This window comes from Oryzias latipes, chromosome 19 (assembly GCF_053564925.1).
Source record: "Oryzias latipes strain Hd-rR chromosome 19, Olatipes_Hd-rR_3.1".
Lineage (NCBI taxonomy): Eukaryota > Metazoa > Chordata > Actinopteri > Beloniformes > Adrianichthyidae > Oryzias > Oryzias latipes.
In genome coordinates this window covers 19,686,908-19,942,366 of record NC_136255.1, presented here as the reverse complement: position 1 = coordinate 19,942,366, position 255,459 = coordinate 19,686,908, and the positions used below count along the sequence as shown (strand labels likewise).

The 255,459-nt window shown below is 39.3% G+C and overlaps 20 protein-coding genes and 1 long non-coding RNA gene across 32 annotated transcripts; 10 read left to right on the top strand and 11 right to left on the bottom strand.

Annotated features, from left to right (window-relative positions):
• Positions 1–1,110: 1,110 nt before the first annotated feature.
• LOC105356545 (uncharacterized) lies at positions 1,111–22,741 on the bottom strand. The gene is made up of 7 exons (XR_013651515.1): positions 22,607–22,741; positions 13,436–13,536; positions 9,568–9,680; positions 5,090–5,140; positions 4,474–4,539; positions 4,231–4,376; positions 1,111–1,281 (listed from the first exon to the last, which is right to left on the bottom strand). It is a non-coding gene; the product is annotated as an uncharacterized LOC105356545 (long non-coding RNA).
• LOC101175439 (double C2-like domain-containing protein alpha) lies at positions 9,680–41,406 on the top strand. Of its 2 annotated transcripts, none has more exons than XM_011488040.4 (11): positions 9,680–11,314; positions 17,346–17,707; positions 18,067–18,146; positions 20,190–20,264; positions 20,440–20,549; positions 24,968–25,094; positions 27,833–27,892; positions 32,192–32,391; positions 37,966–38,047; positions 38,207–38,303; positions 40,067–41,406. In XM_011488040.4, the coding sequence occupies exons 2-11, from the start codon at positions 17,350–17,352 to the stop codon at positions 40,201–40,203; spliced, it is 1,326 nt and encodes a 441-aa protein (XP_011486342.1). In that variant the 5' UTR covers positions 9,680–11,314; positions 17,346–17,349; the 3' UTR covers positions 40,204–41,406. The 2 variants fall into 2 exon arrangements, with proteins under 2 accessions (XP_011486342.1, XP_078793524.1); XM_078937398.1 differs by having other exon boundaries at positions 40,096–40,342.
• A 5,502-nt stretch (positions 41,407–46,908) lies between these two features.
• prrt2 (proline-rich transmembrane protein 2) lies at positions 46,909–53,055 on the bottom strand. 2 transcript variants are annotated; one of them, XM_011488041.4, is made up of 5 exons: positions 52,615–53,055; positions 49,927–50,202; positions 49,456–49,754; positions 49,244–49,373; positions 46,909–48,512 (listed from the first exon to the last, which is right to left on the bottom strand). In XM_011488041.4, the coding sequence occupies exons 2-5, from the start codon at positions 50,141–50,143 to the stop codon at positions 48,496–48,498; spliced, it is 663 nt and encodes a 220-aa protein (XP_011486343.1). In that variant the 5' UTR covers positions 50,144–50,202; positions 52,615–53,055; the 3' UTR covers positions 46,909–48,495. The 2 variants fall into 2 exon arrangements, with proteins under 2 accessions (XP_011486343.1, XP_004080535.1); XM_004080487.5 differs by lacking the exon at positions 46,909–48,512 and having other exon boundaries at positions 48,991–49,373; positions 52,615–53,003.
• Positions 53,045–61,045, bottom strand: kif22 (kinesin family member 22). Its single transcript, XM_004080305.3, has 13 exons — positions 60,734–61,045; positions 60,249–60,447; positions 60,045–60,172; positions 59,140–59,291; positions 57,978–58,187; positions 57,270–57,666; positions 56,883–57,000; positions 56,443–56,563; positions 55,509–55,671; positions 54,974–55,062; positions 54,491–54,691; positions 54,347–54,406; positions 53,045–53,270 (listed from the first exon to the last, which is right to left on the bottom strand). The coding sequence occupies exons 2-13, from the start codon at positions 60,437–60,439 to the stop codon at positions 53,241–53,243; spliced, it is 1,860 nt and encodes a 619-aa protein (XP_004080353.1). The 5' UTR covers positions 60,440–60,447; positions 60,734–61,045; the 3' UTR covers positions 53,045–53,240.
• A 26-nt stretch (positions 61,046–61,071) lies between these two features.
• On the top strand, positions 61,072–63,127 carry pagr1 (PAXIP1 associated glutamate-rich protein 1). The gene is made up of 5 exons (XM_004080306.5): positions 61,072–61,333; positions 61,585–61,786; positions 61,868–62,195; positions 62,277–62,365; positions 62,441–63,127. The coding sequence occupies exons 2-5, from the start codon at positions 61,615–61,617 to the stop codon at positions 62,674–62,676; spliced, it is 825 nt and encodes a 274-aa protein (XP_004080354.1). The 5' UTR covers positions 61,072–61,333; positions 61,585–61,614; the 3' UTR covers positions 62,677–63,127.
• A 449-nt stretch (positions 63,128–63,576) lies between these two features.
• Positions 63,577–70,395, bottom strand: tlcd3bb (TLC domain containing 3Bb). 2 transcript variants are annotated; one of them, XM_004080307.5, is made up of 7 exons: positions 69,926–70,395; positions 68,317–68,518; positions 68,069–68,152; positions 67,545–67,770; positions 67,360–67,455; positions 66,014–66,123; positions 63,577–65,908 (listed from the first exon to the last, which is right to left on the bottom strand). In XM_004080307.5, exons 2-7 carry the CDS (start codon positions 68,439–68,441, stop codon positions 65,647–65,649), a joined length of 903 nt encoding a protein of 300 aa, XP_004080355.1. In that variant the 5' UTR covers positions 68,442–68,518; positions 69,926–70,395; the 3' UTR covers positions 63,577–65,646. The 2 variants fall into 2 exon arrangements, with proteins under 2 accessions (XP_004080355.1, XP_078793525.1); XM_078937399.1 differs by lacking the exon at positions 69,926–70,395 and adding an exon at positions 69,537–69,585.
• A 2,834-nt stretch (positions 70,396–73,229) lies between these two features.
• Positions 73,230–80,831, bottom strand: mazb (MYC-associated zinc finger protein b (purine-binding transcription factor)). 2 transcript variants are annotated; one of them, XM_004080488.5, is made up of 7 exons: positions 79,792–80,831; positions 79,472–79,622; positions 77,946–78,058; positions 76,909–77,156; positions 76,765–76,828; positions 76,327–76,498; positions 73,230–75,326 (listed from the first exon to the last, which is right to left on the bottom strand). In XM_004080488.5, the coding sequence occupies exons 1-7, from the start codon at positions 79,822–79,824 to the stop codon at positions 74,983–74,985; spliced, it is 1,125 nt and encodes a 374-aa protein (XP_004080536.2). In that variant the 5' UTR covers positions 79,825–80,831; the 3' UTR covers positions 73,230–74,982. The 2 variants fall into 2 exon arrangements, with proteins under 2 accessions (XP_004080536.2, XP_078793517.1); XM_078937391.1 differs by having other exon boundaries at positions 77,619–78,058; positions 79,792–80,712.
• A 2,511-nt stretch (positions 80,832–83,342) lies between these two features.
• taok2b (TAO kinase 2b) lies at positions 83,343–107,942 on the bottom strand. Of its 2 annotated transcripts, XM_004080489.5 has the most exons (20): positions 107,346–107,941; positions 105,300–105,440; positions 104,286–104,357; positions 104,101–104,202; positions 102,179–102,224; positions 101,965–102,061; positions 101,650–101,763; positions 99,461–99,552; positions 99,270–99,363; positions 98,139–98,220; positions 97,189–97,356; positions 96,024–96,230; positions 95,534–95,745; positions 95,041–95,218; positions 94,739–94,867; positions 94,426–94,629; positions 91,784–92,023; positions 87,520–87,732; positions 86,906–87,088; positions 83,343–86,334 (listed from the first exon to the last, which is right to left on the bottom strand). In XM_004080489.5, exons 2-20 carry the CDS (start codon positions 105,429–105,431, stop codon positions 85,420–85,422), a joined length of 3,480 nt encoding a protein of 1,159 aa, XP_004080537.3. In that variant the 5' UTR covers positions 105,432–105,440; positions 107,346–107,941; the 3' UTR covers positions 83,343–85,419. The 2 variants fall into 2 exon arrangements, with proteins under 2 accessions (XP_004080537.3, XP_023805051.1); XM_023949283.2 differs by lacking the exons at positions 83,343–86,334; positions 86,906–87,088; positions 87,520–87,732 and having other exon boundaries at positions 88,469–92,023; positions 107,346–107,942.
• A 3,117-nt stretch (positions 107,943–111,059) lies between these two features.
• Positions 111,060–113,231, top strand: cabp5a (calcium binding protein 5a). Its single transcript, XM_004080308.3, has 7 exons — positions 111,060–111,282; positions 111,403–111,452; positions 112,057–112,087; positions 112,191–112,334; positions 112,437–112,546; positions 112,647–112,794; positions 112,887–113,231. Exons 2-7 carry the CDS (start codon positions 111,405–111,407, stop codon positions 112,913–112,915), a joined length of 510 nt encoding a protein of 169 aa, XP_004080356.1. The 5' UTR covers positions 111,060–111,282; positions 111,403–111,404; the 3' UTR covers positions 112,916–113,231.
• A 3,236-nt stretch (positions 113,232–116,467) lies between these two features.
• Positions 116,468–121,833, top strand: nif3l1 (NIF3 NGG1 interacting factor 3-like 1 (S. cerevisiae)). 4 transcript variants are annotated; one of them, XM_020712176.3, is made up of 8 exons: positions 116,468–116,604; positions 117,453–117,537; positions 117,620–118,058; positions 118,155–118,311; positions 119,617–119,740; positions 119,855–119,993; positions 121,415–121,498; positions 121,574–121,833. In XM_020712176.3, the coding sequence occupies exons 3-8, from the start codon at positions 117,704–117,706 to the stop codon at positions 121,756–121,758; spliced, it is 1,044 nt and encodes a 347-aa protein (XP_020567835.1). In that variant the 5' UTR covers positions 116,468–116,604; positions 117,453–117,537; positions 117,620–117,703; the 3' UTR covers positions 121,759–121,833. The 4 variants fall into 4 exon arrangements, 3 of the variants coding, with proteins under 3 accessions (XP_020567835.1, XP_011486347.1, XP_020567834.1); XR_910662.3 differs by having other exon boundaries at positions 117,453–118,058; positions 119,830–119,993; XM_011488045.4 differs by having other exon boundaries at positions 117,453–118,058.
• Positions 121,834–127,317: 5,484 nt separating this feature from the next.
• On the top strand, positions 127,318–129,995 carry tbx6 (T-box transcription factor 6). Its single transcript, XM_011488047.4, has 6 exons — positions 127,318–127,494; positions 128,076–128,343; positions 128,426–128,569; positions 128,817–128,887; positions 128,976–129,034; positions 129,714–129,995. The coding sequence occupies exons 1-6, from the start codon at positions 127,346–127,348 to the stop codon at positions 129,986–129,988; spliced, it is 966 nt and encodes a 321-aa protein (XP_011486349.3). The 5' UTR covers positions 127,318–127,345; the 3' UTR covers positions 129,989–129,995.
• Positions 129,996–130,700: 705 nt separating this feature from the next.
• On the top strand, positions 130,701–132,246 carry LOC144987841 (uncharacterized). The gene has a single exon (XM_078937389.1). It carries the CDS (start codon positions 130,946–130,948, stop codon positions 132,002–132,004), a length of 1,059 nt encoding a protein of 352 aa, XP_078793515.1. The 5' UTR covers positions 130,701–130,945; the 3' UTR covers positions 132,005–132,246.
• A 685-nt stretch (positions 132,247–132,931) lies between these two features.
• On the top strand, positions 132,932–142,990 carry prodh2 (proline dehydrogenase 2). 2 transcript variants are annotated; one of them, XM_023949245.2, is made up of 11 exons: positions 132,932–133,122; positions 133,837–134,116; positions 134,206–134,396; positions 135,171–135,297; positions 135,599–135,670; positions 135,780–135,860; positions 136,261–136,404; positions 136,512–136,678; positions 136,835–136,945; positions 137,451–137,539; positions 142,429–142,990. In XM_023949245.2, exons 2-11 carry the CDS (start codon positions 133,889–133,891, stop codon positions 142,614–142,616), a joined length of 1,398 nt encoding a protein of 465 aa, XP_023805013.2. In that variant the 5' UTR covers positions 132,932–133,122; positions 133,837–133,888; the 3' UTR covers positions 142,617–142,990. The 2 variants fall into 2 exon arrangements, with proteins under 2 accessions (XP_023805013.2, XP_023805012.2); XM_023949244.2 differs by having other exon boundaries at positions 132,985–133,122; positions 137,409–137,539.
• A 1,088-nt stretch (positions 142,991–144,078) lies between these two features.
• On the bottom strand, positions 144,079–156,267 carry eif3c (eukaryotic translation initiation factor 3, subunit C). The gene is made up of 23 exons (XM_004080310.5): positions 155,892–156,267; positions 154,638–154,755; positions 154,491–154,556; positions 154,212–154,401; positions 154,010–154,135; positions 153,851–153,902; positions 153,269–153,369; positions 153,062–153,198; positions 152,779–152,929; positions 152,134–152,237; positions 151,770–151,911; positions 151,515–151,640; positions 150,971–151,064; positions 150,679–150,866; positions 150,347–150,571; positions 150,078–150,269; positions 145,741–145,912; positions 145,503–145,662; positions 145,358–145,423; positions 145,182–145,269; positions 144,942–145,107; positions 144,570–144,611; positions 144,079–144,441 (listed from the first exon to the last, which is right to left on the bottom strand). The coding sequence occupies exons 2-23, from the start codon at positions 154,733–154,735 to the stop codon at positions 144,266–144,268; spliced, it is 2,862 nt and encodes a 953-aa protein (XP_004080358.1). The 5' UTR covers positions 154,736–154,755; positions 155,892–156,267; the 3' UTR covers positions 144,079–144,265.
• A 79-nt stretch (positions 156,268–156,346) lies between these two features.
• LOC101174539 (uncharacterized) lies at positions 156,347–162,976 on the bottom strand. 2 transcript variants are annotated; one of them, XM_011488048.3, is made up of 9 exons: positions 162,833–162,976; positions 162,421–162,472; positions 159,086–161,776; positions 158,824–158,869; positions 158,163–158,309; positions 157,917–158,006; positions 157,155–157,253; positions 156,858–156,929; positions 156,347–156,536 (listed from the first exon to the last, which is right to left on the bottom strand). In XM_011488048.3, exons 3-9 carry the CDS (start codon positions 161,774–161,776, stop codon positions 156,508–156,510), a joined length of 3,174 nt encoding a protein of 1,057 aa, XP_011486350.1. In that variant the 5' UTR covers positions 162,421–162,472; positions 162,833–162,976; the 3' UTR covers positions 156,347–156,507. The 2 variants fall into 2 exon arrangements, with proteins under 2 accessions (XP_011486350.1, XP_004080359.2); XM_004080311.4 differs by lacking the exon at positions 157,917–158,006.
• A 1,308-nt stretch (positions 162,977–164,284) lies between these two features.
• On the bottom strand, positions 164,285–170,513 carry si:ch211-136m16.8 (uncharacterized). The gene is made up of 6 exons (XM_011488053.4): positions 170,321–170,513; positions 165,387–168,284; positions 165,117–165,297; positions 164,919–165,001; positions 164,753–164,844; positions 164,285–164,641 (listed from the first exon to the last, which is right to left on the bottom strand). Exons 1-6 carry the CDS (start codon positions 170,390–170,392, stop codon positions 164,587–164,589), a joined length of 3,381 nt encoding a protein of 1,126 aa, XP_011486355.1. The 5' UTR covers positions 170,393–170,513; the 3' UTR covers positions 164,285–164,586.
• A 2,662-nt stretch (positions 170,514–173,175) lies between these two features.
• si:ch211-180a12.2 (uncharacterized) lies at positions 173,176–181,789 on the bottom strand. Of its 2 annotated transcripts, none has more exons than XM_020712152.3 (13): positions 181,518–181,789; positions 179,337–179,651; positions 178,954–179,247; positions 178,336–178,641; positions 178,135–178,245; positions 176,946–177,107; positions 176,434–176,748; positions 176,306–176,356; positions 175,963–176,217; positions 175,540–175,884; positions 175,194–175,466; positions 173,852–174,121; positions 173,176–173,511 (listed from the first exon to the last, which is right to left on the bottom strand). In XM_020712152.3, exons 1-13 carry the CDS (start codon positions 181,567–181,569, stop codon positions 173,480–173,482), a joined length of 2,781 nt encoding a protein of 926 aa, XP_020567811.1. In that variant the 5' UTR covers positions 181,570–181,789; the 3' UTR covers positions 173,176–173,479. The 2 variants fall into 2 exon arrangements, with proteins under 2 accessions (XP_020567811.1, XP_011486356.1); XM_011488054.4 differs by having other exon boundaries at positions 176,434–176,664; positions 181,518–181,782.
• Positions 181,790–190,174: 8,385 nt separating this feature from the next.
• Positions 190,175–196,678, top strand: LOC101156443 (serine protease 27). The gene is made up of 6 exons (XM_011488055.4): positions 190,175–190,298; positions 191,009–191,023; positions 191,128–191,296; positions 193,115–193,383; positions 195,176–195,324; positions 195,427–196,678. The coding sequence occupies exons 1-6, from the start codon at positions 190,253–190,255 to the stop codon at positions 195,748–195,750; spliced, it is 972 nt and encodes a 323-aa protein (XP_011486357.1). The 5' UTR covers positions 190,175–190,252; the 3' UTR covers positions 195,751–196,678.
• Positions 196,679–199,115: 2,437 nt separating this feature from the next.
• aldoab (aldolase a, fructose-bisphosphate, b) lies at positions 199,116–202,812 on the bottom strand. Its single transcript, NM_001291836.1, has 7 exons — positions 202,706–202,812; positions 201,599–201,718; positions 200,781–201,047; positions 200,533–200,693; positions 199,888–200,146; positions 199,614–199,813; positions 199,116–199,538 (listed from the first exon to the last, which is right to left on the bottom strand). Exons 2-7 carry the CDS (start codon positions 201,708–201,710, stop codon positions 199,446–199,448), a joined length of 1,092 nt encoding a protein of 363 aa, NP_001278765.1. The 5' UTR covers positions 201,711–201,718; positions 202,706–202,812; the 3' UTR covers positions 199,116–199,445.
• A 4,354-nt stretch (positions 202,813–207,166) lies between these two features.
• Positions 207,167–223,100, top strand: LOC101156687 (integrin alpha-M-like). Its single transcript, XM_023949277.2, has 30 exons — positions 207,167–207,311; positions 210,003–210,105; positions 210,230–210,327; positions 210,659–210,729; positions 210,833–210,947; positions 211,061–211,185; positions 211,353–211,501; positions 212,845–212,995; positions 213,182–213,332; positions 214,906–214,976; positions 215,054–215,174; positions 216,789–216,925; positions 217,017–217,157; positions 217,235–217,456; positions 217,539–217,672; positions 217,773–217,915; positions 218,688–218,848; positions 218,932–219,057; positions 219,195–219,265; positions 219,747–219,888; positions 219,968–220,060; positions 220,126–220,205; positions 220,282–220,368; positions 220,443–220,512; positions 220,609–220,707; positions 220,785–220,865; positions 220,951–221,061; positions 221,146–221,244; positions 221,330–221,440; positions 222,204–223,100. Exons 1-30 carry the CDS (start codon positions 207,275–207,277, stop codon positions 222,264–222,266), a joined length of 3,363 nt encoding a protein of 1,120 aa, XP_023805045.1. The 5' UTR covers positions 207,167–207,274; the 3' UTR covers positions 222,267–223,100.
• A 6,037-nt stretch (positions 223,101–229,137) lies between these two features.
• On the top strand, positions 229,138–251,162 carry LOC101156923 (integrin alpha-M-like). The gene is made up of 30 exons (XM_023949273.2): positions 229,138–229,308; positions 231,273–231,375; positions 231,654–231,751; positions 233,655–233,725; positions 233,829–233,943; positions 234,118–234,242; positions 234,521–234,663; positions 235,719–235,863; positions 236,114–236,264; positions 236,412–236,485; positions 236,559–236,673; positions 236,849–236,985; positions 241,005–241,145; positions 241,237–241,458; positions 241,541–241,674; positions 241,872–242,014; positions 242,618–242,772; positions 242,862–242,984; positions 243,053–243,126; positions 247,509–247,650; positions 247,726–247,824; positions 247,908–247,987; positions 248,055–248,141; positions 248,246–248,312; positions 248,419–248,517; positions 249,003–249,083; positions 249,164–249,274; positions 249,413–249,526; positions 249,603–249,713; positions 249,830–251,162. The coding sequence occupies exons 1-30, from the start codon at positions 229,272–229,274 to the stop codon at positions 249,929–249,931; spliced, it is 3,399 nt and encodes a 1,132-aa protein (XP_023805041.1). The 5' UTR covers positions 229,138–229,271; the 3' UTR covers positions 249,932–251,162.
• Positions 251,163–255,459: the final 4,297 nt, after the last annotated feature.

The window sequence follows — 255,459 nt, the reverse complement described above, 5'->3', positions numbered from 1 at the left end:
TTTTGAAAATTGGCAGAGTAAAGACGCTGGTCTGTAATTTGTTAGTTGATGTTTGTCCTCTGATTTGTATCATAGAAGCATTTATTTTTGGAAACAGAAATTAGAAAATTGGACAAGGTACTGACAATCATGACTGGGGAAGTTGTTTTGGTACCTAGATGCTTTTTGTTATAGTTTAGTAACGTTCTTTTTCTTTAATTTTTTATGTGAATATTGATCTATGGTAAGGTGTAAAAAATAAAAGCATAAGATTAGGGGTGAGAATTAACACGCTTTTTCTACCCACTTCTTTTTCGAGCACTTTGTTGTTTTATGTTTGTTTTTTTGCTATGTCTACTGTATTATTTCTTGTTTGAAAATCAAATTGAGTTAAGTGAATGGAATGGAATCGAATCAAATGAAAACAAATCAAATGAAAACAAATCAAATGAAAACAAATCAAATGAAAACAAATCAAATTAAAACAAATCAAGATGCATCCATTTTCCAAATCTGCATTATCCCTTTCTGTCATCTGGTTGCTGGAGCTTATCCTGCTGAAGGCCAGGTCTGGGCAGGTTTACCAGTGTGTCACAGAGCAGGATTCTGCCTTCTTTGGATAAAGAATAAAACTTGAATAAAATATTTCTAGATTTAACCTAAAATTGACTTATTTGGCAGCATTTGCAATAGCAAAACACTATGGTCACCAAACTTCTGTTAGATTAGGTTTTATTTCTGATTCTGGCATTGCCTGGATTGGGATTATGTAAAATTGAAAGCTCAATTTTGTTTGTTTTGGGCTCATTGTCCTACTAGTTTACAGTCATTTGACATTGACACTGTTGATGGTCTAACTGACACCTAATCTAAAAAACAAACAAACAGGAAAGCTTGTGGACTTTTTATGAGTAAAGAAGTAGAAAGATTTAAAGTGCAGACATGAAAACGAATGTGACATTGTTTGATCTGTCAAAAATTGGATAAATCTACGTTTTAAAATTACAATGACAGTAACTGAAAATAGTAGAATATAGCACACAACAAGATGCACACAGATTAAAAACCAGTCACAAATGAAACAAACACAGGCAGAGAAACCTCTGTTTAACAACAAATGCACAAGAAAATCGTTGAAATATTTACAAAGAGGGATAGTCTGAGCTCAGAATTCCTTTGCATATTTCTCTCTCTGCAGTGCAGAAAATCCTTGAATGAATCCAGAGATTTTGGATGAACGTCGGTGCGTGAAGGACGTGAGCAAAGCCAAAGCTGGACTTCAGCGGTCCTCTGGCATTTTATCTGAAACCCACAATTATCAATGGTTTAAGTAACCAAAATGTAAAAGATTACGTTAGGAAATCATCTTGCACAGAAATGTGGATTTCATTTAAAAAAAAAAAAATCAAACACAACCTTCACCTTCAGGCTTTGATGCATCTGGAGCATGTGGTGGGTGAGTTTTAGCTGAGAGAGCATGAAGCTTTTACCATGAGTGCACATAAAAATTTTATATTTGGAAGCACCGCATCAAACAGCTCTTAACTTATAGTGTAGCTCCTGCACATTTAACATGTAGCTCCTCTCAGCAGCTCCCATTGGGTCATCAGCTCCTGTAAAATATGCTGGAAGGTGACGGTGTAGAACTGTAACTGCAGTGTGAGCATGACAGTGTGGGTCCTTTATGTTTGTAATGATAATAAGGTCTCATGGGGTTTTTGTCCTCAAAGGAAAATGTAGTCATTTTTAAAACTGTCACCATCACTCACTTTCCATAAATGCTTAGTCATGTTTGGGGTCATTGGGGGCCCTGCAGGAAAATATCTGAGCTGTCATCAGGGAAGACCCCGGGCACACCCTGGAGAGGTCAACAGTCAATAACCCAGAGATAAACAACCCACATACCCATTCATAAAAGTGTTTATGAATATTTAACATTTTTGCGCAACAAAATACTGCCTGTTTATGCATTTTTCCCGAATGTCCAGGTGAGTACAGAAAAAGGCAAATGTTGCCTCAAATGATCTGAAACACACAACTCCAGGATTACAAAGATCATAAAATGTAGAATAAAGGCTATCAAATCTCAAAGTAATCTTTACAGTTGCACTTTATTCTACATTTGTACAAAACGTTCAAGTTATGGGTGATTAAATATATTAATCTAGCAGACTTCCTGTGCGAGTGACAGCTTGGGCAAGAGAGAGGTTTTTGTAGGTTTCTGTCTGATAAAGATTCATCTTCTTCCGTTAATTCCCTTTCGGGGTCACGGGGGTGCCGGAGCCCATCACTGGTGGGCGAAGGCAGGGGACACCCTGGACAGGTCGCCAGTCTGTCGCAGGGCTCTGATAAAGATGCCCAGTCTAAATCATGTTTGTATGTTAGAGCATATGGAGAGGATGGCGAAAACAAACATTGTAGGTGGCACTTTCAAGACATTTTTGTGCACTCATGCCAGTCTCCCATGAAATACAAAATTTTTCGCGCTTTCTGATGCGTGTGCGAAAATTGGTGAGTTGTCAGGTATGTTAAAGGCCTCAAAAAGGCGACTATTTACTCGGAATAATAATACTAAAAAACAATATGTCCTTGCAGTCAATGACTGCAGCTGCGGGCCTTTCACTTTACACTGGCTGACATTCATCTGGCTTACAGTTAAGCCTACTTTCCTCTCAGTGCACAGAAACACAGATGTGCAAGTGGAAATTTGTAAACCAACACTAAACCTGCTACTGTTTGTTGGGCAGCTTCACATGAAACTATTTTCCCATGGCTGCTGTTGCACATCACAACAGAGTTGTTTTTTTTATACCACGTCTGCAGCAAATGTGGAACACTATTGAATCAAAATATATTTATCCAACATATTATCATTTCACAAAGATTTATGTTTGTTGTTTCTTACTACATGTGCAGGTTTATAATGTAATTATTAAGCTCCTGGTCAATTAAAATCCTAATTTAAAATGCAGATTTTGGGGAATATCCCAAAATCTTTTACAAGGCTGTGAAGCTTTGTTTTAAAAAAAGCCTTATATTCACAATACTATCTCTAAAAACAAACTGCATCCACTGCTGCCTTGTATGAATATTGTTTGTGTAGAGAGAAAATAGTATATACAGCCAAAATGTGCACTTGAGGATCTCAATAAATTCAGGAATTTGTAGAAACTAAAATAAAAACAATGCATTTTTAGTTGACAATGGTTTGAAATTTCTTGACATTAAGACTTCAGATTGTCCTCCAAAAGCCTATGAGTCAAGGGCGTTTAGGTAAAAGTGGAAGAACACCTGCAGTAAATTAAGTTACCTGGTAAAAATTAAGACAAAGAAAATTTTAACGGGGAGATCATGATTATGGCATTTTTATTAATACAACTATAGCAACAACAAAAAAGAAGCAATTTCTTGGAATACAATTTTTTGAAAAGTGGAGTTCTTTGCTCTAGTTGGTGAAAGCCTTGCCTTGTACCCTCTGTACATTATTAATTTAACCCATAAGAACCCAAATGAATAAAAAAAAAAAAAAAAAAAAAAAAAAAGGAAAATTATGTGGGATTTACTACAGACCAAGTGACCATTTCTGATGTTTATAACTGATGTTTATTATGGGTTCTCTTGGGGTAATAAGTCACTACAATGAATGACTTACTTACATGATTTACTGGTATGTAGTAAATTTTGCAGATTATGAGAGGAAATTTCACTTTATTTCACCCCCCAGTGTTCACAGTAAAAAATATTACAGCTTTTAATATTGTACCTGAATTTAACTGCCAAATAAGTAAAATTCTTGAGAGCTGATTTTTGAAATTGAATTAGTAATATTTTTTGATGAGTACTTTTTCACTTTGATCTGTTGAGGAATACAGGTCTAACACTGAATAATATTTCACAGCTTGATGTTTTATTTATTTCTTAAATAATAAAAAAAAAACGATCTAATCTAAAATGAAATCCATGCAGTTTGTTTTATGTCCCAGCCTGCTGCTGAGGTATAAACTCGTGTATCATGCAGATTTCTTTAATATCGATTTTTCTTGTTCCAGATTGCATTTGATAGGTCCCACAGCAGTTGCAGACTCTCTCTGTTTTCCTTGCATCATAGATGAGTCTGTTCATAACAATAGACATTCGGAGCTGCTGACGCACAAACATTCATACACCTTTGATGTGAAGGGATATTGAGTTCACACACACACAAACAAAATGTCTGTTGTTTGAATGTCCACATGAGGCTGCAGGGCTCACCAGTTGTTGCAGACTCATCCACATCCGTCACGCTTGGTCACTTTAGCTTCTGTTCCCCTTGTTCTCCATAAGTCCTCCAGCAATTTATCTCCAAGCCAGGCCGCCCGCAGGAAGACTCTGCCAACAACCAGTTCTTCAGCAAGTCACTGCATTGCAACAAATTTCCCCCAAGAAAAAAAGAAGTTTGTGACTTCATTTGAAAAGGCTGAAATACCTCCTTTTCCAGCTATTTGGTGATTCTACCTGCATGAGACGATTTCTAATTTTTATTTCCTGTGGACAGCGACTTCCACTTCTCATGAAAGAAGGCTTCAGGGGGATGATTTGAAAAAATAAAAAAGGTAAGTGAGACGGCATTCAAGATGAATTGCAATACAGTAAGTAAAGCACCAAGTGCAGTGCTTTAATTTGTGACTCATTCTTGGATTTGGATTAAACTAAACTCGGACTTGTACCCTATTTAGTATGACATTGTTCAGTGGAACTGCCTAAAAAAGTCATAAGTGAAGGAACCTCAAGAACTTTAGGATTTAACTGCTCATTTGAGGATAACTGTTAAAACACAATCTCACTTCTGTCATTTTAAACACCCACTCCAATGAAAATTGTGGTTTTGGTGCTCTATCATGCATTTTTCTCATGCTGGAGGAGATGTATAAGGAAAATTAAGATTAAAACTGTGTTTCTGAGTATATTTTGAAGAGCAGTTCCTAAATCAACACAGTATGACTCCTCCCTGTTCACTGTCAGTGAAATATTGAGTGGACAGATAACATTTGGCATCAACGATTAGATTCTGAAGGGTGAATATGAGGTGGTGCAGGCAGATTACCGTACTCCACTGGAAGTTGATGTCTACCTGATAATTGGATGACAGGGTGGGATAGAGTAAAGTAAGGGGTTGGTCCACCTGCCAATCAGAAAAACAAGTACCCAACAAATCACAAGGTTGTCTTCTAATTAGCACATAACGGATGTATTGTCAAAACCTCCCCCTCCACCCACACACAATTGTAATGAATAGAAAATAACCTTTTTTTTTTTTCAAGTAACCAGGCTGATCATGCATTTATTTTTGGTGGAAAGTTGGACTTTTATAACATGGTGGCCAACAGGCTCCTGTGGTCATTTGAGGAACTGCAACATCTTGTACTTCCAGGTTGACTTCAAACTCAGAACAGGAAGGTGGGGCCTTATTTAATCCTCACGTTGCTTTTGGATGATCCGGATTTGAGAATAGATGCTTTGGACACCCTGTCTCAGTTGGTGGCAGTAATAAAAGAAAAGATGAACGACTCTGGGCTTTTAAAAACCTTTTAACACCCGAGGGTGTCGCAGACAACTCTGAAATTGACACACGCTCTTTGATATAACACAACTCTTCAATTGTTTATGCAATCAACGTGAATCAGCTGATTTTAACGCATAGAAAAGCAGTTTTTTGTATCGTCTTTGGACTAATATGCAACGCCATACAATCGTTACGCGTTGCATAACGCGTTGCAAATCTGCTTTTCTCCACTTTAGACTCTGCAGAAATTATGGTAATTCCAAAAGCGGTTGAAGAGTCACATGAGTTGAAAGAATGTAAACTGAAGTTCCAGCGGTAAACGGTTAAAAAGAATCAGACAAAATTTACTTTGGGGGTCAAAAATAAATAGGTAGTCTATCAGGGGTCTGCAACCTTCAGCATTTAAAGAGCCAGTCGGGGTCGATTTCTCATGGACAACAACCCCTTAGGAGCCACAAAGTCTTATTTCACTTTTTAAAAACAAAGACACTGGTGTGCAGAAAGGTTTTAAATCAAATGAACTATTGTTCTTTGACATAAATAAAACTTAAAGAATAAATAGCCGTTTTCAAACTTTAAAAAATATGAAAGTTTACAGCTTTTGACAAGTTCTCATGACTTCCTTTCAAAATAAAAGACACCTTGTTCCACATGGGATCATCTCAATGCAGCAAATGTAGTAGTATAGCTTGATGTTAGGAGTAAAAAATAAAAACAATTCCCATTTGTTTTACTATTGTGGTACTAAATACAAAAAATAAATAAGAGCTTATCAAGTGACCTTTACTGTACTTCTTCAATCATAAGGCACAATTGATATTTTTAAATGTGTTCAAAAATAAAAAATCTGCCTTGTAATGCGATGTGCCATAAGTACAAATTCTTATTTTGCTTACTAACATTGTCCTTCGACTGTTTGTGAATGAGTTGAATTAAGTTTGAGTTAGTTTACTTTACTACTAACTTGTTTTTTAGCTTTACAGCTATTTTTTAAAATTAAAAACATTTTAATTTTTTTCAACCAGAGAGCCTCAATGGAGGCCTGGCTTCAGAGCCGCAGGTTGCAGACCCCTAATCTAGTGCCTGGTGTGAGTTCACCACTACTTCAGCTTTGATACTTGTTGTCTTGTCTATCACTGGCTGAATAATGTCATTTCCTGCCAGTAGGTGTTGATGACAAAAGGCAATCTGCCCTGACAAGGTAATTTCCAAAACATCTCAGTTGTAAGAGTTCACCGGCTTGGTGGCTATGTGGCAGAGTGTCCACCCTGTGACGGTTAAGGTTGTTAGTTCAAATCCATGGCATAGTCATACCAAAGACTCTAAATTGGGACCCAGTACCACAGGGGTTAAATTCAAACAGGGCTCTGTCTGCAGCTCAGTGGTCCCCCAGGGAATGAGTCAATAAATTTCACACACCTAAATATGGGTCTTTGACTTTTACTTACAACTACTCGTCCAATTTGGACTTAAGGTTTGTATACTTTCTTCCAACTTTCTTCAAGTTATCATAGTTTTTGGGAGTTATGTGCAACACGGGCCTTTCACACCACTGGAATTCTGAGAAGAATTCCACAAACAAATGTGTCAAAAGAGTCACATTCTTATGTTACCCAACAGGCATATTTCATTACTTTCTCTTAAGAAATTAGATTAAGAAAATCAATAAAGAAGAAACATTTAGCCAAAATAAACCCCAAATTTTTGTCTGTAACATTTGTGCACTAAATTTGCACTTTTTATTAAAATTTCTTGTTTCAAATTACATTTATATTAGATAAACATGGGAAGCTTCTCTGTGTTATTTTGTTCAGTATTTGAATCAGAAGTTTAGTTACTGCAGTGATACTGAAGAGGCTTTAACTCCTTTAATGTTAGTTTTTCTCCAAATCTTCTTCTTTCGCTTTACCTTCGCATGCTTTTGTTTCAGAATTGACGTACCGCTTGTTAAAACACTCCCATGCTTAAACAGCCTTTGTGTTTTGAATGACATGCATTGTCTGAAGCAACAAATAAAAATGTGTAAACTTGTTTTAGGACACCAGCATTACCGCAACAACCATCTAAAAAACAAAGACTTTAACGTTTGCCATAAAATAGGCAATGTGAGCTCCATAAAACCCATTGTTCTGTTTTATTATACAGGAATATGATAGAAGCTAAAATCTAAATTTATGTGAGAGTTTGCAACAAAGAGACTGAAAATGCATAAATACATTTTTAAAAAGTCATCATGTTGGGTACTCTTAAGAAAGAATTATTTAAAAGCTCAGGTTTTGTAAAAGTGCGCAATTTAAATGCATATTTTTTGTACTTCCTGAAGTTAAATTTTTTTTCATTTATGATAAATGTATTTGACTGTCAAAATAAAACAATATAATTACAGAATTTAGATAGAAGGCTTTTCTTTTAGAATGTATCCACAATCATTTATCTGATTTAAACTTTCAGCAGCTCCTTTATTTGGACATTAAATAAACATGTTTCTGTTTCTGGAGTTGTTCTGATGCTTTCAATCTAGAACCTTTGGACTAAACTTCTTTTAGATGGACTCATCTCTTTGCTAACCTGTTTCCCATTTGTTTTTTTTATCTGAAAGTTGAATCCTTGATAGTGCATCGTGCATAATTCATAAGGCTAAAATAAGTTTAAGGATTGAAACGTTCCATTCTTATAACACTTAAAATCCCCTTTTTTTGCTTAATACATAACTTTTTAACATGTTGGGGGCTAAAACATTTTACAGGTTCCACAAAAATGTATTCTGATACATCTGCAGAACAGTTGTTTACTTTTGTGATCTTTATCATCCTGAGCATATTCGAATTTGTTTGTTTTAATGGCAACTCCTATCAAATTAATTGCATTGCCATTTTTGCAGTTTTCTCCCTCTTGGCATGATTGGATCCGTTACTCATCAGTGCGTGTAACAAGGCCAACTGGCTCACGGATGTCATTTGTTCTTGTCAGAGCCATTGTGGCCCGGTCAGCTGTGTTCACTGAAGCACCAGTTCTAATTGGTGTGGAGAGAGCACGTAAAGACTATGCATTTGTAATGGGGAAAGGCAGGAAAGAGGAGTTTTCCTGGCAGGGAGGAGGGAGGGACGAAGAGGATGGCACGCGGATTGAAATGTCTTTTGACAACGCTGGCAGAGAGTATAGTCTGGGAATTGTCACGTGAGTGTGCGCGTGTCGTTTGAGTGTGGAATTAGCAGTTTGAATGAAGAAGTGAGAGTCATCCTTCTCTGGAGGCTTGACTGCATTATTTTTCCTTGTTAATGCATTCATGCATGTCTGTGCCGTGGCATCAATTTTATGCGACTAAACACGTGTGGCTGGGACTGCGACTGTAGGAAATAAAAAGGGTGTTTTAAGAAGCAATTTTAAGGACAGATCATTTTGGAACCAATACAGATGAAATACACGCTTTCTTTGCGCATTTGGTTCCTTTTACTTCCTATTTGACAGTCAGGGGAAAATATATTTAGAAATTAGAAATTTTGTTTTAAATGGGACAGATTGGATGCAAGTGATTGTTTTTAGTACACTACATTCCTCCATATCTCCTACTGACAAACAGAATTCAGAGATAGATTTGCCATATACCTACTTTTTTAATCTTATTAGAATTGAAAAATGAGTTTAAAAAAAGAGATATCTGGTTAGGGCTCAGACAATTTGATCACCACACAGGCACAAAGTCTCTTGACCTATTTTTATGCCTCCTGTGTCAAAGACTTCACATTCAAACTCTTCTTTTGGGTCTTCATTTATTTGAGTCTGATGCTTCCAGTTCTGACAGAATGCCAAGGAAGAATAAACCAGCAGTGCATGATGCAGAATTTAAAGATTTGAAATATTTCACTGGTGATATTTATTTTATTTTATTTTTAAAAAAGGGAGTTTATCCTCTTTCTTTCAAAATATTGAAACAGAATTCTGACTTAAATATTACAGATATACAACATTAGATAAACAACAGAACTTTAATGGGTTTAAAAATTGGGTTTGGACAAAATTGAAGTCTGATGTAAGCAGCTTCTCACATTGTTTTGACGGTTTCTGACCCAGTCTTCCAGTTTGCATCAGCGGCGCTCGGCAGGCGTTTGTGTTCTCTTCTCAAGCACCTCGCCACAGTTCCAATGTTATCTGGATATCTCTTTAATTCAGAATAATAACAGAATTTTTTACTTTACAAAGCATGTAAGGCAGATTTCTTCATGTGTTTCTGATATTATTTAAAGTTCAACAAGCCCAAACTTTGTTGAGCTGAATATGTTTTTCACATTTTGTCCTAGTTAATGTTCCACTCAGCAACTGCAAGGAAGTATTGCTGCAAAAGCAGCCAAAACTAGGTACCTTTTGTATTTTTTATAATTATGCATCTGTTATGGGAAGATATTGTTTGAATCTTTGATATTTAAAGACCCACTCCAATGAAAATTGTTGTTGTTGAAAATTGTTTTAACATGTTCTTGTGGCATTTTTCTGATGAAAACATGATGACAGCATAACATTTTCATTGTTAACTGAGGGCGGTGGGAATGTAGCTTCAATGGCAAATTTCAAATGAACTACTGCCGCTCTACAGAAACTATGTCGGAGAAAACAAAAACGGCATAAATCACAGTTAAAAGACCACTGGGAACGCTTTGAAAAAAGATCAAAAGATGATCAACATGAGACTTTAATGATCACATTTAAAAGTTAAACACCATCACAGCTGTGCAATGTCTGATGCAGTTTGGTAAAACCTATGCTGCCATGAAATCTTAAATCTTAAGTTTTTTTAAATTGAAAATAATCCTTCTATATCAGGAATTCAACCACTAAACCAAAGAAGCTCATACTCCACAGATGAAATAGTTTCATCTTTCAGGATAAGGTATAATGAAGTCATAAAGGATACACATGAATATTTCATGATATTCCGGAATGTAAAAATCGTATTTGCTATAACAACACACAGAGATGTCTCCAACACGCAACACATTTACTATATAAAAGCTCAAATCTGCAGAAGTTTAACAAAACATGTGTGTTTTTATGAACTATCCAAACGGTTGCCTATCTGGACACAATATCACGTCGATCTTAAGCTGAGAAGAGCTTTTTTTTCTTCTCATCATCTCATTAATTTGCTAGTTAAAGGTGCAATTACTCATCTGATATTAAAAATGAGTCATGGATAAAATTAGTAATACTTCACAGTTTACGTGATTATTACGTGATTTTCAACTCTTGTAAAAAAGAAAAGGCTTAATTTCCATGTTGTATTTTTTAGACTAAATATAGATATTACATTTCAGTTTCAGAATTTAAAGTGATAAAAGATATTTTGGGTTATTTCTATTATCGAGTTCAATTCTTCAGGGAATAAATGGGATTTTGTGCGGATGTCTCAAATGTGGTGAAAAAAAAAACCCTGTCTGTGTTTTTGTATCTGTGTGTGTGAGTGCTGTGATGATGTGTGTGGGGGGGGGGGGGGGGGGGGGTGCAAAAGGGAGGGAAGTGCATACGCACAACTGAGAAAGAATGAATGCATCTCCCTCTCCTCCTCCTGACTCCCTCCATCCTCCTCCAGCATGCCGCCCTCCTCTCTCCTGTCTTCTCATTCTAGTCTCAACTTGAACTATCCGCACATCCAGTTTTGAATGATCCGCGCAGTCCTCGCTCAGCCCGTCTCCCCCTGCATCCCTCTGCTTTCTGCTCCCCTCTTTAGCACCTGTTAGTCTCCCACTCCGGATTTCCCTGTTTTTTTTATTTTTTTCTGCAGAGTTTTCCTCTCCTGAGGTAAGGATTTATTTTATTTTGAAAGATAGTCTGTATAAATTCATAATGTGTATTTCCTGAGAACTATATTTTCCTTTTATAACTGTTCTACATTGCATTTTTACTTATTTTCTTTATTTTTTTCCCCACAATTTTTTCACATGTTTTTTTGTATTTATGTCTTTTGAAAAAATAAGAGCAGACTTGGAGCGTTGCATTTTGCAGCCCTCTTCCATTGCTCACAGATGCAACATGTGTGTGTGTCTGTTCAAGTGTTTTTTCTCTCTCGCTTTTTCACTTTTCTTTCACGCATTCCGGCGCATGCACACACACACACAGACATACACATTGAAGTTTTACTCATCCCTGGCTGCTTCGAAATACCTCGCCTCTAATTGACAAGACCTCACTGTCACTGTGCTCAGATATAAATGATGCTGCTTATTAAAGTCTAATGAGTAGCTACAATGTGCAGCCCTGTACCATCTGCCTGTCATCCAGCGGCTTGTTATTTAAAGGTGAACGCAGCCTGCCGCAGGGGCCCGCTGTATGTAGGACACAAGGGGGGAGTTTAAAACAACAGCTGAAAGAGAAATCCTCTCATAGCTACAGGTGGAGCATATGATGGGGAGATAATGAGGAACACGAAAGCTGATTTAGGATGCTGGAGATGAAGGTGGAAGATGAGGACGAGAGCGCCCATGCCTGTCAAATGAGTCTAATTTAAAGTGAAGGAAGTGAAAGAGGAGGGGGAGGTCGTGCGCCGCACAGAGATATTCCAGAATTTACATCCATTCTTCTCTATCATCTCCTGAGAAATACAAGAGTTTAGTGTCTGTTGGTTAATAGTTGCTGCAGCTGAAAGAATTCCATAGTTTATATTTGCACATGAAGCAACCATGGGGGCAAAATCTGCGCTTTTACATGTTCAGTATCTCACTCCTCAGAACAATGATGAAAGGAGGAGATAAGAGAGATTTCAGCTGGCTGCATGAGAACGATCAATCACAAGCGCCCCTTGAGCTCCAGCTTCCCAGAGAGCCGCAGCCCCCCGAGCCTCGCTGTGGTGTGTGCGCTGCCCCTGCTGCTGGTGCCGCTGCTGGTGCTCAAGCTGCTCCAGCTTCCAGCCACATCCGCCACAACTGGAATCCAAGTGACTGCACACATTATGTCAACAGGCAGCTGCTCTCAAAGCTGCCGAATGTTGCAGAGACGTGGACGAAGAATCAGTCATGAGCATATCTGTGTTTGCAGACGTGCAATTGCCTTTGGTACAGACGTTTATTTCTCAAACTGACAATTTTTCACATCAATAGTTATCATCATCGCCACGAGGAGATTCATTGACCTGTTTCACCGTCACCATAATGTCCTCCACTTCAAAACCTCTCTATCCCCGTCTTGCTTTGTTGATGAAGCAAACTGAAAGGTCTCGTGTATTTTGTCTGGTAGCCACAAAGATTCACCTCAGGCCCGATGAGCTGAGCAAAGATGAAAGTTATCTCAGCACTGGTTAATTGAGCCGTGACAGAGAGCAGCAGATGTCTGACTTGTTGAAGTCCTTAACTAAGCTGTTGAGGTTTTCAAAAGGCAGCAGCGTCTCTCCACAATCTCTGAAAGTCCTTTCAATGTGAAGCGGCTTCAGTGCAAGCACTCTGCAGTGTCTTCTGACACTTGTTTCATCCTCGGCCAAGCCGAACGAGCTGTGGAGCGTCCCACCCGCCGCTGCTCACAGCAGACACTTGGCTACAAAAGACAAATGACTCTCACTTTCTGTGTTCCTGCTGAAGGTCAACGGTCAGAGGAAACAGGTTCAGACACATCATCTTGTTGAGTGGGGGCTCGGACATGGAACTCCCACTCGTAAAGTAAAGAAAACCTCGCTACAGGTCCTAGATCATCAGAAAAATGCCACAAAAATAATGTTAAAACACCAAAAACAATTATCCCAAAACACACAATCTTGAAAGCAGAATGCATTCATTTCTTCTTTGCATTTTCCTATAATATTATATCACAGGATAAAGCCAGTTTTGTTGTTTTCAAAGTGGAAACACCATTTTGTTCAAACACTACCTTATTTTAATACCATTTACCTTTAAACAGCAATAAATCTGTAATATCGTATATCGTATACGATACCTGCATCTCCTCTTGACTGATCCTTTGCCGTTCGCAACTTTTCCCACTGGGATCCCAGTTTTGCTCTCCTAAAACCTTCAGTTTAGTTTTCCATCAGCTTCCTGTTTGGAGGAGAGAACAACACAACTATTTAGACTCTGCTGTGAAACCTATCCCTCCTGCTAAAGCCTGTTAGTATAGCTCAAATCAAAGTAACCGTTTGCTGTGGAGCTGTTTCTTTCATCAAAGAGTGAAAAATATTTATGATTGCTTCCGTCCTCTTTCCGTCAGTCCTTGCTTTTACATTTTTTTTCCTTAATAAAAGATTTTTCTGAAAAGACAAGAAAAGGACAGTTTTTCTCTTTAAAAACACCACAGCTCCTGTTACACATCACCAGAAAATGATTTGGCTGTAAAGAGAATCTACATCTGTCTTAAACTGAGGTCTTTTTATCTCCCACATAGGACTTTCATGGCAACATACTTTACTTTGCTTATATTTTTCTTCTTCATACAGACTTTTGGCTTATTACAATGCATTCTGTTTCAAAAGGCACTTTAAAAACAATATCTACAGCCTGTTTGTTTAAAGATGTCAGATGTAAGACAAAAAGTCCCCTTTTTTGTCCAGGGAAGAGTAAACTGCATCCACTGCCTAGAGTATTTTTTCCTGTTATGAACAAGATCACTGCTTATGTAAGAACAGTTTGTTGCTGTTTATAACTTTATAAGTAGTATGGAATAGAATGGTGGCAATGTTTGGACAAACCATTCTAAAGCCTGGTCTGAAACAAATTATTTTTGTTGCTGAATTTTAGATAACCAAAACAGAAAAAAAAGTGTTTCATTATTAGGTAAATCAAAGGAGTAACAATAATGGGAGACATATTTTTAATACTAAAAAGATTTAAGTTTACCAAATATTTAAAAATCTTTATGTGGATGGATTCATCTTTAAAAATTGTTTTTTGTCCACATAGATGTGTTTATTAAGCGTAAAACACACTTTTTAAAAATTCATACTAAATGCAGCCTCAAAGAAGTGTCCTAGTTTTGGTTAGAGGTGGTAAATTTCTTTAAAGATGTCGGTAAAGAACGGCTGAAGACAGCTTTCTTTCTGTGAATGTAATGTGACCACTTCTAATCTTTATGTTCAGTGGTAAACATGCATGATTTATATCTGTCACAATAAGTGAGTGTAATGTGTTCTTTCGTCCATTTTCTGACCCCGCTTTATCTCTTTTGGGGTCACGGGGTTGCTGGAGCCTATCCTAGATACTGTTGGGAGAAGGCGGGGGTGCACCCTGGACAGGTTGCCAGTCTGTCGCAGAACATAATGTGTTTTTAATTTCTGAAATGTGTTGCAGCTAGTGTTTACTGACAGCTGTGCAGTCACTGCTGTGGTAAAAGCTTTGACCAAGTGCTGGGATGAAGCATCTTGCCTAAGGCTCTTTGCAACACATTTAAAAATAAAAAAAAGACATCACTACACCCAAAATAGTAAAAGAAAAAAAGGTTTCCTACAACACTGAGGACATGTGGTCACAGTTATGAAACACTCGTAGCAGAAACAGCCAAGAAAACCAAATGTTTCTTTAACGGACATAAATACAACTCGTCTTCATCGGTGACGTCTGGTTGACGTGAGTAAGCTGCAGTGAGCTGGTTGTTTGTTGACATTCACAGATTGTGCCTCTTGGATAATGCTAGCTGTTGCTCCCTGACGGAGCTGCAGAAGAGTGGGCGAGAAGTGTCGAAAGAGAATCCGAGTCGTTGCCACTTGTGTGCAGACACACAAGGAACCGGCATTTGGGGCTAGGAGGCAACAATTAAGAAACTGAAGGAAGGGAGCAAAATATTAGATCACAATTAAATGAAGCACTTTTCATAAAAATCTATTGACCATTTATTGAAAAAAAAAAGAATTTACAGCTATACTTTGTCTTGTGACTAAGATATAAAAAAGTTTGTCCAAGGGCAAGACAGAGGTCAGAGGGCTAAGTCTAGACAGGCATGTTTGGAAAAGTCTGTGTTCAGATTGGGCTGAGATGTGTCCTGTCCTGCAGAGAGGCCAGATGGTCACTTTCTCTGCAGAGATGAAGGCTATGATTCACATTCTTTCAACTTCCTGTTAGAAAAAGTGCTAGAACTTGGAAAGTCAAGTATTTCATAGCAAATCTACAACTTAAAGTCCCACCATGATCGTTTTTTATTGGTATTTTAAAAGCGCGGTCTTTTATTTATGATCATGCCATTTTTAGTCACTTCTAATAAAAAGAACCGGTTTTCTTTTTCAAGGACATAGTTTCTTCAGAGCAGCTGTTGTTCATCAAAAACCTGCCTCTGAGTTGTTGACAGCATCGTTGCTGTGGAGTGAGACGGACCCGACGTCTATGTTAGGCTGGGGTGTGAGGGACAGTAAGCTATAGGGGGAAGGTTTAAACAAAGGGGTTGATGGGAAGTGGGAGCAGGCTTACTCCCCGCCCACACTTCCGAAGTAAATATATGACGAACTACTGCTGCTCTGCAGTAGTAATTATTGAACTATGTCTTAAAAACGACACAGGCTTTTTTAGTTGAAGTGACTATTTGTACGTCATTTCTAAAATATGTGCAGCCAGTGCTGAACTTTTTTCTTGGCCTTACTGAAAATGCGTGGCTTAATATAGCTGCATATTACATTCACTGTGCCACTTGGCAAGCATTCCTATTTTTATAATTACCCCTAAAAATATGTGTGACCAACAACAAGAATTAGCCTTGGACACATTTGAAAATACTTGTAGACAACATAAGCCTGGCTAAAAATGGAATAATCATATTTAAAAGACCACTGGGAACGCTTTTACTTTGTGAAGCACTTTGTGAGTCGTTCTCTGTGAGAAGTGCTATATAAATAAAGATTACTTACTTACTTACTTACAATGGATCAAAACAAGATCCAAGTGGGACTTCAAGAAAGTAGTGGGTGAATTTTCGAAACGTGACCAAGCGACTTGACATGCACCAAGAATGAATAGGATGTGGTGGGGCATTCAGTATTTTTCAAAATAAAACTTCCTTCAGAATCAGAACCAGTGGTTGGATCAATGACAAAAGTGGATTGTTAAAACAAAATCTAATCATCAGAGCAGTAAGAATGAGCTCATATCTCCCATCTCTTTAAATATTTTCAAACTTTATGAAGCTTCACCCTTAGAGAAAATACATAGGAAGGGCTAACATTGATATGGCAAATATGCACAATTAATGCAGTGAGAGCATAAGAAAAGCTGAGTGTAGTATTGAGGGCAGAACTCCGCCTCGAGCGCTGCTGTCTTTACTGCTGTGAGATATTTGTAATCCTCCCACCTGATTTATATTTTGGGAAAGAAGCAGACATTCTGTATAGATGTGTGTGGTCAGCTCAACTCTATGTGACCAAAACTTTTTATAATCACTGGGAGTCCTGTCGCTGTCTGAGAGAACCAGAGAAGCTTTCCAGCCTTTAGAAACTTCCTTCTGTAATTACCTGCCTGTCTGTGCAGGACTGTCAGGCTTGTAGATAACAGACTCTCAGTCAAACACACACCCACACACACCCACACAAACACACTTTCCAGTTTCACAGAGCATCATTAGGGTTCTTGGTCTTTTTTTCTTCCTTTCTCCCTGATAAATTTGGATTAATTTAGCTGAAATGCAAATTGTGCACATGCTCATCCCATTACAAATATCAAAAATTATTTTTGAGAAGAGCTGTCAGTAAAAAAAATGTCAGTAAAAAAAAGCATAAAAGGTAATTGTCTTCTGTCTGCTCTTTAATTGGCAGAACACCTGTATTTCACCTGACAGCTTAGTGGCTCTCCTCATTTGGAAGAATCCATTTCAAAATGTCAGTTATTGTCCTCCTTGCAACCATCGCTAACGCTGCAAACCTCTTCCCTCCCAGCCTCATGACTGTGCGTCAAGGAAACCGTTTGGGCATCTCCATCCAGGAGCACATGGCCATCAACGTCTGCCCCGGCCCCATCCGCCCCATCCGCCAAATCTCTTCCTACTTCCCTCGCCTCTCGCCCACTTCCTCCTTCTCTGAGCCACTTTCCCCCAATCAGTTGACGGCCCCGGCTCCACTCAGCCCAGGCGGCTCGGGTCAGGATGGAGGGGCGGTTGGAGGAGGAGGAGAAGGAGGAGGAAGCAGAAGCTTTTTGTCTCCGCTGTTACCAGGAGCTGCAGGTGGAGGCGGCTCGCTGTCAGCCATGAGCAGCATGGACACTTCCATAGAGATTGACAGCTGTGATAGTGATGACAACAGTGAGTCACCCGAGAGTAAAGATCCGTTTTTAGTGGAACTTCCAAAGAAAACAGATTAGATAAACACAGACCTGTATTTACAGTGACACCTTGACATTTTTATTGTTTTTAGAGAATTACCCTAGCTTGTCACTGCTTTTCTGGGGGGAAAAAGGCTTGTCTTAAGCTACAACTACTTTTTTTATAGAACAGTTTTTTAGTTTGAAATTTCAGTTTTACATGAATCTACTCCTTTGAACACAGAAGATGTCCTCAAATCTTTCCGATCACTCTTTTTTTTTAATTGAGTTAATGAAGTCATCAGCACAAAAGCAATTTCCAGCAGAACTGACTCGTTTTTTTCTTTTCATTATTTCCAGCTTCTTTGGGGACTCTGGAGTTTGACCTCCTGTATGAGAGAGCCACCAGCTCCTTACACTGCACCGTCCTGAGAGCAAAAGTAAGTAAGAAAACGTCATCAGAGATGCTGCTTTTCCTAATCGTCCAAAGCAGTAAGCCTGTAGATTAAAACTGACAATCAAATAGTCTATTAGACTCATGCACTGAGCTATATAATGGCCATCAAAGCTGAATCTACCTTCATTGTTTGGGTTCAAAGTCTTTGATCCAAGTTTCTCAGTGCAAATGTCTGCAGCTTCTTGAGGAATGCTTCCTGTCAGTGCATCAGATTTTACCCTTATGGTATCTGGTGGGGTCCAGATGACCCCACCCTTACATTGACGTGTTATCCCTACCATGACAAAGGCGGAGAGGACTTCTTGTAATCCATGGACAGTTCATGGAAAGTTCAGCACACTGTTTTGTGGGGTCCAGATGACCCCACTCCAAACGTTAAGGTTCCTTGGAGGCACGTTAACATTGAGAGTGGGGTCATCTGGACCCCACAAGATAGCAAATATTATTTAAAAGCAAAATTAAACATTTATCGTTGTACACTGGTCTTCCTGTAATGCAGTTCACTTGCAGTTTTTTGTGAAATTTTTGCACGCGTCTTATTAATACTAATTTTTGGAATAACAGAAAAGAGTGAAAGTGTTTATGTCTGTCTGAGAAAAGTGTGTTGTGGGCAGTGAGGGGTTTTACAGCATTGAAATATGTAGAATTATTGCGAAGAATAAAGATGACTCTTTCATGGATTTCGTCTATTGCGGGATATTTTTAGAACGCAACATCCATGATGAACGAAGAACCACTGTAGACCCTGTTTCTGAAGTTTAACTCTATCTGGAAGTATCAAGTGTTGCAGTTTCTTAAATGACCTCTGGAGGCTGATTCCAGAAAGAATCAATTTCTTCTGGGCATAATCAATAAAAAATCTTCAATGACTTTGGCTGAATCTGAATTGCTTCTCCGACCCTTCGGCTTCTCCCTACCCCTACATACATGGAAATAATTGTGTCTTCAACTTTGGATGTTACTACCGCTTGATGACATAAACAGTCATTGAACATCTATGTTAGCGTGTAGCTGCCAGCACTCGGAAAATACATAACAACATCGGTTTCATAACTTTGAAAAGTCATGCAAAAACAAAAACTTAATTTAAATGTAAACTTCTGTGCTTTAAAGCACACTCACATGAAGAAATGCGTTTGTCCTCCGCACAACAAGCGCGATGTGGATCACCATCCAGATGGAGGGATAGTCAGTCTTAAGTTGCTCTGCTTAAGTTTCTCCTTAAAAAAATACTTTCACACACCACTGAAGCTTCAAATGCCCCTACAGTTGCAGCATTAGGGAGGAGTCAGAGGGGTAGGGAAGCAATTTGGAATTGGCTTTTGTCCCGCCCGTTTACCCATTTTTCTGAAGTTGTTAGGTTGGTAAAGTTAGGTTAGTCTTGCATAAATGTTTATGATGTGGAAAGGCTATTCTGTGTTGGAAAACAAACAAAGACTCTTCATATTTTATCTACATGTTAACTTTACAAATAAAAAAATCAAAAGATATAATGCCATGATTTTAACCTAAATGCCTGTCATCTGACGCTTTGGGTAATGTCAAAAACACAGCATATATACAGCATAGGTACAGCATATATACCCAGTATGTACTATGCAAGTATTAACCAAATGGTACCACCTAAATACATAGCAAGTAAGTATCCAGTTGGTACAAGAAAAGTACCATATAATTGCTTCTTAAATACCCTATAGGTACTGATATGTAAAAAGAAAGTGTGACCCATTTGGACATAAATCTCTCATCGCAGTGAAGATATTCTAAATCTTAGTGATCTCGTCTATTGCCACCAGAGGGGACTCCAGTGACCTTTCACCTCACAGCCCTGCGATTCTTAAAGAATGATTATCCGGAGCACAAATGTAGGAACGGGTCATTCTTTTGTTCAGCCGCCACCACAGCTTTGTAACTCAATGTCCACGCTGCAGTGTGAGCAGCTATTGGATGATCCCTAATCTCCTCATGAATTTCATAAACCGAGTGAGCAGAGTGTCCTCTGAGAACATCATATCTTCTCTCTAAGGGTCTGAAGCCAATGGACTTCAATGGTTTGGCTGATCCTTATGTGAAGCTGCATCTGCTGCCTGGAGCCTGCAAGGTTTGATTTTATCCTCAGAAAAGTTTTCTCCAGACAGTAAAAAAAAAAAAAAAAATGTTTTTCACAGAGAATCTTCAAGTGCAACTTTATTTTTAGTGGTTCTTTTAGAGACCTAAAGGGTTTTAGTTTCTTGAAGTCATGTTGAATAAATACTCTTGTCTCCTGTGATTTACAGGCCAATAAACTGAAAACCAAGATAGTGCGAAACACTCTGAATCCTGTGTGGAACGAAACGCTCACCTACTGTGGGATCACAGAAGAAGACATGTATCGCAAAACTCTACGGTAAATCTTCGCTGCCGAGGAGGTTATTTCTGTCCTTCTCTTTGTTTTATTCATTCCTGATCTGTCTCAAGGGCACAAAGGATCTTTTTATCGTAATCGTGGTCTTTCGCTCTGAGGTGAAAGGACTTTGTCCTCTCTCATCCATTTCAGGAGATCTTTAGATCCTCCTCTTTCACCTCTCCTTCATCCCTCCTCATCCTGGCATCTCTCCTGTCCACCAAAATCACAAAAGATCTCCCCCAGCTCTTCTTAGACCATCTCGTCCCCTTTTTCTTTGTTTCCATCCGCCTCTTTGCTTTCTGTCTTCTCAAGTTGCGACAGATTGAGGTCAGACTGAGCACCGTGGGGTGTTTTAATTTCATTGACCCCCCTCTAGAGGTGACAAAAGCTGTGAATTGTCTCAGCCTGTGACTAAAACTTTGGTGGGGCCACACGTGGGAGCTGGATTTAAATCAGATTGACGGGTGGTCTCTTGAGGGAGTTTAGAGAAACAGGCCTAAATACCGACCCATGACACAGAGATAATTCAGCAGATGCACGCAAAGATCAAGAGACTCCAAGTTTAACTCAAGTAAGCAGGTTGACGTGGCCTCCTGCGACTTGCTGACGTTTGTCGCCTGCCTCTGAGTTTTCATCTGAGACCTTTTTTTTTTTGTCGCACGTGGAAAGATCCTCCGTGATGCTGCCCGGTGGTGTTTTTGAGCCTTAAAGTAAAACTTGTCTGACATAAAAGCTGAAGAAGTAAACAAACACATGCAAGTAGGCCGTTCTGGGAATGACATTTAACTGACCCCTCCTGCTCAGGTATCATTGTTTTAAAAACCCACTGCAATGAAAATTGTGTTTGTGACATTTTTTAACACATTTTTGTGGCCTTTTTGGGATAATGGAATTCATAAATAGAGAAAATTAAGCCAAAATTATTCAAAATGTTGTGAATCAAATTAAACTTTATTTGTAAAAAAAAAACAAAAAAAAACAGATTTTATGCTACAGAGTTAAAAACATGAAGACAAAATAAAAAATTCAAACCAACTTAGCAACATAGCAACCCTTTGACATATTCCACTTATTTGACACATACAACCCATGGCCGCTCATACAGGTATGAAAACATGACTGTATCAAAGAAACTTGTGGCTTGGCTCTGCTGTGAGGAAACAGTATATTGGGAATCTATATCTGGAGCCAGATCTGCCACTGGAGCATCATCAAAACGCCCACCCAGATTAATACAGCAACAGGGTCCACTCACCCCAGATGCCCCAGCAAGGGCAGGCATCGCAGCAACAACCCCAGACTAAACTGGCAAGCCCTGGCACAAGGGATCCCCACAACGAATAAACAAGGGGATGATGGGAAGTAGAGGAAGGCTTCCTCTACACCAATGGTCTCACCCAATATTTAGAGGTGAATTTCTGATAAACTACTGCTTCTCTGCAGAAACTATGTCCTAGAAAATGACACAAGTTATTTGATTATGGTTAAAGAAGACCAAAAGGATAGCTTTCAACATAGATCAAAAGATGATTGGAGTGGGACTTTAAGCATTTATTTATAATAAAATTCTTCTGAGCCTGTAAAAAGAACATTTCCAAAAAAGCAAAAATCAAGATAAAGTGAAATATTCCTGTTCCAGAAATAAAATAGATTTTCCTGTCCCCACACTGCAGCCTCATTCAAGTCAAGCTCAACACAAAACACGACATGTACAGAGAAGGAAAACCGCCACGGGCTGCAAACTGCACTCCCTCTCTGACGAGTGTCGCACAGATTTCAAAGAGGGCTCTTTAGTTCAGGAAAAACATTCACAGGCATGTTTAGTTTCGAGGGACATTACACAGATGACCTGCTACCAGGTCCAGCAGCAACATAAAGCCGTGTATGATACATTTGAGCCGGGGCACAGCGTCATTGAAATATACCAGCAAACTCTTAACGCAAATGTCACGACATCTGTCTGCAAGCCTCCACAGAAACTGGGTCACCCGGATAAAAAAAAGCCCACCGGAGTAAACAAATGGTTAATGTATGAATGTAGAAGTCAGAGTACTGACCTTAATGATGTTCTGGAACGACCTAGAGAAAACAGCTATTTTAAAGAAACCCACACCAAAATTTCCAAGTGTGGAAGAGACTGTGTGCCAAATGACACAATATTATAGATAGAAGGTGTATTTGTCATAAAAAAGGATTATATTTTTCCTGCTTTTGTTGGACCTTAATTGTTTTTCTATGTGTTGCTCACACTTGGCTGTAATTTGTAATCACCACAGCTGTTTCTTGTTTATGAATCATCCCATTAGGATGAGTGTTCATGGTTGTTGCCTGAAAGAGCCTTTTGTAATTTCCTGTTTGCATCTGTTCATTGTTTTCCGTGAACCTGCACCTCGTTTCTGATGTTTCGAAGTCCTACTCTGATCATTTTTGATCTATTTTTAAATCCAGTGGTCTTTGAATTATAATTATGCCATTTTTTTTAGCCAAAATATAAAAAACTAGTTACTGCAGAGCAGCAGTAGTTATTTAGAAAGTTGCTTTTGAGTTGTTGGCGGAACTGTTGACACAGGGCAACCCTGCCCTCTCTTCCCGTCATCCATCAATACACACCCTGCCGCTAGCTTGCAGCCCCTCACACGCCAAACTTAACATCAGCAGTGCAATAAAAACGGCAAGCAATATTGAGGCTATTCCGCCGTCCAGTTTTGAGCCAGATGCTGTGAAAACGAAGCCATACATGGATCTATTCGTCTGCAAGTGGAGGCATCAGAACGGATAAGAACAAGGAGGTTCTAGCCAGCATGCCGTGTTTTCTACATCACAAATACGCTCTTTTTCCAACAGCATTTTTTCCTCTACTCCCTATTCACAAAAATTTGAATAAAGAAATACTCAGAAATGCCATTTTAATCTTAACTTGCGTAATTGATGTCCTGTATCATCAGAGAAATGCCACAAAAACAAGTTAAAAACCACATTTTTTAACAAGAATAATATTATGTATTGGATTTATCTGCGCTTTCCCAGACGCTCAAAGTGCTTCCATTTTGTCCATTATTCATTCACTCCTCATACTTGGTGATGGAAGAGGCGTGGCTGCCAGTTTGCACCTACGATCCCTCTGACCATCACTGGGATCATTCATGCCCATTCATGCTGGTAGGCAGTAGCGTTAAGGGTCTTGCCCAAGGGCCCTCACTGGGTGATGTTTATTGCTCGCCATTGATATGGTAACTGCCCCCAGTATCAAACCCTGGATTCCTGCGTGGTAGCCTTTCACCTTTCCAACTGAGCGACCCAGCCGCTCCTCAGAGTGAGTCTTTACCGACCAAACCAGACAGAAGTGTATCTGGAATCATCTTGCTGCGGTCTCTGCACAGTCAAAGTCAACCCTGACCGTGCTCCTTGGTGGCAAACAGACTCATAATACACTTCATTTTCAAGCCTAGTAAAGTATTACCTCCTCACGGGGCAGAGGTGCACCCTGGCATCCACCTAGTGACATTTTTTCCTTTACGCTCGACTCCTTGACCCATTTGTTCTGTTGTCCCCCGTTCCTGTTCTCCCATCATAGCAGTCTCTCTTTCGCAGACTTTTCTCTGACCTTTTACCTCTCAGCTCCAGCTTACTCCATGTCCTCCACTTCGCTTATTTCCTCCCCTATTCTGCACCTTTCTTTGGAAGCTATTTTTTGGGTTTATGCTTTATTTTTTGCTTTGCTTGAAGGGTATTAAAAGTACCGTTATTGTGTTTTATAACTGAAAAGCTGAGGGCAGCAGGCTGCTGTGTTGTTTAATATATTTGGTCATGAATCAAAAAGAGACTCACTCCTATCATGGTTTCTCAATTTTTTTCCCACATTTATGACCCTTTGATTTAACCTGGAAGGCACAGTTTCACTTCAGCGGCTGAATTTCTCTCTGTTTTTCTTTTCTTCTTGCTCACATAACTCCATTTTTGCTTCTTCTCACAAATCCACCACATCATTGCACCTCCTTTAATCAATTATTTTCTAACTTTACAGTAGATTTTATTGAAAGGAGGAGTTAGATGTAACCCGTTTATCCTTTCACTCCTAGCTCAATTCCAATAGAAACCTCCTATAAAAACTGTAATTATGTGTAAAATATGCATGAACAGAGTGATTTTAAGATTTGTATGAAATGTGACACTTTATTTTCTCCTCAGATAGATCTGATCAGATTGAAGTCAACAGTTATAATTTGTCTTATGTTACAAACACACATTGGAACATGTCAAAACATGGCATGTTGTTCGACAGCCTCCCGCTGAAGCAGCCCTGATCCGTCCCTGTTAAATATTTTATAGCTGGTTAAAACCGCTCCTCAGATTTTTTATTCATGCCTGGTCCGCTGTCATTTTCATTTCCCCGTCGGCTCTCCCTCTCTGTTTTCCAGGGTGTCTGTGTGTGACGAAGACAAGCTGACACATAATGAGTTCATTGGGGAGTCGAGGGTGGCCCTGCGCCGTGTGAAGCCCGACCAGACCAAGCACTTTAACATCTGTCTGGAGCACCCACCTCCTGTGAGGAGAAAATGGGGGGAAAATAGTGAAAAAAGGAAAAGGAAATGGGGAGGTTAGGATGTATTAGAGGAATAAACAACCAGGGGGGCTTAGATAGGACCGCAGCAGGGAAAAGGAGACGTCTGCTGTATGTCTGCAAGCGTCCAGAGAGGCAGTCTAATATTAAAAATGGATGGGAACCATGATCCTGTTTTTCAGATATATTTTATACAAATATTTTCAAAGAAAAGGGCTTGGATTTAGTTAGATACAAACATCTTTTTCCTAAATACAGATGAAAATCAACATTAGAGCTGTACATATCACTGATAATAACTGTGAATTTAAAAGAAAGGCACTTTTAGATGAAGGTTTTCGTATTTGCAAAACACGGTATAAAACCAAACACACCTTTTTTTTTTTTACAAATATTCTTATTTCTGAATAAACATGTTAATCAATGGGGGTTAAGTCACAAAACTGGTTCTTAAATAGTCACAAAGATAAATTATTGCCACTCTAAATAAACAAAAGAAGAAATTTGTCAGTCCCCCCCTGCAAACTTTAGTCATTTTACTGCATCACATTGGATTTAACAAATTCAAAATCTAACTGTTACTAATAAATATATTGCTGTATCTTCTAGATCAGATGCATTCCAGGTATGGGATAACATGGGTCAGTATCTGTTTATCCACAAAGAACAGAATCAGAGTGAAGGACCAAAGAAAAAAATGTTCTCTGCATCCATCTTGACAAATATAATCCCTGTTAATTTGGACTCTTTTTCAAAACTCATGGCACTTTCTCACCTTTTTGTGCCATCATCCTTTCAAGTTTTTGGTCGTCAGGTTTGGAAGCTACAACAGATTATTAGGGCCACCATGAAAGAAAAAATGTAATCAATGTAAAGTCCTAAAAACAAATGAGAAAAAAGTTAAAACATAAGCCTTTAGTTCATCATAGGAATCTATACCATAATGCACTTGGACCTCGGCAGTTAAACTGCTGATGGTGTTAATCCAGTCCTTGTAGGTTAAGAATTTCCCAATAAAGAAAGCTAGTATCAGTAAATTCTTTTCAATTTCCCGATACAATAAAACAATGACGACTCGCAGAAAGACTTAGTGTTATCATATTTGTGTGACCAATACTGAAGTAACTGTTTCCAAACCCGCTCTACGTCTTTCATAATGAAACATGTTTTTTTTTGTTTCTATTTTTCATAGTAAACAGACTTTTGCCTCATACGTTTATGACTTTAATCGTGTAAATTGCACTTTTGACTCCTTCTTATAATGAGTTTATTCTCATAAAATCAACCATTTTTGTCTCATAGTTTTAAACTTTATTTTTGTATTGTATGTCATGGCTTTGTTCTTGTAAATTTTTAACTTTTTATGTAAAAAGTAATGTGTTATGACTTTATTCTTGTAAAATTATGACTTTTTTCTCATAATCTTATAACTTTTGTCGTAAATTTTTTATTTCTTTTCTCAAGATGTCATAATGTTACAACTTTATTCTCTTAAAGCTTTTATTTTTTCCACATAATTCTATTAGTTTATTTTTGTAAAGATATTTTTGGTGGCCCTAATCCTCCATCGTAGGGGGCACACCTGCACTCTGGTGCAGATTAAAAATAAAAATGAAAGGCTACTTTTCAAAGGATGGTTTTGGTTCACTTGGAAGTGAATCTTGTGGTAGTTCGGTGGCCGTGTGAAAACAGATTTAGTAAAATGATGAGTAAAAAGTAAAAAATAAATGAATAAATAAAACACGTAAATGTTGAATATTCAGGCTAAAGCTACCAAAAAGGCTAGAAAGAGTTGTGTCGTCTAAGCAACTACATTTATGCAAATAGTATCCATTTTTCACATGTTAATATATTTTTCTTTGTTTTAAATAAAAAAGTAAACTTTGATAAAGAAAAAAGAAAATCCAGAGATCTAGTTCAACTACTACCTTTTTAGCCATGAATATATTGTTCACCAAGACTGAAATACTCAATTCTTTGCTCCGTCTCCACTGAACTCTGGAGATTTCACACAAACATAAAATAATGCAATTGATTTAACACCTCTATGTGCCTAAGAAAATGTGATTTCGATACAAAAGCGTCGCCTTCTTTTAAATAATAGTTTAGGCATCAGATTTGCACCATAAAGCATAAGAGTACATCAGTGTTCTTTCACTCAGATGTGCCTCTTGCAAATTACAAACAAAGAGGGAATCACATCTGCTCTTGCACTCTGCAAATAGCCGTGTGAGCAGGCTAAATGTCAACCACATCATACGTTGGGAAAGGGGCGCACGCAGGAATTAAAGGTGAGGAAAAAGAGCAGAAGTGGGGGTGGGAGGTGAGTGTCAATAGGCAGGGAGTGAAAGGGATGAGAAACAAATGGATTAAAAAATAAAAGCAAGGGTGAGCGGGGGAGCAGGAGGCCACATGTGTGCGCGCAAAAGGGTAGGAGGGTGCCTGGGTTTTGTTCTTCATCTGCTGGAAAGGGCTGCAAGTATTAGACTGTCCCTCTGAGGCTGGTGGGCGTTCTGCGATCAAACGCTAAAGCTCCTCTATCGCTCTGCAAACCAAGCTACATGTCAGGCCTGTAATTTTTAAAGTGGTTTCACCCCCAGATTGATATATCTGTCCTGCTTTGTCACCTTTTGCTCATCCAGCCTGCTTTTATCGCTTTCCTGTCAATCATCCCTTCTTATCATTTATCTTCTTTCCTCCTCTTTGTCCGCCCGGCCTCTAGCTGCCTTCACCGACGGCGATGAACACGGCGCTGAGAGGGATCTCCTGCTACCTGAAAGAGGTGAACATGCCTGATCAATTCAGTGTGACCCTTGTTCTGTCTGGTGCCTCAGGCTTGTTTTTATTCCCAAATGTGCAGGTCTTTAAATGAGCTTTAGAGGGTTTCAGCCTCCATTTTAATATTACCATATACATTTTTTTAACCTGAAGACCCACTCCCATGAAAATTGTGTTTTTAACATTTTCTTGTGGTATTTTTCTGAAGGTGGAGGACATGTATAAAGAATTTTTTTTCAAAAAAAAGAACATATTTGTGATGTAGAAAATTCAGTGGGCATGTAATGCACATTCAAGAACACGCTACCTGGGCGATTTACCCATGCAGTGATTCACTAGACTGTCAATACTAGCGCATGTAACTTAGAATAGGCTTAAATGTCAAAGAGATGTAAATTTTGCAAATCTTGCTCCAGGCTTTTGGACTTGGTGTCTTAGAAGTCCAGTCAGGCCCAAACCACATTCATGGATTTCTCCTTCATGATCAATTTTCAGACAGTTGGCACATCCGTGGATTAAAAAGGGAGTCCCAGTTCATTTGGTTTAACTTGCGTTCAATGGTGAGTGTTTTGTACGCAGAGCCCAAAAAGTGATATAAATTCAAGAACTCAAGAGTTTTGAGTGCGTAAGCCTGAAATGTGAATATACGCGCATTTACATTGACTTTTCATTGGAAGTGGTTGCTTAAAACGCAAGTTTCTGAGTCTGGTGTGAACGTAGCGATATGCATCGACTTGTAGACTACTAGATTCATGTATGTCTTCGTTCCTGCTGTCATCTGGCTCAAAACTGTATGGCTGGATATTTTTGTTGCACCAGTAATGTAAAGTTGGGGGTGTGAGGGCTGTAAGCTAGCAGGAGAGCCGGTTTATACTTCATAGCTGTTTGCAATCCTTTAGGTTGCATTGGTCGCAGGGCCATCAGAACAGAATCACCCTGATTGGTGGGAAATGTAACACCTGCTGTTGACATCATCTGTGACTAGAATTTTACGCCTGTAGTACAATGTGCACTGTAGATGATGGAAACTTAATTACAGAAGTTGGAAAATATCACACAGACACAACACAGAGAGTAGACAACTAGGTGGAAAAGAAAACAAGTTACTGAAAAGATACAGCTTACATCTCATATCTTGCAGCACTAGAGGATGCAATTTGGACAGTGTTATAAATTTTTGTTTTGAATATTTTTAATTTTTTCCGCCTTTTTTTCTGAACGGATTGATAATAATTTTTAAAGATGTTTGAATTTATTTGATTGATTGATTGATTGATTGATTGATTGGTTAATTTTAGGCATTGTAGTCAAAGAAATAAATAATTTACACATATCTATCAATCTCATTACAGAAATGACGAAATGCATAGATAAAAAAATAAAACAGCATGATTTACTGCTTGAAAAGGAGTGGTTAGAAGTGAGTTCATATAATCCCACCCCTTCTTGAATAAATGTGTTCATAGATTAAATGAAACTAAAATGCATTTTATTAGTAAGGGCATTTCGGAATCATTTGCAAAAAGGAAAAAGGTAAATTAACAAAAAAAAAATCATGTTTTTTTTTAAAGCCGTTTGACACCAAGGCAGTTTTTGTAAGGCTAAGTTCAAAGGCTAATATCAATCTTACATGATTGATTTCTTTGGGGATCATTCTGAATTTGAGTTGCTGCTTAAGCTGGTGACTTTGACAGCTTTTGCCTTTGCTTCCTTATTGCTGCTCCTACGTTCAATTCTATGGATTGAATCAAATTATCACAGGGAGAAAAACAGTCCAAATTCAAAGTGACAGATGAAAGAAAGCAAAACGCTCCACCAAAGGGTGAACAAGGGGGAGGACGACGTTCTCTCAGGCCTGTGACTCACCCCCACAGCCTTCAGCACAATACCGTTATTTATAGGATAGACACACGTTTGCATCACTGTGGGTGCATGATTTTCACAAGTTGCTTCCACAACTTTCTTTCTTTCTCCTTCGAATCTTCTCATCACTCATTAAGCCTTATCTTCTGACAAATACAGACAGATCAATGAGCCGCGCGTCCCCTTGGTGATCCTCACAACTCAGTGGATTTCATAATTTTCTGTTTCTTTTTATTCATTTTTCTGAGAGTCACTATCCAGATCCCCATCTGTCCCAAATGAGTTGGAGTCTTTGAGGCTCACAATCATGGAGGATAATTCACAGTAGGTGTCGGCTGAGACAACAGACCTTCACAGATCGATAGAGAGCAACTCATTAGGGAGGTGGAAATAAACAGGCGTCAGCGTGGAGCCGGCAACACACCCGCAGTGACAGACGGCCTGGAAGGAGGGAATTTTGTGGGCGGGTTCGAGGAGCAGACGGGATAATAAACAACCTTGAATATGTTTAATTTGTCTGATGAATTATGCTTGTCTGCTTCTTTAAGTCCCACTCCGATCATCATTTGAAATATTGCAAAAGTGTTACCAGTGTTGTTTTAATTATGGTCATGCCACGTTTAGCCAAAAGAAAACCTCTGTGGTTTTCTAGGACATAGTTTCTGCAGAGCGGCAGTAACTTATAAGAAGTTTGCCTTTGAGTAGTGGGTGGGACTGTTGGGGCGGAGTGAGCCTCTTACATTTCCCATCATCGCTTTGTTTACAGGGGTGTCCAAGCCTTTAGCATAGAGGGCCAGATTTGGTTAGGTGGAAATGTTTGAGGGCCAACCATTCAGCCTGGAATTCTTGAATAACATTATATTCAAATGAAATATGTGTAGCAATTGCATACTTTTCATTTCCTCATATTAAAAAACAAATACTTTTAAATACGTTTTTACCTAAATCACTGTCACACCATTGATTCTCAGTTAGCTTGTCATGGTTAGCATGTCTCATCTGTTAGTCCCTGTTAATATAAAACTTCATGCTTGGCTTGAAAAGCCATATCTGGCCAACACAGCTGTTTCAGATTTCACAAAAAAATATCTACTTGTCCTTGAAGTAATGGCCCTCATTGTCAACATTCCTTTTTTTATTTACGGTTGACATTTTAGAAATATTGAATGGTTGCACGACAGTGTTGCCAGAGGTTGACATCGACTTAAAGCCTGATTTAGACAACCAAAATAAAGAAATTGTACACACAGTTTTTAGAAAGTGCTGGGGGTTGCATATTATTGGTGTTATAAAAAAAACCTGCAAGCCAGTGGAAATTTAAACGTGGGCCTCTTTGGGCTCACGGGCCGGACTTTGGACATGCCTGATTTACATTTTCTCCCGCTGGCTTACAGCCCATCACGACCCCAACCTAAAATTACCAGTGCAACAAGAAACTGTGGTTTTCTAGGACATAGTTTCTGCAGAGCGGCAGTAGTTCATTAGTAATTTGCCTCTGAGTTGTCGGCGGGACAGTTGACGTGGAGGAACCCTGACCCCTCTTCCCATCACCCATAAATACACACTATGCTGCTAGCTTACAGCCCCTCACATAGCCCCAATCTAACATTAGTGGTGCAATAAAAAAGGCGAGCATTATCAGAGCTAACCAGCCGTGCGGTTTTGGCCAGTCGCCAGCTCAGACGAGGAAAACAAAAATGTACATGGATCTTGTCGTCAAAAAGTGGATGTATCCGAACGGAGCATACAGGACAACTACAAGTTTTCAAACTGCATTTTTTCTACAAGAACATGTTAACACCAAAAACACAATTTTCATTGTCTTTCAAAAACGCTTCACCACAAGCTGGATCTGCTCATTCTGCTGGCAGACACAGACTTATGTGTATTTTTGGTGAAATCGCTGAGTCTTGTTTGGACAGAAATCTTGCTTTAGGATTGTTATTGAACTCTGTTTGCTTTTCCACAATTAGCACAACTTAACACTAGACTGGGAACAGTAGGAGAGTGTCTTTGCCTTGGGTTAGAACTTCACTAATGATCCCAATGCAGTCCACTAGTCCAGAACTAAATTTCTTTTTTTCTTCCTTATTTAGCTCTCCACCAACTCCTGAGGGGTAAAGGCAGCCTCTTTAGCATCTAAATGCTCCACCATGTTTACCAACTAGCTGCTGACTTTGTCTGTGGGTCATTTGGTGCTTCAGGAGGCGCAGAGTGGATTTATCAGAGCTGTTTCTACACAAACAGCCGCTTGCCGTGTCTGTAAACAGTCTGGATTTAGCCAAAAATAAAACAATAAAAGTTGTGAGACTGAAACCACCAAGCAAGGTAGAAAATCGATAGAAAGCTCCCGTGTGCTTTAGTCGCCTGCAGCAGAGGGAGATGAATGTTGGCTCACACAGGTTTTTATTTTGTTTTCTGTTTGCTTTTTCTTCTTCAGTGGGAGACAGAGCAGCAAAGAAGTCTGGAGGAGCGAGGCCGTCTGCTGCTCTGCCTCCAGTTCCTGCCTCCAAACAGCGACGGCGACCTGAAGGCTGAGGCCAAAGAGAGTGCTCGCGGCGGCCTGTGTGTGGGCGTCAAACGTTGTGCCCACCTGGCAGCCATGGACGTCAACGGCTTCTCTGATCCTTATGTTAAAACGTAAGAAATTAACGGGATCTCCAAAAGAACGCAACCCCTTTATAGCATTTTCCTCTTAGTTCTGAGCCGTTCAAGCACTTTGTCATCTACCCTTTGGCCTCAACCACGTCTGCCCCTATGGATAGACATGAGGGTGAAAGATGGACAAACCTGTACGGGGTACGCAGGTAGCCCGCACAAAATTTTAAGATCATAGGCCGCTCGGTGAACCCGTAGAGTAAAAATGTTCATGTGCATTTATCTATATGGGCATGCAGCGGTCAGCAGGTGGTAGTGAACTCCTAAACACCACATGAGGGTAAATAGGGGGGCAGTAGGTGAAACACATCGAATACATTTTTACTTTTTCCACTCCCCAAAACCCTAAGCGCTGTGCAAGGGACCTATTAATGCTGTTCAATTAAAAAGTGAGCGCTCCTTATGTGTTGCCTGACAGTCTGAAACAAGGAAATTAGAGAATCAGAGGATAGCTTGTGAGGACATCCTACGAACATTCTGAACTCCGTATGGACAGGTGATGCGCGCAGTAAGTAATTAATGCCTTAGTCACATGCACCCTTACAGCAGTTGATTCGTATGGGTGCTGCGAGTTTTTTGGTTTTTCTGAACCCATGGAGGGTCGGAGAGAGTTACGACCACATCTTAAAGGGAGTGCAGCTGTGTCTTGCAGTTCCCTTGAGACTGGCCACCTCAAGGGATGTCATGAAAATGGAACTTACCATTGTCATGCCTGTGGTAAGTGTATCGTAAGGTATACGTAAAGCAAGTGTAAGTCACACACACGTATGACGTATGAGTGATTCTGTCTTATGATTCTTTAACACCACACTTTAGTCGGTACTACAGTAACTTACGGACTTCACCCAAATGCTGCACACACGGGGTGTGCAGGTCCCCGCACGACACACCTGCATCTCACCTACGTCCCCCTTACTTCCTCTATTGTAGAAGTTTTCGCTAAGACCTGGCATTTGTAGCAGAACAAAATGTGCATAAACGTTTTTGTTCCATGGGCTCAATGAGTGGTGAGAGTGTGGGCCACACTTTTGCCCATTTTTCACCCTTGGACAGCCCATGTCCACCCGTAAGGGCAGTTCTGACTGAGACATGAGGAGCCAGAACTTCCACCTTACTAATGACTAGAGCGTGGCGTATCACCCATACATCATAAGTGTGTGTACCTTACAAATTATTGATAAAACACTTACCTCGTGCACAACAACCTTGAAGTGGCCCTAAAAGCCTCGAGAGAGTTGCAAGACCTCCCCTAAAGATGCGGCGCTCCTGTCTACGACCCTCCATGGGCCTAGACAACCCCTCAAGTTGACCCGTCAACCCCCCCTACGGATGCCTTGGACTAAGGCTTTAACAATCTGCCCACTTCCTCTGCATCCCACACAAACTGGAACCAACTGTTCCTTCAATTCGCCCCGTGTTACAGGATAATCAATACTCTTCATCAGTGATCGCTCGTAAACTTGGTTCTACCAAACGAAAATCACATTAAAATTCTGCCATCGGTTCTCACTCTCAATTAAATGCCTTTGATCCAAAAACAGGAGATCACTGCAAAGGCATTCAGGCTCAATCGGATGTTAACTTCCCACTATCAAGACACTCTGGGCCCAGTCTAGCTTCTGCTTTTGGCTCAGTTATTATAACTGTTGGAATTTGGACCAATTTTGGTAAAAAGTTGGAAGGCTTAAGGGCGTTCTGACTCACTGTGTACACAGTCAGATACAGATCTGGATCCCCTGCTATGTTTTTGTGCTTGTGCCAAGTCTGGGGCATCCTTCAGATCCTGTGAAGGCAAAAGGAAAAATTAGTCGGCCTTTGATGGAAAAATTATGGTATTAGTAAAAATAATGAGCAGGAATTATTGTAATGTTTGACAATCCCCCTCATTCATTCATGCCTGCTTTTAGTCTCCTGAGGTTTAGATCAGACCAGTCAAGTGGAACAATCCAGCAGTAAGTCGTCAGTGATATATGGCCGTAGGTAATTCAGTTATCACAGGAATGTGTGTAGTGGGATCTTTTAAAATTGACTGATGGGAGCAGCAAGTGGAAATGTAATGGGTGGTTTTATCATGGAAGAGAAGCAGGTTATGAGGCTCTCGCTGTTGTCTGGAGTTTCATTACTCACTGATGACAGAAAAGCGATTCATTACGTGTCATTGTATGTGTGTCAGTTTAAACACCAGAGAGGGCAGAGTCGGCCCTGGGTTGAATGATCCGGCTTGACAGGAAGTAAACAAATGAGCTGTTAGATCTCTCTGTGTTGTCACTGGCTGGTTGATGGTGACTTTGACGTTGTTTCTGGGATAACACGAGCATTCAGCATCTTTTGCAAAATAACTATTGCTTTAGCATAAAATCTGCATAAAAATAAAATAATGCCTAATCTGGCTTTAATATTTTTTTCTACATTTAGTTAATTAGATAGAAGAAATTGACTCATGTCTTGTCAACCTTGACTTGTGAGATACAATACTAATAAATTCTCAAAAACTACATTTCAATGCATTTGATAAACTTTATAAGACAAGATTGACCCTTTAAATTTTAGCCAATGAAAAAAATGCAGACCAGAATTAAGACAACTTTCATTCAACTGAATTTTTTGGGTCAAATTTTAACCACAGCTGACCCTTTGAGTTCATTTGCGTTACCTAAAAGTTGGATTGCTGAACTTTCTTCTGCATTAATGCAATTTTTTTGAAGTGATATGACATTTTAATTGTATGTAATCAAAATCCACTATTTTCTTAAATTTTTATTCTAGCTGAACAAATTTTCTATTTACTTTCATTAAACGGTTTTAAAGTGTTTGATATTTTAGTAGTTTCCTGTTATGTTGTTTTTTTGTTTTGACATTTACATTACAAAAGAAAAAAAAAAGAACTAACAGAGCAGGAAAAGTTATGAAACTGTTAAAACAGGCCTAATAAAATGAAATAAACATGAAGGTCACTAATGATTAATTAACCACAAAATGAATCGAAGACATTTTTGATAAAAGTACATAAAACTATTTTTAACATATGGTTCTTTGTTTTTTTAAACGCAAAAAACGAGTTGAACACAGTTTAAGCTGTTTTATAAGGAAGTTCCTTTATGTCATTTTCATAGTAAAGACATTTACAAAATAAAAGCAAAAATAAAAGCTGTTTGTGTTAACATTTTTTAGAAATGAAACACAAACTCTTTTTTTTGTTTTGTACATTTTTGTAAGTATTGCATTATTGATCATCCATTGCACAATGTAAATACCAGGATGCAGTGGTGATGTAACAGGATTATGAATGAAACTTCTAACAATGACAAAAAATGTATACATGATCAGAATTGTACATATTAATGATTTCTTTGGTTACTTTGTAGCAGACAAAGTAATCAAAGAAATACAGACACTATGAACTTTTTTGAAGAATGTTCATATTAATGTTACAAATTTCCCCTAAACCTAAAGAATCCAATAAAAGATACTATCATGGATGCAAACTGGTGTTCCACATTGTATCCATACGGCAGTTGGGTTGCTCCCTTCAAACCATTATGCTCTCCTCTTCTGTCATTGGTTAAACCTACGCATCCATCCTTCACTTATCCACGCTGCAACACTGTACATCACGCATCTTGTTCCATCTTGGATGCGTGCTCACATCTCTGCCCTTTGGCAGGAGCTTCTTCCCAGATGCTTTGTTGTGTCTGTAAGCGTGTGGGAACATACTGTGGGTGGTGGGCGGAAAGCAAATGGGAATAGATTTTTTTTCACGCCTTTTCCATCTGGCGTTATGAATATCAAAGAATGCATTGAAAGCCAAGAAGTGGAGGCTGAGGATTTTCACCATGAGCTGATGCACTTATCAGTTTTATTATATTATATATAATATTTTTAGTGAAAAGTATGCTACAGATTTAGCTTTAGCCAGGTAACCAGCTTGTTTCGTTTATTTAAATATATGGGAAAATAATCTGAATCAAAAAAGTACTTATTAAGATTAACAAATAAGATGATAAACTTCTCCCCCGTCTGTTTTTATATGATTTTGACAATATTAGATTTAATCAAAGGGACACTGAAGAAGTTATATTTGTGCTGTTTTTTTGTTTATGTTTTTGAGTCATTATTAAAAAGTCATATGACAATAATTGGAAGAGAAAACACTGTTTTTGTATTGGAGACCAGCTGCTTTCTATTGGGTGCAGAATTAGAAAAAAAAATTAGAATTAGCTGAGAGTTTTGCCAGATTTAGCCAACTTTTCCCATTTTTGTTTCATGTTTTTTACCTTTATGTCAGAGTTTACAATGGGGTTAATGGAGGTTAGCTGGTGTTTATTGAAGGTGGAGAACACCTGGGATAGGTTGCTAGTCTGCAGGTTAAACTCCATACAGAAACACCTGGCCAGGATTTGAACCACAGCTTACTTGCTATAAGAGCAGAGTGCCAACCACTACTCAACCTTGGAGCCTGCTAAACATATAAGTAAATGTTAAACATAAATGGTAATCATAAATCTAAATGTTAAAACTAATTGTTTGCTCAGATTGGGCAAATCACTCAAAGAATTAGCCACGCCCACATCGCTGTACCATGAGATGCTTTAACATTTAGATTTATATGTAACTTTTAGATGTAACATTTAAATTTAACATTTAGTAATGGACTTGCAACCTGTCCAGGGGTGAACCACGCCAATGTCCAACAGTAGCTGGGATAGGCTCCAGCAACATTGTCACCCCTGAAGGATTAAAGAGTTTGGAAAATGGATGAATGAATGTAACACTTACATAGAAATTGAACATTCATAATTTTACATTGATGTTGAAATTTTTTTATCAGGTTTGGCCTTACAGTAAAATTTTCCTCACTGAACTTCTACATTCGGCTCCCCTGGTACTAAAATAATAGAAACCTAAGTTTGCTTATTTAGATGAGTTGGTTTGCAGATTGAAATCAAATTAACACATTTTGAGTCATTTGGGGAATTAATTTACATTAAATAAAGACAACAACAACTGAGATTAGGTTAGAACAGCAGGCTTAGCGTAGATTTGTACTTATCTCAGCTTCATCCGTGTTAATACTAATTATGTTATCGTTGAGTTGTACGCCTTTGGCAAATCCCCCTGAAGTTCATTTTTTAGCCTAATTAATTGAATAAGTCTACATTTTTTTGTCCTCCTTCGTCCACAGTATAAGTGTAATAAGTGATGTTAATTGCCTTATGATAGATTAAGGGAAATAATTTAAATCATGAGCATATAGTATATTCTCAGATAAGATAATTTTCCTCCATATTTCAAACTAAGAAGTTAAAACCTTCTTTAATGAAAGCCTGATCCTCAGCAAGAAAGGCTTAATGAATAATATCAGAGACAGATGACAGGAAGAGCCAGTAAATCTGTCAGCACCAGTAATTCCCATTTCATTATTTCGTCCACGTATGACCACACTCTGACCTTTCTCCCCAGCATGTGCCGTTACTTTTCAGTATTCGGCGTTGCCCTGGCAGGTACATTTTAATGATTAGATTCATTCATGATGGTATTGCTTTTTTTCCTTCTCAGGTACCTGAAGCCAGATGTTCAGAAGAAATCGAAGCATAAAACAGCAGTCATAAAAAAGACTCTGAACCCTGAATTTAATGAGGTAATGTGAGCTTGTGCATGACTGGCAGCAAATGCAAACTTCTGCCTTGAATGCTAACCCTTCAGCAGTCTTTTATGCAAATGACAACAATTACATCTAATAAAGTATATGAAGGGAAGTAATTTGGTTGTTTAGTGATATATCTTTATGTTTCAACAGGAGTTTTTTTACGAAATCTCCTTTTCTGAGTTAGCCACCAAGACGCTGGAGGTCACCGTGTGGGACTACGACCTGGGAAGGTCAAATGATTTCATTGGTGAGTTGATACCACAGCAGTGAAAAATTCATAAATTCCCTTGTTGGATTTCCCGGGGAACACCTTGTGTGCCCATGGCAGATGTTCCCAGAGATATTTTTTTTACATTTGCAACATCAAACTAAACGGTGCTTCTTCCTCTTAACTGGAAAGGATCAGTAGATTTGCTGGGGTTGGTGTGATTAAAGCATGACAACGGAAAATCATAATGCAGGGTAATGAAAGTTAATGGACGTGTGGCCTCTGGAGGGCCATTAGTGGAGCGTTTAAGTTATTAGGAAAGGTAAAAAGAGCAAATTGGCTGGTTAATATTTAATTTCCACTTTCTTTTTAACTTAAAAACCAATTGCGTTTGAGTTTTCTGGAGAAAAATCAGAAAAAAAGCTCAAATGAAATCCCTTTGAGGCAGCCTTTTTGACAAAACCATGCGTTCTTACATTGTCATTGAAATTGTACATGCATGATTTTAATCTGACCTCAATACTAAAATATGGTATCATTGTAAAATAGAGTAATTTTTATAAGATAACAGTATAATAATAATACACCCACCGGCCATTTTGTTAGGTCCACCTTGCTATTACCGGGTTGGATCCCTTTTTGCCTTGAGAACTGCCTTAATCCTTGGTGGCATGGATTCAACAAGCAACAATACGCTTGTTGAATGTATGCCACCAAGGATTAAGGCAGTTCTACACAACAATACTTGTAACCATGCTCACTTGGTACTAAGGGACCCAAAATGTGCCAAAAATTTTCCCCACACCATGACACCACCGCCATCGGTTAAATTGTTGATACAAAGCAGGATGGATTCGTGCTTTTTGTGTTTTTGAAGCCAAATTCTGACCCAACAATCTGAATGTTACAGCAGAAATGGAGACTCATTAGAACAGAAAAAGTTCTTCCAATCTTCTATTGTACAATTTTGTTGAGTCTGTGTGAATTGTAACCTCAGTTTCCTGTTCTTAGCTGACAGGAGTGACACGCATGTGGTCTTCTGCTGCTGTAGCCCATCTGCCTCAAGGTTGGGCATGTTGTGCGTTCAGAGATGCTCTTCTGCAGACCTCGGTTGTAACCAGTGGTTGTTTGAGTTCTTCTCTGACCTCTGGCATCATCGAGGCATTTCAACCCACAGAACTGACACTCATTGGATATTTTCTCTTTTTTTGGCCCGTTCTCTGTAAACCCTAGATATGGTTGTGGGTAAAAATCCCAGTAGATCAGCAGTTTCTGAAAGACTCAGTCCAGCCCGTCTGGCACCAAGAGCCAGGCCACGTTCAAAGTCACTTCAATCACCTTTCTTCCCCGTTCTAAAGCTCGGTTTGAACTGCAGCAGATCACCTTGACCATGTCTACATGCCTTAATGCATTGAGTTGCTTCCATGCGATTGGCTGATTAGAAATTTGCATGAACAAGCAGTTGGACAGGTGTGCCTAATAAAGCGTCCTTTGAGTTTTTGTTTTAACAAAAATTATGGTTTGAGAATTACTTTTTAGCAACTATGGTCCTTGATTGCAGAGCTTTTTATTTGTCTTTCAATCAAAATTGGGAAAAGTTAATTAATTTTTGTTTTTCATATTCAATCACATCTAATGCATTTCTTTTTTTTAAAGTAATTATGCAAATAATTATAATTAATAATAGGTGGCGATGCCCCTTATAATCTTGGAGAACAAAACAAAAATGAAGAAACATTCAAATTGCCCAACACTTTTTGGGTGTTACATAAATATGCGCAATGTTTCTGTGCTCTGCTCAGGGGGCGTATCCTTGGGGTGTCACTCACAGGGGGACGCCCTACAGCACTGGATAGACTGTCTGAAGAATAAAGGCAAGAAGGTGGAGCGCTGGCACACTCTGACCAACGATCTGCCTGGATCAACGCTGCAGGAATAGGAGCCTCTTCCTCCTCCTCTGTACTAAACCCTGGAGGGTCTTCCCCAAAGACTTGGGATTGGAGAAGTTTCATCGCATGCTCTGAAGATTTTCCGCATGACTGTGATGGATTCCTGCTTACTTTCGTGTTGTTAAATGGGTTTATAATTCACAACAGTGTTCCCACAAAAAAGGGGGGCACAGATCAATGCTGGGATCTAGACAGACCCTGAATCTATCTTAAGCTAAATGTACTCACACGTGAAAGACATTCATTTGCCTCCTGATGATTTGATGTCAGAATAAATGCACTCGTCCGGCTCGGCTGCTCCAAACTGAAATGATCTGACAAGAAAAACTCATTGCCTTACACCATAACTGATGTTTATTATTCTGCAGCTTGACTGCCATTCCTCATGTGGAGATGGCTTGCTTTTATTAAATTTAGGTGATTCCTTTCATTAAGTGCTGGTATCAAAATTCCACAGTAATGACCCTCAAAGTGACAGCACACATACCTCTGCCTCGCAATAATGTTTTCCTTGATGCTTCCGAAGATATCGAAGTGGTCTTCACACGGCTGTTGCATCTATTGATTTGACTGTCATTGGATTGTCTGCAGACAGCACATCCTGATAAGATAATCGTCTCTGTCATGTTGATGATGGTTTGTGAGTTGTTTGCATGTTTAGTGTTGATGGCGTTGCCGTCACACGCGCTGTTTTTGACTTGTTGTTCTCAGTTTTCTGAAGGTGTGTTGCTCAAATCAACTAATTATATTTTTTTTATTTTGTTGACCAGTTTTTATGTGTATCAGAGTTAGTTTGATGTGTCTGCTCTGATATCGGTGTCAGTAGCTTGTAACCTGTTCATTTTGCTCCACAATCATCAGTAACAGTGAGAGTGGCGATGTAGATAAGCAACAGTGATTTGTGGTGAGGTAAGCATCAGCCACTGATTAACATAAATAAATTCAACAACTGTGTACAGAACTAGTGCAGTCTAGTGACTGAACATCTGCTGCAGCTTTACTGTGTATTTTTTGTTGAGTGAGATGTCCTGGTAGCACCAGTGGTGTTCATATGTAAATGTTTGTGTTTTTCTGTTGTTGTTGTTTCCGCTTTGTCAGATATTTTTCTGCAAAGTGTGAATGCCTGTTGCCTTTGTTTCCCCATAAATATTGTATCATGTTCTCTTGTATGCACTTAAATTTCTTTTACCAAATTGGTTTCAAAGTGGCTGGCATCTGTTAGGCACTCAAAATTGCACAGACAACTCAAAAATGCCAATACTGCCATCTAGTCTTCAGGATCTGCAATTGCAGCTTTCACTTCTGTCTGCAAGGTGAGAACAACAAGACGTATTTTCTTTTTTCAAAAGATTTGATGAAATGGTCACTAACTCTATAGTAAACAATACTTTTACAACAGCAAACATCTTTGGATTTTACAATAAAGATGTTAAAATATGTTGAAAAGACAACATCTAATTCAAAAAGCACTTGCTTTATATGTATTAAACCTTAAAATGTAAAAAAAAATTTTTTTTATACTATATATATATATATATACTCAGAAATGGGGCCATCATCAGTCACCTCCTCTACATGGATGACATCCAGCTATATGCTAAGAGTAAGCGTGACATTGACTCCCTGATCCACACCACCAGGATCTACAGTACTGACATTGGGATGTCATTCGGGCTCACGAAATGCAGCCGGATGGTGACAAAGAGGGGCAAGGTAGTCCACACAGAAGAGGTCTCACTCCCAGAAGAAACAATGATAGACATTGAGGACAGTTACAAGTACCTTGGAATTCCGCAGGCAAATGGCAACCTGGAGCAGGCAACAAGGAAAGCTGCAACAGCTAAATACCTCCAACGAGTGAGGCAAGTCCTGAGAAGCCAGCTTAATGGCAAAAATAAGACCCGGGCAATAAACAGCTACGCACTGCCAGTTATCAGATACCCTGCAGGAATAATAAGGTGGCCAAAGGAAGAGATACAGACCACGGATGTTAAAACACGAAAGCTCCTCACCATGCATGGAGGGTTCCATCCCAAATCCAGCACCCTGAGACTGTATGCTAGCCACAAGGAAGGAGGCCGAGGACTAGTGAGCGCAGAAGCCACTATCCAGGATGAAACATCCAAGATGCATGAATACATGAAGCTCAAGGCCCCAACTGACAGTGTGCTTAGTGAATGTCTCAGGCAATGGAGAGCAGAGGATACAGTGCTGGAGGACAGATCCTCATGGGAGGACAAACCCCTGCATGGGATGTACCGACGGACCATAACTGAAGAGGCTGATATCAAGAAGTCCTACCAATGGCTAGAAAGGGCTGGCCTAGAGGACAGCACTGAAGCACTCATCCTGGCAGCTCAGGAACAAGCCCTGAGCACCAGAGCAACAAGAGATTTACAATCTGAGCCTCTATTTTACTAGAAATTTGTTCACAACTAGCACCAAAGCTGTGCATCTTGTCCATCCAATAATGTAATAATGTTTGTATCAAATAAATGCCTTTTCTGCTACCGCACTGATATGTTGAGCCATGATCTGATTAACAGGCATGGTTTCACTGACCCCGACCTTTGTGATTCAAACAGATGTTTGGTCAGATCACAGCCTGTGCTGCCCTCTGTTGCACCAATTATGATGCAACGTGTTTGTGTTGGATTTTCAGTTAAGGGAGCTCAAACTAATGTACATCCATTTATTTAAAATATAATAAACAAAACACATGTTTTATTCTGAAGTGAACCAGATGTCGATGGTATTTATTATTTTTACATTGTAATTTATTAGGTTAAGCTACATCTGAAGAGAAATATATGTTATAATGTCCATTTAAAAAAAAGATCAGAGTGAATTCAATTTTAATAATAATAAAAAAATAAAACAATTCAAACCTAAATAGAAGATGTGTGTGTTTATAGACCAGATGCCCAACTAAAGCTGTGTTTCTCAGTAAATGCGATTCACGTGGCAGAGGCATCTAGTTTCTATGCTTTTTTTTAATTTTTTCAATTTGAAATGGTTTACTTCAAGCAATCAAATAGGAATAATACACAAAAACAATAGAATCATCAGTTATACATTCATACAATAACTAATCAAACTTAGTATAATTTGACATAAAATTAAGTATTGCTTGAAAGGGAGTGGAAGGAAGCAAACTTATATAATCCCACCCCTGTTCTACTGTAACCATTTTATTACATGATTTATCAATATCTGATTTATAATATGCTAAGTCAATATACAGGCGTGATCTGAGGTCTTCCGGCAGGATTTGGGCATCTGGAGCAGCAGCAGCCTGATTTTAGCTTCACAGCACGTCCAGAGATAAAAAATCTAAACTTTGGCAAGGGCAATTGGTCGCGTCAACCAATCAGGGACTCAGCTCACATAACATGTTCAATGACACAATCAGTGGGTGGAGTCCAAATCCAGCATGGAGAGAAGCTGATTGTTCTACTGCTGAATTTTGTCATCTTTTTCAAAAAAATCCCTTTAATTTCATTCTTATTTTTAGTTTTTACCCTCCTTGTACTAATGTGGGATGGCAAGTTGGCAAACTGGGTCACAGAGAGACGGAAAGCCAATGCTTCCATGTGGCGTTCAGGTTGAAAACATTTGGCGGTAGCTCCTCCCACACACGTCTAGGGCGTCAAGAACACATTTTTTGACAAGCATCAGGCAGTGAGTTACCGGTAAACAGAAGCGGCCGCAGAAAGCGGCATGATACACAACATTTTGTGGAAAAATGTCTTGTCTATGAACAAAAATTGATTTTGACTTAAATATAAAGCTACTAAACATTATAATAATATACTTTTCTTTTAATAAAATAAACATAGAAAATATATTGCTCTTTGGGAGATGATATACATCTTTATGTCAATATAAATTATCAAAACTGAAGATTAAACCTCAATGAGGCGGAGTTACGAGATTAAATTACTTTTCTTTCCCTTGGCATTTTACCAGATTCCATTTGGCATCGCTTAACATTTGTGACCTTCACTTTATTCTCTTTTTTCTTTTTTTGGAGTCCAGCCTCTCCGTGCAAACAAAGAAAAGCAGCATCAGTGCAAGTCCATTATTTCTTATGCAAACAGACAACAGGTCCACTGCAATGCATCCAAACAATGTCAAGCTGACTTACAGCCTCCATGTTTACGTGACCCATCTATTATACAGTCACTGATGTGACCCAGCTGGATAATCTCTGACCCACTTCTTACATCTGGATGGAAGTCTGTCTGGTAAATGATCCTCCTGAAACTGTGCTGTGCTTGGAAATTTGCTGAGCTGAAGGAAAAATGTCTTTAGCTGTCAGAGGGGTAACCCAGGTGACAGAGAAGTCTTCTCTCCAAACCCTCAGAGACCGGTTGACCTTAAGGACAGAAGTCTGTGAACTCTATCAGACTGTGATTCATAAATCAGTTCAAATAAAGTTAGTTATGTCTGTCATTTCCTTCCCTCCCCCACACAGCTCTATGACAACCACTACCAAGCCGGCCTAATCGCGTTGGTGGTTCCATTTCTCCAGCTGTCAGCCCTTCTGTTGTTTTGCATTGTTTTTGCATGTCTCTGTCTGTTTATGTGTCTCATTTTTTGTTAGATTAGGCTCTGATTAGTGGCAAAGGAATGGTCGACTATTGCTTCACGTAAACTTTAGGTTTTATTTATCTCGCTGACTTTCATTGTACGTATTTATTTTGTGGCTCTTTTATTTTCTGCATATTTTAAAGTCCAGGTGTTTTTAAAAGGTTTTTTATCTTGTGTTCTTGTAACTTTTTGAAATATCTTTTACTCTCTAATAACTTTTTTATATTGTTTTGCATCTTGTTTTGTGTGAATGTGTGTGTGTCTGGGTGAATGGGTCTGTGACTGTAAAGGTAGAAAAGCGCTATAAGTATACGCCATTTACCATCTTGTTTTATGTTGGCTCTTGTTCCTTACTTAGTCATTTGAGTTTCCTGTTGTGTTATATTTATTTTTCCTTATTTTAGCATCACATTTTGACTGCAGCATGTTATTGTTGGTTGCTTTATGGCTGTTTTATTAGTGTTTTAATGTTTATGAGATTAAATTTTTCTTCTAACAACATTTTGCAAACACATATTTTTCATCTCTGTGGGCCTTTTTTTATAAGTAGATGTGCATCTTAGTGTTTTACATTTTTATTCATCTGTCTATAGTAAGTATCTTATTTTGATGCATCTTAATTATGGCATTTATCTGTTATTTTTATCTCCTTGTTTCATCTTTTGTCCTTCATTTCCTTTCTTGTGTATGTGTCCCACCGGTTCTAGCAACACTATAGAGATAGTAGTGGTCGGAAAAATGGTAATTTAAGGAAGAACAAATATTAAAAAGATGTTAAAAAATTAAATAATTTAAATTAGTAATTTTATTTAGAGTTAAAATCTCATAACATTGTTTCCAAAATCCAGACCCAACTGTATGGTGATAAAGAGATAGTAGCAGAAAAGATTGGACAAAATAATGTAAATGATTTTATTTTGTTAATCTGAAATTGTGATGCCACACTCTGCAACCCCTGCAATTATAAATGTCCCAATTTAAAACATATTTTGATGATAAAAGTCATAATTTGTGTTGTTAATCTTTGGTAATCACCGGTCAAAATGTGCTTGTTTTTACTGTATGCTCCTGAATAAAGAAACACAAAATGATGACGAAGAACCTGAGTAAATGTAAACCCCATCAAGTTGACATTTCTGCAAACTCAGGGATCTGGGAAAATTCTAATCCACACGATTAAACCCAGTTTCTCCTGTGAGTGACTCACAAATGCTTGGAAATAAAGAGATTAAAAGGACATCTGTGAAGTGCTGACCCTCTCAGACTAAAAATAAAACTGTGGTCATTTAGCTCCAGGGTTTTAATCTTGTCTTTTTTTTTGTTGAAAATGTTACTACATTTCAATTTATTGAGTAGATATAATAGGGTTGGGATTTCTTTTTCCAATCATTTTCCAGCAAATAAATAACTTTTAACAAAACATTTTTTGACAAACATCTCATTAATTGAATTCACCGTGTCATGTTTTGTGTTTATAACTCAAAATGTGTCTATTTATGATTAGAGTAGTTCTAATGGCATCATTTACATGATTCCAAACCAATCAAGCCTTGATTAATTATCCAAAGTTTGACAGATCTATGTATAAATGTATACTTTAGTATTGAAATACACCATTTCTAATACTTTAAATGCAGCAAATGTGTTATAGAAGGTTAAAAATGCTGTCCACAGCAGATTTTTTTCTGAACGCTTCTGACCTTGGGGAGACGGGCTTTAAAAAAAGAAACCTCAATATAAAACACTGCGGGAAACGTTTGCCTGGTTTTGCTGAAGTCATCTGAGACCGAGTTCTCATTACAGCCCATCAGTGCTTTTGCTGGGCTCGGAGCTGCTCCCTTCAGCATTTTGCTCCTCCAGGATAACTGCTACTGTCACAGCACTGAGAAATATACCCAGCAACACCCCCATCCCCCCACTCTAACAGCACTATCAATTAATTTTTTTATTTTTTTTTTTTACTTTCAAGGGCTTAATTGCAAAGTGCAATCTCTCGTCAGTGGGCTAAGCTCTGTGGATTCCTCTCATTTTAGAGGGTCGGGCAGCAGATCTCCTCCATTTGAAGCCTAAGCCTTTCAGCATACAAAAGCAGTAAAACCGCGTCACATGCATTTTGTCTTTATTATGAATGTGCTGCAGAGGTACAACCTTCATCGTTTACTATCATTAACCATGGATGAAAAAAATCCCACAACATGCTCATTAATAAACACAAAATATTAGAGAAGCATGGGAGTATAAAGTCTGTCAGAACAGTTTCTGAAGCCTACATTAGATACAGAATCATCACCATATATTTATATTTGCATAATACATACAAGTGTTGGTTACGTTTACGTTTAACCTGATAAGAAAGAAGAATATTGTTTGTCACAGTAAGTAACAAGTCTGTACATGATTGAAAGCTGAGGACACAGTACGTTAGGAGAGCTTCACCGGTTGTTTCAGATCACAGTGAGAAGAACCACAGGTAGGTAAAGATTAGGCATTAAAGACAGAAAAGAGTAGAATAATAAATAAAAAATCCTCCAAACTATTGCTACCATGATGCTACTAAAATATCACATGTCTGGTGTTTTGTACAAATCCTGTTGTGAACACAACAAAACAGGCTTCCAGCGTAAAGAACAGATCAGAGTCCCTGGCTGTGCACAGAAACTGAAGATGCACCTCCACGTCTGGAGGCAGTCACAAGCTACTGAATTTTTTAACCAAATATTGGAGACCTCCCACACGCTCAAATCTGCTGTCATTACAGAATAGGGAATATAATAATCCATTACAAACGTTATCGAAAAAGCTTAGTTGGAGTCAGGTGTGTTTGTAGTTCACAGTGGTTGGAGCGTGTTCAGAAAAGCTGCAGCAGAGTAAAAATGTGTTCGAGTCTGGTCTAGAGAGGATGTAGTTTTCCTGTAAATTCTTTGATTTGGCACATTTTTTTATTTCTTCTTTGCTGGGATGACTGTGCCCGACTGTGTTAGACTTTTCATAATCCTTTTTCCGTTTTTAACGCCAGCAGCTAGTCCTCGGTAAGCCTCTCTTTCATCCACTCTCGCCGCCCGTATGCTCGCTCTCAGGCTCAGGATGTGGGGCATCGTGGAGATGTGAAAGTCACAGAGGACAGTTTGAAGCAGAAGGACAAAGTGCGGTTTCGGGGGCGTCTCCTCTCTGTGAGTGTTAAATTTCTGCCGTTTGATTCCAAGGCAACACAAATCCCACAGCATTGCCGAGCGTCTTGGGAGGGGGATTTACTGCCAAACGGATGAGTCCAGTTGGTGGAGGAGAAAAAAGGAGGGCTTGGCAGACATTTTGTGTGTGGAGCTAATGGATGCTGGGAGCCTTAAAAACCAGCTCTCTCTGTTATGATCAGGTCCAGAGAGCTCCTGCAGGTAATATTCGGATTATTGAAGGGTGTTGTTCCTAGAAACCATTTTGGATGCCTTAGCCAGAACAGAAAGGGAGTCCTACCCTCTCAACGCAGACTGAGAGCAGGAGCATTTGCATATTTTACTGTGTCCATTAGCAGAAAAAAAAGGGGGCCGTGTATAGAATACAGAAAGATAAGTAAGCACTGTATGTTGGGTGCACATTTGTCACACATCCAGGTAATGACTAGGCGGTAAAGACGGTGGGTGCAGGTGCAGGCCAGACGGTCAGTTTCCTTATCCCGTTTCATCCTGGGATGAAACTCAGGTTTTCACATTTACTAAAAGAAGAAAAGGAAGCGTATTAGTAAGAGTGAGGTTCTCTGCAAGCCTGTAAGGATGTATAAACTTTCACAGACCACAGAGGACAGTTACATAATGAGAAAAACAAGAGTTGCTGAGTCCCGCAGGTTTTGAACACAAGCTGGCTCTACAATTGCTCTTGGAGTCATTGAGCTAATTAGAACAACTCTTGGCTTAATGAGACCCAACAGGCTGCAAGTCAGAGGGACAAAGACATATCTGCAGCGAAAATCAAACAGCAAGGAATCCTTCAGCTGACTTGACCGGTCAAATAAGGCAAACAGCAGTCTCCGTCTGAGGAAGTCACTGAAATGATCACTGATCTTTCATCAGAATCCCTTTATTTGGCAATAAATGTACAGATGTGCCTGTAAACCGCGTACACACTGATATACAATACATGTGGAACAGGAGCAGGACAACTGGTACAAGACAGTTGGTTACATGTCACTCTGGTGGGACAAACATGCAGTCCATTGCACCTGCAGGTATGGCTGTTTGAGTGTGCATGTCAACCAAATCTTTTGTGTGAAGTGTCTAAAAGTGCATGCAGGCGATAAACTGCCGAAATATTCCGCGAAAGCAGGTTAAAGATAATTACAGCCTAACAGAGCTATGATGGAGATTTTTTAAGCAGGAGAATTAAGGAGTTCAGAGGAGGGGAAGAAGAGCGAGGAGAAGGTTTAAAGGTCAGATTTGGGACACTCACTCGCCAGGTTGACAATGCAGGCGATGATAATGACCGTCCCTCCTACTAATGACACCAAGGAGAGCATCTTGGCGACACGTCCGAGACGCACGGCGCCGTCCAGGTTTCCCTGCTCAAGGCTGTTCTTGGACTGGAGGAAGGGGAACAAAACAGCAGTTAGCTGCAGTTTCAACAAGCGCAGCTGGAAAAGCCATCAAGTTCCACGCTCCTACCATGATGGAGTAGACGAATCCGACGATGTTGATCGGCCAGACGGGGCAGAAGCAGGCCAGCACGGACAGGAGGAGGTAGTCTTTGACCTTTGACCGATCCAGTGGGGGGTTTGTCGCAATGCTGGAATGCCGAGAAATTGAGGGCCTGGGCGAGAAGGACGTGTAGCCGATGGAGCCCGCCCTGCTGCCCTTCCTAGATTTGCCGGGATGATGGGGGTAGGAGATGGAGTGCTGTCTTCTGGGAGGGGAGGAGATGACTGGAGAGGTGCTGTCTGCAGGTGTGGAATGGATCCCGTTACCTGCACGTGAAGGATGACAAGGACAACCAGAAAGATAAATGCATGTGTGCATGTGTGCACTCCCCGGAGCCCATTCATGCAGTGGGATTTGACTTTCCCCAAACAGGCTGACGAAGCAGTTATGTGACCCAACCTCCACCCACCCGCTGCCTCAGTCTGAGGTCAAACTTACCGTTCTTTAGTTTCTCGTTGATGACAATGACTAGCTCTCCTTTGGATTTGCTGCGCGCAGGTCTTGTGTTTGCTGCTGTGCTGCTGTGAAGGAGTTCTTCGCCCGTGTCAGGGAGGCTCTGGACCGTGACGGGGGCTTGAGAGTTGTCCTGATCCAGGAAGGAAGGTTGTTCCTCGTCAGACCAGGCGGGTGCAGCTGGAATCGTGTTCACAGCCATCCTTAAAAGCCAAACTTGTTTCGTTCGTCCAGTAGAGTCTGTGCTTCCCGTAGATACACCTACGAAGGCAGTAAGTGGCAGTCAAAGACAAAAATGACACAAGACAGATGAATTATGTTATTTTAAGGCAATGATGATGTCACCAAATGAAATTGACTGGTGCTGAGCTCAGACATCTGCAGTCATTGCAGTTTGTCACTAAGGTTACTCGATCCCTTCAGCGAGATCTTGATGTGGACAAGTTCAAACCCAGGAAAAACACTCCAGTTCAAATTTAGAAGGAGATGACCTCTGGGAACTGCACGGAAATGGTTATGAAGTATTTTTTGGAGTTACTTAAAACACTTGAGGCAAGAGCAGCCTAAATTCCACAAACTGTAAGCAACCAACCTGCAAAAACTCTGCATGAAATCTAAGGCTGTGCCGGAATTCCCTCACAACTCACTGCTTTGTGTACTAAAAAGTGAAAAGCAGACTTTAACGTCCAGAGCCGGAAGTACCCACAAAAAAAAAAACTTACACTTTTTTCTCGATTTATACGTTCATAAAAGTTTTTCCACAATTCTTAACACGTTTGGGTTAGAAAAGTCAAAACCTATTGCAGCCACACCTTCTGGATGAAGGTGGGGCTTTACACACTCCATTACTGTTTTGGGTAAGTTGTATAATTTCTGCCATATTTTGTGTGCAGTCAGTTCCTTCTCCTATTTAGCGCCTCCGCCACTTTATCAAAAATAATGACACAGTTGTCGGTTCAAAACCGAACCATATGTTTCACCATTGAACTGAATCATGAAGAAAGTGAATCGTTGCATCCCTACTGCATGCGTTGGCACATGCTTACATCAAAAGTCTCAAACACACATGCTAAATTTAATGCATTTAATATTGATTTATTACATGACACCAGGCTTAGTATAGGCTAGGGATGCAACACCTCACTTTCTCCTCAATTTGATTCAATGGTACAACATATGGTTTGCTTTTAAACTGAGAATTATGGCATAATGTGTCGAGTTTGAACACTTTACCATTTGAAAAAAATACATTTAAATTTATTTTTATAAAACATCCAATTTTTCATCTTCAGAACACAGTGGATTGATAGTCTTCATAAAATGCCATAAATCTGAACAAATGACTTTCTTTGCATGAAGACTATTTTTCTCTCCTTATTTTAAAGAATATTGTAAGCATTCATGTACAAAAAAACAGTGCAGGTGCTTTAAAGATCAGTAAGAATTGATGTTGATGTGTTCATATTGTGGAGTTAAACCTGATTTTCTTAGTGAAGAAGAAACGCTGTATTGCTAGCGTAGGAAGGTAAACACTCAGCAGTCAGGGAATTGATGGATTTGTGTCGAGCTGAGGATCACCATAAACACCCCCATCTTTTCCACAGCAACGACTCCGATTTCCCCTGCAGACTTCTGGAGTGTAGCAGTAAAACAGCTGATAACGGGGACTCACTGCTTCTTTACTGCCTTTTTTGTGAGATGAATGCTCAGAATGCAGAAAAACTCATCATTTGGTTAACGAAAATATCAATTTTTTTTCCCCTTAATTAGCTCCAACTTGAGAAACATCCAGTTCATTAGGAGCCTTTAACAGCAGAAAAGACTAACTTGTCAGATCAAATTCTCCCAGCTCTGTTTGCTTCACCTTTGAGTGCCAGCAGGAAATTCATGCTGGCACGTGTCCAGAACCCGGCTGTCCTCCACTAGTATCATCATTGATTCCACTGGACACTGGCATCACCCTGGATTCAGCGTTTTCATCAACTTGAATTGAAGTGAATTGGCACAGAAGGCAAACACTCCAAAGATGTTTGCATCCAAACTAAAGAGTGTTGCTGTGGCATAAAAACGCCCACGTTTGTCAATAAATTTATGCGAATTAGTGTGCCATCTTTAAATGAAATGCAACTCAGATTCATGCATATTTCATGCTTCCAGAGAAGCGTTTACAGTTCATTTGGGGTGGGGGGCTCCCCACAAACCACACAGCAGGTTTTATATTTCCAATAATCTCCACACCACACACACAAACACAAAATGCTTATTTAGCTCCACAATTACCAATTTGAAATCCGGGATTTAGGCCCAGGAGCATAATATCTTTTAAAAAAATAATAAAATGGTGAACAAAACCCAAACATTAAGATCTAAGCTTTCATTTATCATGAAAAAAGGTGTGGGGCAGAAAGCGGGTCCCAATGACCCAGGGAATACAAAGGATGCGGCTTTTCTTCCATAGCGCAGGTGTGCGCATCGATGGATGCGCGTAATGTGTACACAGCCGCAAACTGCTGCGCGGTTACCGCCTAACAAAAGGCAGAGGACAAAAGGGATGTGTGGGGGGGGCAGTCGGACAAATGAGGCTGATGATTTATATCTCCCACCAGCATAAAGGAAGGACAGGAGAAAAACGTGCAGGTTGGTGAGGAAACACGGAGAATAAATGAAACTGACCTCTTATTGCGTTTGGATCGCTCCTCTTCTGAGCATCGTGGGTTCAGGCGCAGAAGTGTCCTTCACAGCCCGCGGAGTCTCCAGATGCTGTAGGGGAGTCGTTGCTGGGGGGCTACGCGCACAATGCAGGACTGCTGGTGTATCCTCGCTCCGGCATAGAGGGCTGGGATGGATGGGTAGCCTCCAGGGTGGATCCGGGAGGGGGAGGAGGGGGTGTGAAAAGTGAAATCCAGACTACGTGCGAAACGGGGAGGAGAGGAGGGCTCTCCACCATCCTTCACACAACCCTCAACGAAAGGCGCCGATTTGCCCCAAATATTTTCTTTGAATCCTATTTGGGGGGTGAATGGTGTGGGGAGGCTTCAGAGGACTAATGCTCCTTCCCCTCTGATGGGGACTAGATGAAGGTGTGAAATAAACAAGCAAACACTTCATTCACGTGAGGTTTATTAAAACGCACGAGTGTGCCACCCACAGGAAAAAGCTGGCATTACAAAAACATTAAAAGCTTTGAAAAAGAAAAAAAACTTAAATTACAAAAACAAAAGCTTTGGAAATAAAAACTATGTCCAACTGATGTAAAGAAAAAAATATATATATATACATGTACACATTATAAAAACAGATCATTTCCCCATGGCACTCAGGATGTTCGCCTGCAAAAGAGAACAAGGATAAATAATTCACAGGACTTTAAAAAGAATCATGCTGACAGTCAGAAATATTAGAATCAAAACCTGATGATACAGGTTTTTCCACTCAACTTCCCATTATTTAAACAAGCAGTTTAGTCCTTAAAGTCCCACTTCATCTATATTTATATTGCAAAAAAGTTCCCAGGGGTCTTAATTTTGATTAATCAGTAAAGCCTGTGTTGTTTTTTCTGCAGCAGGAACTCATTAGAAATTCACCTCTGGGTTGTGGGCCGGACTCTGTCAATTTCCCCATCAACCCTTTGTTTCCACCATCTCCCACTAGTTTATAGCATATTATAGGCCAAAAACAACAATAGTGTAGCAAAAATAAATAAATAAAAATAAAGGGGAAGCAATATCAGAGCTAACCAGAATCCAGCTCAGACGAGGAAAATGAAGATGTAGACTCTGCAATTTGTCTGCAGGTGGATGCTTCAGAGTTGCAGAAGTGCAGGTAGACTTCGGCCCATCCATGGCATCACAAACTGCGGGTTTTCATCTGCTCATGATCCAAGACCATTTAAATAAAATCTCAGAAATGCAGTTTTCTTTTACGCATGTCCACCATGATGACAAAAATGTTACAAGAACATGTCAAAAACATGTTCACAGATGCATATTAGCCAAAATGTAGTTGAAAAGGGAAAAAAGAAAAGAAAAGGTCATTTTTGCGCCAGGTCCTCAGGTCTGAGCTGGAATCTGTGCTGCTGGACAGCTCCAACCCTGCTTTCCGTTTTTGTTGCACTGCTAACGTTAAGTTTAGTGTGTGAGGTACAGGCTCGTACATGTAACCATAGCACTAACAGCAATGGGGAAGGGAAAGGGGTGCGGGGTTGCTTCACCTTCAAACCGTATAGGCAAATTTCTAATGAACCCCTGCTGCTCTGCAGACACTAAGTCCTTGAAAAGTAGCTATTTTTTATTATTATCTTTGGCTAAAAACAGGATAATAATGAAAAGACGACTGGGAATCCTAAAATAGATCAAAAGATGATCGGAGCACAAATGACCAGGACAAAATGTTTTTGGTCTCTCACCTTTAAAAAAGAGGCAAATCTCTTTTCTGTCATGCCTTCTACTTTTTCCAGATCTTCCAACTACAAAATAAAAACAAAAGTGAAAACAAATTGAAGCAGGAAGTTCTTTTTGTTTCTTAAATGACAGGGATTCTTTTAACAAACCTTTGTGAATTGGCCGTTAAGCTCTCTCCAGCCCAGAAGCAGCTTTGCCTTCTTGTCCCCAATCTGCTGCAGACTTTTGAGCTCTTTAACACCGCCGCTGTTCAAGATGTGCAGGATTTTCTGTTTTGACTGTTCCAGCATTTGCGTGTCTAGTTGGGACTCCCAGGAATTCTCCTTCATGTTCTCCTTACCGTCTGGGAGCTGAAAGAACAAAAACATAAAATAAAATAAATCTAACTCAACAGAATACACCTTCTACGTGATGATCCTGTTCCTACAACCGGTTTTTAAACCAACAACTCTTTCCCCTTACGTGTTCTGCAATGCGGTTAACACAAATGTGACATTTTGCAGCATTTGCTGCGTCAAAAACAAAATGAAAAACAAACACCACAAGTGAAACTAATGCTCTGTGTCAGCCTGTATCTGATGCTTGCAACTCTGCAGATGTGTCAAGCCACAAACTGCGCAGTCAAAGCTGACCTCAATCCTGCTGGAAAGCTCCCTCTTCTTGACACAGACGGACTGTTTCTTGAAGACAGCAAGGTGGACAGGAGGCTGCAGCTGAGACACTGAAGAGGAGGAGGAGGAGACATGCAAAATCTTTAATGTCACAAAAAGATGAAACCTTTTCACCTTTTTTTTTTAACAGCTGATTCTCTCTGGGCAAAAAGTTTGCATGTTAAATGTTGTAGTGGAGAACTGAAAGTGTGTTTTCATGAGTAAGAAAGTTATCCGAGTGGCTCTCAGTGATGCTGAGGGGTGTAAAAAGAATCCCTCCTCGTCGCCATTTGATCTCGCACTGCAGATCAATAAAACTGAGAATCGATGTGACAGAAGCAACTCATTAAGGAAGAACACGTCACATGTTTTGAAAAACTTGTTTAGTAATTTCCTCTATAAAAAAATAAAAAAAATCTATTTGCTTTAGGAAATAAGGTTTTTGATTTTTTTGTTCCATTTGATGGGAAATGTAGAAACGACTGAGTCAAAGTGACTTTGTTTGCGTCTCACTGACCTTGCAGGGGTTGGACCACAGCCTGCTGCCTAGCAGGTTTTCTCTGAAGAGGAGCCGTGGTGTTTTTGAAGACGGGCTCTTCTGCAGAACCGGGGGTTTCTTTGGCCACTTGGCTGAAAAGCATGGCTTTACTCTCAAACTCCTTCTGCTTCTTCTTCAGCTCCTTTGAAAAACAAAACAAATATATATATATATTTTTATGAAAACAGATAAATCTGAGTGGAGATGCGGCACAAATGCTAAACAATAAAAGCTTTTTGGCCAAAATAAGATTGAATTAAGACTAGGAGGAGCTGCGTTTCCAGAAGAAAATGCAGGGTTGAAGCCTATATTGCTGAATGAAAATGAAACCTAAAGGGTAATAATTGGCACAAAAACAAAAATTTTAATAAAGAAATTATCAAAGTTGACCATAAATAAAGTGGAAACAGCACTATAGCAAAAAAAGATATTTTTGTGAAAAATGCGAGCGCCAAGTATCAAACCAGCGAGCTTCTGCAACAGAGAAGAACAACGATTTTCAAGGATTCCCATGCATTTCATTCAAGGCAATCGATCAATCACTGACTGCGTTAAGACAAACCAATAGAGATGCTTGCTGTCAGCTTTAAATGTTTATTAAAGAGTTTGGATGTCTGAACATGTCAACATCTCGCCAACTTTCCCGTAATGTTTTTGTGCCTCTCCTGCTCAAACTGCTAACGTATTCTGCTCTGCTTTACAGCAATAAAATGTTGGTTTGTTCCAGATATGCAGACTTCCAGAAGAAAAGAAAAGTGCTTGAAATATATAGCACTGATCAAAATAATAAAATAAGAACCAGATCCCCGATTGACTTCTAACATCTGATTCTGACAGAGTTTTAATCTACGCGATCGTAACCATCATCAATGAGGTTTCAGAAACTGCACTGGTGTTTTTGGTGCCACTTCACCTGGATTTCTTTGCGAGACTGAGCCACATCCTTAGTCACGCTCAGCCGGTCTTTGTTTTGGCAATTCATCACCAGCTTCTCCAAAGCAATCAGTCTGTCCATGACAGATGGCTCCGCCAAACTATATAAAAGGATAGAAATGTGAAAACATGAGTCAAAAGGTTATGCGTCTGAGGCCGAACAGACGTGTCCACTTGATAACAGATGGTAAAAGTGAGCAGTGCCGGTCTTGCATGGTCGGGGGAGCAGCTGTGACCAATGGCAGCCTTGCATAAATCTTGATTCCTCGTAAGCTCTAAAATCTTGGCTCGCTCTGATGAGGCCTGCGCCAGTTTCTGATGCTGTCGTCTAAATGAGACTGAATTTGACATGATGCAAAGACACTTTCCAGTAAGCCGGAGCTGTTCAGACGAGTCTGGGAAAAGTAAGTAAGTACCCACATGGAATCGGCTGAAGGTGAAGAGGCGTCCTGCTCGGGTGTTTTCCCGTCTTTCTGTTTCTTCCTGTGTGGCTCGCTGCCAGAACCTCCAGCCTTATGCTCCTCTCGGGCTCGCTTCACTAAAGACGCAGGGAAGAATTAAACCGCTTGAAATTCAGAGCACAGGAGTGCTGCTTGAGTGCACAGTCCTCCATCAGCAGCAAAGCATGAGGAAGATAGCCCAACATCAGTCAAAGCTGCAGCAAAATGTATTTAAGAAAGGCAAAAGGACAAAAGCAACCATGATAAATGATAAATGACAAAAACTTGAAATAAGTGCTGCTGTTTGGGACAGGAGCGCCCCCTACTGGCCTTAGAGTTAGTGGTTCTTTGTGTTGCTGCTGCTCACCTGGTAACACAGGAACGGCCACAGTCTCCCGCGTGAAAGGCTTGTTCACAATCATCTTGGATTTGGCCGCAAAGTTCAGCGCGCTAAATGTGTCAAAGTAGTATTTGTATTCTGGTGCGATGTTGGTGATCATGACGGAGTGGGCCGAGCCTCCCAGAGAGTCCTGCAGCAGGCGGGTCAGTTTGCTGTCTCTGTACGGCACGCGGACCGATGTGCCGGAGTTCAGGGAGTCCACCACCTTGCTGAGCGTGAAGAGGGACAGGTTGATGGCGCCGCTCTCCTTTAGGCGGATGCCCTGGTTGCCGGTGCGACGGTTGTCTTCAGAGCCAGCCAAGTCCACCAGGTAGAGTTTGCCCGTCTGCTGCCTGTGGGGTAAAACACGGGAAGTCCGCACAACCTGAAAGTAACAGCAACAGTTTACAAATATGCAGGATGCAATAGACAATTCTAAAACACAACTAGATATTGATTAGCAAGAAAATAAAAACAGGAAAAAAAAAGGACAATGACTGAATTGTTTCTTTCAAAGTAATCCCAAAAGCGCAACATTTGCTGCTAGTGGGAGTGTTGCAAGAAAGAATTGATTTTAGCACCAGCTACCAAATCCTGGTCTACTGCACAGAGACCACGACCTGTTTAAGATGCTGTTTGACTGGGATCTCAGTTTGAAGGGGAAAAATTAGGAATGAATGGAATTTCACGCCAGACCTTGATCAGAAGGATAGCGTGACTGCGACTTGAGCGCTGGTTCATTTTGGTGGAAGCTGTGGTTCGGTTTAAACTGGCAGGGACAAAATGTGTGTCAAAGTCCGAGAAGGAGGAGATGGTGACATTGGTGAGGCCTGGGATAAATATGTTCTTGTCTTTGTCCTGTCTGATTGGCAAATCCTGGGAGCTCGGCGACAGAAGATCCAAAACCTGAGAGAACAAAACTGGTTTATTCAGACAAATATGAAACTCTACAGCTGCCATCACACATTCTGGCAGGAAACCACGAAAACGGACAAGTGTTCATATGCGAAAGCAGCTGTTTTTATTCAATATACAGCCATCCCTCATTTCTCAAGGAGATATCTTCTAAAAAATAACCCGCAAAGTAGAATTACAGATCTTTTACAGCCTTAAAACCCCTCTCTACACACTTTTAGACATGAACATTGTCACATGTTTCCCTCTTGTTTAAACTCCTATTGTTCAAACCTTCATAGAAAATCAAGTCCAGTATTTTAGAATTAAAAACAAAGACCAAAGATTTATGTGAGTGTGGCAAACTGAACAGATTCTATGTAGGAAACACAGCAGAGAGATTACAGCCAATCAGGATGCAGAACACAGGGCACTCCTAAAAAAATAAAAACATTCAATTGTACAAAAAAAGATCTAAGACAGTGAGACCACTAAAGTTAAACGGCTTTATAATGAAGGACCATAGTCATTAGAGTTTTAACTGTAAATTGCCACATTAAGATTTCCACAATAACCCTTTAACCACCTGCTCAACCAAATGGTAGAGCAGATTTAGAAGAAAAAAAATAGTATTAAAAACATTGATTGTGCCTTAAGAAATAAGCAAAAGAAAAAAAATGTAAAACTAATTTAGTCTTGTTTGGGTAGTTAAAGGGAATCCAAGGGAACAGGTCAGTTTTTCTAATCAAATACTGTGATTTTACACATTTGATCACAAAAGTAATAATAGCAATAATTTCCAGTGGCTCAGAAAGCCGAATCCCCAAAATAATAGAATAATATGTTGTTTAATCACTCCTTTTCAAAGAATTTACGAGGCAAAACAAAGTAAGAACATGTGGAAAAAAGGGGGGACATCAAACTGAACAGTTCCGATCTCCTAATGCGTCAAAAGCATACATACCTTCTCGTTATAAATTTCTAGATAGGACATGCTGATGCTGTAATCCCAGCCTTCCTCTGCATCTTTTGCATGGACCAGATTGAAGACCTCCCGTACAGCTCTGGGGATGACGCCAGGTTTTTCTGCACTGCCCAACATAGTGTGGGTCTTACCTAAGAAAGAAAAATGATTAAATAAAATGCTATACCAGGGATTAAGCAGCACTTGGGTTCTCTTGGCCACGCTGTCAAAGCCAGCCTTAGAAACTTTTTTGACACAAATATGTCGCTGGAGCAGCACTCCAAACAGCTGATCAGGAACTGTTTCTTCCAGTTGAGGAACATATCTAAGCTCAGGAACATGGTGTCATATAAAGATGTAGAACTTCTTATTCGTGCCTCTGTTTCTACACGGCTGGACTACTGTAACAGTCTGTTTCCTGTTTGAACAAGGTGGAGCTGTCGCGCCTGCAGTTGATCCAAAACTCTGCTGCGAGGATCTTGACCCCATCTCCACTATCCTCAAAACTCTTCATTGGCTCCCGATTGCTTACGGCTTTCAATAGAAAATCTTAGTTTTGACTTTTAGGGACCTCCATTGTCAAGCTCTCTCATATGTTTTTTATTTGATCGCCCCCTATAGACCATCTGCGTGTACTGAGGTCTGTGGATCAGGACTTGGTGGTGGTCTCTCGCGCACGGTTCTGGACCACAGGAGACAAATCCTTCCAGGCTGTTGCTCCTAAACTCTGGAATGAGTTCCCATTGTGTCCCTGGACTCTGATTTATTTTAAAAAGTCAACAAAAAACTTTTTCTTTTTTTACCTTTGAGGCACCCTGTGACTTCCGTTTGCGAAAGGTGCTGCATAAATAAAGAGAACTTTCTTATCCATTTTAAGAATGAATGAATGTGAGGCGTAACCTTACCAGCTCCAGTGGGCCCATAAGCAAACACGCTGGCATTCTGTCCGTTCAATACGTGGGACAAGACGGGCTTTACAGATGAGAGGAAAACCTCCTGCTGTGTCGTCTTTTCACCATGAAAAGCGTCGAAACTGGGAAGAAAAGCACGAACTTTTAATGGAAAACGCACATTCACAAAAAAAAGAATACATGTAGAGACTGACTCACTGGTATTTGACGGTTTCTGTTGCATTCCTCCAGTTGACTATTTCCAGGTTTTGCTTATCCAGGCCCCGCACGCACGGCCCTTCGCCCTTCTCGTCCTCTTTGTCTAAGTAGGGCCGAAGACGAACCGCGACTCGAACTCTTGAAATCTTCTTGTTTCCATCTGATGAAACGGTCACGCGCTGCGCCGCCATGTTGTGTTCTTCGAAAAACAAAGGCCCGAAATCAAACGAGAATCACTGCTTTAAAAGTTACCCAAGAGTCAACTTAAAGGCACTTTGACCATAAATAGAAACAAACCCGCCAAGATTAAGTTGTATTTTATTGCCTATCCAGGTTAAAACACCACATTGTTATTGTTACCAACGCCCATCATGACTAGCCAACTAGGGCACGGTAGCATTATGTTGTTATTTTCGCACACAGCTAAGGTTAACACGATTAGAACTTTTCTTTTTATAAATAAAAACTTACAAAACGATACTTACGTTTTCAAGAATCCTTTTGTGTCGTTAAAAACACACTTTTACCATGGCGCAAGTACCTCCATTTAATAATGGCGCTGGCAGCCCCGAAAACTTTCTAACCGAAAACTTTTAAATCCAAGACAGCTTCGACCGGAAACGACATTAACCAATCAGAGCTCGCGACATATTGCTTTATTAGACAGTGTCTTATTAACACATTAAATATATAATTGTAAACGTAAAATTAGAATAATATATAATACGTTACGAATTTTAACGTTCAAAGCAAAAATAAAAAAAAATATTACAAAGTCATAATTTCCCTGATGTGACTGCGCATGATAGGAAGTAGCGTCATAGCTAGATCTCTATACTGTCGACCTTCACAGTTCCCGGTTTAGCGCGCCGTGAGTGGATCATCCACATACATTTTAATCAGTTGGATTGTACAGTCTTTGCTGTAAGGCTAAAGCAAGCAGACCGTCAAGCGGTTCCTTCAGCCAAAATGGCGCTATGTTTACGTTTCTGCAGAGTCGATTGTTATACCTTCGTGACTGCATTATTCGTGGGATTTTCGTAATAAGCCTATAACCCCCAGCAACACGGATCCACAAAATATTGGTAACGATGATCTGACTTTCATTGAAAAAATGTTGTTTCTAAAGATTTGTGTGCTACATTTGACGTTAGCTTGTTAGCAAGAACTTAAGACCCAGCAAGAATTATGCCACTTTCCTTAAATTGAGCAAGTGATTATTAGAGCACGTGTGTTAACGGATCCCTAAGGATAAATCTTTTTTGTGATTTGTTTTTATTTATTTATTTTTGAATTCAACGAGAACTAAAAGGTGACTAGTTTTTGTGCTGCTCAGATTTGTGGAAGTTGAGCAGTTGAGGGAAGGATGCAGGCGGAAGCTTCAGACACCTCCCTCAGAGAGGGCATCCAGGCTTTGGACGTGGAGGATTCAGAGAAACCCGCTGCAGACACAACAGAGGACATCATCACGGACCAACAGGACACTGACAGAACAGCCGTCGCAGAAGAAGAGGACGCAGCAGCCCAGGAGGAAGCTGGTACCTGCGTTTTGGGACACGATGCAGCAGATGTTTCGGCATGTTTTGATCTGAAAGTGAACGTTTGTTCTGCTTTGTCAGAGGAGAACGCAGATGCGGCCGAAGATGCAGCTCAGACCGATCCAGCTAAAGCAGACACAGGGGTGGATGCTGAGGAGGGGAAGCAGGCTGCAGAAGAGGAGTGGGAGATTCCGTACAGCGACGAGGAGATGGAGGACGCCAAAAACTGGATGCCGCCTCCTTTGGAAATTAAAAGACTCTACGAGCTGCTGGCTAAAGGGCAGATGCTGGAACTGAACTTTGAGCCCCTCCCCAGAAGACCACCCACACCTGAACGTTCCCTTTCACCTGAGAGAGACGAAGAGGACGAGGCGGTGAAGGAAAGGGAGAGGCAAGACAGAGAGCGGAAGTCAGTAGCCCTTTTTCTTCAACTCAAACTGTCTGTATTACTTTGCTTTGAGTAGAAAATACTGTTTTGATTTTTTTTCAGGCCTCCATCTCCAACCGAGTTCGACTTCGATGAAGAGAATATGCAGACAACGCCGAAAAATGCCTTCATCAATCGACGGCGAACACCAGGTGGGAAATGCTCATCAGACTGATGTTAATGTTTCAAGATTGCAGATTTCTTAATAGTTTGATGTCGCTTTCCAGGATCCTCCGGCCGCTCGACGGTGAAAAGAGAAGCTCGTCTGGACAAAGTGCTGTCCGACATGAAGCGCCATCGCAAAATCGAGGAGCACATTAGACGAACGGGGAGGGATTTCTTTAAGAACGAGAAAAAGCTGGAGGAGGCCCTCTCCCCAAACAGTCAGAAAGAGCGGGATAAGGAGAGGGAGCGAGACAGCAACCCCAACACCATCTTCTCACCACGACAGAGGAGATACTGAAGACACAAAAGGAGAGCTTTAAAAAGGCTTTGCAGAACTCTTTTTAATGTAATGAATTGTGTTTTTGTATTTTTGCAATAATTTTTTAATCCTAGGAAATGTCAAAATGGACTCATTTCTGGGCTTTGGTGATGTTTAGCTTTGTTATAAAATACGCTCTTTTCATGCAGGTTTGCCCTGAGTCTCCATTTGTAAAAGTACTTCCTGTCAAATCTTGTTAATTCTGGATGCAGAATCGTTCAAATAAATGTTTTTTATTGACTATTAAAGTCTATGAGACCCCATAAAGTTGTAATACAGAAGAAAGGGTGTTCAAGTGCAATTTCAGCAAGCCCTTTTTGGTGTTTCTTTTTAGAGGGGTGGGGGATTGTTAAAAACAATGTTTTTTTTAATCTAAAGATTTATTTTCTTTAGAATGTTCTTGTTAAATAAAGATTTGAATGAATAAAAATGTATAGTTGTTTTTACCTAAAGAAACATTCATTTGACAAAATGAGCTGACAAATTTACATAAATATAAAACATTTTATTAGCCTGTTTAGGCCATAAAAATACGAAAATTTGGAAATTCTTACTTTTTGATGCTGTCTTACACATTGTTTAATTTTTTTGGAGATTAAACAGAAATTTTGATCTTTTAATAATTTGCTTTAAAACTTTTTTTCAATTTATCCTCAGCGGAACTCCAATAATGTCAATATTTTCCTCAATATTTATATATTTTTATTGCTTTAATAGGTGAAAAAGCACAGGTCATCAATTCTCTCCATGGCAAAACTCTGGCGCCCTCCGGTGGCCGACCTGCGTTGGAGCTTAACCCAAATCCTTTTATATTAAAACTTTTAAGCATCAAATATTTGCAATTGTAATCTAAAAAAAAAATCAAGGACTCAAGACAGGTTCAGGACAGAGAAGTATATTTTAGCTAAGTTTGAGTAACGATACAGCCTCCACATAAGGCTCAGAAGCAAAGAGTATAATATGTATGCATAAATATGCATTCAAAACCACAAACCAAATAAATAAATAAATACTTACAAATAAATAACAAGCATTTTTTGTGGAATATACAGTACATCAGTTCCAATGTTTCAATATTGTCAAGAAGCAGTATTTCATGAGGTTATGGAATCGGGGAAGGAGTGTTTTCTCTGAAATGCTCAGATGCGTTGGTGAACAGTACCCTGTCAAGTTTTCAGCAGCGGATTAGACGGCTCTTTTATATCTTTCAGGATCAATTTTCAGGACAATTAGGCTGTGGCAAATGCACATGAAATGACAGAAATGGGCTATTCTGTTCACAGAGCCAGTGACCTTAACGGCACAAGAACCAAGGCGGCGCTTCATCCACTTCTGAAGTTCCTAATACGAAGGTTTTATGGGTAAAAACACTCAAATAAAATGTTTTAGCAGCAAGGGAACTCATCCCTGCATGATTATTTCCACAATTAACTTTCCTCCAGCTGTGTGAAATATTAGAATCAATACTTTGTGCCGTACTTCCCAGCATGAAATATTTTTTTATTTTTTTTAAGGGGTAAAAGTGAACGGAATGGAGTGATATCTACACTGATGAACCACTGCTACAACCTTTGGGAGTCGTTTGCATACGCTAAGCTGTAAAAACTAAAGTTTGGTTGTCCTACTGTGCAACACTTATTGTTAAAAATGTCTGCTAAAAAGACGCTTAAAAACAGGAAAAGGGGGGCTTGGGCCCATTGTGAGGAGATAACACTGAGGGAAAAGTAGATACAATAAAAGGCATAAAGCTATTCAGAAAACAGGATCAAAATAACACACATTGTGGTAAAAAATTGCTATTTAGTGAGATTTTTTTCTTTCATTTCATCATGATAAAACCCCTATTTTTTCATTTTGTAAATTAGAATTAAACGCACTTCACAGTTGCAGAGGGTTGCTGGGTATTTTTACCTAAACAAAACCCCATAAATTCCTCATTTTAGGCAAGACATCTTTCAAATTTTTTAAATTATCAGCAGACTTTTTTTTACTTGTTAAAAGCTACATGACTGTAAGAAGTTATCTTTTTTTTTCTAAATGTGCAACTTGCATCAAGCAGATCCAAACACCTCCTTGCTTTCTTCTTTTTTTTTTTTTTTTTTTTTTTTGTCTTTCGGAAAACTCGAGACAAACTTCAAAATAAATAGACAAACAAACCGATGAAGAAATGAATCAAACAGACACGATACTGGTAACAGAAGGGGACAGTTTCCCGCCTGATCTATGTACAACCATCACGCCGTGGGATTTCGGGGGGGAAAGCTTGCCGTTAGTTTTTCCTCGGCTAAAGAGAAACGCGTCGAGAAAAGCGCAAAGAAACGGGGAGAAGGATAAGGCAGCAGAACAGTATCGTGACATTATCTCCCTTCTACAGATGTCTGCAGGTCGGTTACATTTTTGTTCGAGTGACGGTGACTACATTGAGGATACAGATTAGAAACACTAACAGGTCAAAATACTGATTAGCTGGGATGGGTTTTTTTTAATTTTTTGGTTGTTTTTTAAATTTTTTTTAATGAAGGTCTCATTCATATTTGAACTGAATCGGACCTTCCATCTACAGCAAACATACTAACATACAATATAATACATTCCTATGTTCCTGCTCGTCCTGTACTGGGAGGCAGAGAGGACTGTATTTATTCTACGTGAGGGAAATAGCCGTCTATGCTGTACATCCAGGCAAATTCCTCTCAGGTCAGTGCATCTTACTTTCTGTCACAGTGCCGGATGACATCGAAAATACTGGGCGCCCAAACACTCCGCCTCCCACAAACGCAGGAGCTGAAGTACTTGGAGGTCAGCCACACGTTGGCTTACACGCTGGCTGGCTGCGAATACTTCAGCTGAGTTTGAGGCCGTCATCTCGATTTGTTTCAAGTTTCTCTTTTCCCTCCTCTTAAACACTCTCTGATACATTCACCTTCCCTCCCTCCCTAGCTCCGCCCTTCAGTGGCTGGCCAGCTCGGGCTCCGACGAGCGCGTGTTGTAGCCGTTGGCGGGCTGCGGCAGCGTGTTGCCGTGCGTCTGGAGCTCCTTGTCGCCGGATGGGGGCGGCCTCTGGGAGCGGGAGGTGCCTCGGAAAAGCCGCAGGGCTCCCCGGCAAATCAGGGAGAACCAGTAGAGCTGGGGCGCCATGAGCAGCGCAGCGCCGAGGTTACAGTACCAGGGCACCGACAGCGGGACCATGTGGAAGGGGATGGAAGCGTACCTGCACACAGACGGAGGAGGCGTCAGAGACGGTGGCCGGACGCCATGACGCACGAGTGTCTGACCCTCGGGTCAGTGAGACAGCAGAAAGGACAGGGAAACATACCTTCCATAGGCGTAGTAGAGGTAAGGGAAGAGTAGGACTCGAAAGATGAAAAAAGTGATCAGCATTAGAGCCCCATTCACTTTGTGCAGCAGAGTGTGTTGCTGTTTGTACTGGGAGAAGAGAGAAGAAGAACGAAAGGCAAGCGACACAGTTGGGTCAAAGCAGAGAAAGTTCATCTGTCACTATGTTAAATGCTTTACTCTAGACCTTACATTGATCGACACCATGGACTGTACATGAGAACTGGACCGAGCGAGTGACGCCACCTCATAGAAAATGACTTACTTCCAGCTCCAACCAAATCAAGTCAATACGGACGCCGCCATGTTGAGCCAGACGACGTTGGGAAGCAGTAATTGGTCTGAATGGATCCGAGTCGTCGTTTCTATGGCATCCAGTCTCACCAATCAGGAGAGACCTTGTTTAAAATTCCACACCCCCGCGTCTTGTTAGTGGGCTAAAATCTGACAGACGTCTCAAATAATCAACGTGAGACCACATGCTTTTATTGAGGCATCTGATTGGCCAGTTTAGAACTTATACTAAATATAATGAAAAAAAAGGGATTATCAAGAATATGTTGGGAAAAAATAGGCAGCAGAGCAAGAATGGTTATTCTGACCAGTGGAATGACTGACTCATAGAATAGAATAGAATAGATGTCTATGGGTACTTCCTGTTTGGAACGTGAGGATGGGGGAAGGTCACTCAGTCCAGTTCTGGATACAGTCAAAGAGCAATACTGACTGCTGATGCCAATTACAGCGTGACTGACAAGTGCAGTTAAATAAAGTTACATAAATACTGATTTATTTGTATGGGAAGCAGCAGGATAATGGGCAACTGTCAAGCAGAAATCCCATTACACTCTGATAAACTCTTGTTAAACATCCATAAAAAAACTATATATTAGATAATAAGGAGAGTCTAAAAGGTCCCGTTGTTTATTAAGTGGCCACATCCACGGCTAGAAAAATGCAGGATGCTAATAGGAGGAGGACAGAAGGACAAGTGGACGCTGCGTATTTCCAGGCTTAAAGCAGGAGACTGGATTCAGAGGCAAACAGATGTTTGCTGTTACACAAGCAGGGGGCAACCTTCACCCCGGATGCCAGAACATTCAACAAATACAAGGTTTGAGGCTGTGGTGCGCATTTAAGTCTACCATATTACCAACTAAAGCCTGCTGTTGCACTCAGAGCTAAATGGAGGTTATGCTCTGCCGGGAGAGATCAGAAATAAATTGTTCCGTGTGTCAAAAAGAAGGGAAGAGAGTGAAGAAGACTTTTAGTGAGAAGGATGGCCATGCAATTAGAGCAAAGAAATATTTTTAAAAAAACCTTTACCTGGATGAGTATTTTTCCTAAGCAGACAGATGGAGTGCTGAGCTCAGCCATAAACATTATACCTTGGAAATAATCCCCCTTTCCTTGTCTGTAAAACTGGACAGGAAAACAATGATTACTTTAAAGATGTTGAAAATATATTTTTTCATTTATTTTATCTCGACTCAAAAAGAGGAGACATTTACCACGGAGACCGGGAAGCAGACGGTGACCATGACAACGTGGTGCAGCACCATGAGGAACTCGCGGCGCAGGTAGCTGGCCAGTGCTGAGCGCATGTGCTGGGGGGCCGCCGCGGCCTCCTCGTGCCCTTTGACCCGCAGCTTGTACCAGTAGCACATGAACATTGCGTAGATGTCGTACACAAAGTAGGGAACAGCGAACATGATGTAAGTGCTGGTGAGCCAATGCCTGCAAGACAGTAAAGACGGGAAAAAAAAAAAAGCTTTTACATACAGAACAGATTAAGACCTTAAAAAGCAAAATGAGGGAAGTAGACAAGAAAAGAAAAGTGAGCTAAAAATGTAAAGACAATAAATGCATAGGGTCTATGATTTTTATTGTCTTTTGATGATTTTATGTGTACCAAAATATTAATTTTTTTATCTTACGTATACAAAAATCCTTCATTTTAAAATATGGAAATGAAAAATATTAGTTCATTGCTTTGATGCGTTAAAATAAAAGGTATGCTAGTAGGATAACCTACTGGTCCTCAATGATGTCCTTGCAGGAGGAAGCAATGATATATCCAGCTGAAGAAGCCATGACCGCTTGAATCGATGACACTAACCTAAGAAAACGTAAAATCCAAAAACACAGATGAGCACATTTGAACGGCAAAACATCCAAACTAATGAAAAACTGACATCACATCTACTTTGACCGATGTAATTATTAAAGTACATATGTAAGTCCAGGAAAAACAAAAAAAGACGAGACTTTGGAAGGTCTCACCTGGCCGACACAATGACTGCATCTCCTTCGCTCCATCTCAGTGCTGGGATGGACTTCAAGCATTGTTTGGACAGAAGGAAAAGGCCCGGAAAGAACACAGACCCAGCAGCCAAGATGATCAACATGGTCCCTGTGCAATCTGTCTGACAGGCAAAAAGTTCAGCAGGCAATCTGGTCGATGAGATCCGTCGCTCTCCGTCCTCTGCAAAAAACACACAAAATAAACACACAAGATGAAGGGAATGAAAACACGCACCAAACTTTCCAGAGACAACTTCCTGGTGTTCCCCCCTTAAGCTGCACATTTTGAGATATTGACAAAACAGCACTATCTCCACTCAACACACATGATCCTAGATTTGCGGCAAAGGCACATGAGGCGGAAAAAAAACGTTTAAGCTGCTGATTTAAAAGAAAATTCTTTAAAGGGGGTTGAGGAAAAGATAGCGCCCAACTTATTGTAACAGTTTGACAAACTTCAAAATAAAATCATGGTTCCTTTTTATACCGGAAGTGTGGATTAATAAAACAAAACCCCACCTTAAAGAACAGTGACAAAGCACTTTAAACTAATTTGTTCACGCAGGATTGGAAGTTGGAGCCAGCAGTAAGTTTGGTTGAGTTTAATTTACAGTTTTAGTCCAAAAAAATGACACATTAAAAAAAATAAAACATCCACTGCCAGCGGCACGAACGAACGTCTTGCTCATCATTTATTCAATTTCCTAAGTCGACCATGTGTGCAAGCTTTGCAGATGTTTTACCCTCGACTAAGTGCTTTGACTAACAACTTAAAATCTATAAGAAAAAAAGACGCAATGCGCTATTCAATATATCCATATTGCACCGGTTGCTGGGACTCATCTCTCGTGGAAACACTAAACAATGTCACCTGCGTTAGAGGTTACCAGACAGTGGCTAAGCTTACGATACAAATCATGATTAAACCTGCGCAAAATGACTCCTAGCCTCAGTTATGCATAATGTATAAGGTTAAGCTCAAGCTAGTCTTCCTTTTTTGCCTAAATTGTGCAATAAAACTGCGAAAGTACACATTTAACAAACACTAATTTCAGACTTATGCTTGCTTAATTAATAGTTTAGTTAACAAAATAAACAAGCCAAATATTTTAGCTAACTAGCTTGGGGCGAAAAATGTAAAGTCGAGTAATAAAAAAAAAACGTGGTCGAAATTAGGAAGGAGAAAATCCGAGCCATACATTAGCAGCATGTGTGTGCAGCTCGCTAACATATGATGCCACCCTTCGTCTTTCTGGGCTCCAAGCATCTCAGCTCACATATCGCCTGCTAACAATGTGGCTAACAGCGTTAGCATAAGCTAAACATGTACAGTTGGGAGCTTACTTAACCACATCGAGACAACAACAAAAAACACACAAAACCACAATCAGTAGAGTGATGACACCCTAAAATAATGAACAAACGACAAGCTAATTGATTGTTATTAACCAGGACAGCACGTCTACGTTTGACAGTTTTGTTAGCTTATTATTTGTTTTTAGCACTTAGCATTAGCTACCCAGATATCGTAACCGTGGTTAGCAGGTAGGAGTTTGCATATGTTAGAGAGACATAATGTGATATTTACACAGTGGCTCTGCAGAATCCAGTCAGCGGCCAGTCGAAAGTCGTGTCCTGCGGGAAGCGTTTAAGGATATCCCAGGGGTCTCGGCCTCGATGATCCGCATGATTGTTTGGCCACTTCACCGCTTGAAGGTTAGCAGCAGCGAGCTAAAAGCTAGCTTGTAGCAACTTTGATCAAAATCCGCGTGAGAGGCGCTCGCGGAGAGCATCGGTGACCCAGCTGAGGTAAACAGAACAAGTGATCTAACAATGAAAAAGAAAACGACAACCAAAAAACAAGCGAAAACGAGGGCGACACGATATGATCCAGATGTTAACGGTGTGCCGCTATGTCATCCTTTCCGTCTCGCCTCGGTGCACCACAGATGCCGCCGCTTTAGCCTCCCAGATGTAACGTTGACTCAACACTGTGTAGTGCTGCGCCAGCTGCTTCCTACACAGGTCCACGCAGCGGCAGCAGCTCGTGTCATGACTGAGAAACGTGCACCAGTCACAGATTTACATCATTGATGTCCAAATTCTTCCATTTTTAAAGATATTATCAGCGTTTCCATTCAAAAATGCGTCTCTTTAAATCATCCATGTATAAAACCACCTATTACTCAATCTTGTTTAATTTCCGTGAGTGCTTTGTGCAAGTTGAATTTCACTCCAATAGAGTGCCACAGGAGGACGGGGTGGGAATCAAACTCAGTGATGAGAAATTCTCACATTTCTTTTAAAAGAATTAAAAAAAGAAAATCTTGTACCTGAGTTTTGAACTTTATTTTTCAGAATACTCAATTGATCGTAAGAATTCCAACTCAACGTCATCAATCAGACTCAGAGTTCTAATTTTATTGTAAGAACTCGAATTTTATTAAAAAAAGACGTTCCAAGAGATTTAATTTTTATTTTCTATTCTCATAACTTTTTAATTGATTTATTTTCCTAAGATCCAACCAGATCAATCTATGTGTGGCAAGACGTTGATTGAATCAACCTATACCATTATAAAAGCATTTCAAAATAAAATACATCAATTTTATGGCTATTGGAAAATACCATTTGGATTGAGGCATGGTAGTTTTATTTCACTATAACATAAAAACGACTAAATGACATCACAGCCGACAACACACATGTGATGGCAGCAAAAAATGATCAAGCCATCATAATCATTACAGTCCAATGTGTGGAAACACGGAATTTTGCAAAGACGTGTGGTAGAATTTTCTAATGTTTGGATTATTTAGATGTGGGGGGAAAAACGCGGGCTAAACTTTAGGAAACCAAAATGTGAATACAATTTATTCTTATTTACTTGTTTGTTTGTACAGATATTCAATTTACACTTGATTATCTTGTAAGAAACAAGGAATCTGGAAAGGTTCACCTGTATTGTTCAGTATCCAGGTATTTCTTTGAGTCCCACTGGTTGAAGTTTTGGCTAAAGATGTCCTGGATTGTTTTAGGTCAGGGATTTGTTTGTTCAAAATGAACCAAAGTTGACTATCAACAACAAGAAATAATTATATGAATCGTTACACCCCAATAAAAAAATATTAGATTCTAACTTTCCTCACAGAAATTTCTCCTATATTTAATTTTCCAACTTTAATTATGAATTTCTGTCAAATTCCTAAGAAAAAAGTAGTACACCCAAAGTTTATGTCATTAAGTATACTTGAGTACAAGTATAGCAAGTATACAACAGACCATGTATGTGTAGCATTGGAAGTATACTAACTGAATACTTATTCAGAAATGGTAACATTTTAAGTTTACCATGTATAGATGGTATTAAAAAAAGTAAACTTCAAGTATACTTTTACTATTGACTAAGTATACTTTTAGTACAGTTAATTAGACTACTATGGGTTCTTAGGGAAATCTCAGAATTCAGCTTTTTATTTTAAACTTCCATAAGAACACATGGGTACATGAGTGTAACAGATGAACAGAAATGTATCATTTGGTCCACTTGGTTTGTGGTATCCCCCCCCCAAAAGTCTGGGTGCTAATGGGGTAATTTGACCTAAATCTTAGTTGTCCTATCCTAATCTAAACATTTTTAGACAAATCTTACCTAAATCTAAAATTTGAAACTTTATTTTACGAACAATTTAATCGTTTAACATCAGAATCCAAACAATAAAGTCATTTTTTTTCTTTTCATTTTAGGGGAATTAATTCTTTTGTAAACATTTTTAAATGCTATTTAACAGACTGGCTTTCAAATAACAAAAATATTCAGTAAATATTTTACTAATTTAGATATTGGAACAATATCAAATCAACAAAGTCTGAAAAATGCTTCATGAGCCGTTCATGATCAGCAGGATTTTGAAACTTTCATAGATAAAATAAGACTCTACTTACATAAAATGTCTAAGTGGTCGTTGACTTGCGTGTGGAAGTGAAGCTTCTCTGTCTTATCCATACAAAGGCCATAAAAAGGTGGAAAAAACATTGGCCTTTAGAATTCCCATAAAGAAAGCAGACATGAAAAGAGAACTACACTCAGCTTTATGGCTTGCTGGTGTATATGGGAGGCTTTTAGCCCATTAAGACCAGAGGGTTGTTTTTTTTCTGGGTGGGAAAAAAGCCCACCCTTGGAAAATTTTATCTGAAGGAGCATCAGATTCTTTTTTTCTTCATTTATTACTTATTTTGGGGGTAATTTTTCCAAACATCCATGCCCGCATTCAATTTTTCTGTTTAGTTTTCTCTTTCCTAAATTTTCCTCCTTTTATTCAAAATTTATTTTTATGATTTTTTTTCTCTCCAAGTTTTCTAATACATGTTAGATTTTTGACAATTTCACACCTAAATGTTTCCCAGCAAACCTTCATTTTTGGTTTATGGCTGTATTGTTCAAAACAAACAAAAATATACATTTATTTGCGTACACTGAAAATTTTTTTTTATTCTAAAAAAAAATTGTGTAAAAAAATGCACTAGTGACTAGAAGCAGTATTTTGTGATATTTAAAGTGGATCTCAGAGCCGTGAATGTACCAGAACTAACGTGGTGCTAACAAAAGTTGACATTAAAAATGTTAACGCTTTGTCCAATTTAATTAAAAATAAAATATTTGAATAAAAATACCTTAAAATAAATTGAAAGTGCAAATAAACTTTAAATTTGTGATTTTTTTTTTTATTATTTGCCAATTATAATTTGTAAAGGGAGCATTATTGTGTTGGAAATAACATTTTGGCAACACAACAGCATCTGGTGCTTGGACTCTTCTTCAGATTGATATTTTGTCGTGTCCCTGTACAAGTTACGGTTCGATTTGTGTAAAGATGAACACACACAGGCCATTTTCTGTTTGCTCTTTTTACTTTAAATTTTCAAAATTACAAAATAAGAACATATCTACTTCATCTACAAAAGAAAAAAAGAAAAAGAAATGACTTTAGTAAGCATCATTAATTTTTTTCCTCTAACCACCTTTTAGACATGCATACTGTTGAGAAATATAAAAATATAAATATAAATACATCCCATTAATATTCTTAATGAATCCGTGACTAAGATTTGAAATATTTTTATCATAAAAGAATTAAAATGCAGTCGAGTACGATAAGGCATTAAGATGCATCATAAGAGCTGTACAGAATCCTAGAGTAGAGGTATTTTTTTTTTGCGTGTAACGTAGAAAACCTAAAATTAATTTGTAATAAACCACAAGTTTTTTCAACATTAAACACAAAGAAAAAGAGGGATAACGGGGGGTGGGGAAGAAAACAGAAATCACTACAACTCTAAAAAAATGTGAACATATTAACACACAACAGGAAAGAAGCACTCCAGTACAAAACCAGGCTTCGTTTTACAGCATACTGAATGGTGTCGCCGATTCCTCCACGTTCCTGACTTGTGACTTTAAAAGCCCTTTCAATGCCACACAACTCAAAAGCAACAAAAAAAATAAAAATAAATAAAAAGGTGAAAGTTCATGATGACGTGTGCTATACACTGAATCAAATGGCTAACTCTAATGCTTTTACTTGGACTGGTACAAAGACGAAACAAAAGGACTATGGCGATGACTCACAGTCAAAAAAAAAAAAAAATGGCAACCTTCATGAATAAAATCAACACTTTCATAAATAGTATTGTTTACAACTAACTATCTTAGAGGAACTGCCATTTTATTTTTTTCTTTCCTGGTGACAGTTCCCCCACAGTAAGCATGACAGAGCTAGTTCGTTTTCATGCAAAGGTAGTACTCGGGTGCAAGATTTGCCATGTCATAAGCTGAGGAGTTGATCAGCAAGTTTTTTGATTTTTCTCTTGGTTGTTTTTGTTGTTTTTTTTAATAAAAAGGCCAGAGAGGAAGACTTTTAGAGCAAGACAATCCGAGAAAACTCGATTCTTAGTGAACGTAATGATTTAAGGTGCTTGATGCTCCTGAACACAACTCTTCGTACGCTTCTGTACCTTTTCAGGGAATCCCATGATGCAACACCATCCCTTCGCATGTCCTGATCAAGACGACGAGCTTTCATACAGCCTTTCATGTTTCCGCTTTGTGAAAAATAATAGTCGAAAAAAAAACCCCAAACAGAAATCATGCAGGAGGTTCCTAACGTCCAAACACTCAACTTCCTCTTTGAATTTATTATTTTTTTTTCCCTCCCTGCAACATCTCCAACGCCTTCTGGATTCTTTGCACATGAGCTGCAAAAATGGAGGTAAAGATCAGAGCTGGTGTGAGATATACAGTACTTGGTACACTTGTGGAGAGCAGCTGCTGCCAAAAGAGCTGAAGGACAGACGGAGAGAGAGAGAAGGCAGAGAGGGAAGAGGGATGCGTTCGATGCTCTCGAAAAACAACGCTTTCGTCGGAGATTTGAACGCACATGTGCATTTAGGAACATCCGTCATTAGTGTCCTTTTCATACCTTGAATGCTATTTCCTCTGAGGCCAGTGTTCCAGCTCTGAAGTCAGACTCATCTTTCCAAAAGTTAGACCTAACTTTACCTACAAAATAAGTGGGAAAATATCTGAACTGAAGCTGAATCAGCATTCACCTTCTCCAATCTCTGCTCAGAGTCCGCTCTCTGCTGCTAACTGTGGGTCTGCGGCGCGGCGATGCTAGAGCAGTCTGTCACCAGCAGGTCCACCACTGTATTACCCGTCACGTACACAGTGGGAGCTGTCACCATGTTGCTAAGGGAGACGGAGCTGCTGGCGGCCACGTTGGAAGTGACGGGGCTCGGCGCAGCCTGGCTGTTGCTGTGGGTGCCCATGTGACCCTGGAGCTGGGTCGGCGTCTTGCAGTGAACGCCGCACAGGTGGCAGACGAGAACGCTGCCAGAGGCTGCGCCGCCGAAGCCTCCCGGGCTCTCCTTCCACTCCTGGCCGTGGTGCTTCTGAGCGTGGACACGGAGGTACGTCAGGGTGGTGAAGCCTGATGGGCAGACAGGAGGGCGGGGATTCATTCAGTAAGCCTGCGCTCAAACAAAAGCCCCACTTCTCATGAGATAACCCAACAAATGAAGAAGCGAGATCAAATGAAACGATTTAAACAGACTATTTATTTGGGTTTTACTTCTGCAAATGGGTGACGTTATTTTAAAGACCAACTAGGATGAAAATTGTGTTTTTTGTGTTTTTAAACATGTTCTTGTGGCATTGTTCTCATGATGGAGGACATTCAAACAGAAAATTAAGCTCAAAATTGCATTTCTGAATCAGGAACGGAATTAAAAAAGTCATTTGGAAAAGAGCTTTGGACCACGAGCTCCCTGCTCCGCTCCGTTCGGACGCATCCACTTGAAGAAAAACCGATCCACGTACGTCTGTTTTTCTCGTCTGAGCTGGAATCTTTGCTCGCCATTTATCTTTTTGCACTGGTAATGTTAGGTTGGGGCTGTGAGAGGACAGTCTCATGACCGCCAGTTAGTTTGCATCGTCTCTTTTACGTTTCCGGTTTGTCTTCCCCCCCCCCGGCTCCTGGAGGAGTGGATTGTCTGCCAGCCTCGTGTCTGAGGGTGTCAGAGTAGCCGATTAGCTTTTCCCGCTTTCTTTGCTCATCCAAAATGTAAGCAATCAGGCCCCATGCCCTCTCCTTCCTCACAGAGTCCTTGCAAAATGCACGTTTTGAGTCATAAATGGTGTTATTTTTTTGTACTTCTGCCGGTGTTGTCTGCAGTGTTAACGTGCGTTATCGCACAAAACGGAAATTTTATTTTGAAACCCGGAACTGTTTACCGTTTCTCTGGCTTTTTGCCTCGACGTTGACTGGGGATAAAACTCCTGCGTAAAGTTGGGACAGACGTGACGCCGACACGGGGGAGGCGACATAAACAGTCGATTCATAAATGCTGCATCTTTTGTTTCAACGCAGACGCACCGCAGACGGACCAGCGCAAATCAGAGGTGACAGTGATGGGAGCGCAGGCGCTTACTGCGATTGCAGAGGTGGCAGACGTGGTGCTGCGACTGGTTGTGCACTCTCATGTGGTCGGTGATGTAGGCGGCTGACAGCAGCTTCCCGCAGATGTGGCACGGCACCTTCTCCTCGTGGCGGATCATGTGCGCGCGCAGCCGATCCTTGGTAGCAAAGCTGGACTCACAGGTCTAATGGAAAGACAAAAAAACAAAAATAGGGAAAAGAGTGGTTCTTTTACACCCTGACTTAGGATTATCACATGTATTTGTGTCAGAATATAATTGAACAAAACTGTTCACAGTAAGTTTCTATAACTGGGTGGAAATTTACGGATTTGCTAAACAGGAATTCAAAAACATGAAATTCTTTGGAGCCAGAATGATGCTATAAAAATAAAATGCTTGTCATGTGGTGTTTTTCTATTAATGTATGAGATCAAATAAAGTGTACATACGGGGCACTTAAAGGGGCGCTCTGAGGAGTGCACCTGTCTGACGTGACTGTTGAGATGGTCGGGCCTTTGAACGGAAAGACAGGAGAACGCGTCAAAACAGAAAGCGGTCTCCATCCCACACCAGCGCTGGAGCTGTAGAATCACCTGGAGAAAGCTTTGCCACAGTGGGGGCAGATGTAGGGCTTCTCCACGCCGCCCTGATGGGAGCGCACGTGGTGGCTCATGCGGTCCTTCCTCTTGAAGCGCTGCTGGCAGATGGGACAGGAGAAAGGCTTCTCGTCCGAGTGGGACAGACGGTGGCGGTTGAGATGGTACACGTCCCGGAAGGCCTTCCCGCACGTCTCACAGGCGTGGTTCTTCTTCACGGGGTTGGGGTTGGGGTTTGCGGGCCGCTGAGGGAGAATAAGCAAGCTGATGAAACTGCTAGGGAGCTCAGACGCGAAGTCATCTATCAGAGACGACCGGAGTCATCTGCAACGTAATCACGTCTCCGGTGGAAATCATGCAGGGACATACAGACGACTGCCTCATTGATCTGCATGTGTTTTGGAGAGCAGACGTTACATGAATGGATTCCTGCTCGCACACAGTTCGTGTTACAGAGAACATGCAGGGGAGCGCGCGGGGGGGAGGGGCTTCGAGCACAGTGTTTCTTAAACTGGGGACCAGCATCAAACCCAGGAACTGAGGCGTCTGGTCCCTGAATGGATCCGTTTGTGGAGATGCAAGGCTGTGGCAAAGCGAATCAAAAACTGCCAGTGAGGAGGGGATTTGAGGGGGGGGGGCAGCTTAAGAAACAGCGTGCTCGAAGGTTTGGGCTTGACAACAGCCGTCTCCACAAGGCCCTGACCCACCTGTACTGTCGCCCCTGTGGCCATGACGACAGCAGCAGGAGGCGGAGCATGAGGGTTAACACTAGCCATTACGTTTGCCATGGCAATCCCTTCACCATCCCGACCACCCAGGGGAGTCTGCTGAGCGCCCGCAAGCACGCCGGGAGGGGCAAGAGGGGGAGGCGCGGAGAGGTGCAGCAGTGAGAGGGGAACAGCGGGCCTCTCCGCCCTCCCTCCGGCCCCCACCGCCAGCACCGGCAAGGCCGCCACCGCCACCACCCCCACCTGGCCGGCTGCACCCTTCTCTGCTCCCTCCGCCTGCTCTCTTGCCCTGTCCTTCATGCGTACCCCAGTGTGGACCGACTGGTGCCGCCGCAGGTTGTAGTTGTTCTTGAACTGCTTGTTGCAGATGGCACAGATGTGTTGCGCGCGGGCCGTCCGGGACACTGGTTTCACCGGGACTGACGGAGCCAGGGAGGAAGACAGAGACAGTCATTTATTACTAAGACATGAATTTCCTGTAGGCCACTTTTTAAGTCTAATTTGCTTTGGTTTCAAAAAAAGTGTAAAAAAAAAAAAAAAAAGAAATTTTTTAGGGGGTAAAATTGAGCAAATTTTGTATTATTTAGAAAAATGTATTTTCCTCAGTTATATCCTTTTAAAATGTAAACTGATCTGGCACTGATATAGATTACAAATGATAAAACGGACACTTTTTTTTCATAAAGGGACAATACTTTAAAATAAGCAATGAAAACTTATCTTTAAGGTTTTCAACAAGTGGGAGTTTGGAAAAAATCTATTTAGGGGGCTTTCAAAGCTAACTTTAGTGATATAAATAAATGAATATAGGTGACTAAAATCAACTCGCTGATTTACTTTCTGTGCCTTTTCTGATCATTATGTAGGTTTTTTATTTTACTCATTTTGTAATGATACAAAAGTAAAATTTTGAATTAAAAAATTTAACAAAAGTGGATTTCTACTGAATCCGATCAAACCATACATTTGTATAAATCTGGTAAAATGATAATAAAATATCCCCTCGTCATTTGTGCACAAAAAAAATCTCAAACTATGTAGCAATTCTGCAACTGAACTAGCCTTTTTCAGGAATAAAAAAAATGTAATTAAAATTTGGCAAACTAATTTAATAAATTATATAGATAATCAAGCTGAAGTATCGTAATCAAAATATTTTTAAGGTGTTGAAGTCCCACTCCAGTCATCTTGTGATCAATTTCGAAATCATTCCCAGTTGTCTTTTTGTTATGATTACGCTCATTAATATGCCAAACTAAAAAAAACAAAAAAACGTGTTGTTTTCTAGGACATAGTTTGTGCAGGGTGGCAGGAGTAGGTGGAACCATTGGTGAGGAGTAAGGCCGCCCCCATTTCCCATCGTTATTTTGTTCACCCCATCTCCTGCTAGCTTACAGCCCCTCACAGCCCCAGCCTAACATAGCCGGGGCAACAAGAACGGCGAGCAATGTCGGAGCAAGCCAGGCTCCCCGTTTTCAGCCAGATGCCAGTTTGGACGAGGAAAACAAAGACGTGCATGAATCTATTGGTCTAAAAAAAAATGGATGCGTCGCTATGACGCGGAGCAGGGAGCTCATCGCCTGCCCGATAGTAACACCTACATCACTTCTGCTAGCTTTTTCCAGCTGTATTTTTTCATCTGCTCCTGATTCACAACTATTTGAACGAAGAAATACTCAGAAATGCCATTTGAAGCTTACATTTCTTTATATATATATATATATATAAGAAAAGAACGTGTTAAAAACCACATGTTTCATTGGAATGACTTTTCTTTCTAGCATCTGGGTGATGCTCCACAGGTGTGCAGGGGGGTGTGCCTTGTTACTCACCAGGCAGGGGCTCCTCACTGAGAGCAGTGGTGTCCACCGTGGAAGGAGGTTGTGCTATGTGCTCTGTGGGTGGGGTCTGGGGAGAGCTCGTGTGCACTTGCATGAGCTCCGATTGGAGGCTCCCCTCCACTTGATTCTGAGTGGGAGTACTCTGGAGAAGCAAGAAGGCCATCACCAAATGTAAACACAAGTCACACACAGTATTATCTTGTCGAGGGGGTAACGCTAGTACTAGATGCTGTAGAAAACACCGAGGAGGCCTGAGAGGGGAGGGAAAGTGAGATCAAAAGAGGAGGAAACAGTTTAAAAACAAAGCCTACCTGGAAGAGAAAATTGCTCCAAGCAGCATCCATTTTGAGCTACAGCGATGGAGATTATGAAGTCAACTTCTGATGAGATCGGGGAGCTTTTGCATGGTTTGGATGCCTCCTTTGGGGTGCTAACACTAGCCTGTCTTGGCTTGCTGCAGGGACGACGGGCTCCGGGATTCTCTTAGAAACACGAATAAAGCCGCATGCTAATGTGCGTTTTTTTTCCTTCTTCTCCCTCCTCTCGTTGACGTCGCCTCAATGAAAAACGCACGCAGCTGTTGACTGAAGCAGGCTGCAGCACACGGGCAGCGGCGGAGCAGGCCGAGCCCACGAAGCGCCCGTTTCTCCCGCACTTTGGACTCCCAACTTTAATTCTTTTTAAACCCCAATTTGAGACAAACGAGCTAACACGCCGCCAAGTAAAGTCCTACTAAAAACTCACATTCAAACCGACACTTCTTTAGCATTACACCAAAACCAACCTACGCGGCATAAATGTATTTTTTCGTACGAAAAAAGCCAATACGAGTTAAAATATACGAATCTGGTAGCACAGCAGGTCATGCTTTGCTTTCATTTGTGTTTTCTTTTCTCTCCCGATTTCCCCCCACAACAGGCCAATCGGGTGTTTGTCGAAGCCTCGATGTTGGATTCAAGCCCTGACCCCGGCGAGCGGCGCTCTCGCCGGGCCGCAGCCTATCGCTCCACCTCGGTCGTTCAGCCGCGAGGATGTCATCTTTCTTTTTTTATCGCCCGCTCTCCCTCCTCCCTCCCTGTCTCTTTCTTCCTTTTCTTTTTTAATTCCTCTTTCTTCTCCCCCTCCTCTCCTTTTCGCACCGCTATGTCCCACTTGCTCTTAAAGGGACGGGATTTTCTCTTTGGACACCCCCCTCATTTCCGCTCGCCTCCGCTTCCCTCTCGGATTTTTTCGCCGACGTAAAATCCTTCCCCCGGTGTGGTCTCCTCCCCTTTGGAGGCCAGGCCGCGCTCGTGCGTCGGTCGAGAGGATCCGCAACGCGGACAACGGTAACGGCTACCCGATGGGTCCCCGCATGCGCGAAAATGCGTCTACTTCCGCTGAAGCATTTTACGGTCATAGTTATGTCTGCGTATGATAACAATAATAACCTATTTAAATGCTAAAAATAATAAAGAGATTTATTATAAAGTTGACGCATCTTAAAGGGAGGTGAGGTCGGCTCCTCCCATGTAGCCTACACAAATGACGTCAGCAAGTAAAACAACAAAGCAGAGCAGCAGTAGGCAACAAAATTGTTTACAAATCTCCTCTTTAAGAAAAAAAACAGCAACAAACCATAACAATATTCCAGCTAACAGCACATGAATAAAACACAAGAAAAATATTTCTTTAGTAAAAACACTGCAAATTAAAGGTCATTAAAGCGATCTAAATCAACCCAAAAGTGGAGAAATGAGTTATATGATCCGTTACTTTTACTGAAGTAAAGGTTTGAGGAAATACTTCCTCTGAAAGTAGTTTACTGTCACTTTAATAGTTTTGAATGGAGACTCAGTACTCCCATTAATCTATAACAGGTATAAACTGGTTTCTTAATATTTGTCTCGTGCTCTTACTCTGAAGATGCACGATAAGACTTGCATCAACAAATTCCAACATGTTGAGATGTAGAAGACAAACGACAAAGTTCTTGCTGTTAAACAAATGTACATTTTTTCTGTATGTGTCTGACTTTTCATTTTAAGTTTATTTTATAACATTGCTTTGTTCTAAATATTTTGATAGCAGCCAGTTGTATTTTATTTTCAAATTAAGCTATATTAAAGGGACATTTTTCACAATAAAAGTGTTTACATCTATGATAAAAAAAATGTTTTTATACCTTAAAAAACTATTTTCATTTAAAGTGTGAGTTTCAGTACACAGAAAGTAGGTAGGCAAACATTATTTTCCTTCAAATACATACATTTGCCTCTGAGTTTATATTTAAACATCAATGTCGGGCCTCAAATTTGATCTCAATTACATCACATATGATCAAAATCAGCATTTTTCAATCATTTTCTGTACAAAATGTCTTCTTCATTGCTGGCTCATGTAATAAATCCCATATTGAATAAAACATAGTGATGCTTTTAGTCTAGATTCCAATAATCTGCAGTTTTGGTTCCCAGATTTAAAAAAAAAGGATGCCAGAGGCATTATATGGGCTTAAAAGAAACACACTAAAAATGCAGTCGAAATGCTTTTGCCATTTTATCTGTGGAAAAAAAACATGTTCAAAGGGTTTTAAAATGTATAATTGTGAGATAATCTTCGGCCAAATTGACTGTAGGTTAAATAAAAAGGTGCTTTTACATATAGTGTAACGATCTTTCAAGTATACCTTAAAAACTGTTTTATTCTTTAAAAAATCCATGTCTTTCTTTTTATTTGTACTGCTATCACGAGGAGCAGCTGGTCTCAGATATATTTGACACTTTATAATTCCTTATTATTGGGGTGGTCTGAATTGCCTTAAGTAAAACCAAACTCATGCAATTTCATTATGGAGGACATTACATTTTGCAACTTTTAGTTTGCTGTTACTTAAAACAAGACCAAACCTGAAAGTTCTTTCACTCATCTATACAAATTTCAACCTAAAAGTTAAAAACATGTAATAAAACTTAATTTTTTGAATTTGGAGGTTTAATTGTTGCTCCTTAATTAAAACTAGAAGCAGAGCCTCTCTAGAACAAGAATCCTGCCTTTACAGCTGGGGGCACACCACATCTAGCTTTAAGGCGAGAATGACAATATATTTATTTCTGCAGACATTTTGGATTTTTTAATAATTTAATGTGTTTAAACTACTGGACATATTTCTAAACGTTCCTCTGTTATACACCCATGAATCCTGATTATATTCCTTTTTTTTTCTTCATATCAGAGGAAGTTTTGCCTTTACATTCACTCAATGTGAAGAATTCAGCTTTTATGTAACCTTAACATGCAGTGATCATTTACTTGAAAAAAATCTTTTTATATTATTGTTTTTTTGCTTTGTTTTACTCTTTCCTTCCATCCTAAAATAACCTTAAAAGTGAATTGACACTTTAAAGAGAATTGAATTCAGTTCATATGTAAAACCTATTTCTTTCTTCACTATATGTGCTTGAAAGTTAACAAATAAAAAGCAAAGTAAGTTAAGTTGCCTTATAGCTAAAACTCAAGTAACAAGATAGCAATTAAACCCATAAAAGATAACACGATGAGTTTGAGGAAATGCTTAAGATTCTGTTTTTTCAGTAACAAAAGCAACAAGTAGTTGATTTCTTTAAATTTTCTGAAACCGTAATGGAGTTAAAGGATTTTTTTTTTTAAAGAAACCAAATTAATCTTGAGAAAAGGTTTTTAGTTTTTTGAGGTAAACAATATTTTCTAAAAAAATAATCAAAAACTTTTACAAAAGAAAAAAAAAATCTGCTTTGATATTTAAACTTTATTTGTATTTGAACATTTTTTTTAATTTACTTATTTCAATTCTGAAACAACCCAAACATTTTCAAACGTGAAGGAGACACCACAAATCGACATGTTTTACTGTGTTAATATCAATTTATTATCTTTTTCTTTTTTTAAAATTACTTCTGAAAACACCCCACCTCTGTTTCCACATCTGTGATCGCCCTCTGCGTCTGGAACTGCATGAAGTGAATGTTCAATCAGCACCTGAACACAACAGAGTCCATCTTTCATCCAGGAACCCAGACCTCCACCCTCCTCTTCCTCCTCATCCTCATCCACCACCCCTGACATGGACAACAACCGTCTAGAAACACAATCACACTGATTTCCACACACTAAGGCCATCACAAGCCTGCCCAGTCTTTATACAAGGAGTTTTTGCATGCATTGAGATTCCAACCGAGCATAAAGGTATATAGGGAAGTGTCTTGAGCTGGTGTTGGAGTCATACAAACAGGGTACTTTTTTATTAAATAAAATAAGAAAAAAACAAAACAAATTGGCATCAAAAGTTGCCTGTGATCTCCTTGGAGTGTAAAGCAAGCCTCACAAACACAACTGAACACTGATTGATTTGGACGGGCCGCCACGGTCACCGCTGCTGTGCCGCCTTCCACAGCAGCTCAGTCGATGCCCGCCCTGGTCGCTTCTGCTCCGCCCGACTCCAACCTGCATCCACCGAAAAACCAATAAAAACACCAAAGAAAACGGTAGCCTTTACATTCCAGTGGCCGTGTAGTTTTTGTAGTTCAGAGGAGTGTCTTTTCAGATTCTGCTGCTTTTAAAAAAAAGTGTCAATATACCTAGACTCAACCGCTTAAACAGACATACAGAAATCCTTAACAATTATTAACAATCTCTCATTAATAATCATTAATACTTTAAATACACACCATAACCGACAACAATGTTTTTTTTCTTCATTTTTCTTTACAGTAAAAGTGGGCGTTTTGCTTCTTGCAAGAAAAAGGACAACAGTTACACCAGGATTAGTTATGGTAAGTTTGACACCTATAGAAAATCCGCTGTCCTAAATCATTGACTCCTTTGAGTATATCAAAATTACTATCATTGTCTTAGTTACTCTATAAAAACAACTGTATTTATTCTTCTTCTTCTGTCTTTACCCTAAATATTTACACAAAGAAAAACAAAGAAAAGTGGGACGAGTGATTTAAAATGCCAGAAAAACTTCATACGTTACATCTCAAATGTGATTTTTTTTTTGTACATTTAGTTCATGCATTGGTTTGACTCCTACTCTATGCCGTTTAGATAATATGCCATGAATGCCAAAAAACTTTTGATTTTCTGTTTTTTTTTTAAATGTCTTTGTTAAAATTATCTATACATATCCACATAAATAATGATCCTTCACCTTGCTGCTTGAGATAGGACCCTTTTGTGTCTTAATATTCAGCTTTTATCACAACCCTTTAAGAACTCCTTAAAGGCATTGGTGATTCTCCAAGCAACCTTTTGTTAAGTTTTTGTTCCATTTGATATATAAAAAAAAACAAAGAGTAAATAATATCAACAATTATGATAATAACAGCAGTTGTAAACCAATAACAAGTAGTGGTTTCTTTTTTTAAATTCCAGCAAGATCAAGGCTAAACCGTTGATTTGTTTTCCTCTCGGGATCCCATTTCTGAATGCTTTCGAGATAATATCTGAACACAGATCCACTTACATACATAAACATCATAGTATCTTGGTTTTTTTTTTTACTCTCGTGACTTCTCTCTTTCTCCATTCCTGCAAAGAACATCATAGAAGAAGACACGGGTGTAGCATATAAAGGCCTAGAGTCCCATATCTACACGCCCTGGCTCGCTCTTATACAGGTTATAATAAAGATTGAAATACTGAACAGAAAGCGGTTGTTTTTGTTTATCAAGTATCGTCTTAATCCAGTGGGATTACAGGTGATTACATTCCTCCCGCTTCCCTCTTCTAAGAATAAGAGATCCCCCCCCTCTCTTTGACGTCTGCTGGTCTCCTGTGAGTGAAGAGAAAACGCTTTCTTAAATTCTCAGCTCAACTTTCAAAAGAAAGACAGAAAGCTGAGAAGCTCCGTTTGATAGCTACCTTCCTGACCGCCCACCCCCCACCCCGCCCCCCTTCCTCCTGCTCCCCCCTCCCCTCTAAGAGTAGGAGAGGTGGGAGCCGTTGGAGATGTGTGAAGTGACTGATGTGCTTCGGCTCAGGACGCCGTCGCTGCCCCCGGAGCCGCCGGGCCCCCCTCCGGACGCCGTCCTCCTCAGTGGCTGGGGGCTGTTCCTCAGAGCCATCAGGTTGGGGGTGCCGCGCACGGCCAATCCGCCACCGCCACCGTAAATCCCCCCCTGCGACGAGGAAGAGGAGGACGAGGAGGATGAGGGGCCAGAGATGGAGGGAGGAGCGGGTGGCGGTGGAGGCAACATGGCCAGGGACTGGGAGGAGGAGCGCGAGGGGAGGTGATGGGAGAAGGGCAGGGGGTGTGGGTGGGCCAGGTCGCCGCCTGAGCCCCGGACGCCGGCCCACTCCCGCTCCCTCTCCTTCTCCCTCTCCCGATCCCTCTCCCGCTCGCGGTAGAGCTGGGGCGTGCTCTGGTGGTGGTAGTGCTGCGGCAGGTGATGGCGCTGGTGGTGGGAGGAAGACGAGGAGGAGGAGGAGGAAGAGGAGGAGGCAGAGGAACGGGACGAATGGTGCACCTCCCTCCCGTCCCGCCCGTGCCCCTGGGCCATCCCGAAGCCATGGGAGGAGGAGGATGAGGACTCGCTTCTGCGATCTCCTCCCCCGCCGGCGTTGTGGCTGCGGCGGGAGAGCTGCTGGGAGGGCGTGCCCTGCTGGTGCACGCCGTGGCTCCAGTGGCCAGCGGAGCGGGAGCTGGGCGGCACGGCGTTGGAGTAACCCTGTTTGGAATAGGCCTCCCCGGGGATCCCGCTCAGCGCCATGTTGCTGAAACCCAGACGGAGGCTTTCGGAGTCGAAGGCCTCGATTTCGCTGGCCTGGCGCTCTAAGAGGGTGCGGATGCGTTCCGAGCGCTCATTCTGCAGCGCCAACATCTCCTCCTCGATCTGCAGAGAGGACGTTCAAGAAAACTAAGGCACTCCTTCTCTTTAGGTCGAGCAAAACATGTTCCTTAGAGTGTCTGCAGAAGCTTCTCTGCATCCAAATGGAAAATCTACCATTGAGCTCCAGTGCTTTTCTATTAATCAACCGACCAATCAAAATCATTCTGGAGAATGGGAGTTTCTTAAAGGGACAGTAACACAAATTGAAGGCTTTAAAGTTTAAAGCGCCACTTCGATGAAAATTGTATTTATAATGTTTTTAACATGTTCTTGTGGCATTTTTCGGATCATATATCATAGCTATTCAGAAAACTTGGGTCAATTAGGACCAACAGTCCTGTCCTTGACTTAAAAAGGTGAATTTCTAAAGAACTCCTGACGCTCTACAGAAAATGACAGATTTTAATTTTTTTAGATTTTAGTTAAAAATAACATAATCATAAAAAGACCACTTTAACAAAAGAACTATAAAGTAAAATCATGAACTTCAAAAAGTGTTTTTAAACTTTTTTTTTCTACTTATTTCAAGCAGTTGGAGTTGAATAAGCGTCAACATGAGGGGGAGGAGCCTCACCCTCTGCTCCAGCAGGGCTCGGCGGATGGACACTCTCTGCTCCAGGTCCTTGACCTCCCTCTCGTGCTGCGTGTCGGTGTGGATCTTGATCTTGCTCTGGTAGGCGTTAAGCAGCTCCAGCTCCTGCTGAAGCTGCATCCGCAGAACCTTGTACTCTGCTTCCTGGGTCTCGTCCAATCGCAGCTAAGAAGCATAAAAAAAAATAAAAATAAAAAAAGAGATCTTTAGTTAGAGTTATGGTAGTGTAGTTTAATCAACAGAATAGGAAGAATGGAACTTTATGATCCATTTATATGCGATTCTGATTCTATAGTGTGACTATAAAAGGAGATTTTTTGTTTCTATTAATCTAAACATTTTCTCTGACATCGGCGCTTAAATCAGCTTGCTGTAAAGCGCCCAGATTTTACCCACGCCACGAAAGCAGCTGGGATTTGGCTTAGGCTCTGGGGTAATTAAAGCTGCACAGAGCGTTATGTCACTTAAGAGCTCATTCATCTGAGAACCAGGATTTGAGGACACATACTGTCATCCTGAATGGATCCTATGAGGCTGTTTGATGAAGATGATTGTATTTTGACTTCCCAAACATGAAGGGGAGCGGCTTCACTCACAGCCTGTGTGGACAGCATGTCGTTGATGGAGTGGTCATACTGCTCGGCCAGGATGGCCAGCTTCCGGGTCTGCTCGTCCTTCAGCCGCTTCAGCACGGCCTTGTGGTCAGACTTGGGCGTGTTCTCCAGCAGGTGGTTGCGCAGCGCCTTGTACTGGCGCGTTTGGATCTTGCAGGTGTCCTGGAACTGACGTTTTATCTGAAGTTCTTTGGACTGGAGGAGAGAGAAGAGACATGGGAGCAGCTGGGCTAAAGAGCTCCTGCGGTTTGGGGGATGAAGGACAGTGACGGCTTCATTCGAAAGTTAAAGTTGTGTTAAATCCATTTTTTTCAGAAATAATTCAAGTTTAAACAGCTAAAAACTACTAAAAACAGTCATTTCTGCTTTTGCTTTCTTACATTTGATCTAATCTGCCTTTTTAGCAATAAAACAGGGGAAGAATCTTTCAAATGTTCAAATTAAAAATTAGTTTATTTTCTAATCTATATAATAAAATGTGAGCAAATAGTTTTTTTTAAGTCTAAAGTTTTCAGTTACGTTTAGTTTTTGTTCTAAAAAAAAAAAAAACCTTTTGTCTGAAAACATACTAAATTTGCATTTTAGACAAATTATAAAAAATAAAAAAAGTCTTAAGATTAAAAAACATTAAGACAAAATTTTAAACATTTAGGAAAAATTTCAAAAAGTACTTTAGGTAAACAAACTACTTTTTCTAATGAGTTCATGCGTTAAATATTCCTGTGCTCAGCCTACTAATGACCAATTTAACTCAAAGAAAGTTAAAAAAAAACGACATTTTTTGTGGATGTCTAACAGAAGGGAAGATGATGAGTGAAACAGATAAATGATACAGGAGGAATCAGGAAGTTTGTCGACTGAAAAGGGAAAAACTCAAATGAAGATGTGCACAAAATAATAATAATTTAAAAAAAAGAAACTGACAAGACAATGATTTCAACACAAAGGAATTTATTTGTTCTGTAAAAAAAAAAAAGAAAAATGGTTTTGCGAGCACAGCTGTAGCAAACACCCATGCAGCTAAAACAGGGTTAAGGTTAGCCAAACAAAATGCAGTACGAGTCTTACAAATACTGCATAAATTAAAAAAATAAAATAAAAATCTTAAGGGGATTTACCTCCAAACACTCGCTGTTGCAACAGAACAAAATGCAACATGTAAACATACAGAGTAGCAGGTAATGGGAGATCGATCGCACACACACACAAAAAAAAACGTTACAGTCGAACGAAAATGTTTGTTATGAGATTTCCATTTTTAAAGCTCTCCTTTCCAAATAAGAGGTTAGCTGAAAAAAAACACAAAAACCCCCCAGAGCCCTACTTTTTCATTTCGCCAGGGTCCTCTGACTGTTAGGAGCCTTTCTGCTGAGTAAACAGCTTTTCATTTACTGAGTGTTTTATTCCCCTGCAAACTAATATTTTCACATATTTGAATTGAAGTAGCTTCATTTTTTATTCACTTTGGCTTTTTTTTTAGCTATCAAATTTTAATGGCTAAGCTGTTTCAAATTTACTATTTGATAAAGAAAAAGAGTCAAAAATATCATAAATTCTTTCGTTTGAGCCTCTAAAATAGAGGATTTGCTGATTTTTTAACATTTGAATTGATAAAAAAATGTTTTGATACTTCACTAAATATTGAGATAGATTTGTATCTTTAATCATTCACATTCAGTAGTTTTAAATGTCCTTCTTTGCAAATATACACACAAAACACTCAACATTATGGCTTCAAATAAATATCTAAGAGCTTCAAGGCGTGTTTCCTCTTTCCATCTACTCGATTTCTCTTATTTTCTTGGAAATATAATGAAACCTGTGCAAATATAGTTGAAAGAAGGCACTATTTTTTACCTAAAAAGAAAAAAAAGGGGGATAATGTTTACACGGTAAATCATAAAATCATTGCATAAAGCGCAATAAAAATATAGAAACTTTTAAAATATTTAAGCTTTTACAGGTTTTTGGGTGTATTAAAGTAATGTTTCACCAATGATGACAGTATTTTTGACTTGTTATAATAGGTTTTATATTCAAGTTATATAGACTAGACTTTCCACTAACCCTTTGTGCCTTTATGTTTAAATAAGGTCTCCTGATGGTTACATAGTTTGCGATTGCACGTTTAACTTGCTGACAGGTAGTGTTCAGGCAGATGTTGGTTTGTGACTATTTTGGATATTTTTGTTCACAGTATGGGGGGTGGGACTGTATAACACTGTAATATTTGTTCTACCGTGAAATAAGACCATGACTATAAAGGAAGACACACAATTGCACAAAAAGGAAAAAAAAAAAATTAAACGGTCTTAAAAAAAGATCCATTAAAGTATTTGTCTTACAAAATAAGAACAAAATGATGTGATCAAACAAAAACGCTATGAACTTTTACAAAAAGCATCATTCATATAAGGCTAACACTTCACTGGGTTTGGTACAGCCGCTTTGGATTGAACTGCTTGGGTGAGTAAATTGAAGTCTGTGCACATCTTTAGGAAATGTGACCACACACCAGTCTGGGAATTATCTGACAGAGAAATGTGTGCCCAAAAAAATAAAAACAAAACAAAAGAAGACAGGAACAATGGAATGCAGAGTGATGATGATGAAGCTCCCCCTTCCTCAATGCATTAGAGATCATCCTCTACCTCCACGGGCGAATCTTCCCCCTGACAAACCTCCCAGATGGAGTTCTCCTCAACCCACACTCCCACCTCGACTCCTCACGAAACATCCTCACCCTCTCCTCCCTCCTCTGCCTCTCCCTCTCTCTCCTCCTCCTTTCCTTCAGCCTCCTCTCCCTGATTTCCCGAGGAAGGAGTCGGGGTAACCTGCTGGGGATCTCCTTCTTGAGGAGGCCCAGAGTCTGGAGCTTGACCCGGACGCTGACGGGAAGCTTTTTTACGGCCTGCTTTGCTAGTTTTATCAGCAGGGTGTTAGCCAAGTCTGCCAGGACCCCGAGGGGCCGTCCGGCGAAGCGCTTCAGCCAGAGCAGGGCTTTGGTCATGCAGGACGTGTTCCTACAGCGAGCCTGACACTCCAGCGGCAGACTCCTGAGGGGAACCGGGATCTTAGACTGGCGCACGCCCCAGTTGCGTCCGGCTTTGGGAAACATTTCATAAAGGTTTCTCTCAGCCACACCCCCGAGGACTGACTGGCACATGGTGAACAAGGGTCGGGGGAGGCGGAATAGGATGCGCATGCATAATCGGTTGACTTTGCGGGGTGCATTTTGGAAAAAGTCCCGAGCTGGCCTGACAACCAGCACTACGACCAGGTACAGAGACAGGAAGAGGGAAGGAGAGCTGAGGAAGGAGGCGGAGATCAGAATCATTGGGATGTAGTAAATCCCCAAACTGAAGGAGAGTCCTAAACTGAACAGGGCACTTGCCCAAAGGCTGAAGGACAGGAAGGTGGAGATGGACAAGGAGCAGCAGGACCGCAGGAGGAGGTACGAGAAAAAGAGCGCCAAGAAAGCAAGTTCGGCGGAAAGGATGAGAGAGGCCAGAGAAGGCAGAGGAGGAGACCGGCGAAGAGACAGGAGGAAGATGGACAGCAGCAGCAGAGTGAGGTTGGACGGCTGAGCAGCAACTGAGAGGGAGAGGAGGAGGCAGATGGCGTGAGAAAAGAGTGAGGGAAGGGAGGATGGGGCAGAGGGGGGGCTGGGGCGAGGTGAGACGGGCTCCAGCTCCTCCGAGCTGTTGGGGAAGTAAAACTCTGACAGCTCGTCGAGCGCTCGCTGGCGGTGCCGCTTCCTCTCTGCGAACGGGGATGAGAAGAGCTCTGACGGACAGCCATCGGCCACGCCTCGGCCCTCCTCTTCCTCTTTATCAAAAGCTACCGGTGAACAGTCATGGAGGTCTTCCTCATCCTCCCACTGCACTCCCTCCACTTCCCTCACCTCTGACCCTTCTTCGGTCTTCCACTCGTCTTCCTCGTCTCTGTAAAAACTTCCTTTTTCACTCCTGCTCTCTTTATCTTCATCATCATAAATACTTTCAAGGCCTCCATCCAATTTGTCTACGTCTCTGAACACCTCTTCATCTCTGTAATGAACATCGTGGCCATCCAGTTCACTTCCAGCAGCACAAATCTCCTCCACTTCCATCCCATTCTTCTCTAAACCTCCCTGGGCTTCAGTTTCTGCCTCCCCAGCCTCACCGTCCCCATTGCTGCTCGGACCCTCAGTCGACCGGCTCTCTCCTTCCTCAGGAGACCCCGGGCTCTGGGTTCTCTCACTCACTTTGAGGCTCTTGGGCTGCTGGCGGACCTCCATGGCGTGTTTCTGACGCAGCTCTTGCTCGCGCCTCTTATTGTACTCCATCTGGTTGGTGAGCTCCGTCTGGTGCTGCGTGCGGATCAGGTCGGCGCGGGTGCGCTGCACCACACTCAGCTGCCGGAACTCCAGCTCCTGCGTGGACTCGTGGTGACGCAGCAGCATGGCACATTCCAGGTCCTTCAGAGTCTGCTTCTTATTCAGGTCCTGGAGACGGAAGCAGATAAAACACTTTAAAAAGGAGGCGTTGCTTAAAAAGCTTTCTAGAACAGTGTTTTTCAGTGTGCTGTAGGAGATGGTCAGGTGTACTATGGGAAATTACCCACTGATCTAAAAACATTTTCCATCTCCAGGATCTCAGCTCTTTGTTCATCCAAACAGGCCTGATAAAACACTGAGTAATTAGGAATATGAAAGATCATAAAATACTTTTTCTGTTTATTTGATTCTATTAAAAACACTTTGATAAGAATGACGGTACCGCGGTTTAGCCGCAGCTTCAGCTCTGTTTTCAGGAAAGTCCCGCCCCTTCAACTGTCTCCACCAATCATTCTTGGACCCCTAATCATCCGTCATCAGTCTGACCAATCAGAAGTGGTTAAAGTCTTCACTTCCTTGTTCCGATTTAGCTCGTAAAGTCTCTCAGTTCCAACAAAAATACCAGCTAAAGCTCAGAGAAGCAAGTCTATCTGCCATCTGTGACCGTTTTCACACTACATCTCCCATGATGCACCGGGTCAAAAATGACAGCGTCTCAGCATAAAATGAGTCTTCCCTGTTAAACGTCTTGATACCACAACGAACACACATCAAACAGTTTTTAAATCTTCTTGCTGAAATCAGAGGTCAACAGTTTAGTTCTCCTTTAAGGTTTGTGTTTATTACCAGCCAAACATCCCAGAGTTTGGTCCAAGTCATCTTTCTAACTGAAACACTTTTCTTATAAGGTCTGGATTTTGATTTGATTTGAAATGGTTTATTTCAAGCAATCAAATAGGAATAATACACAAAAACAATAGAATCATCAGTTATACATTCATACAATAACTTTTCAAACTTAGGATAATTAAGCATATTAATAAATATTGCTTGAAAGGGAGTGGAAGGAAGCGAACTTATATGATCCCACCCCTGTTCTACTGTAACCATTTTATTACATGATTTATCAATATCCGGTTCCTAGCTTTTATCAGACAGAATTAAGAATGTTGAAATATCAATAAAGCACATGACAAAGATGAATTACTTAAATTATTTTGTAAAAAATAACTTTAGAAATCAACATGGCAATAAAGTATCCAAAATATATGCAGATTATGTTACTTATAAAAGTCACTGATATGATGAAAAAAATAATACTGTATCAGTAAAATAGACATAACACTGTTTCAGGAATTTTCATAGAAAACTTTGGTCAAGTATCAAAAGTTAATAATATGTACAAAATTATGTTTCATTAGGAAAAATTCATGAATCAGCTTATCAATTTTTTTTTTTAAACAAGTGAAGTAATATAATTAAGTCAATCAATTTGACAATTTTCAATAATTGATTGCCGGTAATCATTTGTTTTATTATTTTTTTGTATTTTTATTATTATTTTTTTTTAAAGGTTAAAGGATTAAAGGATGAATTCACTTTCAGACTTCATTTTGAAAAATGAAAAGTTAAGCTTAAGAAGAAGTAATAACATTTAAGAAACAGGATTGAGGTGAAGTGGCCAACAGACACTTAAACTAAATTGAAACAATTTAATCATCTAGAAAGAAAAAATCATTTTTGTTAAAGTTTTCAATGCTTAATTTTTGAGTAAGACAAAAGAAAAACTAATTGAACTTCAACATGTTCACTTTTTGTGTAGCTAAAGGAAACAAATATGTTATTTTTTTGTGTAAAATTTATCAAAAATATTGTGATCACATTGTTCAAAAATTAAAGCTGCCTTTGCACCAACATATAAAAAAATATTTAAAAAATTAATCACTATTTAGAAAGAATATATTTGTTTTTTGTGAGGTTACAAAAAATTACACGTTAATAAACGGGAGGAAAAAACAACTACCAGTGTAAAATTTCAAGTTAATTCATTTAAAATTATTACTAAAAACTAACTTAACTTTTATTACATCTTTAGAAAAATCAGCTGCAACTTCCAGTTTTTTCTGCCACAATTATCACAAAAAGGCAGGTGAGATTGTGGAGGGACTGTAGAACATTTTTGGATGCTGGTGTGCCGCAGGATTTTTGTCAAGGATAAAGTGTGCCTGGGCTCAAAAAAGGTGGAAAAACACTGATCTAGAGGACCTTTCTATCCAAACAAAGGTTTAAGTCCTGGAAACAAGTTTCTAAAAAGTTCAAACTGCTGAATGCCGATGAACTATTCATAAAACCATTCATTTCTAACCTTAAAGTAAACTTTTTCAGACTGTGGGAGAACACCGTTAACCTTTAACACCCTAGTTGTTATCCAGTTGACATACATGCTCTATAAAATTAAGCGACTACGCGATTCAAATGGATTCGGGTGCGAAGAAAAGCGACTTTGCACCGATGTGCAACACTTTAAAGCCGATGTGTAGATGTGGTTTGTGTAGAAGACGCAGACGTACCTCTCTGAGCAGATCCTGCTCCAGGTTGTGGCGAGACAGCAGCATCTTCCTCTTGTACTGCCGACACTGCAGCTCGTAGTACTGCCTCTGCCTCCGCAGCAGGCCTGCCTCCTCTTCTGCCTGCAGCTGCTGCAGACACTCCTTCTGGTGAACCAGCCACTCCTGCTTCTCCCGTTTTGGCGTCGACTGGTTTTCATTCAGTTCCTACAGTTTGTGAGGAAGCGTTAATTGCAGTGCAGTGGCATTGAGCGGACGGTGTGGTGGATTTTCTGAGAACTTGCAGAAGCGCTGTGTTCATAAAACGTAGATGCACCTCTTTCAGCTGCTCCTTGCGTTGTCGATATTGTCGTTTCTGGGAATCAATCAAAGTGGTCAACTCCTTCTTTTGCTGACCTAGAATGTGCTGCTGGAACTTCTTCTCTTCAGTTTGAGTTGCCTTTAGCTAGGAACAAAAGGGTACGGTCTTTAAGCACTTGAGTGGACCAATTGCACAATAAAGCCTGCCTGCCTACGGTAGGTATTTTAGCCCCCCAGAACTGATGAACATAACCTGAGGAGGTGGGTTTTCCTCCTGCCCCCTCCTTGGTTCTTTTTTCTCCCTTTTTACCAGCTCACCTCCTTCTCCTGGATAGCTTGATGCTTTTTGGAGAGTTTCTCTGCTTCCATTGAGAAGTTGTTCCTCTGGTTCTCCAGTTCTTTGTCCAGTCTCAGCTGATGCTCGTCCATCTCGGCCTTTAGCTTGTTCTCCAAGCCCATCAGCTGCTTTTGATGCTGCCGCCGCATTCGTTTGTAGCTGGACCGAGACATAAGCAGTTAGTCTGACAGACTGAGTCAACGTTAGAAAGTGATAAAAAAAAAATCATGATTTTTGGCTGTTTTTAAAATGTTCTTGTGGCTTGTTTTTGCGTAAACTGTCAGTGAATTTCTAATGAACTCCTGCCGCTCTGCAGAAGCTATGTCCAAGAAAATGATCCAGGTTTGACGATTTAGGCTAAAAACAGCATAATCATAATCAAAAGCCCACAGGGAACTCTTTGAAAATAGTAGGTCTTGAACCACAAATAAACTTGAATAAATCTTTATTTTAGATTCCCAGCTGTGATCGTACCCAGACATCTGCTCTCTCAGAGCCGAGCCCTGCTCATGCTCCTGGATCTGACGAGTGACCAGCGAAGCAGTCCTGATGGTTGCAAAGTGATCTCGACCACGCCGACGTCTTCCCCCTCCTCCTCCTCCTCCACCGCCGCCACCACCGGATGAAGCCTCTCGCTGCGAGTCTACCTCTGGTTGGTAGGGGTCATCGTAGATATTGTCATAGCTCTAAAAAGACAGGATACAAAAAAAGGCTTTTAAAGACAGATATCAAAATAAAAATGCATTTTTTTATTAGATAATAGTCTTTATCCTTATATGTTATTGTATTCTAGCTGTTCTAATGTCAAACCAAAATAATTTGCAGCTGGATTCGTAGTGGAAGCAGTTGTACTAGAAAGTGTTTGGATGGAGGAAAAACACAAAGTGAAATGTAAACAAAGCTCCTCCTGAAAGCGGGTGAGCCACAGGCCTGAACCTGCTTTGCTGTGAACATTTGAACTGACCGAGGGTTTGTGCAGGACCGAGCTGTTAGAGGTGACGGTGTGCTCCCCCTCCTGCATCATTGCCATCTCCCCGCTGTCGTCGGAGCCGTCCGCCAGGCTGTTCACGGAGCTGCTCTGGGAGCTGGCACTGATGGACATGGAGGGCAGCGAGTGGGAGCTCTCCATGCTGTTCACCGTGCCAGTGCGCAGCACATAGTGCTCTACGTCCTGGCAGGAAAAGAGGGTTTTTAAAGAAAAGGAGATGGGTTCAATCATGAGTTGGATAGTGAGTTTCTTGTGGGCTGACATTAGCAACCAGGATGATGAACACAAACTATGTTTAACCTAAAACAACTTGTTATGCTGCTGTTTAAACCTTTTAAACAGTTCTGGGTGAAACTTTTAAATGTTTTGTAAAGTTAGAACAAATGGAGGGAGCTTTTTGGGCTGCTAAAGCTTATGTGTGTGCTTAACGATAAGAAAATGTGAAACGTACCTTATGTAAACGTACCCTTTAAGTTTAATAAAGTTTGATTTTTCTCTCTCTGCTGCTCTGAGTTTAAATTAGTTTTTTTTTGTTTTTTTAACCCGTTTGGATCTCGAAAATCTAGAAGTTTTGGGTCGACAGCACAGTTTTTAGAAGGGGTTCTCTTACTGGATCGGGGTGTGGCTATGTGGAAAAAAACAGCTGACGTGGCTTTTGGCTGCTTATAAAAAGTCCATTTATGTGAAACGGTGGTTTGAAAGCGGGTGGTGCTTTGATCCTGTAAAGACTTTGTGTGGCGGGCGATGTTTAAAAAGAGTCTTCTGCTGAACATTTGTTGTTCCTGATGACGCTTTGTACAGACAAAGGACGCCTGCTTGCTTTTTTTATCTGTACAATTTTTCCTCAGTGCTTAGAAAGTCTAAAGACACTCAAATTTTATGGCAATAATTAGCATTAGTTAAAATTTTTAGCAAGTAAAAACTAAGAGCAGGACAAAAAAACGATTTCCTCATCCATTATTTGGCACATTTTTCTATCAGGTTTTTCTTTATTATGTGAAAAAAAAGAAATGAAAAACAATGTTCAAACTTTAAGAAAACCAAAAGATTCTACAAGTTTAAAACATTTAAAGCAACTTCAACAACCCAATTTTAGGCAAGCAAAGCCTCTGACAATGGTTTTACTCTAAGGTCTCCTTACCTCTTCTTCATCACCTCCCTCTGGGGCTGGACCATTAAGCGCCTCGTGAAACAGGATCTTCTTCATCTTGCGGTACTGCAGGTTGTCGAGCTCCCGGACGGCATCCTTGGTGCGTGCGATCAGGTCCATCACGACTGTCATGGGGCGCTCTCTGCATAGGAAATGGTGCTGGATGGAAGGACGGATTAACAGCAGGTGAAGAATCTGTCACAGCGAGGAAAATCCTAGAATAATAGCTCATTTGTACTGAAATAGTAATAAAGATAAAATTAATAAATGTGTGTATTACTATAGATTATATGCTATATTAAACCTAAAATAAAAGGTCACAAATATTCAATAATGAACAGTGAAATCTGCATCAAATTGAAAACTAAGTATTATGTTCCCTAATCAATAAGGCAAACCAACAGTTTTGTTAGAGTAAAAATGATCAAATAAAACTGAATCTCGTCTTTTTTTAGACCCTCAACAGAAAATAATATTTATTAAGGAGAAATAAAATGACCTAAAAGTACGTTTTTGTTCAAAAGATAATTAGAAGTGATTGCATCTTAGTGCTTTTGGGAGCATGCCTTCCACAGCGAGCTTCATTTTAGAGGAATGTTTAAAATACTGAATGATACGACACTGAAATACCATCTTTCTGGTTGCTGTTCACCTTTCGGTTTATCCTGTTGAGGGCGCCACAGCGAATCGGCTTTTCACTGATTATGGTTTGCAAAGAGTTTTTATGCCGGATGGCCTTTTCTGACAAAACCCTGTATTTTCAAGGCATAGGGAGACCCAGATAGCCAGCAGCAAATCAATGTACGACCTGGGAATCAAACCCTGATCCTACACTCATCCAACAGAGCTATCTGCTGGTGAATAACCAACCATCTTAGCGGTCAAAGTCATTTAGTTTCAGAACTTTAAACAGACACTCTGACTGGCGTCCATTCTTGTACCTTGAGCAGCACATCAGAGGTAGGTCTGTCCTGTGCGAGCTTCTGCAAACATGAGTCCACAAAATTTCGGAAATAATCCGACCTGGAAAATAGGAGGATTCCTGTCAAAACCTGCTGTTTTAATCTGAGAAGAAACCAAAACAATCAAATCTAGAAATACCATAAAAACAGCCAACAAAGCAGAAAACAAAAAAGATTTGTTGTCAAAATAAATATGTCACTGACTGGGATAATACTAGATGAATATTGAAATACAAGATTTAAATACGTTTCCAACATTATTGTGTTCATACATGCCTTGAAAATCCAAAAGGCATCATTTAACACAAATATTCCTAAAGTCAGAAAAATGCACCACTGAATATTTTTATTTTTAGACAATCAATAAAGTTCTTTATTTGAATTTTCTTGCTTTAGTCGATGCATTTTGTGGAAAAATTGAGATTTAGGTTTCCCAGCTCTCTGATCTCTTGCGCTTCCGTTGTTCGAAGTAAAGTCAATGAAGACGTGGCGGATAAATGGGACAACATTAATAGATAGAAAATGTATAAAAACTGTTTTTATTCATAATAATAAGAGGCAGTGTATGGAACTTTATTAGTAGTGCCTTTGTAACATTACTGAAACCCCTCTTCTCATTGGGGCGTTCTTCAGCAAGAAAACAAAAACAATTCATCTGTTTTTATCGGATGTTTTTATTATGTTGTGACTTCCGCTTTGTTTGTATTTAACGTAACATCATTTTTTTTTAAATAGAGAGATTCTGGTCACTGGGATAAACTTGGACATCAAACCACAAGCAGCAAAATCCGTTTCAGGGCTGCTGCTACCACAAACGCTCTGCCGAGTGCGTTCTAGTGTTTCTCAAACAGGCGTCTTCTGCATCGTTCAGCAAACATTTTTACAGTTTAGTTCAACTTTGTGTTAGAGCCAATGTCCAAAAGAGATGTTAAAATAAAATAGTTTTCATAAATATATTCCATCATTTGTAATTCTTATTAAAGAAAGTAGGGAGAGAAAAATACTCGATTAAAAACAAAAATCGAATTTGAAATGAAAAAATAAGGGGTGTGATTTTTTTGGCCATCTCGTCCAGCTCTACCCAGCAGCATAAGTGGAGTGATGTCTCACCAGTGGTTTGACTGCAACACGGGGCTCTCATTCTGGGCGATGTGATATAAGGCACTCATGGCATTCATGTTGAACAGAGGAGGCTTCCTTTCCGCTGGAATGTGGAGGAAAAGAGGAAGTGTGTCAAGCAGAGACACAAAGACGCAGGGAAAGGTGAAGCAAGACATGAAGGACATCTCAGCATCACTTACCCAGCTCTATACAGGTAATGCCAAGTGACCACACATCCACCTTTCCGTCATACTGTCCCTCATCCATGGCTAGGATTACCTCAGGGGCCATCCTGTAAGGAGGAAATCATTTGAAGTGCTTTCTGGCTATTTTTTAGCATTTTGTTCCAGAAGAAAACTGCAGTCCAACTTCTGCACCTAATTCTGTGAGATGTATTTCAATCTGTAATTTCACAAGCCACAGCAGATCAGGACAAGGAAGTGTAGCATCACTAGTTTACTAACTGCAGTAGTGACCAAAGGTTTGCAAACACCACATAAGAACACACATCTGCTTATTTTTCTCACCGTCAGATACAAAATAAAGGTTAACTTTTCCTGGTTTAGGTCAATTACAAATAACAAAATGATTTCTATTTGCTAAATATTAGAATAATGAGACTAGGTTCTTTTTAGACAAGCTTTTATTACTTTATCAAAGTCAAGGGTTTATATATGTTAAGATCACTATGCCTTTAAACAATCAGGGAAACCCAAGATGATGATGTCATCTCTTTGGAAGCTTCTGATTCATTTATTGACAGCATTTGAGTTAACCAGAAACACGCTTGTGGAGATATATTAAGGCAAAAAAACAACAACAACAATACATTGTTTCCACTCCAAATGAGCCACGTCTACATGAAAGGCAGTTATACAACATAAAAGGGCTCTATTTGATTGGTCAAATGCATAAATGACTATTTGATTCGTTAAATACTTCAGGCTGCCATAAGATCGTTTTAGCAAAAAACATTTGTCGCAGTTTTTGCCATCTGTTGTGATACGTGTGTAGCAAAGGCTGATATTGCCATTACAATACATTTTCTATTTACTGTGCAGGCCTAGCAAAAGTCTTACATGTGAAGAAATCTCATTACAGTGTTCCCTCACCATTCTGCAGCCTCGCAGACCTTTTTAGTGCAATTTTGCATGTTTTTTTTCTCTTTTAGAAGAACGTTGTGTTTCGTGTCCTGGTTGGCAAACGACCATGGCCAATCTCCTCCGTGCCAAATTTACATAAATATTCAATCACAAGCAGATATTTGGTTTAACTGTAAAATACTGGACCTTTTTTATTATAAAGGTTTGAACTTTGAGAGTTCAAACAAAAGATAAAGGTGTAAAAATGTTAAAAGGAGGGGGTTTGCATCTTTGAACACATGTAATCATACTTTGTGAAATTCATCCATTTTCTAACCCTGCCAGAGCCTAACCGGGCTAACCTGGGCGAAGACGAGGTCCATCCTGGACAGGTCCCCAGCATTGCAGGTATTTATGGAAAGTATCCATGGCGATAGATTAGGGACCACTGTGTGGTATTTTATATTTCAGTTGCAATATTGTCCTTTCAGAATCCAGAGTGCTCCTTCCTCCATTCTCCATCTTTCTATTTGTTTAAGCAGTTATCTAAAATCTAAACTGCTCAGTGACTCATTAAACCACGAACTTTGCCTGCTCATATGAATTGATGCCAGTGATAAAAGTGACACCTCTTATGTAAATATCAAATGCCTGCTTAGCTAAGTCCTGCTGCAGCGCCAGACATATTCAGATGAAAAAACATCGAGTATTTTTAGCGCACAGCCAAAAAACCCACAATCTTTTTCGCAGATAAAAATGAATTCAGTATTTTTTAACATACAGGGTTTGAGCTTATCAAAAAAACTGATACTAAATAACTAAACAAAGATAACAAAGCTTCACAAAGTCTTTGCAACTGCTAAATAAAAGTATTAGTCATGGATTCTGAAAGAAGTTCCATCTAAAAGCATAAGGTCAGTAATGTTGTTTTTAGATGTTTTGCTATTTGTTCATATATCGCATGTTATCGTCATCCCATTATTGATCACTGATATCGCAAATGGTGAGTTTTCCTCATATCATGCAGCCTTAGTTCACTGGTTATGTTAAACAAAAATGGTTTTAAAAAAGTGAAACAACATTTAATCAAATCATGTTGAACTATAAAGAAAGTTCAAATCTAAATCTAAATTGAATCAACTCCGTATTTTGTCAGGGAAACCCATTTCATCTCAGTGACTTAAGAACTGATTTTATGAAAATCTTTTCTCAAATGTTGGCATTTTGGAATAAAAACTAATTTAAAAATGTGAAATAACTCATTTCAAAAGAGTGTATTCATTAGTTCATGACTGAAAAGGCCTCACCAGTAAGGTGTTCCCACAAAGGAGTTGGCTGGAGCGATTATAGAGGCAGAACCAAAGTCTCCAAGTTTGACCTGGCCCGGTTCTGTTAGCAAGATGTTTCCGGCTTTGACGTCCCTGAAAACACATATTTATACACTGAGAAAGATGGCAGCTTGGAAAAAATAAATGTGCTTTCTGCAGGGGTGCTGGACTCCAGGCTTCGGAGGCCGACGTCCTGCTGCTGAATACCTGGATCAGGTGTGTTTTACCAAATAATAAGAATGGAGATCTCAATATATATAAATAGATAGAAAAGAAAATCTAAAAAAGCTTTACCTGTGGATCATGTTGTGTGAATGAAGATACACCAATCCCTGCAATGCACCATGGGTTATGGCAGCTATTTCCACTTCCTGGAGGGGTTTCTTGTGGACTACATTAAGATAAACAGAACATTTTGAAGATTACAGAAAAAAAACAAAACAAGACAAAAAAAACCATTAACTCAAGTGAGCCTTTTCTGATTTTTTTAATCATTATTTCTGGTTACCTTCAAGAAGGTCGGAGGCAGAACCCAAACAATACTCCATCACGAGCTGGAAAAGTTCAGAAGATGATCGTTTAAGTATAAAAGCAGAGATAGCAGCACTTAAGGGAAATTAAATAAAATAATAATCTTGTTTTTCTCAGTGTCAGTTTCGCAGCATCAGTGTGATTATGATCCAAAACTACTCTTTGAAGCACTACTGTAAGTGAAAAGATGTGTTTCTTTTCCTTTTTTCTGACTCAAATACAGACACTGATTGCTCAAACATAGATCCAGAGGTTACTAAAGCTTAGGTACAGTTCCAGAGTCATAATACAGGAAGTCCTAAACCCTGGAAGAATCATTTTCATGTATTAGCAATAACGGTTGACTTAGTCGTGTTGTAGCATTTCCAACAGGCAAAAAGCTAATGAAAGAACAGGATTATGCTGCGTTCACACCTGACACGATTCACATCTGCTGCCTCTCTTTTGACGCTTGTCAAATGTACGGCTCGACGCCGTGACGCCCAGGCCATGGCGCAACCGCCCACCTTTTTCTAGATTTCATTGGTTGCCACATCATGGAGAACATGGATGATGTTGAGCGAGTAGCTTGGGTTTATGTGTTTTGGGGAGCTCTACACAGGCGCCATGTCGGGGTTTGCTCCTTCAGAGTCTCTCCCGGTGCTCTTCACTCCTGCAGCGAGAGCTGCGCCCGGAAAAGTCGTTTTAAATGTTACTTCCGTCTGTCTGTGGCCCGGTTTGAGCATTAACCCCCCAGGAAAGAAAATAAAACTAAAACTGGGGGCTCTTTTTATCATTGTCTCAATGACAATAAGATAAACATCATAAGGCCAATGAGCTAAAGCCATGCCGCTATGACGGCACCCGCTATCCGTCTGCCGGGCAGCCAGCACAGCAAACGCCGCTGCTCAGAGTCCAACAGTTGGACTCGCTCGCCCGCTCAATCCTCCTCTCTGCTCGCCCGCTACACTACGCGTTGTGGGCTTCATTCTTATAAATCTATTCCAGGCGACCCCCCCCCCCCGGGCACCAGCGGGTCCAGAAAATGGATGGAAGCTCAAATCCTCGCATCAAGCTGCCATATTGGATTCATTTTCCTACCCTTTGATCGAGTCACTGAAAATGTCACATGCTTTTGAGTAGCTGTAGCTCAATGTGTTATTAAACTGCAAGTGGTTGGTTCAAATCCTTGCGTTGGCAGTAGCTTCCTGCAAGACACGGTCACTGTCCATATATTTAAAGATCCCTGTAAGTTACCTTAGATAAAACCGTCTGCTTCTGCAAAAAGACTAAAGTCTTGTTCACAATAGATCTGTCTGTAATAGAGATGCTCCATCACTGTTGTGTGATAACTAGAATGACATCAAAGTGACCCACGTCTGAATGACCTGAACTCGTGCCTTTGACAAACAAAAGACCCACATCAAAGAAGTTTCAACCTCCGAGTTTCAGCATTATGATCGACTTTAAAGGCTACAGTCAAAAAGAAAATGGCCTTTTTCTGACACGTGCTTCTGTAAAGAAGTACAAAACACTGGGGGGAGTGTGGTAAGAACACATGAGGTACAGGCATTACTCCATGCTTTTCACAATCCTCACAAAGGAGCCATGCTAGTCCTTCTCCATGTGCTGCTATTTGAACAGCTTTCCATACATTCCAGCTCATCTATTCATATCAGCTGTTCAGACTGAACTGTTCAGAGATTTTCCTGAAGGTTCACAGTTTAATAAACTACAATAAGGTATGTCAATATTTATTTAGTGTTATTTGTTGCCCTAACAGCCCACTTGGATCATCTTTTTTGCAGAATTGTTGGTCGTTCCGGCTGGTCTTTTAATTATGATTATGCCGTTTTTAGCCAAAACCAAAAAATCTGCTGTATTGAGTTCATCTTCTAAAGTGAAACCGGACACACTCACCCAAGCTGTGTGCTCTCTCAGGTAGCAGCCATGGTACTCCACAGTATTCGGGTGGCGCAGCTTTTGGAGAAACTTCACTTCCTTGATGATGTCCTGCCATTTCTGGAACAAGAACAGAACCGTGTGTGACGTGCAAGCGTCACCCGCAGATAAACCCCAAACACTTGGCCGCTCTGCACTCGTACCTCGTTGGATTGTTTGCCGCTGTAGGACATCTTCTTGATTGCCACCACTTCATTTGTGCGGATGTCATGGGCCTAAAGTGGAGGGGTTAGGAATGAGAGGCAAAGCCAACATTAAAGCTGTGGATGTTTGTGGAAAAAAAAAAAGTCTCTTGGTCGGCCATAACCACCTACTTCAGTTAAGATTGCGAGGCACTTTGTGAGTGTTGAGTGGCAGCAAAAGCGAAGCATTGTTTTAACACCACACTCGAGAAGCGCGATGATTCATCTGCCATTTTTGCACTTGACACAACAAATCATCACCATTATATAAAAGAAATTTCTGCAGCGCTTCTGCGTCTCCTCTCTTTTCCACTCTCCAGTCCATCCCTTCATCCACGGCTTGTTCTTTTTTTGACCCTTCATTTAACGGCTCGTCATCCACAACAGGAAAGTTGGGCTGGTTTTTTTGTCTGAGTCACATAAAGCTTTTACATTTTTATTAAACCTAACCACTTTGTTTTTCTTTTCGATCCTGATAAGATCTGCTTTTAAATCCTACAAAAATGTCCTTAAAAGCTTTGAACGATCAACACTAAAACCAGAGTATTTCTCAGTGTTTACTATACACATAATGCCAAAAATAGTGGCAAACTTCCATTTTGTATCACATTTTATAGGTAATTCACTACAGTAGGTAAAAAAAAATTATGAATCTGCCCAATTGTTACTTCACACTTTATAAAATATATTTACTACAACCCTATAGAATCTCTTTTTTTTCTATATATTTTACTAGTAATGTGCCTAAGTTAACAATTCTATTCTGAATTGAGATGAACTGAGTTTAAAAAGGATTTACTAGTAAAAATATTTGCCATCCAGAGTGATTGCTTCAATAATTGAACAATATTTGACAGCAGTAAAAACTTAGCTACATTAAAACAGAACTTAAGTTTGTGAATGATTCTTACAAACGCTGTTGCTCAGTCAGTTTCACAGCCAACCTTGTTAAAGACAAAAGAAGCAAATGCTCACAAAGTAGACCGCTCCAAAGCTCCCATGACCGATCTCCCTCAGGTCTGTGAAGAGCTTCTCAGGATCTTCCCTCGAGAACAGCTCAGCCACCTCCGGGTCCTTCAGGCTCCCGGCCCGCACACTCGACGGCATGGCCAGCGCCTGGAGGGGGGGTTGGGGGGGGGGTGAAAGAGTCGTGCTGAGTGAGCGTCTGCTATTTGGAAGCTTCACAAACGTTAGTGCAAACGTGAACTAGAAGAAAAAGCGGTTCATCCTCATACCCATAAGCACAAATGAGGAAACGACACACTTAAGCAACTCTGTGAAATTAAATGCTGTTGTTGCCTTAAGAAAAAACAAAGAAGTGAACGATCCAAACATCTCTGCACAAATCCACGCAAAACAGTCAGACCAGAGAAGAGTCCTGTGCCCAACAGTGACTCCATGTAAACTGATCCAAATCCAACATTCTGTTCTCCACTTCAGGCACCAAGCTATTCAGTTTGTCAACAGCAAATGCATTTGCAGTAAATCATCAGCAGTAAATCAGACCAAAGCCTCATTTAACTCATCTATTCGCTATCTGTGCGTTTGACAAAAATACAAGGCAAACACGTGACGATGTCTCTCACTGCAAGAGATTACTACTAACACATTTATATTTGAACTATTTCAATTGATTAATTATAAAAAAAAAAAAAGAAATTAAGGGCTTAATTTATGAATACATGCAAGTCTGCAAACTCTTCATAGCAACCATCAAGCTTCCACCTAATAAATCCCAAGACCCCTTTAAAAAAAACTTTATTACAAAGAATAAAAGTTTGCAGGAATCCATGGTTTCTAATGCCTACAAACATCTGAAAAGACAAAAGTTTTCTAGCCAATGAAAATTATGTTCTTGTGGCATTTTTCTGATGACGAGGACATATGAAGAAAATGAAACTTATAATCTCCAATAGACGGCTGGACTGCTCCAATTTTGCTCGCCATTTCTGTTGCACCTCTAATGTTAGGTCGGGGTTGTGAGGGCCTGTATGCTAACAGGAGAACGTGCAAACAAGGGGATGATGGGAAGTCAGGGCAGGCTTACTCTGCACCAACAGTCCCGCCCACAACTCTGAGTGGAATTTCGAATGAATTACCGCAGCTCTGCAGAAACTATGTCCTAGAAAAACAGTTTATTATTTTTGCCTAAAAATTTTATAATTAACATTTAAAAACCACTGGGAACGCTTTGAAAATTGATCAAAAGTAAATTATTATAATCTCTGGTTAGATATTTTTTTTCTGCTTAAGCGATGCATTGTCTGATGCGAGTTGACAGAGTTAAAATAAACTTTTTATTTAATCATTTTGTCTTGCAGAAATCCTCACATTCAATAAAGTGTTTGCAACTCGTGTGACTCAAAAAGCCAAACAAGACTTCATTCTTATAAATCTAAAACATTTAACTATTTTTTTTGTTTGCAAACAAGCAGAAAACATTATGTAAATCATCAGCAAAACAGAGTTTAGTCTGCAATAATTATGAGCTTAAAACTACAATTTCAGTTCAAAGTGTGGTCAGAAAAAGCATAAAACGATGCAGGGTAATGATGCATGAGCCTGGAGTAATGCAAGAAATATGGATCTTATAATTATGCAATGGAGGAAATGCAGGGAGTTCCTGTTTTGCTCGGAGGTTATAATAAAAATAGCATTTGTGCATGTTTATATTTTGACACAGTCAAAGGGTTGCACCCCAAAATGACACAAAAAAGCAAAGATGAAATGTGACAGCTGTAGGTTTTATGCTCAACTAGTTTACATGTCGGTTTAGCAAACTATCCAGCTTTTTGTCTCTCTCACTTGACTGGTCAATTAGGCTAGTATGTCTGCTTCAACTAGGCATGACTGTTATTACATGAAAGTAATTCCACTTCACTGAATCATGGCAAAGACAACGAGCTAACGTGAGGGCGGGGGAAGTAATCAAGATTTTTTTTATTTTTAAAAGAAAGCTAATAATGTCGTTTATAAATTAGCCACATGATTTAGGTGCCGGGGTGATTTTTAAGGACTTACCGTGGCTTTTGGGATCCACTGTAGCTAGCTCTGAGGCTAGCTACTAACTGGCCTGGCTGGAAAAATGTTGGTCTCGGTGCCCTTCCCTCGGCTCTCTACTCAACACGAGCAAACCTCATTTTGTCTGTCGATGCTTTTACTAGAATTCCTCGCCATCCTGATGCTCCCAGTCGGCTGGCTCCCCTTTGCTGCCTGACATAAGCGGAGGACCGGCCACCCAGACTAGCTGACAGCGGGCTGACTGACGCCTGCCAGCTGAAAGCGCAGAGCTGTCCGCAGGAGAAAAATCAACGGCTAACTCTGCTGGCTGCTGCTGCTGTTAGCGGCGCTGCTAGCCCGAATAACGTAACGCCAGGAGCCGCCTGCGACGGTTTCAGCGCAGAACCCGTTCATTCAATCCCGCCGCTCCGCTCCGCCGTGTCATTTCGCGATTGCCGTTAGTGGGTTTCATCGCTGGGTCGGGTCATCCCCATTTTAATCGACTCTCGGGCGTTTTTTTTGTTCAGGGCTTCATGATGGCGGAGCGGGGCGGGAGCCGAGAGAAAAGCGGAAGCGCTTCTTCTTCGACGCTTCAAAAACAGGCAGACGTCCAAAAGCACCATCCCCACGTGGTTCAAGAGTTCAACGGGTATTATTATTATTATTATTATTATTAACATTTGAATAAAAAACAATAAACACGGACATAAATTGATTTTTTTTATTTGTTTATTTCAAGCATCAATTCTAGGCAATGTAGGAAAAAAATCACAGATGAATCAAACTCGTTTAAAAATGTCAAAAACACTGTAAAAGTATGTTGTACAGGGTTTATTGGTATAAATTATAATATGTACATATAGTATATATGTGATATACAAAGTCTGATGGTTGTTTTTTTCCTGATGAAATACAGAACATTTATTCAAACTACCAACTCACATAATTGGTAAAAGAGAAAATCATTGAAGATGTGAACCCTTTTAAGAGTAGAGGCTGAGATTACAAATTATTATTACTGAATATTTTTATTTCCAAAATAAACGGATTTTTGTTTAATTCTTTTACAGATTAAGTTAGGAGAAAAATGGTAAGAATGAATTACATAAATGGACTATTTGAATCAGTGTTGCAGTTCTATTAATTGAGAGATTTCAATTGTGTTTTTAAAATGATTTGATCAATTTTGGCTGCAGAAAAACGTCACCTCCATCCACACAGTTCCTGTTTGACTCAGCCTTTTCTTGCATAATTTTTTTGTGTAATCTATGGGGTCAAATTAGGATCAGAAAAAAAGGAAAAACCAGATTTTAAATTTTGGAAAAAAAAAAGAAAATTTGAAAACAGTACACATTGTTAACTTGAAGGAATTATTGAAAAATTGAAGATAAAATTGTACATTTGATAAAAACATAATATTGTAAACTTGAATACAAAGAGAAATTAAAACCTAAAACTGTTACCAAATGGGAAATATATTTTTTTTGTATTTTCAACTTTTTTTTGTGTTTTCTCCCTTTTTGCTGTCAGTTCTCAGTTTCAATTGAGTTTTCAAGTTTTCACCATGCTTATCCTAGTTTTCCTTCATTGGCAACCTAGAGGAAATTTTCAATAATTCCTCCAAGTTAATAATATGTATTTTTGCGTTTAAAACTGTTTTAAAAAATTTCAATATTTGTTTTGAATGTATCTACATGCACCTATTTGTGTCAAATGTGTCAAACTAACGTGTTTTTCACCACCTTGCAACACTTAACATAATTGGTTTTATGTACAGAACCATAATATTGTTGCAGCGTTCAGCACCAATCCCCTCCCCGGCCTATTTGTAAGTTTCCAGTGACACTTGTCACCTAAATACCTCCATTCCATTCACAGTTGGGATTTCGACTTTGCCTAATCTTTCCGACTGGCCCACTGCAACTGGGGGAGAAAAGAAAAGATAAAAAATCGTTATCAGATCCGGTTGCGTGCCACTGCATATTAAGCTTCTTATGCAAACAGATTTCAGATGAATTTACATAACAGAATAGCAGACCAAGGGGAAAAGGTTCAGAGCAGATGACATCAACCCCATTAAGACCTGCTGGGTCGAGTCAACATAAACATTTTGGCTGTCTGAAAAATGAAAGCTAACTTTTTTTTTCATTTATTGTTGTGCAAAGCTGAAAGCACAAATAAATGACAGCTGGCATGACCTGTGACCCTTTAATCTGCTCAAAATCTGTTTTGTAGGAACATCTTTGACAAGAAGAGGATCCACATAAGCCTTTGTTGTTTTATTGTCACACTAGAAGGTTTTTTCAATTTAACTGATTTTAATGCAGGTCCGTATGCTTAACTGATAAAAGGTCAGTGGAAAACGTTGCGTCTATTATACTTATTACAGAAATGTACACTTTCAAGTGCATTATTTTAAAATAAAAATGACGTTTATGAGGTTTATGAGGTCACAGAAAGGAAATAACAATATTTGTCACCCAAATAATTTTTGGCTGTAATATTTGTCACTTTCTATTGCTGTGTTTTCACAGTATACGTTGTAATATTTTAATGTAAATTTAACCCATTTTAGTTGTCTGATGACAATAGGGTTAAATATTTTTCTCCTTATTTTTTTAAATGTATTTTTTTGAGAAAGTACACCCAAAAAGGACAGGGAATACTTTTTAACCCAACAAAAGGATAGAATAGGTTACAGAAAAAAATGGACTCCGACTTAAATAAAATGCATTAATAATCACTTTGTGTTTTTATATAATAAATGCTTCAATTATAATTAACATTGACCTTTTATAACTATAGTAGTATTTTAATTTAACTGGACTTGATAAGTAAATAAGCAAGCAGACTTGTATCAGTGTGGCAACCAACGGAAGCTGGAATTGGTAAAAACAAAAAGGCTAACTTTCACAACCTGGAGCACAACAAAGTAGTAGTAGTAGTTGTTTCTCTTTTGGCTTTTCCCATCAGGGGTCGCCACAGCGAACAAGTAGTAGTCTTTTTTATTTTGGACTAGTGAAACAAATGTAAAATAACAGAATAAGACAAGAACGAGACAAAACTTACAAAAACAAGAAAAAGACAAGTAAACAACAAAGTCGACAAAGTCGATACAAATATGAATTCTTATACAAAATTCTAAAGATAGGCAAACTGATTCATAAAATATATTTAAAAGATGACAGATGAAAATGCATTTTAATATATTTTGAAATATATATTAAAGTATATTTAAAAAATCATAAAAATATTACATTTATAGAAAAAAATATGCATTTATTTTTACATGTATTAAATTTAAAATATATACATAGATGAGGAAAAAATGTAAAAAAAAATCCTGATTATTTTTATCTCAAAATAATAGTGGTTTTATGGATAATATTTGTCATTTCTTTTGAGAACTTTAATTTTCAAAATAAAAATAAAAACTGGAAATAAGATGGGTTACAAAGGATTACTGGATGACATTTCGGAGAAACAAACAGGCTTGAATTCAGAGTAAACAAGAGACCCATGTCCATCCAAGCCTATTAGCTAATAGCCTTCTGATGCAATCTCTGTTGGATGTGAGTCAAGGTAGCAGTATAGTTTTTAAAATGATGTCACCACACAGCTGGAAATCAGGCATCACGTCTGTAGCTCATCCATGATCCTTCTGTCCCCCCTCGTCACACCACTGACTCCTCCCCTCATTGGCATACAACCCTGGATGCTGCTACACCCCACCTCATACCATCTCTGAGCATCGCAGCGGGCAGGACAGTCTGAGTCTCTGCACTTTAAGAGGCCAAGCTGTCTTGGCTGAAGAGAGGCGGCTCTGATTCTAAGAGGAAGAGCAAGAAACAGAAGGACAAAGGAGGACTTTCCCAGCCGCAGGAGTCAGCTGCTGAATCTGAACTGCAGGGTTCACGTGTGACGCTCTTGACTGATGAGGAGAAATCACCAGAAGAAGGTGCAAAAAGTTATATCTTCACTTCTGCACTTTGAATTTTCCATAGATTTAATAAAAGTCACATTGAAAATGTTTTATCTGAGGTTGTGAATTATATGCCAACTTCATGTTTCCTTCCAGAAATGAGTTTCGGTGCAGCGTGCATTTTCTTGCGAGGAGGGAAAAACATTGTGAGTATAATAAAAACAGTAACGACTTTTCCTCTAATGTTTAAAATCAGCCTTGAAGAAGGGATTGGATTGTAAAATAGAGGGGGAAAAAAAGTTGTTTCTCCAGTGTAAAATCATACAATCAGTTAGAGCATCTTCTAGTTAATTTTTTTCTCAAAAATTACTGAAATTTGGGTTTAAACTTTTATGCATTACAAAGTCGGTTCAAAAGTGGTTCTTGCAAACCTTTTATTCAATTATTTGGCTTTTAAATATCTGGTATTTATCTGTTTTGGGGCATAAAGCCTGTCTTTGTTGTCAATTCCCCCCCCCCCCCCCCCAAACAATTCTGTTAAAACTAAAAAAAATGTTCTTGGACTATAATTATTGTTGTTATTTTTTAAATGTATTTTTAGTGTATTTTAAATGTTATTTATCATCTATCTGCTGTTTTTAGTAGAGCTATGATAACAACGGTACTCTCCCCTTTGTGGGATCAATGAAGTTCTATTCTATTCTATTCTATTCTATTCTATTCTATTCTATTCTATTCTATTCTATTCTATTCTATTCTATTCTATTCTATTCTATTCTATTCTAAATAATTCTCTTTTTCTTTCTCCAGTCCAGAGAGTTGGCTGACGATGAGATTGATGGTAGGTTCTCTGCCCTTCTTTTGCTGACCTGGAGGAGTTGCAGGAGTTTTCCACCTTGTGCGTTTTGTGAGGTCCCGTCTGTGTTTGTGCGTGCTTTTTGCAGAGCTGCGGGACGCTTTCAATGAGTTTGACAAAGACAAGGATGGGCTGATCACCTGCAAGGATCTGGGGAATCTGATGAGGACCATGGGTTACATGCCCACGGAGATGGAGCTGATCGAACTGAGCCAGAACATCAACATGAACCGTGAGTTCTTGTATATATTCTAGTATCCATGTGAGGGATGTAAACATGTTGTAGTGAAAACAGTCAGCTCAAAATGTGATTCATGTCTTTGCCTAACATTAGTTGGTGGCAGAGTTGACTTTGAGGACTTTGTGGAACTGATGGCCCCAAAGCTCCTGGCGGAAACAGCTGGGATGATTGGCGTGAAGGAGCTCAAAGATGCCTTCAAAGAGGTGACAGAAAAGACTTTTTCTCAACTGAATCACACTTCCTGTTTGCTTAAGTGATAAGAAAGTCTGAGTCACAGTTTTTTTATCTATTTTTTTTTTTTAGTTTGACATGGATGGAGATGGGGAAATCACAACGGAAGAGCTGCGAGCAGCCATGAACAAGCTGATGGGAGAGCACATGAGCCGCAGAGAGATCGACGCCATTGTGAAAGAAGCCGATGACAATGGAGACGGAACTGTAGACTTTGAAGGTACAAACAGGAATCTGTTTTAATGTTCTCATATCTCAGCAGTTTTCAAAAGAAAAAGCTACAAGTGATGCACTTTTCCTTCTTCCTTTCAGAATTTGTCCGAATGATGTCTCGTCAGTGATGGACGCGGAAACAGCACCTTTCAAGAATGCTTATTTGCACCTTTAAAATCATATCAAATGCTCCTTTTAGTACCTTTGACTCAATAACTTATTTAAAAGAAAAGCAAACTAGTAAAAGTCAAGTAATATAATCAACTTTGAAAGTTCCTAAAGATTGTAAAGGTAATAAAAGATTCGATTATTTTGTGAAGATAAGAGGCTAATAATGTATCAACACACAAACTAAATGGTTTTGTTTGTACTGTACATAGAGAGAGCTTTTTAAACTGGTTTATTGGAATTATGTTTTTCTGAAATAAACATTTACTGATGAAATATGTGTTTTCATATTCATTTTTACATGTCTGTTAAAAAAAACAACATAAAAAGATACTTTGAACACAAAGTTTAAAATCCAGACTGGAAATGAGATTGAAACAAATAAATACTTATTTAAATTGTAAATGTATTGTTGTGTTTGACACTCATTTTAAGGGGATTTCCACACATAAAATACATTTGGACTAATTTAATTAGTTTTTTAATTAATTTTTTAATTTAATTACCGTAAATTAAGAGACTTATTTCATCAAAGTGCAGAGGAGTCAATTGGGAAATTGGAAAAACAGTTTTCAAATTTAAGTCTCTAAAGGAAGGGTGTAAAATAAACATAATCATGTGCGTTTTGTATAAAAAAAAAAAAACTCCTGTGCGTGTGAGTCATGGGCACATGCACTAAAAATCAACATGACGTGGATAATTTAAACATTATATATACATAGGTTGTATTTAAATACATTTTGGAGATATCGCAGGATGGATTTGACATAACGTGTCGGGTTGCCAAACTGGCCGGCCTCCAGTCCGGGCCTGCCAGAGAATTAAAGCTTTTGCAGTTATGAAACGAATATTAGAGCAAAGGATGCTTCAAACTGTTATGCAGCTTCAATAAAACATAAACCTTTAGGATTTACTTTGGTCTTATGGTCTCAACAGCTATCAAAGTGGGGTAAGATACCTCACTTGTGCTTCTGTACGAACTATGCGAAAAACATTTGAATAAAAAACTATTCAAGTTGTTCATTAAAAAAATAACTCTTTTTTAACTTCATGGTACATTTTAAATAATAATAATAAAAAAAGTTTTTCTGTCATCAATCTGTGCTTTGTGGTGCTGTTTGTGTATCTCTTTTTTAAATTTATTTCAAAGGAAAATACATGAATCACAAAAAAGTAGCTGTAAAAGTGAGCGTGATAGTTTTATATGCATGGTTTTATACTTCTTCCAAAGGTTTTTGACTAATACAAGTCAAGTTGGAACTACATCTAATGAGAAAAACAAAGCATAAAAAGAGGTGATATATAACCAATAAATGCAAATACTGCATCCATCAGCATCCTTCTACCAACATAATCACTGTCTCATGAGAGTCAGTAAATATATTAGTAAAAGGATGCTGAGTCGTGAGCTGCCAGGCAAGAGGTGTGGAGAAGGCCACAGTGAATGACAACAGGAAGAGAGTAGAGGATCCAGAAGACAGGGTTAGATGGAGGAAGCGGATTTGCTGTGACGACTCCTGCAGGGAAGAGAAGAAAGGAAAAGAAGAAGAATAAATACAGTTTTCTGCTGTGTTACGTATTAATAGTATACCTTTAGTGAACCAGGTCTTCACATTCAGCCCAAAGTAATCAAGAGAAGTCAAAGCTTGTTCCATAAATTGATAGATTTTACTAAGGATAATGTCCCACTGAAGGGATTTGTAAACCAAAGGACATTAGAGATGCTCCTCTGTAAGCCAAATGTCGACTGAATAAGCTTGTTTTTTGAAGGTCATTTGGAGAAAGGAACGAAAATAGAACAAAGAACTCAAAATACTAAGAAGGAGAATTTTACATAACAGATTTATCCACAAAAAGCTACAGAGCTTTTGATTTAGAGACAATAAAATAAGTAAAATACATCCACAGAAATTGTTAAACTCTTTTACCCTGAGTTTTTTTTTGTTGTTGTTATTTCTATGGTGCCAAATGGATTAAAAGTCAGCGGAAATGAAAGGCCTACTTAGACTTTTGGAGTGCGGACAGGAACACTGTGCACTCTGGACACAGCGCACAGACAGATGTTGTATGGAAAAAGGGGCTCAGACAGCCAGATGGGGCAACAGAGGCTTATAGCGCCAATTAAAAAAAGCCAATATGCTAAACCAAACAACTGAGAACAAAGCAATGTATACGGTAACTCCAAATAACAGCATACTTTTTTGTTTCAAGTGTTTTTTAAGTCTTTGTTTCTGTTCCAAAAACTCAACACCTCAGATTTTTCAATGCTTTTACTGTCCTGACAATGTAAATTGTGTGATTGCTGGAAGAGCAGGACCTTGTTATTCTGATAGATGTCATGCACGGACAGAAAGATGAGGCCAAAGGAAGACTCAGATGATGTAATACACTCTGGCTGGCCTTTGCGCTGATCCTTCCCTGATCCCCCTTCCTAACATCTAGCATCGACCTTTAATGCATTAATCCCCAATATCTCTCTCTTGGTCACTCTCTGACTTAATCCAAAAGAAGCCATTCTGTCCAGAAGCTTGCTGTCGTGCCAAAAATGCATGTTTAACCCCTTCACGACCACCAGCTGCAGACAGATTTCATCTGCGTGTTACTATGTGGTCGGTAATCTTTCTGAGAAAAGGCAAGTGGATCCCTGGGTATCTTCTGGACCACCTGCCCACTCGAATTAATACAGCTTATCAGAGTCATCTAGCCTTTTCCTGTTGACAGTAATCAGTAATTTTGTTTCATAACATTACATTTGAGCTCTATTATGCAACACCAAAAGGATTTATTAGGATGGCTGATTAAACGCACCTTTTAAAGCTAATGCCCTCTTGGTTTCCATTTAACGTCTCTGACATATTGTCAGTAGCTGTTTGTTCAAATAAGCTTTCATTTTTAGAATGCAATGTCCACAGTCAGAGAATTTCAGTCTAAAGAGAATTAAACTGTTTTTATCACTAATAAAGAACTACTCACTGACAGAGTAAGGCAGCTTCTGCACTTTTAGCCTACTGACCAATAGTTTCAACGTTGTGCTTACAGCTCTGTAAATATTTGCAGGTCAAAAAGGTTTTTTTTGGTAACGTATTTGTGAACAAATTTTTTGAACATAAGGACAGGAAAATTAATAAATGCTTAAAGAACTTTATTTTTCCTGTGAAAGGAGCATAGCTTAAAAATGTGGTTAAAAGAATTCAACTTGTTTGGAAAAATTCCAGAAATGATTTTCTGCATGACATTAAAGGAACTATGCTAAAACTGAGGTAACCTTATAAGAGTCAGTTGCCACAAAATTAACCAAAGATTTCACCATATTTATAATCAAATCTTTTAAAAGCGACTTTTCCTTCCGAGAACTTTTTCAAAATTAGACAATGAATCTTAACTAATATCCTAAACAAAATAAATGCTCAAAATTTAAAGTTAAATAAAATAAAATAAAATGTCATAATGTTGGCATTATAATGTATCTTTAAAACATTGTATCGTAATATAATGTGACAGAAGCCACGCCTATTTATTTATGTCCCGTTTTTTGTCGATATACACAACGGAAGCTCGAAAGGGACATTTATAGGGTTGTGCAGAAAGTTCTGACTGACAGTCGCAGAGGTTCATGCTAGCTCACAAAGTTTCTGATATCTTCCTGAACGTATGACAAGATCGTTACATTTGCCAATGCTCTGAAACGGCTTTTACCTCATCATAGCAACACTGAATTTTGATAAAATGGGTGATTTTCTATCAACATTTACAAGACACTAGTAGCGCAGCTAATCTGCTAGCTTAGCTAGGGGTAGGTAGTTGTGCTTAGCCGCATGTGTGTCACTCATTGTTGTGCTTGTGTTGGTCATATAAAAATCGTGTGCAGGTAGTAGATCTTTTTATTTAAACATACGTGTGTGTATATTATGTTTCTATCAAAATCATTAATTATTATTTGATGGATTAGATGGATTAGAATAATTATCCAAATTTGCTTTTACTTAAATTCAGCAAAATTGGTGGATCAGACCTAGTTTTATAATCTTCCACGACTTTACGTGGTGAAGTAGTCCAAAATCTCCAATGAAATATCTTAAAAAATTAATATTGTGGTCAGGAAAAAAAACTGGAAATAAAGTCACATTAAGTTTTTCTTCAGAGGGTAAATATGGCCTTTAAAAAAGTCTTATATGCAGACTTAAATTTTTGGAGCAAAGTATATATGCATAAAAACGAATGAAAGTTTGCTCGGCTCGACCGAGCAAAAAAAGCTGTTGCTTTTAGGAATAAATAAGTATATTACAGCCTCTTCTTTGAAGGCATTTAAGGGCTATTATAGGTGATATTATAATAACTAAATACATGAAACCTGAAGATATTTGAGAAAAATGTATTTAAAGTTAGCAGTGATTGTTCGTTTTTGTAATTGGGGAACTTGAATTTTAATGATATGTTTTCGAAAGGGAAAAAATAGCACCCAGTGCCCACTTTTGTGTTCTTTTTTGTTTTATGCAGATGGTCCACTCATGTTGACTGGATGCAGGAATCTCTTTCTGATCTTTGCATCACTTGTACATAGAAGAACTTGGATGTGTAAAAGGTTCAAGCCTAAAAGTGAACTCCACTTCTCTGCCTCAGCAGCATCATTTTCTCTTCCCTCTGTCTCCTCGTCTCCTCAACAGCGAATCATCAACAGCTCATCCTTTCTGCATCCTCCTTTCTCCTCCGCCTTCCAGCCTCCTCACTGCTCCCACTTTACTGGCCCCATGGAGTTAAAGGAAACTTTGCAGGTTCTGGAGCAGCTCGCTCCTCTGTCTCTTGCTGAGTCATGGGATAACGTCGGCTTGCTGGTCGAGCCTAGCAAACCTCGGCCGGTCAAAACCATCCTGCTGACCAACGACCTCACAGATGCAGTCATGGCGGAAGCAGAGGCTTTGAGCTGTGACCTCATTATTTCCTATCACCCGCCGTTGTTCCGTCCTGTTAAGCGACTGAACCAGAAAGATTGGAAGCAGCGATTGGCCATCCGGGCGGTAGAGGCTGGGATTGCGGTCTTCTCCCCTCACACTTCATGGGACAGTGTTAAAGGAGGGGTAAATGACTGGCTGGTTGCAGGCCTTGGTAAGGAGCTCTTCTGGCAGGAAATTGCATTAGGCTTGCTGTGGCTGCATGTGAACCTGTAATCTGCTTTTTTCTGGGTTGTTCTTTGAATTTCAGGCAGCGGCCAAGTGTCTGTGCTGAGTCAGGCTCTTGGTAACGCCTCCCACTGTCATAAACTCGAGTTCACAGTGAGAAGCACAGAGGAACTAAACACAGTGATGAAGGAGCTTAAGGCCTGTGATGGAGGAACATCCTTAATCTCTACAGGAACCAGGTTGTTTGAGATTTTTGGGGAATATATTCAGAAATGTACGACGGAGTATTAGGGCCACAAAAAAAAAAAAATTAGAGCCACCAAAAAAAAAAAAAAAGTAAAATTACGAGATTTTATCTCGTAAATTTAGGAGATAAAAACTCGTAAATTTACGACTTTTTATCTCATAAATTTACGACTTAAAATCTCATAAATTTACGAGAAAAAAGTCGTAGATTAAGGAAAAAACACCGAAGTTGTCCGTTTATCGGAACCTAGCTTGAAGATGAAGTATGTGGAGCCTTTTGTGAAGCTTCATTTCCGGATTATTATAGGTTTAAAACAAAGAGATTCTGAACCTTTTGGCGACTCAAAATCAGATTAGTTTCCGTGTAGTAGTCTTTCCGGGGTTCAGTGTCAGTAAAGCGGAGTTTCATAGGTAAAATAAGGAGCTCAGAGACACGTTTGGGTGTAGAGGACCGCTGCAGCCTTTATTTTCCTTTCCATTCACATATCCTGAAGTTCATTTGTCTCATTACGTCATGAACCTGTCATCCCAACACCAATGCGGAAGTAAACAGTCTTACAAACGCCCCCTCCTGCAGATGAAATGTCCCGTTTCAGCATAAAACAATAAAGAGGAATGAAAATAGTGTTTTATATTAGCTTTGGAACGTTGAAAATGCCAAAAAAAAAAAGTGCTCCTCCTTTTGTGTGACGGAAGCGTCACACAGACGTAGAGTCTTGTCTTTGGTGGAGGAAGAAAGGATTCAAGCGAACAGCTGCAGGGACACCGACAACGGCTTCGTCGGGCTGCAGAGATCCTGCAAACCAACCATCAATAAATACAACTTTAATGAATCGTTAATCGAACAAATGACTTTCCAGACATTTGGAACGTTATCAATAAACATACAGCTCACCTGTTCAACAAAGTTTAGTCGGTCTTCTCTGCGGCTGCACGGCGTTCACCTGCTGCTCTGCATGTTCACTTCCACTGTAATCTCCTAAAATTACGAATTTTTTTCTCCTAAATTTACGAGTTATTATCTCCTAAATTTACGAGTTTTTATCTCCTAAATTTACGAGATAAAATCTCGTAATTTTACTTTTTTTTTTTTTTTTGGTGGCTCTAATTTTTTTTTTTTGGTGGCCCTAATACTCCGTCGTAGAAATGAGCTATGGCTGTACTAAAAAAAAAAAATTGGTTTGATGGTGGATTCGCTCTGATTATGCCGGGTTGTTTTTATACTAATGTGAAAATAATACTAGCATCATCAGATGTTAATAAGTTGTTTGTCTCGGTTATTACTTCTCTCAAACCAGAGCAGACAGCAGTGGGATCCACGCCAGCGTATTATGCAGCGACTCAGCACTGACTCCCAGCGTTCAAACTCTGCTGCAGCACAGCTGCTCCAGTCAGTCCCTCAGCATCCTGAAGTTAGAGAAGGTACAGCAGAAACACAAAAAAAGACCAAGTCAGTACTTTTTAAGACTCCAATAACAGTGTCCTTTTGTGATGCCCCGGTAACCTGGCAGCTCTGTACCTGCTTCACACTTGCAGCCGCCTCTGCCGGGCCACGGCCAAGGCCGACTCAGCGTTTTGGAGCAGCCAGTGACTGTGGCTGAAGCCGTCCAGAGGATGAAGTCCCACCTGGTGTTGAGTCATCTGCGATTAGCCCTGGGATGGGGGCAAACGTTAGGTAAACAAACATGGATTTAAGGACTCCCAACACTGTTAGCGCAGATTTTTGCACAGCACCAAATACACAAATACACAAAAAACCTTTCCCCATGTTTTTATGTTTATTTTTTTTAAAGAAAAAGATAAATATAGAAATGACAAATAGACCCATAACATGCTATTTAGCTATTGTTTATTAAAGGATTCACAAACACTGGTTTATGTCCTTTGTTTTTTTATTACTGTGATGTATTTTAGCATAAATGTATATAATTTATTCACAGATTTTATCACATATTTTGTTCATGCATATGTAAGTGAAAAATAGCTGTTGTGGTTAACTCAGGTGTCTTTGCAAAAACTTTATAAAATATCAATATTAAATATTTAAACAATATTAAATAAAATATATTTAAAAAAATAGTAGTTTAACCTATAGATCAGATAACGGCGAATTCATAATCATGAAAAAACTTTGTAAAAACCTCACATTTTTGGGTAGACGGAATTCTACGAAAAAGATTTTTTTTCCTGTTATTCCCATATTATAAATTTCTCCTGAATTTCTTCTTTGGGAGATTAATAAAGTTTAAACATGCTGTATTTTTCAACTAAATCTCAAATGCAAATTCATGTTTTCATTAGTTTCTTTGTCTTTCTTTGGTTGTTTTATGCCGTTTTTCTTGTCCCGATGCTTTTATGTCTCCCTTGATGTTTTCTTTTATTTTATGACCTCAATGTTTTCTTTGTTTTTGCTCTTGAAAGTCCTTAAAGCAGCTGACAGGAAACGACCGACGCCTTTTTTTCACGCTTCTCCATTGAGGGTCTTTGTTAAAGAGATGTTGTGATCCTTTCTGTTGTTTCAGCTGCCTGCCAGTCAGGTGGAGCAGCTCCTTAAAGACTGCTTCCCCTTTAGTTTGCTTGAATTTGTGTGAATATTTGCTTTTGTAAACAATTTATTCGGTAAACCTTTATTTCATCTTTTTTAAACATTTTTTTTTTCTGTTTTGAAATATTGTTTCCCAGAAATGATGGATTACGACTCGTCAAACGAGGAGAGGGGACGGGGAATCAAATTTGAATTTGAAATGTATAAAGATGAACTCCCAGAGCTCAATTTGTTTCTGTTAAAACTTAAAATCTTTTATTTTTGCTTTCAGTTCAGCTCGCAATCACTAACCACTAACATACATTAGTGATGAATTGCTGCTAACATCTTTCAAAATGTATGAACCGTGAATTTTGAATCTTGGACCAGTTTTCCTGCGTCAATAGTATAAAAAAAATGCTTTAAATTGCTTCATGTTTTTTGCCTTCTAATCAATTTTTTTTATATATAAACTAATTTCAAATTTGCAAGAAACTGGTAAGTTTGTCTGTTGATTTGGGGATGCGATGCCCCTAAAGTAAGACTGAATATTTTGTTGCTGTGTGTCTCAGAGTCGTCCGTGCGCACCGTGGCGGCGTGTGCTGGTTCTGGAGCCTCAGTGCTGAATGGAGTTAAGGCAGACCTCTATATCACAGGTGAACTCCAAAAACAAAAAAGATCATTTTGGCTTTTTAATATACCGTCCTCATTCAATCATGTTTACCTTTCAGGGGAGATGTCCCATCATGAAGTGTTGGACGCAGCAGCGCAGGGAACCGGCGTCCTCCTCAGTGACCACAGCAACAGCGAGCGCGGATTCCTGGCCGTGTTCAGAGAGAGGCTGGCTGTGCGTCTTCCTGAAAGTGTAGCTGTTGTGGTGTCAAAAGTGGACAGAGACCCCCTGGAGGTGGTCTGATAGGTTTTCTCTAAATGAAATGTAAAAATGTTTTAAAACACCTTTTCTATTAATAAAGGCACTGTCAGAAAAACATGATCAAAGTGATTTTTTTTGGAGACATATTAAAGATTTGTCTGGTTGAACTTTAATAAAAATGGTTCCTGGTGATTTGGAGTAGATTTTCATGGGATGAAGTGAGCGCTGAAGGTGAAGGATTTAATCTCATGGAAATAAATGCATGCCGTCTGTACACAAGTCACACATATTGTGTTTTAATCCCACCGAGGCCTGAGCCTTTTGGCGTGGCCTGAAATTAATTTATGGATCGACATGTATGTGCTTCCTGAAATAAAGTAGTAACATGAAGTACAGTTTATTAAAAAAAAAAAAAAAAAACAGGAATCGCGATTAGATTAAGCCCGTTCCATCATGGAAATGATGGAAAAAGCTCATCCTGTTTTGCAGAAGCACAGCAGGAATTCAGCTGCACTTTTTGCTACCCGCCTGTGAGGATTTCATGAAAAAGCGAGATACAGCTCAAACAAATAGGAGACAAGAGGGATGTGGGAAATGCTGAAAAGCAGTTTTGCAATTTTCAAATAATCAATGGAACCCTTGTGCTATCTTAGATGACCCCACTCTTACATTGACGTGTTCTCCCTACCATGACAAAGGTGGAAAGATTTCATGTAATCCATGGACACCAGTGAGCTTCACAAATCATTGAAGAAAAAAGGTTCAGCGCACTGTCTAGTGGGTCTAGTGGGTAGAGAAGTTAAGATACACAAAATTAAGTTGCACAAAGTTGGCATGAAAGAACCAGTTCTACTCAGATGAGCTACAGTCAGGAAACAGTTTGCAGTAAATCTTTTTGATTTACTGCTTTGATTTGGTCTAAAACAAACACAACAAGCAGGATGACACATAATTGGGATCCTTCTTGTATCATTTTAAATAGTTCAGGGAAGTTTTTGTGAGTTAGTTTTCACATTGTTGTGACTTTGCTTTTTTTGGATTTATACATTTTTTTTAATCGTCTTTACCCTTTCAGTCATGAGATATTTGCAGTAAAAAAAAAAGACTAAAGTACTACTGGGTTTGTAAAAATGTCAGATTTAATGTGGAAAAAATGTATAATTTCATTTTTAAATATATTTGTAAAAAAAACAAAAAAAAAAAACAAGAAGCAATGTGATAAAAACAGTTTTAAGAATAAATCATTAGAGCAAATTGGAAAGATGTAAAAATGGATTAAAAAAAGGCTCCAGACCATTAAGATTTAGACAGATACAAATGTAGTAGTGCAGAGGAGTCCCTCCAAGACCACACTGGATGTCAGGAACAGCTGGTCGCCCTAATTGTATCACAAATCCTAATAAAATGACCTTTAAGCCTCGCTGGGCTAACATCTGTGAACATCCCTGCTATTTAGCACATAGATGTTGAAGAGCGGGCCGGTGGTAAAACTTAATGTGCCCCTAACTTCATGACCTACCCCCCCCACTCTGGCAATTTCAGAGTCCTGTGGATGCAGTGTCTGAGACGCACCTGTCTGTTCGTAAAAACATTAGTAGACGTCACACACCTCGCTGCCCCCATCCAGATAATGAGCTTTTCTCCCCGCATGATGTTCGCACCTCCACTTCCCCTCACTTCTCACTTGCTTTTATCCCCAACATCATCGGGGCAAATGGAGAAGGAAAACAGCAACTAAAACAACGGAGATTCCTCGCTCATGTAAAGTGACTCCAGCTGTCACTTTTCAGGTGGAAGTGGGCAGGTTCAGGCCCCGCCGGTTGGTTTTCCTGTCTACAGGAAATCCTGTTATATTCAGCTGGTTTTAACACAATACAGAGTAATCATCAAATCACTTGCTGGAAAAGAAAATTGCATTCAAAACGTTGAGCAGCAAAGACGGGTAGGAAATGGATTTAAAACAGACAAAGGAGAAGAAACACGTAAAAAAAATGAGTTATTAGTTGAAGTGAGGAAACTTTCCATCCTTTTCTTTTTAGTCTTCAGAGGATTTACAAGTCTGAACACTATATCTGGTTTTTTTTTTAGAACAGGGAGGAGATTGGCGGTACTTTGCATCGGTACCAGATTTAGTAAAACGAAAAGGGATTATGAATTTATGTACGATAAATCGGACTTCTTGTAACACTTAACTCTTTCTTTAAGTAGGTAACATGGTTTTGACTATAATAGATTTGGAAGATGGGCTACAACTGTTGCGTTCCTCAGGTCAAGCCACTTATAAGCCCAATTTATGCAAAAACAAGCAGATACTTAAAATCAATTAAAACAGTGGGACCTGAATCTGTATTATATTAAAATGTCCTTTTTTGATTGGAAATTATGGAAATGAATCCACTTTTTCATGATTTCTTTGGAAAGGGTCTGTATGTAGATTGAGCATGAAGTGGTGCACTAGTGCCAAGATGACTATTGATCCATAAAAGCTTTTCTTTTACTAAAGTAAAAGAAAACGTTACCATGTTATGAAAGAAGTGTATTTAGAACACAATTAACAGAGGATCACCACAGAACATATCAAGTCAACGGTAGTCACGGTGTTGAAGGAGGTGACAGTTTTTATATTTAAGTTACAAAATGTGTGCTTATACCCTTTGTAAATTAGACAACAGAAGACTTGCTGTAAGTTAAACTAAGAAGTCAAAACATGCATCTGCATCTGTTCTATTTTTGCTGTTTATGTCAATGTATTTACCTAGAGTGGAATAAACACAGGAGTGTGTAGTTGTGGATGTGCAAAGTTGTTTGTGTTGCTGAAAACTCTCATTATTCACAGCAAATGCAAAGATTTTCAATTTCTGTACCCAATGGTTTTTGTTTTAATATAATAATAATATAATACTGTAATGTAATAGAATAGAATAGAATAGAATAGAATAGAATAGAATAGAATAGAATAGAATAGAATAGAATAGAATAGAATAATATGACTGGTTACAGCAGATTTTGCTTTGGGACTCATCAGTCTTTCGTCCTCCAGCTCTCTGGCCTGCATCCCTCACATCTGGATTTAGTTTCTTGTTTCAGGCATAATTCAGGATTTGGAAAAGTCATTTGTCGTCTCTCACATTTTCAACAGCATATTAGGGATTATCACGGTGAAACACCAACAAATCAAATGTTCAAATATGCAACCTGATGAAATCAAATGGACAAAAGCAAAATGAATAAACATTTATCCATAAAATGTCAAGTTTTTACATAAATATAGGTTCATTTAAATATTGCATCATGTTTTTTGCAAATGTTGACATGTTTTAATCCCAAATTTCTGTGAGAACATTTTAGTGCATTTTTCAGATTAAATCAAAAGAACTTCTAGACATCCATCTTTATGTTTTCAGTAAAAAATACAGCCATTAACCAAACTGTCTTCCAGCTACATTTAGCTGATTCCCTGCTGAGAGAGTTTAACAGGGCAGACTGCCGGGAGGAAGACGCATGTCGTGACGTCCTGTAACGGCTACAGGGGGCCCGTCAACAGACAAGCTGATTTATGTGCTTGAGCTGATAGAAGTCAGGAAAACAACAAAAACAGGCGAAAAGCCTATTTGATCTCATCTTTATCTCACAAGCCATTACAAAACACATGCAGGTTTTTGCTGTAATGAAGAAGAGTAAGGCAGGACTTTATATCAAATTTTACATGGAATTATGTTAAAATAACAGATTTACTGTCTGAATTTAATGGTAGTTAAAAGCGATGGAACAGGAGACATGAACAGATGAAAAAAATAGAAGGGATTTTTTGTTTGTGCTCAGTCACTTTGGAGTTCAATTATAGAATAGAATAGAATACAATAGAATACAATAGAATAGAATGCATTTATGATGAGATTCAAAGCCACAACCATTTCAGTGCCAAAACAATAGACTGGTGTAAATAATTTAAACATGTAGGTTGTGAACTCATAGTATGGTGGATATGGTTATTAAGTAAAAATGTATATGATAGATAGATAGATAGATAGATAGATAGATAGATAGATAGATAGATAGATAGATAGATAGATAGATAGATAGATAGATAGATAGATAGATAGATAGATAGATAGATAGATAGATAGATAGATAGATAGATAGATAGATAGATAGATAGATAGATAGATAGATTATAAGATGTAAAAAATGCTCAATAAGGCAAAAGAAAGATATGAACGTTAAAAAATAAATAAATACATAAATAAACAGCTGTTTCTCTTCTATTTGTATCCAGCTGTTTTAGGCACCTTTTTGATTTTAAGTTTCAATCTGGGACAAACAAATCTCAAGTGTTCTGTTCCTTCTTCCTACTCTCCTTTTTACCCCCAAATTCTCACCTTAACAGATTGATAACTTGAGCTGAGAAGTGATTCTTTTGTGTGCTTCCTGTGCTCTCCAAAACTAATCCATATAATTACTATTTCATTCTAAACAACATCAGCCCTCATTTAAACGTAAAATATTGCATGCTACATTTGTCATTTGAAATTGTCAAAATTCTTGGAAAACAATTCTAAAAAGCTCATTTCCTTTGTAAAAGAACGTCTGCAAAACTCTTTTGATTAAAAAAAAATTGAAAATAATAGAAGGATCATTTTACAGATACTAATTCTAATGCATTTTCCTTTGTTTGCATGTTCCTGGTCACAAATGCGGTGTGTTTTTGAATTATGAGTTGTGTTTATTTCTGAAATCCTGCAAAGTGTTGCAGGAACAAAGAAATGAAGCAGATCGGATTAACTTGATTGTGCGGAGAAGGTAAAATAAAGAAAGCAGAAGAACTTTCTCAGACAGCTTTTATTTGTTGTTTCTAGATCAAAGAGTCACCTCTGATTCTGTCTTGTTTTCTTATGTTAATCTGTGAATGTTTTAGAATTGAAATTTTCTAAATGTGCCCAATTTTGGGATTTGTTTCATAATATCAAAGAAGCAGTAAAGTCCATTTTCTCTTGCACTCAAGCTAGAAAAATAAAAGCATGCATTTCTTTCCTTTATCAAAGTTTAACTGATTCCATTTACGTTTGTTGATCAGGGACAGAAGGAAAGCTGCAAAGATGGGGTGGAGAAACAAGGAAGCAAACAAGAAACTGAGTGAAAGTGGGACCATTTGGTCCAAAGTGTGAAGTCCTGGACACCTATAAGAGAGCCGACCGGGCGCTTTGGGCTCTCACACCAAAGACAGCGGATCAAAAGAGAGTGGAACAACCTGAAGGACAACTGGAGAATGTTGCTTGGTGGAAATTGAGGGAATCAAAAGACGAAGACCAACTGCAAACATGCTCAATGTGGAGGTTTACCCCAGTGTGACTCACAGCGTTGGAGATCGCTGTAACCGAGGTGAGGGGAAGCTGCATTTTCAAATGAAAAATATATTGTTGTCAAAACTTTTTCCTTTAGATTTATTTAAAAACCAACAGTCTGTGAAGGAGGTTGATATTTGACATTTTGACAAAAGACTTAAAACTCAAGTGTGACTTTGAAAAGTTACTTCAAATTATTTTTTGCTGTAATTGAACTATACTTCTTCCTGATCTCTGCAGACAGGGAAGCCCCTGCACACACACTTTTATTCGCTCCCACTTGTGACATGACCCAGAGGATGCTGGTGCCCCCACCTGTCCACAGCGAGGCTGCTAAGCTCCACAGAGATGAGGTGAAGATGGAGCTGGAGAACTCGGCTCTGTGGAAGCAGTTCAGTTCACAGGGAACAGAGATGATCATTACAAAAAAGGGCAGGTGAGAATACTTTGAAAAAAATACTTTCTGGCTTTTCATCCCGGTCCGTTGTGGTGAAGAGAGAGCTGAGCTAAAAAGCAGAGCTCTCCATTTACCAGTCAATCTTCGTCCCAATACTCACATGTGGTCATGAGCTCTGGGTAATGACCGAAAGAACGAGTTCCTGATTACAAGCAGCTGAAATGAGCTTCCTGCATAAGGTGGCTAGGCGCTCCCTTAGAGATAGAGAAAGAAGCTTGGTCACCCGCCAAGAGCTCGGAATAGAACTGCTTCTCCTCCACATTGAGGGGAGCCAGTTGAGGTGGCTCGGGCGTCTAGGTGTTCCGGGCATGTCCCACTGGGCGGAGGCCCCGAGGAAGACCCAGGCCAGATTACATATCTCGGCTGGCCTGGGAACGTCTCTGGGTCCCCCCAGAGGAGCTGGAGGAAGTGGCCTGGAATAGGAAAGTCTGGGCATCTTTGCTTAGACTGCTGCCCCCTGCGACCCGGTCCCAGATAAGCGGAGGACGATTAATGGATGGGATGAATTCTTTCTTTTTTGCTCCGTAAAGATTCATATATGCCCTATGACCTGTTTCCAGGCGTATGTTCCCGGGGTTGAGGCTGAAGCTGTCTGGCTTAAACCCGTCTTTCCGTTACATCCTCCTCCTCGACATCGTTCCAGTGGACAACTCTCGCTATCGTTTCCAAGGTGGTGGCTGGCAGGCCGTTGGAGCAGCAGAAGCCAGGCTACCAGACCGGGCGTTCATCCACCCAGACTCGCCTGCCACAGGCGCACACTGGCAGAGTCGCACCATCTCCTTTCATTATGCCAAGCTGACCAACAACACGCTGGACACACAGGGACATGTATGTGCTGCTGATGGACACAGCATAAAAGAGTCATTGGTTGCTTTTTTTTATTTTGAGTGTCACTTTTATGTTCATCAAGATCATCCTGCACTCGCTGCATCGCTACCAGCCCAGAGTTCATGTGATTGAAGCCAGAGACATGTTGAGGTGGGGTGGAGGACAGCACACCTTTGTGTTCCCCGAGACCCAGTTCATCACAGTTACCGCCTACCAGAACAGCAAGGTACCACTGTGTTTCATCTAAACTGTTGATCTGCCATGACAAGGGAATTTCTCTTCTATGAGATCAATTCATCCATCTGTTAAACTGCAAATTCCTATTGGGGGTCATGGGTTGCCAAAGCCTGTCCCGGCTACTGTTAGTACACCCTGGGCAGTCCAATTCAGTTCAAACAGTACAGGCATGATCATGACCGTCTGGGAATAAATCAGTGCCAGATACCAAGAACTAACAAGAACTGTATTTTCAGATCACAGACCTAAAGATCAACTCCAACCCCTTCGCTAAAGGCTTCAGAGAGGACGGCATGAACAGCAAACGGTAATTATTAACCAAAACAAACAAACAAAACAAGGGAATTTAGGCAAATTCTTGTATTTTTCAACACTGAAATCAATGTCTTTGACAGACAAAGAGATGCAAGACAAAAGCGCAAAGTTGTAAACCTGAAGGACACTTTGGAGAACGGTGAGTGTTTACTTAGAGTTCAATCATCTTTTGATTGGTTTTATTTTTAATTATGATTATGAGATTTTTGGCCAAAATCTAAAAACCTGTGTGGTTTTCTGGGACATAGTTTCTGCAGAGCAGCAGTAATTTATCAGAGATTGTGGGCTGGACAGTTGGCCCGGAGCAACACTGCCCCCCTTCCTGTCATCCACATAACTGAATCAGAATCCTTTGTATTGTCATATGCACAGCTTACTTAACTGAGAACTATTTATGGCCTCTCCCGCTAGCTTACAGCCCCTCGCACCCCCAACCTAACGTTACCGGTGTAAGAAAAATGGCGAGCAATATTGGCGCTATCCAGCCGTACAGTTTAGAGCCTGATACCAGGTCTGACAAGGAAAACGACGACATAAACAGATCTAACTGTCTACAAGTGGATGCATCACTTAGATCACGCAGTGTAATATTTACGTCACAAATATCCTCTTTTTCCAACTGCATTTTTTTGTCTGCTCCTGATTCACAGTGATTTGAATAAAGAAATACTCAAATTTAATTTTAGGCTTAATTTTCTTTATACATGTCCTTCATCATCAGAAAAATGCCACAAGAACATATTAAAAATACAATTTTCATCGGTTTGGGTCTTTAAACGTATCATTCTAAAATCTGTTTGTTCTTCTTTTTCTTTCAGCAAACTGTGACTCTGCTGAGTTTCTGCCAGAGCCCACGAGCCCCAGGACGGACCTGCAGGCGCTCGGCTTGGCCTCTCTGCCTCAACCACCTGAGCCCCGCTGCGTCTTCAAAGCTGGCGAGGCTTCCTATCAGGACGTGCTGGCCCATGACCAGTCGCTGGACCTGGGCCAGAGTTTCCTAGCCTCGGGGATGTCTGATATCGGTATTGCAATGAACCACAGAATGCAAGAAAGACAAGAAAATGAAGAGGCAGAGAGGATGATTGAAAGGTAGTTCAAAGAGTCTTGAACACATGTTTGTGTTGGTTTATGTCCTCAATTTCAACATTTGCAGTGGCTTTTGAAACACTCTGCTTTCTGCACACTTGCTGGGTCTAAATGATGTTTCAGCCACAAGAAAATTAAATCTTTCAAAATCCTTGTTTCAAGGAAAAGAGTCTTACTTAATTAAACGCTTTTAAATAGCAGAAAATTGTTACTGTAAGAAAACATGTCTTAGCGACCAGAATTATTTTCTTAAAGTAAGATTTCTTGGTCAATCTGTTTTTCTTACTCCATTGGCAGATCGTTTTTTGCTTATTTAAGGAAGATCTGCCATTGGGGTAAGAGTTTTGGACTTATTTCACATCATTAATAACATCACTTCAATAGTTTCTGTCAGTTGGAATTGTTTTAGTTGCAGCATCTGGTACCTGGAGGCATCTTGAATTTCTAACAACTCATTAATTTTTGTGAAAAAAACATGGAGATAAGTGTTGGCCACTGACTTTTTTTTGCTAATAGATTAAACTTTTCAAAAACATAATTCTCTACAGCTGACTTTATTTATTTGAAACTTTTAGAAGGCAAACATTATGAATTATGGCAGTTTGGATGCAGGTAGAATATTGAATCATTTGCAATTGAAATAGTAGGATTTCTTAGATTGTAAGAAGCTGAACCAAATAAATGTTTGCACAAATTTGCATTAAAAATCATCGTTTTACTTTTGATTGTTCCGTTTTTTGTTGAATTTGAACATTTGATTACTTTCTTATCAACCATTTCATGCCTGAATTTATTTCCAATTTAAAAAAAAATGATATTCGTCTTTGTTCAAGGTGATGCTAAATTAGTTTGAGTTCAGGATTTAATGGTTTGTCGCGAATTAGTGTCATACAACGTCAAGAAGTAACTTCTGAACTTGCATGGACATAATTTTTTCGTTCTTCTCCATCACAGATCAGAGGCGATGGCGGAACAAGCCTACGCTTTTTGTGCTACTCAAGACAACTCCTCCTCTTTTCCTTCAGCTCCTCTTCCTCAGACGTCCTCCTCCTTCCCCTCGCCCCATGCCCCAGACTCCTCTGACACTTCGGGGCCTCAGAACTCCCTCAACTATCCTCCCCTCTCTCTCTCATCTGGCCCTGATCACCCTAACACTCCTGCCCTGCAGCAGACCTCATTCAACTTCCCAACTCCACCCCTTTCTGACTCCGCCTCTTCCCCGCTGCCCCTCGTCTCATCCTCCTCCACGCCCTCCTCCACTAATTACCACATCATGCCAGAGGCTGTCAGCCCCCAGACTCCTGCCTCCTTTCCTGCCCCTCCTGCCTCCTGCCAGTCAAATCTTCAGATTTGCAATAATTCACAGCCCCACCAGTTCTATCTGGGTGAAGCCGTTTTCCACGGCGATAATCCACCCAGCGACCAGACATCAACAGCTTTTACTTATCCAAATGTCCCGCCCACAAATCCAGATCCTCCTTCAGCTGTCACTCAACCCCTCATCCACCAGCCTCCATCTCTACCATGCTCCCACAGCGCCCTCTCGTCCTGCTCTTACCCCTCCATTCCCCCTCAGATGCAAACTCTCCCATATCCGAGTTTGTCTCCAAGCCCCACCCTGCACCTCCCCAATCTGACCCACCAAGCCTCATCTAACTCCCACACTTCCACCTTCCCTCCTTGCTCTTTTACCCACGCATCTTCCTCCCTCCCTCCCCCCTCCTTCCAAGCCGCCTCTTGCTTGGTTAGATCTTCCTCGTTTCAGCCGTCTGCCTGTGCTGCTGGAGCTTATCCTCAAAGCCTGCCTCATCCATCTGCCTCCTCCTCCACCTGCTCATATCCTCCAGGTGTCATCGCCCACCCTCCCCCTTTGACATATCGCCCTGAAGTGGTACTGCACCATCCAGCTTCCCTGTCCTCCCCCACCCCTCCTCCCACCCTCTACACTGCCTTCCCATCATACCCTCTGCGTCTGGATCCTCACTCCTCCCTGAGCATCCCCTTCAGGCCTCTCTATCGGTAAAGCCTGCGGAGACATCTGCACCTCAGTGGAACCATCAGAGAATTTACAAAAGACTGACAACGCAAAAAAAAGGACCGTTATTTTTTATTGCCACAATGTAGCAAAACATAGAAGTAGGAAAAGCAAATCATTGTACTTGGAATGGGAATTGTGCATGAATACTTTAATTAATCTTATGCTAATTTGTATATATGTGAAAATTTCTGCTTTAAGTTTAATAAATAAGATGTTTTTTTTTAAAAGTTTTGTTGTTTTGGTTTTTACTTTGTCCTATGTTGATGAATTTTCAAAGTAAAAGTACGATTTAAAAATGAGATTTGGGACAAAATAAAGAAACGACTATTAATATCCAAAGGTTTGTTGAGGTAAAATTAACAATGAAAAGCCATTTAAAAAAAATGACAGATATAAAAACAGCAGATAATAATTGAAAGGGTTTTAACAAAACTGTTCTGTTGATTTGTTTTCTTTTAAAAGGAGAAGAAAGAATATAGTGACAAAGAAAGTAAGACAAAAAAGAAGAATTTGGCAAGAACCCCGATTAAATTATTTTGATTCTTTAAAGAAAACTTTACTAGATTTGACTGATTTGACTGATTTTAAGGTTTCTTCTTTTTAGCTGAGTCCTTCCTGTCTTTCCAAGCTGTTCCCTTTTTAAACTTATAATTAAAGGAACATTTTTTAAATTCAACTATCTTATTATTAATCAAAAATGTTTCAGCTCTTTCAGTGAACATTCAGAAATTGTGCCTAAACAAATTTATGTTAACATTTAAAATGTATATTCAAATCAAAAGTTAATTCATTTATGTTCAATTTTGTCATCTCATTGTTTTAGAACATTTTCTTTTTTTTCTGTTCAACGTTGTTTATTCGTCTACTTCTTGAACAGACAGAAACAAACCGGAAAGGTCCGGCTGAGTCCCTGAACAGTGAATGACGCAGCACACGAGCGATCAACCGCAGGTCAGGGTCTGAGGGTCCATAGGATCAAAAACTCTCCACATTCTGACAGACTCTGATATGCAGCCTGCAGAAACTTTCACTCTTTAGATTTTATAGTCAGATTCAACTGGATTTTAAGGAAGCACGTCAAAGATAAGGAAAGATGACTAATGGTAAATATTTTTTGTCTGCTTTTCACAACATTTTTGAAAAACTGTGCTTTGGCATTTTAAAATATATATATTTTCTTAGCTTTTGCAATGTGTCTTTTTCCAAAGCAAATGATTCGCATAGATCTAAGAAAGAAATCGTTGAAATTTCAATGTTTTTGTAAGAGTTCTGTAAGAAGAAAATGCAAAATTATCCCAAAGATTGCCAAAGCATAATATGTATGCTTCTATAAGAAAAACGCTGAACTGGACAGTGAAAAATGACCAAATGTTAAATGGGATTTCAATTGTATGCCTTTGTGTCGGTTGAAATGAAAAAGAGTTGATTGCTTCAGGGTTCCGCCTGATATTTACTCCGTTTTTTTTTAACGGTCACTCATGAACTCAGATCATAGTTGCTTGTCTTTTGATGGCTTAAAATGCTTCTCATGGGATGGAAGGAAGATTCCTTCCAGCATGACAGCTGTAGCAGTGAAGGTTTGTTCTGGTCTGTCGGTAAATTGCATCACATTTCAGGACACTTTCTAATGAATCTCAGAGGCAAATTTCTAATAAACTACTGCCACTCTGCAGAAACTATGTCCTATAAACAACTGTTTTTTCTTACATTTTGGGTAAAAACAGCATAATCATAATTAAAAGACCACCGCTTTTACACAAGATCAAAGGCTGATTGGAGTGGGACTTTAACAAGTAACATGTCTTTTCCTTGAACAGAACCATCAGCTATTTGTTTTATTTAGCACAATTACCTCAGAGGCCTTCGAAGATGTTGTGCTCTCGTTTGAGCCCATCTTCATTTCACCTCTCGCCACTGAGGCTCCTGGGTACCGCAGCCTCCAGGACAGTTGGGTTCAAACAGGCGGAGCTTCATCCCACTGCTCTGAACTTTGAGGATCCCAGCGCCTTCAGGGTGAAGAGTTTGAGAGAGCTGCTCCGGGCTTTGACCGTCTTCCGTCTTTGCTCATTTCCAGTGTTGGTCAACAACTGTGGAAAGGTGACATCATGTGACCTCTGTAAATTAAACTACTTATATCTCTAATTCCTGAAATCTCAGCCTGTCTAACCTCCTGTTTTTCTTTCCAGCTTATGTCCACAGCGCGCAGCATTCTCGGAAGAAAGGCCTTCTCCTTGCTGCTGCGGCCCACAGTTTACGCTCAGTTTGTAGCCGGCGAGAACGAAAGCGAGATCTCTCAATCCATGGAGAAGATGAGCCTGTTGGGACTGAGGCCCATGCTGGCTGTCCCTATGGAGGAAGACCTCGGAGAGAGCACCGGGTCTGACTGAGCCTTTTCAACATTTTGTTCTGGTTCTGTTAATCCACTTAGTGTCATACCCACAGAGTTCCCCTTTCAAAGCAACATTGATCATTCTGAGTAAATCCTAAAAGTTTTGAAACCTTTGGTCAGACGTTTGGTCAAGTATTTGGAAACTGATAAAATTACTGAACCTAACAAATATTCTTTAAAAGTCTTGATTGATTGGGTTTATTTCAAGCAACTTTCAGCAATAAAAACAAAGAAAAAAATACATAGATTTATTAAATCTATTATATTAAATTTAAATTAAAGGTAAAGAAATGTTGCTATTTTCTTGACATTAGAATTGCTCCTAATCTTAATCATTATGTGGGCAGGACATGCAACATATTAAATCAATTAATCATAACATTCTCAAATAGACTTTGATTAATCAAAATGAGTTTGAATAATTGATTTAATTTATATAATCCCAGCCTTTTGTTTTTGCAAAAACGTTTTTTAACCCTTTAATTGGTTGCTCGACCAAACAGTAGAGCACATTTAGAGAACACATAAATAAAGACAGTGATTGTGTGCATTACTTCCTCAATGGCAATACGCAGTTGTGTAGTTAGTTGGTTACCTAGCTAAAGGGATCAAAAGGCTTGTAGTATTTCCTCTTAAATGAGTATGCCTGCAGTAAAAAAAAGAAAAGAAATCTAAAAGAAATTCATGTATAAAATCACCATCAGACACCTTTTGAAGCTTAGAGTTAATTCCTGGACACTTCTTCTGGTTCATGGTCTTTAGGGAGAGACGGTACGACGACAACATGGCGATCATGCTGGAGTGTGTGCGGATGTCCCACAGCAACGCCTGGTGCAAAGACCCAATGATGCAGCTAAAGGTCACGGCTCTGCTCAACCCAGAGCTGTGTGTAAGGCCACGCTCCCCCACCTCACACTTTGCAGAGCTTTTTTAATGGGGAAAAAAAAAATCAACAATTAAGTGGTGCAGACCGAGTGAAGCGTCACCCAGAGGCTGACACACAGAACAACTCTGAAGACCTTCAGCTTTATCTTTGTGGGAAAAACAGATAAGATTTCACATTTTGCTGTTTGCTGTGCCTGCAGCTGCTCCAGCTTAATCCTGATCACTTTACCATGACCCTGTCTGAAGGTTTTCTCCAACTTTGTTTGCTGGTTCTCACTGATCGGCATGCGTTGCTTGTGTCAAAGGTGAAACTCACAGCCGTCATTGCGCAACAACCGTACGATCTAGATCTGCTTGTCAGAGCCATGGACGGAGAGGTAAATCCACAACCCAGTAAATACTGTCACACAGTTTTCTTTCTCTGTATATTTTATAGCGCATATGATTAAGACATAAAATGATTTTACTGGAAACAACCGTTTTCAGCACGTTACCTTCCCTGGTTTGGACCAAAAAGAGGGCACTCACCTGATGCACGGCCTGCAGAGACTTGACAAAATAGCAAAGGTAACACCATAAAACTTAGAACTTTGTGACTGTTTAGGTCAATAATCTGTTTTTTTCTCCAAAACTGTCAATATAAAGTCATTTGAATGAATAGTAAATAAATAAAAACCTTAAATTAAAGCGTTTCAGCATGCCTGTACTGTGCCCAATTTATTTTGTATACCTTTTTTACATCATTGTTTCTTAATGTTTTAAATTATTCCTTAAATTCATTAAATAATGTACAAAACAGCATTTACTAAAACGTATTTTTAGAGAAAAATTTAAAAAATATATTTTTTATTTTGTGTTATTTTATTGTAAACTAATATCCATTATTTCATTGCTTATAAGTATTCATATCAAACAATTCTAAAAATAGAAATTCAAATGTTATCTGAGTTTAGCCTTTTTTTTAAAGGCAAGTATAAATAACGTTCGAGTCCTGGTGGATGCTGAGTACACATACATGAACCCCGCCCTGTCTCTGGTCACCATGGCGATGATGAAGAAGTACAACAGGGATAGTGCTTGGATTTGGAACACGTATCAGTGTTATCTGAAGGTACGTAGATGGAGAATGTTTCTACATTTAGAGTAATCTTCCTTTTTTTAAATAAAAAGTTGTGTTCTCACCCAGATAAAGTCCTGTCTGTTTGTGCTGACGTTCAGGAGTCCAGATCTCTGCTGTTGGAGGCTCTGAGTTTGTCCAAACGGGAAGGTTTCTGTTTGGGCGTGAAGCTGGTGCGAGGAGCTTACATGGACAAAGAGAGGAAGCTGGCGGAGAAAGAGGGACGCGTCGACCCAATCCATCAAAGCTGGGAGGACACCAATGACAGGTGGGTTTACTCACAATAAGACATGAAATGATCTTTTTAAGAAATACATCAACATTGTGGAGTCAATTTGGGTGAACGGAATTTTAAGGTTAAGGTTGTGTGAAGGCTTTTCAACTAACTTAATTTGGTGGAATCGAACATCACTTTTGTTTGCAGCTACAACGGCTGCTTGGATGTGATGCTGAGGACCATTTCCCAGAATCCTGAGCGCTACCGGATCATAGTGGCCTCACACAATGAGGAGTCAGTGAGACGAGCTGCCAAACGGTTTGTAAAAGACTAATGAACAGAAGTTATTTAAAATAAGTGCACAGAAACTATAAATTCCTCTACGAATTTTCTCATAAACAATTGAAAACAGGATGTTTCCTCATTGCATTGAGTGATTGCACCTTTTCTTTGTACTTCTTTTGACCAAATTTAGATTTTTTTCAAAACATGCTCAGGATTTGTAATAAAAGAATGCGCTCAAACTGAATATAAATATTTTTAATATTAAAATTGAACAGAAATATGCTTGAAGCTTTACTAGTTTTGTCCAACTTTATCTAAGATCTCTAACTGGTGATTGAGGAAAAAATATTAAATATGACTAAATCCATTTTAAAATTTGCCATCCAAATAAATCTCATCTACTCAATTAAAAGCATATGTTTCAAACATTTATGGATAGCAAGTGGAATTATTACTGACACAGGAGGTGGTCATCACTTCTGACCTCTTAAAAAAGCCAAACTTCAAACCCTCCTGGTTGTTGGTATTCCATCTCCAGGATGGAGGAGCTGCACATCGACAAAGACCGAGGCTCGGTGTGTTTCGGTCAACTGCTGGGCATGTGTGATTATGTCTCCCTCACACTGGGTAAGACTTAAGTCTGACATTTTTAACTTCTTATTTTTTTTACTTTTAAAGACATATAGTGGAGAACAGAAATATTGAGTCAGCCACCAATTGTGCAATTTCTCTCACCTAACCCTTGTGCTATCCTATGACCCCACCATTACATTGACATGTTATTCCGACCATGACAAAGGTGGATAAAGGTGAAGAGGATTTCGTGTAATCCATGGACACCATTGAAGATGAAGAATCATTGAAGAAAAAAGGTTCAGAGCACTGTCTAGTGGGTCTAGATGACCCAACTCCCAATGTTAAAGTGCCTAGGATAGCACAAGGGTTTAATAGATGAGAAAGGCCTGTAATTGTCATCATAGGTAAACCTCAACTATGAGAGACAAAATAAGATTATAAAAAAAAACAGAAAAACATGTCAGAATTTAGTAATTTATTTGGGAAATCATGGTGGAATCTAGCCACAGGGGTTGCAAGCCAGTAACTTCTGTGCCGGTCCCAAGCCCGGATAAATAGAGAGGGTTGCGTCAGGAAGGGCATCCGGCGTAAAAATTGCCAAAATAACCATGCGAATCATCCACAACACTTTAGACATACCGGATCGGTCGAGGCCCGGGTTAACAACGACCGCCACCGATGCTGTTAACCTACAGGGTGTCGGTGGAAATTTGACTACTGTTGGTGGAAGAAAGAGGGGAGGCAGAAGGGTCCGTGGCCAGAGAGAGAAGGGGAAAGGCAGGAACATAGGTTTGAGAATAGGGACTCTTAACATTGGCACAATGACAGGGAAAGGCAGAGAGCTGGCAGACATGATGGAGAGAAGGAAGGTAGATGTACTGTGTGTGCAGGAGACAAGGTGGAAGGGCAGCAAGGCACGTAGTATTGGAGGAGGATACAAACTGTTCTATCATGGTGTTGATAGGAAGAGAAACGGGGTAGGAGTGATTCTGAAGGGGGAGTTTGTGAACAGTGTTCTAGAGGTGAAAAGAGTCTCAGACAGGATGATGAGCCTAAAGTTAGAAATTGAAGGGGTGATGGTGAATGTAGTCAGTGGGTATGCGCCACAGGTTGGCTGTGAGTTAGAAGTGAAGGAGAGATTCTGGAGTGAGTTGGATGAGGTCATAGAGAGTTTTCCCAGAGGAGAGAGAGTTGTTATTGGAGCAGACTTTAATGGGCATGTTGGTGAGGGCAACAGAGGTGATGAGGAGGTGATGGGCAGGTTTGGTGTGAAGGAAAGGAATCTGGAGGGACAGATGGTGGTGGACTTTGCGAAGAGGATGGAAATGGCTGTAGTCAACACTTACTTCCAGAAGAGAGAGGAACATAGAGTGACATACAGAAGTGGAGGTAGGAGTACTCAGGTGGACTACATCCTATGTAGACGAGGTCATTTGAGAGAGGTTAATGACTGCAAAGTGGTGGCAGGAGAGAGTGTAGCCAGACAGCACCGCATGGTGGTGTGTAAAATGACTCTGGAGGTCAGGAAGAAGAAGAGAGGGAAAACAGAAAAGAAGACCAAGTGGTGGAAGCTACAGAATGAAGAAACTTGTGAGGAATTTAGGCAGAAGTTGAGGCAGGTCCTGGGTGGTCAGGATGAGCTTCCAGAGGACTGGAAAACTACAGCAGAGATTATCAGGGAAACAGGTAGGAAGGTGCTAGGTGTGTCATCTGGAAAGAGGAAAGACGGTAAAGAGACTTGGTGGTGGAATGAGGAAGTACAGGAATGCGTCCAGAGGAAGAGGTTGGCTAAAAGGAAGTGGGATGTAGAAAGGACTGAGGAAGGTAGACAGGAGTACAAGGAAGCGCAGCGTAGAGTGAAAAGAGAGGTGGCAAAGGCCAAACAGAAAGCTTACGATGAGCTATATGACAGGTTAGACACAAAGGAAGGAGAGAAGGACTTGTACAGGCTAGCCAGACAGAGAGACAGAGATGGGAAGGACGTGCAACAGATAAAGGTGATTAAGGACAGAGATGGAAAGGTGCTAACAACCCAGGAGAGTGTACAGAAAAGATGGAAGGAGTATTTTGAGGAGCTGATGAACGAGGAAAATGACAGGGAAAGAAGGGAGGAAGATGTGGTTGTTGTGGAGCAGGAAGTAGCAGAGATTGGAAAGGATGAGGTTAGGAAGGCTCTGAAAAGGATGAAGAGCGGAAAGGCCGTTGGTCCTGATGACGTACCTGTGGAGGTATGGAAGTGCCTAGGAGAGACAGCAGTGGAATTTCTAACAAGGTTGTTCAATAGGATTTTAGAGAGTGAGAAGATGCCTGAGGAATGGAGGAGAAGCGTTCTGGTCCCGATCTTTAAGAACAAGGGTGACATGCAGAACTGCAGCAACTATAGAGGAATAAAGTTGATGAGCCACACAATGAAGCTGTGGGAAAGAGTAGTGGAAGCCAGGCTTAGGAAGAAGGTGGAGATTTGTGAGCAGCAGTATGGTTTCATGCCCCGTAAGAGCACCACTGATGCCATTTTTGCTTTGAGAATGTTGATGGAAAAGTACAGAGAAGGTCAGAAGGAGCTGCATTGTGTGTTCGTAGATTTAGAGAAGGCGTATGACAGGGTGCCGAGGGAGGAGCTGTGGTACTGTATGAGGTCGTCTGGAGTGGCAGAGAAGTATGTCAGAGTAGTTCAGGACATGTATGAGAGAAGTATGACGGTGGTGAGATGTGCTGTAGGTCAGACAGAGGAGTTCAAGGTGGAGGTGGGACTACACCAAGGATCAGCTTTGAGTCCTTTTTTGTTTGCTATGCTGATGGACAGGCTGACAGACGAGGTCAGACAGGAATCTCCCTGGACAATGATGTTTGCGGATGACATCGTAATTTGCAGTGAGAGTAGAGAGCAGGTGGAGGAACAGCTAGAGAGGTGGAGGTTTGCTCTGGAAAGAAGAGGTATGAAGGTCAGTCGTAGTAAGACAGAATACATGTGTCTGAACGAGAGGGATCAAGGTGGAAGCGTTAGGTTACAGAGGGCTGAGGTGAAGAAGGTGCAGGAGTTTAAGTACTTGGGGTCAACAGTTCAGTGTGATGGAGAGTGTGGAAAAGAGGTGAAGAGGCGAGTGCAGGCAGGTTGGAGCGGTTGGAGGAAAGTGTCAGGAGTGTTGTGTGACAGAAAAGTGCCAGCAAGACTCAAAGGAAAGGTGTACAAGACAGTGGTGAGACCAGCTCTGCTCTATGGGTTAGAGACGGTAGCAGTGAGACAGAGACAAGAGGCTGAGATGGAGGTAGCAGAGATGAAGATGTTGAGGTTCTCCTTAGGAGTGACCAGGTTTGACAGGATAAGGAACGAGTACATCAGAGGGACGGCTCATGTTGCCTGTGTTAGCGACAAAGTCAGAGAAGCCAGACTGAGATGGTTTGGACATGTTCAGAGGAGGGATAGTGGATATATTGGTAGAAGGATGTTGGAGATGGAGCTGCCTGGCCGGAGGGCAAGAGGACGGCCAAAGAGGAGATATATGGATGTCTTAACAGAGGACATGAAGTTGGCTAACGTTAGGGTAGAAGATGTTCATGATAGAGTGAGGTGGAAAAGGATGAATCGCTGTGGCGACCCCTGATGGGAAAAGCCGAAAGAGAAAGAAGATTTGGGAAATCATGGTGGAAAATAAGTATTTGGTCACCTACAAACAAGCAAGATTTCTCTCTCACAGACCTGTAACTTCTTCTGTAAGAGGATCCTCTGTCCTTCACTTGTTACCTGTATTAATGGCACCTGTTTGAGCCGGTTGTCTATATAAAACACACCTGTCCACAACTTCAAACACACACTCCAAACTCCACTGTGGCCAAGACCAAAGAGCTGTCTAAGGACACCAGAAACCAAATTGTTTATCTGCACCAGACTGGGAAGACTGGAATAGGTGAAGCAGCTTGGTGTGAAGAAATCAACTGTGAGAGCAATTATTAGGAAATGGAAGACATACAAAAACCCTGATAATCTCCGGGGCTCCCTGCAAGATCTCACCCCGTGGGGTCAAAATGATGACAAGAACGGTGAGCAAAAATCTCAGAACTACATGGGGGGACCTAGTGAATGACCTGTAGAGAGCTGGTACCAAAGTAGCAAAGACTACCACCAGTAACACACTACACTGCCAAGGACTCAAATCCTGCAGTACCAGACATGTCCCCCTGTTAAAGCCAGTCCATGTGCAGGCCCGTCTAAAGTTTGCTAGAGAACATTTAGATGACCCAGAAGAGGATTGGGTTGCAGTTCTTTGGATGCAGAGTTGCATCCAAAGAACATCATACCTACAGTAAAACATCATGCTTTGGGTCTGTTTTACAGCAAAAGAATGAATGAATGGGGCCATGTATCGTTAGTTTGAAAACCTAGGACATTGAAGATGAAACATGGCTGGATGTTTTAGCATGACAACGATCCCAAACACACTGTCCGGGTAACAAAGGAGTGGCTTCATACGAAGCATTTCAAAGTCCTGGAGTTGCCTAGCCAGTCTCCAGATCTCAAACCCATAGAAAATCTTTAGCGGGAGTTGAAAGTCTGTGTTCCCCAGCGACAGCCCCAAACATCACTGCTCTAGAGGAGATCTGCATGGAGGAATGGGCCAAAATACCAGCAACAGTTTAGATGACTTACAGAAAACGTTTGACTGCTGTCATTGCCAACAAAGTGTATATAACAAAGTATTGAGTTGAACTTTTGTTATTGACCAAATACTTACTTTCCACCATAATTTCCAAAGAAGTTCTTTAAAAATCAGACATTGTGATTATCTAGGTTGTTTTTCTCGTTTTGTCTCTCATAGTTCCGGTATACCTACAATGAAAATGACAGGCCTCTCTCAACTTTTTAAGTTGGAGATCTTGCACGATTCGTGGCTGAGTAATACTTTTTTGCCTCACATTTCATGCCTTCGCTCCTCTTCCATCAGCTAAGGAGGGCTACGCCGTGTACAAGTCGGTGCCGTACGGTTCAGTGGACGACACCATCCCTTACCTGGTGCGCCGGGCTCAGGAGAACCGCACGGTGCTGCAGGGAATTCGCAAAGAGAGGGATTTGTTGAGGAGGGAGTTCAAACATAGAGTTGGGGGGATTCTGAGGGGGGGGGGGGGGGGGTAGCTAATGGAAAATAAAAGTGGGGTGGAGATAACCAAATCTAGTATGTGGGAATGATGCTGAGATCAAAATCTAGATGTAGTAAAAGCTTGCAAAGAGTACAAATCTATGAAATGAAAATTTTTAGATTAACTTTTTAAAACATACAAATACCTTAACTGTGGTTTTACTGGACATTTTTGAATTTGGTGGACAAATTGTTCTGTTTCCATTTTTACGCAACAGATATCACAAGAATTATGTTTACTATTACGTGGTTACACAACTAAAGAAGTGGTATAGATTCTGAAAACTTACAAAAAAAATCAAGAAAGTCTCTACTTGAAGCATCTTTTTGTAGTTTTGAAATAAATAAAAAAATAGAATAAGCCCCCTGAGCTTTGCTTTCTTTCCTTCATTTGTCTTTGAAGCTCCCTCCAGGAGAAACATTTCTTGACCCACATTGGACACATTTTATAAAACTGCATTTAAGAGTGAAGGCTTTCAGTCTGCATCCTGTGTCTCCTTCTTTACGTCTCAAAAAGTAAGATTTTTTTGTACTACAGTGCATCAAGTGAAACTAACCAGCTAAGATAAGTCAAAGTTCATTCAAGCATATTTCTCCTAATTGGAGTAGCCATAATATTTTACTAGGCTTCTTAGTTTACCAATGTTGATCATCTTGACAGATATTTGAGTACCGTGTACCATAGATAATGTGATCAGCGAATCAGATCAGATTGTAGTGGATTTCTGGCTGCGATGCACCAACAACAAAGAAATACCGGTAAACTGTTTTGCTGCATGGAGATGATCCTGTGGTTCAGGGCGACTTATTTTGAAGTCATGTGAACCTTGGTCAAAAGTTTAACCCATTTCATGTTTCAAAGAACACCGTAAATTTCTTTTAATGATAACGTTTTTTTTAATGCAAAAATAAGTTAATTTTTAGTTATCGCAACATTTACAAAAAGAAATTTAAATTTTTTTTTTTTTTTAAATTTCTCTACTGAAGTAGTAGCTCAGACTGGGTTGTAGTCAGGAAGAAATGGATGTTTAAGTGTTGAAGGTTGCAAACCCCGGCTCTGAGCCATTATTTTGAAAAACTACCATTGAGGTGGTTTTGGCTTTAATTACCGGTACTCATTTATAATCCATCATTAATTCCTAAATGATGTGTAAAGGCACTTTTGAAGAATTCTACTACCTCGCATGTTTTTTTAAAGGAAATCTGGGCGTCTAGATATTGTCCTCCTATCCAGCCTAGTTAGTTTAAAAAAAAAAGATAAATATCCACATTTAATTTCTGTCACTGTTTCGCTGCTTTTCTTATATTTCTTTTTGTGTATATAAGAAAAACTCAAACCTTTACCAACTTACATCTACAACTGTAAAACTGCTGAAAATTAAAAAATCCATTTCCTCCTCAGCTTCGTCAAACTGTCCAAGCCTGACCGTGTCGCTCAGTAAAAAACAGAACCTCAGACTCCTTTTATTCTTTATTAAGTAACTAGCAGACATGTTTGTGGAGAAATGCCATGCTACCGGCCTCCGTGTACTTTCTGTCCAAACAGTGGCTGTTTAATCGCTGCGCAGCTGATTTGGGGTAAGGGGGTGAAGGTTTCTGCGGTCAAAAGCTCCTGCTGTTGTACTGGAATGAGGACTGAAAAAGCTCAATAGTTGCTCTGGTTTTGATTCCTGTAGCCGCCTCGTTGGTAGCCTCCCTGGTAGCCTCCCTGGTGGCCACCCTGGTAGCCACCCTGGTAGCCTCCCTGGTAGCCACCCTGGTAGCCACCCTGGTAGCCACCCTGGTAGCCTCCCTGCTTCTGCTGGTAGCCACCTTTCTGATCTGTGACCACGCAGAGAGGAGAACAATCAAACACATGCTTTCAGAGTTTTGAGTCTGTGCTTTGCAGAGTTGAACAAACTAAATCAATTTGAAGTTTTTTACTTTAGACTTTGTTGGGCTCAACATACCTCTCTGGTAGGACTGCTTCTGCTGGTAGCCACCTTTCTGATCTGTAAAACAAAGAATTTTTCTTTCTTTTTAAAGCAAAAATCGAGGAATTCTGTTTATTCTTGGTGGATTAAACTGAGGATTAATTCCACAAAGGAAAGGACGAGGCTTAATGCAAAAATGCTGCACCAGACTGAGCAATATATAAATCTCCGGTTTTCTGCATTAGAAGTACTTTTCCAGCATGTACTAATGTACATATGAACACAACCTAATGAAATGTAGTGTCTTAGACGTCTTAAATGAAGTAACAGCCGGTTATTGCAGCTTTCCGGAACAACTAAAAACTGAAAAGCATCATGGCGGAGCTGAAGCGTGGGATCTGGGCACACCTCTGTTGAAGTAGCCTCCATAGACTCCCTGTTTGAGGTCGAAGACGCGCTCGTTGTTCTCCACCAAGCTGCCCAGCTTCTCTGCCAGCTGCAGAGCCATGTTCTGCAGGGAGGTGGGCTCTGTGCGGTGCATGACCACCGTCTGTGTGGGCTGGTCCAGGGAAGCCTGTGATAAACAAAACAAAAGCAGTTACGGCGTGACACAAATATCATCAACGCGAGACAGAAAGCTAAAGTCACCATCAGCTCCTCGTTGATGATCATCTTGCTGATGATGCTGTGAACTGTGGGCATCTCCAGCTGGAACATTTCAGACAGAATCTCCATGCTGAAGGACAGAGACAATTGTTAAAACCACTCAGCAATTGCCATTTTTGTCTAAAACATTTTTTTTGGGGAGAAAATCCGTCCCTGACCTGATGGAGTCGTACACACTGCTGTATGTGAACAGATAGGTCCTCAGAGACTCCTCCTGGATTTTCCTGAAAAGAAAAAAAACTAAATAAAAGAGGGATGGCCACCAAGAGAGGAAGTCCGCTCTAAAATAGGAGGGAAATCTACCTGACGAGCATTTCTCGCACTCGTTGCGTCTCCGGGAACAAGTCCCACACTTTGCTGTTCATCTTCTCGTTGATGATAAATGAGTGGCAGGTACGCCAGTCGCCCATCTTCATGGCTTTGCTGGCCGCCACCACGTGCTCCCTCATACTCTCTGGGGGTCCTGGAGGATAAGCAGACCCACAGTGAGAGAAGAACACATTTGTTTCGTCTGTGCGGTACACCCGGCATCGGCAGTTACCTAGCAGCGGCTGCCTCTCCCCCACCCTGAGCTGGTGATGGAACTGCTTGCTGATCATTCTGCGTCGAGCGTCGAACTCGTGTGCAGCCATGTAAGGGATTTCCAACAGCATGGCTGACACCAGGTACACGCACTCCAGCAGCTCCAGGTTGATGTGCATGTGGAAGGGAACCTGCCATGGAAAGCGAAATCTGTCAGGCGGTTTTTAACGTCCATCACGACCTGGTGAATCATTTAGCCACAATCCTTTAAAGTGTCTTTGTTTTATTGTGTCTGATTTTAACGTTTTATTCTGAAATAATTAGGAGAAGAATCAAAATACCAGACCAACAACTGAGAGGTTACAATCGCTTCAGTTGGCCACTAGATGGCCCCAGTTTGAATAATTAACATAAATTGTATAAACCAGTGTTTTTCAACCAGTGTGCCGTGGGAGATGGTCAAGTGTGCCATGGGACATTGCACTCATTAACTGATCTAAAAACATTTCCCATCTCCAAGAAATCAGCTCTGTGTTCATCCAAACAGGCCCTGATAAAACACTGAGTAGTTAGGAGTATAAAAGATCAGAAAATTATTTTTCTTTGTGTTTATTTAATTCTATTAAAGACATTTTGATAAGAATGACGGTACCGCCATTTAGCTACAAATAAAGCTTTTTGCGGCAAAGTCCCGCCCCTTTAACTGTCTCCGCCAATCATTCTTGAAGGCTTAATCACATGTCATAAGTCTGACCAATCAGAAGTGGTTAAAGTCTTAACTTCCTTGTTCCAATTTAGCTCAAAAAGTCTCCCAGTTCCAACAGAAATACCAGCTAAAGCTCGTGTTTAGCGGTGTAGCTTTCCACAGAATCCGGTGTCAGACCGTGGAACAAGTGAACAAAACAATGAAGCTCAGAGACGCAAGTCTGTCTGCCCTTTTGCGGCAGTTTTCACACTACATCTCCCCTGATGCATTGGGTTAAAGCGTACAATGAATCTTACCTGTTAAACGTCTTGAAGCCACAACAAACAAAAATCAAACAGTTTTTATATTTTCTAACTTAACTTTTATTTCATCTTTTAGAAAAAAACAGCTGGAACTTCCTGCTTTTTCTGCCACACCTATCACAAAAATTCGCGCAGGGGGGGGGTTGTAGATCAATACAGACTATGAGTTTCTGCTTTTTTTTTTGGATGCTGATGTGCCGCGAGATTTTTGTCAAGGTTAAAGAGTGCCGTGGCTCAAAAAAGGTTGAAAAACACTAGTATAAACGATGGACAGCTTAACCCCTCCCTGTTAGGAAGTAGCCACTGGTTCAAGAAGCCAAAATCCTGTAGACTTCCATTGAGAAATACAGTTACTCAAGCATTTTATTTGTCATAATAAGCATTTTTGCTCTGATATCTTCTTAACATCTTTTTAATCCTATTCATTCATTTTTTCCCAACGAATGATGACGTTTAAAACCCCCCTTTTTTTAAAACGTTTTTTCTTTATTGCAAGTTGTTCAAGTTATTAACTGACCAATCAGATACTTTAGTAAAAGCATGTGGGTCTGATGTTTATCGTGTTTTATAGGTGATGTCACACCTGGATTCATCTGATGCTTTTACATTTTATGAGTTGTAGTTAAGCAGCTTTACTGCCACCTACAGGACAACAGCCACTTTGAAGACTTTCAGTCGGGGTTTAGACCCCACCACAGTACGGAAACTGCACTAGTTAGAGTCTCTAATGACTTGTTATTGGCCTCAGAAAAGGGACTACTTTCTATTCTGGTCCTGTTGGACCTCAGTGCTGCCTTTGACACTATCGACCACGGTATTTTACTCCATAGATTAGAGCAGGACATAGGGATCAGAGGATCTGCTCTCCAGTGGTTTAAATCCTATCTGTCTGATAGGTATCAGTTCGTTAATGTAAATGGCCATTCCTCTCAGTGCACTCGAGTCAACTATGGAGTCCCACAGGGCTCAGTCTTGGGACCGATCCTGTTTACGCTTTATATGTTACCCCTAGGAAACATAATCAGGAAACACAGCATTAATTTTCATTGTTATGCCGACGATACGCAGTTGTATTTATCCATGAAGCCTGACCAGAATGACCAGATAGAGAAACTGAACGCCTGCATCAGTGACATCAAGACCTGGATGACAATTAATTACCTCCTCTTGAACCCAGAAAAAACTGAGGTCATTATACTTGGTCCTAAAAACCTCAGAGATGCTCTGTCTGCTCAGATAGTCTCCCTGGATGGTATAAGTATAGCCCCCAATTCCACAGTTAGAAACCTTGGGGTTTTACTTGACCAGGATTTATCATTTAAGGCTCACATATCTCAGGCATGTAGAACTGCCTTTTTTCACCTGCGGAATATTGCTAAGATCAGAAATATACTTTCTAAGAGTGATGCTGAAAAACTCATCCATGCATTTGTTACGTCGAGGCTGGATTACTGTAACTCCTTGTTAGCAGCGTGTCCTAAGAGTTCCTTAAGAAGTCTCCAGCTTGTTCAGAACGCTGCTGCTAGATTGTTAGCTGGAACCAGCAGAAGAGATCACATCACTCCTGTGTTAGTTTCGCTCCATTGGCTCCCAGTTGATTCTAGAATTAAGTTCAAGATCCTCCTGTTAACCTATAAGGCCTTACATGGAATGGCCCCGTCCTATATTAAGGACCTCATAGTCCCTTACCAACCAATCAGAACACTTCGCTCGCAAAATGCAGGACTGCTTGTGGTTCCTAGAATTGGTAAAAGTACGGTTGGAGGTAGAGCGTTTAGCCACCAAGCCCCTGTCTTATGGAATAAACTCCCAGCTCATATAAGAGAGGCCGACTCAGTTTCTACATTCAAAGCTAGACTGAAAACATTCCTCTTTGGACAGGCTTATTGTCAGACTAGTTAGTATTCAGAGATTATTTAACTTAATGTTAGTTTGTTTAAATTAAACTTAATAATAACTATTTCTTTTAAAAGGCTGCTAGAAGTTGAAGCTGGGGTAACTATGGTACACTGGGGTTCTGTCCTCTTTCCTTTTTTACTTCTACCCTTCCTCTCCTCTATTCTTGATCATAATTTATCATTTAGTTCTCCATGCCTCTGTTTGGTGCAGTGCGATTCATGTATTGTCCCTCTTTTCCTCTCCCCTCCTGGGGAGTGGGAGTGCTTCCAGACTCCAGTTGGCTCATCCGTGCTCCAGTTCCTGACCGTTTACCTCGCCTTTGCTCCTGCTCCTACACCTGGCTGTGGATCCTGCCTCTGGCTCATCTCTGCTCTGTACCTGACCGAGTACCTCGTCTCTGCTCCTGCTCCTACACCTGGCTGTGGATCCTGCCTCTGGCTCATCTCTGGCTCGTCTCTGCTCTGTACCTGACCGAGTACCTCGCCTCTGCTCCTGCTCCTACACCTGGCTGTGGTTCCTGTCTCCGGCTCGACTCGCGCCTTTGACTGTCCCGATAACCACGGCTGGATGAAGCTCGTCTGCTGGAGTTTTATATATGTAGTTGTAGATTTAGATAAGTTAATTCTTCTCTAAGATTTCTGGTAAATCGCCTGTCCGTCCTGGGGGAGGATCCCTCCTTCATGTGGGCACCCCTGAGGTTTCTTCGTTTTTTCCGGAATCCGTTTTTTTTGGGAGTTTTTCCTTACCGCGAAGGGGGGTCTAAGGGCAGGGATGCCAGTATAGCTTAGTCAGTTTGTTAGTTCATTTTAGTATTTTTCTATTGAACTCTTTGTATTCGTGATCCTTTTGATTTCATGTTTTACTTCGAAGCCCATCGAGACGACTGTTGTTGTGATTTTGGGCTATACAAATAAAATTGAATTGAATTGAATTGAATTGGTAATGAACTAAATTCTCAAAGCCACATTTTTGTGAACGGTGTTTTAATGAAAAACCAAGTTGTAAATTTGAGGGAAAATAAGTAAACTTAAAGGAAATATTAAGAAATAGAACGATTAAATTGTACCATTTAAAATATCTATTTTATACTTCAAGAAATATTGAAAATTTGAGGGGGGGAAAAAGTAAATTTGAAACTATAAAACACAATGTTTCTATATTTTTTTCAAGTTTACAATGATTCGACCCCATACAGCAACAATTTACTGTAAATTTCCAGGTATTAAAAGGGGCGTTCACACTAAAATGGCTCAATTTAATGTCATTGGTTACAACATCTAATTGATCAGCCTCAAACCACCTATTTCCCTTTTCCATTATGAACTAAAAACATCATGGAGAAACAAGACAAAGTCAAAACGGATGTTTGGGAAGGAAAAGGTTGTTTTAAGCAGCTGAGAGAGGCATTTCAACGAATGGAGGAAGACTGTCACTTTTCGCAGGACTCACTTGTCTTCTCTTTTCAATCTTTTCTTGTTCTGCGTTCCTCTCCTGCATGTTCCTCATGAGCAGACCCTGACCCAGGAGCTCCTTGGCCCGTCCAGAAGACTGGATGTCCAGCAAAGCGTTGTGTGCGTCTTTAATCATACCCTGCCTAAAGGCACAAATCCCAAGCTGGACCATGGTTCTGTTATACAGGATCTGGTCAAAGTAAAGCATTTATGTTAGTCACTGCATGTGCTGCTGTAAGCAACGTTTGTTGTTGCGAGCGTACCGACCTGCACAGGTGGGTCAGAATGATGGATATTGTCCTGCAGGTGGCTCATGAGCATCAGGTCGCGGGCCTGGTACCAGCGTGAATGGAGAGCGTGATGGTAGATGTGGCAGAGAATAGCACATGTGCGGATGCGGTCGGTGCGATCCTTGGCGTAGATGAACTTGCAGAGGCGGTCCATGATGAGAGCGCTGTCCTCCCCTTCGCTCTCCTCCTGGTCCTGCTCTGACTGAACACAAATGCTTAACCTTAATAAAACTATTACAGTTTAAATGATTTCCTTAATGAAAAAAGCTTGATCATTGACAAATGATCAAGCTTTGTCACTCTCCTTACCTTGGTCTCTCCCTGCAGACCCAGGCTGCGCCTGTGGGCTTTGTAGTCAAACTTGTAGTAGGTGTGCATGATCCTGCGCAGGTAAACGCGGCAGATCTCTTCGGTTGAGCCTTTGTTTTCCAAGTATGTGAGCAGCCTGTCGACTATTCCGCAAACCCGCCCCTCGTCTTTCAGATTGTCAACATATTCTGCACATAAGAGGGTTTTTTCTTAGTAAAAGTTCATCCAGGCGTTGACAGAAAGACACAGAGCACCTTGATGCTTAACAATGAGAGTTAAAGCTGCTTTGAACCTTGGGAATGAGGGTCGGTGTTCTGCATGATCTTGGTGAACTCTTCATCCATTCTCTCCACCAGAGTTAAGACACACCCACGCACCCGAAAAGGCTGAAACACAAGACACCAATACGCACTTTGTTATTCATCAATTTGGGTAAATCAAGAAACAAAACCAGCTGGAAGGAAAGTGCCAAACTACTGTGCATAACGAAGCAGACCCAGATTCTGACTGTATCAGAGAACGAGGCCGAGTGCCTCAATAAAATAAAACAGGTTTTTCCAACCTGCCTTCAAGTGGTAGAGGGGGGCTTTCCGACAAACTCACCCCCAATAGGCGAGAGTGGTTACCGTAGAAACGGTGCCTCAGACCAACTGGGACCAATCATTGCTTAATCATGTCACCTGGCTTCAACACGGCGGCATTCGTATCGGGGGAAAAAAAGGTGACTGGATTGACTTCTGAGTTGGAAGTTGGTCCTTTTTTATGGGTGACGTCAGACTAACTCGCTCCAGTTCTCGTTTACAGTCAATGAACACAAACTTAAAACAGAACGTCACCTGGTCAGAGACGGCGAGGTTCTCGCTGTCTTCTGCGATGTTTTCCCCGATGAAGATGTTATTGTTCTCAAACAGGATGTCCAGCAGCTCATCAATGCATTCCAGACACTTCTTCCACATATCAGCCTGCAGGCATTAAATATGACCCACCAAAGGAAGTCAATTTCAAAACGTACGCTTTTTAAAGATGCTTTTTAAGGAATTACCATCGACGAATCTAGGCGATTCATCCAAGATGTTCAAAATTGCCCTAACCTTCATGAAGGCAGCCAGGTTGGGGTTGTAGTCGTACAAAGAGGCGATAATGTTGAATTTAATCTTGACCAGGATTCCTTGGCCCAAGTTGTGTTCTGCAGCGATGGCTGCCAGAGCGTGGAGCAGCTCGATCTGTGCAGCCCTGTCAATAAGTGGCATAGCTGCAAGTAAAACACTGCACCTCTGAGAATATTTCACAGATTAAAAAGAAACTAAATACGAAAAAAAAAAAAATAAAAAAAGATCTTCAGGTGATGTTCACATTTTTTAAATGTACAATACTTGTTATAAAGATCAGGAAAACAAATCATTTTTTTGAACGGTTCCATCTTAACATGAGCTTTGGTTTCTCATGCAGCGTTACCTGTCTGTGCCCTTCTTGCCTCTCGCCTGCAGGATTTCATTCAGCTTCTTCACAACCACTGTCGTGTTGATCTCTGTGCCTTTAGCAAACATCTTGGGCTTCTCCTAATGGATCAGAATACCACAAAACATGGTTAACATCTACATTTTCATCGTTTAAGTACTTTATTGCAATGTAGAGATCAGAAAAAGGACCGACTGAATTAAATATTAGTTAAAGACCCACTTCCATGATTTTTCTGATGATGGAGGAAAATAAAGCTCTTAATTGTATTTGGTTTATTTTTATTTGACTTGTTGCAAATCAGTAGCAGACAATGAAAAATGCTGTTTGTGACGTCTAAAATACAACCGACAGGCCAGAAGCTCCCTGCTCTGCTTCATTCTGATGGAACCACTTGGCAACTGGCTCAAGACTTTCTGGCTGGAGAGCTGCAATAATGATCGCTATTTTTTGTTGGACCCCTAATTTTCAGTTGGGGGTTTGAGGGGCTGTAGGCTAGCAGGAGAGCACATAAATAGATAGGTGAAAACTATGCCGGTTTTGGCTAAAAAATCATAATATGCTTTTGAAATCCACCAAGATATGATCAGCGTTGGACTTTGATTGAATGCACGTCGCTGTCTTTACAAATACGTTATTTACCTTTACCAGAGGGACGCCGTACTTGACCTTCTCCCAGCCTCCTTCAACCTCTTCCCCTCCATCCTCCTCCTCTTCCTCAATGTGTTTCCTTGCTTTGGCCTTGTCCCTCCTCTTTGATAGCTTCTTGATCTCGCCTTTATCCGATCCAGTCCTGCAGACATTTAGTTTTGTTAACTTAGCGCTGCAGACAGTTGAACATTCCCATGTTTCTGAATGTTCTGGAAAAGGAGAATTAAAATATTTTTACGTAGAACTGAATGTCAGAATCAGGAAAAGGACGTACTTGAGGAAGGATTCGGCCATGGATTGCCTCTTAGCTTCCCCATCAGAGCTTTCGCTGTCACTTTCCTTGGACTCTCCACTCCAGCCTTCATCGTCGTCATCATCATCATCATCCTCACCACTGGAAGAGGACTCGTCCTTTGGATGAAGGCAAAGAATTTCACTTGCTGTTGAGCAGTTTCTATCATGTAACAGGCTGGTCTCTCACCCCAGAGCCCTTTGCCGCCTTGCCGGCTTCATCCGGCTTTTTCTTTAGGAAGGACTTAGCAGAGACGCCGCCGGCTTCTCCCTCACTTTCACTAGAGGAACCTTTAGGAGCATGAAATGAAAAGAAGCTTTACAGAAACTCAGCAGCACGTTGACGGCACACATACAGTAATATCTGTATAACTCAGTAATAAAAAAAGAGAAGAATTACAACAAATATTGCCACAATTTCACTGTGGATTGATTAAAGAAGGTTTGAAGCAATCCAAACTTATTCAAATTATAACTCTACAAACCCAGTCCATAACCTTTTGAAACCTGGGGCCTAAAATCAGCATTTTTCTTTTTTTTTAGTTGACCTCTGTGTTTTCAATTTGTATGCAGCAGGCGTTGATAAGTCTAAAGGGCTAACAGACCAACTCCTTCCTATCCGTCTAGTTTCGCCACCAGACCAGACTGAGGTGATCAGCCTTAGAAAGGGCAGGATTATTGAGAACAAACAGGTGGACACGGGTCCTCCAGGACTGGGATGGGACCCTTCTGTTCTAAACGTTTTGTTAAGATACAGTTTTATCAAACTCACCAGACTCCTCCTGCTCCTTATCATCCTCTTCATCAGCAGATTCCTGGGGGTTCTAAAATAAAAGAAATGAATCCATTTGTTAGAACTTCTGCTTTTTTATTTTTTTATATTCAGTTTAGGGGCACAGGTCAATGGGGGTAAAAATGATTTCCGACTTACCTCTTTGTATGCAGCTATTTCTGTTTCAAAGTCCCGGTTGTACTTGCGGATCTTCTGGCGCAGCGTGCTGAGGGCCTTTGCGTTATTTTTGTTCATTTTTTTCTTGCCATCCTTGTCCTCCCAAAGCTGTAAGGAAAATTAATGTCATTTTTAAATTCAAAGACACTCTGAGTAGCCCCTCTTGATTTTCTTTACCACTAACCTGGTTGAGATAATCCTCCAGATCAGCCAGAAGACGAATGTAAAACGACGGAACGCCTTCTTTGTCCACTATGTTCTTGCTTTTAAGGAACGCTCGACACAGCTGCTCAAACTCCTCCAAACATTTGGCCATGTCGCGGATCTTCATGGCGTTGCGAATCGTCTTTATGAGGTTCGTCAATTCCTCAAACCTATAAGTTTGAGAACCAAAAACCTTGCATCACATTTGATTGCATGCAAACATCCAAAAGTACAATTTTCAATAAGTTGCTCCACCAACCTCTTATCTTTGGCGCTGCGCACCACCCTTTTGGTGTCCTCCTCGTCATCACTGAGCAGCAATGATCTGTACAAAGGACATGCAGAAGTTTAGCGCAAAAACAATTTCCGCTTGCACATTATAATGTCTGAAAAAAACTGCACTGACTGCTTCAAAGTAGTCCCGGGTGCTTTGGGGGTGATCTCATCGGCGGATGAGGACTCCTCACTTTCACTGTCAGACCCGGTGGCAAAGAAACGAGACATTGCTCAAGGGTGAGGTCAATCTGAAAAGACAAAACGGATTAGAAGAAGTGAACCATACAAGGAATCTGAGAACCTTCCCCTCCACTGTTCAGTATCCAGGTGTTTATCAGTGAGTCAAACAGGTTTAATTTTTGACTAAAGATGTCCTTAGGTCAGTGAATCAGATCGTTTAAGGGTGAATTGAGACTCATATGAAAATTTATTTAAACGCAAAAAATAACAGGATGGAATTACTGATCGAGTACTTATTTAGTTTGTGGTGGACACCTCATCAGTCATCATCCTTTTGGTAGCTTGATGTCATTATAACTATGAGCCCCCATTGGGTGGGAGGAACACAAAGCCTGGTTGCATCAGATCGAAGGTATTCAGATGTACTGTAGAAATCTGACAACAAAACTCCGGTTTTCAGTGTGTACTACATCTGGTCTAAAATAAACATTAAAGCCGTAAGACTCAAACCTTCTGTTATTATTTGGTCTGATTTTGCATTTTTCCAAAGTAAGACGTTGCTAAAAGCATGTCAGATTATAAACATGATCCTTGAATGATCTGACAGCAGATCCTGATGTTGCTGCTTATCGTAATCCTGGGGTTCTTTGTATTTCAACTTCAGGCAAACCTATCGACTAATTCTTGGGGGAAGTTTAACCAGACGTGTTGGCAAGTAATATTAATATTAACCGTTAACTTTTGAATAGCTCTGGATAGAACAATATTGATGTGTTTGGATCTCCTAAAGAAGAGAGATCCAAAACGGATTTGAAATGAATAAAGAGACAGGAAGGGAATTTATTTCTGCACAAAACGTATAAATGAACATAACACAGGCCAGGGAGGGAGATTCAACAGTCCGGGCTGTCAGCTATTAGCAACTTTGGCTGATGCAACTCTCTTCACCTACACTAAGCCATAAAACATGTAGAACCTCTACACTACACTAAAGTTTACTTTGTGCAAACACGTAGAACACTAAACTATTAGCGATTTTTGGTCGAAACACGGATAACCATCGTTCTCGAGTCATCGCTGTTGAAGCTAAAGCGTCATGGCTAAGCTAATAGCATCAGGCCTCCCCGCATTTTAACACGCCTGGTTCAAAGAAACCTAACATTCTTTTAAAACAATGTTTAAAGGATTTTAAAAGACCTCTTACCTATGTTCTACTGCAAGATACAATGTACGTAGCCTTCACAAGTTTATCGGCTTTGAAATCCAGTTTTGCAGCGAGGTCGTCACGAAAACAACGTGCGAGTGGCGAGCTCGGTCTTGCCGGGTGCTGGTGTCGTTTCTCAATCCAGCCACGCATGCGTAAATATGTCACTTCCGCTAAAGCGCCTTACTTTCTGACAGTAATCGGATGTTAATGAGTAATTACATCTTAAAATGTTTAGAACAGAATAGTGAATAGTGAAAACGTTTGTATGTTAACGTTTACGACAGCTAGCTTGGAACAATAGTTTTGAAAAAAAATAACTTATGAGAAAAAAAATGGCGCCACCTAGCGGATGTGAGTGTAAATTCAACATGTATAGGAATAACATCCTACTTCATAGTAAAAGCACTTTCAAAGTTTATAGATGATAAAAAAATATAGAAAGGACAGAACTGTTGATTTTAAAAGTTTTTATTTGTGTTGTACATCTCAAATATAAACAGACTAATAAAAGTAAAGGAGGATGGATTAATAGATTTATAATAAAAGTCAGAGAAAAGTTTAAATATTTTGTTGCATATCATCACGTCATCTCATTTCCAGTCAAAATGGATCTTTAGGTTTTCCTTGTGTACTTGAGGAGCTCTAGATGAAAAGGAAAAGAAAAACCGGTTAAATATTCAAACAGGTATAAACACATTCAGGCCCAAGAGTATTTTAGATATTAGTTGAAATTTGATTTAAAAACACAATTGCTTAATCATCACTTAATTATTTTTTCTAGATTAAATCTAGAGATATGACTTCAGCTGCATGTCATGAACAGATTGAGGTAAATTAGACCTCGGAAAAGTTGATGGTATTTCTTTAAGAAGTTCAGAACATGCAGGCTGACATTAAATCATTTTGTTTAATTAATCTCAAGCAATATTCTTACTACAGTAACTGTGTTCAAGAAGGGCATACCTTCTTGAAGTCTTTCGATTTCTTGTGTTTTGAGTTTGAGCTGCTCCTCGAGGGCACTGCAGTTGGCACAACCTGCAAAAAAATAAAATAAAAAAGTCATTTCATCAAAAAGTCTCAAACAAAAAATAAAATAAAAGGCTTTTGTGTTTTGGAGGATTGAGTGTTAATGTAGTCCCTGAAGTTCTGGAGGTGGGTCAAAAATAAATGAATAAAAAGATTCAGCAGTAAAAAAAAATGCAAATGAAAAAGCATGTAATTGAGAAACAACAACAGCAAGAACAAACAAACAAAACCCACCATGTTTCTGGGCTTTAGTGAGCAAAGATCTCTGCCTGACTGCAGGCTGGTTCAGGATTCTGCTGTTTGCTTCAGTTGATGACAGCTGTTTCACTGCGTCTGAAAAAAAAGAGTAAAGAGGAAAAAAAAAACAACAAAACAAAACAAATTGAAAGTGATTTCGAAGTTTGCAAGACAAACAATCCTGCAATAAAATCATCAGCTGGGTTAAATAATGAAATCAGATTAAAAGGTTGCATTTGCAGGCTGCAAACAGATTTCTGCTTGATTTGCAGAGTTAGAATAATCAGACATGACTTCAGAATTAGCAAAGGAGCATTTCAAAGCATTTCAAGACCCACTCCGATGAAAATGCTGTATTTGGTGCTTTTAACACTTTCTTGTGGCATTTTTCTGATGATTGAGGACATATATAAAGAAAATTCATTGCTGAGCATTTTTATTCAAATCCTTGTGAATCAGTACCAGATTAAAAAAAAAAAAAAAAAAATTCCATTTTACAAAGAGCTTATCTGTGATGTAGAAAAAGAATTCCCTGCTCCACCCTGCAATGAAGAGTGAATCCCAGAACAATAATCATAATTAAAAGACCGCTTGGAAAGCTTTTTCAACAGCACAATCGGATCGGAGTGTGTCTTAAATGAAAGAGTCAAGCAGCACAACTTTCCAGCAAGATTTAGAGTGTTAAGGCACGTCAAAGAAGCCAATCATGCTTTTTTTGTTTTTAAAGTTAGTATATTTTTGTGGTAAGTCAATATTTACCAATGTTCTGCTTTTTGGACAAAGGTAGAGCTTCTCCCTTGGTTAATCGGCGTTTCCTTTCTTCTAAATTGTTTGTCATAGTTTTTAAAGCTGAGGATTGAAGTGCAAGAACCGTTTTTAGGGAGCATCCAGGGATTTTTGTAACAAATCAGAGGGATTTCTGGGTTCCTATTGCCTTCTGTTTCTTTTTTTATTTGTGAGTAAATAACTGCTGACAATATACAGCTCAAAGCGCTTTAGGCATACCTTTACTTTCACAAGGTTTGTCAGCCCTTGCCAATACTTGTGAGTTGCTCCTTGTGGGCAGTCTTTTGAGAGCGGATGCTGGTTTGCTGAGCGCGGCCATTTTGCTCATTTGGGGTCGTTGAATGCCAGAAGCTGGCAGCTTGAAAACTATTAGGGGGGGAAGAGATATTAGGGATTAAAAGAAAGAAGAGCAAATAAAAATGCTACGAATCAAAACAAAAAAAACGGCTTCTAAGCCCTTAAGGCTTAAGGCTCTGCAACCTGAGGCCAAAAATGCTAATTTGAATAAATAATACTCTTGTTAGTAACTTTTATGATTTATTTTTATATTTTTAAACTGACTCATCTTTTGTCAGATTGCTTTATTCATAAAGTTTACAAGTTAATGTACTGCAGCAGGATCCTTTTTGACACAGGATGTCATTTATTTTGATCGGAACCTGTACATGGTGTAGTTAAAAGTAATACAATAAAAATGTAACACTGTTATTGTTCAATTCTTGTTATTACTAATAAGCTACATTAAATAAATGACTAGATGGCCACAAGAACATGAATAAAAGGGTTATTTTCTCAACTTTGCGGCTCTCGCTGACGTTTGAAAAGAAACTGGACCAAATGGCTCTTGGGGTTAAAGGTCGCAGACCTCTGCAGTACCCACCTGCAGTTCTGGTAGACGAGCTGGAAGGGCTTTGCTTCTCTGTGATCTAAAAAAAAAAAACAAAAAAAAAAAACATAAAATAAACATTAAAAAATAGAACAGAGTCAGAACAAGACTACAAGCTCTGCTCTCGTTTTCAGAGCTGCTGTTTTGGGGATTGGGCATTTTAGTACTAATCTGTTATTAATCTGGAGAAACTAAAGACACACTACAGGTTCAATAGATCATGAAAAAGCAGACACTGTAAGGAATAATGTCTCACCCCTTGTGGGCCTTCAGGTGGAGCAGGCTTTCTCACAGCATCTTGGAACCGTTGTCGTTTTATTGGCAGGTTGGATTGCAAAGGTTCCTGTTTCCTTGGGATTGTGGATTTTACACCCAAATTGGAGATCTTTGGCAGCTGGGATGTTTGAGGATGTTTCTCCTTTGAAGGAGGCCAAAGCAATTTAGAACCAGTCTGGGACAAGAATGTTTTGCGGTCAGCAACAATGTTTGATGGGATTTCTGAGGGCACCTGGTCTGCAGGCTTACTCAGACCATCTTGGTACAGTTTCTTCTGCGCTGCCGGGACTTGGCCCTCATCTTTGTGAGTTTTCAGGTTGAACAGTTTGAGGTTGGTCATTGGGGTGGAAGAAGTCCTGGGGTTTGGCAATGAATCCAGAGTCTTATCCAAAATTAAAGCGTTTGCGTTGTTGGTGTCCATGCTTGAAATGATTGAGCTGTCAGACAGTTCCATCGTCTCGTGCAGCCCTGGCTGTGAGGGATCTTCTCTCTGACATCCGTCACCTCCAGAAAGCAACTCTAAAGCTGGAGGGGTTTCAAATGTACCTTCAGGATTTTCAACCATCTTGGGCCTCGTTTCTGCAGAATCTGGTGTCTTGTTTTGTTCTGTCAGCTCAGGATTGAGGACATCAGAAGCACCATGGTTAAGGTTTGTGGTTGCATTACATAATTTAGGTTGGTCCAAAGAGCTTCCGGGAGTTTCCTTGAGACTAATCTCAGACAAAGTTACTATGCCGTTTTGACCGGAGACATGTTTGCACTCAAACGTGTCATTCTGGCGGCTTGCAGGACCGCTGTCCACAGACACTTGAGGTTTTACCGTGTTCTGCAAGTTGGGCTCTAAAGATCGGTTGTTTTTCAAAGTACTATTTATTGTGACATTAGGAGTTACTTCGAAGGAAGTTTTGATTGTGACCACACTCGCACTCGACAAGTCCCTGTTTGTGAGGATGTCCACTGTGTCAAACTTGGGTGCGGTTTCTGCACTGGGGTCCGACGCAGGCTGCGTCACGTGGTCTATCGCGTCCTGTGCCATATCCTGCATCATGTTTTGTGTCAAATTTTGCACCATGTCTTGCGTCATGTTCTTTTCCAAATCCTGCGTCTTGTTCTGTGCTAAAACCTGCACCATGTCCTGCACCAAAACCGGCACCATGTCCTGCACCAAAACCGGCACCATGTCCTGCGTCTTATCCTGCGCTAAAACTGGCACCATGTCCTGCGTCTTATCCTGCGCTAAAACCTGCACCATGTCCTGCGTCATGTTTTGTGTCAAATTTTGCACCATGTCTTGCGTCATGTTCTTTTCCAAATCCTGCGTCTTGTTCTGCGCTAAATCCTGCGCCATGTCATGCGCCAAAACCGGCACCATGTCCTGCGTCTTATCCTGCGCTAAAACTGGCACCATGTCCTGCGTCTTATCCTGCGCTAAAACCTGCACCATGTCCTGCGTCATGTTTTGTGTCAAATTTTGCACCATGTCACGCGTCATGTTCTTTTCCAAATCCTGCGTCTTGTCCTGTGCTATATCCTGTACCATGTCCTGCGTCTTGTCCTGTGCTATATCCTGTACCATGTCCTGCGTCTTGTCCTGTGCTATATCCTGTACCATGTCCTGCGTCTTGTCCTGTGCTATATCCTGTACCATGTCCTGCGTCTTGTCCTGTGCTATATCCTGTACCATGTCTTGCGTCTTGTCCTGTACAACGTCCTGCGTCTTGTCCTGTGATATATCCTGTACCACGTCCTGTGCTATATCTTGTACCACGTCCTGTGTCTTGTCCTGTGCTATATCTTGTACCATGTCCTGTGTTTTGTATATAACCAAATCCTGTGTCTTGTTGCTTTCTATATCCTGCGCCATATCTTGCACCATGTCTTGCGTCTCGTTTTTTACCATATCCTGCGTCTTGTCCAGTGCCAAATCCTGCATTATGTCCTGCACCATGCCATCGCTGGCTGTCTGCACACCTGCCGTCGTCTCCAAGTAACTTGAATCATCAAGAAATGTAATTTCTGGCAAGTTTCCGTCAAGCAGCTGATTCCACACAGATGAATGTTTCATCTCAGACAGCTTAATACTCTTGAGTTTTTGTGTTTCTGGTGGTTGAGGAGGGCACACAGGGGAGCTTGTATTGATTTTTTCCCCACACATGATGGCATTAGGCTTTGCTGCAGGAGGCCCACTCCGATGATAAGCAGAATCATCTGTGGTGAGTTGCATCGTTGTATTGTTGGTATCATCAAGCAGAGTCATTTCTGGCAAGCATTCATAATCCAGCAAACAGTAAGGCCGATGGGTGGCTGCTAACGGAGTCCCAGAGTGAAGAGTGGAAAAATTGAGGTTGTGGTGATGTGCAGACTTTCCCGCTGACTTTAGGCAGCTTGAAGATGGAGCACATTTGACAGACTGAGGAGGCGATTGCTTATTTTCAATATTAAAGTACCTAAAAATGGGCGATAGAGTGGAGAGAACGCCAGATAACCGAGACTTGCTTTCACCGGTAGCTGGGGTAGAACAGGCACACGTTTTCGGTGGGGGCCCGTTTTCTTCCCTGAAATGTTGCCCAACATCAGTAGACTGGAATTTCAACTTTGAGGTTTTGGCTTCAGGTGGAATATTTTCAGCCTGCTCTTCAGGTTCAGGGTGTTTGTCCATATTGTGAAGCATCTGTGAACAAGAATAAACAGAAAAACAAGATTTTGTTACTCTTTCGTTCACTGCATGAAAGCAGTCCAAGTAAAGCAACTTTTGCTTTTGTTTAAAGTCATCTATATGCCGTTTTTTTTTAAAGCTGATTTCTAAGACTGTTTTTGCAAAGCAGCGGTAGTTCATTAGAAATTGAATCTGAATTGTGGATGGGACTGTTGGCACAGAGTAAGCCTATCCCGACTTCCCATCATCCCTTTGTTTTACACTCTCTCCTACTAGCTTACAGCCCCTCACACCCTCAACCTAACATTAGGAGCGCAACAAAAATAGCGAGCAACATTGAAGCTATCCATCTGCAGAGTTTGGAGCCAGAACCCAACTCGGACAAGGAAAACAAAGAAAAATATGGATCCATTTGTGTGCAAGTGATTAGGCATCAGCATGGAGCGGAGCAGGGAGCTTTTGGCTTTTCATTGTAGGTCCTACAAGCTTTACCAACTGTATTTTATTCACCACAATTCGAATAAAGAAACACTAATAAGTTCAATTTATAATTACTTTTTTCCCCTTATAAATACATGGATGGGAAAACAATAACATGTTTAAAACACAAAAGATCGGAGTGGGTCTTTAACAAAAAGTGTGGGCCTGAAATAACTCACATAACTTGTATAACTAGGTAGGTGGTTGCTCCTGGTTCACAGGGTCCTCGTCCTGCGTGAAAAAAAATCCCTGCTTTAACACTCAGCGTTGACAAACCACAATAAGACAAAAAGTAACATCAATGTATCAACCTCGACAAACTTATGTGACTCATTCCCAGCGATGTTGATCAGTCATCGGTGAGGAGCAATTACAGTGAAGCAAAACAACGAGAAAAGTCTCCTCTTGTTTATAAACTAGCAACTTAACGACAAAATGTCCCGTGCATCATGTACATGTATCGAAGACAAATCGAATTTCATGCTTAGGACATTTATTAATGAGTCAAGAACAGCTAACTAAATGAATATTTATATTATTCATTTATTAAAAGTACGGAACTATTCATAAAGAAAACATTTTCTTACTTACCAAATATAAAACTCACTGTCTTTAAATTGTCCTGACAAAAACTTAAACTGTAGAACACTTAACGTCAACTCCTCACGCGCCAGTTAAATACAAAACTGTAAAATTCTCCTCACTTCATTGGAGGATTTCAACCAATCAGAGCCAGAATTTTCTTCTTCGTGACTTTTTATAGCACTCTGTGAAATGTCGCCTCCTATTGCTTTGAAGGAAAAACAACAGCAAAAAGTGAAAGAAAACGCTTTATTTTGGGACAAACCGTATTTTAAAACTTTTTTCTGGAGCTAAGGTCCACTTTTTCCTTGAGAAAAATCAAGAGGCGCAGCACCAACCAGAAATACAGAAAATAATGACGCTCTGTCTGTTTAACAATATATGGTAATTTCATTTTATTAAAGTGTCAATTATAATAAAATAAACACTGAAAAGAATATTTTATGATCTTTCATATTTCTACCTGCTCAATGTGAAACCCAGCCAATTTGAGCTGATATTCTGGCAATAGTAACGTTTTTTGACTGATTAGGTGACATTGATTTTTTCCACGACACACCTGACCATCTTTCACGTCACAATGGTTGAAAAACACTGGGCTAACCATTTTGCAGAGTTAAAATTGGATTTAACAAAGAGCTTCTATTTACTGAATGGATTCCATCTGTTGATTTGATTGACAGAAACATTTTCTGTGTTAAAACACATATAATTATATTAATAATAAATACAACAATTCACTTCAGTCAGTTCAAAAGATTTAAGTAGTATGTTTTAAAAAAAATGTATCACCCAAGTTTTGCTGGGTGAATACTGGGTGAAGACAGGGGATGTTGACAAACAGCTTCCAGGGGCACCCAATTCTTGTAATCCCCGTCATAGAAAATGTAAATACATAGATATCTAAAACCTGATAAGAAAAGGTATACACCTGATCTAAAAAATCTCATCATAAGACTCCAGAATGGATTTCTAATTGACAAATAAAGCTATAAAAAAGACTGTTAATGTTAAGATTACATCTACATCTTTCACTGATCATAAATTAATAAAACAAATAACTAGCAATTTAAAAGCATTCATACTGAAATTCTATACATACTGAAAAAGTTAAAGTAAAACAAATATCTTCATAATGGATGTAGATAATAGAAATTTGAATGTATTAGTTGTCTTGGAAACGTTTTGTATAGCTAAAATCCAAACTGCAATTTTGCAAGGAATGTAAGATTTGTTTAAAATGAGTATGTGAAAAGTTTTGACAAAGAAAAGTCCTGTATTTGCTGCATTTGTACATTTGTGGAAAGTCCTATCAAGTTCAGATCAGACAAGATAGTTGATTGGCTAAACATTAATGTGAGCTCATATAGTAGCAAATAAAAAGTTGTTCCCAATGCAATGGATGGACAGAATTTATGCAAATAAAGTAAAAACGAATGAAATAATTACAATTAAAAAACATTAAAGGTTGTTTGAGGATTTATTCCAGACTAACATAACAAAAACTCAAAAGAAAAATACACTTTTTGTCAGAGAAAAAAGAGATATTTTCTTATAAATTTCAATTAAAATTGTAATTTTCGATGAAGCAAAAGTTAACAAAATTCTTTCTTAAAAATTGCATTTACACCTGATCCCAAAATTTATTGCATCAACATTTAAAAAGTCAAACAGGAGATGAGAGAGTGAGGTGATAAACAAAGACTTGACAAACAAAAATACATTCAAATATGCATATAATGCATAGGAAACAATGATCCCTTTTAGGTGGTTTTCCTTAGTTTAGTCTTCAGCTCCGACATGAGGGGATTTCCAAATCTGGGAAGGTGTAAAAAAAAAGTACAGATGATAAACAGGCATGCCAGTTTCTGCCATCTTACTCAATTAAATAGTACAAGCGGTCTTAAGCTTCTGACTCTGCTACCTTACCCCAATTGTCCTGGAGGTTTCCATTTAGGCCGGTGTGGTGCTTCATCCTGCTGCGCTGCATCCTTCTTCTCTTCTTCAGGTTTCTCAGGTTCCTGTTGACATAAGTCATTTTTAGTTTGAAGTTTCAAAATAAAAGAAAGCAGGTATTTCATGACTTGCAATGTACCTGAGAGTGGGTTTTCTGGTTGTCTTCATCAGCTTCCTCAGCTTGTTGTCTTTTCTTCAAGACAGGAAAACCTGAACCAAGTCCTAAAATAAAAAAAAAGGAAAAAAACATTTTTTAATATTTAGTAAATTCATGAAAATAAACAAACCCACAAATCCAAAGATGATGCTTCAATATGATGTAAGGTAAACTTCCTACCAGGGAGCTTAAATCCAATACCCATGCCTGGAATCCCTTTGACCGGCACGTTCAGTGGAGGAGTGGGATCTGCGGAGGGCTTTAGCAGCAGGGAGCGAGGATTTTTGGGTGGCCTCACGCGAGGGTTTTTAACGGCAATTCGTGACCTTTGCGAAGCAAAGTCCAACACAGGACAATCCACCTGCAACAACAAAAACTTGTAAATCCATTCGATATCTGATGATATGATTATTGTTGTATCCTCTCAATGATTTTCCTGGGAGACCATACCTCAGTGCGATTTTGCTCCAGTGTGTCCTGATGGAGAGACTCAGTGATGTCTTCTAACCACACCTGCTGCTGCTCTGACTCACTGAGTTTGATTCCATCTGGTGAGTCAGATAAACCCATCTCAATGGGTTCTGCTCCAACTTGGGAAGGATCCTCCCATATTCCCAGAGATTCAAAATCTTTGTCCCTACAGGCTGTCTCCTCTGACTTCATATCAAGTTTTCTATCTGGCAATTCTTCCATTATCCTTTCCTGGTGTGTATTCGATTCCTGATGTTTTTCCTCTGGAGATGAAACTCCAGAGTCAGTGTCAGATCTCAGCTCGGTGATAAGGACCTCTTCCTCCTCCACTTCCAGATGAAGCTGCAGCGTTTGATCTGCTCCTTCGGGAGGTTCAACGTTCTGTGCAGAGAAATCTGGTGAAGCTCCACTGATATCACGTCCGTCCTGAAGTGAGCCACCGATCAGAGTTCCAGACTCCACAGCAGAAGATGTTTCACTTACAAATTTCCCTGAGTTTGACTCCTCGAGCTGCTCCGTCTCCTTCAGAGACTTTTCTCCCGGTTCCTCCTCTAACAGATCATCTATGATGTCTTTCTCCAGCTTGGACTTTCTAAGTTCTGTGTCCTGAAAGTCCTCTGACATTGCAGCCTCTATCCACAAATCAAGGATGTCTTCATCAATCACATCTTGATGTCCTCTAAATGGTTCACAGATCTTCTCTGATAACAGTTCAGGGAGTTCCTTTGATTCTGACGTCTTTAACTTTTCAACATCTCCAGTGTCTGCTTTTTCTCTCTCATTCATCTCCAGTGCTTGGTCTTGGAATTGATTTTCACTCTCTTGTGTCTCAGAGGGTGGAGACAAGTCAAAGTTTGCTGTCGTCTCAATTCCAGTTGCTTCAACTTCCAAACATAGACGTTCACTTCTAACCTGAACGTCAGCTTGCGCTTCATCCATTTCCTCTATTTCTACAGTGCTGTCATCCAAAAATGTGGGCTCAGCTTCAGCTGGTTCTTTCTGGAGCTCACTTGTAGTCACTTCCTCTGGAAAACTGAAGCTGCTGTCCTTCTCAGCCTGGGAGGCAAAGTCCTGACAAAACCTCATGTCTTTCTTCTCCACCTCGGTCTCAGGGAATTCTAAAGCTTCATTTGTGAACCCTTTTATTTTATCTGTTGCTACACCCCCTAATACCTCCCATGCATGTCCAAGAGTCTCTTTGGAGTCACTCGAAACCCCCTCTATTCCAAAGTCAGCCGATTCGGCTCCATCTTGCAACTCATCTGTCTCATCTGCTGAACCCGTGTAGGTCTCAAATTCCTTATCTACAGGTTCTTTCTCCGTCTTCATTGAGCTTTCCTCTGCTTTAGCCTCTGTCGTTGCTATTAAATGCTCTGATTCCAGATTTGCTGTTTGGGTGATTGGTTTCTCCCTTTCTCTCGTTAGCCCAAGGTTTCTGTGCAGCTTCCCGTTCAAATCCAGACGGTTTTCATTGCTGGCTTGCTTCACCTCCATCAGTAAACAGTCAGCTCCCGTGCGACTGTTTTTAAGGCTCTCCTCTTCTTTGTTCCCCACCTTTTCTGGTAACTGAGTGATCTGGATTTCCTGGCAATTTCCTCCTTCGCGGAACCTTTGTGTTGTATTTTCATCTGGCTGAAATTCATTGTTATGTTCAGGAACTCCCTCTTGTGCTTCCTTGCACGCTTGAGGATTTAGCTTCTGCGGCACAACACCCTGGCCTTCGATTATCCTCATGGGAATATTTTTAAACTCCCCGCTCATTTCCTGCTCAGTCTCGCTTTCAGGTTTGACCATATCTGGAGCGGCCGTGGACACTTTTTTCTCGCCGATGCTTTTATTGTTGACCTCACGGACGAGCCGCTCCTCTTCCACAGAATCACCGTCGACAGACTTAGAACTTACGGAAATTTCTGACGGGATAATTTCTGTCTCTGCAGTGGTTTGCACATAAGTGACCACCACATCCTCTTGTTTGTGTGCGGCTTCAGTCGTCTGTACATCCTCCTGCCTGCTTGTGACAAACTGATCAAAGATGTGATGTCTGTCCTCTGCAACAGAGTCGCTGTTTTCCATCTTTGGTTCTTCAGCTACGGCTTGGTTCTCTGTGGCTTCATTAACCTTCACATCTTCAAGCAACTTCCAGTTGGGGGTAAGCTGATCTTTGCTTTCTTCTCTTTTCTCATTGGGTTTGTTTTTACTCTCAGAGATCAGCTGTAACTGTTCACCATTTTGGTCTTGTTCCTTTTCCTCAAAGTCGTTTTCATATTTTGCTTCTATTTTCAGAATTTGGTGCTCCTCTTCTGGACTATCTGTGAAGGTGCACATCTTTACCTCACCATCTTCTGTGTGAAAGCCTTCTCTGTGGTCTTCCGTTTCAGCTTCATCCATTTTTTGATGACTACCTCTTGTGTCTGCTCTTCTTTTGTCCTCAGCGCAGGCTTCAAACTCCTCCATGTCCTCACCTGTTACAACTCCTCCAGGTCTTCCTGAACCAACAACCTCTTTCTCCGAATCAGTTTTGGAGACTTCACTTCCACCTCCAGTGCTGGATTTCTTGATCTCTGTTTGGTGCTGCTTGTTTTCATGTGTTTGAGTGCGGCACAGCCCTGCTTCATCATTTCCTGTTGGGTCAAACTCTTCCTCTCTTGACTCTTGGTCCTCATTGCTCCCTTTCAGCTCTGAGCTGTCATCATGCCTCAGAGCTGCATGTACTGTGCACGCTGCTCCGGAATCGACTTGCAGGGATGGGGAAGGTGGTTCGGTCGTGCCCTCTTCAAAAGGTGAACTGTCAGCTGCAGAATCTCGTATGGTGTCTGACCCATTGTCATTTTCAGGAGCTGGTCTGAAGAATCTTCCCAAGGCTTCGGCGATGTAGCACTGGAGAAGAGAGACAGAAAGTCACGCACCGCCAAGTGTCATTTCAGTTCACCGAAAATCACATCATGTTTTTAGCTAAAGGAGTCATTAGAACGAAAACAAACAGACAATAGCATGTTAAAACAGTGAGCAGAATTATTTTAGAGCACTGTTTACACAATGGTGCCCTTTAGGCTTTGCAGCAGCTTTGGAGGAAGGACCTTTCCTGTTTCAGCACAACAATGCCCCCATGCACAAAGTAAGGCTCTCAAATGTTTTATAAGTTTGGACTTCATGCCCAGCTTGCAACTATAAAAAAAGATAACCTTTTTTTTTTTTACAAAACAGGAGCAAAAAACTTCTATTTGAACTATTACTACTATTAACTTTTTATCTATTACTATTACTATTTTATCATAGGCGGTTGATTGTCTGAATTTAGCATAGTACACAGTAATAAGCCATCCATTATAGTTCCGATTCTCTTCAGTTCTGTTTTATCTTAAATTTGGAATGTATGTGTCACACTGTTCCTATAGCAACCTTTTCATATTTAAAGAAATACAGAAACAGACTCCATTGAATACCAGCAATTAGACTAAAACAGATGGAAACTTCTAAAACAAATGTTGAAAACTTCAGCCCCAAAAACTCTGTTTAGTTCACCGTCTGGTTCATTTACTGTAAGTAAGAAATTGACTTAGTACCCCCTCCTTTCTGGTGTACCAAACAGGAAGTACCCGCCGCTTCCAAGAAGCCAAAATCCCATAGACTTTGATAGAGAAAAAAAAAAATCTATTACTCAGTTGTATTTGTCAGAATAACCATTCTCAATTTTTTAAACATATATTTTATGTAGAGCAATTTATTTAAATTATAAATTGCCTATCAGATTATTCATTAAAAGTATGTGGATCTCACATCAAGTGTTCAAAATGACTGACATATTCTCCTGCTTTCAAATGGTAGGGGTGTGGCCTTCTAACAAGCTCACTCCTGATTGGCGAGAGTGGTTGCCACAGAGATTATTACTCAGACAGATTTTGACCAATCACGACTTACTGACGTCATCTGGCTACACAACACGGTGGTCTGAAAAACAATGGCGAATGAAATGAATTTAGTTGAAAGTAAGCCATTTTCACACTCAGTCCACTTCTCATATACAGTCAACGGGTAAGACTCAGCTGGTGTGCTGGGAGTAGGCCCTATCATTTACAGGGTAAAGTCATTTTATCATTCCTCATTCTCTGTTTACAGTCCCTGTTCACAACCAGCCATATGCAAAGAAATGTCGCCCCCTAGTTTGGATTGTTTAGAATAAAAATAAGACCTTCATTTTAAAATGGACTCATCATCAGACATTTGGGAATTTGATGGTTTTTTATGTTATTTTCTAAACATTTTCATTTTAGATGTTAAACACATCACACTCGGCTTCGGATATAACATTTGCATGTGGTCAGATTTAAAGTCACCCAACACATTTCTGTAGCTTTTCAATTATTTATCGTTTATTTAGCTTGTTTTGTTTTGCCTCTTGGGGACGACACTTTGATAGTGTGCATACTGTGATATCATCTGAGTTTTATTTGCAGAAGTACAAAACCGAAAAAAAAAAAGAAAAACCCACCAAGTGTAAATAGCTTTGGCCAGAAACCAAAAAGACACCCACATGTGTGAACTCTGCTGAAGGTGGAAGTGGAAAAAAAAAGCAACAATAAAAATGGAGGTGACAAAACTGCACACTAATTTACAAAAATAAAAATGAAAAAATAGCAAATTAATGCAAATTGTTAAAATAATCAATACACAAACTAAGCAATAATTTAGACACATTTCACATATTAGTATTAGAATGAAAGTTGAGACATTGATAAAGTTTGTGATGTGCTCTAATGAATAGATAGTGGGAGAAAAAGCCTAAACAGAGACGGGGTTCACTGACTTTTATAAATCCTCCACTAAAAACAACATCAGCAGTTTCCTCTTTCTTCTTTTCCCCAAAAGCATCTCCTTCCACGTCTCCTCTGGATTTAAATGAAGCCGCGACTCACCCAGGTTGACCACAGGCTTCGCTCCAACCTGGAAATTGGACTTTCAGGCTCCGCAGGATCATTAGGATCCATTTCCCCGCTGTTCTTCCACCGATCAGAACTTAACAGAAAGTTTCTCCCTGAGATGAGCAGCGGACAGTCAACTTCCTCGCTGTGACATGTCCGATGTGTTGTGATGAGGAAGAAGATGATTTACGCAGCTGGGTCGCGCGCGCATTGCGGATGTGGAGAGCTTCAGGGTGATGCAGCAAGAACCCATTAGTTCAGCTGTCAGACAGGAAAAGCAATCTGGTGTTAAATAGTTCTGCGCAGTCTTACGGAGATTGAGTTCATGACTTTGGAAATAGTGTTGGAGGGTCTGCATCAGCACCCCACCTGCCTTCATGAAATTGATAATAGTCCCAATCATTGCAGTTCTTCCAAAGACCACTAAAGGCAGGCTGCAGTGGTTAGCAACTGTCTGTTGACTAAAATTTAAGGAAGTCCAACATAGACCCACTCCAATGAAGAGGATGTTCTGAACATGTCCTTGTGGAATATTCAGATTAAATCAGATTTCTGAGAATTTCTTTGTTCTTTGTGAATCAGGAGCAGCCAAAAAATTGAAAAAGCTAGTACTTGTTAAGTAAAATCTACAATCTGGAGGCCACAAGCTCCCTGCTCTGCTCCATTCCGATACATCCAGTTGCAGACAAATAGTTTCATGTAATTTTTCCTTTTCCTTGTCCAAGGTGGAACCTGGCTATAAACTCCACGCTTGGATAGCCCCGATGTTGCTCTGTATGTTGCACGGGTAAAGTTAGATTGGGATTGAGATTGAGAGAGTGTAAACAAAGGGATGATGGGAAGTGAAGACAGGCTTACTCTGTGCCAACTGTCCCGCCGGAGGTTGAGCTACAAGAGGGCAGCCAGGGGCAACATTAGTATACTTATTAACAACAATTAAAAAAAACATATCAATAAAAGCTTCTATAAGCAATGGTAATAGCCCCCCCCCCCCCCCCCCCCCCACCTAAAAGAACTGCTGTTAAATCTGAACAACAATGACACAACTGGTTGAAACACATAGTTTTGATCATTTCACTTGTAATGGCTTTTCTGCTTTTCACCCTGCTGTTCTCATTTGCCACTCTTCCAAAGTTATCTGCCCCCCCTCTCACCTCCAAATATAAGACGTCTAGCTAGGCCACTGAGTCCCGCCCGCAACTCAGAGGCAAATTTCTAATGACCTCTACAGAAACAATAACCTAAACAGTTTTTTGTATTTTATTTTGCCCCAAAACAGCATAATAATAATTAAAAGAACACTGGAAAGGCTTCAGAAACAGATCAAAGTATGATTGGAGTGGGACTTTAAAGTTTCTTCTGGTTTCTGATTCTACCACAGCTCAAATTAAGACATTTTTAGGGGCGTACTTTCTGATTGGCAGATGGGTTGACCCAATCACCCCATCCATTAGACCCACCTAATTTTCAGTTATGGAAGTTTGTTGAATTAAGTCCCGAAAAAGTTGAAGGTTTTCGATATGGAGCCGGAGCCCACATTGCAAAGTTGTCAGATTGGCCATAATCTTTAGAGCCAACAGAGTCATCATCTGTTAGCATGCAGAGGATTACAGGCGAGGACGTTCCTATACGTCCAGGAGAGTGAGCATTAAAACTTTGATAAAATCGTTTTTATACCAGATCTGACTGATGCTATGTCTTTGTCTAAATCCCAAGAGTCAGATTCAATCAAAACCCGATTACGACACAAAGAAGTGAAAAAATTTGTTCCCATTTTGGTAGATTTGGCAACTTTTTCTCACTACTTCACCTCATATAACCTATGTCTCATCTGCCACATGAAACTTAAATTTCTAATGTCTCAAACGCGTAAAGTAGACATATTTACAGGAAACACATCTACTTTAACCCTTGTGCTATCCTAGGCACTTTAACAATGGGAGTTGGGTCATGTAGACCCACTAGACAGTGCGCTGAACCTTTTTTCTTCAATGATTTGTGAACCTGACTGGTGTCCATGGATTACATGAAATCTTTCCACCTTTATCCACCTTTGACATGGTAGGGAGAACACGTCAATGTAAGGGTGGGGTCATCTAAGATAGCACAAGGGTTAATCCCGGATGTCACACCAGAACCCACCTGGAGCTGAACACCACCAAGACCAAAGTAACAGTCATTGATTTCATCAGCACTGGTCAAAAACAGTGACCAGGTGGAAAAAACACCTGGAGGAAAAGCCGCAGGGGTCCTTCTACTGAGCCATTGGCTGTGGACAAGAAGGCCCTGTGGATGATGCTAAAACGATTATTGTGCCCCCCACTGAAAAACATCTCCAGCTCACGCTGCCTGAGGAGAAAACACTGACAGGCGGCTCTCACCCTGACCATCAATCAGTCAAACTGCTGCCATCAGGAAGAGATAAGATCCCACAAAGCCAGGATCAACACTCAAAACTGTTGTTACCCATAGACCGTCAGGCTCCTAATAAAGCATTATAAACACATACTGTCTTTTATTCTCATTATTCCAGTACAGCCAAATATTGCTGTACTGCTTCAGAACTTTTGTATTTATTAGTTTGCTCTCTGCGGTCTCCTTCTAGGACATGCTTCATGTTCAGGAACAGCAACGGCGCTTTATTTGTGCCTTTTAAGGGGAGAGTGCGTATGAGAAACGCATCCGTGGTTAACTTGACATGGGCAGCAGCTCTTCTGCATCAAACTGTGAGGTCACAAAAAAAGAGAAGTGCTCTCTGAAACAAGAACTACTTTCAGCTCAACAGATAACAGTCTTTGCACAGAAGCAGGGCAGTTAGAAGGGCTGCTGGAGTAAAAACAAAATGAGACTTTTCTTAATCAAAAGGGTTTTATTGTACAGAGTTCTTTCATTATTCATTAGATTAAATAAAAAATCAGACAAATGGAAAATTGTCAAATTATTTGTACAAAAATATTACATTTTGTAAAAAGAAAAAAAAGGAAGAAGAGAGCATATATTAAATGTATTAAATAAACCGAAAGGTAATGAGACAAAACCAAAGTTATCACATCAAACACACCAAGATACCTTAGACTTCATATTAACCTTAATGATAAATATTTTGCACTTATATGAAGGTTAAATGAAACGGGAAGCAGTCCTGTAAAGCTGTCATGCAGATGGTGAAATTTCCTCATAGGGCTCTGAAAAAGAGGATACATGCATGAGGCAACTTCCGATTGAGTTGATTAATTACTTTGATTTCATACAATCAAGCAACAGTTGGGAATATCTTAGTACATCCTGAAGAAGCTGGATGTGGTGTTTATTGTTTTTGTTGTGTTGTAAGTGACACAAAACAAAGTACATTTTGTTTCAGTTTTTACTTTTGGGAGCATTTGTGATAAAAGGAAAGTCCTTGTATTTCTGCTCAATGTTTTTATCAAAATGTGGAAATTGTTTATTTGATTGCAGTTTGTCATGTGGGCCTCTAGATGTCACTACACTGTTTTTGGTTAAAGTGAACATCAAAGGGTTTCTTACCCGTCCAATGTCGATAAACAGGAAGTTTTAGAGCAGGGTGCGTAATTTCGAGGCACACTTGTAACCGCACTTTCATCTTTTCTTTGGGGTCTTTCATCAGGTTGACCCTGTTGATGTGCAGGGCGTTAGGGTCGTCCTCTTTTTCTGTGTCGCTCTCTTCGTATTCTTCAGAAATTGTTTCTTCATCCTTGTCTGGGTTCTTTTCATCCTCTCTTTCATCGATGTATTCTATTCCTTTAGTGTCTGGGTCTGCGACTGCAACCTTTGTTTCTGCAAGCACATAAATCTGTTACAACAAAAACTATCAACCTGGTCTACTGCATTTAAGTCCTTTAAAATTATGTTCATCTGTTATAGTTTTTTTCTTTTAGATGAATAAAACCTCATGGGAAAGGTAGTTTAGATTTTCTATTACAAATCAAGGTCTTGGAAAACTTGGATTAGTCCAAAAATAGCTTCATAAAATTAATGTTATTTGTAACACAAATCTATTATACAAGCCTGTGGACATAGTATTTTTTGTTTTATTTTCCCCTTTCTGTTCTGTTGTAGCAGTTGGTGTCTGAACGGATGTTTTGCTTTATGTTTATGTAAATCTGCCCACTCCCCTTTTTTCATTTATCCATCCATTTCTCAAACCCACTAAAATGATAAATGGCGTCCACTTATAAAGCGCTTTTTTTACCTTCCTCGAATGTTCAAAGTGCTTTACAGTCACATTATCATTCACATAGTGATGGCGGCTCCACTGCCAAACAATGGTGCCAACCTTCCACCAGTGCCGACGTGGGGTTCAGCATCTTGCCCAGGGATACTTCGACACATAGGAAATTTGAACCTGCAATCTTCCGACCACAGGTCGGCTACTCTACTGCTGCAACACGGCCGCCCCACTAAATCCCTTCTGGGGTAACAGGATTTGCTGGATCCTATCCTAGCATGTCCAAAGTCAAGCCCAAGATTGGACACACTTTCCCATTCATTTGAATGGGAAAGTGTGTCCAAACCTTTGGTCTGTACTGTATAAAGCGCTTTAATAAAATTAATTGAACAAAACACTGTACATTAAAAGCTAAACATAATAAAAAGTGTTAAGAAGAAATGATAAATACATGAATGAAAACATAATAAAAGAAAACTTGAAGGTAAAACTTGTGATTGACTAAATGAAATTATGAGCCATCTTCAGTACATCTATAAAGCAGGTTTTTGAACCAGGGCCTTCTCGCTGTGAAGCTAAGCCCACTGCTTTTTGAACATCTAGATTTAAAAATGGTAGTTTATATTTGTAACTGTTAAAAGAGACATCATCATTGTGTGTATATTTGTGTGCATTTAGTACTTATTTGGTGTCCTTTCCTGCGTTTCTTCAGCTGTTGGTTTGCTGGGTCTGATAAAGTGGTGGATCTCTCCAGGGCACACACACTCTTCAGCTCCCTCATCCCATCATCTCCTATCTCCTCTGTCTCGCTGGACACTAATGGTAAGAAGGTCGGGCCACCCACAGTCCAGAGTAACTTTGGCTTTGGATGACCTCCTTTCAACAAAATGGAGAAGACGCCGACACCCTCGCCGCTCCAACACACTGAGATTGATGACGGGATGTGGGGAGGAACTGAAAAGAGCACAATGAAAGAGATTGGTGAATAAAACCCTAAATGGGGGTGTTTGGAGAGATTGTTTTATACCATTGCCACCATATCTCCAGTGTTTCTCTATCGGCTCTGACAACGAACAGTGGTCCACCCTGCAGATAATCCCTCCTCTTCTTTCCTTTTCCTGATGGATCAGTCTTCTCTCCAAAGAGGCGGTTGCCCTAAAGCGTCTAGATTGGATTTGTATCGGGCCCCAGAGCTCCCCTCCCTCTATCACCTCCTCTTCTCTGTCATCCTCCTCTCCACCTCTGAGACTCAGCCAAGTGACCGATACGTTTGGAGGATAAAAATCTGTGATTTCACATCCCAGAGTTGCCGTTTGACTTGAGGAGACATCCGAGCTGATAATTTCAGAAACACACGGCCTTTTGATGAAGCCTAAATGGGAAAGACTAGGATGATTTACTTTGCAACACATGATGCAAAAGGTAACATTTTCTTTTATGTTTATTTTACCTCTTGATTCTCGGGCGATAGGATGCTTAAGAGCGATATGGTGGACTTTAACCCACACCTTGGTGGCTCCCTTTTCCAGCTCCCCCCGGGGGAGTTTGCATTGGCTGTAGGCCGAGAAGAGTCCCTCAGCATTTGGCCGAGGGGACGAGGAGGCCTCAGAGGCCACGGGGCTCAGCTCACCCCCCTGGCAGAACCAGCGGAAGGTAATAACGTCCGGGTGGAAATGTGAGGCGGAAACCTTCATGCTGATGACATCTGGAGAAGCAAAGAAGGCAGAGATGTAGTTTCCACACAGAGAATCACTGAAGCACACCAAGAGAAGAACTTTTCTTTTTGGTCATACCTGAGTCATTTTGTGTCTCAGTCAGCTGAATTTCTGACACCTCTGGTGGAGCTGAACCACACAATATGAAACATTTTTAGCAAAGAAAACAAAAAAGATAAACAAACTAGGGAAAAAATGGTTCTTACACAGAATCGTAAACTTCTCCGACACTCTTTCCTGCACAATCTTGTCCTTGCCTATATAGGAAACTTGACATTTAAACACTGCCCCCTTGTGGAGTGAAATCTGGGGGATGAAGGTAAGCGCAGAGATCAGCTGTTGGGTGCCACTTCTGGAAGAGTGTAATGGTCCCTGAGTGTGCAGCTTGTAGTAACCCATTTTGCCTCTGGAGGTCAGGAGAGGGCCTTTCTCTGAAGCTGGGGAGGTGAGAGTTAGACCATAGGGTAGATGGACGGTGGTTAGAGGGGTGTAGAGGCAGTTAAAGTTAGACATGGAAGTTCCTATATGTAATGTTGTGATTTGTTAGCAGGGTTAAAATATGGAGGGGAAAACGTGAAAAGATTCAGAGGCAGTCATAATCATAATTTGTATTGTTGCTCATAGAGTTTACTACTATTTACATCAAAATGTGTTTTTCTATCAAAATAAGGTGATTGATGTCCTTGTTTGCCAAAGAAGTACAGGTTGGCTGTCTCACCTATGAGGGAGGTGTCAGAGATGGGAGTGTCGTTAAGAAACCAGACGGTCTGAACGCGGTCCACCCGTCGGCCTTCGATGCTGATCGACACTCTGCCCTTTTGACCCACAATCACTCGTGGAGGGAGGATGATTCCAGACACAGTGAGAGACTTCTGCTTCTCTATGGAACAGACAGTGAGAGAAAACAATGAAATGCTGCTTTTGTGAACAAGAACACATGTTGAAGTTGAGTCATAGATTGGACATACAAATACATATATGTATGTATATGTAATTTTTTTTTTTTTTTACTTTTAACTTTTTCTTTATTTTTTCTCAGGGTGGACACTCGACCAGAAATTTACTGAGCTGTTTTTTATTGATATTTTTTACTTTTCATAATAAATGTTCTTCCTCAGTTGCTCTCCCTCTGGGTCTCTTGCTGTTCAGCTGCTGCAGCTCCAGATTGGGACCTGCATCGCCGCCTTGCTGTGGAGAGGCTGGGTTCCCCTCCTACGATGCTGCACTTGGCTGGCTACATGTGTCTAACCGCAGAGCCCCACAGGCAGCTTTTTTCAAAATCAGCCTGTTGATCCATGTTTATCTCCATAGGTTAAAGGGGTACAGTATGGGTTGCTCTATTCTTTTTTTTAATTGATTAGCTAGTTTCATATTGTTTTATTATTATTTGGCCTTCTTCAAAAATAAGGAATAAATTTAGTAATAAAAGGAAAAGAATAAAAGTTTAAAGTTTCACATTTATAGGAAAAAGGGCAGAAACCTTACATTGAAAAAAACCCAACAACATGTGATTAGGTTGTTAGAATGGCCAGAATGGCCAGTATGTCCTGTCTGTAACGGCTCACACTTTCAGAACAACCAAAAATGCTTTGGTAACATTTTTAGTCACACAGCGTCTGTCAGGCGATGAGTCAAGAACATTTAAAGGAAGTCTGTGGTTTACTGAAGTTTACTGAGAAAAACACATTTTTTGCAGACTGACTGAGTTTTTGAGAAGCATATTTACAAGGTAATGATGCCGTCTTTAAAAATCCGTAGATTCATTATGAGACTATGAAGATTTTTAATATTTTGTCTTCCAAAAAGATTCCAAAAAATCTGAACATAGCACATTTTTGTGTTGGATCATTGAGGCCTGCCGTTGGGGAGAAAATATGATTGAACGGCATAACAGGTGTCTGACTCACCATCCCTTCTTCTCCAGGAAAAGCCAAAGCAAAGCAGGAAGACCAGCACTATAGAGATGCACATCATGGACACCAGGGCTTTGGCTGATTTATTCATCGCTGCCGTCTCATCTGATAGGGGACAAAATCAGTTAATTATGGTGGTGGTTATGTAAAAAAAAAAAAAAAAAAAGTGGTAGCTACGTAATTTTAGAATCTGACTTTGAGGATCCAGTTTTTCCAGATCTTCTGACACATTGACAGAGTTCTCTACTCCAGGCAGAGTGACCGCACACTTAACCGGTCCCCGTTGCTGCCTTTGTTCTGGGCTCAAAGTGAAAAAATGTCTGGTCTTGTAAGTTCCATCTGGGTTCTGATCCACAGCCGGGGGATCAGGGAGTGCGGTGCCGTTTTGAAACCAGGACACAGAAACCGTCTCTGGGTAAAACCTCCCCACATCACAGTAAAGTGTCAGAGGGTCTTTGTTGGAGGCTGAAGACATGACTGAGAGTTTGACTGTAGGGACAACTGAGGACAGAGAAAAACCATGCAAGGGTTTACTCTACAAAAATAATCAAACGTTCTTCAAATATGGAAATAAATCTTTAAAAATACAGAAAACTTGACTTATTATAAGAAGAAAGTCTTTTCACTGGACACCTTTTCTTAAATTAAGATGTTTTTGCTGTTTAAATTTTACTTTCTTGCAAAATAGAATAAGATAATTTTTCTTAAAGTAATAGTCTTTGAATGACTAAAGATGCAGTTTTTGCAGTGTAGCTCTATCTGATTTTGGAAGCAGTGGCTGTTTTTAAAATCTTTTACTTGTCATCCACTTACAGGTAATATTAAGCTGGAAATCCCGCTCCTGATAGCTGCTCCTGTGTAACACTTTGCAGACAAAGGTTGCATTGCGGTCCTCTTGAGAAGGATAGTAAGCCAGGTTGGCGGTTGCTGCGTAGTACCCGTCTGAGCTCTGCTCACCCTCTACCTGGTAGAGAGGCTTAATCTCCTTCCCATTTCTGGTCCAGGAAAATGAGATGGGTGGGGGATAGTAACCCCTTGCATGGCACTCAATCTGAGCTTTCTTCCCGAGCACCACCCACCGCTGAGGCACAGTCAGGGAGGGGGGCGCTAAAGAGAAGAAACAACCAAAACAGAAAAAGTTGGACCAGTGAATGTTTTAAAAACAAAAAATGAAAACAAAAAAGATGAAGACATACCAGTGATACTAAATGTAACATTGCTGGTGTGGATGGATGAGGAGTTGTAGATGACTGTGCATTCGTACACCCCCTGAAGGGTGAGGCTGGCCTTCAGGAGGGTGATGGAAAAATCCCCGTTGATGAAAGTCTTATTGTCCCAGCGGAAACCATTCTGTATCATCGTTGCTGTTTCTCCAAATGAGGCAACATCGCTGCCGTTTCTTATCCACTTGACTTTCATCAGAGACACGTCCCTCTGGTCCTCGTTCAGAGAGACGTTGCAGGGAAAGGTTATGTTCGTGTTGGGGCTCGCCTCAAATTCAGCCAAAGACACTAAACAGGAAAAGATGGGTTAGGTGAGGAAAGCTGATGGTGCTCCTCACTGGAGTCCAAAACTGAAATTTAGCAACTAATCAGATTTTTTAAAAATCTCAGATCAAAAGACACACAGATGATAGATTTGGAACAAGATAAATCAGAAATGTAATGTCTTGAATGTTACAAAAGTTGTAAGATGCTAAAAAAAAATCAAACTTTCTCCTATTATTTTCACTCACACAATAAAAGAGTTAAAAAATATGCTAAATAGAAACTAATAAAGTGCTAGAAAAATAAGTGGGTGGAGGATAAATTGTATGAATTCGCACCTCTAATCTTTTCTGTTTGTTCTGTGGAAGAACTTTTTTTCACTTAATAAATTATTTGCATTGTATTATATTCTATTATATCTGTAACCTTTAGTCATTTTAATTTACAGATTAAAATGCTGGTGTGTTCATAAAATTCCGCTGTATGAATTTTTCCTATGGTGTTACCCCATACCTCAATACCATAGTTGAGGTAGGGCAGTACTACGACACAATTCAATGTATACATAGTATTATATTTGAGAAAATATTTAACCTTGCTTAGTATTTCCATTCTTCAACGTTTTTAACTTGGGCTTTCCAAATTAATTTATGGTCGATTATAATTCCAAGGATTTTAATAAACTCTTCTGACCTTAATTGCCAATTTCACATTTGTGTTGATCTTCCAATTACCAAAAACTACGATAAATTTAGTCAGTCAAGGTTCCTTGATAATTTGTTTTTATCAAACCATAGATTTGGGAAATAACTAAACTTCTTGGGTTATTTGAATTCTCCCATGATTCCCTGTGCCTAATTGACTATGTTCGCCCATGAACGAGATCAAAGCATTGAAGAAAATGAAAAAGTTAGACCGACTAATAGTAAATCAGTAATCCCAGAATATCTTTGCGAAACAGAACAAATATAAGACTTTCAGGCAAAGTCGTACTTCAATTAGCTTAATTAGTAACCTGTACAATAAATACCTGCATGAAAGAAAGCACTTAGAAAACAGAGAGTGTCAAGGCTTTATGCCACGTCTCTTCAAGTGTGATACATTAGGTGCAGGCAAACAAGGAAAAGCAACAGACGGCAAAAGAAGTGACAAACACTTCAAAGCACATCTATTTATAACTTGACCCCAAATGTCAAAGAGGAAGTTTTCATTTATTATCAAGGCGAAAAATGTGAGATGTTCATTTGGATTTCAGTTTCCGCTTTGAGATTCTTTAATAGCAGAGTCAAATGTTGGCATATACATAAATAGATTAGATTTTGCCAGTGATATTGATTATTGCTATCTTTTACTATTATAAACATGGAGATCACATGTACATGCACAGGAAAAAAAATCAAATACGGCTACATTTAAATCTTTGAACTCATTTATTATTTCAGTAAGTATACTTGAGTGTAAGTATAGCAAGTTTACTATAGAAAATATGTGTATAGTATAGGAAGTATTCTAACTAAATACTTCTTCAGAATAATAATAATAATAATATATAGATGATATCTAGTTTTACACTTAAATAGACTACTTTTTTACTAATGGTCAGTTAACCCAATCCTGGTTCAAAAAAAGAAAAACATTGAACTAATCTCATAAGCATATTTATTCTAGAAAACATTACGTATTAATATTTTTTGTACACTTTAGAAACCTTGAAATTGCTAGAGAAGGTACACCAGCTAACAAGTCTTTGTGGCTGCACTACTTGCCAACTACGCCTGCTAAAATCCTGCAAATCTCAAGTTTCTGAGGCTCAGCTTAAACCTGGTGATTAAGAATTATCAATGAAGCCTTTGTAATCAGCTTCTGAGTGCAATACAACACAATACTCACCATGCTTTATGAGAGCCAAAAGCACAACAAAGATGAGGACTTTACACTGCATAGTCAGGCCTGTCTTGAGAACACTCTTATCTCCAGGTCCTTCTGCTGTCTTATATAGAGCTACAAGGTGACTGTGGGCGGGATTGTCCTCCTGGCTGCGAAATAAGAAATATTGTCCGTGGGCCTGACAGAAGTAAAAAAGGAAAAAGGAGGCCTTTGAAATGTATACGTTCTCCTCAATGAATAAGCAGTGGTGGTTGAGAGGGAGACGGAGGAAAAAGTAGGGGGGAGATGGACAAACGAGGAAACTGGTCACTTAAAATTCAGATGGACTTCTGGCCAAGATCTTGGGAGCTACTTTACATTGGTGCAGTGTTGCCCCGAACAAACGGAGAACGTAATCCCCACTGAGCTTATGTGTGCAAACAGTCAGGCCGGACTCCAGTGCTTTTCTTTGTGGGTGAAAGTTACATTTTGGAGAAAAAAGGAGATTCTGTTCTCCCTCTGTGTCTTCAGATCTCTGCTGTTATGATGAGTTAATGTTTACCCGTGTAAAACATAATGGAAGTCAGCAGGAAAAGAACAAGTGTTGTGTGTTTTAGTTCTCAGTAAATGCTGAGATTCTTTAACTCCACACATTGATTAGCCTAAATAGACTTTTCTTTTGTAGAGATCACAGAGGGCGGCTGCAATGAAGGCTTGCCTCCCAATTTCACTCTTTCTTGTTTTCTATCCACTCCACATTTCTGGAGCAAAGCAATAAAAGGCATCCTTCAAAAGACCTTATAAAAGGTGATTAATGAACTCCAAGTTCTTGTTTGCTTTTGGTACTTGAGCTCACATATTCAGATTCAACTCTGTTTTCTTCTGCTTTCTTTGCCCCTCCATCCATCCTTCCATCCATCTTCTGTTCCCGATGCTTCTTTTATCTTACTCTGCTTTCTTTCATTGAGTCGAAAGTCTGAGTAAACTTCGGAAAAGTTGTAGAGGAGGAGCAACACGCCGATTTTATGGCCACGCCATCTGAGAGAAGGAGAGGAATTGTTTTGAAGCTTTCATTTGACGTATAACCATGACAACAGCAAGGCTTTTTGATTAAAGTTATAAGAATGTTGAGGCCAATGAAGATTGCCTTTTTGTTTTCTTCCTATAAGAGTAGATGTGGAAAAGTACTGAATCTGGGGATATTTAAAAGAATATATGTCACAAAAACATTTTTGTGATCTAAATATCTAAAGAGACATTAAAATATCAAACAATTGGCACCAGGAACCAATTAATTGCTAAAATTCTTCATTAAAAGGGCTTTATTTAATTTCAAATGTTAAATATTCTCTTTAACATTTTACATGTGGCTGGATTGCTTAGTTGGCTGCGTGGCCCAACCTCACGGTTCGCTTCTCAGGGGGCACGATGAGCTTCATCCAGTGTGGGTTCTTAGGCAAGCCCCTTCCCACTGGCCCAATTCTGGGTCCCCATGTGCCGGTCCCCAGCCCTGATAAAATACAGAGTTGTGTCAGGAAGGACATAAAACCAAACTACATGTGTGGATCAATGAAGCTGATTGGCTGTGGCGACTCCTGAAGGGATACGCCAAAAGGTGAACAACAACTCTATCATTTCTTGGCTTACCTTTTGTCAGATTGAATTTAACTAAGCTTTGATTTGGAATTTAAAGACCCATTCAGATAAAAATAGTATTTTTTGTGTTTTTGACATGTTCGTGTGGCAATTTTTTAATGATTAAGGGCATTAAAAAAGAAAAGATTAAGATTAAAATTGTGACTCAGGAGCAGATGAAAAAATACAGTTAGAAAAAAAGCAAATTTGTAATGTAGAAAATACGCTAGGAAGCCCCAAAGCTCTCTGCTCCACTCCATTCTGATGCACCCGCTTGTATATGACTAGAACCTTGTCTGTCTTTGTTTTCCTCGTCCGAGCTGGAATCTAACTGTATGGCTGGATAGTTCCAATTAATGTTAGGTTAGAGGTGTGAGGGGCTGTAAGCTAGGGGGCGAAGGGTAAACAGAGAGCTTTCTGCAATGGCGGGTGGGGTGTTTGCTTCGCTCCAGTGGTCCTGCCTATAACAAAGAGGCGAATTTCTAAAGATCTACTGCCGCTCTGCGGAACTATGTCCTAGAAAACAACACACGTTTTTTTACTTTTTGGCAAGAAACTGCATAATCATAATTAAAAGACCACTGGGAACACTTTGAAAATAGACCAAAATATGATCGGAGTGGGACTTGCATGTGATTCAAGTAAGAAAACTTGTGGGAGGATACATGTGAAAGTTTACTATTGTTTTGTTTTTTTTAGCACCACAGGAATAACAGGCTACAATATCATTGATAGATTATGTTTATATTCACTAAAAAGATACCAAAAGGAAAATTCCAGGCTTATGTTCTGTCAGCTGGCATAAATAAATGCAACCAAACCCATTTAAACATGTTTTTCTTTCTTTTATAATAAAGTCTTATTAAGTTGATATTTTGCAGATTAAACACAGGTCATTCAGATTTCCTGAAGTGTTTGAGTTTCTGGGAAGAGAAACTGAATCAGTAAGAAGGGATGAGTAGGCTATTCATCATTCTCTGTTTTTTTAAGTTGAATTCTTAATCTTTGAGTTTGGACAAACGCTTCTTTGGAAGTTCCAATTCTGATTGTCTGTCACCAAGAAATTATGGTTTATGGAATAAAACCATCCAGTTTCATGTGAAACCTTGAAAACCTTCAGAATTCCAGACAATTGTATTATTCTTTTGTTTAAACTTGGTTTTGGTTAGTAGTCTCTGTTGTCCCACAGACAGAGAGCTGTTGCTTTTATTATGTGAAATTTTACACTCAAGTCGGTGGATGTCAAAATCATTTAGCAGCTTTTGGCAGAATTTTGGGTCAAAAGATGCACAGGTCTGTAATTTTACCATTACTTCATCTCCAAAGATTTTAGTTTTCATCACACTCATGATTCATGTCAGAAAACCTTTATTTTACCTTCTAAATACTAAACTATGTTTAAGCTTGACTAAAAAAAGATTAGAATTGTATTGTTTTGTTTGAATCTGTGGTTAAACTAGAAATATAGAAACCTTGTTAAAATTTACTTTTCAAAGTGTGGCAGAAATTATGTTAGCATAATTTTGTTGTAGTTTTTTTTGTCGTTATTTAATAATTTATTATAAGGACATCTATCGTAGTAAACTTTTAATAGATATAGATTTAGATTTAGTTTCATTATAGTGGATTTCTCAAAACTTTGTACAAAAAGTAATCTAAATAATCCTACATATTAAAAATTAAAAATTAACAATTTTAATACAGTTAATTTCATTTTTGAATCTAATTAAACTTCTATTAGAGTAAACATTATGAGAATAGTTTTTATCTACAAAATAAAATGATGACAGGTGACAAAATGGAAATAACTGAACAAATATTTTATTCTCAAACCAAACAAATTATAAGTGAATAGCTCAGGTGTAATATGAATAAAGGTTTCCTTTGTTAAAATAGCAATCTATATTCAGTATTTAAGGAAACAGTTTCAAATGTAAACAAAATCTCAAACTCCTAAAAATGCACTTTTTTCCAGGGAGTGTCTCTGGACTGTGTCTCAGGGAGAGTCAAACTCTGGGCTTTATTTAAAGCCTCCCATTAATTTTTATGACACTGCTTCAAAAAATGATCATTTATTGCTGACACCTCCATAAAAACAGGGCTTGGCAACATAATAAAAAAGGAACGATAGTGCATTAAGGTGAATTTCATTAAGGATTTCCAGCTTTTAATGGTTTATGGCTTCCCCTATCATTATTATGAAGCCAATCACACCTAATGCCAATATACTATATAACTTTAAAAAGAAAACCAGGTCAAAATACAGATGCAAGAAACAGGAAAAAGTATTTTTATTGTTGTGTTGGGTAATATTTTACAGAAAAGAATATGACCCTATTATTTTAACATGAACATTGAATTTGTTGAGATATAGCATAGAATTGGGGACTAAAATTACGATATATTATTTGTTACAAATTCTTGTTTAAACTCCCACAGGGTCAATATTTTTTTCTAAACATTTTTACAAATTTAGATTAATTTGGGCTCTTCTACCCTTCTGGTTTAATTGCAAAAGTGAGCCATCCATTCAGCCAGGAGAGAACCCAGATACAGAGAAGAACCATGAGCAAAGAAGGAAACAGAAGATTAGGTCCAGATACAACACCCATAAAGAAAGGAAAGAAGGAAGAGTGACACAATCAATACTTCACATTGAGCTTTGCAGTGCTCAAGTGTGCTGTGGCTGATGAAGGAATGAGTCAGGTGTGCGGCATCCAGGAAGTGAGTTCTGGGGTTGCTGGGAGTTGTAGTGTGGCTATAACTTTGAGGACAACTCCCGCTGGAGAGGGGGAGACAGAGCTCTTACTTCTGACAGTAGGGAAAAACATGAAAAAATTGGATATTTTAATGTAATCTGTATTTTTAATGAATTTCAATGTGCTGCAATTTCGGCATTGAGACATTTTTTCTAGTACATTTTTCTAATTTTTATAAATAACAATGCATCACACTAGGGGGGAATTGTTTTACAGTTTCTCTTGAATTTTATCACAAAACATCATGGTATATTAAAATGCAATAGGTTTTTAAGTTACTTTAAATTTATTCAAAGCAAGCAATACATCGAAATGTCTTTTTTCTATATTTTGTAGTAAGTTGCAAAATGCATTTTCAAAATGAAAAGCTGAATTGCATATTGAATTGTTAATTGGATTTAGATTTAAATTATGGTATAAAAACCCAAGACAATTTAAAATGCAATACATATTATGTTTATTTATTATCTTATTTTGAAAAACATGAGACTGAATTGTAGAATTCTAAATTCCAAAATGTTTTTTCCTATTGCATGAACAAGTTGCAAATTGAATTGTCAATTGAGAATTCCATATTACTCAGAATTATGGGCGGAAAAAAAAACTTCCATAGCTTTTAGTCAATAAATGTATCTTTTTATTTGTTCATTGTTTGCATTTATAAGTAAAATCAGCACACAGCAATTTCTTCCAACTAATGTTTAAAACCCATAATCATATAATAATAATTATAATTTTATAGTTTACCCTTGAGCCTAGCTGTTGGTTAAATATACTTTACTTTCTTTATTATCATTCCAACTGCTGCTTTTAAGACTGTTTTTTTTTTTTTAACTCTGAAGGCTGCTGTGTTGGGATTTTTTTCTTCTCCACATACCATCTGGAGGAAGGAGATGTCTGAGAAAGCAGAGAGAGATTGGGAAAAAAACTGATAAGCAGGAATATGAAACAACAAACACAAATGATGTATAACAAAAATGAAACAGTGTACAAACAGCAGCTGAAGAATGCAGTACGTCAGAACTCCAGAACACCTATCAGACAATGCGTGGAGAAACACATGATCCAGTTTCCTAGAACAGGATTACAGAAAAATGTGAATTTTGCTATATACGCAGAAAAGGTTTGCAGTCAGAAGAAAAAGAAGATGATGTAAAATTAATGATGGTGAAAGCAAGTGATTTGATGTTTGACGAATCTGTCCGAGAGGAAGAGGTCATAGTGGTTTTAGACTAAGAAGCAGAGCGCCTGGTTTGGTGTTACACAAGTTCTGAAAGATATGCAGACAGAAGTGATGATGCATGTTGGAGGTGTAGGAAGCGCTGACATTTTGCCCGAGATTGTTATCAACAGCAACAGCATAAGTCAGCATGACTAGACCAGGAAAAAGCAGTTAAACAGGAGGATGGAGAGCTCAGAAGTAAGGATGATAAACAAGTGATGATCCAGATGAAATTGAATTAAATTTGCAGCATTTTTTTTTCTGTGACAACAGAGACGCCAGAAATCAGATTGACAGTACATGTCAGATAATGACAGTTGTGTGTTTCTTGAGAATATAAAACAGTGAGCAATGTTCTTCCTTTAAGTGGCAGAACATCAAATAAAAGAGTCGTCATTCAAGCAGCCATTCAAGCAGCTTCACTTGACCTTATGCTTGTTCTCTTGACTGAACCTATCTGGATTATTGATACAGAGGGAGAGTAACTGGTAAAAATTATTAAGCTGAAGACCTGGTTTCATCCTAAATGTCCCTATCAAGTAGTACTGACCTCACCAACAGTGGTAAAAATAGCTAATTGACCTAGCTAGATCCACCTGTCTTATTGTAAAGTCTGTAAGTTTCCTGAAGGGTCAACCACCGCTACAGACAAGGCCTAAGTCCGGCTACAAAGGTGTTTGTGACGTCTCAAACCGGTGAAGGTCAGTATAAGGTCTCTGCAGCACTTAGGGAGAGACCTGGAAGGACCTGCAGACTTGAACTGAGCAACATGGAACACGTTTTAAAATAAAAGAAATAAAAAATCACGGGCATTGCAGTTTCCAGGGAACCTTAGCTTTTTGTTAGCCCTGACAATTGTGAGGATCATCCCTATCTTATAGCATTTTGACCAAAACAATGAAGCACTCAAGCCCCTACTAAAGACGCGCCCACACACTATGTAGACTATGAGCCTGTTGACAAGATTTAGTGAAGTGAAATTCACTAGGAGTAATGACACAAGTAAATAATTGGTTACTCTTAGCAGAACAGGCTAGGAGGCCCATGACGTCTAATTGCATTGCACGCATGGGTCCCAGGCCTTTACTCTAAATATTTGCTCCACCCCCTGAATTAAATGAAGCAGGTGAAGTTGAAATGATGAGCAAATTAACCATGGAAATTGAAGGCTTGCTTTGGAACAAAGTATTAGCACCAATCAAATCACCAAAAGAAAAGAAAAAAACTGTGTTTAGCACCAATGTTGCTTCAAACAATTGAGCAGTCAGTCTAGTATGGGCCACATTGATGACAGCCAGTGCTCATCCACCCACAACATCACCACCCCACTGAAGCAAAGCAGAGCACACACCACAGTACCACTGTCACCACGGTGACACCCTTTGCAGTGCATTACCAGAAAATGTAGCGGGCACTTGTGCCCTGATAAATCTTGCCCTTCCGGTGAATGTTGTTGTAGTTTCTGTTGACTCACTTTTGTCTGTTATTCACTTTCAAGATCAAGACCTTTCAAAGAGAGCAGTACATTACAAACTGTGGGGAGTTGATCCCACCTACATCAATGCTATTGGCATCCACAGAGGTGTTCCAGATGAATACAAGCTGGCAGACCAAGCTGCAGCTGGCTTTGAGAACATCCCAATCATAAGTGCCCTGTTTCCTGTGACACCTAACAAGAATGTTGACAGAATGAAATGCATACATTACAATGTACAAAGACTGGCTAACTATTCTGAAGAGATTTTCACAGCAGTCCATGAACAGCTGAGCGCAACTTCCCTCATGGCCTTTCAGAGCAGAATAGCCCTGGACGTGCTTCTGGCTGTGAGAGGTGGAGTATGCAGCATGTTTGGAGACTCATATTGTACCTTCATCCCAAATAACACAACTCCTGATGGATGTTTCACAAAGGCCCTGGAGGGTCTACGGACAATAAGCAGGAAAATGCAGGCTTACTCTGGAGGTACAAAAACCTGGTTTCATCTATACTCCTGTCAGTGGCTATTTACTCTTTGTGGATGCTGTTGCATTCTGTGTATTCGTGGAGTAATTTAATGGCTGTATTTTAATACTTACAGAAATAACCTTGGCACTAGCATAATATTCTTCACACTAAAATACCTGTTCCATTTTATATTTGATCAAATAAAGCAGTTCTCATAAGTAGCGCAAGTTTCAAGTGTGAAAACTTTTGTGTTTAAGCTGAGAAAGCTAGTAGTTAAAATAGGAACAAAATTTAAAGTGATTCTATGTTTAATTTTACTTTTAAGAACCGTTTCTGCACCTTTCCTCAACTTTGTGGCAGACTGCAACCTTTTGGCACATTACTGACCCCCTCAGGTGAAGATAGCAGTTTTTGTTCCAGCAACTCAACTGGTTTTGTGGTTGTTTAAATCCCATTTACATTCAAATATACTATATTTACGCATTAACAGACAGAACATGCACGGACCTTTTTAATCAATAAGACTACAAGTCACAAAAAATGTTTTTTTAAAGCATGTTAGTATGAAGGGAATAAAAGGAAGGTTCCTTGGCTTTTAAACTACTTTACACGTAGCATGTAAGTAAAGTAAATACTTTATTACCAAAACTCTCCTACTGTTTGTGTGAGCATGAATTTTTAGAGAGTACAACTGTTCAAGGATGAATAATTGTAATAATACTTAATGTTGGGGTCTGGGCTCAGTCTGAACATTCAATTAAAGTCAAGTAAAGGTTAACTGAATGTCACTGAATTGCCATTTGAGCTCAGGGACAAACCTAAGTGTGCACACTTCTGAACTGCTATCAGGTATGTTAGAATTGTGCACAGAAAAACAAAGACCAGGCTCTGCAAAACGCGTACAAGTCGTTGTGAAAACAAAAAGAAAAATATCTCAAGCTGGGCAGTAATAGGTGTAATGAAAGCAAAAGGAACAAATGTCCTTCACACAAAGAGACAGCTGTAAAAGATCACACAGTAAGAAGTTTCCAGTTATCTGTTGGCTGTTTGCCAGCAAAACTGAACACTGAAGGTGGTATGGAGACAAACAGGTTCATGATGGGAGTGTTTACTTTATCTCCTTTTTTCATCATAATTGTATTTGCTTAAGGAAAGAAACCCGTGGTACTGTGAGCACAAACGTCAGTGAGCCGACAGTATGGAAGCATGGACTGCATGGATCCTGTTGATAGTCACTCTGCAAGGTGAGTTTTGAATATTTTCTATTATTACTTCTGAAAGCAAGTTAAAAAAATATAAATAAAATACAAAATGTTATTCTGTTGTTATAATCTTAAAAATCTGCCAATTTTTGAAATTAACTTCATATCACCTTGAAATCTTGTTTAAAAAGTTTTTAAATCTTCAAAGTAGGCACATTTATATAAATGCTAATACTAATCCAATCCATTATTATTGTTATTCTAATTATTATCCCCCCAAAATAACCTATTTTAAGCGCGTCAACACTCCAACTACCTTTATTTGTACATCAATAAGACTAGACTGACACATTTTATGACACAAAGTTGTCAAAATTACCGTATATGTAAATTATGTGTCCTAAAAAATGTTTTCAACATCAGATGACTCAAGAAGATATGTATTATATAATACAGCTCATTACATTTCACTGAAAAGTTACTAGTAATTTAGTTTACAGTAATAAGCTATTTAAACTAGAAAATAGACAAAGTACTTGGTGATAGTTAGTGTTCTTGCAGTGTAAATAATGCACAGGACTACTGTAAATTTGAAAATCATGCTTGTAGTTCATATATTTGGAACTAAATGCTTTTTAAAAATGCACCTTGAAACAGCATATTATGGGATGACTTAAACAATTCTCAAAAACTGAACCGTAATTGTGTTATTGTTACAACTAAGGTGCAAAACTTTGTTTTTATCCACACAGGTGCTGCAGCACAGGGTAAGTGTGGTGGGAAATCTGAAATGCACAGAAAATATATATATATATAAAAAAAAAAATCAACACAACAACCCAAAACACCAGTGTTTTTTTTGCACTGTCAGACTGTGGCTTGGCACCTCTAAACACAAAGATAGTGGGTGGTGGAAATGCCCAAGCGGGGTCATGGCCATGGCAGGTGAGCATACACTTCAATACCCTCGGGAGCCACATCTGTGGGGGGACCCTCATCAGTGACCAGTGGGTGCTCACTGCAGCTCACTGCATCGTCACGTAAGACACACTCAGCAGCTTCCTTTCCAACCTTACATTTATTACTAAAACTCTTCATGCCTCGATAATACATGCAAAAGATTAACAAGGATACCAGTTCGCTCAGTTTTTCTTCGGCGACTCTTTATTGAATTAGAGTTTGCGTTTACAAGTGCAGTATAGAACAAATCCATTCATGGCTTAATGAGGAAAGGGATCTTATATACATGTTTAGGTGTGTATTTTGTAAGACAAAATGATTCTATATCTACATTTCTGAACATTTTAAGCTGTCAGAGAGAGCTTTTAAAATAGTTCGCTATCAGTCCTAGAACACCCGTAGGAGGAAAAGTAAACTACAAAAGTATTAAATGAACTCTAGACAGCAGGAGACGCACTCCTTAATGATGACAAAAGACAGGTACTGAACCAGTACAGGTGAACCTAAATACAATGGCCCCTTACGTCAGGATTCCTGTCATTAATAGACTTGATAAACCTGATTACTTCTTACCCTCAGTCCATTCTTTTGTGTCAAGTATTACAGGCTAAGCAAGACTTGAAATGAATTCAATCACCAATAAGAACAAAACAATCTTCAAATTGGATAAAACAGGAACGAGATAGTATTAAAAGAATCTAGGAAAATGTTTGTTTTCCTTTTTATTTTCAGGTATTTTTGATGTAAACCACATTGTAAGTAAAACAAAGAGTTTATATTTATTTTTTTTGTTAACTAATTTTCATTGGTGATGGTTAATTTATTAATCTCAAAGCACATATTTTTATCTTCTGCTGCACGGCAGTGTCTATGTTCAAATGATTGTATTGACATGCATAGATTTGTTTAAATTTGATAGTATAAGAAGAAAAAGATCTGAATAATGATTGACTTTCTTGCATTTTTATTACCAATAAATCTCCTGCAGCAGAAGGATTTTGATTGACACAGGGTGTATTTTATTTTGAAAGGATTTTTGCTAGTGCTGTCAAAAGAAAAAGAAAGTAAAGATATTGTATATATAGAAAAGTATAACAATGTTAGAATTCAATTATTGTAAATATGTAAAAGCTAAATTTATTACCGAATTTCTTATGGCCACAGATCGAAAAAATAAAGTGGATTTTTCTAAACGGGGCAGTGGTAATTTGCGGCTCTCACTGGGATTTGGTCAGTAAGAAGCTGAACCAAATGGCTCATTTAGTGTTTAAAGTTGCATACTGCTGCTCTAAACCATGGTTTACGGGTAAAATGTTGCAGTTTTTTTTTAATCTTTTTTTTTTTAAATTATTCAGAAAACATTAAGGTTAATTGAATCTAATTATACATGTTTTTTTTTTAAATAATATTTCTGAAAAGGATTTTGAACTATAAACGCTGAAAGAAAAGTGCTCTTAATGTAAAATTGACTATCTTTTACTTGAAAAAAATATCATTGATGTTCAGTTTTTTAATCTTCTCAGCCTAATTCTATCAAAGAAAAAAAACAGCATAATTACAACAAATTCAGTGTTTTTGTAAAGTTACATGCAAGTCATATTATGGATGATTTATACTTAATCTGTTGCTGACAAAAGCGTTACTATCAAATTAAAAGGCTTGGGAAAAAATATATATCTTTATATCAGGAGAGACTAAATAAAGAACTAACTGAAAGACGTGTAGTAAGCTGGACACTAATTTACAGACAGGGGCAGCAGGAAGCTCTTCAAAACATAAAAAAAGGGAAAACTCACGATCAACTCAATAGGAAATCCATGTAAGGATCACAAATTAAACCATTCTGTCACTGATCAACACCATATTAATGACCACAAGTCCCCCTTTTTAAACAACAGACGGACATTGTCTTCATGGACCCTCTACTTTGGAAGGGAGACTCAGGCTGGGCCCAACTCTAATGAGGTTTCCCGCAGCATCACCAAGATCATCGTTCATCCCAACTACAACAACACACTGTTCAACAATGACATCGCCTTGATGAAGCTCAGCAGCAGCGTTTCCTTCAATAACTACATCAGACCTGTCTGTCTGGCGAGCAGCTCCAGTCGGTTCTACAGCTCAACGTCCTGCTGGATCACCGGGTGGGGCAAGCTGAACAAAAATGGCAAGTTGGCACATTTTTTCCCCCCAGAAAATGAGCAGCGGTGTCAGGATTTGACACACCTGCACCTTGAAAATTGACTCAAAGAATTTACCTTCACACATTTGTTTAATACAAATCAAACCAATCTTAGTTGCAAAATTTTAAATCCTGCTAAAGACCCAAAACCATTATACTATTGACATTTAAAACTTTAGAACTGAACAGGGGCTTTTCCTGTCCTTTTATTTTTCAATTTTATTTTTTGGTATTTTTAAAATGCTTTTTTTTTCGATTTAAAAAGAAAATACAAAAGTGCAAAACTGCAGACAGGCTGAGCAGTAATCTCATCTGCTTATGTAAACCATAGAATGACCTGTAATCAAAAATTGAAAAGCCACAACGTATTCGTGTCACACGATCCATGTCCGTTTTGTTTCTGAGTTCAACACGATATCTGTCTGGTTTTTTCTTTTTACTTATTTCATCCACAAACATAACAGAGTAAAACATTGTGGAAGTATAATATTGACCAGAACAGTTTATTTTTTTTTGCGGTGATGCAGAAAATTAGTTACAGACGGATTATTTTAAAAAATAGGATCCACCTGTTCTGAGCTTTGAGATCTGCCTTAATGATGATGTATTTTGTTGTACATCCGAGACAAACAATAACATATTTTCAGTTACTAATGATAAATAATCCCTAAAACATCACAAGTACTCAATACTGTTAAATCAAATATCATTACTCTCTCTCTTAGAGTGGACTAGAATTTTCGAGTAATGCATGTTTTAGACCCGTCCTTATCTTCTTGCTTTACGACTACAACTGTTGTAAAAAACATTATCTAGAAAACCAGAAAAAATTATATCAAAAACTTAGAAAATACTGTCTCAATAAACAAAACAAATATTTCAAAATATACAGTACAGACCAAAAGATTGGACACACCTTCCCATTCATTCAAATGAGAAGGTGTGTCCAAACTTTTTGTCTGTACTGTATTTAAAAACATCCCCAAAAATACATTGAAAATCAATAGAATTTTTTTTTAAAAGTTTTTTTTTTAAAACAAAAACATTATATTGAAAATTATGAAAAAACGTCTTGAAAACAGACATAAAGGTGATCACAGTCACAACGTTAGCGTCCAGATCAACTTTGCCGCTTTGTGCCTAGCATTGTTGATGGAAATGACTCACAAACAAAAATAAACAGTTTATACTGGCCAGTATAACTTTTGAAAGATGAATACATACTTCTCCAATGTTTTGCTCTGTAAAGTTTTTTGATAAAGTATGTTGGAAGAATAAAACTGGCTTGCAACATCGTGACAACAAAAACCAAGTGGACACGGATCATGTCAATGAGATCCACACATTGTGGCTTTGCAACTTTTAAACAGTTGGTTGGGTGTAGGGCTGTCATGCAGGAATCTGGTTTTGCTTCCAAGTCAAAATCCAGTGAGGGTCCTTAGACAAGTCCCTTAACGCTGCTGTCTATCTGGCTCTTCCCTAGCCTAGAAAAGACAGGGTTGTGTCAGAAAGGGCATTTGGCGTAAAAACACTCTGCCAAACCACTTGTGTGAAAGAGTGAAACCTGATTCGCTGTGGCGACCCCTAATGGAACAAGCCGAAAGGTGAACAATTGTGGATTCTTAAAAAAAGCATGAAAACCACAGAAATTAGAAGGAAAAACACATTTACTTTTTCTTTATCGGAATACAATGTGCTTCCATGACATCAGTCCTTGGATTTTTTACTTCCGACATAGAAAAACCTGCTAGCTAAATACCAACTCTGTCTCCCACAGATTCTTTGCCCAGTGTTCAACCACTGCAGGAGGTTCAGATTCCTGTCGTTGGATACAAGCAGTGCAGCTGCAATTATAAGGGAGTATCAGGCGTGGAAATCACAACAAACATGATTTGTGCAGGTCAAGAGAACAAAGGAGCATGTCAGGTAAAGAACAAATTCTTTAAGAAGCCTTGCTTTTGGGATACAGGCCAAATAATTGGAGCTGAAAAAAGTTAAATGTTTTGTTCTATTTACAATCCTAATTAGGGGGACTCTGGAGGACCATTGCAGTGCAAACAAGGCTCATCCTGGATCCAAGCTGGAATTACAAGCTTTGGAATACCATGCGCATTGAAGGGTTACCCTGAAGTCTACGCACGAGTGACTGAGTTTCAGGATTGGATCACAGCCCAAGTTGAAGGAGCAGCAGTTAACTTTGTGACTTTTAGTTCAACTGGTATTGACCCGGATGCCAATTTTGTGTGCAGCAACCAGAGCAGCAGCATGAGCTCTGGACATTCTGTCAAGCAGTCTGTTAACTCAGCATTTTTCATCTTAGCTGCCACGTGTCTTTCCTGCTTTATATTGTAGTAAATGAATTTAATTATTATTAATCAATTTTTAAATTTATTTTTCTCTATTTTGTCTTTTCCAAGGTTGAAGGCTGTGTTATCATTTGTACTCATTTGTGTAAAGTTTACAATACTGTTTCAAGAAGGATTTCAATTTCAATCTTATTTTTTCAATTTTAACAGAAAAGTTAATGAACTCAGCCTTTTTTTTTTTTAAATAGTTTTGATATGACTAAAAGAGCGCCAGTTTTTCTTCCTGAAATACAACAGTAGTTATCACGTTTTGCATGCATTTCTTTTTGGAAGACAGAAGAGAAGAAGAGTGGAATATTAGAGAAGGGATAAAGGTAAAAGTAAAAAAAGGGGGTACAGAAGTTGGAAAAGGGTTAAAGAAACACAGGTTAGCAAAAAATAAAAAGAGGCAACGAGTTGCTTGAGGTTTATCATTATCGGTTTCACAAGTTGATTTGACAAACTCAAGTACTGTGATCCCTCGCTATAACGTGGTTTACTTTTCACGGTTTCGCTACTTCACGGATTTGCATCGTGCATTGTGTTCTGTATTCTGATTGGCTAAAAATTCACTCCGCTTCTTCTCTACCTGTGCGTCAATAACGTTGCAGTTTAATATGTACACGTACGAAAAACAGCTTCCCAAATTTACAACACGAACGAGCAAACGACCCGAACAAACACACCTGCACCGCGGGCTTCAAAAGAAGAAAACACTGCAGAGCGGAGTCAGGATGCAGCGGCTCGGTCTGTAGAGCAGTGAAATACACCTAAGTCACTATTTGTCCGACTGTACTTTGTATTTTTTTCAAAATCATTTTAAATTTTCTCCGGTTTAATCCAAATACTCGGGTCGCGGTGGGCGGGGCTAATCTCCGCAATTTGAAGCCTTCTGTTCACATTGATGATTAAAATTATTATTTGACAGTACAGTACAGAAGTTATTTGTTGAAAAAAAAACGTTTCTAAAGTACTTTTATTTGTGAAACAAATGCTTGAGCCTGTAAAATGGTTTGTTCTTTCTTTTCAATGTATAATAGAGTATTTAATAGGATAATAATAAAAAAAAAAAAAAGGTTTCTACTTCACGGATTTTGCCTATCACGGGTTCTTTTTGCAACGTAACCCCTGCGAAAAACAAGGGTTTACTGTATCACAAACATGCCTGTTGGCTGCAGAAACCATTACACACATGCAAATTGACTCAGTACAGATATAGATGAACTCACATGCACATATATTTATGCGTACATGCAAACACATGCCCAGCATGTGTCCTTCCTGCATTCATACAAGTTTTCTGTCTGTGCAGAGGTGAGTAGGCCCGGGGGCACAGTTGTTTGTCTGTGCTCTGCTATGGACGATGATGTTACAGAATGTGGAAGGTAAAATAAAAGACAAGCAGCGCCTTGTCACCCCCACACCTAGTCCACAGCAGAAGGCGATGCGGCAGTGGCAGACAGGACCCCCCCAGACACGCACGCAGAGAGGCAGATAACGGGAGTCTGCCCCCTGGGCAACCCAACATCAGGCACAGGAGCATTGAGAGCGCAAGCCCCATTTCGACCAAAATGCCCCCCCTATTGACTTCATATGTGAACTAGACTGAGTGACCCTCTACCCTCACAAGTTAATCAAGTTATAAACTGGCTAAAAAGACGTCTCAATAATAGTATGTGGTCTCACGTCAAACGTTCAAAACATTTGATTGGCAGATTCTCCTAAGCCTGCTATCAAGTGCTAGGGGTGTGGCCTTCCAACAAGCTCCCTCCTGATCGCTGAGAGTGGTTGACATAGAAATGTTGACCTGAATGTCGACTTGGACCAATCTCAGCTCACTGATGTTGTCTTGTTCCAAAACGGTGGCGTCCAAATTGCAAAAAAACAAAACAAAACAAAAAAAGTGACTTCATTTTGCTGTAGCTGGAAGTAACCATTTTCTATAGGTGATGTCATACTCACTCTCTATATAGTCAATGGTACCCCTGCAAGACCCCACCCACCTGAGACTTGACAAGCTCCCCCACCCCCCATACACACCTGCATCTTAGTCCAAGCAACCATCCCTTTTTCTCTATGGCAGAATGCCAGGTAAGGGCAAATCTCTCCAACCCAGGAGGAGAGTTCCAGTGAGAGATGGGGATCCCTAACAAGATCTGTATGTTTGGACCAAACACGCTCCCTGGTGTTGGAAATGATCAAGAGGCTAAGAGCATGAAGATCAGGACCTGAACCAACACCACAAGGACATAACACAGGCTCAGATGTGAGGTGATCCCTGGCTCATGGCATAGCCAGAAATCTCAGGGATCCCCCTCCCTGAGTGGAAAAGGGTCTTGAGTCCTTAGAAGCCAATATCCATAGCGAAAAGCATTGAGAAAGCATGTATCAGTGACTAGATCTTTTTTTTTAAGTAAAATTCTTGGCAAGACCATTTTGGCAGATTCTTTTTCTTATTTAAAGAAAATCTGCGACTGTGGTAAGAATTATTTACTTATTTCTACAGGCCCTGTTTTTGCAGTGTAAAAAGGGGAGATTTCCTCATACATGCCTCTGTTTGCCAGCTTTTATTTTTGTTTTTATGCATATCTCTTAAAAAACAAGAAAAATGATCTTACTGGCACTTCAAACAAACAAACCTTAGCTTTATCAACAACAACAATCTTTATTTTGGGCCTCAACTTCAACAGCTGTTAAAATAGTAAGTGACCACACAGACATCCGACGATAATTTAGCCAAGACTTAGAAGCCACGCTTGAAAGACTTTTAGTATTTTTTAGGTGAAGTGTAAAAGAAACCTTTTTTTAAATGTATTATAATATAAAGTAAATGCAGATTTTTTTAAAAAGTGACTAAAAATTAAAAGTTGGTTTCTTGGTTACGACACGTTAATTGGAATCAAGTTTACCATTTTTTTCTCATGATAGAGCCAGACAGACAGGCCACTTGTTTAACAGACATGGGACACATGTAGGCTGTGTCTATTTTTAAACGCATTCTGCTCCCATTTTCAGAAGGTCACTGAGTGGAACACATTGAGTGAAAGAATTACTCTGACTAAAATGGAGGCCAACATTTGTTCTTTTCACAGTTGTTCTAATACCTTTGTTGAAACCGAAACTTGAGACCTGAATGCTTAAAAATATCACAGTATTCTAACTATGAAATGAAATGTAAATAAATATTTTAAAATAAAATCGAGTCTTCCTGTTTAACTGAAGTCCTATTAAAGGTGAAGGGGAGAATTTAAATGCATATTTTTTTTGTTCTAATTAAAAATTTCTGAAGATTTTTAGGTACTTTTGCTCTCAACTTCTTAATCTGATCAGATTGTGCAATGAAAGGTACACATTGTTAGACGAAGGCAGAAATGTATTTGGGTAAAGACTTTATTCCGTGGTAATAGCATACATTACATGCTACAATAAGGTGGAAACAGACCAAGGAAAGTAGAAAGAGCTGTGTAAAAACAGTGGAAATTATTACCTGTAAAAAAGGCACTTAAAAATATAAGGTAAGGGAATGAAGTCAGAGCTTTTTTAGCAACTGCTAGAAGAAATGTTTTTCCCATAATTTGTTTCTTTTTTTTGGTTATTAAAGTTACTTATGTTGCTGTGATTGTTAGTGATGAGACATCTTGTCTTTGAGGACGTGTGCTGCTCTGTTGCAGAGGCGGTGGGTAGTAAGTGGGACGTCAATGCTTAGTAAGCATGGTTAGCCACAAACAATGACTCTCCACCAGCAGCGCTGGCTCCAGAGGAAACATATTTGCCTACACAGGCTTGGCTGTTGGCCTGTTGGAGAAATGAAGAACACGTTACTGAAAGTTGCGTAAAAAGGGACCAGTTTTTGTAAATAGCGAAACGTACCAAAGCTCTCTTAACGAACTCTTCCTGACATGCCTTTCCATTCTCCTTCTTGCCACCCCAGGCTTTCAGGGCAGAGGCCTGCAGGGCACGGCCATACGAGAAGGTCAGAGCCCAGGGTCTGTGCAGGGGGCACTGGTTCATGGAGTTCAGATTGACAGTGGCTTCTTCCTCACTCTGGCCACCAGAGAGGAAGGTAATTCCTTTAAAACAAACAACACATATTATTATCTCTGATATATATGTTTGTGTGTGCTGCTTTGCACATCTGGCGTACCGGGGACAGCAGGGGGCACAGTGCGGCGCAGGGCAGTGACGGTAGACATTGCAATCTCCTGGCTGTTGTACTTGTGTGAACAGGAGTGTCCAGCAGTAACCATGTTGGGTTTGAGAAGAGTACCCTCTAGGTAGACGTGGTGGTCAGACAGGGCCTTGTAGACGGCAGCCAAGACTTTCTCTGTGATGTACTGACAGCGCTTCAGGTCGTGATCTCCATCAGGAAGAATCTCCGGCTCCACAATGGGGACGATGCCATGCTGTCAAAGAGATGGAAACAGAGCTCTATTTGCAATCAGGACTGCCTTATAAAGAGCCTATTTGATTGTTTTTGCTATGTGGCTTAGAATGTTTGAATGTTTTGTACCGGTACATGTTTTTATGTCAAAAAAACCCTCTTTATCTAAAAAATTAAGAAAAACTTAATTACAATATTTCGTTTAAAATGTCGTATTTTTTATCAGTGTTTTGGGGAAAATTAACATATTTATATTAAAAGTCAATTACAGCATAAAACACAGCACTCAACAAAGAAAAAATAAAATGATGAACTGACTAAAACCTACATTTCTAACAATTGGTCTGTTTTTCTGTTTGAAACTTTCCAAAATAAGCTTTCAAGACATCTGATAGGATTTCAGCTCACCATCTGGCAGATGCTGGCATAGCGAGCCAAGACATTGGCGTTCTCAATGATGGCGAGATGTGAGGGAGTGGTGGGGGTGATCTTCAGAACAGAGCGCCACTTGGCAAAGTCAGCACCATCCTTCTTGTATTGAGCGCAGCGCTCATACAGCCCATCAAGACCTGTTAAGATGGGGATGATGGTTTAGATTAGTTATATATGGTTAGTAAAAGATAGTTCACTGTGTCTTTACAGTTTTCTGCTCTCACCCTGGGTGGTTGTCTCGCCATTTGTTCCAGCCAAGGGAACAACACCTTTGTCAACCTTGATGCCCACCACCATGCCTCTCTCCTTGAGGTACTGTGGGAAGGGCTTGCCATCGTCGGTCTTCTGGTACATGGTCTCATGGAAGAGGATGACGCCACCAATGCAGGGGGTGATGCGGTCGTCAGCGGTGAAGAGCAGCTGGCGGTACAGCCTCCTGTTCTCCTCAGTGTTCTCAGCATTGATGCTCTGGAAGCGCTTAGCCACACTGCCTGCAGATGGTAAAACAATAAAGAGGTTTTCAGCTGTGATGGAAAAGCACACCTTTCAAAAATCATAGAGTCCATATTGTTATTGAATCCTCGTCTTTGACGTTCTTGTCTGCAAAGGCGTAGTTAATCTTATTTGTAAAAACTGAAAGGCCCAAAAGTGACATCTGATCAACATGAATTTGGGTCTGTGGCTTTTTTTTGCTGCTATCTGAGATAGGCTCCTCCCATTTCTCGATGCACTAAACAGGATGCAGACATGTAAAAAAGCAGCCGATGCTTGACGTGGTGTGGGAAAAAGCTACGAGGCAGTGAATATCAGGTGTGAGTCAGTCTGAGGTAGATCCAGACTGAAAACTTGAAAAACTGCCAATGTTGTTTTACTGTATGTTAGCGATTTCGTCATTGGAAAAATGATACTCCTTTTGGTGTGGACTTCGAGTTTCTGAGATAATTAAAATCCTATTATATTATCATCATGATTTACTCTGCTTTTAGGACGCCACAACCTGGTTATTTAGCCAAACTGAACTTTGGAAAAGATGTTCATTTACCAGTGGACTCATCTGCAGCAAGGATTCCCTTGCCAGGGGCGACGATCCTTTGAGCAATATCACTGAGCTCCTTCTTCTGCTCAGGAGTGAGGAAAGGGTATGCGTGAGGCATCCTGAGTTCTGAAAAGAGGACATATCAGACAATAGTCCTTTCATAATGTGCAGGGTTGAGTTATAACAGAACAGGAGAATTGTTTTGCAGCAAAGTTTCAGTATTTGACATTGAGGTTGTGGTTCTGTTCATGTGCGTATGGGAATCTGTCAGATGTAAGCTGAGAGTCAGCCAGTGTGTCAAGAGGAAGTGGTTAAGGAGAAGATTTTACTGCATGGCTTCCTGTCTGTTTCATTCTTCTGAAAGATCAGACCAGCTTGAGCTCTGAACGTCTGACTGCAGGCACTGCAGCTACCGAAATATGTGCACAACTCCCTCCCCCAGCACAATGTGGGGGAGATTCAGAATAGTGTCACAGTTGGTGTTTATCCTCTTCTGCTGCACCCTTCTTGTATGTGACCACGTTTGAGAATTTGTGAGAAGCACGTGGATGACCTGATCCACATTCCAGCCTCTTATCTTTGACCTTTCACGTCCCCTTACCCACTCTCCCGCTGCCTGTGCCTGCACTATCAATAGGTTGGACTAAATATACACCGTGTGCAATGGGGCTACACAAAGCGTGACAAAAAGACCAAGTAAAAAAGGCAGCACTGTTCAGTGACTATGCTACTATGGACTACTTCCAAGTTTGTGAATGAAACATAGAGTCTACCCTAAAGAGTCTGGTGATGGACACAGAGGAGAATCAACAGAAGCTCAGGAGTTCATAAAAAGAGCCAAAGAATCTTCATGCAAGACAAGTATAACTTTTCAAAAAACCTTTATGTATTTTATTTTAGCTGAGCGGTACATGCATAACAGAAAATGTAGTCAACCAAAAATGGTGTTTTTAAAAAAAACTGCTGCTAACCTTATTGAGTGTTAGTTAGTAACCACAAATGAATAGTTTCAAAAAAAGTTTCCATCCACAAAGCTCTAGATTTTTACACACTGACAGTAAAAACAACATCATGTATTTTAGTATTTCTCAGTTAAACTGAATGCCCTTTTACCTTAAAGATCGGAAGGAGAGCTGACAGAAGAGCAGGAGGGAGAAGATCTGGCCTTCGTCTACGACGCCCTTTCAATCTGCTGGCCGTAGTATTTATCCCCCCATTGTGACCCTTCACCTTTCAGCTGGCCAGCTATAAAAAGAACGGGACGCAACCAGAGATGGCTTGTGACATTCAGTAAGGCCTGGGCTGGAGTAACGTGTAAGTGAGCAACCAAGGAAAGGGCAAAGAGTGTTTGAATGAATGGCACAAAATGCAAGAACAGTTTTAGAAGGATGCTTCGAGGTAAAGATGGGAATCATTGCTGAATACAGGAAGATGCAAACAGATTGATAAATCAACCACATTCAATGACATCCATTAACTTTAACTGTTTTGTTTTATTGTTTTGGCTGTGCACTTTTACAAATGTGCTTAAGACATTTTCTGTTGTTGTAATGACGTTCAAAGAACTCACAAACCGCCCCACAGGCTAAGAAGAGCATCAAGCTAAATGGAGGTCAAAGACAAGGTTGTGTGCCCCCCCCCCCCCCCCCCCCCCCCCCACACACACACACACAGAGATACAGGCACTTACGGAGCATGTGACAGCATTGCAAACCTTCCCTTAGAAATTCAAGCCAGACATGGCAACACACAGCTCTGATCCCTGACTTTTTCCTGACCTTTCCTGATAGTCTTGGCTTGGCAAAGTTTCACGGGGACGCGGTGGAGGAGTGCACTTTAGAGCCGTTTCATTTTCTTTCCCACGGCAGATCAGTCGTTTCAGAAGAAACAAAGGGCAAAGCGTCTTTTTTTTTAGCAAATGGGTTTATCATTGTTGAACAGGAGCAGTTTGGCAGACTTGCTTCCTCTATAGTGGCTGTGTGGGTCAGATCGAATCAGATAGTAGAAAAAGACAAGCTAGTTGTGTCTGTCAAAATAACACACTTCTTAGTTAATACTGGACTGCTACATAAACAAGCTTCATATGTCTCATGGAGCTTGCCACCTGCCCTTGTTTGATGAGAAAATCAATCTTTAATTATTTAAAATGCTGTTCTAAAACCAAATGTATGTTATTTAAATTAATAAAATTGAGCTAATTTTCTCTGATGACCTATATTTAAAGGATATGAAAAAAATTTTCACAATAAAGCTATAGTGAATGTAAGTTCTTTTATGAATCCTTTTAATATTCAAACTGTGGGTGGCGCCGTGGCGGACATGCGCTAGTAAACAGTAGAAAATCTAAAAGAAGATGAAGCCCCTCCCTGCTTGTTTAGTGTGAACACCTAAAGGGCTAAACCTGTAGGCATGTGTGTCCAGTGTGAACGTAGGAAAACAACTCAAAACAACACAGAAGATAGGACTGACAAATAAAGAATAATATGATTCATTAAGTCTATGAGTGACAGTTGGATCAGAGTGAGAGTCCCATTGTACCTTTGGACCATGTTTAGTGTAACCTGAACTGCTTTAGCTGTGTTTCATATCAAAATTATGGAATATGTGTTGTTGGGTATATAGTTCATCAAGCACTTTTGTGGTTTAGTGTAGTCTTCCTCATTCAGGTGTGCTGTGACTCCCTTCAGCCTCTTTAAGAGAAATGACAGGGATGTTGGGGTTTGAAATCAGTTTCTATTCCTTCAGTATGAGAAGCTGTTGTTTAGAAACGCTTCAGCAATGCTTGATTAAAGCGTGACATACTTACATACCAAAAAATATTTTATTTCTTTTTAGTTTTAAGTATTTTTGGGGAATGTGGATAAAGCTGCTCTGGTTGAGCTCAATGCACACGATTTCTAGAATATTTTACAACTGAGGTTTTGAATGAAAAGAAAAGGTTGCAGCATTTTTTAACACCTTTGCAAAGCAGTCAGTTTAGCAAGTCAGGTAACAGCCCTGAGTGGGTATCACTTGTACCCGCAACATTTCAGCAAAACAGAAGTGCTCCAACAACTTGGATCACTTCCTGTCTGCAACTACAGAAACACGAACCAATGTAAAAAGTTCACTACAACAGCTTGTAATTTCCCACATCTTTGAAAAGGTTGACTTATCTTGTTTAAAAAAAGACAAACATAACTGTCCATTTGAAGAGATTTCTCCCAATATTAAGCCAATAGTAGACGTTAGCTGTTGTTGAGGCTGTGGTTTAGCTGTTAAAATAAAACTAGGGGAACTGAAATTTTAAAAATAAATCCTTTTACTCAATTATAAAGGATGAGAGTAAAGTGCTTTAATTTTCATAGTGTTCGATAATAATAATAATAATAAAATTAATGATAATAATAATAATAATAATAGTAATAATAATAATGATAATAATAATAATAATAATAGTAATAATAATAATAATAATAATAATAATAAATGATTATTAAGAGTAAGATAATTTTTTTTTTAAACAAAAAAGATTGCTGGACTGTTTTTTGTTTATTTATATAATCTGAAAAGACAAAAGAAATGTAAGGCTTGATAATAAATGGCAGCTGGTGTGTACAGCAGTGGTCTCCAAAACCTGGGTGCAGCCCTGTACCGGACTGTTGGACAGTTGTGGCTGCAGGCAAATAATAAGACCCGTGCTTTTCAATTTATTTATAATCTGATCCTCAAAGATGTTTTATTTTGGAAAGCGAGTGAATTCTCCCCACCACATCTGTGTCATTTTTGGCACACGTCCAGTCGCTCGGTTACATGTCGAAAGTTCAACCGGTACCTTAATAAAACAGCTGTGCCAATCCTAAATTGAAAACCCCCAAGCTAGCAAAGTTAAGCCCTCTAGTTCAGCTCAGAAGTCTTTGTAAAGTTTATTTTCACAAAAAAAGAGCTGGTGAAGAAACAGAAGAAAAGAAAGTTGCCTTTAAAAGACAAAACCAGGAATTTTTCCTCAAAATATGACACTTGTTCCCACACACCAAGTCTGCTTTGCAAAACAGTCAGCATCTGGCTGTCTAACGTTATAAAGATGCAGTTCATAAAGATGCTCAAATGATGGAATTATGATTATTATATTTAGAAAGCACCAATTTTAGTGACAGTTTTTTCTTTTCTATTCATCCTTAACACCTTAAAACTCAGAAGTTGGAGCCGATTTTTTGACTTCCTCTTTGACAGTTATGTGTTAAAGGAAAATCTATATTGTTTGGTTTCTGCATAGGTAGAGATTTACTCCATTAACTCTCATCGGAAATTAACTAGCTTACAGCCCCTCACAACCCCAACCTAACATGAATAGAAGAACAAAAATTGTGAGTAAAATTAGAGCTATCCAGCGTCCAGTTTGGAGCCAGATGTCAGCTCAGACGATGAAAACAAAGACACAATGGATCTAGTCTTCTACAAGTAGATGCATTAAAATGGAGCGGAGCACGGAACATGTTTTCTGTATCACAAATACAATCATTTTCAAATGGCAGTTTTTCATCTGGTCCTAAATTACAGCTATTAGAAGAAAGAAATACTCGAAAGTACAATTATAAGCAGAATCTTTTTTATATGTGTCCACAATTATCAGAAATATGTCACAAGATGTTAAAAACACTAAACAAAAACCCCACCATTTCTACAGTATACCCCATTTACAAAATAACTACAGGGTAAAAATAGGTTGTATTGTAAAGTTTTACTGTCCTTCCAGTTGTCTCCTGTTGATAATTGTTTTCCCTCTACTTTATTTTGTTAAAGATGAGCCAATTACATAAATGTTCACAACATGTACTTCATAATTCTGGATTTTAAGGGGCTAGTTCCAGCTCATTGGAAACCGCTGAAGACATCATGTTTTACAATAGCCCAGACCCATTCAGAAAGACGATAAGCTACAGTGGCCTGTCTTACGTAGATGTGCAGCTGTTTTTTCCTCAAAGTTGTGTAACGTTTGAGAAATCAACCACATCCTTCCCATTAGAAGGATTGAAGCAACTCACGCCTCTAGAATTTTGAAAACAATTTCTGAATGCCACAGATATGTGGATCGCCTTCTCTGACTGTATTTAAAACTCAATCTATTTACTGTATTTAAAACTCAATCTATAAAAATAAGGTGCTTGATCCAGCTTCATAACAGAACAGTAAAAAGGGTGAACAAGGTTGTTTGTTGTTGTTTGAGTCAATTGTGATTTCTCTGTAATCTACTTAGACTTGGATTGGATGTACAGCTATCCACACCTGGATTGTGTGATCTCGTGACATCACCTGCCATACTTTAAATATTGCACGTTTAATGTTTTACAAGCACCCACTTCCTTTTTCCAAGTGAGCTCAGCAACACGAGAAACCACACAAGCTGATGTTGAATACAAGTCTTCTTCCTGTTGTATAACATTGTTATTCTTATTTTCATAATCTATTTTTTGCACACATACCCAATTTTTCTGTGTTTTTTTAATTGGGTGAAAGAAAAGTACTGATCTAATATGGAACATGATGGTATTGTGACTCCACCTACAAGTTAAAGTTTCTCTGTGTGCCTGATTTTTGCATTTTGCTTTCAGCCTCTCTTCTGTCAGCAGAAGTGGCTCCTTCCTCAGTTTTCAAATACAGTTGAAACGTAATCGCTTTGCTAACTTAAATGGAAGTTGCACAATGGACTGGATAATTTTTGTAACAGTGTACTGCTCAGGTAGGAGATGTCTATAATTTTTCACAATATGTCACTTTACCAATTTATCTGCAATTTTCAACACAATTATGAATTTTTTTAATTTTAATTTTGACCAGAAATGGCTAAATTACATGATGCAAAATGCTGTGAAATCAATTGTCAATATATTGTCTTTAAAAAAAAAAAAAAAATTTAATTAAAAGGAACTGATGTGATTGGCTGTAATGTGCCTCTGAATAGGATACCTACAGTAACACTGTTCCTGATGTGTGAGAGCTACAATCTTTGCAAGTCATTTATTTGAGAGAAAATTGTAACTACCAAAACTAGTTTTAATTATTTCTACAAAGAATGTAATTAAATCACAGAAGGATAAATATAAAAATGTTTTGTGTTTAAAAGAAAGCTATTGTCCTTTCTGTGCAAAAAAAAAGGAAATGACCCAGTTATAAAAAAACACACAATAAGCAGAATGAAACAAGACGTTTAACAGCTAATTGAAAAAAAAAAGCAAATACATCAGCAAAATAAGATAAAAACCCTTTCTGAATTTCTGAGAGGCGGATGGGGAAACAATGAATAGCAAATGAGAGAAAGACTGGAGGATAATTAAGTTTTGTGGGCAAACCTGAACTTTATCACAAACAAAAAGATGCCGGGCAACAAAGGGTAACTCAAATCTTGCAAACTAAAGACAGAAAAACAGATTTCACCAGATTTGCAATTCCTGTAAAGAAAATGCGCCTGATTACTGCAAGCAACCAAGATATTAAGTATTTTAAAGCTCCATGCCCAAAAATACCTGGTTTAAATATGGATGTATCATGTACCTTTAGGTTTCATAAACTTAGTGACATGTAGCTGCTCAAACGCTCTTCAAATCATCACTAGGTGACCTTAAAAGATGTAAAAACTTTGTTTATTAAGCAGGACCATTAATTAAACCAAAATGTAAATGAATTGGAACTACAGTAGTTTTAGAGATCGAAGCTTAAATGCATTTGCAGTTTTCACAGTACTGTTTTGGAAATTTTATTCACTTTTTTATTCTCAAAACAAAACAATTTAAACAGCAAAAAAAGACTTCTCTGATATAATCATTGAACAGAAGAATCCCAGTAAAAGACACAGGCTCTATACTCATTGAATCATGGGTAATGGTCTCATTCATTTAATAGCTTTTTATAGATTATAAAAGTTAATAATTATCTTTCTAGGGACTTTTAATGGCTATTTTTTAGATTTTAAAAGCTTTTTGGTAGCTTTTAACTAGCAGTTTTGAGAGGATTAATGGGTAATAACTTGGTGTAATTCGTTTTGATTTTTAAACAGCTTTGTATTATATAGCTTATCGAAGTAAATTAAATGCTTTTAGAAGTTTTAGAAGCCAACAATAAAAATAGCTTTTGAAAGCTATTTTTATTGTTGGCATTTGAAAGCTATTTTTAAAGCAGTGAGATGTTTTTAAAGTGTTGTTATATTTTTTTATAGGTTGCATTACTTGTGTTTGTTGCTTTTAAAAGTTTTAAAAGAGCTTCTATAAGCTTTAAATAACCTTAAGAGTTCTAGTAACTTCAACAGCATTTAAAGCTTCTTGTAATTCCCGTTTAGAAGAAACAAACTGTCACAAGAACAGGCAGATGGCTGAATCCAAATGCAGCAGGTTTATTAGCTCAGCTAGAAGTCCACAAAGCTAAATCCGGGTCAGGCAGGCAGGAGTCAATAACAGGCATCAGATCATCAGAGGAGAGACAGGATGGTCAAAATCCAGGCGAGAGTCGGGGCAGGCGGCAGGCAAACAGAGTCAGGGTCAGGAGACAGAAGATCAGATTAAAATAACGATAGGTATGAAAGACAGAAAGGCAAAGCCGTACTTCTCAGTGCAGAGCTTAAGTGTGCCCTGGTTGGTTGAGTGAATGAATGGATGAACGAACGAACGGATGAATGAATGGGTGAAAGAATGAATGAATGAATGTCAGTCAGATGTTCAGACTCAAAATGTGGTTTGAACTCTGGAGATGTTTCCCCCTAGTGGCCAGAGGGGAAGACAGACTTCTGACTTCTGACGCAGACACTTAACACAAGGTTTTGAGGAATCATGGGTAATTGCTTGATCTAATTAATTTCACCTATGAATTTTTTCAGAAAAAGGTTAACTATAAATAAACTATGTTGGTTTTTGGTACAAAAAGTAATATCACACTTTTCACAAGGGAGCTTTGATTGCATCTTAACATCTGCTTTCTTAGGAGGAGAAGCGCACCAAATATCCAACAATGCTCGAGTTATGGGATAACATACTCTGATTGCTTTTTATCGTCTGATTCCTTTCAGCTTTCAGACAATAAAGGTGCATTTGAGAGAAAATTCAAGGAAAAACAAAAGAAAATAAACAAAATAGAAAATTCAAACAACCCTTATAATTATTTGAATAGTCTTCTAAACTGTTTTTCTCAAAAAAATACAATTAAATAATTAATTTGCCCTCCCAGACTGATAATTAGCACAACTGCATGTGCTTTGCAACATGAATTTTCCTGGAGTAGCAGTTTAAAATTTGCCTTTTAGTGTCATCTGGTGGTTAAAACACTTAAAAAGATACTTGTTTCCTGCAAAAATCATTGGGAAAGTTAACACTACAGAATGCAAAGTTTCACAGTTGTATATATTACTTTCTGTAGCAGTAATGTTTGCATGTCTGCTCTGCAGCAGTAAAAGTCAGTCTTAGTTCCTCTGTGGATCCTGGGGCTTGGAAGTCTCTTAATAATACGGCTAAAGGTTTTGGCTACCAGGTGTCTCAAAGAAAATCAGGGTGAGTCAAAACCTTTGATGCATTTTTGAATTTGGAAAATATTATGCAATACTGCTGCCCATCCTTTACGTCAAACTTGAACCTGCCTATTCCCTCGCATGCTTGTCTGGTTCTGTCTCTATAGCTTGCTTGTTAGCGCTCCCTTTGAACAGGTTTCATCAACTGAAAGGGGTCAATTATTTAGCTGTTCGCCTGACGGTTGCGAACCTACGTCAGTTTTGGGTAAGAAAAACTCAATTTGTAAAAGGTATTGTGAAGGATGTTTTGAAAAAAACAAACAAACACTTTTTTTCCTCAGAATAAAAAAAAGACAATGGGACTGGAACTTTAATCTATACTGAATATGTGCAGGACATTGCATGTTTTTATGCAGTAATTTTACAAATTGTTATTATTTCAAAAAAAAGTGTAATACAAAATCATGCAGCTTTTTTCTTAATATTTTAAAACTTTTGGATGTAATGAAAAAATAGACTCATTGTCAATACATACATATTTGTCACTTTAAAGCTGTACTTTTGACTGAAAGCTTCAATAACGAATGTTTTCCCAGTGCCAGCAAATGCTGTAAACCTGTCCCTTGGTTTAAATATGATAAGCAATCCTGAAGACCAGAGTACCATGGTGAGGTTTTGAGGACTTTCAATAAAAAATAAATATTTCCCTCTTTCTTTATTTTATTTTTTGCTGAAAGAGCTTGACAGTGCAAACATTGTGTGTATTTCAGATTTGTGGTCCTAGTGTTGCCACGGAATGCAAACTCGTTACCTTGTACGGTGGTCTTTGCATTGGAGTAGATAAAAACAACAAATTCCAACAAAATATTCCAGATAAAATGGAAGGTAAATACTATTGAAAAAGTGATTATAATATTCTTTTAAATGCAATTCAACATCTTCTGCGAATCAGCAAAAAAAGGATACGTTCTAAATGTTTTTTTTTTGTTTATTAACAGATTGTGGTGAAAGCGACATTGCATTTCTACTGGATGGCTCAGGCAGTGTACTTCCAGAAGATTTTGTTACAGTGAAGACGTTTGTGAAAAACTTGATGGATTCTCTCAACCAAAAAGGCACAAAGGCAAGAACTAAATTCAAAAGGAAAAGAAGAAGAAGAAAAGATGAATTCTAATTTTTTAAATTTTCCAGAATTGTTCTTTCTGAGTCTAAATGTTGCCTTTTGAAAACAGAGAAAAGCAAAAATTATTTTATTTATGCCTTTTCGTAAATGTGCTTTTTCTTTTCCAGTTTGCAATTGCTCAGTTTGCTAAAAAAGAGCAGTTTACCATCCATTATAACTTCAATACCTTTCCCACTCATAACTGGAATGAGACGATACATGGAATACAGCATTTGAGAGGACACACATATACAGCTGCAGCCATCAAGTCTCTTGTGTAAGTACTTTAGTGAAATGTTGGAAAAACATGAATTCCTGCTTTCCCATAATTCCCAAACTTTTTATTTTAGATTAAAAAAGGTCAAACTAATCGTTGACACTAAACTCCTTTCTAGTTTCTGGTTGATTTTTATCTTTCATTTTATCTAGACAGATTCTGGATTATTTAGGGATTTAACTGGCATTTACTTTACTTTGTATAAACCTGATATTCTTCTTACGGAGCCACTCCTTGGTTCTCCTGGCTGTGTACTTGGGGTCATTGTCATGCTGGAAAACTTGGCATGATGCTACCACCCCCATGCTTCACAGTAGGAATGCTATTCTTGGGATGATACTAAACAATCTTCTACCTCCAAACACGGCGAGTGGAATTAAAACCAAAAAGTTTTATTTTGGTCTCATATGACCACATGACTTTCTCCCATGACCCCTTTGGATCATCCATATGGTCACTGGCAAACTTAAAAACGGCCCTGGACACGTGCTGGTTTAAGCAGGGGAACCTTCCGTACCATGCATGATTTCAAACTATAACGTCTTGGTGTATTACCAAAAGTAACCTTTAGAAACAGCAGCCCCAGCTCTTTCTAGGTCATTGATCATCTCCTACTATGTAGTTCTGTGCTGAGTCTGTACTTTTCTTAGGATCTCTGAGATTCCATGATGTGAAATCTTGCATGGAGTCCCAGTCTGAGGGAGATTACATGTCATGTTTAGCTTTGTCCATTTTCTAATAAATGCTCAAACAATTGATCTTTTCTCACCAAGCTGCTTGGAAATTGCAATGTCGCTTTTACTGGCCTTGTGGAGGTCTACAATAACGTCTCTGGTGTCTTTGGACAGCTCTTTGGCCTTGGCTATGTTAGTAGTTGGAGTCTTACTGGTTGTATGTGGTGGACAGGTGTCTTTATGCAGCTGACTTCAAACAGGTGCTAGGATAATAGGTGGGGTGGAGATGGACTTTTTAAAGGCAGACTAACAGGTCTTTGAGGGTTAAAATTCTAGCTAATGGACAGGGGTTCAAATACTTGTTTGCAGAAGTAGCACACAAATAAATTATTTGAAAAAATATGCCAGAATTTGTAGATAAAGTCTCTCACAGTGGACATGCACCTAAGGTAAAAATGTCAGACCCCTGCATGATTTCTAAGTGGGAGAACCTGCAAAAAGATGTTCAAATCCTTATTTGTTACACAGTAAATCAGTTACAAAGGATCCAATATTTGCAGGAAGCAAGGCTTAGAGGCAGAAAGCAAAAAGTTGATGTTAGTGTTTTAGTGGTGCACTTTTTAAATAACTGTCATCATTGTGATAATGTATATGAAATCTATTCTACAGGGAAGATTTGTTCACTCCTTCAGGGGGTTCCAGGCCAGATGCAAAAAAGATTTTGATAGTCATCACAGATGGAAAGTCTTCTGACCCTGAAGATTTACCAGCAGCATTAGCTGAGGCTGAAAAAAAGAACATTACTAGATTTGCCATTGGGGTAAGCTACTTTTATCTGTCAACCTAGTTTAAGAAGGAACTTTAATGGTCTTATTACTCTTGTTATAAATTCAAAAATTCAAAATTTGAACAGGAACAATCAATTCTTCAAATTGTTTTCACTATATTTGCTTATGCTTAAATTAGAACCTGAATAAATATAATTTGATTCTATATCTCTTTGTAGGTGGGTTCAGACTTTGAGAAGACAGAAGCAAAAGAAGAACTTAATAACATTGCATCTCCCCCTCCAGAAAATCACGTGTTTCAGGTGGAAGGTTTTAATGCTCTTGAGGAGATGCGAAATAACTTGGAGATCAAAATATTCTCTATTGAAGGTACTATTCTGGTCCTGCCAAAACAGATTTAAAGTCCTGCTCCCAAAATATTTTTTATCTATTGTAAAATTGCTCCCAGTGCTCTTTTAATTATGATTATGCAGTTTTCAGCCAACATTTAAAAAAACAAGTGTATTTTTTCAAGACATAATTTCTGCAGAGTCGCTGGAGCTCATTAGAAATTGGCCTCTGGGTTTTTCGACTGTTGCAGCGGAAGTTAGCTTCTCTAATTTCCCAGCATTCCTTGTTTTATACATTCTGTCACTAGCTCATAGCACCTCATGAGCCCAAGCGAACATTAGGGTTGAAAAACAAGAAACGGACAGCAATATCAGAGTTATACTGCTGTACAGTTTTAAAACCAGATGGCAGCTCAGATGAGGAAAGGAAGACATCAATGAAGACATTTGTCTGCAAGTGCAGAATGTAGAAATGCAGCAGAGAAGGGAGGCTTTCTTCTGCTCCATCATGATTTGAATATAAAAAAAAAATAATCAGAAATTCAGGTTTAATAATTCTTTCATACATGTCCTCCCCCGTGAGAAAAATGCAACCAGAACATGTTAAAAACAACATTTTCATTGGACTGGGTCTTTAAACAGTGGTGGAGCTACAATTTTTCTCTGGGGTGGGGGGCTTTGGAAGGGTGAAAAATGAGAACAGCAGAGTGGAGGGCCATTACAAATGAAAATAAATACGTATTTCCAAATGTTTCATTATCATTATTTTTTATAATAAAATAGTTGTTGTTGCTGAACTGCTTTTACAAATGCTTAAAGGAGCTTGTATTAACCATTTCTTAATCTTTGTCAAAAATAGGACTGTTGACTCAAAAATGGGAGAGTGCTAACCCTTCTGGATTGCCCCCCTAGCTCCACCCCTGGACTCAAATCCCTTTTCCATTTTAAAAATCATTAATACAGGACTATTTTGTGTCAAACAGGATTGAGTCATATTTTCTTCCTTTAGAAACCTCAGAGACCCACTATAACCATCTTTTCATCTATTTTAAAAGTATTCCCAGTGGTCCTTTAATTGCAATTATCCAGGTTTTTACCAAAAATTAGAGTTGTTGGCGGGAGAAAGCCTTCCCTCATTTTCCATCATTCCTTTGTTTACACTCTCTCCTGATGGCTTACAGCACCTCACAATGGCAACTTAACAGTATTGGAGCTATCCAGCCATCGAGCTTTGAGCGAAATACCAAATCATACGAGGAAAGCAAAGACAGACCTGGATCTAGTCGTCTACAAGTAGATGCATCAGAACAGAACGGTGCACGGAACCTGTGACCTGCTAACTGTGACAACTGCGTCAAAGCGAGGCTTTTTTTTTATTTCTTTTTTTCCCCTCTTTTTTCACCCTGATTTAAAAAAAATACTTTGAAATACTATTTTAATTTTTATTTTCTTCATATATGTCTTCCATCATTAGACAAATTCTACAAAAACCTCAAAAAACACAGAAAAACGATTTTTAATGGATGAAGAAAACAGTTTGAACCCCTTTTTACGGGGCACTGAGTGCAATGTGATGCTAAAAACTAACTTCTCACTTCATTTATATTTTGCAGGATCTAAAAATGGAACAAGACTAACAACAGAATTATCTCAGGAGGGGTTCAGTATGGCTTTTGTCCCCGGGGTAATTGTTATTTAGAAAACTTTTTAAAAATCAAACAGGATTTATGTTTTTTAACCAAAATTTCATCTCTGAAACAGGGAGTTCTGATGGGTACTGTTGGTGCCAACGAGTGGAGGGGGGGCTACAGAGAATACAAATACGATGGTATGATGTTAGGGTCCTATGAGCCTATGGATCTGGACCAGGACAGTTACCTTGGTGAGCAAATAGTATAATTTTTGCATGCAAAAACACCTTCTATGGACAGGACAGTTCTGCTGCCAAGTTATCGGAAAAAAAAAAAAAATATATATATATATATATATATATATATATATATATATACATATATATAGACAGACACATCTGACTGACTGACAGACAGACAACTTCTGTCTGAAGTTTAGTCTTCAACAAGTGAAATGCTGCTCAATTGGGTTAAGATCAGGTGACTGACTTTGCCATTCAAGAATATTCCACTTCTTTGCTTTAATAAACTCCTGAGTTGCTTTGGCTGTATGTTTTGGGTCCTTGTCCATCTGTAATATGACCACCCAATCAGTTTGGCTGCATTCACCTGGATCTGCACAGACAATATGTCTCTGAACACTTTAGAATTCATTGGGCTGCTTCTGTCCTGTGTCACGTCATCAATAAACACTCGTGTCCCATTCCCACTAGCAGCCACGCAAGCCCAGACCATCACACTGCCTCCACAGTGTTTTACTGATAATGTAGTGTGCTTTGGATCAGGAGCTTCTCCACGCCTTCTCCATACTTTTCTCTTGCCATCATTCTGGTAGAGGTTGATTTTGGTTTCACATGTCCAAAGAATGTTTTTCCAGAACTGTGCTGGCTTTTTTAGATGATTTTTAGCAAAGTCCAATCTAGCCTTCCTATTCTTGAGGCCATTGAGTGGCTTGCATCTTGCAGTGTACCCTCTCTATCTACTTTCATGCAGTCTTCTTTTTATGGTAGTCTTGGATGTTGATACGCCTACCTCCTGGAGAGTGTTGTTCACTTGGTTGGCTATTGTGAACGGGTTCCTCTTCACCATGGAAATTATTCTGTGATCACTGTGACCACTGTTGTCTTCCGTGGACGTCCAGGTCTTTTTGCGTTGCTGAGTTCACCAGTGCTTTCTTTCTTTCTCAGGATGTACCACACTGTTGATATTGCCACTCCTAATACTGTAGCAATTTCAGGAATGTTTTTTTCTTTTTTCTCAGCTTAATGATGGCTCCTTTCACCTGCATGGAGAGCTTCTTTGACCGCATGTTCTCTGTTCACAGCAAAATCTTCAAAACGCAAGCAGGAGTCCTCAAATCAACTCCAAGCCTTTGATTTGCTTCACTCATAATGACATAACAAGGGAATTGCCCACACCTGCCCATTCAATAGCATGGAAGTCAATTGTCCAATTACTTACAAGCCAATGAAATGAAGGGATTTTGTTTAAAAAATGCTTTAGTTTTTCACATTTTTATGCAATCTTATTGTTCAACCCATGGAATAAAAGCAGAAAGTCTGCACTTCAATGGCATCTGAGTTGTTTTATTTAAAATTCACTGTGGTAATGTACAGAAAAAAAAATTAAAAAGAATGTGTCTCTGTCCAAATATTTATGGTCCAGTATATGTATATACATATATAAATAATATGGTTCAATAATACTGTTACTAATTTAAAGGGGTAGAAAAGTGCAGTATATTTTGTAATACTTTGATAAATGGAAGATTTATCAAAGTATTGTAATTGTTATAATTTTCTACATGTTTTCTTTGACGAGTTAATTTATTTGTCTTTACATGACTGTCTTTGACTATCTTGTAGGCTACTCCATGGTCATTGCTAAAAACCAAATGGATATACTGACCATTTTGGGAGCGCCAAGATATCAACACATAGGAGCTGTTGATGTGGTTTTAAAAAGAAAATTGCAAAAAAGGATCCACCCCAAAGAGTCGCAGGTTGTTATGGCCAAACATGCTTCATTTGCAACTCTGAAAGACAGCAACAAACACAAAATGATCAATCTACCAAATGATTTGTGTCTTTGAGGTTGGACAATACTTTGGAGCGGTGACCTGTGCCATGGATGTGAATGGAGATGATGTCACTGATCTGATTCTTATATCTGCACCAATGTACAAAGAAGCCGACAGAGAAGGACGAGTTTACGTTTGCACATTGGTGGACAAGGTACAAATGTTTATTATTTAGTCGCATTCATTTGAAAATTGAAAAACTCCATTTTGTGCTTCTTGTGTTTCTGCCAGGATGTTGACTGCCACTTTAATACTGCGTCCTCACCAATCGTATTAAAAGGAGATGTATCTAAAGTAGCAAGGTTTGGATCTTCTCTTGCTGTTCTGCCTGACCTCAACATCGATGGATTTAAAGATCTGGCCATTGGAGCACCTTTGGAGGACAACGGTGAAGGCAGCGTCTACATCTTTCTCAGCAATTGGAGCAGAAGTATCAATCCATCTTTTTCACAGGTAGAGAACATCAGATAATCCAATAAATTTAAGAAATGTACACATTAAGCAGATACATTTGATCAAATTTCTCCATCAACAGAGAATCGCTGCTTCTCAAGTGCAGTCTGGATTGAAGTTCTTCGGCATCTCTATCAGTCAGCAGTCTTTCGATCAGAATGGGGATGGATTGCCTGATTTAGCGGTGGGGTCAAAGGGCACAGTTGTTTTACTCAGGTAAACTTAACTAGTTTCTGCTACTTATGGATATTTGACCAGTTTTGTAATTCTGTTTACTAGGTGAAATGTAATAGTAAGCTTGCTGCCTGTGTTCCAGATCCATGCCGGTTGTGAATGTAAAGGCAGAGGTTTCTTTCAGCCCAATCAAAATCCCAGTTCTATCTGATGACTGCTCCACGCCACTAAATAGCATTTTCAAAGTCTGTTTTACCATGACAAATGTTTCTGCAGTTACCACAGGTATTTTACTCATTACTAATGATGTGAAGACACGCCATGTTAAGAATGGAAGCACAACAAATGTTCAATAAAAGATGATTTTGACAAGGAGGGTGAACCGCAAACTAAACAGACAGCATAGATTTTTTTTTAAAGCACCGATAAGCAGAAGTTTCCCCACTATCAATTAATCTATTAATAACCCCTATTGTTAAAGTAAAATATGTCCAACACAAGAGGCCTTCAGTTCTCATCTGCCTGCCCAGGACAAGTAAAAAAAAAAAAAAAGAAGAAGTTTCCCCACTAATTACCTCACCATTGGAGCAAAAAGATTGAGTCAATAAGATGCTGCAACACCATGTCAGTTAACCGATAGTTCACACTGGACCAAATATGTTAAGCCCCATTTTTTTTGGATGTTCTAGTGTATTATTTATTTGTTTAAGATAAACCAAGCTCCACTCAGACTGATGAAGCCACGAGAGATGAAACATTTAAAAGAAAAAAGATTTTAGGTCCAGTTGCTATAACTCAGATCTAAGACATCAACATTTAAGTTTAATGTCAAATCCTTTGCAACTAAAAAGGAAAATTAACCAAATATATTTTCATATACTAGCAGTATATGAAAATATAAACACTAATGGCACATTGACAATATCTGGTAAATGCGTGTTTTTATTTTTCTCATTCTTAATTTCATCACACAAATTCTTTTTATAGTCTTGCATTAAGTCTGCTAAATTATTTCTATTTCTGTAAAAAACTCTAATTTATATTTGGTGTTTTCCAGCTAAGGCACTGATTAATTACAACTTAACATTGGATTCCAACCGGAAGGTTCCAAACAACCGCGCGTACGTTCATGAGAAGGAACAACGAAACCATTTATCTGGATCAGTGAATTTAGACCTATCAAAACCAGAATGCACTGATCTGCATGTCTTTATCAAGGTAAATCCTTGCTTTAGCTAAATAAAACTAACCATGACTCAGCATGACAAAAAGCTTTGAGTTTTGCTGATCTGTTCCTGCAGCCTTGTCCAGAAGATGTTCTTAATCCACTTTGGAATGAGCTCCAATTTACCTATCATGGTTTGGAGTCTGAAACAAATCTTAAACCAACTCTGAACAAAAGTATTCAAACTACTACACGTCACAAAGTAAGTCTTCCGAAATGCATTTCAGCAACATCCACAACAAAGTCATTAAACAGGAACAATGCCAGACTTAGAAACTTGACTTTCAAACTGCTAGACAACTGTGAACGTTGTGTCTGATTCAAAGTTGTCTTCCACAGTTGGAGTTTGAGCAAAACTGTGGGGAAGATAAAGAATGTGTGGACAACCTTAAAGTGGATTTTGATTTCAGGTGAGGTTTGGTTGCAGATTAAATGTTGATTTGGTTGTGGTACATCTTTATGGTAGTTTTATATAAAAGCTACTTTCTGTCAATGTTTTGATTATGTTTTTAAATTGGCCCGTGGTGGTGTGGGACCCAAAATGCAGTGGCAGAACCCTAAACATCAAACCTAACCATGTTTCCCATGCAGAAACAAAAATGTCAAAAAGCAGATGTATGGAAGTTTTGTAATTTTTCTTCTTGAAATCTAAATTGCAAAAATGCATTTTTGAATTGCAAATAACTGAGACTGGTGTCATTAACACAAATTAAGACGGCTGTGGATGATTTACAACCTAAATCTGTTGTCACTGACAGTGAAACCAGAACATGACAAAAACTGAAGAAACATCACAAAAATACAAGTGCAGGATCCTCACATTTATTCTTGCCTCAAAAGTCTTCTTCTAATATACTAATATTTCCTTTTACTGCTCATATTTTCTGCCAGCTCGTCGTTTGTAAAAGTGGGCATTGATGAACTTCTGAATATAACTGTATCACTGGAGAACAGAGGGGAAAACTCGAACAACACCCAAGTTATTCTCACTTATCCAGCTAGAATCTCCTACAGGATGTCCACAGCCCTGAAGGTGAAGCTTTACGATAAGCTATCAGGTTTATCCTTTCTGTAAAGTCTCTGACCCTCTGATGGTTTTTCTTTTCACACAGGGAAGAATTGAGTGCAAATCATCAGACAGTGAGGGTGGTGTAACTCGGGGAATCACCATTTGCACTGTTAACAAACCTATTTTCCAGGACAAGGTTGTTATTACTGCTTCATTTCAGTGTGTATGAAGAGCACCTCTGACCATTCGTTTCATTTTTAGGCTGTATTTAATGTGTCCTATGGGATTGGAACCAACAGTCAACTTGGCAGAAGGATCTTTGTCACAGCCAACGCCACCAGGTACTTTTCTGGCCACAGATTCTCCATTCATGCATCGTTACAAATGTTAACGCACACTTCGATGGTCCTGTTTTAGTGGGAATCAAGAGCATTCAAATTCAAGTGAACTCTACAGGAAGAAAGAGATTGGTGTGAAGTACAGCATACTGGTTACATTTGACAGGTCTGTCTTGTCCCAACTTGAACTGAATTTGAGGAACAAAGTTTAAACTTTAACCGTTTGTGCTCTCTGTCCAGCTCCTCTACCTACAGCAATTTCACGTTTGGAAAAAAAAATGAACCCAAACCATTCAACCAGTCAATAGTGGTGAGTTCCATCAGCTTTGCTCTGAATTTTCACCTCAGCTTTTTAAGTATTGTTAGATAACCAGTTTAAAATGTTTGTTCTTTGCTTTACTTCAAGGTCACAAACAATTACAGAGACTTAAATCTGACTGTTGTCCTCAAGATTCCTGTAAAGGTTGGCGAACAAGACATTTGGACTGACTCACAGAGTCTGCAGGTGAGCTTTGTCACTGACATAATAAATAAATCCAGTAGATTAAGGGGATATCAGGATTAAATAAAACCAAATTGCAGATTCCACATTGTGAAAAGGGAAAAGAAGAAGAGCCTGCTATCAGTGATTTTGTTGCGCAGATAAAGAAACACAAGCGAGTGGTAAGTGTACCTTTGGGATGCTCCTTTGTCTGAACAAATGTAGGTTTCATGCAGGAGGTTTTGTTTATCTACATGTCACCTACAGAACTGCTCTGTGGCCACATGCTCGGTCTTCAAGTGCAATGCATTCATGAAGAAAACTGATAAAAGGATGTTTACCATCTCTGCCAGTCTCAGTTCAGGGTGGATAGATCAGGTGAGTGATGTGTGGTCTGTGTCAACACCCTTTATTGTAAAGATACTGGAAGCTCAATTTAATCCCTTTTGTTCTTAATCTCAGATTGGACTTCCAGATGCCAAATTCCTATTGAACAGCGTGGCCATTCTGGAATACGACAAAGATGCGTTTGTCTTAAGAACAAAGTCTTTTGCTCGCGAGGTATTTTAACATTTCTCTGTTATTAGTATTTTTTTATCAGAGCAGAGCTTGAATTTGATCTTATTTGTGTCCCTCTGACTTTCAGATTGAAGCAGAAGTAGAGGTTTATTCTGAACCAAACTTCATTAAGGAGATTATTGGAGGATCTCTGGGAGGTTTCTTTTTTCTGATTTTGGTCACAGTCGGCTTGTATAAGGTATGGAACTGCAGGATCTTCAAAGACCCACTTGAATGAAAATCAGATTTTTTGTATTTTTTAACATTTTCCAATTTTTTTTCATGATGGAGGACATGTATAAAGAAAATTAAGTTTAAATCTGCTTTTTCTGAGTATTTCTTTATTCAAATCGTTGTGAAGCTGGCGCAAATAATAAAATGCTTGATTTTGTTATGCGCTAACCACATTTAGCTGGCCACAAGCTCCCTGCTCCTCTCCATTCTGATGTATCCACTTGCAGACAAATATATCTGTGTATGTCTTCATTTTCCTTATCAGAGCTGCCATCTGGCTCAAAACTGTACGCCTGGATTGCTCCAAAATTGCTCACCGTATTGCTGCGCCGCTAATGTATAGGTTGGGGTTGTGAGGGACTGTAAACTAGTGAGAGAAAGTGTAAACAAAGGGATGATGGGAAATGAGCGCAGGCTTACTCCCCACCAACAGTACCAGCGATAACTCAGAGAAGAATTTCTGATTAACTCCCGCCGCTCTGCAGAAACAATATCCTATACACAACAGTTTTTAAAATTTTGTCCAAGAACAGCATGACTATAATTAAAAGACCACTGGGAAGACTTAAAATACATATGAAGATGATCAGAGTGGGACTTTACATAATTAAAAAAGAAGCACACTAGAATTTTCATTTATGTTCTTTCTTAATTCTACATTGTACATTAATTTGAAGTACCATGCATGAAGAGCTTTTTGTGTGATTTTGATTGTTCACATTTTTCAGGTGGGATTTTTCAAGAGAAAATACAATGGAATGACTGAGGAATCAGCAGCGTTAAACGAATAAGCTCCAGCAGAGGGGACAACTTTCATATCATCAACGATTTCTGTCACTTTAAGCTCTTATTTTGAAATCTGGCAAAGTAAGTTCTGTAAATCAGTTATTTTTAAAGTTTTGGTGAATATTACATGTGGGTCCAGAATATAAAGAAAAAAAAGTTCACATGTAAATTTAAAAAAGTATTCGATTTAAAAAAAAACAACTCATTTTATGACATCTTAAAGTGTAAATATTTTTTCATCTATAATCAGCAAAAACATTTCATCTGTCCAGAGAAACAAATAGGGCATAAATATAGAGTTTTTATAACTGCACGGTTGGTGAAAAGTTGGTGTAAAGTGTTGGTGTAAAGTGGTGTAAAGTTATAAACCTAAGGTCATTATCACTTTGTAAATATCTGTACTACAAAACGTTTATTTGTGTATGACTGAAATAAAACATTGGAATACTCAAGAATAATAGTGATTTATATATATATATATGTTGATGTAAAGAGGCTAGATTTTCTTTCTATGAATGTCATAGGGACTATGAGATTGATGTATTTTCTGGTGTGGAGCAGGCGGTGTAAAGAAAGAGACAGAAGTGTGGTCTTCATTGTTGCTTTTTAAAGATGTTTTTGCAGCAGAGACTCAAGATCTATATAAGTCTACATCAACTTACGTTTGCAGTGAAACCTGAGACCAAGATGAGCATTTTTCAATGAAAAGTAAAATTTGCTAATGTCAAAAAAATGTAAACTGTTTTTTTTCCTTGTGTTCATCTGTTAATTTGTTAAGTGATGTTAATTCACACTATTTAACTTGTTCATAACAACGCCCAATAAAATAAGAGAAGTAATTCTTTTTCTGTGTTTTCAGTTCTTAATAAGGTCAAAGATTACAGCAACTTAACTTAAATAACTTACCGTATGTAAGTCTGCAACTGCAGAGGTGTGAGGGGTTGTCTAGTAATGTTTTCTTAATTCTAATAAAGCAACAATGATTCAAAGTAGCCTTGTCTTTACCACAAAGCAAAACGTTATAGGGTCAACAAGTAAATAGATCTGCTAACTTAGGCCAACCTTGATAGAAAACTGTTCCAAAATTGCAAAGAAAACTAGAAGTGAGCAAGAATCGGTGTATCAAACATCACTATGAAGTGATTTGGTAGTTTTAATCTGTTAGCAGAGTCAAACATTATTTAGCATGACTTGATGAATTTAGGTGATGGCAGTATCATAACGGATGTAGCGCTTGGTACACGTGTTAAAGGGACTTTTGACATCGCTCTATTAGATGTACTTTTGTTGTTTTATGTTATACTTTAGTCATCTTTCTCTACAAATGCATCAAACTAAGATCTTAAAAGGAAAGAAGACATTAGATTTAGGCCTCATTGAATTAACTATGGGAGTTAGATTTCTAATGCCCAAGACACATTCAGTTGTTTGATGATTGCTGCAGGTTTTTGAGTTGTCTGGGCCCGTGGATGGATGTAGACAGGTGTGGCCCTACATCATGCTATTGTAAAGCCTTTCAGAGTAAACTATATCCATGTACATTTGGATTTGAAAATGGTTTATTTCAAGCAATCAAATAAGAATAATACACAACAACAATACAATCATCAGTTATACATTCATACAATGATCTATCAAACTGAGGATAATTAGACACATTAATAAATATTGCTTGAAACAGAGTGGAAGGAAGCAAACTTAAATAATCCCACCCCGTTATACCATAACCATTTTATTACGGTACATGATTTATCATTATCCGGTTCCTAGTTTTTATCAGACAGAATTAAGAATCATTAAGTATCAATAAAGCACATGACAAAGATTAATTACTTAATCATTATGTAAAAATAACTATTTTAGAAATCAACATAATCAATCACTATTACCTTTGGGACTCTAAAGAACTTTTTTTTAACGAAAGACGAGTTATTTTCACAGTTCCTTTTACTACCCGGAAGTGAGATGGGTCAATCTCTGAGGCGCTGCCCTTTCGCTCCTTGTGGGTGCCGCCCATTTCATGATGTTAACCTAGAGCTGACTTCGGTAGCATGTCCGCATTTCATCCATGAGAACAAATAATATCCAAACTTTTGCAAAGATGGACATGTATATTTTGCATATAAAAGAAAAGTGTTTTAGACGAACACCGCTAGTTCCACCGAGAAAGTAGGTGTGTGAGTTAGCCTGGGGGTGCTGACAGCACAGACTCTTCATGGAGTTGGTTGTTCCCCACTTTGTGATGTCACAATGTGAGGACCTATTTGTTTCCGTGGATTGGGAGGGGCCGGTGCTCAGATCGGAGGGTTTTAGAGGAATACTCAGAGATGCTCGAATGGAGCTGTTGTGCCTGTCATGGGGCTGGATGGTCTTTGGTGACGTCTCAACTGGTGAGCTGAAAGTTAACCCTTTGATATGATTATGTCTGCCATATGTGTGTTCGTGGCTTTATTCACAAACTGCAATAAAAACATTACCAAATGATTTCTTTCTTTTGAAATACTGACGGCATATTGTCATAATTTTTAGTCACTGTGTTCTTTTTTCTGTTAATGTTACCAACAAAGTTGAAATCATTTGAGGAACACAAAGCAAAAAAGGAGAAATGTATCTTTCTCTTTCTAATGTGCACCTCCAACACCCCCCCCCCTGACTCAAGTGACTCAAGTACTGTAGGAGGGGTGAGAGACAGAAGCTGCTTTCACTTCCTCCTTTCCTTGAAGCAGGAACGAGCTGAACCATCTGTGCCGCCAAAACAAAATAAGTTAACAAACTTTATAACTTTATAAATTAAAAAAGTCAAACACATCACTGCATCACCATAAGTCTGACAGGTGCAACAATAATAATTTGCAACAATGTCACATTTACAGTTTGTGTTGTTCTCTTGCAGATAAGGAAATTCTGAATTCAATTAGAGGGTCTATATCATGCAAAATGAACTTTTTCTTTTTTAGCTACTAAGTGTTGTTAATTGTTCCCAAAAAACAACCTTAAATCAATATTTTGCTCCATTCATGCATTTCTTAGCATTCCTCTAAAACCCTTCTATCTGACCATAAGCCCCTCCCAATCTACGAAAAGAAGTGGGTCCTCACATTGTGACATCACAGAGTGGGGAACAGCCCCTTCCAGGAAGTATCTGCACTGCCAGCACCGCCCCCAGGATAACACACACACGCACACACACCCACACACCCACACAAACACACACACATTTACTAGTGGGTGAACTGCAAAACACTTTTCTTTATATGCACAAATGCACATCCATTTCTGCAAAAGTTTGGATGTTGTTGTTATTGTTTTTTGTGTTAAAAATGTGTTCTTTATTGTGCCAAATGAAATATACTGTCATGTATATGGATATAGTTTACTCTGAAAGGCCTCTATAGGCCTTTTAAGCCTCACATGCAGTAACATGGAGCGGAGACTAGCAAAGAAAAATAACTTTTTTTCCATTATTTAACATTTATATTAATATATGGCATGTCGCAGTAAGAGTCTGTCAATGGTGAATATTTTTCACTTTTTTGTAAGTTCCCTCTTAAGGTACCTAAGGTAATATTTTGTTAGTAGAGTTTGATAGTAAAGACTATCAACTTCACCTCCTTTTCCTAGGAAACATCTCAACAGCTCAGCTAAAAGTCCACAAAGCTAAATCAGGGTCAGGCAGGCAAGAGTCAACGAGTATGAGAGCATCAGAGGAAACAAGAGTAGTCAGGATCCAGGCGAACAACGATCAGTTTGTTTTTAATAGTAATTTTTGAGAAAATAGATAAATAATCATTGAATTAACCCACAAAATGTGTGATTTTTATTTATAGATTTTTAATGGTTTTGTGTCCAAACAGATTTTACACCTACAAACTACAACGGAGGATGTTTCTGCCAGTAGACAATATATTTGTACATAGGTTTCACAAATAACAGGAAATAAACACCAACCTGAGCAGAGGTGTCAGCTAACCTTTGCACAGTTTGTGTGACAGAATGAAATGCTTTACATGTGTTGGTTTGTATGCATATGTATGTGTGAACTGTAGTTGTGTTGAGTACATGTTGACATGATTGTTAGTAAAGATTTTTGGAGCTGACAGGTGTTTGTGACACTTAAGTATGTATGGACAGGCCCCGCCCCTTTTGACCAACATTTACACCAGACGGTAATGATGTGATCGTCCAGCATCTTGTTGCTTAATGATTGACAACCCCACCCCCGCCACCTCTTTAATCATCCTCCAGATTTCCAGGGAGACATATGTAATAAATTTGAATAAAGTTCAAGTTGTTTCAGTCTTTTATTGATGAGAATGTATTCCTTCAGAAAGCACATGTTTTTAGAGTTATTGACAGATTTGAATCCAATATAAAATATGTAAGTAGACCTTTTAAAGGACAAAAAAAAAATCCATAACATGACCATGAGGCAATAGTTTAATCAATATTAGATGAAAATCTTAAAATTAGAATGATTGAAAGGCTACAAGTTTGCATAAATGGTGACTCAGCATTCCTTCAGTTCTAATTCATTTGTCTAAACCAGCTATAAATAAATTTCATTATTTCTTTTTTTTGTAGGATCTGTGTTTCCAGACAAGCAGAGTTTAATAACTTCTGCTGACACAAACGTGGTCTCATCAAGAAGATCAGGAAACCTCACTAACTCCGCCCAGATTCTGTGTTTAACACTGAGCAAGTGACAGGCAGCGAGAATTCTTTTGGCCAAAATGGAGGAGAAAATGTCTTGGAGCTCCTCCTTTGACCTTCACATCAGTCAAAATAGAATTGTAGATTGTGAATAGGGGATTTTTTGTCATCATGATTGGAGAATTCTAACAGATTTAGAAATATGGTTCACATTTTACACGTATAGTCAGGACACAAAAAACACAATTCATGTTTGCAGAACTGACCGTCCTGGTGATATAAACAGGTTTATAAATGAACTTATTAAGATTCTGAAGTTTTAAATTCAAATATTAGGCAAACACTTTGTTTCCATTGTTTATAACAAAAAAAAATGGAAATTGTCTCTACTTTGTTAATTTTGAAATCAATTTCAGCACATTCATTTCTAGTTTTTGGTAATGTGGGGCCACTTTTTCATTTTTGCTAAAAGTTTGTAGTTCTTATATAAAAGTTTAAAAAAGAAAAACTTTTCTTACTATAAAAAAAAGTGCTAAAAGCTGTTGGTCATCGACCATAAACTCATTTCTTGTAGGTGCAATATCAACTCTATTTGCGAAACGCCTCCGCTTTGAAACCACTTTGAAGTGCACACTTTTTTTAAAGAGTTGATACTTTCAAATTGAGTGGTTATCACTTGAGACCGGACAGAGCTTCTCTTTTGAACCATGCACTCGTTTGTTACCCTGTGTCCTCTGAAAAACAAACTATTGAAAATGAAAAATGTATTAATCCCATTGAAAAAAAGTTTTTTTTTTGAGAAAAATGTAATGCAAATATTACATAAGAGACTGTTAAAATCTAGAATAATAAGTTTTTTGACCGGTTGGTATGCTCTACAGCTGCCCCCGCCTTTACCTAACAGTTGGCACAAGAACAGGCAGATGGCTGGATCTAAATGCAGCAGGTTTATTAGCTCAGCTAAAAGTCCACTAAACTAAAGAGTCAGACAGGCAGTAGTTAATAACGAGCAGAGGAGCATCAGAGAAACAAGAGTAATCGGGATCCAGACGAGATTTTGGGCCGGCGGCAGGAAAATGGAGTCAGAGACAAACCAGGGTCAGGAAACAGAAGTTCAGATCCAGATATAACACTCGGTAATGCAGGAAGAGGGGCACAAACAATACTTTGCACTGAGTTAGGCTCAGTACAGTGTTTAATTGTACTGCAAGTGACTGCAAATGAGAATAAGGTGTGTGGCATCCAGAAACTGTGTGCTGAGGTTGCTGGGAGATGAAGTGCACTTAGAACTCTGGAGGCGGCTGGTGACCAGAGGAGGAGACAGGGCTCTCACTTTTGACAGCATTGTTTGGGATAGGCTCCAGCAACCCCAAGACCCAGAAAGGGATTATTTGGGTTTGCAAAATTAGATAATCAAATTTTAATATCTAAATATGTTTGATAAATTATTGTTAAGGTTAGTTAAATGATTACATGTTGTCCCTCTAAGATGTATTTTCCTATTGCTATGATTAGATGTGTATTTTTCACATGTGTATTTATTTGTTCTTAAAGCTCTTAGTCCTGTCTAAAAAACATATTCAACCCCTGGCACATTTTAACCTTTGTGCTATTTTAGATGACCCCACCCTTACATTGACGTGTTCTCCTTACCATGACAAAGGTGGAAAGATTTCATGTAATCATTGGACACCAGTGAAGATCACAAATCATTGAAGAAATTTTACAAAATTGTTCGTTATGACGTGTGAGTCAATGAGACAGAAAAACATCCTGCCTAACTAACTAATTCAACTAATTCAAGAAAAAGAGGGAACTAAAGTTTTGTCACTTCTTGTCACTTCTTGTCATTTCTTCCTTAAAAGGCTGGACTTCTTGGGTAAATGAGGAGGATATTTGTTTCCAACTCAATGAGGCAATAACAGAAATTGACTTCATAAAAAGCCTTTAGTCTTGCAGATGATATAATTGAATGCCACAAAATCGTTCTGTGAGGTTCCTACTTCCTTTTTTTCTATAAAGATGAAGATATGTGCCAACAAAGTATTAAGGTCTTAGTAGAACAATAAACATTTGGTTTACTAACTTTAAAATTAACCTCTAAATAAAGTAAACTAACCCATGAATGGTTTTTTCTCTCTGTGGTGGATGAAAAAAAAGCTTGATGGTGTCAGTATTGTGACTCCACCTATAAATTTGGTTTCAATATGTTCTGTCCTGTGACATTTCTGCAATCTGCTTTCAACATCACCTCCTTCATACTGTCTGAAATAGAAGCCAGATAACTTTGCAGCTTCAAAGCAAAGTTGACCCCAGAGGATTTGTCACAGTTCAAGGTTGCTCTCCATGACAGTAACACAATGGACTGGATACTTTTTGCAACTCCTATCTGGTTGGGTAAGACTTTTTTCTTTTTTATATTCTCACTGAAAAATTGTATCTGCAAGCTTGAAATTACATTTTACTTTAGTTTTTGTCTCCAACATTTGTTCCCGTTAATCAAGAGCATCAATTTTCAATGACAGTTAGTGGTCATTGTGTTATCACAGCTAGAAATTTCAGTTCTTTTCCTAAGTCATCATTTGGGCATTAACCCCCCTGTCTGTGTAAGATTCTGCCTTTTTCTTTCAAAATAATAAAGTCCATTAAATGAAAAATCCTACAAGGATTCTTACATTGTTTTGTTTTTTAAAAGCCGCGGAAAATGTATATATTATCAACAGAAAAGGATTTTTATGCACTGCAGAGCACAGTAATGCTAGTAAAAATTAAACACAGTATTATTGACCCCTTTACTGGGCTTTTATTTCGTTTAGGCTGTTGAAAAAATGGCAAAAATAGTTTATTTAAAAAAAAAAAAAGAGGACGCCAACACTTAAGAGCTGTAATAAAGTATGATGTAGTCTTCCACACTTCCTCATCAAAGAAGGGAGTTGTCATTTTCGCGACCCTTAAACTAAAAATGAACTGAAATCTAAAGAGATTAAAAGCTTTTAATTACTAAAGCTGACAAAATATCCATTATTGACAGAATAAGCATCAAGTAAATGGAAAAAACTATTCCTTTTTCCTTCCTGTTTTTTTTACAATGTTTTTCACAGTGGAAATTCATCCAAGGTTGATAGTTGTTTCTGTCAAACTTTATTACTAAAAAAGACTAAAACACTTGCACAAAACAGCCGTTAATCTAACTGGTGGGGAAATGATGCTGTGCAAAGAAGAAGGGAAAGGGGAAATGATGGGACGCTGAGAAGGAGATTGTGTCAGTCTCACTGACAATAAATAGCTGAAACCTTACGAGACAAGACCAGGAAGCAAAATCGAATAAAGTTGAGGTAGAGAACAAGTTCCTCAAAATTCGAGCTAAAATTAAAACGGATGGAAACTGTGACCATTTTTTGAAAGTAACATTGGAATGCAACAAAAACTTTAAATCAAAATCATTTTATAAAAAAAACTTTTTTATACGTGTTGAGCAAAGGGCAATACCGGATAAAAATCACTTTCAAGCTTTTTAACACAGAGAAATAGAAATAATTTAATGCTTGAAGCTGTAGTGAGAAAATGATATTAAATTTGAAATCCCTCTGCTCCACACCTGTGTGGAATTTGTGTTCCACGTTTGACCCCTTATTACTTAATGCCCCTAATGCCAGAATGATTTGGATTTGAACTCACAACATCCTAGTCTCAGGATGGACATTGTACCACAAGGCCACTGAGCTTTTAGGAATCTGTCCACACTAGTGACCCCCCAGTCAAGATCACGGAGAACATCACCACAGGGTCGACTGTCCCCGACTAAAGAAGGCAGCCAAACCCAAGACCCCCCTGCAAAGACCCTTAGTCACTAAAAAATCAAAAATCTGGACTTTAGCCCTAAAATAAAACTAAAAGTAATATGAATGTATCAAAATAATAATAGTAGACAAAAATGATTTTATAAAAACTATTATCCTGGATAAAAAATACTAACATACTAAAAAAAAAGTATACATAAAAATAGTTGAAATATATTATGGACATATGAATATTTCAACAGCAGGACAAATAGTTTTTTCATAAACATGGACAATTGAACATTGATTAGTTGTTTTTTAACATCATGTTAAAGTTGTAATAGGTTTAGGAGATGTCATCTGGACTTGGTTTTAAAGTTAGAAGACCTTTCACTTCTTATCCTGTTATCTTATCATGTTAAAGTATTTTATTTAGGCTTTTCAAAGTCTTTTTTAAAAGTAGAAGTACAAGAAGTAAGTAAATAAATGCTAAAAGTTTTACATTTAACAAATTAATGAATATCTATTGGTTACATTTGTAGGTGAAATTCCTAATATCTAAAATTCTTCTTTCCTCATTAGTATTAGAAGCTGCACTTTGTTTCAATGTCGATCCTGTGGCTTGGAAGTCCCTGAGTTCAGGAGATGCAGGTTTTGGCCACCAGATGGTGCTAAGGCAATCAGAGTAAGTTCAAATCTTAACATTTATAAGAAGTGCCTATCTAATTCTGCACTTACAGTAACTATTTCTTCAATTTTGATTCATCAAAAGTTAAATTTTTTTTTCCAAGTTTGAACACTTAAGTTGAAAGACAGCAGGTGTATCTGTTGAAGTGGTTATTACTGCTGTCACAAAGGTTTTGCACTAAGTCTAAGCACAATATTATTATGTTGTATGAGAAACCTTTGTTAAAAAAAACAACTCATCATCCTAACACCTAAATACTTTCCCTGTTCCCGTAGTTTGCTTGTTGGTGCGCCTCTTCAACAAAACTTGAGAAATCGAAGAGGAAGAATATTGAAATGCTCCAAAGAACAATGCGTAACTGAAAACATTTCAGGTATGTATAAATGCTTTCATCAATAATAGGATAAAGTTTTTGCCTTTGGATTGGATTAAAACAGATAAAGTAATCAAAATAAAAAATAAAAAGGCAGCCAAATAAAAAAGATATACGTCTAGACATACGTTTATTAAACTTTGGATGATTAATTGTGACTTGATTGGAAAAAGAAAATTTTTAAATTAACAGCATGAATACATATCCACATGTTAATCCACATACACATATAAGTCAATACAAAAGCCATTGTAATTGCTCTCAATTACCCCTATTATTCTTATATTATTGATTAATTGCATAAAATGGAGTTGTAGGAAGTCGATTTATATAATCCCACCCCTATTATGCTTTCTTTCTTTCTTTTACAGTAAATTTTATAACAATTCTGTTATGTTTTTAATCTTTGCACTGTTATATATTGTGATTTTGATGCATTTTCTTGTTTTGTGAAGCGCTTTGAACTACTTTGTCTTTGTGAATTGTGCTATACAAATAAACTTGCCTTGCTTTACTTAACTATTTTACTTTAAAAAATATCTATTTTTATTTAGTTATCATAACCTGCTTTGTAGCTTCTAATTAAAGATATTTATACTTTACCAGTCTAAGTACAGATCATTTATGAAATTCATAAGTATAGATAATATTAAATAATAAATAGGAACATCTTATACATTAATATATTTTCTCAAGCATTTGGGACACAATCATTAGCTTGAAGCATAAGAGCATACTGAGACATTCTTCTTTGCTTGATGGTAGAATAAACAGAAAGTTGTCAAAGTACCAAACTATATTTTTACTTTATAAAAAGTGATTTACTATATTTTTTTTATTTCTTGGGAAAATTAACCTTTATAGCATTTGCTTCTGCCAAATGGGAAGTTGGGTAAAAAGTGCTTCAACTCTGGGAGTTGTGGATTGAAATGAGCCAAATATGCTTAAATTTATTTATTTATTTATTTATTTATTTATTTATTTATTTATTTATTTATTTGTTTCCTATTTTTTTAACTTGTCCTGTCCAACAGCTGGGCAGGCAGATGAGAGCTGAGGGCCTCTTGTGTTGGACATATTTTACTTTAACAACAAGGGTTATTAATCTTCAGACAAACCAAAGGTATGTCTGAATAAACCCCTTTTGTAATTGAGGCCAAACTTTATTAATTTCAAACATGTTTGAAAATCTTTGGTGTTGGACCGGACGGAAAAGGAAAGAAGGGAAGAAGAGGGAGGGATGTTAAAGAGAGGGGGGGGTAGGAGGGTGATAATAGGAGGGGGGGGATAAGACCATGAAGCAGCATAAAGCAACAAGTTTACTGGTTTTTTATCATTACGGTAAGGTTCAAATGTAGTACAAAAAGGGCGGGGCCTGTCCACACACACACTCAAATGTTATCAACACACCTGCTAGCTGCAAAAATGTCCACATGACAACATGTGCACAAAACAGATAGTGTTCACACGCATACTTATGCCTTAAAACCAACTAGTGTGAAATATTTCATTCATTCTATCACGCAAAATATTAGTGCAAAGGTGAGCTAACACCTGTGCTCAGGTGAGTGTTTATGTTTTTCTAAAATGGACGGTGGAATGTGAAAAGAAGGTGGGGGGGTGACCAGCCATCCCCACACCAAGACCCCCGCCGCAGCAGCAACTGGAACCCCCCCAACGCCACACGGGAGCAGGCAGGGAACAGCCGCCTCCCGGGCGACCAAATCCGCCACCCAGGCCAGGGCCAACAGGACCGCCGCGAGGCCCCCAGAGCCAGAGATCAGGGGCTGTTACCCAACTTCCCATTTGGAAGTTGGGTAACAAGTGCTTCAATTCTGGAAGCTGTGGATTGAAATGAGCCAAATATGCTTAAAATTATTTTAAAAAACGGTATTCTTCACAGATGGAATGTTGGCAGTGAACATGTCCCTCGGTTTGACAATGACAAGTGATCCGTCTACACAGAACACTTTGGTGATTCATAAAAGCATTGATTTTACAGAAAAAACATTTATTTTTCAATAAATAAAGAAAAGACTACTATTTACTTTATTTGTGTTTGTTTTTCCCATTTCAGGTGTGTGGCCCAACCATTCCCACTGCATGCAAACATATTACCATGTATAATGGCGTGTGCATTGAGTTGGACAGATACAACCGAGTGACACGCCGTTTACCATCTGTTCTTCCGCGTACGTATAATCACTTGCAAAGCCAAACACATCACATTCATAATGACAACATCCCAAGTGTAAAACTAAATCAGTTGTTCTTTTGAAAAAACACCCTTGACATAAACTACAATATAAATCAGAAAAGTGTGGAGGACTATTTAACCATTTACCTTCTTTCCTTTTTCTCAATAGAATGTAAAAAAGCAAACATTGCATTTCTATTGGATGGCTCAGGAAGTGTTTCCAGGACAGACTTTACTAAAATGAAGGAATTTGTGACAAATCTCATCAGTTCACTTCAACAAGAAGATGCAAAGGCAAGTCAGAGACACAGATCTCAGCATTTCAATTACCTTAATTTGTTACTTTAATGCCAGCACAAGTAATCCAATTTCAAACCTTCACAGAAACATGTCTTCTCAAAACTGTCCACATGCTGTACCCTAAAATACAAAGTTTTGTTAAATTTAAGGTTTCAGGTTTTTAGTCTGCAGTAAAACTACATCAGCATTATTCTGTTGTACTTTTTGTAGTTTTCCTTTTAAATGCATCTCAGTTTCAGCTTTAAATTATCTTTAGTTATTTTGTTTTGCAGTTTGCAGTTGCCCAGTTTTCTAGAGGATATGAAACCTACTTTGACTTCAATACATATTCCCCCTATAACTGGAAGACAAAAGTAAATGAAATAAAGCAGCTGGGGGGCATAACAAATACAGCTGGAGCCATCAAGAATATTGTGTAAGTACCTTTGTAATCTTATTGCACTGGATACCTTTTATTTGAATTGTTACTACAGAAATGGACTTAGCATGCTTGCTTGTATTCAAGTTAAAAGGTAAAAGTACAATCAACTGACTCAGAACTACAATACCAGGCCATTTTACTGCAGTAAACAACTGAATCCCTTTAAGTATTTTGGGTAAACGTGTTGAGTATGGTAAAATCATTGATAACACGTTTTACAGCAGAGGCTGTCAAGTGAGGAGGGTTGGGGAGCATGAAGGACCCAAAACGCAGAGATGGGAGGCACACAGTTCCAAAGCAAGGGGGTTTATCTTAACAAAAGGTGCTGCTAAGCAGGGAAACAAAAACCCAACTAAACTCACTGTGGAAAAACATGAACATGGCAGAAGGGAGTCAGGGACGAAGAGACATTAATGACGTTAATGGACCAGCACATGAGGAAGGCAGAGACAAGACTTAAATACAAACAGCAATGACAAGACACAGGTGAACAAGATCAGGGCAGATTGGAACAGAGGAAGTAAAACTCAAGAACATGACAAAACAGGAAACAGAACTCAAACATGACAGAACAAGATATAAAGCAAATACCAATACAAAAGAAACCCAAACCATGACAGAGGCACAGATTCTATGCTAAGGATCTTACAATTTTTTTTTATTAAAATAAACCAAAACTCCATTTTCCTAAGTAATCAAAGGAAAAAAAAGGTCACCTTTGGTACAGATGTACTTTTCTGTAAATCAGATAAGCTGCAAACTGTAACACTTTTCATTTAAGCAGATTTGAGATAAATATTGCACAATTAAGATTTTTCAGAAAACTATTGATGTGGTTTAGATTTGGTTTTTTTCAGCATACACTATATTAAAAAAGTTTTCACTCACCTGCCTTGACTCACACATGACCTGACCTACATATGACTGGAATTCAGGGGCTAAGCTCAAGTCCATCAAGTTAAAATAATACATTAAAACTAAAAAATTTATCTCCCCCTCAAATGTTTCATTAACAACGTCTTAACATTCAAAACCCATTTTATCAACAGGCGTGGAGTTTTCTCTGGTACTTTTCCATCAAATGCAGATACAATTTTGATAGTTATTACTGATGGAGAATCGTCTGACTCTGGACAGTTGCCATCAGCAATAAACGAAGCTCAGTCAGCCAATATTGTTCGATATGCTATTGGGGTGAGTTTCATTCTTGTGGTTTGTTTTATTCAATTTTTACTTATTTTTATGAGATGATTAAGTAGCTATGATTTTGATCTGATGACACAGGCCACCACTTTTGTTTAGTGTAGTTTGATTCTTTTGCATAACATACTTTGAGTTTAAGTGACATTTAAAAAAAGTTGATGCCAATGCAATCTGGTTTCTAAAGGGTCTCTACAGGGAAATGTTCCACTCATGGATTTCTTTAAATTTTTTATCCTTCTAGGTGGGCAGTGCATTCACCTCCTCTAGAGGAAAAAGGGAGCTTGACTTGATTGCATCTTACCCACCACAAAAGCATGTGTTTCAAGTAGAGAGCTTTCAGGCACTTGAGAACATAAGAACAACTTTACAATCACAGATTTTTCCTATTGAAGGTACTTTTAAGGTTTTATATTACAAATCTAACTCTAATTTTATGTTCTATTTTTTCTCAGTTTGCCATTACTCTTACAACAAAACTTAAAATGTAGTATATCTCATGTTATCTTACGTGTCTAAAGTTATGTATTTTGGCTTAACAGGATCTCAGATTGGTGGAAACACACTGAAAATGGAAATGTCCCAGGAGGGCTTTAGTGCTGCCTACGGGCCTATGGTGATCATCTGAACTAGACATTTTAATAAAAGTATGACAGAAGAAATGTCACTAAACACGTCTTCATCCACAGGGAATTCAGATGGGAATCGTTGGTGCCAACCAGTGGAAGGGAGGCTATAAAAGATACAGCAACAGAGCAAGTGTGTCCTATGAGTCTGAGAAAATGGAGCCTGACAGTTATCTTGGTAAGTTGAACACAAAGTTTTACATCTGCAAAGTTCTTCTTTTTTTTTAAACATTTTTATAGGACCATTTATCTCAAATTATTGCAGTGGAAATGTGTGAGCAGAGAACAAAAAGTTAAATGTCAGCAGTTTCTGACTGCAAAACCTTAATGTTTACTAAACTGTTGAATTTTAGGTTACTCCATGGCGGTTGCTACGACTACTAGAGGTGCACTGACAATTTTGGGGGGTCCAAGATATCAGCACAGAGGAGCTGTAGAGGTGGTTTCTGGGGACACATTTAAACAAGTAATCAACCCCAGCACACTACAGGTATGTGTTACAACCAATCCTAATCAAAATTCAACATAATAAAGATAACACAACACACACATCTGGTCTTAACCTAGAATAAGGGTGGGATTATCTAAACATGGTTAATTTAATAAAATGTAATATTTTGTTTACAAATGAAACATTTAGTTTGTAAACTATATAGATTCCGTTTCATCTTTAATAATAGCTTTTCTTTCAGATCACATTAAAAAAGAAACTATCATTACATATTTTTGCATCCTGAGGCATTTACACTATGCTTTGGCCTCTCTTTGCTACTGATATTTGGCAAAAACAAAATCAGAGCTACAAAAGCAAACTCAAACTGCACCTTAGGCTTGTTTGAAGAGGATGCAAGTATGTTGTTTATGTGTAATTTCAAAATAAAAAATGTCATATTGTGCCAAAGTTTTTTACTTTTTCTGGGACATGATCAGAATTTTTATGAAAGAGGATTAGGGCCATGGACAAAAAAAAAAAAAAAATTGTTTTCTTTGTCCATGGCCCTAATCCTATACACCTTGTATAGGAGAAATCCAAAGTAAAATAATAACAAAGGAAATAACACAATAAGAAGTTGAAAAGGCCATAGTTAGATTTAAAACCAATAAAGCTCCAGGTAGTGATGGGTTCCCTATACAGTGGTATGGAAAATGTAAACTGGAAATAACGCCACTTCTACTTAGAGCCCTAAATTATATCCAGAAAGAAGGTAGGACCCCACCCTCATGGAAAGACAGAATAGTTACTTAAATCACCAAGGAAAAAAATGATAGACAGAACTGTATAGATCAATATCAATGTTTAACGTGGATTACAAAATCTATACATCAATTTGAACCAAAAGATTTGAAGCATTCATTGCTAGGTTAATCGATGAAGACCAAACGGGTTTTGTCAGAGGCAGACAAACCCAGGATAACATTAGAAGAAGAGGCTTTTATGTAATTCACACCATAAACTCTAATCAGCCGAGAAGGTTTTTGACAGGGTGAATTGGGATTTCCTTTACCAAACACCTTAGAAAAATTTGGATTCACACAAAACTGAGTTAAATGTATTAAAGCCATCTATGACAAGCCTACAGTAAGAACAAAAATGAACGGCTCCCTCAGACCGTATTGTTTCGAGTTAAAAAGAGGAATGAGACAAGGTTGCAGCATCAGTCTGACTCCGTTTGCTCTTCACATTGAGCCCCTGGCCCAGGCCATTCAGCAGTGCAAGGAACTAAAATGAATCACAATTGACTGCAGGGAACAAAAGACTGGATTATTTGCAGACGATGTGTTGTTGTTTTTAAAGGACATAAACACTTCCCAGCCTAAACTAATGACACTCCTCAAATAATTTAACTCCCTTGATGGATACAAATTAAATATTTCTAAAGCACAAATCCTGCTTTTCAATTACTCCCCATCAAAAGAAACCGCATCTACAAAATCAAGCGGGACAGTAAGTACCTCATAGTCTTTTGACCTAAAAATCTGTGACTCCTATAAGAAGAAAACTATAATAGAATTAACTTCAACATCAACCTGGATATTAAAAAGTGGTCATCTTACCCTTTTGATTTAACAAATAGGATAAATGTGGTGAAAATGAACACCTTACCAAGGCTACTCTTTCTATTCCAGTCACTTCCAATAGAAATACCACCCAAGCAGTTCATAGAAAGGAACCGGACAATATCCAGATTTATGTGGGAAGGGAGAAAACCTAGGATCAGATATGCAACATTACAATTGAATCAGTTAGTTTAAAAGGGGCCCAAGTCCATGAGGACTACACCAAATGATTAATACTCTACCCAGATTTAGCACCAGTTCATAGATTACAAATGCTACAATATGAAGCACCTCACTTTTATCATTTCAGAGGACTAGCAATCCAAAGGCTCTATAGGGCCCTTCTTGAATTAAACAGGGGTGCTGCCATATTGGATAAATAGTGCGGCCATCTATGGGATACAGCAAAACCCATGTGAGAGAGGCCCAAGTCCAGGAATTTTGCACTTAACCCCTGTGCTATCTTAGATGACCCCACCCTTGCATTGACGTGTTCTCCCTACCATGACAAAGGCAGATAAAGGTGGAAAGATTTCATGTAATCCATGGACACCAGTGAAGATCACAAATCATTGAAGAAAAAAGGTTCAGCGCACTGTCTAGTGGGTCTAGATGACCCAACTCCCAACATTAAAGTGCCTAGTATAGCACAAGGGTTATGCATTTTAAATGTCAAGCATAGTCAATACATTACAACGGACTTGGGACTTTTTTGCACATAATCAGATAGCTTTTCCCTTGAAGACCTTGAAGACATATAATATCTCTTTTCTATTTTTTTGCAGCCCAGATGCGCTATGTTTGTTGTTGGTGTGATTTTGAATACTACGCCAGGTGGAAAGAGATTGAGACATGTGTGTCAGGATATCCCATTCAGATACTTTTAGAAAAGGAGGACTTATCAAATAACATTACAACATTACTGATTCCAGTAACAACCTTTACTTTGGAACTTTGGCAAAAAGTAACACGGCAATTAAAGCTGAATATGGAAAGGAAATACTTAAATAGATTTATCTTGACAAAGACTTCAAACCAGCAAAAGATGACTTTTAAGCAGTGGAGCAACAAGGGGTTACAGCATTTGCCACAATTATAAAAATGAACAAGATGAAGGACTTTCAGGGCTTAAAGGCGGAATTTGGATTCACCAATCATGATTTTTTTCAATACCTGCAGATGAGGGAATATTTTAACAAAGAAATTAGATCAGAAAAGGGGAACGAATAAAATCGAGTCTTAGAGGCAATAATTGCAGCATACCAGAATTAAACATCTAAAATGATTTCGAAACTGTACCACAGCCTCATTTCATGTCAGAAAAACACAACTTTAAATGTTAAAGAAAAGTGGGCAAAGGAGATGTCCTTCACTATTTCCGAGAAAGAATGGTATTCAAAATGTGCATTAACTCAGTCTTCTACCACATCACTGAAATGGAGGGAATTCAACACCTTCAATTAAAATAAAACAATCAACAAACCCACAGACATGTTGGAGACAGTGTGACACAGTAAATGCAAATCATTCTCATATCTTCTGGAGCTGTTTGCAAATAGGACCATTTTGGCATTCCATCCATCGTGTTTTGACAAATGTTCTGCGCTACACAATCCCCTTCATTCAGGTAGTATCACATCTGGGTTAAATTTCTGAAACAGCCATTGCTCAAAATGGTGAAAATATTCCTAATTGCAGCAAGGACAGCAATAACCAGAAGATGGCTTAAGCCAGAACCACCAACCCTCACAGACTGGACTGACACAGTGGAGGAGATCTACATCATGGAAAAGATGACTTTGTTTTAAGATTGAGAGAAGGAAAATTTAAGGAACAATGGGACAGATGGACTGTATAGAAAAACTCTCTGGCCATTGCATGACCATCCTTTTTACAATTCTGGAACGGCGGCTGTCATGTCTTACCCCCCCCCCCCCTTTTTTTTCTTTCCCCTCCTCACTGTTTGATTGAAGGTGGTTTTTTTTACTCTTCTTCTCTTTGTTTGTAAGATTTCTTTTGTTTGATGTCATGTACATTTCTGTTATATCTTGTTAAAAAAAATGAAAAATAAAATGTAAGTAAGAAATAAAAATAAAATAATGGATTGGATTTATCTGCGCATTTCCAGACGCTCAAGGCGCTTACAATGTGTCCACTATTCATTCAGTCTTTGTGATGACAGAGGTGTGGCTGCCAGTTCGCACGTACGGACCCTCTAACCATTACCGGAACATTCATATGCATTCACCCCCCACCCCCAATCGCTGATGGATGACCTGCTCAATCACCTGAGCCACTACCGCCCAAATATTCCACAAATCTTATGAACATAGAGAAAGACAAAACGTTAGTTCTGTGAAAAACTACAGCAAACGTTGTTCTAATAAAACAGCACATGAAAATTCTTAAACCAAAACCTTTCCGTTTCTCTTCTTCTTCATGTGGTTTCAGGCTGGGGAATATTTTGGCGCAGTGCTTTGTGCCATGGATGTGGATAATGACAGCTTCTCTGATCTGATCCTCATATCTTCTCCGATGTATAAAGAGGCTGACAGAGAAGGACGAGTCTATGTCTGCACAATAGTGCTGTTGGTAAGCAATGTTTAAATGTGACATGAATCTGCTGATATGTTCGTCCCTGTCTTGATCCTCCATGAATGGTTTTATCTGCTCCTACAACCAGAACATTGAGTGTTCCTTTGAAAGACCATCCTCACAAACCATATTAAGAGGACATCCAACAACCAAGGGACGGTTTGGATCTTCTCTCGCTGTTCTGCCTGATCTGAACATGGATACATTTAATGATCTAGCAGTTGGAGCACCTTTAGAGGATGATGGTCAAGGCAGTATTTACATATTCCACGGTGAACGGGACAAAAGTATCAATCCTACCTATTCACAGGTGAGTCATATCCACGAACTTAAGGTTTCTGAAAGTGCGTCCAGCTGGCTTGTTCTTTTAACACAGAATCTCCATCTCACAGAGAATCTCTGCTTCTGAAGTGCAGTCAGGACTGAAGTTCTTTGGCGTCTCCTTCACTCAGTGGTCTTCTGATCAGAGTGGTGACAGACTGCCTGACTTAGTAGTGGGTTCACAGGGCACAGTAGTTTTTCTCAGGTGAGTTCTTCTGGGAGGTGTTGCACCTTTGCTAAAGGTGCAGGCAGAGGAGAAAAAAGTTAAGACATGATTATCCACCATATGTCTCCAGTAGAAGCTCACTGTTTAATTTTAACATAAAGAAAGATGTGGATTTAGCTCTATCACCTTTTATTCTGCTGAACTGTCATATAATTCCCAACTCTCTGCCTTTTTAGGTCCAGGCCTATAGTGACTGTGGAACCCTCTGTTACCTTCGACCCAATGAAAATTTCAACACAGGATGAAAACTGCTCAAAAGATCTGAAATCCACAGCCAGAGTCTGCTTCATCATGAAAACACGAACTCCTGTTGACACAGGTTGTTTTTCCCTCATTTTTTTTAATCATTCATACTTTTCCCCCCACTATTTGACAGTTACGAGCCTGTATGGGTAACAGTCACATATTTCTAAGGTGATGAAGCCAACAAATATATTGTTATTCAAAGCATAAAATAAAACAAAAAGCATTTTTTATTTAACATCGTTTACAAAAGTCTCCTCATGTATTTTGTTACTTGATAAATTGAGGAGGGACCTGAACTTATCCAGTGAAATCTATTGCGTTAACTTTGTCTACTTACTTCACTTCCACTTCCACATTTTTTGTATTTTCTTGATCCATTTACTTTAGAAAAATTAGGGAGCGCAGTGAAAAAAAACAAAAACATTTATTTTATTGTGATAAAAACACAGGCTGAACCAAAGACAAAACATATCACCAGTACACTAAAGTAAACAATGCATTATCTGACGCAAGGAAAGTAATTCAGGCACACAATATCATGAATAAAAAAGATATTAAATGTGTTAATGATGAAATATTTATGCACTTTACAAATTTTATTAAGTTTTAATTTGCCAGTTTACCCGTATTGTTATCTTCTCTGTGCATTAAACAAACCCATCTGGTTTTTTTTCAGCCAAAGCAAAAATTACATACACTTTAACACTGGATGCCACCCGAAAGTTACCAAACAGCCGAGCTTACATTGCTGAGAAACAACGACATCAGACTAGCTCACTTGATGTTGGCTTGGGAAAAACTGAGTGCCACTCCATTGAATTTTTCATTCAGGTATGACCTTTTAGCATTATAACAACATTTGGATATAAATAATGCAATATGGCCAAACTGAATGTTTATTTATTTTACTTTTTCTTCAGGCTTGTCCAGAAGATGCTCTGAATCCACTTAAAAACGAGCTCAGTTTTAAATTTGAAGGTTTGCCTTCCAGCACAAATCTTAGACCAAGTCTTGGTCATCAATCTATGACAACCTTTCACCCGGTCAGTGACCTTAAAAACTCTCATTACATCCACCAAACTTAGTGCTTAGTTTTGATGATCTTCTTCAGATGGAGTTTGAGATCAACTGTGGCGCTGATCAGACATGTATGGATAACCTGAAAGTGGATTTCAACTTCAGCAGGTAAGGCCAAGATACAAAGCAAAAACCTTTATCTGGTTGGCAGGAGTTTGCCTTTAACTTTTTATTTTATAGTTATGGAAAAGTGCATTTACATAATTGACTGTGTATGAGAACTGGACTGATTGATCCCTCTCCACTCATGTTCCAAACAGGAAGTACCCGCTGGCTCTAGGGAGCCAAAGTCCCATAGACCTCTATTGGGATATAAACCACTATTATTCAGTCATTCTGTTTTTCTTTATTGCAAGTTGTTTACATATTAAACTGGCCAATCAGATGTCTCAATGAAAGTATTTGGTTCTTATGTTGAATGTTCAAAGTGTTTGACATATTCTCTCTTATCCTGCTTTCAAGTGGTAGTGGGTGTGGCCTTCCGACAACTTCACTTCTGATTGGTGAAAGTGGTTCCCATTGAAAGTCAGACCGAGTCAGACTAATCATTACTTTCTGGTTCCAACAAAGTGGCGCTCATATCAGGAAAAAAATGGAGACCGATTTTGACTTTTTTTTGTTGGAGCTAGCAGTAAGCCATCTTTAATGTCTGATGACACGCTCACTCGGTCCAGCTCTCATCTGCAGTCAGTGTGTTGTGTTTTTTGAGACTTTGAAACAGACCCAGATGCTGGAACCCGGAAAGAAAAAAGGAGAGTTTTATTGTAAGTAGTTTGATTTACTTTTCTTGCAAGTGATCTTTCAAAGGCGGTGTCTTCGGCTCCTGACTGCAGGTGAGTGGTAGGAAGACGTGGTGTGGCTAGAGGGCTTCTGTGAAGGCTGAGAGGGCATGACTGGCTGGCGAAGAGAGCGTGGATAGAACGGGCAGATCTGGAGGGAATCTCAGGTGGCACTCGTGGTGATAAAGTCCTGGAAGCGAGACGTAGGGGCACAATTACTAAACAAGAATTACTCTCAGATATAAACATGAGACCTGACAAGCACCATGGAGGAGTAACAAACTGGCGATGAATACTGGCTGTTGATCTTCTTATGAAGGCAGCAGGGATGATGGTGAGTGGCAACAGCTGGGAGTCCTCTGGAGCAGACCAGAGAGGGGAGGGGGAGGAGCTGACAGAGGCACCATGACAGTACCACCCCCCCCCCCCCCTTAACACCCGCCACCAGGCGGTCCAGGACGCCGGTCCGGGTGGGCACGGTAGAAGTCGGAGATGTGGGAATGGTCCAGAATGAGGGAACGGGAGATCCACGAACGTTCCTCTGGACCATATCCCTCCCAATCCACCAGGAACTGGTAGCCGCGGACCCGGCACCGGACGTCCAAAATCCGGCTGACAGAGAATGCCGGAGCACCGTTTATGACACAGGCGGGTGGCGGGGAAGTGGACGGCGGGCACAAGGGACTCTTGTGGACAGCTGATTTTCGAGGAGTCTTTCTAAGATGAGACGGACGTGATGTTTATGTTGAGCAAGATCATGGGAGTAAATCAGTATGTCATCTAAATAGACAAAAATGAAATGGTTGAGGAAATCTTGTAAGACATCATTGACCAGTCTTTGAAATACGGCTGGGGCGTAAGTGAGTCCAGGGGCATTACTAGATACTCGTAATGACCGAATGGAGTGTTAAAGGCTGTTTTCCACTCGTCTACCTCACGCATGCAGACTAAGTGGTAAGCATTACGTAGGTCAAGTTTGGAGAATACACAAGCTTCCTGGACTGAATCAAAAACAGTACTAATCAGGGGCAGAGATTACTTGTCCTTGACGGTGATTTGGTTAAGTTCACGATAGTTTATACAGGGACGAAAGGGTTTTATCTTTTTTCTCTACTAAGAAATCCTGCACCGACAGGAGATGAGGAGGGGCGGATGTGACCTATAGAGAGTGCTTCATGAATGTAATCTTCCATGGCCTTCTTTTCGGGACCAGAAAGACTATACAGTTTACCCTTGGGTAGCGTGATCTCGTTTATAAGATTTATGGCACAATCATAGGGTCTATGAGGAGGTAAGGCACTAGCCTTGGTTTTACAGAAGACCATTTTGAGATTATAATAACAGATGGGTATTTTACATAAATCAGCTGTTTCAGTGATGTTATAAACAACGGGTGATGAGGCGGGCATAGCGGAATGTAAACAGTTGGCTAAATAAAAGGTGCACCAATGGGATATGCATGAGTTAACCCAGTTGATCTGAGGATTGTGGCGTTTCAACCAGTAAAACCCCAGAACTATAGGCATTTGGGGGGTCTGAGTGACAAAACTGTAGATATTCTCTATGGTTACCTGACATGATGAATAGGAGGGGCTCGGTGCGGTGACTGATTCTGGATAGGTGTTGACCTCCTAGATCTGCAGCTTTGATGGGTGAAACTAGCAATTCAGTAGGACGGGAAAACTTTTTAACCACTTGCTGATCGATTAGACATTGTTCAGCACCAGTCTATGAGAGCCTTAAATTCATGAATCTTTGATTGATGGCAGATCTTGACTGAGACGAAGAAGAAGTTATCTCCATCAGGTTTAGAAGAATTGTTTAAACGACGGTTGCATTGATTTACCTGGTGACCAGGATCTCTGCAATAAAAACACAGACCTTCATCTCTTTGTTTTCTCCTTTCCTCAGCGGAGAGTTTACAAAGTCCCACTTGCATAAGTTCCTCTGGGGTGTGGTTGGAGACTTCTTGTCCTGATTGAGAAGAGAGGTTAGGCAACGGAAATTGTTGAGATGATGGTGATGATTAATGCTTACGATTGTGATTGTCCGGTTCAGCTTGGCGTTCACGTAGTCGAATATCTGATTGAAGGGCATCTGTAACAAGATCTTCAAAGTTATTAGCTTCAGGTTGTGTACAAAGATGATCTTTAATGTGGCCGTTGAGAGATTGGTAAAAAATACCTTTGAGAGCGTATTCTGGCCAACCCTGCTCTACTGTCAAAATAAGAAAATCTATAACATGATCTGAAACCGGTCGATTGCATTGCTTGAGGCTAAACAATTGCCGTATAGCTTCTTCCTGTTTTCGTGGTTGGTCAAAAACTAAACGGAAGTTTTCTATGAAGTGATCAAATGGTAAATGTGAAATGGGATGAGTAGCCCGGAATGCTTGAGCCTATTGCAGGGCTTTATTTCGCACAGCGTTAATTATGAGCGTTATTTGCTGTGATCGGTTTGATAATAACTGGGTGCCTGCTGAAAAATTAGTTGGCATTGCAGCAAAAAACCACCACAATCTTCAACATCACTGTAGAATGGTTCCAGCTGTAGACTGAAGTTTTTTGGTGACAGAACGGGGTGAGGAGCTGGAACATTCCCAGGTTGATGGTGAGCCGTCGGGACGTTGGGGTTTGAAACCTGGTTAGTTAAATCTATGGGAGTTTAAGTAATATTGTCCAGGCAATGAAAAAGGTCCTGTTGAGCAGAAGACATTTGAGAAAGTGCGTCGTCTTGGCGGTTTAGAAGGATACCTTGTTGCGAGATGGTGAGGCGGAGTCCTTCCTTGTCAGCTGGGTTGGGAGTCTGGCCAGTTCGTTCATGGTTCGTTATGGTTCGTCATGGTTTTTGAGACTTTGAAACAGACCCAGATGCTGGAACCCGGAAAGAAAAAAGGAGAGTTTTATGGTAAGTAGTTTGATTTACTTTTCTTGCAAGTGATCTTTCAAAGGCGGTGTCTTCGGCTCCTGACTGCAGGTGAGTGGTAGGAAGACGTGGCGTGGCTAGAGGGCTTCTGTGAAGGCTGAGAGGGCATGAACGGCTGGCGAAGCGAGCATGGATAGAACGGGCAGTTCCGGAGAGAATCTCAGGTGGCACTCTTGGTGATAAAATCCTGGAAGTGAGACGTAGAGGCACAATTACTAAAGATATAAACATGTAGCAATGGGCTTTTCATTAAAAAACAAATATCAAAGTGTTTCATGACTGTAAAATGTAGACAGATTTTCAAATGTTCATGTTGTGAAACTCATAATTAATATGTAGTGTGGTTAATATACTTACATGCATTTTAATAAATAAAAAAATAACAATTGGTGAGTTTAGTGTATGTTTGACTTTTTATGATCCTTTGTAAATGATCCCTTTTGATCAAGTCTGTCTAAAACATCATTGTTGTAGGAACTGAACAGTGAAAATGAGAACACAAGCAGCAACTTTATTATTTAAATTAAACTATGGCAAAACATTTGGAAAAATGTGTATGTTTCAAAATAAATCGTCCAGCATTCATATTATGATTATGTTTTTAAAATAGAAAGAGATCATTTTTGTTTGTTAGATTAAAATGCATTTAAAGAGGATTTTATTTCTTCACAAATCCACAAATCTGCTGTGTAGTTAAGCATCCATCTTGCAGCCAGGATTTGAACAAAAATGTTTTCATGCAATGGTTGAGGATGGCTATATTGTTCATTTTGGTTTTTCTGTCAGCTCTGCGTTGGTTAAAGTGGGCATCGATGAACTTGTGAATGTAACCGTATCACTGGAGAACAGAGAGGAAAACTCCTACAACAGCCATGTTACTCTCACATACCCAGCTGGAATCTCCTACAGGAAGTTCACCATCATTAAGGTAAGACATCAAGATCACTTTTAGTTTTTCATTTTCCTCTCGATTTAGCTTTGATTGAAGTATTTTTTTAAACAGGGGAGAATTGAATGCAACTCTTCAGACAGTGAGGATGGTAAAAGTCGGGGAAACACAGTCTGCACGGTTGATAAACCAATTTTCAAAAGCAAATTTAAGGTTAAGACCATTTTTTTCACTGCAAAACATGAATTCAAAGGAAGATTCCACCTGATGTTTCATTTGTTTTTTGTTTTTTTAAGGCTATTTTTATAGTTTTCTATGGGATTGAAACCAACAGTCAAGTTGGCAGACAGATCTCCATCACTGCTAATGCCACCAGGTATTTATCCTATCACATATAATTAATGCATCCAACATATGTGCTGACATGCTGTTCAATTTTCCAGTGGGAATCAGCAGCACTCCTCTTTGAGTGAACTCTACAAGAAAAAGGAGATTGATGTGAAGTACAGCATTCTGGTTACAATCGAGGGGTTCGTCTTGTCACAGCTCAACTTCACTAATTTCCTTAAAAACTAAAAATGACTCAACAGTTGTAGCAAAAAAATAAAAAAATTAACTGTGTAATGCTTGTTAGGTCCCACATCTACAGGAACTTCTCTTTTGGAAAAGATTTGAAGAAACCATTCCAACAATCAGCAGAGGTAAATGGCTTATGTACGGTTTTAGGATACGTTCAACTTCAAGTTAATTTACTGTCAAATATATCTGGTGATTATAGATTAAAGCCTTTGAAATTATTTTTTTCAGGTTACAAACAATTTCAGGGCATTAAATCTGACTGTTGTGATCGAGGTTCCTATAAAACTCGGAGACAAATACATTTGGGGAGATGGGGAAACTCTGCAGGTGAGCTATAAAAGCCAAAAATTGTAACTATAATAGATTTTATTTGAAGTAGAACATTTTTTTAATTATTATATGAATAAAGTACCAGTTTTTGTATTTATACATCACACATTAAAAGTCAAATTATGCTTAAGTTGACGTGGGATTTTTAGTTTCCACTTTGACAGTTATGGGTTAAGGAAAATCTAAAACACATTTTAATGGTTCCTGCATAAAATATAGAGTTCAAATAAAGTAACAAAACTTAGACCAGTTGCAGACATTTTACAGAGGATTAAGATAAACTTGACCCTCAACCCTTAAGAGAATCTGGAGAATCTAAGATAAAAGGACCAGTTCATGAAAACATAGTGGGACATTAAACCGGCCTGTGACCTGAAAAAGGTTGGGGACCACTGTTCAAGAGTATTTACCCTGATTTTAGGAATAAGTCTTAGACTCCCGTCATGACTTTAGATGAAGCGATTAATCCTGTCTTCCTTCAGATTCCAGATTGTCAAAGTGTCAAAGACGAAACACCGACCATCACTGACTTTATTGATCAAGTAAAGAAGACCAAAATAGTGGTAAGTGATGTACCTGTTATTGGTGTTATTAGACTAAAAATGAATTCCAGTTCAGCTTTCTTTGCCTTTATCACCTACAGGACTGCTCTGTAGCCACGTGCAGGACATTCAAGTGCAGAAGGTTCATGGAGAAGCAGGAGAAAATAACACATACCATCTCTGCCAATCTGACTTCAGGGTGGATAGAACAGGTAAGTGACATGCAAGGATGCCCTGTTATTATACCGTAAAATATTCTTTCTTGACTCTAAGATGTAGTCCTGCAAGTACGTATAGTTTTACTTAAATACAACTGAAAGTTTAACCTGGATTTCTTTTCTTTCTCTCAGATTGGACTTTCTTCCTCCAGATTCCTCCTGATCAGCACAGTCAGTCTTGAATACGACCAAGATCAGTACATCTTTTTCTCCACAACTTCCACCCACAAGCCTCCTGTTCGCAAGGTGACTGAATATTCTCTGTTCTTGATTTAAAAGACACTTGTAAATGATTTCAACATTTTGTTGCTTCCCCTTTCAGCTTGAAGCAGAAGTGGAGATTTACTCTGAGCCAGATTTCACTAAAGAGATTGTTGGAGGATCTCTGGGAGGGTTGGCATTTGTGGCCTTGGTTACTGCTGGGCTTTATAAGGTGAGAGACATTTTAGATAATGAAAGCTAACAGTAAAACATGACCATTGATGCCTTTTCTTGATCTATTAAGTGCAAAAAGTCTTTTTAGGACACACATAAATCCTTTTTTTCCAGGCTGGATTCTTTAAGAGCAAATACAGTCAAATGATTAATGAAAATGCAAATGCAGCGGATCCAGATGCAGATCCAGATACAGGAGCCCCCCCAGAGGCCTAAATCCCATTCGTCTCATCTGCTCTGCATGTCAACACCCCTTGAGCTTTGTATTAATGCTTTAATGTTTTTGAGCAAACTTTGCTAAATATTTTTTTAATGTATTTTTTTTCTTCAAAGGATGTATCTTTGCTGCAAGTTTGTTTTTCTTTATGAAATAAGTGTTGTGTCCTTCTAGCCACACCTTAAATTCATTATCTTAGCTTGCAATGGAATGTGCCTACAATGAGTAAATCGTTAAATAATATATATTTAATGATGCTCCTATTTTCAAGACGCCCAGAAATGCCAGGGGGTTTACAAGTCTACAAGTTAGACGGATAACCTATGTCTAACTTGTCCTTCACCACAGCCATGAGCCTGTGGTGAAGGACCGAAATGCAGGTGAACCGGGCTTAAGAGCTGCATCTTACAGCTTTTATGAATAAACCCAAAGCATGACAAAACCATGAACTAAGGGAGCAACAACAAGGACAATAACAACTGAGGACCTGAAAAGGTTGCACTTGAAATCAGGTAAGACTGGAAAGAGGGTAAAACCACATGAAAAACAGGACATGTACAGAAAATAAAAGACCTAACAAACCAAACCTCATAACGATGCAGAAAAAGTCCTGCCTTCGATATTATGAATGTCCATTCTAGTGAGGTTGAGGTTCAAGGCTGGTGAGCCACTGATGTTATCAGTCAGATTTACAAACATGTGAACCCCCAAAGAGTAACACATTCACCATTTGATTGGCACCAGTGAAAAAGTGTTGTATAAAATTTAGTTCCAACATTTTTCTTCTGTGTACAAACTGTAGTACAGAAAAAAAATCCCCAAAAGTATTATTTTTGACTTACTTTCACTTATAAATGAAGTCCATGCACCCGCTCCTTCTGAAGAAACACATGGATAACCTGTTTGTAGAAGTGTAGAACTGTTTTAAAAGTCTCTCTGTCTCAATGCAGATCACTCTCAGTGACGTGTCTCCACAAATACCTGAGTTTAGACACATAATCCTCCAGAAAATGACGCTAAACAATGTTAAAGAACAATTGGACGGCTTCACTTGACTTGCTACCACTAATTCTACTATTCTTCAGCTGCGGTGTCACACACACACACATATCTTATAAACAATTTTAGCAGATAAAAAAGACTAAATGGGTCTCAAACTGGCACCTATGTAACAGACAGTTGACCAGAAAAAAAAAATGAAAGTCAATAAAAAAAGAGTGTCTTTTATGATCTTCATGTCTTCAGGAGATTTTTGTATTTATTGGAGAATGGAGGGTCTACCATTCCAGAAGAGGACATATCCACTAGTGCAATTTTCCTTTAAAAAAAATGAGTTTGCAAAAGATTGTGTTTTTTTATGAAGAAAAATACAATGAATGGGCTACAAGCTCCCTGCTGAGCTCTCAGCACGATTGAGAGAAAGAGTGCTGCCCGAGCTGACTTGAAAAGAGGAGTAAAAGCAGCCAAGGCAGACCACAGGATGTGCGCATGGAGGCTCACATTTCCAGCAACAATCCACGAGAAGTTTGGCTGTGAATTCAAGACATCACCAACTTCAGGGGCTGTGATGTGTCCACAGCAGCTCCAGATGCTGCACGGGCAAAAGAGTTTAGCTGCTTCTTTGCTCGCTATGAATCCACCCAACACCACCCCCCACCCCAGCCCCACCACCCCCAGCACACCTCCACTCCCTGTACAGGAGCATGACGTCAGACGGGTGCTCCTAGCAGTGAACCCCAAGAAGGCTGCTGGCCCTGGATGGAGTACCTGGCAAAGGGCTTATGGCGTGCACCCACCAGCTTGTCACGAAGCCGCAAAAGCTGCGCTGCATTTAGAATCGGTTGTGATTTATAAAGGGAAAGATGCGTAGGATGTGCGTGCGCACGGTTTTATAAATCCGAATATTTCTGTGCGTACGCACATCCTATGTTTCATCCGTACGCCACTTCTGACGCAAATCCTACGCAAAGTTTTATAAATGAGGCCCCAGAACATCATCAAGGAAAGTTCACACCCCGGCTCAGACCTGTTCCACCTGCTGCCCTCTGGGAGGCGCTACAGAAGCATCAGAAGCAGAACGAACAGACTCAGAAACAGCTTCTTTCCAAAGGCAATAACCATCCTCAATTCCAAAATGCACGGATAAATCTGCATTAGCACAGTCCACTTCGGTGTCTACCCAACACTACCTCATTGCTACCTCTTGCAAATCTGATATGTCTGCAAAAATTTTGCATGTAAATTTGAAACACAAATCTTAAACATTCTTTATTACAGTGTATATTTGCACACTGTATGTGTTGTACATACTGATTCATTTAATATTATATTTGGTTATTGTTACTTTTGCACTGGAATGGTGATGCTTTAATTTCATTGTACAACGGACAATGACAATAAAATCTAATCTAATCTAATCTAATCTAATCTAATCTAATCTAATCTAATCTAATCTAATCTAATCTAATCTATAAGGATACAGTTTACTCTAAAAGGCTTAAGAATAGCATTGTAGGCCTTTTAAGCTTCACATGCAGTAACATGAAGCGGAGACTAACAAAGAAATAGAAGAACTTCTCTTTCCCATTGTTTTAAATGTACATTAATATTTGGCATGTCGCAGTGTGAGTCTGTCAATGGTGCATATTTTTCACTTTTTCCTTAGGAGAGGTACCTAAGGTAATATTTTGTTAGTAAAGTTTGATGGTAAAGACTGTCAACTTCACCTCCTTATCTCTTGTGCTATCCTAGGCACTTTAACATTGGGAGTTGGGTCATCTAGACCAGTGTTTTTCAACCAGTGTGCCGCGGCACACTAGTGTGCCGTGGGAGATGGTCAAGTGTGCCGTGGGAAATTGCCCTCATTAACTGATTTAACAACATTTTCCATCTCCAGGATTTCAGTTCTCTGTTCATCCCTACAGGCCCTGATAAAACACTAAGAAATTGGGAATGAAAGATGAAAGATCGTAAAATACTTTTTTCTTTGTGTTTATTTGATTCTATAAAATATATTTTATAAGGATGACAGTACCGCGATTTAGCCGCAGCTTCCGCTGTGTTAGGAAAATTTCCGCCCCTTTAACTGTCTCCACCAATCAGTCTTGGGATTTTAATCACATGTCATCGGTCTGACCAATCAGAAATGGTTAAAGTCTTCACTTCCTTGTTCTGAATTCTGCTGGAAAAGTCTCTCAGTTCTAACAAAAATACCAGCTAAAGCTCGTCTTTAGCGGTGTAGCTTTCCACAGAATCCGGTGTCAGACCGTGGATCAAGTGAACAAAACAATGAAGCTCAGAGACGCTAGTCTCTCTGAGTTCGTCGGATTATTAAACTACATCTCCCATGATGCATTTGGTAAAAGCGTGTGTGAGCGTCTGGGCGCACGACTCTCTCCTCTTAACGTAGTGAAACCACAACGACCACAAATCAAACAGTTTTTAATTCTTTTAACTTAACTTTGATCACATCTAAAAAAAAAAAACAGCTGCAGCTTCCAGCTTTTTCTGCCACAATTATCACAAAAATGCATGTGAGATCATGGAGGGACTGTGGATCAATACAGACGGAGTTTCTCCTTTTTTTTTTTTTTTTTTCAATGCTGGTGTGCCGCGGGATTTTTGTCAAGGTTGAAGTGTGCCGTGGCTCAAAAAAGGTTGAAAAACACTGATCTAGACCCAATAGACAGTGCGCTGAACCTTTTTTCTTCAATGGTTTGTGAACCTCACTGGTATCCATGGATGACGTGAAATTTTCCACCTTCATCCACCTTTGTCATGGTAGGGAGAACACGCAAAGTGTAACGCAGTAACAACAAGACAACCCAAAAGATAAAAAGAGAATAAAACAAGTTTTAGAAGATTCTTTCAAAAGGACTCTCAAGATCCTGAAACAAACTGAGAACATGGACAAACATGACCATGAGGCAATAATTTAATCAATATTAGCTGAGAATCTTAATACTAAAATGACTGAAAGGCCACAAGTATGCATAAATGGTGACTCAGCATTCCTTCAGTTCTAATTCATTTCTCTAAACCAGCTATAAATAAATTTCATTTTTTCTTTTTTTTTTTTTTTGTAGGATCTGTGTTTCCAGACAAGCAGAGTTTAATAACTTCTGCTGACACAAATGTGGTCTCATCAAGAAGATCAGGAAACCTCACTAACTCCGCCCAGATTCTATGTTTAACACTGAGCAAGTGACCGGCAGCGAGAATTTTTTGGCCAAAATGGAGGAGAAAATGTCTTGGAGCTCCTCCTTTGACCTTCACATCAGTCAAAATAGAATTGTAGATTGTGAATAGGGGATTTTTTGTCATCATGATTGGAGATTTGTAATAGGTTTAGAAATATGGTTCACATTTTACGCGTAGTTAGGACACAAAAAAACACAATTACTATATAAAAAAAATATATAAAAAAAAACCCGGCACATTGTAACCCTTGTGCTATCCCTGGCACTTTACCATTGGGAGTTGGGTCATCTAGACCCACTAGACAGTGCTCTGAACCTTTTTTCTTCAATCATTTGTGATCTTCACTGGTGTCTATGGATTACATGAAATCTTTCCACCTTTATCCACCTTTTTCATGGTAGGGAGAACACGTCAATGTAAGGGTGGGGTCATCTAAGATAGCACAAGGGTTAAAAAAACATAGTGAAACAACATTTATGTTTATAGTCATTTTACAAAATTGTTCATTAACTTTTTTATATTTTCTGTTATGGTGTGTGAGTCAGTGAGACAGAAAAACATCCTGCCTTTTTTGTTTTTTTTACTAAACTTTCTTTGTCTAAAATGGCGCAAGACAGACTGAACTAATTCAAGAAAAAGAGGGAACTAAAGTGTTTTCACTTCTTGTCATTTCTTCCTTAAAAGTCTATACTTCTTGGGTAACTGAGGAGGATATTTCTTTCCAATGTTTGTCACTGTAATGCATCGCTTACTTGCTCCTCTGTGGACATAAATGGCTTTGCTAACTCAATGAGGCAATAACAGGAATTGACTTCAAAAAATGCTTTTAGTCTTGTAGACCAGTGTTTTTCAACCTTTTCTGAGCCACGGCACACTGTAACCTTAAAAAAAATCCCGCGGCACACCAGCATCCAAACATTTAAAAAAAGAAGGAGAAACTCATAGTCTGTATTAATCTACAGCCCCTCCACAATCTCACATGCATTTTTGAGATAATTGTTGCAGAAAAAGCTGGAAACTGCAGCTGTTTTTTTTCTCTAAAAGATTCAATAAAAGTTAAGTTAGAAGATTTAAAAATAGTTTGATGTGTGTTCGTTGGTTTCAAGACGTTTAACGACAGATCTCCTTGTGCCCTGTCACTCTCACAACCCAATGCATCATGGGAGATGTAGTGCATAAAACGGCCGGAGATCGGTTTTCGGAGCTTTATTGTTTTGTTCACTTGTTCCACGGTCTGATACCGGATTCTGTGGAAAGCTACACCGCTAAAGACGAGCTTTAGCTGGTATTTTTGTTAGAACTGAGCGACTTTACGAGCTAAATCGGG

Coding starts and splice junctions, on each gene's coding strand:
- pagr1 (XM_004080306.5), top strand. CDS start 61,615: ATGCAGGCGGAAGCTTCAGACACCTCCCTCAGAGAGGGCATCCAGGCT. Junction 61,787..61,867: donor AGCAGCCCAGGAGGAAGCTG/GTACCTGCGTTT, acceptor CTGCTTTGTCAG/AGGAGAACGCAGATGCGGCC. Junction 62,196..62,276: donor AGGCAAGACAGAGAGCGGAA/GTCAGTAGCCCT, acceptor ATTTTTTTTCAG/GCCTCCATCTCCAACCGAGT.
- LOC101156687 (XM_023949277.2), top strand. CDS start 207,275: ATGGACTGGATAATTTTTGTAACAGTGTACTGCTCAG. Junction 220,206..220,281: donor GTCACAGCCAACGCCACCAG/GTACTTTTCTGG, acceptor GTCCTGTTTTAG/TGGGAATCAAGAGCATTCAA. Junction 221,062..221,145: donor GTTCAGGGTGGATAGATCAG/GTGAGTGATGTG, acceptor TCTTAATCTCAG/ATTGGACTTCCAGATGCCAA.
- prodh2 (XM_023949244.2), top strand. CDS start 133,889: ATGTTGTGCTCTCGTTTGAGCCCATCTTCATTTCACCTCTCGCCACTG. Junction 135,298..135,598: donor TGCTCAACCCAGAGCTGTGT/GTAAGGCCACGC, acceptor CTTGTGTCAAAG/GTGAAACTCACAGCCGTCAT. Junction 136,679..136,834: donor TGGGAGGACACCAATGACAG/GTGGGTTTACTC, acceptor TTTTGTTTGCAG/CTACAACGGCTGCTTGGATG.
- LOC101156443 (XM_011488055.4), top strand. CDS start 190,253: ATGGAAGCATGGACTGCATGGATCCTGTTGATAGTCACTCTGCAAG. Junction 193,384..195,175: donor GGGCAAGCTGAACAAAAATG/GCAAGTTGGCAC, acceptor TGTCTCCCACAG/ATTCTTTGCCCAGTGTTCAA. Junction 195,325..195,426: donor AGAACAAAGGAGCATGTCAG/GTAAAGAACAAA, acceptor AATCCTAATTAG/GGGGACTCTGGAGGACCATT.
- LOC101174539 (XM_011488048.3), bottom strand. CDS start 161,776: ATGCTTCACAATATGGACAAACACCCTGAACCTGAAGAGCAGGCTGAA. Junction 158,007..158,162: donor CAAACCTTGTGAAAGTAAAG/GTATGCCTAAAG, acceptor TTCAATCCTCAG/CTTTAAAAACTATGACAAAC. Junction 156,537..156,857: donor AATCGAAAGACTTCAAGAAG/GTATGCCCTTCT, acceptor CTTTTCATCTAG/AGCTCCTCAAGTACACAAGG.
- LOC101175439 (XM_011488040.4), top strand. CDS start 17,350: ATGACTGTGCGTCAAGGAAACCGTTTGGGCATCTCCATCCAGGAGCAC. Junction 17,708..18,066: donor CTGTGATAGTGATGACAACA/GTGAGTCACCCG, acceptor CATTATTTCCAG/CTTCTTTGGGGACTCTGGAG. Junction 32,392..37,965: donor TCTGATCCTTATGTTAAAAC/GTAAGAAATTAA, acceptor TTTCCTTCTCAG/GTACCTGAAGCCAGATGTTC.
- taok2b (XM_023949283.2), bottom strand. CDS start 105,431: ATGCCGTCGAGTGTGCGGGCCGGGAGCCTGAAGGACCCGGAGGTGGCT. Junction 102,062..102,178: donor TGCCTCCGACCTTCTTGAAG/GTAACCAGAAAT, acceptor ATCTTAATGTAG/TCCACAAGAAACCCCTCCAG. Junction 94,868..95,040: donor AAGCTATCCAGGAGAAGGAG/GTGAGCTGGTAA, acceptor TTTTGTTCCTAG/CTAAAGGCAACTCAAACTGA.
- kif22 (XM_004080305.3), bottom strand. CDS start 60,439: ATGGCGGCGCAGCGCGTGACCGTTTCATCAGATGGAAACAAGAAGATT. Junction 58,188..59,139: donor TAGAAATTTATAACGAGAAG/GTATGTATGCTT, acceptor TTGTTCTCTCAG/GTTTTGGATCTTCTGTCGCC. Junction 57,667..57,977: donor ACGCTATCCTTCTGATCAAG/GTCTGGCGTGAA, acceptor TGTTACTTTCAG/GTTGTGCGGACTTCCCGTGT.
- aldoab (NM_001291836.1), bottom strand. CDS start 201,710: ATGCCTCACGCATACCCTTTCCTCACTCCTGAGCAGAAGAAGGAGCTC. Junction 200,147..200,532: donor ATGCCAGCATCTGCCAGATG/GTGAGCTGAAAT, acceptor TCTCTTTGACAG/CATGGCATCGTCCCCATTGT. Junction 199,814..199,887: donor TGTGCCCCCTGCTGTCCCCG/GTACGCCAGATG, acceptor TTTGTTTTAAAG/GAATTACCTTCCTCTCTGGT.
- LOC101156923 (XM_023949273.2), top strand. CDS start 229,272: ATGGACTGGATACTTTTTGCAACTCCTATCTGGTTGG. Junction 235,864..236,113: donor TTGTTCGATATGCTATTGGG/GTGAGTTTCATT, acceptor TTATCCTTCTAG/GTGGGCAGTGCATTCACCTC. Junction 243,127..247,508: donor GTGGATTTCAACTTCAGCAG/GTAAGGCCAAGA, acceptor TTTTTCTGTCAG/CTCTGCGTTGGTTAAAGTGG.
- si:ch211-136m16.8 (XM_011488053.4), bottom strand. CDS start 170,392: ATGGATCCTAATGATCCTGCGGAGCCTGAAAGTCCAATTTCCAGGTTG. Junction 165,298..165,386: donor TGGAGCAAAATCGCACTGAG/GTATGGTCTCCC, acceptor TTGTTGTTGCAG/GTGGATTGTCCTGTGTTGGA. Junction 164,845..164,918: donor ACCAGAAAACCCACTCTCAG/GTACATTGCAAG, acceptor TTATGTCAACAG/GAACCTGAGAAACCTGAAGA.
- prrt2 (XM_004080487.5), bottom strand. CDS start 50,143: ATGGCTGTGAACACGATTCCAGCTGCACCCGCCTGGTCTGACGAGGAA. Junction 49,755..49,926: donor CAACGAGAAACTAAAGAACG/GTAAGTTTGACC, acceptor CTTCACGTGCAG/GTAACGGGATCCATTCCACA. Junction 49,374..49,455: donor GATTCGTCTACTCCATCATG/GTAGGAGCGTGG, acceptor CCCTTCCTCCAG/TCCAAGAACAGCCTTGAGCA.
- LOC144987841 (XM_078937389.1), top strand. CDS start 130,946: ATGGCGGAACAAGCCTACGCTTTTTGTGCTACTCAAGACAACTCCTCC.
- mazb (XM_078937391.1), bottom strand. CDS start 79,824: ATGGATGCTGCTTGGAGCAATTTTCTCTTCCAG. Junction 79,623..79,791: donor GGAGCAATTTTCTCTTCCAG/GTAGGCTTTGTT, acceptor TTGCTTCTCCAG/AGTACTCCCACTCAGAATCA. Junction 75,327..76,326: donor CTGCCACCTCTGCAATCGCA/GTAAGCGCCTGC, acceptor TCTGCCCATCAG/GCTTCACCACCCTGACGTAC.
- cabp5a (XM_004080308.3), top strand. CDS start 111,405: ATGAGTTTCGGTGCAGCGTGCATTTTCTTGCGAGGAGGGAAAAACATT. Junction 111,453..112,056: donor TGCGAGGAGGGAAAAACATT/GTGAGTATAATA, acceptor TTCTTTCTCCAG/TCCAGAGAGTTGGCTGACGA. Junction 112,795..112,886: donor CGGAACTGTAGACTTTGAAG/GTACAAACAGGA, acceptor TCTTCCTTTCAG/AATTTGTCCGAATGATGTCT.
- tlcd3bb (XM_004080307.5), bottom strand. CDS start 68,441: ATGTTGATCATCTTGGCTGCTGGGTCTGTGTTCTTTCCGGGCCTTTTC. Junction 68,153..68,316: donor GCAGTCATTGTGTCGGCCAG/GTGAGACCTTCC, acceptor ACGTTTTCTTAG/GTTAGTGTCATCGATTCAAG. Junction 67,456..67,544: donor TCTGCTTCCCGGTCTCCGTG/GTAAATGTCTCC, acceptor TTTCCTGTCCAG/TTTTACAGACAAGGAAAGGG.
- si:ch211-180a12.2 (XM_020712152.3), bottom strand. CDS start 181,569: ATGCAGTGTAAAGTCCTCATCTTTGTTGTGCTTTTGGCTCTCATAAAG. Junction 176,357..176,433: donor GGAGAAGTTTACGATTCTGT/GTAAGAACCATT, acceptor TGTGTGGTTCAG/CTCCACCAGAGGTGTCAGAA. Junction 175,885..175,962: donor TATCGCCCGAGAATCAAGAG/GTAAAATAAACA, acceptor TTTCCCATTTAG/GCTTCATCAAAAGGCCGTGT.
- tbx6 (XM_011488047.4), top strand. CDS start 127,346: ATGACCCAGAGGATGCTGGTGCCCCCACCTGTCCACAGCGAGGCTGCT. Junction 128,570..128,816: donor CCGCCTACCAGAACAGCAAG/GTACCACTGTGT, acceptor CTGTATTTTCAG/ATCACAGACCTAAAGATCAA. Junction 128,888..128,975: donor GACGGCATGAACAGCAAACG/GTAATTATTAAC, acceptor TGTCTTTGACAG/ACAAAGAGATGCAAGACAAA.
- eif3c (XM_004080310.5), bottom strand. CDS start 154,735: ATGTCTCGTTTCTTTGCCACCGGGTCTGACAGTGAAAGTGAGGAGTCC. Junction 154,557..154,637: donor CCCGGGACTACTTTGAAGCA/GTCAGTGCAGTT, acceptor TCCTTTGTACAG/ATCATTGCTGCTCAGTGATG. Junction 144,612..144,941: donor TGGAGGCTACTTCAACAGAG/GTGTGCCCAGAT, acceptor TTTGTTTTACAG/ATCAGAAAGGTGGCTACCAG.
- nif3l1 (XM_011488045.4), top strand. CDS start 117,464: ATGTTGACTGGATGCAGGAATCTCTTTCTGATCTTTGCATCACTTGTA. Junction 119,741..119,854: donor GCATCCTGAAGTTAGAGAAG/GTACAGCAGAAA, acceptor TCACACTTGCAG/CCGCCTCTGCCGGGCCACGG. Junction 119,994..121,414: donor GGGATGGGGGCAAACGTTAG/GTAAACAAACAT, acceptor TGTGTGTCTCAG/AGTCGTCCGTGCGCACCGTG.